The following is a 202,388-nucleotide window of genomic DNA, read 5'->3' on the forward strand; positions in this document are numbered from 1 at the left end:
CGATGTCGCTAGGGAAGGTCGATCGACTTCAGTTCTTTGTACGTTTTCAATTTAAGGTCTCGACGTAAAATGCGTCAAGTCGTTGCATACGTCATCATGTACATTCTCAGCTCCGGCTGCTTTATTTTCTTCACTTCGTGCGGGACGTGGTTTATTCTGTCGAATATTATACAATAATGAATGCTGGGTCTCAAGGTGGGTGATGGTGTCGCGAATAGTACGCTCAGTAGGCCGATTATGTTGACCATAAGTTGAGCGAAGCACATTCTTTACAAAACGTGAATTTTCGTAATAAAGTTAAGCAATTTGTAAAAGTTGTTTAGAAGTAAGTCTTTCCATGATCAAATGCCAACTAATACTGAACAAAAATAACATGACAGCGTGATCTGTCGAAGAAAAGCTACTGAAAAAAGTACCTCTAAAGGATCTCCTGTTATATGGAGTTATATATGTATGTGAATACCATATACAAATTATCAGAATGATGAGACAAAATGAAGTCCGAATTCAGTCGAAAAATTCTTATAAAAAGTCTATATTTTTATATATATGTATTAGTGATCTTACACACACACAGGTTGAGGTAGCTTAGAATTTTTTGAATGTAAATTGTTCAAAAGTAACTCCTTCACTGAGTCATTAAAAAAATAGTGGATATAAACTTGTTTAATGAATATACATTTTACATACTTAAAACCAATCGACAACCCGGAGAATGGTTCTTGCCATAGTTATTGATAAATCATAAGTTATTGGACTGATGGAACGTCAAGATCACGATTCGACTATTTTAAAAATTGGTGATTTATTTTACATTATATACAGACATTTGTTTACATTCATAACTAATAAAATTACTGAAAAATAAATTACAATTTATACATATTTAAAACTGTTTAGCTATTTTTTCGAATTTTATAAATCTTCTTGTTTTTTTTTCTAATAATACACATGCATTTATCATTAAATAGACTTAACTCATTTACAAAACTGTTTTTTTTGTTTTTGTGACAGGTAATTAAAAACCAAAATCTCAATTACCTAGGTATATACATACTGTATTTTTACAATATCACAAATTGTCGGAAGAACTATAAATTCTATCAAAATTGTTTAAAAACATTGTTAGTTAACAACAAAAAGGTAAACAAAAAGAAAGTAATGGTAGTACAATGCAAAGGGCGCATAAAAACAACGTAATTGCCTGTGGCAGGCGTTAATCAAAAGGGATATTTGAGCGTTACCAATTTAAAAAATTGGCTTACTTGTATACAATTTACTATGCAAATTTTAATTTTAAATTGTTAAAACACTTGCACAGTTTTTGTGGAAAAACTGCAGCTCAAATACTAGACAACAATGGCAAACGTTTAGTTTTCATGCGCAATCTATTCATCTCTCTCGCACTTATGTAAGTTCAATATTTAAAAAAATATTATGATTTTTTCTCAAGTAGTAATAATATTGTAAAATTTAGAAGAAAGGCAAGAAATCCCGAAAATGAATATACAAATAAAATAAAATAGAATAAATTACTTGTAAAATAGTTAACAAAATAGTAAAAAATTAAAAAAAAAAATATTTTTAGATTAAAAAGTTATTGTCATTCTACTACTCTAAGGAATATTTATATGTGGACAATTCTAATTTCTTAAACAACCTGAAACAATATAGACATTTTGCAGTATAGACATTTCCGAACAGCAGGAGGTATATACGCCACGCTTAAATCTACATTTAAGTTCGACAACGCTAGATATTTGTAATTTCGTGTAATAAAAAGGGTTGCCAAGACATCATAAATCCCTAAAAGACATGCTTAATGTTTATGGCAACATTTCAGTTTTCATTTACTTTAAATAAAGTGCTACTACTGCTTTTCCACAACCCCATTAACACCGTTCTCCACCTTCCAGTCCGGTTCAAATGCCTGATTCGTATGTTGCATTCTTATCGCTGCTTCGGCATGGTTACGATTCCGCGTCACCTGTGTAGAATTACGCAGACCATAGCTGAAGTAAATCACATAGCCAATGGCAACCCATACAAGGAAACGTATCCAAGTATTCAAGTCCAATTGGAACATCAAATAAACATTCACGAAAACACTTAAACAGGGTATGAACGGCACTAGTGGCACTTTGAAAGTTAACTCGATTGTCGAGACCGGTTGCATGCCGATTATAACCACAATAAATATTAACAGAACGCCAATAACGCCTAGCGCCACTGCACCGGCTGTCGAAGTCAAGCCACAAATCGCCTCAACTATATCCCAGACGATGCACACCAGCGCAAATACTACGACGGCTATTTTTGTAATACGTGATGTAAATAAATTTGGTTCACGATACGAATTGCCATTGAAGAATTGACGTATAACTTTGGGACAACTAACGGAGATTGTCTTCGTATCCATATCTTCATCCTGATAGCGCAGTACGAGCACACATATCGCTACAATTGTGTAGGCCAATAGTGTACCGATGGACATCATGTCGATCAGCTGATCCAAATCGAAAATAAGCGCCATAACACCTAGAAAAAGCGTCATAAAAGAACTGTTATTAGAAATTTCAATACATTTCTAATACATATATCAAGGTCAAAATAAATGTTTGAGCTTCGTCTACAAACTTAAGCCCTCTTTGAAGTTATTATAATCAATATTTTGAAGTTTGATCCTTAAAAGGCAAGCTTGGTCCAAGTTTTCCAATATGGACTCAAATGTAAATTTGATTAGAATAGTTTATGTGGAATAACCCTATTCAATAAACACATTAATAAAACTTTCACCTTGAGACATAAAATCAAGTTCCAATTCAATTTTAAATTTGCCTTTTAGTCTCAAATAAAGGAAATCATAACGATACTGGAACTAGGTCGTAACTTTTAGATAAATTAATATTATTCTTACTCTAATTTTATTCCAGTGTTTCTAAACTTTTTGTTGATGCTTACCCGCGAAAATTCCCGAGATAATTGTTGCCAACAAGGGCGTTTGGGTGTAGTTATGTACTTTTGAAAACGATTTGAAGAGAATTCCGTCGTTGCCCATAGCATAAAGTACACGCGGCAAGGGAAACATAGCACCCAACAAACTTGTGGTCAAGGCAAAGACTGCGCCAATTGTAACGATCCACTTAATAGCGGACCAACCAATGTCGTCAAAAGCCTTCGGGAATGGTGCATCTTTATCCTAAAAGAAAATGAAAAATGATAGTGACTTGTGAAGAGATTAACATCAGAAGAATATAATTGACAAAAACTATAATTTGTAAAAAGATTATTTTGTAAGCTTTGAAAATAAGTTTCAACGCCCTTCAGGCTTTCAGAGAACTGTCCAAAAATACTTTGAGACACGGTTATTAAAACATATTCGAATGGCAAGGTTATATACATACATTTGTGCTCTCTTGTTATCGGTGTTCTCAAAGAGCACACTGAAAGTTTCTATTTCAAACTCACCAGTTCGAAGTAAGGCACCATCATAGTAAGTACCGTCGAAATGCCGAAGTAAGACAAGAATATGATGATCAACGAAATGACGATGGCAAGTGGAATATTGCGCTTTGGATTTATTGCCTCTTCTCCAGTTGTGGCTATGCAATCAAAGCCTACAAAACCATAAAAACATTTCGCGGCACCAGTCATAACACCGGCGATACCGAATGGCATAAAACCGCCACTGCCGAATTTATTATCATCAGTCTCGGGTACATCATCTTTTGATATACTCCAGTTAGCGGGATTAGCTGTAAATAAGACGAAAAAGGTTGTAAAAGATGGTTTTCAACTATTTACAGTGTACATACCATTTATAGCACCAGCAACTAACACTATAGCAATGGTGATCAGATTTACAGCCGTGAAAATATTATTCAAGAAACTGGACTCTTTCACACCAAAGGCAAGTAATGCCGCCAGCAGCAAAATTACACCCATAGCCAAGAAGTCTGGATACTTTGCTAAGAAGTCCACATGCATAGGTATAGCCTCCGTCAACGCCTTCGACATACTATTATCGATAAGCGCGTCAAAGTAGCCGCTTAGACCGCGAGCTACACTGGCGGTACCTGTTCGAGAAGGAAATTATGCTATAAATGCACAAATATAAGCATGTACTCATACCGATCACATATTCCAATATCAGATTCCAACCAATAGTGAACGCTACGAACTCGCCAATTGTTACATAGCTGTAAACGTATGCAGAGCCCGCTTTTGGCACACGTGCTGCAAATTCAGCATAACAAATGCCGGCAAAAGCGGAAGCAAGCGCAGCGATGAGAAATGATATGGTCACAGCTGGACCGGCAATGTTGTAGGCGACTGAACCGGCGAGAACGTATACGCCCAGACCGAGCGTACTGCCTACACCGAGTGCAGTCAGATCGAGGAGATTGAGTACACGTGCCAATTGTGATTCGTTTTCTACGACATCATCCGTTTTTCGTCGGGTTAAGGCGGCCCAGAATTTCGACATTTTTGCAATCAAATGCGGTTTTCCTCTTTGATCTCAATGTTTTTGGTATTTTCTATTCGGTAGTGTTGCTGCTAAAAATGAAAAAAGCTTTCCATTAGATACACATACTATATATATCGCGTGTGGTTTACAGAATACTTTATAATGAAAACTTATATGTATGTCTAATCATTTAGCCTGGGAATTGGGTACTAGCTGATTAGCGTAACTAATTTAGGCCACTTCTGTCAATGGCAACGTGTTATCAACAAATCCAAGCCTTATCGGAAAGATAATTAAGTGTAATTATTTTAAGAACATCAGCGAACACAATCTCTATGCTATTGACGTATACCCAGTTGTGTTAAAATGTTATATTTAATTGTAGTATCTTTCGAATGAAGGCCATAAAGGATTAGTTTTATTCATTATATGAAACTGACTTTCCTGTTCGGTACAAATTAGTCTACTACAAAAGAATGATAGCCAGAGATTATCAAACATGGTAACAATTATTTTCAATTATATACAGTTATATAGCTATTACAGTTATCCGCTTTTATTTTTTATTTTTAAATGTCAATATTTTTTAACTAACATATATAACCTGCATGGTTTATAAGATATTTTCTAACTTCCGGTGCAGCAAATTCATTTCAAACATCAAATTAGACGCCATATAACGAATTTTTCCATTTTATGGTTTCAATTGACCAATATCGCGTTCGCCTAAAGAATATTTACTTAACAAAGAGCTTCAGGGCAGTTCAACAAGGAACTCTTTTCCGAAATCCACTTCGACATTTGTTTTCAGAAAAACTGATGAACCGCAAGAAAGAATCACTTTTTTGATTCCAAAAATATTTCTTGAGTTCTGAATTGATGAGGTAGACCATTTCATTGAAGTATGTTGGTGAATAACATTATTCAGTAGTGAAGTAGAAAGATCTGATTGGCAGGGTAACTAGATGTGCATACTAGAACACTTAGCTTCTGCGCAATGCATTTGAGATGAACAGCGAAGGAAAACAAAACGCAAGGTGAGAATGTACCATGCAAAAACGGAACATCTGTTCAGATTGGTATTAACCGCTACGTGAATGTACAAAGGAAATCGAGTCCACTTAAATCAGCGGTCAATACCAAAAAATTTCAAACAGCACCCAAAAAGCCAAAAATCCTAAATGGCAACAGATTTGCCTTGCTGAGCAACGAGCCTAACGATGATACAAAGGGTATCACCACATTCTATTTGCGTGAGCGTAGCTCAATTTTCATGTTGTGCCCATGAAAAAAGATAACATAGATGAAACAAAAATTCAAACATACACTGAAAAAAGTTTCATGGATATTGTAAAGTACTTGTAAAAAAATAACAAGAATTACTACTCTTACCAACTTAAGAGCTCAAAAGGCTTAGTTGTTTTCATAAAAAGTATAGAGTCTTCGGTAGACGCTAAAGATGTTAAATAAGCACTGGAAGAAGGTGGTTTTAGCATTAAATCTATAATAAATATTTTTAACAGGAACAAAGTGCCAGAACCAATGTACAAAATAGAAGTGATGCCAAATTCTAACCAACCAAAGAAAAATTAAGTACACCCGATTTACAATTTAAAATATCTGCTCCATCGCAGAATCACTGTTGAGGAACCACATAAGAGAAATGGTCCAGTACAAACTGCAAAGAGTATGGACACACGAAAGCATATTGCACTCTACGCAGTGTCTCTGTGGTGTGTGGTGATCTACATCCTACTTCAAAAAGTACTCTTTAAAAAAAGGATTTAAATAAAAAATGCAGAAATCACTCTGCTAACTACAGTGGTTGCCCTGTACATAAAGGTTTGAAATCGAAGTTGTCACAGCGCATTCAAGCACGTCGTAACCAAATGTTGAATATCATATGTATTGAACATTTGTTTCTGGAATGCTAACGGTGTTAACCAACATAAATTGGATATTATTAGATTTCTTGATGAAAATGATATAGATGTTATGCTTTTGTCAGAAACTCATCTTACGAACAAAAACAATTTCTTTATACCGGGATTTAGACTCTATGTTACAAACCACCCAGATGGAAAGGCACATGGAGGAACAGCAGTGTTGGTTAGAAAACGGTTAAATCACCACGCATTAAAATCTTATGGCACAGCTCAATTACAAGCTACAACAATAACTATAAAAAATCGCTGCGGCCTAGTGATCGCAACAAAATACCAGATAGATAGATAAATCGCACATAACAGTTGATACATGTACTGATTTATCTCCTCATCACTCTCCTGTACTAATAAAGATATGTGAACAACCTATATTCGTTGATCCAAAAGTGGGTCTAACATCTTATAAAAAGAATTGGCTAAAATATAAAAAATACGTGATTTAATTAATATTGAGCACAAAATAAATACAGGAAGAGATATTGAAGAAAGCTTAACCCTTCAGGACCGCACTTTTTCTTGATTTTCTGACTTAAAATGGCTCAACTAACTGGCATGAAAAGTTTTAGCTCTCTAGCGTGATCCGATCAAAAGACATTGAAAGTTGCTTATAAGCAACTTTGGGCGTTTAGGGCAGTAATTGAGTGATATATGTAAATACATGCAAAGGACAAAATATATATACAAGAGATTTCTCTTTATTTATCATATACATATATGTTTGTTTTTTATTTGAAGAGTGATAAGATAAAAAACAGTTCTTGTGCGAATTGCGAACACCACATTTTATGCATTTTGAGAGAGGTGTTCCGGTTTTACAAAGACGGGATCGTCTTTTCTCTCCCCAAACTATCCAATGACCATTTTCATCATATCGCTATGAGTTGGGGGGTTCTTAAACAACATGACGGCGTTTCGATCTAGACGCTTCTGAGAAAGAAAGTGAATCCAGAGTTGAGTCGGTTTCTACATTTTGCATTGAACTAAGGCGTCCCCTCTTCTTTTGAGTAGAACTGGAAAACACCGGCGTAGCGCTTAAGAGCTCAGTTGCGATATCCATCTGGAATTTTATAAGTGGCATATTCTTGATGTTTGGATTAACGATTTTGAGATGTTTCCGATACAAAAGCCAGGAATTGCTAACTACTGTGCTTAGGCTCCAGTGAAATATTTTCATGTACCACTTATTAGAGCGATGTTTCACTTTATAAGCTGTTTATTATATGTTGAAACAATAGCAGGTCCCGGAACTTCAACACATTTTGCGATTGGTTTATCTCCCACAAATGTGGACAATAACCAGCCAGCGCACTGCAGCAATGCCAAGATTAGCTTCAAATTTTATTTCATAGGATCCCCTGCCAAACTTTTTCAAGGGTTACTTAAGTGAACCAGTTATCAAAATACAGTTTGTAATTTTTAAATTTTGGTACAACGTATAGCGCAAAGTCATAAATAATTCCTGACGAGCCTGCCCGCGTGAACATTATCAGTCCCAATTGTTGGAACTTAGTAGGGTTGTACTGCTTGAAGGATGATCTTCGTAAAATATGCAATTAACCTGATAACCGAAAGCTTTTATTTATTGCATTTGCATACCTCTGAACTTACCTTTATATGCTATGACCTGCTCATCAATGCTTTGGTGTTCCTCTTAAGACAGATTGTTGAATTTTTCTTTGAGCAACGATAATAGTGGACGAATTTTGTATAATTTGCCATAATTATTATCGGTTTGAGATGGTTGTTTCGACTTATCAGAAAAATGAATAAATTTCTTTATTTTCTCAAATTTATTTCTCGGAATCGAATCTGTTATTCCTGTTAATTTGAATTATTGTGTAAAACAAAACTCCAAGGACCCTTGGAGGGAATACATATTGGTCTGTTCCACAATCAATTTGATTAAAGCAACATCAAAACAAGTGTAGAAATATTGAATCGGCTTATTTACTATGTTAATGTTTTCTTCTGACTCTTTCCAAGTAACATCTTGAAAGTCGATTGATCTTTTTCTCCATTTCAATTGGGAAACATCAACTTTTCAATAATAAAGTCATCCATATTTTCTGATTTTTTAGAAATTTCTTGGTTGGCAGTATTTTTTAATATATTGATTTCTAATTCTTCACCATTTTCTAAAAGCTCTTTCAAATCCTTCTCCAAAAACTCTTCATCGTCTTCATCACACTCTTCGACAGAAAATTTTTCCCAGTCTATCTTCCAAATCTGCTGTATGTCTTCATTACACTCTTCGTCAGAAGATTTGTCCCAGTCTATCTTCAAAATCTGCTGTATGTCTTCATTACACAGCCCTTTTCGTGCTTTACTCATTTTAATATTTGTATGACCTAAACGCCCAAAGTTGCTTATAAACAAAAAAATCTAGCGGTACAATAGAAAAATATTTTCTAATTTTTTCAGTTGTATTTTTTTCTTTCACTAATTTTTTCGTAAAACTGTGTAAATATTTTTTTAAATTTATTTTTTAAGTATGTATTTTAATTATTTTTTTATAATATGCTTCAAAACTTTCGCAAGACCGCCACGCTCAACTTCGCTTCCATTCAGCTTCAATTAAACTCAGCTGTACGTAAATTAAAAAAAAACGCTTGAAAGTGAGGAAGAATTCAACACTGAAATGTATATAAAGAAGCTGTGTCCAAATTCAAGCAAGCAAAATTCCCTTTAGAAAGCCCAAAAGTCCATGAAGACACCAACTGACTCCAACATGCCTATACGAGACATGATTGGAAATTGGTCTCAAAGTGAAGAGGAAAAGGCTCATTGTTTGTTTCACCTAGAAAAGGCATTTCAACTTAATTGCCCAAAGAACAACTTTGAGCTGTCCAGCTTACTGGGAAAGATAACACAGTCGTCTTCATACAGACCAATCAGTCTTCTACCCTGTCTTTCTAAAATATTTTAAAAAGTTTTACTATCAAAGATGACTCCTTTCCTCCAAGAAGAAAATAATATAATACCAACGCACCAATTCGGGTTTCGTGAAAAACATAGCACGATAGAGCAAATAAATAGAATTACTTATGAAATAAGAAAACAATTTGAGCACAGTGAGTACTGTTCAGCTATATTTCTACACGTGGCTCATACGTTTGATAAGGTGTGGCATGAAAGCCTTTTATATAAGATTAAAAACATTCTAACTTTAGAATTATATAAAACATTGGAGTCTTATTTAAAAAATAGACAATTTATGGTAAAAGTGGGAGATTTCATATCTGATGAACGACAGATAAGGGCTGGTGTACCACAGGGCAGTGTTTTAGGCCCAACTTTATACATCATATATACAGCAGATCTTCCAACAGCTTATAATATATTAACATCAACTTTTGCGGATGACATAGCTTTAGTGAGCCGTAACAAATGCCACATAATAACATCCAGAATATTAGCCGAGCACTTAAGGTCTGTCGAAGAATGGTTAGCCAACTGGCGTATAAATGTGAATGAACAAAACTGTAAGCATGTTACGTTTTCGCCAAGACCAAAAATGTGTCCAGCAGTAAAAATTAACAATATTTTAGTACCCCAAGCGAATGAAGTAACTTATCTTGGTATTCATCTAGATAGAAGGCTTACGTGGAGAAAACATATATCTAGTAAAACAACTCGCATGAAGATAAGAACTGCAAATTTAAATTGGCTTTTAAATAAAAACTTCAAACTCAGCCTAGACAACAAAGTGCTTTTCTATAATGCGGTCATAAGCCGATTTGGATGCATGGTATTCAACTGTGGGGTACGACCTGTGCAACTAATATTGATATAATACAAGGGTTCCAATCAAAAATGCTTAGAACAATCACGTGTTCACCATGGTACATGCGTAATGAAATATCAATAAAGTCCTTGGTATTTCTATGGTAAAGAAAGAAGTAGAAGACAGCAGAATTCAATATATATCTAAATTCCGAGATCACCCAAACACATGGCTAATGCTTTAGTACATTCCTGCGATCAAACACGCCTTAAAAGAAGAGATATGCCTAAGGAGCAACGTATCACCAAAACAGTTCAATCACTTGCTTAAGCTTGTCTAATTTTTAAATAGATTTAAGATTTTATAACTTATTGTTAGGCTTTTAAAACAAAAAGCAGATTCAGTAAATAAAAAGATATTGCAAAAAAAATCAGTCTTTTTGAGCAAGGGTGGCCTCTTGAGCCTAACTAAAGCTCCGGCATTGGTAGTACCATTATTGGACTTCCTCAGGATAAGGGTGTAAATAATGTGGAATCTTTTTGGTCGACATTTTTATGGAATATGTTATAGTTGGATCCTGGACTTACATTTCACTTATCAGCAAGTTTAATAGCTGCAATGATGTTTATTTCTAACGATTGACCCTGCATACCATATGCTTTGTTGATCCCTGAGATTTACTCAGGTTCCTTTCATTTAATTATCCATTAAAAATCGTTTCTAACTACTCTTGGAACCGAGTATTAAACCAACCTTGTTTCAGTCTACCTTTTTATACATTATGTAGCAAATAGAGTTCTATTGAATCGGGTCAGAAATGTAAAACTTCATCAGACTTAAATGGAATTATTTCTTCAGTGGCCTAAAGTTATATAACTATCATACTTTCATTCATTGGACCATTTATAACTGCCTGAGTTTATAACTGCTAAGCAACAAGTTATTCTATGAATTTATAGATTACTAAGTAATTGTTTAATTGTTTTACGGAGTCGACAAGGTAATCAATTGTTCGAGAATTTTTCCTAGACACACTCGGGTGCTTTCAAAGATAGAAGCACTTCTTGCGTCTTATATTATCGGAATGTGAACAACAAAGTAAATTCTATTAAGAAGCCTACTTAGGCATTACAAATCAACACATATGTACAGGTGTTGTACTCATGTCTCTGTAAATATTTTATAATTTATTTACATTTGTATGTATGTGTATGGTGTGTTTAAACAACTTTTACCGTTTCTGAAGATAAACTCGTTGCAAAAGGTCACAAACACACGTACTGACAGTTATCCATATTTACATAGATAAATATGTGCTCTTGGCATACATACTATTCGTATGTACATACATATATAGATTTATAGCATTATATATAACAAGGGCATAATAAATGTGCAAATACAAGTAAGATAATAACAAATAAAATGATTTTAATTGCAATCGTTTGTATATTGGCCAAGTATTTTTACGTTTGTATATTGGCCAGTACGTTTTTGTACAATAATCATGCAAAGTACTCAAGTATTCAAGCGCACGGAGTTTCCGAAGTGAAACCGGTTTTCTTTAAAAAGATATTTATTTATATGCATTTTTGACCTTTGAATTGGAAGAAAATTCACACAATAAATAACCCGTGCCTATAGCTTTTATGGAGGGAAAGCGCCGGAAATTATATATTACTATATTTGCGTACGTTCGCTTTGTTACTAAGTTTTTATAATTTAGTTACACGAATAAGTGTGTATAGAAATTGCAGGACATAAAAAATTAAATAAAGTAAATAATATGTGAGTAAAACTATATAAAATATTTGAAAAAAAGTACCAAAGAACAAGATTTTTTTTTTCAAACCAGCATTTTAGATCAGCTTAGAGAAGGCACTTTGCTTTAATCTTGGACTAAAAGTCGAAATATTGTATTGTTTGTGAGTTTTATATCACTTAAACACTGGTATTATTCTCTTTCAGAGAATAAAGCAAAAGATATATAACACTTGAAAAGTGAATCATATTATAATTCCCCTCCATAAATCATGGTACAAAAACGTAAACGATTACTTAATTAAATGTCGTGACTCTTATAGTATTTGAGAAAATAATCTGGAAAGAAAAACATATACATATGTAGTGGGCGAGAATTATGTCGATTTCATTATAATTCCCTCTTACTTTTGAAGTTTATATATCATTACAACATTGTTTACACTGACTCTAATATGTCCCTGAAATATTGTGCTTTCATTTAAAATGAAATCCAGAAAATGTTGGCTTGCAAAACTAACCAATCGTATCTAGTTTAAGAACGTTAATCTTGAAATGTCGTAGAACCAAAAGTAGACTAAAGGAATTAAATCACTTGACATAGTTGGCCAATTTAGAAAACAATTGTTGATATGAATGAATCACTAACATATGTCTGTAGTTATCACCTTTAAACCTAAATTTTAATAGAAAATATCCGTAATTCATACGAGATTGGACTTACTTGCTTCTTCTGAATGGTTTGGTCCGTAAAATTAAGTAAACATAACAGAAATGACAAATGAATTTGTCAACCTTGACAGTTAACTCTCTGGGAAGTTATATAACTCTTTAAAATATCCTATATGTACATACGTATGTAACAAGAATCAAAATCAAATGTAAATGAGCCAGACACAATAACCTTACGACATAATAAAAACGTGAGCTTATTAGTAATTAAGTGCACTTTTTGAGTTATAATGCTTGTATAAACTAAAAAAAATTTGTAGGTAAACAAAAAAAATTAAAACAAAAGCATCAAAAAAGCAACAAGTGCAATTAATCAGCCGAAAATACGTCAATGAAATTAAATTAATTCAGAAAGCCAACTACTCATGTGCATACCATGTACGTATGTAATGCCTTTCCCGAGTTGAAAAAATCCAACTGTGTTTTTTTTGTTTTGTTTTGGTTACTACATTTGTTATACATAAAACACGTACACTAAATTAACCGAGAAAGAATATGAATAAACTGAACAAAACCATAACAAAGCTGAAGAACACTTGAGCCGCTCAAGGTTGTTGACTGAAGTTGGAATGCCATTTAAAATAAAGAAACCTTAATAGCAACCAAACATACAATTTTATACTCATTTAAATGGAGAATATGCATATAAACGTTAGCCACAAGTAAAATATAACTGTTAGTGAAAATACGCGTGTCATTGTTAAACATTAACTTTCGTCCAATATAACATTTGAAATTAATATTACTAATTTCATTATTGGAAAGAAATAAAAAACATATTTAACATATATGTATATCTTTGTACATATGTGTGTATGTTATTGCAGATACAAGTAAAATATAATTATTGCGCCACGAAAAATATTGTTAGGAAACACGTGAATGTGTAGACACAAAGCGCTCTTAATAATTAACTTTTTGTTCAATAACACCGCCAGCAAAATATATTACGAGTACATTGGCTCACTGACTAATCGCACAGAGTATGCTCGACATTAGCCCTGTTCTCACCTAAACCTCAATCGAAATTGAACAACTGCGCCAATATTACTTAAAAAACACACAATCAGGAAAGTCAACAAAAGCAGATCTGTGACTTACTGACTTTCGTAATAAGCTGTCAGTGTCAGAACTAAATATATAGTATGTTATTAAAGTGTTGTTTTGATACATAATTCAAAGAATTCCGACTTGATATCGACTTGAAAAAGCATTTCATAAAAATCAAAAGATTGTTCAACGTTGCCTTAGAACTCATAGGGCCCTCTCTAATACTTAGTATATATCGTCGACCGCAAATGCTCTCTATCTAAACTTATGTACACACAACTAAACCAGTGACGTTTTCAAAAAGTCCCGAAGACGACATTACCAACTTTCTAATAATTAGAACAAATTATCAGCAATATAGCAACGTTCCGTTTTAGATAGTGGAAAAGCAATAAATAACAGTTATAAATTCATTTAGTATGAAATATTTTGACAGCTGATATGAAAAGGAAATTGTTTATACATTTTATGACGCTTGACGATTATGACTGAGTTGGACGTAGAAAATACCAAAAAATTTTAACTTTTTTATTAGCCGCGTGGCACTCAAGAGGCTGTAAAGTTTTCATTGATAATCACATTTTTACTGCTTTTTATTGAGTTATCAACAGAACTTATAACCGTTTATTCATAGTATAATAATTCAATGTTAAATCCTTGCTAAAAAATATTTTTATATTGGCGATGTTAAGAGTCAGTATATTTGTATAATTAAAACTTTTAAAACTATTACTTTCACAAATGTAAAACGTCTAATTTCAGAGATTAAATGTCAACAGAAAATTATCAATCTCAATATGTATTTAAAATGGTTACTTCTGTAGATATACAAGTACTTTAAGAAATATGCTCGCATATAGCTAAAAATAAGCAAGCTGTCTTTGATTTACCATTTCTCTTCTCTAAGCTCTCTTAAAAGAAATTGTTTGCGAAAGCATTACATTATTACGTTGCTAAATGACATGATAACTTTGAAAAATTAATAACAACGTCTTCATTTTTTTACTTTTTCTTTATGCCCCTTTTGGTTCGTCTATTGTAGTTGGAGTAAAACACCAAATCAAATGCAAACCTCCAAAGCATAACAATTAGGTATAGCGCCCACTTAAAACATATGTGGACATTAAGGTGAACCGTGAAACAGGAAGTGTTCGATTTTTCAAAAAATTTTAGTATTATTTCACTAATAACCCTTAACACCAGCGATTATGTCTACTTCGCAAATTTACTGAGATGACACCGAAGATACTACCTATAACGGGTATGAACGACCAGGGTGATATTATTTTACACTCCGTGTGAGACATCTTGTACGTCTGCAATGAGGGGACTAACTGAGGCCTATAAATATCGAATTAAGTTAAGGGGTTACATAGGTATCCTCGGGTTAAAAAAAATCTCAAGACTGTATTTCCGAAGCTATTACTTGGACTTCGGAGACTTGAAATTTAGGACAATATTCTAGATGTGTTGTTGAATTTAATAAGATTAAAAAAAATTATATTTTTTGAACCCCGTAAACCCTGGAAACTCCTTATAGTTTATAAGAAATCGAAAACACATTTTTAACACATTTAAGAACCATCCTAATGTACATATGTAGATAGCAAAATCCATTTCATAATTTGAAAACTGATTATGCAAATTTACAAGTGCATGTTCAACAGTATTAAAACGAAGTAGGAAATGTGTAAAAATGGCATATAAATTATATAGTAGTATATATATTACTACCTTGAAGTCCACCTTCAACAACATTAACATTCAAATAATAAATAAGCTTAGCTTGGTAAAAACAGCTGTTGAATATGGTCAGTTGCTTATGAAGGGGAACGTTTTCGCAAACTAGACCTTCTAAGCCTAAGTGTATAGGATAATCATGACCGAGGGTGTTAAAAAGTGCTAATCGCGTCGAATTGCTGTTCAGCATCATTTAAGTTAAAAACTAAAATTTAAGTTATATAATTTTTTTTGTAAATTTTTTATGAACAAAATTTGTGTATGTATTTCATTTCAAGATTTTAACTCAGCTTATATCTATGGGAGAAAGCTGCATTAAAAGAAATCATAAAATAATACTTCGATGCCTAGAAATCGTAAACCGAAGAGCCAGATCAAATGATTTTTATCTGAAATTAGTGACCTATGTGAAGTATATATGCTTTAAAAACTGTCCACGGCATATGATTTCTAGACATCGTTAATCGTTCAAAAATCGGTTACACAAGTGAAGAAAATTATTGCCTAAGAAAGTTATTTTTTTTTTTGTTTTATTAAAAAAAAATTCTTAAAAATTAAACAACAAATTTTTTACAGTCTCAAATAAATATGAAAATTATGCGCGTTATACTAAACATATTCAGATTTGCTTTGAATAGCAATTTATTTTTTAACAAAACTAGCGTTATCACGACTACCTTCATTTTTCGGCATTTTTAAGAATCATTGTAAAATATAAAATCATCAAATTGACCAGAAAGTCAAATACAGGCTCACACTTGTCTCGACACGAAAACACCACAAAAGCGAAACATCAATATTTCAACTGGACTTTCAAATTATTCTGAGTAGGACTAAAGCAAATCTGAAGAATCCATAATTTATTGACAGAGGTGTTCGAATCGACACACACTTTCTCAGCACGTTCAAAACATGTTTCGAAATATAAAATTGTATTTTTATAACTTACATTGCTCAGAAGGTTGTTTTGTTCAATTGTTTTAAATGCTTTAATTTAAGCGTTTGGATTGAATTTTACGCCGTAATTATAAAAAATACTCCAACAAAATCGAAACAATAATATTAACGCGATATTTTATTTCAAAACGTCCGTGCCATGAAAACTTTCTTCGTCTCCACGATCAATAACGGCAATAAAGGCTCGTTAAAATTCAATAAATAATTGCATTTGTAATATTTACGCGAAATTTCGAATTTAAATTTTGAAACTGCTGTAGGTTCCATACAATGTATACTGTTTCAATATTTTTTTTCACACAATTAATGTGCCGAAGTGTCTTACGAACAACGTGAAAATTATAATAATTACAACGATTTTATTGTCAATGCACTTGCATCCGCGTTTGAGCGATCGCACACGCGCAGTCCGTTTGGGTAAACTCTCTGGCTATTTGGCCGTAACGTATCCGCACCGTGGGCACAGGCAGGTAGACAGATCTTCGCTAACATTTACCACTAAATAAGAGTCGAACACGATCACTGCAATATGTAGCACTCTACACCTCCACGCGCGACACGCTCCAAACTCGTTCTGAATGCGCCGTGTTCGGAGTAAGCCAACAAAAGCTTTAGCCGCATAGCTGCGCTGCCAACAACAACACACACAAACACACGCGACAACTTAACTGGCGGCGTCGCAGCTGTAACGAGCGCTCTTTTTTTATTTCTCGACGAAGTTCAACAACTTGGTCAAGAAATCAAGTGTTGTTGCTTTTGTTGTACTTCTAAAGCTCATTAGTATTGCGGTAGTTATCGGTTGATATTGGTTAACGCTTCACATTTGGTCACCATAAATCCAGATTGCACCGAACGAACGCTCATTGATCGGCGAGACGTACAATTAGTTGAGCTACTGTGGATTTGTTGCTGTTGTTGTACTTTTATTTTTGTTTCATTTACCATTTTTTAGTTTTTTTATGATTTGGCCATTCTGTGATTACGCGGCACGTTAAAGAACCATTAGCAACAACAATCAGCAAAATAACGCTTAAGTGAGTTGAGGCAGCATTAAATGAGCTGCGTTATTCATCATCTTATTGCTGCCCAATATCGGCGCGTTGCGTCAGCATCAACATTATCGCATTTAAACGCAATTGCCGATCGTTATCACACGCAACGTTGATATGCTTAATGGTTCACAAACAAATATGTACATGCGCGTACATACATATGTACGTACAGTGTGTCGAAAGTGAGTAAAACCGCACGCTTTGAAAAATATAGTTGGTTACGTGGAAATTAGGTAAATGACACATCATCGCCAACAAAGGGTGGCGCAATTGTTACGAAATCGTAAATAAAATGTCAGCCATTGCGACGCCATTTCCGGTGACTCCTCGGAAAAAAGATGCGCCCGCGTTGGCAGGATAACTCCTTACAGGATCATTTAAAGTGAAAAAATACATGTTTTAGTTAAAACCCTAACTTATAACTGGCACGAAGGAAAAAAACTAAAAATTGGACTTTGGCAGACAATTTTACAAAAAAATTAAATTTCAATGAAAAATTTGCGACATTTTTTTCAAATAGTTGTTATCGAAAAAAATCCTTAGTCCAAGTCTTTAAGAATTGTATTTCAAAGACCTATGTAAAATTTCATGAAGATCGGTTGAGTGGTTCTCGAGAAATCTTGCCAGCTAGCCTCGAGCGCACAAGGCTAGCATCTCCGAAACCATTACTCGAATCAACCAGAAAATATGGGACAATATTTAATAGGTGTTGTAGAATTTAATAAGAAATTTTATGAATTTTTTGCAACCCATAATCCCATGTAACCCCATAATGGCAATGCGCGCTTATACACATTTACCATTGTTCTTATCGTTCAAAAATTATATAGTACCATCTCAATATGTTATCAGTTATGATATCTATTAACTAAGTACTGAGAAATGCAAAAACAACCAATTAGTAAAAAGTAACATTTCTTCGACTTTAGTGCAAGATTTTGTGTTCTCTATCACATGTGACATTGAAAGGAAGCACAGCAAAGACATTGCTTCGTGACGCCATGAATGAAAAAATGCCCGGGGTGTGTACACAGCTGCTATGAATGTTTGACAGCTAATTATTTTATCAGATCTATTAATTAGAAAGTTAGTACAAAATTTCCATTTGTTTAATTCACCGATAGATTAAATGACATTCATTCGATACTTCATTCCATAGTTTGGGTCCGGATCAAAACTCAGTCAAGAAGTTGAGCTATCGGTTATATTTTGCTTACCGTTAGCACTCTACTTTTATGCGTATTAAGAATAACACCCAGTTGCAATGGGTACAGAGCAGTATAATAGAGTGCTATAAAATGCGTCATAATGAGAATATATACATATGTACATACTTATATAGCAATATATGGCTGTTATATATACACAACAAAACCACAGCACACTTTTGAATATAATTGTACAGTTTGACATAATCGACATAAACAACTGTCAGCAACGGACCTGCATCTTATACTCTGGCGAATTCTTGAATGTATCTCCAAAAAGATATCATGACTGTCTCGTTGTCTAGACTTATTACTTTTTCCTTTGGTAATATCTTGTACATTCTTAGGAATAGGTGTCAACAACAAAAACTTTTGATATACTTAAGTGTATAAACCCTTTTTTTTATAAATAAATTATTTGCTATTAAAGTCGTTCATACGAACTACTATATACAAAAAACAATACGATAGCGGGCACATTAAATTGTAGGCCTCTTACTAAAGCTGTCACATGGCTTTAACAGCTTTGCTCATAAACTCATTGATTTGTAGATACATAATCATTCAAATATTCATGGTAACAATTTCCAGTGCTTAATTGACAGTTAGTAACTAAGTCAAACGCTTAACGTTGAAGTGTTTTTCAATTTCGTAAATCATATGTTGATCATAACCTTAATTTACAAGTGAGCATCGAAATATTTCACAAGCCTCTTCGACGAAATAAAGGTGCTCTTAAATTAGTCTGTAATACTAATATTCTCGTCTTAGAATAATCCCAACCAGTTTAAATACATAGCATGCGCGTTTTTTAGTAAAAAAAATATAAGTTCGCATATGAGCGTAATCGGACCACTGCCACGTCCACAAAACGCTATTAAATGAAAACCTTATAGGTTATGCTGTCATAACTAAGCACTAAATTAAGATATAATAATGTAATTGGGCACATGGGATAGCAGTAGCAAGAGGCACCTGTGGAATTTTTTTTTAGAAAAGTGGGCGTGACCTGCCCTCTAATAATTTATATATATGTATGTACATATATATCTCTTAAACCACTAAAGCTACAATAACCTAATTTGCCCAGCACAAATATTATGAGAACTCCCATCGTGGATAAAATCGGAAGATAACCTCGCTCACTCCCCATATAACGGTGCAGTTCAAAACTACTAAAAGAGCAATAAATTAAAAACTAAATACGCCAGAGCAATAAAATTTTACCACGAAGATTGTATGATAAGGTTTTATGAGAGCGGGTGTGAAAATCGAACGTTGAGTTTGCCACCGCCCACTTTTTGATGAAATCATATATCTCGGGCCCCCTGGACCGATTTCTACCAAATTTATCCAAATTTCCCAAATCCAACCAAAACTGTTCAAGCCTCTAGGTACAGAATATGTGGGCACCAGTATTTATAGTTGACTTTTGATCGAAAATATCGGTCAATGTGTGGGATATACAATTGAAATTCAGAGAGAACCCTTTCCTTATAATAGTAATTCCTTGTCACAAAAATGGGTTAAATCGGGTTAATACTTCCCTGAGCCCACATATATCTAATATAAAGATTTTTGAACTTCGGGTGACTCTATACTGCATATATCGGCCAATATTTGAGTTATAGCTGTTCTTGATATCAGGATTTACGAACACATCATTTGCATATTGTTCAAAGCTTGACACCTTATTCCGAATTCAATTCAACATGTTTGTATTTATGTTTTTTTTATGTCTATATATAATTAACAACCATAATAACAATCTTTAAAAGGGGAAAACTAAATTTAGAATAAGCGCAAATGAGGTTTCGAATTATAAATCAAGAACCAGCCTTAAAGAAGTAATAACATATCCGGACCAATACCGCTTTATGGTTTATAACTTAGTTCAACTAAACTCTTCTCTGGCATTACAAATAATAACTGAGTTCAAATAAATGTTTCATTGCCCTTTAAAAAATATTTTACTCAAAAATGATGGATTGCACTTACGAGAAAGACTTCTTGATATGCAAATCAATTGGAACTTTGAAGCACCAAGTAACCCTAAGTTGTAGTGAAAATTCAAGCCATTCAATGTTGCATAATATAGATATATACTATAAATGTAAAATTAGATTTTTTTTATTAAATAATAAGGAGGAGCTATTCATCAAACTTATATAGTACACTTTATAGTCCTACAAAGAGTTAAAACCGTTGACTTTCAAATGTATTGAGAAATAAAATATTTGATTTAAAAATATATTACAGCTTAAAAATATCTAAAACGGTTGGAGACTTATCTTATACCCTCGTTACAAACAGGTTCGGGTCATTAATCGGTTATTCATCTTAATTAGTAAAAACTCAAAAATAGGTCAAATATTTAAATTTATTCAACTTCATCCGAGTTTCAAGCAATTATTTACATTTTTTGTACAAAATTAAAATATCATTATATTTACCTATAAGGCAATAAAATTTTAAGCCCATTTCGATATTTGTAACTAACTGTATTTTGCTATATTTTTAATGGAAATATTTTCGCCTCCTCTGCCAATGTGTTATATACAGTATGTTACATAATTTTTGTACTACTTTATAAGTAGTTTTGATTACTTTTACTGTTTGTTTGGTTAAATTGAGTGATTTAAAAATGCTGTAGAATATTTAAATGTTAATATTTAATAGTTTAGTATAGTAATTACGTAATCTAGACTTACAATTACTTCGATATTTCTATATTAAGCCTGGATATTGTTATACTTGACTAACTACTGATCCTAGTATAGGTACTTTTTTAAATAACCTTTTTGTGACAGATCACGCATGAGTCGTGTCAAACTGTCATGCCTTTTTTCAATATTTTTTTTTCAAAGACTTACGCCTGAACAACGTTTACAAATCATTCATCTTTGTAACGTTCTGTAAAGAATGTGCTTCGCTCAACTTATGGTCAACATAAACGGCCTACTGAGCAAACTATTCGCAACACCATTACCCATCTTGAGAGTTAGCATTCATTATTGGATAATATTCGACCAAATAAACCATGTCCAACACGCAGTGAAGAAAATAAAGCAGCCGTAGCTAAAAATGTACTCGAAGACCGTAAAAAGTCGATTCGACGCCGTTCGCAGCAACTCGGATTGACGTTTGGAACGACCATTTGGGATGTAGAGCAAACTGAGGAAATTCAAGGGCTGCCATTTCATTCAGAAAAAATAACGGTGTGGTGTGGTCCATATTTCTTAAAAATTTATGCCGGTAAGAACGTAAGCGTCAATGGCAACCGTTATCGCGCGGATTATTTGATGCCTGAAATTGAAGCTAGTGATTTCGGCGACATTTGGTCAATGGGTTTATTAATGGAACACTTCGGTGAGTAGATAATTTCACGTTTTCACGTTTTGGGCCGATCGATTAGCCACCAAGTGTGATATCACACCGTTAGACTTTTTTATGTGGAGATATGTAATATGATAATTAAACTCAACGGATGGACCATCTGAGACGTAGCCGCGACCAACATTTGAAAGAGATAATCTTCAGAAAATAAATGCAAAAGAACTATTCTTCGAATGATAATAAGCATTTCTCATTAAACTTGCAGTTTTTTCTTTAAAAAAGCAGGGAACCTCGAAATGGATCGCCCTTACATAACATTTCTAGATATAAAGTTATTAAATTAGACGGTACTATGTGCATCTACATATTTCCGATACTTTTAAAATCATTCTTTCCTCATCCTTTATTCTAACGCATTTTGCAAAATTGCATAAATTTGACTGCAAATTACCATCGATGTGGCTTAAGGGACTTTTTATCGTTTTTATATACATAATTCCAAAATTATTCATATATTTAAGAGTCCAATACATTACATTATACCAAAATGGTGACGAAAAGGAGCAAAAAAATCGAATTATTAAAACAAAATCCCTGAGAGATCACGGGTAACATTTCAACTTTCAAAGATATGATCTACTCTCTTTGGTTGATCTTCTGAGTCTTTTTACATTCAAAGTCGCTTATGTATATACCAACACCATAGCTTTATTTTCATGAGTACTGTTTTGTTGTTTACTATATACTCGCAAGATTGCTCTCGCAAATTTAGTGTTCAATGAGCACAAATCTAATAACAAGTTAGTACTTTTTAGACTCAGTGTATATATATTAGTTTTAATTTGTGTAGTAAGTTAATTATAAGCCCAAGAAACACACATTTATATATACTCATAAAATATCATCATATGACCAAAAATAGTATACATATACATATACACATACATACACATGTAAATGCACCTATATTAATATGAAATATGACGTGTTGTTGAAAACTAACCACTATGGTTTAACCACATAAATTTCACGTCATTTGTATATTAATTGACTGTTAAAGTTACAACCATTCAAAATAGTAATCCATGCAACAAAATTGTTTAATAACCTCCAACAAGAACGTTGACTTGACTTTAGACTTTGAAAACAGCGGCCACAAAATTATATATGTATATAGACATACATACATAGTATATGAATTGCCGCATTTGCACACTTAATACGCGATAGCGACTACCGTTTGTGTTGTCATACTTCGTATGAGTGTAAGTGTGGATGTTAAAGAGTGTTGCCGCATAAGTTGGCCGGAGGCAAAGCGGCAGCTGTAAAATTAAAAAAATGTAGACCAAACTGTGTCATGCGTCTTTCATACTCGAACAAACGAGTAAATTTGGCAATAACATTAAGACGATAAGAAACTGTTGGATACGAAATACGATAAAACTGACGTTTCGGGTAGATTTTGTTTTGCCGGCGAAAATAGTACAAACCAACTAATGGAAAAATACAAAACTGTCAATACGCGTAAATAATTACATATCCATTAAAGCAATTTGCATTTTTGTGCACTAAACCCCTGGATATTATGTATTAGGACTGATGCTACCCGAAACGCTAATAATCAAAACAACAAACTCGTACATAGCATTTAATGTTATTGTAATCAAAACGTAAAGAATCATTTTCAGTAGTTGGGCTCTATTAGAAGCATTAAATGATAATAAACACCGGCCTGCCATATAAATGTCGACAAAATATTTTTGGATGACCGTACAATGAAGTTGTTCGAGATAGCAGGCACTCTAAAGGTATAAACTGAACCTACAGGTATATACATACATCATATCATTCACGAATATTTGGGTATCAGAAAGTTCTGTGCAAGTGGGTGCCGCCTAAGCTTGCTTGTGACCAAAAATAGTGCCGAGTTTATGATTCGGAGCAGTGTTTAGAGATGTTCAAATTTTTGCGTCGAGATATGACAATGGATGAAACGTGGCTCCATCATTTCACTCTGAAGTCCAATCGACAGTCATTCAAGTGAACTGCACAAGATGAACCCGCTCAGAATCGTGGAAAAACGGAATGGATCGGTTCTCAGATCTCAAAAAAATATTCTCTTGGAAGAAATGTTTATCGAATGAAGAGGTGATCGCCGAAACTGAAGCTTATTTTGACGCAACTGACAAATAGTACTGCAAAAGTGGTATCGAAAAGTTGGCGGGTCGCTATTAACAGTGTATTACCCTTAAAGGGAACTATGTTAAATAAAAAAACATTGCTAAAAAAGGTGTTTTACTATGGTAGGTCGGCGACTTTTCAATTAACCTGTTATTTTTCCTAACTTCTTGTTTTCATTTTATGGAAAAAACTTCTGTGTACATAAGCGTATTGTAGATTATCGATACGTTGAAATTCTGTGTCAATACTAAAAAGCATATTTGGAGTGAACGACCGCAATTAGAAAAAAAGCTTTTTTATAATACATTTAATTTTTCCTCGAAGGGGAAAAAAAGTGAACCAAAGTGATTTCACATTCTCCGGCAATATTTTGCACAGAGTATCAGGATCACAAAAAGAGTTGAGATCCAGATGTCTGCGTGTCAGTCTGTCAGTTTGTACAAACGATAACTCGAGCAAAAACTGTGATACTTTGAAAAGAAATTGTATGCACATTCCTCAATAAAATTCCTCAGATAATTATACTTATGTAAAGCGTAACAATAATGCAAGGATATAATTTGGTATGGAGGATCACATAAGAAGGAGGTATCAGTGGACTGACAATTCCTAAAAAATGGAGGTGGCATTGACCTATAATGCTATATCGACCAAATTTGCTAAAAACAAATCTATAATATAAATATTCTGACGATAACTACGTCCAACCCCTTACAAAGGTTTTATACCATCATCCCTGAAAATCTGTATTATGTATTATTTCTTACAAAAACAAAATATAACCCTCATCGAGACCCTCGGGTCTGGCCAGGCATATTTTGTTTTTAAATGTTATTCAAATATATTTAGAGTGCAGCAAAAGACTTGCGCTTCCAGGTAGATTCCTAGAATTTTATTGTCTATAGAATTCAGAAAAAAAATTCAAGGATATCGTATCGAAAAGGACGAAAAAAGGATATTATAATATTACACCTTAGTGCACCAATGGTGCTTGGCTAGACCCTCATATAAGAAAATATATAAACTTTGGTATGTTTCTATCACTTCGCACGGTTGATTTATCTGTTTTCATGTTCGTTACATGTCCAAATTGGTTTGTATGTTTATCTAGGTCAAATACTTTAGAGCGTTTTAAAGGTTAAGAAAAAATGTAATTTTTCTCAAAATGTTACATTTTTTGTGAACACTATTGCCACGCCAAGCGTGAACAAGGCAGTCATTTTGATTTCAACCAAATCGAGAGGTAAGAAATTTCAAAAATGTACATATCTATATTGTAGTATATATATGAGCGTAAATACAACACGTATGTGTTTCCATACAAATGTATGTTAACACTCGACTAAGTGTATCAGACCGTTGGTCTCGACCAGGGATAAATTAGATTTCTTCTTTATTGGCGTAGACACCGCTTACGCGATTATAGCCGAGTTAACAACAGCGCGACAGTCGTTTCTTCTTTTCGCTATGTGGCGCCAATGGAATATTCCAAGCGAAGCCAGGTACTTTTCCACTTGGTCCTTCCAACCGGGTGGAGGTCTTCCCCTTCCTCTGCTTCCCCCGGCGGGTACTGCGTCGAATACTTTCAGAGCTGGAGTGTTTTCGTCCATCCGGACAACATGACCTAGCCAGCGTAGCTGCTGTCTTTTAATTCGCTGAACTATGTCAATGTCGCCGTATATCTCGTACAACTCATCGTTCCATCGAATGCGATATTCGCGCAAAGGACCATAAATCTTTCGCAGAACTTTTCTCTCGAAGACTCGTTGTTATCATTGTCCAAACCACTGCACCATATAGCAGGACGGGAGTTATGAGTGACTTATAGAGTTTGGTTTTTGTTCGTCGAGAGAGGACTTTGCTTCTCAATTGGATTTCTAGGCTGACATTGTTGGTGGTGTTTACGCTGGTTCCAAGATAGACGAAATTATCTACGACTTCAAAGTTATGACTGTCAACAGTGACGTGAGAGCCAAGTCGCGAGTGCGACGACTGTTTGTTTGATGACAGGAGATATTTCGTCTTGCCCTCGTTTATGCCAGATCCATTTGCATTGCTTCCTTGTCCAGTCTAGAGATGGCGCGGGTGTTGAGGCCGATGATATCAATAGCCGTATTAGTTTTGCGGGGATACCAAATTCAGACATCGCGGCATAAAGACAGCTCCTTTTCGTGCTGTCGAAAGCAGCTTTGAAATCGACGAAGAGGTGGTGTGTGTCGATTCTCCTTTCACGGGTCTTTTCCAAGATCTGGCGCATGGTGAATATCTGGTCGGTTGTTGATTTGCCAGGAATAAAGCCACACTAATAAGGTCCAATCAGTTTGTTGACGGTGGGCTTTAATCTTTCACACAATATGCTCGATAGAACCTTATACGCGACGTTGTGGAGGCTTATCCCACGGTAGTTGGCGCAGATTGTGGGGTCTCCCTTTTTATGGATTGGGCATAGCACACTTAAATTCCAATCGTTGGGCATGCTTTCGTCCGACCATATTTTCTTCGCCGCCGTATTTGAATAGCTCGGCCGGCAATTCATCGGCCCCCGCCGCTTTGTTGTTCTTCAGGCGTGTAATTGCTATTCGAACTTCTTCATGGTCGGGCAATGGAACGTCTGCTCCATCGTCATCGATTGGGGAATCGGGTTCGCCTTCTCCTGGTGTTGTACGTTCACTGCCATTCAGCAGGCTGGAGAAGTGTTCCCTCCATAATTTAAGTATGCTCTGCGCATCAGTGACTCGATCACCTTTGGGGGTTCTACAAGAGTATGCTCCGGTCTTGAAACCTTCTGTAAGTCGCCGCACTTTTTCATAGAATTTTCGAGCATAACCCTTGTCGGCCAGCTTATCAAGCTCTTCATACTTACGCATTTCAGCCTCTTTCTTTTTCTGTCTGCAAATGCGTCTCGCTTCCCTCTTCAACTCTTGGTAACTATCCCATCCCGCACGTGTTGTGGTCGATCGTAACGTTGCGATGTAGGCAGTCTGTTTTCTCTCCGCTGCGACACAGCACTCCTCGTCGTACCAGCTGTTCTTTTGCATTTTCCGAAAAGCAATGGTTTAGGTTGCATCTGTACGTAACATGTTTGAAAGGGCATCCCACAGTTCCCTTATACCGAGTTGTTGACGAGTGCTCAAGGAGAGCAGGAGTGCAAGCCGAGTAGAAAATCGTTCTGCTGTCTGTTGTGATTGCAGTTTTTCGACGTCGAACCTTCCTTGCGTTTGTTGACGTGCGTTTTTTGCTGCACAGAGGCGGGTGCAGATCTTGGCTGCAACAAGATAGTGGTCCGAGTCGCCAAGCACGATTTTGACATCGTGGCAGGGGCAGCTCTCTTAGGTGCGCTCCAAGCGCTCATAGAAAGCATTCGTTTGCTATGGTCGTCATCAAAAGGGGAGTCTCTCATCCGAGGCTTGTTGCTCTTTTTAATTGGGTGCGTTTTTTACGTGTCGGGTCCCAAACCGGGCGCACAATTCTGCGGAGGGGATATTTTGTCTTCTCACTTTAGCTCGTCTTCAAACGGGTGTTCTTCGGCTACCCAGAGTATACTTGGTCAAAGACCGGAAGTCGTGAGCTGCTTGAGTCATATGTAAAAGAATCGTTTCTGGCCACTCCCAAGTGAATGGCGATCAGAGAACTCTCCTCACTTGCGTGAACTTCTACACATGACTCCACCTCCCTAAAATAGATTTACAAATCCTAAAAAGTCTCCTCTACAATAGACAAATTTTGCAAGATCTACACGACCTACTTTTCTGATATACCTTTATTTAGATTTTAACTTTTTTGCCTTTCTTATTCTTTTTTTGTTTTGCATTTCATACAAGATTTCCACAAATCGGAACACCTTGAAATTATTTGTAATGTCATTTTGTTTTATAAACCAATATTTATTTCCTCATGGAAAGCTTTTGATATTATATTGTACCGATTTGCATTCGGTCATTATTTAACGAATTTTTGGCAAAATGTCCGAGTTGGACCTGAACCAAATTAATTTAATTCGGAATAAATTTGGCAAATGCTTAGATTTAATATACGTTGATAACCCTTAAAAGAGTTCCGATATTCAGAGTAATCCAAACAAATTTACTTACATAAATTTTTAAACCATGTAGCATTGAGTTTTAAGGAACAGGAGCATAGGGATGTTTCATACACTGACTTTAGCAAAGCTTTCGATATAGTAAATCACTCTTTCAGATTCAAATGTCTCTTCTGGTAATCCGATTCTGTTCTGTAATATAATTCTCAAAAATTTTATTATATGCCGGCCTTCTATAGCTTTTTAAATCATATACTTCAATTGATGAAAGACGTCTGTTGTAAAGAGCCTTAAGCGATTTTGTTGCTCTCAAATCTCAAAAAATGTAAGACGTGGTGCTTTTCTTGTAAATCTGGTTTGCCCTCTCCTTATGTAATAAAAGACTAATTACTGCAACAAATTTCAAATTTTTAACTTTGTTGATTTGGGAGTTACTATGAGCACTAAGATTAATATAAGTCGTAATATTGATGTCATAGCCTTGAATGCAAAAGGTATTCTCACTTTTGTTAAACTAAAATCTAAAAATCTTAAACCCTTGTACCAGTCGTAGAGAAATGTTTGGCATTATATTCTGAATGGAACATTTAGCAGTTCTTTTCTCATGTCTGAAGTTAAATTTAATATCCCTCTTCACTCCTCGAAGCAGTTTAGACTCTTACTTTTAAAATCTTGTTGATCAAATTTTGAACTTAACGAACCACTCTGTCGCGTATGTCATGATTTTAATTATCATTCCTGCACATTCGATTTGTCTAACTTCACTTCTCGAAATTAAAAATCCTATATTGCTTTGTATCAATTAATGTATTTTATATATTGGATGTTGAAATTTGTGTTTCTAGAGCAGTGTGCTCAGTTAACTGAGCAGTTTAAGATCTCGACAATTAAAAAACTCTCTTGCCTTTCATGACTCGTCTAAATCCGAATGTATTTCAGTTCGTAAATATTTCAATGTAGTATTTGTGGTTGATTATGCCTAAAGTTTAATGAAAAATTGATTGTTGGGGTTTTCCCGATAGCTCAATTATATCCATACTTGTACATTATGCGGGAGTATAACAAAGCCCACACAATCATGAATTTTGTTCGGATTTCCCCGATGATTCAACTTTACGATCGTATCTACAAGTATATCTGTACATTATGCGGTACATAATCCACAGTTATGGCTCTGGTTGGCAACTAACAGTTACTGTGAAAAACACGAAGTATACGTTAGATTTATGATTTCATAGAACATGAGAATGAATTGGTTCACCCGATAATAACGTAGCTTTGTGGATTCGAATAACGAACGTCCTGTTCTTAGATTACACAAAAAATTTATTTACCTCACTCTCTCAAAAAGCTATCACCCTTGGTAAATGTATGGAATTATTCATACTTGGAATTGATATACGATACGATATTACATTTATAATCAAAATAATAACTACCTCTCAAGGCGTCTAAAGTCAAAAATCATTTTGTTGTAATGTTTTGCTTATATTTTTTATTTTTTCTTCAATTCTCAGTCATTTATTTTTTTGCTCTTTACTTAAAAAAAATCTCTCTGGAGACTGCCATAAGCACATAGTTACAATATTATCTTTAAAATATTAACTTCCCTACACACATATGTAGACATGTACTATATATTAGAGGATCTTATAAAAGCAGCCAGACGCAAACCCCATTTTATTGCCATCTTATAAAATGCGTAAAGTCACATTTATCAAATGACACTTGGTGATTTATCACAGGCCATATAAATTGTCACAAGTGGTGCTTTTTAGATTTTTTTTATAACACGAACAACTATTATACGTATGTTCACATGTGTTTAAACCAAATATTGCGTTGCAATAATTAATTAATTGGCACTAAAAATTTAGTAAAGAACAATTGATAATTAAAATAGAATAAATGAAATTACAAACTGAGGCAACAAATTGATTCATGGTAATTATTAAGTGTTCTATTGAAGCGGAAAAGAACAGAATGTAGACTAACTAGCCACTCACCGCCAAAGTTAGATTAGATAAGTGAAAATGTATAGTGCTATTCGTCAAAACAAAACATTATTTACGTAAATACTCGTAAGCTGTTGTGTCACACTTTAATAATGCTCACACTTATTATTATGGCAATTCTTAATTTGTGCAAAAAATTATTATTATGGGTTAACAACTTGCGGATAAATAAGACAAAATTAGCTCCTGTTTCCGAATTCTGAGCCAGTTAGTAATATATTTTTAGAACCATTCAACTCGGAAAAAAATTTAAACACCTAAAATGTTACATCACTACAGAATTTTCATAACATTATTTTTTTCACTTAAGGACTTCTTAAAGTCTTTAAAATTAAAGTGGAAAAGGATTAAGGTATTTGTATTCTAATACTGACTGAACGATGTTAGTGCAAGATATCTTACCTAATATTTCGATTATCATTATGACATTCGGTTTTGTTTACAATTATTATGAAAGTTTGACAGTTGTTCACGTTTATTACGTGTTAGGATTGTCCATATGATTCTAGATTCCATCTCATTTTATTAAATCAATAAATTGCCACGATTATCGATATCACTTTAAGCAGAAATACGAAATACTTTTTTTCTGCTGTAATTTCGAAAGAAATTATCGGGAGGAAATTAAAAGAGCAGAATTATGGTTCAGTTCGGTTTTGAAGCACATTGTTTAACTCAAAAATCAGCTAAGTAGAGAAAAGAATCTAAGATTATCTAAACGGAAACGTAGTTTAAAATATTTTTCTATCTTGAAATTAATGAACGAAAAATTTCCGACATCGAAAAAGGCAACAACAGTTATTGAGGCCACTCCAGTATTTAGCTCTTCAAATTGTTTTGTATTTTTAGATTAGTGTTGTAATTACGTATTTATAAAAGGTTCTCACATTATAACTTTAGAGGACATAAAGCTGACTATTTTTATATTTTTTACAGCATAAAGTAAGTGAAGTGCTTATATACATACATATATGTATCTCTTAAACAGACGTCTGATAATTTAAGCATTTCAGATAAGAGTACATAACCGGGACATATTTCATTATTATAATATGTATCATCAACTTTTTGATTCCATTTTTGCGGTACGATTTGTATTTTGCCTCAAAAAACTCATATCGATTAGATATTCATTATTGCTAACTTTTTTTTCAGTAAGCATTATCTTGAGTTTTGAGTACAGAAAAATGTTTCTACACTTCAGTTTCATAGGATTCGGTATTTGTGAAACTCGTCCAAGCTCAAATATGACCGCCCCGTTCCTCTAATAACTTTTGAATGATAGCCGTCTCGATCAACTTCATTTTAGAGTCATAACAAATGATTTTTGTGGGCCTTCTTAAAATATTCTATTCTAATGAATTTATGCCAAGGAAACTAACCGTTATCTTTAGATTCTAAGAGCCTGTTATACCATATTGTATGGAAATCTTCAAAAATAAATATGATATTGAAATTTGTTTTGTTTATTTTGCGATTTGTTTGGATAAGAAAAAAAATGTATACGCAGGTTGTTATCGGTATATTTTATTCAGTGAAAACAACTTAATGACTCTTTTTATTTATTAAAGCAATTTTTGAACGCATCTATATTTTACGCTGAATTATGTAAGAAGTCCTAAGGTAATTGATTTAGAAATCTATCCGTTAGCTTTACTGCCGACGACCTTTGAATGTGAGTTTATACAAGCCGACTGGACCGAATAACCGGAGTGGTTTTGGGAGTGATTTCACCGAATGAAAAGGTTTTGTGAACTATTCTTGGCGTTCATTTGACCCAAAGCTGTGTTATCTACGTGGTCTGATGATAAATTAAAAGGTTGTAGTGATCAATGATCATCAAGAATGTAAGATTGGAAGCAGGAAGTACCCAAAACTAAAAAGACACAATACGACAATTTTCAACCTGAAATCAATAATAAAATTCCATTCAAGTTAGTCAATAGGAAAACTTGTGATTTTAATAATTTTGCTAAATAACAAGGCCCCACCGATAAAACCGACAATATATCGGTTATTTTCTCCCTAAGCGTTAAATCTGAAAGTTATCGGATTCAATACAAGAGAACATACATATGTATATACAGAACATATTGTATTTAAAATATATCTATTTATGACAAACTTTTTGATTTATACCAACTGTTTGTTCGATTCGATTGGCACTGAAATGAAAAACGAATATTAAAAGCTTTTGAATTTCGCGTGTTTAAAAAATGTGATGTGAGTAAACATTGCTAATTTCAGACCTCACTAACTCCTTTTGTCGCCGACGGCTATTTCTGTACATGCATGTATACCGACAATGTTAGTGTGCGTGTAAATGGTAATTGACTTCCCTATCCATTTCGCATTCATTTGCTTTAGTAATTATTGTTGCATTAAAACGTTTCGCCAATATCTGTTCATTGTTGTTGTACGCGTATGTTTGTGCATTTATAATCACCGAGCGGTTAAATAATGCAAATTCTCACAATGCAATATTTGAGTGTTTGTATACATGTCCAATGGTGTGTGTCTGAATGAATAAATTGTTGTTAATTGCCAGCTAAGATATTGTGCAAATATTTGTAGATACGCTATATCTGATGAATTACATTACGAATTCACACATCTGGACTTAAACGCACACGTATTTGCAAGTACCGGGTTTAAAAATGTTTAAAGAACGCTAAGGTTCAAACGAACTTCAATCGGATCCCGATAATTTAGGATCATTTTACTGCATATACATATGTATGTACATTAGGGTGTGCCATTTTGAGGCAACCTTTTTTTTAACTGAAAAACAGGCTCAAAACTTTCGAAATGTGTAAAAAACAAGTCACTCAAAAGATGAGCTCTTAATATTAATATTAAGAGGTGCCTCTTTCAATTTTTCTGTTTTCCATATAAATTACATGGAAAAAAAATCATTTTTTTTTGTGGTGGTTATTGTGCGGAGGTTATTATATGTGCACGCGATGGTTGCCAGTAGGGATGGTAAACTCGATTCCGATTCTACTGGAAAATCTAGTTTTCTCGTAAAATAATCGATTTTTCGGAATTGATCTTCAGTAGTCGAAGTCGACTAAGAATCGATTCGAGAAAACTCGAGAAAACTCGATTCTCGAGTAGAATCCGAATCGAGTTTACCATCCCAACTGGCAACCATCGCGTGCACATATAATAAACTCCGCAGAATAACCACCACAAAAAAAAACGATTTTTTTTCATGTAATTTATATGGAAAACAGAAAATTTGAAAGAGGCACCTCTTAATATTAATATTAAGAGCTCATCTTTTGAGTGACTTGTTTTTTACACATTTCGAAAGTTTTGAGCCTGTTTTTCAGTTGAAAAAAAAGGTTGCCTCAAAATGGCACACCCTAATGTACATACATGTGTACTACACACGAGCAGTTTCTTTCTAATTAACGATTTTCGTATTGAGCAATATCTTCAACCTTTTTCAGCTACTACATCCTAGATACAGTACGAGTACATAAGGACTAATGCCTAAAGAATGATATCTAACACACATATCTATAAATACATATGTTTATATTAATTTATACACACATACTTACGTCTATTAGAGAGGGTTGAGTTACAGGAAGCCAAAAACACAGAAAAATCGCGCATGCGTGAAGTATTTTGCTGATCATTTTAAAAAAGTTTGCCTAAGAGAATGTGTGAGCCAGTGTTTTTTAATTTTTAATTAGTTAAGTTTTAACACATAGATGCATTTTGACATTCTATTGATGATTTGTCGGAATCGGCCGGATCGCAGATCTCCCATGCAACCGATTATGCAGTTATTTTATTTTCCGGCTGCCTGCCTTTAATTAAAAAGGCGAGAGTACGTAATTTTGCCAAATGTTTTCTAATACATACTTAACAATGACTATAAAAATAAAGAAAATCGGACCACTATGTATAGCATATATCACCCATTCAAAAAGAAAATAAAATAAATTTAAAGTGTATTTTCCTAAATATTTTTAAAGTTGATCTCGCATTCGGAAAATATTTTACAATTTGTAATTTACATTTATTTTAAAACTCGAAGAGACAAGAAAAAAGTCGTTGGATATTATTAAATATTTAAACACGGTTGTTTTAAGGTTCGTAGAATTTTGCATCACATTGCCATTTATTACTTCTATATGTGTTAATAGACCTCGTTATCAGTAACTTTCACGATTTTCAGGCGTGTGTTTTAAAATATTTAGAATTAGCACTTTACTCGTTTAATATTATAAGTATACATAGTGTCAAAAAACCCGGAAATTGTAAATAAAACGCAAAATATTTAATTATTCATAAATATTTATTTTGTGACCTTCAAATTAATCCACACCAGATGTAATACTCTTATGCCAACGACTTTTCCAGTCCTCTAAACACTTTTTTAAAAACATCTTTTGGGATGGCCTTCAGGTTCTTTATCGAAGTTTGTTTTATCTCATCGATTGACTGAAAACGGGTTTCACGGAGTGACATTTTCAGTTTGGGGAACAAGAAATAATCACACGGAGTCGAATATGGTGAATACGGTGGTTGATCGATAGTATTCATTGCGTTTTTGGCCTTAAAATCGGTTACAATCTTACTCTTGAAAAAAAAGTTCTGCTTTATCGGGACGAGTCGAGCAAGAACTCGTTTAATAACCAAAATATCCTTCTAAATCATTCTAACTGACTAGCGAGAGATGTCGAACTATCAAGCCCTCTCTCTAGCACTTGCCTGACGGTTTTCAAGCACTAATCCTTGACTTTTTTAATATTTTCATCAGTTGAAGTACATAATCCAGCGTTCTCTGGATCGTCTTTGAAAGCTTTGTACCACTCGCAATCTTGTGTTTTTGAAACTGAACTTCGGTTCGAATACAAAATTTGAGAAAAATTCTTTGTCCGATATTTTTATCCATTGTAAAAATCGCATCGCACTACTGAGGTGTACCGACTTAAGCATCTGCTGCAAACAAACTGGTTGACAGATCGCGCTCATATTTCGCACAGTAATTAAGTACAGTCCTACCAACTTAGCAAAATTAATATTTATGAAATATCATTTAGCTGGTGAATGCAATTATAATTTCCGGGTGCTTTTTTGTCCCAATGTATGCTACATGTGTGCATATCTTTATTTAACTTTGTTTGTTCGTAGCTTAAAGGTGAACACAACGCGTTGCAATATGAAAATGTCAATAAAGCAAAAATAATCGTAACGTTGAAGGAAAATGGCCTTGCAGGGGACGAGTAGGGTGCGGTGCGACTGTGTAAATCTTTTTCCATAAATGTGTTGGTTTTGACTTTTCAAGTTCTTTGAAGACATTTTTTTATTCCTTAGTAAATTTCAAATGGTGATAAGTCCTAATCATAAGATCAAATTTTTTTGACATTTATTTTCTTTCACTAACTATAAAGCGATTCTTTCTAGAGAATAGAATTTGTGTTGTATGTATGTGTATGTATGTATGTACACATTGAATGAATATTTATTTTTTGTTATTCGAGACAGTAAAGTTTTTTAAGTTTATTTCCAGAATTTGGCTTTCATTTGGTCTAAGCGCATATGCAATACAAAACTTATTTCAACATGATCGAGCCCAATGTAAGGCCCTTACGTAATTAAACACACTCTTTTCGGATCGAAGGAAGGGAATTTATATTGTCTACAATTACTATGATAAAGCTGTTAGCACGACTAGTCAAGGAGTGCTTAGCCTCATAATTATTTGCATCGACTTATTTCGTGATAAGACCTCACATAGCGGTTTCGCTAGAAATACCACCGATGAAGGACACTGTCATCGCTTATCATCAAACGGAGAACGTACGGCGATACATCTGGTCCAGAGTAAAATGCAAAAGGTTCACTTTATCTCAGCAAGGATAATCTTACTTTAATCGTACAAAATGAAAATTCCTTCACAGGCGATTATAAAATAAATAATGTTATATCAAAAACCAAAAAAGAGTAAACAATAAAGTGATAAATTAGGAGACAATAATTTAATTAACCCATCGTAAGTATATGCAATGAGAATGAACTCGAAAGGTGCTACTACTTTGCCTTTGAATAGAAATTCAAATAACTTTAATTATTATGAACAATTAAAAGCAGAGATTTGCCATGGCACACATACAAACATGCGTGCAAATATAATTATTCTATACTTATGTATCAAAAATTATATAATATTTACCTCATTGAGGTTTTGCGCATATTAATTATTTAACTCATAACTTGCGGCAAAAGTAGCAATGTCGAGAATAAAATTACTTATTTATACATACATACCATACCTACTCGTATGTATGTATGTATGTATATATGTGTGAAGAATAATTTTATCAACACCGTCGGAAAACAAAGAGCAACAGGTAAAGTGCTCATAAGTAACTGCAATTAAATGCAGACAGTGAAAAACAAAAAAAAATAAACAATTGCCATAAATAAAAGCAATTGCAAATACACAGCAAGTGTCTAATTTCAGCATGCTTATGACGCCTGAGACTAATTCACAATTTCGCCAAACATTCACACTCTGTGCTTGAAAGTGTGTATACATAAGTATGAACTAGTTACTACTCACAATATATAATATATGGTATCGCACGCGCGCCTATTCACTCAAAGATACGCAAAACTGTTTAAAAAATATTTCTTTTTTATAACTTTTATAGCTCAAATACTCTTCACTTGAGGACGTAGAGAACTATACGAGATGTAATGCACTGTACTATACGTACTTGTTTTACTATTCCAAAAAGTAGTAAATAATTGACTTGATTGACGATATTTGATTTTGATTTGATTGATATTTAACGCATGAGACGTAATACACGTGCACAGATAGTGAATCAGAACCCGATGTCTATTTTTTATACTGATACAACAACAGTAGTTTTTAGAACAATCTTTGTTTTTTAATACCATTACTAATAACCTTTATATGAACTTTGTTACTCTCCATACAAAAATGAAATCCTCACATTTCACAGATTTTCCGTTATAACTAACAAAGAGTACTTTGGTAGCATATTTAGTCCTTAAATTCTACTACGCTCCACCTAGAGAATATGTAGATATCCGTTTTTTAGTTGTCCCAATACAATATGGTATAATAGGCCAATATCTTAAATACCTTAATAAAAGATTATATGGGCTCAAAGGATGTCGGAAAGATTGCACCACGAAAAAGAACCTTAACCTTAACAAGAGTACTGCCAGAGTTCTCTCACATTTTATACTTTCGTACACAAGTTGTTGTTGTAAAGCAATAGCTTCATAAATATTACGATAAAATATATTTAACGATTAAATACTGACTTATTTTATTTCGTGTTAACTTTATTGCCTAACAATTTGCTATAACACTCCATCGGAACTTAAATGCTTGAAATCCTCACGGTATCAGTTTGATCTTAACATCTACCTATGATAAATACAAACAGGTATCTAACCCCCTAATGCAATTTAATTGAATGTTTGATTGGAGAAGTGAATAATATATCTAATAAAAGTCACAGAGAAAATACAATAAAATAAATCATTTCGATTCTAAGGATTAATTAATCAGATGCTATCAGATAATTTAGTAATTACAATTCAAAGCAGCTCACATTTAGGGGAAAACTTACATCTCAAGACCTACTAGACAGATTTCAACCAAATTCGGTAAGTAATATTATCCTGACATTCCTACACTACGGTGCGAAAAGCAGAAATCAGACAAAACTACTTCCTATATAACACCATCCACCATCGAAATCAGGAAGCAATCAATGTATGCGGATACAACTCTGCACGAATGGTGTCTTTGAGGCATATCATCTTATGACCAAAAATTGTCTAAATCGAACCACAACTGTTCAAACCCTCAAATACAGAATCTGTGGACCAAAGGGCGTATTGCGAATTTTTTATCAAAAATATCATGGAATCTGTGAAATATATTATGAAAATTCCGAGAGAATCCTTTCTGATTATGTCTGTGTGTAAAAAATGGATTGAATCGGATCAACAATCAATCCCTTATCCCCCATTTACCTAATAGAATGTTTTTCGAACTTCCAGCTGTCTTTATACCGCCTTTATCAGCAAATAACTAAGTTTTCTTAATTAAATTGAGTGTGTATGTTTTGCTCCTAACGGTGGATCTTTGTGCCTAAAATTGATAAAAAGAAGTGAAAAATTTTCTCCGGATCCTAATTAACTATATTCAGGATTTTCAAGCTTCTAGTTGACTTTAGCCTTTAAATGTTGGTGGTGGTATGGGAGGGAGCTTAAAGAAACTCAAAGAGCATATTTTTCTGTTAATAATATGTAGTAATGCCAAAAATAGGTAAAATCGGGTCAATTCTACCCCTATCTCTCATAAACTTAGTATAAGGTTTTGAAATTTCGGTTGGTAAATGGTTGGTTTATATATTGATCGATATCCACGAACTACCAAAGCTCCCATATATTCACATATAATGATTTTCATTATTATAACCCACCTTATGCTGGTAATATGTCAATCAGTGTTTGATATACATGTATATTTATAAAATTGCTTGGAAATGTGTTATCGATAAAACCTGAGTAATATCAAAAGTTTGTGCAATCAGCCCTGACTTTTCTTACCCCAATATACCCTATCAAACCTTTTTTAACCGTTTAGTTTGTTCAAAATGTGTGAAAATTTTTTGAAACTAAGTGGAAGAAAAAGCACGTTAATAACATTTTCTGACCATAACTACAAATATACACAATAATTTCACTGAACTGGTTACAATACCAAGTATACTCTCGAAATAGACTTCATTATATGGTATATAATATTTTAGAATAAAATTGTCCGAGGTTATGTAACTATATACATATTTATATCCTGAAGCTTGTAACGCCCAGTCGAAGACTTTATAATATATAGATATAAATGATAAGCGTGACTACCTGTGCTGACTCAGTTTTCGAAATATCGCTCTGAAATTTTGCGCACATTATTTTATCCCCAAAAGCTGCTGATTTGTGGAAAACGATATCGGATCACTAAGTATATAGCTACCATAAGAACTGAATGATCAGAATCAAATTCTTGTATGAAAAACACTTTTATCTAACAACATATCTTCACGAAATTTCGCATGTGTTATTGTCCAAAGCTACTATGTAAGAATACCCGAACAAATTGTTGAGATCGAAAGACTTTACGGCTGCTAAACAAACAAAACGTTTAAAATCAAGTTCTTGTATGGAAAACTTTTTTATTTGAGATATCTTTTCACGAAATTTGGCAATTCCAAAGAAATACTACAATGCCTGAATAATTTTTTTTTATAAAAGCGCGGTGCAACACAAGTTAACGTTTATTCTTGTTTTGACTCTCAAAAATACGAGACAAATATGTTCTATAAGAAAACAATTTTCCTTGACAATTCTCCATAACCTATAGTGGGTAATAAGCCACCCATTCGCATTCCTTATTTATCTCGTCATTTCCATATGTGTAATTAAAGAATTAACTAAAATAACATGTGGATCATTGGAAAAGAATATGGCTGTCACCTCCAGCACAGAAGTTAGGATGTTAAATTTTCAATATAAACTAGATTAATTCTCCAACTGATATTGACTGAGGTTCGGTACTACCCAGAAACCCAGTAACATAAATACTAAATCTACACCTAAATTAATTATTGTATAATGCCATAAAAAACAATAACCCATTTTAGCTTAGTCGTGAGTAGAATATTAATTCGTAATTGAATAATTACATAAATATGTACTTCAGACTTATGAATCCGAAAATTACAATTAGACTAAAACGTAATTCATACATACATATGTATTTAAATAATCATACAGAGTTTTATTTTATATGAATTAAGAATATTGGAAATTCTTGTCTCCCTTGGTGAATCTAATTAGGCTGTTAAATTCTTTTCCACATATTTGGACCTACCTTTCTTTCTTTGAAGATTTTACTTAAGGTATTAATCTAATACCAAGAAAAGTTTTTTAAGTAGTGTTTCAGTACCGGTCGCCTCCTGCAAACCTACAAATGTATTTTGGTATTGAAAACTAATTTCATAAAGCCCTCTTAGCCATTCGGAGTCGCATAATATCAAGAGGCAAATGGGAAAATAAGTTCGGCAAGTATCTAGGAAAGTCGTAAGCTTCATTAAATAAGAAGGATAGAGGCAAGACTGCGACACCCAGCGTCCTCAGCGATACGAAATGTCAAAATTGCATACATTGTAAACAAAGCATTCTCTTCTTTCGTTCATGATGTCACGAACCAATGTACATAGTATATTGTTTCGAAACGAAATTTGAAAAGGTAACTGCAGGAAATTGTCAAAATCTCTTTCTGTCGTATAAATCGCCTTATTGTTTAACGTATTCACTTTTCTCCACTTTTTACATTTGTCTTCGCCGTCTTTATCAGAGTTTTGTTTAAAATATAGAAATCAAAATATAATTTGTTATCATTAAATGGTCATGACGTAATATGTTCGCTAAAATATAACTAGCGCTATTGTTGCACCCATTACTGTACTTAACATTTTTCGGCTTACCTTTTACCGAAGGTTTTTTTTTTAGCTTATTGCACCCTTTCGCAAATTGAAATGCTTTTTATTAAAAATAATTATTTGCACATTAAAACGAAAATTTTTGTTTGTTTAAATTTAAAAACGATACGCCAAAATATTTAATTACATCACTTAAACATTGTATGAACAAATTTTATTACACACAACGGCAATTTCGGCACAAAGGCTTCACAAATAAACTAAAAAACGAACAACGCTAAAACAATTGGGATCACTGATATGCAAAAGCGGAGAGATCTGTTAGCTAGTCAATGTCTAAAAACTGACGCGCTCACAAGTTGACTGGACCGAGTTAACTGTAGAACGCATGAAAAAGGTTTTAAACTCAGCAAACACTAGATCATACCGTAGAGAGGAGGTGCTATGTGCGGGCTACAAATTGAAAATGTACGAATATAGTAAAAGAAAAGATAACTTTTGAGTCTTGTTGCTCAAACGGTGCTCTAATGATCAACAATAACTTAAAATAACAAAACCATAGAGTAACAACTCTGTTTATGCTTTATGATATTGTAACTCAATGTTTCTTGCAATTAGAGATTTCTAACAATATCGGTTTCATATCACAGTTACGTTAACTATTTGTCGGCAGCAGTTATACAGAATTTTATTAGCTTACACATTTGATCCATTTGACATATGATGAGCATATTATACTTTTTTAATATTTCTCAAAAGCAATAATCGTTAATAAAATTTGATAAAAATTCAAGGACATAATAATAATATGTGGGTGTAGTATATACCAGGCTCGTTAGATAATTTCTTTTAAAGACACAGCTCTTTGTTCCGGAAAGCCACAAGAGCAATAACGCCTTGAAAACTCGTGAAATACATAGTTTTGAATAACGTACGTACTTCTATTATATTTATAAAAGAAAACACTTTTCACACGATGGGTGGGATGTTCGATTTGTGATATGACCGATACTTAGTTTTTAAAGTTCCCCCACATTAAAAACCAAGTTTCCTTCACTGTTGGGCCAGAAGCTTTTGAGCTCTTTCAGCTTCAGTTTATGGTTATTCGGTATATTTTTCATATAAAATCTAAAACTAATCGAAATATTTATTGAGTTTTATATATAAGGCCAAGGCCACATCTACAAAACCCCATTAAACGAAAACTTAGAAAATGTCATAACTAAGCACTAAATTAAGATACGAAACTGTTATTTGGTACAGAAGATCACAGTAGCAAGGGTGGTGGGCAAAAAACGTTTAAACATGGGCGTGGCATATATATATCTTCCAAACTAGTGAAGGTAAATCAACCAAAGAAGGCTTTTTAGAATTTCTTCATACACGTAAAAATGTGTAAAATCCAAAAATAATCAGGCCTACTCCCTATATACCGATTATGTTTGAAACTACTAAAAGTGCGACAATTCACCGATTAAAGCATTCAATTCACTTCCAAGATGGTAGGAAAGAGCTTTTTAGGAGCAAATATAAGAAATAGGCACGGGACATGGCACCAGCTACCTTTAGGTGAAAACCTATACATATCTCAAAAACTACTTGGTTCTTGAAGATATCTTAACATTTTTCCAAGCGAAGCCAGGTCCTTCTCCACTTGGTCCTTCCAACGGAATGCGCAAAGGACCATAAATCTTTCGCAGAACTTTTCTCTCGAAGACTCGCGACGTCGACTTATCAGTTGTTGTCATTATCCAAACCTCTGCACCATATAGCAGGACGGGAAATGTGAGTAACTTATAGAGTTTGGTTTTTGTTCGTCGAGAGAGGACTTTACTTTTCGATTGCCTACTCAGTCCGAAGTAGCACCTGTTAGCAAGAGTTATCCTGCGTTGGATTTCCTGGCTGCCATTGTTACTGGTGTTTACACTGGTTCCAAAATAGAAGAAATTATCTACGACTTCAAAGTTATGATTGTCAACAGTGACGTGTGAGCCAAGTCGCGAGTGCGACGACTTGTTTGATTACAGGAGATATTTCGTCTTGCCCTCGTTCACTGCCAGACCCATTTGCTTTGCTTCCTTGTGCAGTCTAGAGAAAGCAGAACTAATGGCGCGGGTGTTGAGGCCGATGATATCAATATCATCGGCATACGCCAGCAACTGTACACTCTTATAAAAGATTGTACCTGCTCGATTAAGTTCTGCAGCTCGAATTATTTTCTCCAGCAGCAGATTGAAGAAGTCGCACGATAGGGAAGGGCCTTGGTATCGAACGGCTCGGAGAGGTCCTTCTTGATCCTGACGGAACTTTTAGTGTTGCTCAGTGTCAGTTTACACAGCCGCATTAGTTTTGCGGGGATACCAAATTCAGACATCGCGGCATAAAGGCAGCTCCTTTTCGTGCTGTAGACGAAATGTGTGGTGTGTGTCGATTCTCCTTTCACGGGTCTTTTCCAAAATTTGGCGTATGGTGAATATCTGGTCGGTTGTTGATTTTCCAGGTCTAAAGCGACACTAATAAGATCCAATCAGTTTGTTAACGGTGGGCTTTAATCTTTCACACAATATGCTCGATAGAACCTTATACGCGATGTTGAGGAGGCTTATCTCACGGTAGTTGGCACAAATTGTGGGGTCTCCCTTTTTGTGGATTGGGCAGAGCACACTTAAATTCCAATCGTTGGGCATGCTTTCGTCCGACCATATTTTACAAAGATGCTGATGCATGCTCCTTATCAGTTCTTCGCCGCCGTGTTTGCATAGCTCGGCCGGCAATCCATCGGCCCCCGCTGCTTTGTTCTTCTGCAGACGGGTAATTGCTATTCGAACTTCTTCAGCTGTACGTAAGGCAGCCAGTTTTCTCTCCGTTGCAACACGGCACTCCTCGTCGTACCAGCTGTTCTTTTGCAGTGCTCTCAGAGAGCAGGAGTATTAGTCGAGTAGAAAATCGTCCGGCTTTCTGTTGTGATTGCCACTTCTCGACGTCGAACCTTCCTTGTGTTTGTTGGTGTGCGTTTTTTGCTGCGCAGAGGGAGGTGCGAATCTTGGCTGCAAAAAGATAGTGGTCCGAGTCGATGTTAGGACCTCGGAGTGCACGCTCATCTAAAACACTGGAGACGTGTCTTCCGTCTTTCACAGTCTTTTCGATCCGGAGACAGCCAGGTAGCTTGATGAATTTCCTTAAGCTGGAATCTAGTACTACAAATAACCATATTTCGGGCCCCGGCCTCAACCCATTTGGGGATGTTTCATCGTGTAGGCTGAATTTACCGACCGTAGTACCAAAGGTATCTTTTTTGCCCACTCTAGTGTTAAAGTCGCCAAGCACGATTTTGATATCGTGGCGGAGGCAGCTCTCATAGGAGCGCTGCAAGCGCTCATAGAAAGTACTTTGGTCACATCCTCCTTCTTTTCCGTCGGGGCATGAGCGCAGATCAGCGATATGTTGAAGAACTTCGCTTTGATGCGGATTGTGGCTAGACGTTCATCCATCCATTTTTCAACGAACCAGGCACAAAATATGTGGACCCCAGTGGATATGGCAGATTTTTTACCGAATATATCGGTCAATCTCTAATGTTTAGTATTCAAATTCAGGAAGAAAATTTTTGTAATGACAGCATTCTTTGTTCCAAAAATGATTAAAATCAAGTCAATACATACCTTAGTCCCTATATATATAAATATTAGCGAACTTCCGGATGAGCTTATACCGCATATATCGGTCAATATGTAAGAAATCTTAATAAATTCTGAAATATTTTCTTTTTATTAACCAAATATTAATGAAATAAGGAAAATATTTTACCTAGTGTAATAAAAAGTTTTGCTAACTTCGATCCTTGCAAGCTGCAAGAGCATAAAATGTTCAGTTGCACCTGAAATTAGGGTTTTTCGTCCATAACAACCCCTTTGGAGGTCCAATGCGCTCGTCGTCTTCAATACCGATATAGTCCGTACGGAATTAAACAAATTACTTTTTAACCATGTACTTTCACATGAATAAAGAATCTCATTAATATCCCAAACCATTTTTGTTTTATTAAAAAAAAACTTTTGTAGCGCTTTTATTGAAAAACCCGCTCTTAAAATTGAGGCCACTAACTCCGAATTTCGGTAGTAAATTTTAACAATTTCGACTCGTTGTTGAATCGCATATCTTTCCATGATGAAATGGCAAACCTTACTTAAGAGAAATGTCAAAAGAGCAGAAAAAAGATGGCGTCGTTTGCTGTCCCTATCGGCCTACTTTTTAGTGCCCTATTGAAAAACCCTATATATTCAACATTATTTCTGGTTCTTTAATACCTGAGCTAAATGTATTTGAATGAATCTAGGTAAGCATGTTGGTTCTAAATTAACACAAACTATCTTCTATATAAATAAAAATGAATCGTCAAACTGTATGTACGCGCATAACTCAATAACGCTTGGACCAATTTGGCCAATTCTTTTTCTTAAATGTTTGTTGAAGTTCAAAGATGGTTTCTACGACGAGAAAACTTCGAATAATTTCCGGAAAACCCCTAAAAACAGCCCTTTTCTTTTCCCCATACAAACGTTATACATACATACATATGTATGTATGTACATATAAAAATGAATGTTTGTTTGTTAGTAACACTAAGAGAACGGTTGAACCAATCTTGATGAAATTTTTAAAGGTTGTTTGTTCTGGATCGGGAAAAGTTTTGAAACAAAATAAATACCTTATACTTTTCATGAGGAGAAGTCGGAAAATTGGAAAATTCCAAAAAGTAACATTTTCCATACACATTTTTTTCAATTTTTGTTTGTTTTGTTTTTTCAATATTTTGATTTGTAAATTATTTGAATCGTTCAATTGCGGTCGCTTGCTTTTTCATTCCGGCTATCCAAAGGAAAAATTATTGAAAATTATTCAGTGAAAACTTTATGTGTGTTTCAGACGAAGTGATCAATTACAGATTGAAATTTGTTACGAAGCCACGAAGAGGTCGCGCTAATATTGGTCGGCGTTCTTTTTGCCATCAACGTATGGCAGCCCAAGGAAAGGCAAGAAGTACTCCCAAAATGCGATTACATACGTCCGGAATTATGGATCGCGGTCAATCAGCTAGCGATCGTAAAGATATCACAGCACGACTTTTTAAACAAAAGCTGCGAGGTTTGATGGTCTTTATCTTGAAGCAACATATGGTACATATATATGGTGCTGTTAGATGCTGAATGTATTCTGTTGAGTAGCAAAAAAGAAGTTTGCCGCACCCACACATTCTTCTTTGGATGCGGATGGTGATTAAACCAGATCAAATTGATGAAATCATTTCAACGGAAATTTCTGATTCAGAGATAGATCCAGAATTATACGAAGTGGTGAAAACCAATATGGTTCATGAACCTTGCGAACCTTACCACCCCACTTTGGTTTGTATGTCTGACAATAAATTCACGAAACACTACTCATATGCTTTTCTTTCGGAAAGGGAAATGGGAAGTGATGGATATTCACAGTATCGGCGTCGCTCACCAGACGACAATGGCAGAACATTTAGCATTTAGAGGCGTGAATATCGACGTTAACAACACATCGAAGCCACTTTTGTCTAATTCACATTCAAACTTATGTCAATGTTGAATATTGCAGATTGGTGAAATCGATCAAATACGTTTGCAAGTACGTCACCAAAGAAAGCAACATGGAGGTTATTGGCCTTGAACGATATGAGATCAGCAGTATCAAATGGGTCGATATGTGAACTGCAATAACGCGCTTTTTAGGATATTTACTTTTGCAATTCATGAAAGTTTTCCGACTGTTGTGCGTCTCGCGGTTCAACTTCATTTAAGTCATTGCGTATTGTGAATGGTACAGTGTGTGCAACTTTTTGAGAAGCATGCCAGCAGTTGCATTTGCTGGAACATGATAATCACTGGAAACAGACGAAGGACAATGCGATATATCAGCCTTCAAATTCGCGTTAATTATGGGATACGAAAAAATGACATTGCCGATGACATTTTACATTGTATTCGCTAAGAATTGGAAATGGGAAAATTTCGGTTGATACTTCCAGTGGTTTGATATCAATTTCACCCCCCTTTTGTCAATTCACTTCAACGGAAGATGAACTCATCACGAATGTTTATCCAAACGTTGGCCAAATTATCGTAACTGCAATTGCTTGAGTGCACGCGCAATTTTAGCTGCCAAAAATACCGATGTTAATGACTTAAACTGGAATATTCAAAGTCAAATTCCGGGAGGTTTGCGCTCATATAAATCGATCGATCGTCTTGACAAGGAAGACGAAACCGTAAATTATCCAGTGGAATTTCCAAATTCTTTGGAGAGGCTTGGTATGCCCCAGCATTATTTGCGTCTCAAAGTAGGATCTGTCATTATTATGTTTCACAATCTTCATGCGCCGAAACTGTGTAATGGAACCCGACTGATTATGACGCAGTTATCGAATACAAGGGACAGCCATTTCAGTTCAAACGTATTCAATTTCCAGGGAAAATTGCCTTTGCGTTGACAATCAACAGGACACAAGGAAACCGGGAAATACTATGTTTTTACACGGCCAGGTATATAGTATGTTGCGTGTTGACGAGTTGGAAACCCATCTTCTCTGTATATTTACGCACCAGAACAGAAATCAAAAAATTATGTTTATTAAGCTGCGCTACATTAAAGAAAATGTAGAAAAATCGAAAATAAATCATTTTCGACACAATATAATTTCAACTTTTTTTCATTTCAAAACACATAATTTCACGCAGGACAACGGCTGCGGGGTCAGCTAGTTTGATATAAAAATGGAAGCTATTCTGTTTATGAGTTTTCCTATTTTTTGAAAATATTTCTACATGTTTTTCATTCATTTAATTCTTTCACCATAAGAAAGTTTAGCTGTTCCTGCATTTAGCCCTTTGAGCGAACATCTCTATCCAAAAAGATCTTCTGATACACATTTCTTAAAGAGAAAGTACCGAACTTCACACCAAAACTCTGAATTAGATAAAAAGCTTTATTTAATAATATGTTAATTTTTACTAAAGCAAATTTGAATATTTACATTCTATATTTCATATTGCAGTTATATAATTTTAAATATCCAAGTACTATATATTTAAATGAGTGAATATTAATTAGCATAATTATTAATACAAGTATTAAATTGCTTTATTTAGTTTATTAATGGGCTCACATTTGTAACCACAATTTTCGGACCTTATTAGCATTAATCTATATTTTGTTTGAAGATTTAACAAAAATTTTATTTTGTAATTAGTTTAATTAGCGACATTAATGTGACTTAATTTCACCATCTGCATCTGCAAGGAGAAATTAAATTAATTAAATTTCATCATTTCACTTCCGTCAACTTTTCAAATTGGAAATTTACATAATAATTAAGTGATTCATTTTGCAAGTATCAAGTTGCATGTTTGAGTCTACCACTTCTATAGTTATAACACAAACTTTGCGTCTGAGTTAATAGACGGAGGAGGTGTAGTATAGCGTCAGGAATAGGTTATGATTGATCTTGTATAATATTAACTAGGGACAATGGACAATGCAAAAAGCGGAAAAGTGAGATAATTCAAAGCGATAATTATACATCCGAGACGTTATAAGATTTCGCAAACATCAAGGGTAGGGAGATTTCCTTCATATTAATATAAAATCACACAATAAATCAAACTATACCATACAATCAACTAAAGATATTTCAAAATACCTCGCCGAAGCACTATCCAATTCAATCCAGATATATGTAGGTAGGAGTGCAGCCCAATTGTATTTTGGGCTCAATTAGCATTAGCTGTGCCATTTTAGGGCACTAGTCGTAGACATTGACAGAGAAATTGGAAAATTGTTTTCCCTACTTGTTCGCAGCCTCGGAAGAAGTTTTTGTAGGTAGGGCATTTTAGACGCATGTTCTCCAAATGGCCAATGCGCTGTTATAGTAACAGTTAGTCTGTAGATACTTTTTCTGGACCCATTTAATAAGTCATTAGTTTTTTCTTGTCATATATTGGCCATATCTGTTTAGTTATATTGTATTTTTTTATATTTTTCCATTTGTTATTTGCTAATTGTTTAAATTGTATATTGAGCTCTCTCCTGATCGATTCTAGCGGACTTGGTATCAACTCCTGCCTTTGCCAGCTCGCCTGCTTTTTAGTTGCCGAAAATTTTCCTGTGGCCGGGAACCCAGATCAAATCTAAGTGGAGCTTGTCTTCTAGTGGACTCAGTGCCTTCTTGCAGTTAAGGACTATGTTGGAATTAGTCATGGGCACAACACAAGGCCAGCAGAGCCTCCTGGCTTTCCGTGTTACTAGTTATCCAATAGAAATTCGCAGACCTTCCCTATGCCCAGTACTTCCGCTTGGAAGATGCTAGCCGAGTTCGGTAGATGGATAGAGAGAAATTGTTCAGATCGTCGGAATATACTCCCGTGCCTACACCGCAGTCCATTTTGGACCGGTATAGACTGAGATGGTATCTTCCTCTCCTACTATGCCCCTTCTCCATTCACGTCTAGAGGTTATCCTCACCTGGAAGCGTCTATTGAAATCCAGCATTGGGAGAATGTAGTCGGATTTATTGACATTTACACAGAGTTGGTTTAGGATATCATTATGTCCACCCAATTCTTTTATTCTTATTGCAGCACATGCTGCTATTTTGTTAATAAAGATGTCTATGGGAAGTTGATGCAGGACCACATTAAGCGCGTCGGTCGGGCATGACCTGATTGAACCAATAACACCTGCCAATGCTGCTCTATGTATTCCATTTAATTTTTTAATGTTGTATTGTTCCTTTAGCGCTGACCACCATACCAGTGCTCCACATGTAAGTATAGGTCTTATGACAGCGGTATACATCCACATGATTATACTGGATTTAAGGCCCCAATTATTGCCGACGATTCTCTTGCAAGTGTAGTAGGTCATATATGCTTTATTTATTATTTTTTCTATATTAATTTTCTAGGACAGTTTGGTGTCAATCTCCACCCCCAAGTATTTAGCTGAGTGGGATAAAGAGAGTGTTGTACCGTTTAGTGCGGTACGTTGAAACTGGTTCTGTTTGTCAATAGCATCAGTTTTGTTTTATTAGAACTAACACCTAGTCCATTGTTGTTAGCCCTTGGTGTAACCTGCGTAGTGCTCTTTCCATAATTTCACTGACTGTTGAAGGAAACATGACTGATACCAACAAAACTATATCATCTGCATATGCTACTGCTTTCACCCCTCTACCGTTTAGTTAGAGTAATATTTCATTCACTTATCACATCGTGAAGGGCGGTTTCGGTTGATCGGCCCTTTATGGATGCATCTTGGGACTTTGATAACGTCTCCACCATGATAATTCTTATATGTAAGTCCATTCCAGTACCTTTTCCATTCCAAGCCTTTCCAGTACCTTCAGCATAAAAGATGTGAGACGTATAGGTCTTAAATTCTTAGCATTATCGTGTTCTTCTGCCTGGTTTTGGTAGGAACACCACTTTAATTCTTTTCCAACTTCTTGGGATGTAAGACAGTTGAATGCTCGCTTTGTATATAGAGGAGGTCCAAGCATGTCCATCCGCCTTTATGTAAGCAAAATTGGTATGCTCTTTGGATAGCATTTTACTCAGAAAGATCGCCGTGTTTGTAGGGTTGTCAGATTTTGGTCCTGAAAATCTCATTGAAGGCCTTCTTTAGTTGTGTTCTCAGGTTCTTAAGATCACTACTCTACCAAAGAGGAGACTTTCTCTTTTTCAGAACTGTTAGCGGAGTGGATTTATTAAGATAAGATATTTCTATCTTCTCTACCTCAGTATGAAGTTCTTGAGGACTGGTGATACTATTATTGCCTCCTTTTTCAAGGCCCTTTGTTGTTATTCTAGTAAATTTTTCCCATGCTGTTCTTCTAGGATTTTGATATTTGTGAAGATTACTAAATTTTTCGCGAATGCTGAAAAGTATCCAAAAGTGATCCGACATGGATGCCTCATCGGACACCCTCCAATCATCCATTATGAGACTATCTGTGTCTGATGATATCGTGAGGTCCAGCACTTCCTCCCAACACGGAAAAATTTAAGAGCTTGGGAGAATAAAAGTTGGCCTATCGCCCTTGTTGCATATACTTAAATTGCTATTTAAAATATAGAGTGACTCACCTCTGGTATACTGGAGCTTCCCCATAAGGTGTGCCTTGCGTTGGCATCACACCCTATTAGGACATCATCCTTTTTTTTGTCCTCGATTAGCCTTATAAGAGATGTCGGTGCTATGTTCTCGTCATGAGCCATGTAGGCTGAGACCAAGAAGAAATGGTTTTAAATTTGCTCCACCTTTACCACCGTGATATCTGCTGTACGGTAATTTGGTCAAAGGATTGTATTTATACTTCTATGAATGCTTGCCATTGGTTTACCTTCGTTATGTGTGTAAAAATTATTGTAGTTCCTGCTGTTTAGCAGAGCTCCTATATAAGGCACACATCTATGGTTCATCTTGGGGTTCCTTGATGTCCACCTTCCTTAGCAGCTGACTGTCGTCGTCGACCTCTTCCGTGTCGTCTTCGTCAGCCGCATCGTCGCCTTGGAAGATCTTTATCCTTGCCTTGCGAATGCCGAAGCTAATTTTATTGTCAGCCTTCGTAAGAGCCTCTATGGACTCATTGCAAATAGCCACTAGTATTGGTCTGCTTGCTTCATTTGGCTTCTCCTCCTTTATTAGCTGCCACTCATCTACTTATACCTGGTATAGCTTTATTTTGCAACTTGATGCACTTGTGGAGTTTTTCGCCTGGCTCCTTTAGAGTGGCAACCAGAGGGGAAATCCAGAGAGGCCTGGTCCGCGCATTTGATGACCCTAGATAGATATATGTAGATAGATACTTGTTAGTGAGGTATTGCACCGCGACCTAGGGTATATTGTGCCCTCTCCTTTATCACATATGTTCATTAAGGTCCAGCAACCTGAATAATCCCAGGAATCTGCTGGGCGCTACTGAGGTGATGTGATCCCTGTATATGTAGATGGAACCCAGGGCCTTAAGCCTTCTTCTGCAAATTGCTATACAATCCAGAATTAGGCGTGCTGGTGTTTCCTGATCCAAGTCGCAGAACCGGCAGTTAGCGCAAGAGAATATGCCCATGTTCGACAAATGCTTCCTGAGCCTGCAGAGTCCTGTGTAGAGCGGGACGAGGAGGCGGAATTTGTCACGGGGGATGTTAATTAGTTCCTTGAACCTAGAGAGGTTGTACCCTCCTAGAAGCAACTTGACATAGCACATTTCTGCTGCCAGTGCTGATCCCTCCCCACTCTCTCCTCCGTTCGGAGCAGTTCCTTAAGAATGTGAACCCCAACGCGAAGCATGGTTCTGGTCCCATCATCTTAGACGCTGCCGCAGAGTGGGCTAGTACGTAGGCTATCTCATTTTCTGCTACCCCTTTATGTCCCGGCACCCAGATTAGGTGCACCTGGTTGCACAAAGATAGGCGGTTCAGCCTTTGCATTCCTCTACTAAAAGCGATTTGATCTCATATGCTGAGAACGCTTTTAATGCCAATTGATTGTCGCTAAGAATGGCGAGGCGCTGGTTGCGATAGTTGCGGTGGAGGTTAATTTCTACGAACTGACTTATAGTAAAAACTTCTGCCTGAAAGATACCTGGAAAGCGTCCCATTGGTATGGATAGCTTGGTATCACTCTGCCTTATTGCATAAAGTAACTCTAAATTTCTTTGTGAAATGAATCTTCTTTGTAACGCCATCCCTTAGGAGAATGGCAAGTGGTGTGCTTTCCACTGATGCCTTTATCTGTTCAGACGACATTAGTTTCCCTTTGTGAAACCCTCTGCTGACAATAGCAGCATGGTATGTTTCGCTACCTGTTTAATCATCAGATTCAGCTGTGTGAGCTCCAGTATGACTTCAAGCGCCGCAGTGTGGTATGTGCGCATTGCCCTGAAGCACAGACACAGGCAAGCCTTTACAGCTTTGATAGTTTAAGGCTTACCGAAGACTACGTTGCCTTGGCAGCCCAAGCAACCGCTCCATAGGTGACAATAGGGCTTACAATCGTGGTATACTGCCATCTAATGATACCTGGCTTGCATCCCCAGGATCTGCCGGCCAGGCGTCTACATATCATGAGTGCCTTAGTGGCTTTGGACAGCGTTAAGTCCAAATGCCTACTTCACCGTAAGGATGAGTCTAATGTGAGGCCAAAGAATTTTACCTATTTCGACATCTCCACCTACCTGCCTCCAATTATTTGGGGCCTCAAGCTCGGAAGAGATCTTCGCTTTATAAAAGGGGTCACGTTAATTTTTGCCGGGTTAATACTTAGCCCTACCGTGTTACAACATCCCTTTGCTAGGTTTAAGCCCCTTTGAACAATGTCGCAGAGAGTGTTCTCAAATTTACCTCGCGCCATTATGACAATGTCGTCCGCAAACGGATTCCATTGCAAGTGAGCAACTCAAGGAGCTCATCTACTATCAGGCTCCATTGCAAGGGGGATAGTACTCCACCCTGTGGGTAGCCTCTTGTAGTATCAAGACGAATCTGCATAGCCGAGATGGTGTCGTTGGGGGACTCGTTCCGCTCTCCTGCAACCACAGCAGCAGTCGCAACCTGCACAGCTGAGTTGGCGTCGGAATGAGTCGGCAACCCGCCCGCCCGCATCGCTGGTTCTGGCTTACCGTAGAGTTCAGCCAGAACCGCTTCTGCCGAATAAACTAATATGACTCATCATCGATCCTGATGTTGAGATTCCACCCTGTGTTCTCAACGCTGCTCGCTACCACCTTCCTCGCCGAGGTACTTAAGCCCTCGTTTTGGTTCTTAACTAAACCAAGCGCGGAGTCGTATGGTTTGTCTGCACTCCGTCATGTTGTACAGTGGTGGTATATCTTCACCTCTCTTCACTCACAGGACCGGAACTTTTCAACCCTCCAGCTTCGGAGTGATCTCCGCTAGCCAGGTGGCAGACTTCTCGTCTTGACAGACGACCAGTAGCAGACCTCCTTTGAAGTATATGCTGTTTAAGGAGCCGGTGTATCCGTCTCCCATAAAGAGTGCATTTACTAAGCAGTCCTGAAGAACCGTCTGCTTTTCAGACCTTAAGACCTCCGTCGGGTAGTTGCGGGGCAGCACCGCCATCCGAATGCTTCTCAAGGCCTCCGAGTACCTGAGCTGTACAATCCCGCCGGCGGCGGATTTTCATGGAGCGTCTTCCCCCGACCGCCTGTGGTTTGTTTTCCTTGACCCTCTTTGACCTTGGTGGCTACTGAGGGATTATCTGGCCGCTTTTCCTTTTTCCGGACCGACCTGTTTCATCCTGAGGTGTCGACCTTTCGCTGCTCCGTCTCTCCGACTAGGTTGCGTTGGCTAGGGGACGCCTCCGATTTCAACGTCTGGTAGCAAACGCGGAGTTAGCACCTGCGCGTCGGGCAGTGGTAGGAGAAGAGTTGCTGCCCCTGCTCCTACTCAGAGACCGCTTCTCTGCTACCTCTGGTGTCATACCGTCTTGTAGGTATCTCAAATTCCACTTGAGAGTAACACCACTCATGCCCGCTCTACGTGGCTCGTCACGATCCTCCTGATTCTGGGGTGTGTGGAATATTGCCTCCCCGTTTCTTCTTTCTCTTCCGTTCGCCCCTCGATTCCACTCTCTTTAATTCGCTCTCCTCGATCCTGCTCGAGGGATTTTTGGGGGGCGGGGTGCGCAAAAGCTGCAAAAGCCGCAGTGGACGCCCATGCTCCTCGAAGAGAGCGCGTTCCTCCGGCGAAAGAGCGTCCAGAAAGCTGCACTTGCGTTTAGCCCTGGGGCCGCTCTTACCTGCATTACTCATGTTGTATAAGTGGGCCTACTGGTCTATTCTTTTAAAGGGGGAACGCAAAGGTCCGCCGCGCCAGAGCCCTTTGACGCGGTAAAGTCACCGTTACTTCCCAAGGCGGCCCCTCTAAGGGTTTTAGAGAAGCAAACTCTGGGTGGGGACCCGCAGGACTGTCGAGTACATAGCTTAGCACCATTCTTGACAATCTGACGTCTATCTCCACCCATCGTTCCTGCATTATGCTTGGTGAGGAGGAATTGCCGTCTATTGCTACCTGTAGGCTGTCTCTGGCTACATCGCAGAAATGTCTTGCTGTTGTTGAGTTGCTTTTTTCTCCTTCACTCCGTCTACGTATTTGGGGAGAGTGCCTGGTTGGGTGATTGAGCCATTCCTCTTTTGGAAACTGCTCGGGTTTGTGTCTTCGACTTGAGGTTCGTATGGCTTCCTTTTCCGGAAGATTTCGTATTTCTCCACTGTCTGTTTGAGGCGCTTGATTTCCTCCTCATCAACTGGGGTACCGGCTGCCTGATATTCGGCAATCTTTCGGCTGCCCTCTGGTAACGGTTTTTCCCCAGTTGATTCTGGGATATTTTGCGTTTCTTTCTTTGGATGACTCCTTTAACTGCCAGTGCACTTTGGTTCCTGATTTGGCGGTTTCCGCTGCTGTCACTACCGGGGTACTTTGGTAGTACACTTGAACGTCTGCTGATTGAAGGCGAATACATCGTCCTCATCGGGGACCGTTAGCGATCGGCTATTCAATACCGACCGCTGGAGACCCCAGATATACTTATATTATCTCATTATTCTAAACACGTTGGTGTTTGGTGTTTCGGTGCAATTAACCTCAGCATTTAACTCTATTATCGCTCCTTTCGTCCAGTTGCCATTCAGATGCAACAATAAGCGACGGATGTCATGGTCATTCCATGAAACGAAGCCAGAGTTGTGCCAAGCTTCAAAATCTAAAGTACTGGTTAATAGGACTCTACTAATTTAGGGGCTTTAACTAATTTCACATCTGGGATCCCCTTGCCGTTCTTCCCTTCCTACGGAATAATGATAATTTGATGAACTGCGTAAGACACTCGACCTTCAGTATATGTATCTAGTGGTTCAATCTTAGCAGAGCTACGCAATACACGAGTTTAGAGGATTTGAGAAGTCTCATTTATTGATATGAGTTCTTAGTAAAAGCTCGACAAAGTACTCGCATTAATTCCTTAGGGCCTAATGTGTTAGGTATGGATCTTTCCGGGATGTTTAATAAAAGGTCTACAAAGGTCGTTAGGATCAGAAAAAAATGTGATTCCTAAGTTAAGTTTGGTCTTAAAGTTTTGCTCACAGAAAATTCAGCAATCAAAAGTACCACCCATTTTTTATTTTATTTTACTTATGAACATATATATATGTATATTAAGTATCTTATCAACTTAATTTCTAGTTTCTATTTGAATTTCCTGTGTTGCAACCGACGCATGTGTGCAAAGTCTCATGAATGAATATATCGCAATCAATACAATAAACTTGAGCGCATTTCTCACATCGATATACATTTTTATCCATTGCTTCCGTTAGAGGTTTCTGGCATGCATAACAATTCGCCGCCTGCCCGTTGAATTCCAACTCGGTGAAATGCTGCACGGGAAAGAGATGATGATAGGATCGAGCCAAATGTGGCGCTGAAACCAATGTTAAGCCACATGTCTGACATTCAACTGGCAATTCGCAATATTTACTAAAGCACTGCGGGCAATGGTAACCACCTGAAGTTAGCTTACTCGGTTCCTCTGTATTTTCTATGTGACACATACACATTGAAAGTGGTGGATCCTTGCCACCATCCGTCTTAGCATGAGGAAAACCCATCTTTATTAAAGAATTTTCTTGCGTTTGTGCTGCTGGTGGCGGATCTACATGTGCTAATAACTGGTCACGGAAATGAGCATCATCAAGAACGGCACCATAAGAGCCCTGAGTTTGTTGAGTTAAATGCCGGCAGACATGTATTTCAGCAGATAGTGAAATCACTGAGCATCGTATGTTATCTGCTTTAAGAGCATTTATAGTACTATTAATGTCAACAGGATCGCATGTGGTCAAGGAACCCATAATTATGAGTATTTCTCGGGAAGCATGACTGGGCACGACTTTTAACGCTTTCATAGCCAAGTCAAGACCATTTTGCAACGAAGGCTCACTTGTAAGTGGAATTTTGCTAGCGCTAAAACAAATGAAACATATTTGTTAACATACTAAGTTTGAGATCTAAAAATCAACAGTTATTTACCCTTCCAGGGCCTTCAAATGAAGTTTTGATGTGCCGGTTAGTTCCGTGAGTTTTTCGGCGCGTTTGCCCTTCAGAACGATTAGACCCAACTGGCTGATAGGATTCTGATCAAAGAACTCCTCGATAAAAATTTCCAGAAGCTAAAAAAAAACATTAATTTAAAATTTATTTAAAGATAATAAGCTAACCTTAATGGTGCATAACATTCGAGTGGGTTTCAAATCTGGAACGATCATGGATTCAGAGCAATCTAAAACAATATAAAGGTGCCGCATCATTCCCAAACGATTTTGCTGGGTCTTTTGTGCCTGTCGTTTGCGTTTAGCCTTTTGTATAATCTCTGCAATCGCGCCATCCAAAAGACCGTCATCATCTTCCTTTATAGCTTCCCTGAGAACCACAAATAAGATAACATTAAGGAATTTGCAATAATCTCGGTAAAATAGCTACTTATATACCATGTTTTTTCGTAGCCAGTTTCCCAGCGATATTCTTTAGGATCTTCTCCATCTATATCTGTCATTGTTGATACTTTGATATCCTAGTTGGAAATTGATATGCCAAAATTAAATATACGAAACTGTTCAGTAAATAAAACGAAACAGCTGTTTAATTAACATAAATTTTACTGATTGGTTCAGATGGGGATGTTGCCACAAGATTTGGAATTTTTTTTTATGTTCTTTCAATATGGTTGCAATATATTTTTTCTGTGAAAACGTTAAACAAAAAGTACTTTTTTTCGGCAATATTACGATTCTTTCGGCGGTATTTGTCATGACATATAAAGAAAAACAAAACAAATCAAAATAAGAGTGAATTGCATATAAAATTGTGGAACTTCAAAGTGAAATATCTCGAAAACTATGAGTCTGAGGACAATATATATGTATACATTTTTTAATCCTGAGGACTTCCTCTATCCATCCGTCCTATCAAATCGCGGCGCCGAAAGAATCGTAATCATGCCTTTTTTCATTAATATAAAATATAGTATATAAATAATTTTAACTTTTAGAAGAAATTATTTTTTGCGTTCAAGTTTAAGTTTCTAATCACTATTTATGATTGCATTAGCCTCCTTCAAAATTTTAACACAATTAGTAAAAATTTTATTAAAATTAAAGAAAATTTTAGAGTTGATACTCTTTTCAAATTTCCGTTCGAAACAAAACCCTATGCACTGCCGCTGTCGCCATTTTGATTGGTCAAACGCGTATGCCGCGAGTGCTACGTTTTACTAACGAACGGAAAATCTTGCGTTTGCTTGTTTTACATTTAGTTCGGACACAGCAGCGGCATCAATATAGCGAATTTCAGTAGGTTCAATTGTTTATAGCAAAAATTAGTATAAAGTGGAAGTGATCTTAAAATATCTAATTTGAAAAGAAAATTAATAGTTATGATGTACCGTAAATCTAATGTATAGTTTTATAACTTAATACAAAGTTTATAGTATAAGAATTCTGCATTTTCAAGTGAAAACTTTCAAAAAGTAGGAAGAAAAGCCTAACAAAATAGCTTTAGCATTTCTAAATTAATTTATATATATTAACAGAAAACTTAGTACATAAATTTGTTATTTTTATGTTTCAACAAGTGACAATTTATAACAATGTATTGATCGTTGTAATATATTTGGCGCAAAGACTAGGGATAAACACTTCTAGCAATATAAAATTGAAATATATACTTTGCAGACGTTGGTAAAGTATTATAACTTTTCACCATGGTCGGAAGAGATATCACACCTACGGAAATTGGAAAGCATGCCAAATTAATTAAAAGTAAGTATTTATTTTCCCTGATTATGATGAGGCATGTTTATTATTATATGTAATATATTTTTAGCGGCACAAGAGGAAATGGCTTCAATGGATGTTCTTGTTTGTGGCCGTTGTCTAAATGTATACCACTTTATTGAAGATTTTGATGATCATAAACAAAAACCTTGCCAAAAGGAGAACACCAACGTACGTGAATGTAATGACACTAAACCAAAAATATGGGCCTTTTTGCTGTGGAAAGCCACACAACTAAATAATAATAAGGACTCAAATACAGTGAGCCCCAATTCTTGGGCACTTTATCAAACATGGGTGAAAATGGATGAAAGTCTGCGAGAAACATGGATTGTAGCTGGTAAAACAATACAATCTTTTGCAAAAGTAGGTCAAGGTGGTCTACAAGAAATGCCAGTAAAAATAACTAAAACTGTCGTTAACAACACTAATGAAAGTGTTTCACCTGGCAGAAGTAAGTAAATATTTTCTGGTCTATTAATATAGTTAAATGACGTACCTTATTTAGAGCTTTTAACGCAAACCAAGCCGCAAGTAGCTAATTTGAAACCTCCAACGAAAATTATAGATGGTAATAAAGATATTGAAAATGATTCCACTCATAGAGCAGTAACATCTGCACAAAAGATTGTAAAAAAACCAGTTACTATACGTAGTGATGCAGTAGGAGGGGTTACCCAAAATAAGATTCCCATTGGTAATACAACAAAACCTCTAAGGTTAGTACAGATAATATTTATACATACATATAAATTATATTTTTAAACACTTACATTTAAATTCTCCTTAGTCGACGTGCAAAACGCACTGTTCCCAACTCTGATGAGGTGATTGAGGAAAATGTGGAGAAAATTGTTGCAAAACGTTTTAACCCGCGTCGAAAGATGCATGAATATTTAGTCAAATGGGAGGCTCGAACTCATGAACAAAATACTTGGGAGCCATCATCACACTTAGAAAATGTCCCTCACCTACTGGAGACATTTGAAACACAATTAGCGCGACAAAAAGAGACACGCGCAGCTTTACAAGCTAAGCAAGCTGCTTTGACAGCTGCAGGTAAAGCTGCTGCAACAGATAATAAAGCTGAATCCGGAGTCACTAATAAACACGGAAGTGGTATAGGCAAACTGCAAAGTGTTAGTAGCAGTAACAATGATAATGGCGAAAGTAATAGGGCAGCAAGTGCGGACGTGTCAACAAGACCGTCTCGAACGTCCAAAACTAAAGCCATGGATCAGGTGAAACAGTGGGTTTCTGGAAGTAACCAAATTCCTTCAGGTGCAGCTTCTCCTAATGGTAGTGATGTCGCCGGAAGTTGTAATAACTCTCAGGATGGTGAAAGAGAGTGGTCTATGAATACTAGCAATAGTTCGGCAGTCGGTGTAGGTGGTTTAAAGCGTAAATTAGAAGATTCAGACTTTAATGATTCTAATGCAAGTGATTTGCCTAGCACAACAGCAACAATAGAAGACTTAGAAGAGGATCTTATTCCATCACACACAGTAAAAAGAATGAAGAATGGCAATGCTATTTCAATTGAGGTAAATTTGTCACTTTTAAATTGAAGCAAAAAATGTTCATCATTTGTATGATTCTTAGTCTAAAATCGTGAAAGTAAATGGTACAAGCAGCACACGTACACCAACTTCAATTAGCGGTGAGTCGTTACCAGTTGGTCCGAATTCAGCAGAGGTTATTATAACCCAAGATGCAAATGCTTCCGGTGTGGTAAAGAAGCCTGGCTTCAATGGCACTAGCCGTAATGTAAGTTCATTAACTGGCAAGTGATATACTTATATAATAAATATACATATATTTAAGCTGGTATCTGGTTTAACAAATGATTTGAAATTTATTTTTAATTGTTCGGAGACGAAGAATGTACTAATTTACTTTTTGTTAACAGTTTGTTAATAAAAAGTATAAAATATAATTTTGTTGGTTGTACTCACTTTTTGTTTGAGTTTTTAGAACATATTTACTAAAGGCAAAACTTTATATTTCGTATTTGTTTATTTATTCTCCTTTCTTTATTACTGTAGAAAACACAAAAAAGTGAGGCCCAAATACGTATACTCTCGAAGGGAGAATCTGCTGTATCCAGCACAGGTATAGTACGGGTTGGCGGTGGTAGTGATAGCGGTAATGAATCCAAAACGGCATCTTCTGTAACAGTAAATCGAACACAAATCCGCGTTGGAACTGGTGGTACTACCACAGTGGGCAATACTCAAATCAATACAATTTCGCGGCAGCAACACATCCAACGAACATCGGGCGGAACCACGCTACAACGAAAAACTATTATGAATTCTAGTACAACACAACAGCAACGTGGTGGCACATCAATGCATGTGCGCACCGGCATAGCCAACACTACCAGCTCATCTGTTCAACAACATGCTTCTCCTACTTCCGGACGCATGATTATACCCCGCCAGGGGAGCTCCGGACTTGTAAATCGAACCACTGCTGCCAGTAGCACGAAAACTGTTACACCGGAACAAAAAATACTGCAACTGTCCAAGTCGGGCGATTTGAAAGTCACTAAAAAAGTAATGACAAGAGAAGACGCCATTGCACAACGTCAGAACCTTAGACAACAACAGTCGCAAATTCAGATCCAGAAAGTACAACAGATCACGCCGCCAACGGGTGGTGGACGCACGAGCCAAGTGAGCGCCGTTAGTGTACGTAAGCAACCGGACGGCACATATGCGCACGAGGAGCAACACCAAGCACAATTATGTCCCATAACAGGTAAGCAGAAGATTTCACACTGCACTTGAAAACTACTATGAACTAATCAAATACAAAAAAAATATAGGTAAAATATTGGGACAAGATGACCAGGTGATGTCGCAGCAGCAGCAAAATCAAAGTGGAGTGATGCATACCCAATTAATGACGGGTGGTGAGCAGCAATTGACTCTTCAACAAGATCATCATCAACAGGCATTGCAAGATATTGATCCAGGAATGCTTTTTTCAAGTGATCAAATGCTTACTAATGAAGATGGCACTCCACTATTAGTGACTGGAGAAGACGGCACAGTGTATCAGGTGGCCGGCAAGAATGCCGAAGGAAAAACTATTCTCGTAACGCAGGGTCCTGACGGAGAACAGCAATTTGCTTATGTTGCTGCTGCCGATGGTGATGAAAATCAAGTACTCACACTAGACAACGCTGTTGCAGAAGCAGTTGCACAGAACCCCAGCGAATTACAACAATCAGACTCTATGTCTGAGCCCCAATATATTGTCAAAACAACAAACGAAGATGGCACTACTCAGGTAGTTACAATGAGTGAGGCAGAATTGCAACAACACCAAGCATTAGCTGCAGCACAACAGCAACAGCAAGCGGATGTCGGCAGTGGAGGCGTTGCTGTTACCGCTAGCGGTAGTGGAGCTACCGGACAGCTTTGTATACAAACATCTGACGGGGCAGACGGACAGGAAGCTAATATACCCGCTGAAGTAATACAGGCTGGTATGCCGTCTCCAGGTAAATACTATTGAAAACTTTATACGTGAGCATTTCATTTCATACACTATTTTCTATGTAGGAGGAACACGGCGTGTAGTATTACTATTGCAAGATGGTACTTACATGATGACTGAAATGCATGATGATGAATTCAAAGCATTAAACATCGCCGCGTAAAACATGTAGCTGAATAGGATATTTGACAATTTTTGTAATGCTGGCCCACATATGTTGCACCATAACACGGAGTGTGCATGACATAACATTACATCGAGAAAAACATTCTTGGATACATACGCATCCATTTTTTACATTATTTGTAATTATAGAAGTTTAAACGATAAATATCATCGTTTCACGTCTGCACTCTGCTTTAGCAAACCTAAGGTAGACCAATAATGATAGTTTAATATTTACTTCTAAACATAAATATAACCTATGAAAAATATCGATAAGCATGCACATAACGAAGCTGGGTTTACTTTAAAGTTTGTTATGATTTTTTCTTTAAGAATTTAGTATATTTATATCTCTAATATGTTTTTTAAAAGACATCAATGTATTTTTATTTCTTTATGGATTTAATTCATTCAAAATGCCTCATCCGTATAATGTATTAATTTTTGTAAATTATTCAAATACATTGTCGGTTCCCTTGAGATGTGCATGTAAAAGATCCAATATTCATTGACATCAATAATTATCACAGCTATCGGCAAATAATTCGTTATATATGTACGTATTATAATTAAAAAAGACCCAAGTTGTCATTACACTCTAAAAATAAAGAACTTAATTTTGAGCAAGTACTGCATGATTTTAATATTTACTTAAAGTGAAAGAAATGCATAGGTTACATATGATACAGACATAGTCTTTAAAACAGAAATTACAGTCTCCAGGCACATGACATTTAATATTCCTTTATAAACTTTGCTATAAAAAATCCGACGGTGTCAATGGGAACTCCTTCGAATTCTTTTGGTTGTTGACCAAACCGTTGGACGTATTGCCTGAAATTGTTATTAAAATTAATTAACATAGGTTTATACATATATGTATGTACAGTTGTCCACAAAAAATAGGAGTGACACATGAGAAAAACGAATTGTTAATTTTCATTGACAAAAATGTTTTTTTTTTTCAAAATTTTTGCACAATGTAATTTGCTAAAGATCTATTAGTGTTTCCAGATTGCAGCTCAATTAAACATAAGCAAAATTTTATATCGCAGTTTATATAAAGTAAACTAAAAAACTAGTTCCACAAAAAATAGGAGTATTTTATGTAATAAGAGACCGTTCTATAATTTTAATATATAATGCCTCCAAAGGTTCACAGAACATTAAAATAATTAATATTTCGTTGAATAACCTCGATTTTTTAACACAGCATCACATATCCGAGGCATGGACTCTATGGGATCCTGGCAACGTTTTATTGGTATTCCTTTTCAAGCCTCTTTGACTACTTGCCATAAATCTCTCGAATTGATTGATTTCTCTTCAGCTACTTTCTTCTTGATATATGTCCACAGGTTTTCCATGGGGTTGAGGTCAGGAGACTGAGCAGGTCACCACATAACCTCAACTCCGTTGGCCCTAAACCCTTATTTTGTGTACTTGCTGGTATGTCTAGGGTCATTATCCTGTTGATATACCCTTATCAATGGCATATTCCATGAAGCATGTGATAACATTACCTAATCTATTATTTTGACATACCCCCTTTGGTCCATGATGCCTTCAATTAAGTAAATTGGACCAACACCACAATGTGAAAAACAACCCCATACCATGATTTGGCGTCGTCATGTTTAACGGTTTTTGTGGTAAACAAGGGATTATATTCTGAGTTAAGAGGACGTCGGACAAAGTTCCTAGAGCCTGTACTACCAAATAACTCAACTTTGGATTCGTCTGGCCACAATATGTTTCGCCATTTAGCCACTGGGCAGGAGCCATGCTCTTTTGCAAATTGTATACGGGCTTTCACGCGCTTCTTTTTGAGTAGCGGTACTTTTCGTGGACTTCTGGCAAATAATTTGTTCTGCTCCAAACGCCTACGAACAGTTTCAGTATTAACTGACAAATTTAGGTTATCATGGATGCTCCTGGCTGAAACAAAAGAGTCCACGAGTTTCATTTTTGTTTTTATAATTTAAGACATTTGCTACCATTTGAGGAAAGCATTTTACGATTTCTTGGATCTCTTTATAAGTTTTTCCTAGTTTTCTCAATTTTTTTTATCGTTTCCCGCTTTTCCTCTGTACAATGATTTGCTCTACCCACTCGAGAAAACCCCAATGATTAAATAAAATAATAACTAATTAAAATTGCTGCTAGATTATGGAATTACACTTACTTTTCTAATTTTGTAAATATTTTTTATGCTAAGGACTATTTTGAAAACGAAATATCTAACACTCCTATTATTTTGTGGAAAGCAATAACAAGTGTCTCCGAGAATTAGCAATGCAGAAGTAGAATAGCAATCATCGCAATAAAAATTTGTTTCGTTTTTTGATGCTAATATCCCGTTATGTGTACCGTTATTGTTTCGCGTCATTTACATGTGATTTGAAAAATTTATGCAGCCAAACACATATTTCATTTTACATATTGGCACTCCTATTATTTTGTGGACAACTGTACATCACTACATGTGGCTATGTATTTAAAAAATATGTAAATTTTAAGAATACCTCTCAACATTGCTAAGAGCTGTTTGTTCAAGACCAATGCCGCCAAGATGGGGAGTTGCAGGGACCAGCCTCATCTGTGGAAATTTCTCTAGTACCCAAGCAACCACGCTTTCATTTTCTTCTTCAGTCACTGTGCAAGTACTATAAACCAAAATACCGTTTGGCTTTAGCAATGGCACTGCTGCGGAAAATAATTTTCGCTGAACTTTTGGGTACGATTGGAGCATACGTTGGGACATATTCGGCGGACCCACGAGCAACGGTCTATTGCCCAAAGCGCTACAAGGTGCATCAAGTAAGATTTTATCAAACGTATTGGCGGCAAAAGGTGGCATGCCCAAGCATTCATTGTCTTTTGCTTCCTTAGCTGCGCTAAAAGCTTTCGTGGCGTCAAAATTATAGGCGCGTATGCTTTTCAAAGCTGAATTCGTTATTTTTGCCAACATGCCAGAGATTTTATTGGCTACCTTATCGAGCGCTATTACTTCACCTTTATCACCCATTAACTCTGCTATATGAGTAGTTTTATTTCCGGGCGCCGCACACATATCTAATACACGTTCGCCTGGTTGAGGATTCAGTACCCTTACGCATACAATAGACGGCAGGTTTTGCAGAAGCGCTTCTTTGCAGCTCAGATCACCAATGGTAGGTACGCCGGAAATAGTTTCAATCATTTCTACTGCAACTCCTTTCAAAGACTCAGAAGTACTACTTATTGTAGGTCCAAAAATCTGATGACGTTGCATTCGTACGACACCCACGCCCAAAAAAATTTTATCGAGCGAATCATATCGAATATTTGTACCTTGTTTACATTTACCCGCCAAATCGGCGTAAACTAAAACCTCCTCATTTAATTTTGTACCTGCCTCCATTGCAAGCACGCCGGGTGCATAGATATGAGCGCCGCGTAGTAAAGCCGCACCACAGCAGCTGTCGACTACAACCTCACGTTGTAAGTCTGACTGTTTCTGCTTCATATCAACGCCAAATGATGTTGGTAAAATGCAAAGTACCTCTGGAATACTGGGTATTTCATACACTTTGGGTGGCTGTGTATATCTTTCATGTAATATTTCTTGTAATTTCTGTTTGAATGCTGGCACAGTGGTTCGGAGCGAATTTACGCGATATGTTGTTATTGTGGGCACTTTACACAACCAACTCATTAATTCTTCTAGCTGACTAGGCTGGAAAGTTAATATTAATATCCTCTTTATGAACAATATTAGCACTGTTTTAGTTAATGGTTTAAAGTGGTGTAAGTCCACAGATCGGTTAATTAGGGTATTATGAGATCCTTAACATCTAAGTCTAAGTGAATTTAACCTAAAATAATCTATATAATATTAGTTATATAAATTGTGTTATGATATCATTAAATTTATTATATAGTATATGTATATAATTAGTAAGCCTTAACTGTGCATATATGTATGTATAGTGTCCACAAGATTTCGGCATTTTCAGCGTAAGTACGGGCCCAATTTTGGGTTGCGGACAACGTAGAATACGAGAAGGGTACAATTACAACGCGATTATGCGTTAAGGCGATTAATCGGTGGGGAATGGCCTCGTTTTCGGCAAGACATTTTTTTTAATTAAAAAAGTTTATTAAAATTAAGAATATTGCGATATTGTAAAAAGGAAAGTAACAAAAAAAAACCATGTGAATTCCATTATCTGTATCCACAATTGCTAATAAATGAAATTAAATTTCACGAGTATACAAGAATGTAGATAAAAACGTTTGACTGCATATTAGCAAATATTCACGATATTTGTTGCCGTAATGCAACGAACATCCGGAGACCTACATTCATTGAGTAGAGGGGTTTTCTTCTTCTTCTTTTTCTCTACTGGGATAGAAACCGCTTATGCGGTTATAGGCCAGTTAAAAACAGATCGCCAGTCGTTTCTTCTTTTCGGAAGTTGGCGCCAATTGGAGATTCCAAGCAAAGCCAGGTCTGCTTCCACCGGCGGGTACTGCATTGAATACTTTCACAGCTGATGTTGTTATCGTCCATGCCTCTGCACCATATAATAGAACGGGAATTATGAGTGACTTATAGAGTTTGGTTTTTGTTTGTCGAAAGAGGACTTTACTCCTCAATTGTCTACTTAGCGAAGTAGCACCTGTTGGCAAGAGATATTCTGCGTTATATTTCGAGGCTGACGTTGTTGTTGATGTTGATGCTGGTTTCAAGATAGACGAAATTATCTACGACTTCGAAGTTATGACAGTCAACAATGACGTGAGTGCATAATCGCGAGAGCGACGACTGTTTGTTTGATAGCAGGAGATATTTCGCCTTGCCCTCGTTTTCCACCAGACCCATTTGCTTCGCTGCCTTATCCATTCTACAAAAAGCAGAACTAACGGCGCGGTTGTTAAGACCAATGATATCAATATCATCGGCATACGCCAGCAACTGTACACTCTTATAAAAGATTGTACCTGCTCGATTAAGTTCTGCAGCTCGAATTATTTTCTCAAGCAGCAGATTGAAGAAGTCGCACGATAGGGAATCGCCTTGTCCGAAACCTCGTTTGGTATCGAACGGCTCGGAGAGGTTGACGTGACGGAGCTTTTGGCTCAGCTCCTTTTCGTGCTGTCGAGAGCAGCTTTGAATTCGACGAAGAGGTGGTGTATGTCGATACTCTTCTCTTCTTACTTTGAGGTGATTAAAAGTTGCTACAGATGGTGTTTTGTTCACCTAACGGTTGTACGTATCACCTAAAACTAATCGAGATAGATATAGAAAAGTTGAAATCCGGTTGACTGTCCACCTGTCGATCCGTCAGTGCAATAACTGATTACGCCAAATATATTAAATTTTAATTCCGAGATGGTATGAAGGGGATTTATAGGAGCCAATGTCAAAATTGGACAATGGACGTGACTCCGCCCATTTCTAGGTAAAATCACATATCTCGGGACCTGCTCCACTGCTTTTAACTTCGAATTTGACATTCCACTGACATTTTTATCTTACAGTGCAAATTCGGACTACAACCACGCCTACTTCCCATATAACACAATTTAAAATGTTATTTGATTATTTTACTTTCCAGTACACAAATGAAGAATCAATTAGTATAAAATTAGGGGTTATGAACTGGTTAACCATCAGCTTGTATTTTACCCTGAGCCAGTTTTAGTGTTAACACAGAAGTATACAGTCAGATTGCTTGTGACGGGTTATATATATGTATAACAAGTAAGGAAGTTTGGGTACAGCTGAACATTTCATATTCATACAACTTGCAAGGATTAAAGCCAGGGAAGTACCTTCAGATACATGAGGCTTGTTAATTATATGGGGCCTAGGCCGAGTTTTCACCCGATTTTATTCATTCTAAGCACAAAGACGCACCGTTTTAAGAAAAACACGCTATATCTTTTTTATTAAGATATCTCATGCGGTATAAAGTCACCCGGAAGTTCGAAAATCTTTGTATTAGATTAGGGATTAGTTATTAGGGGGTTAAGGGAAGTATTGGCCCGATTCAACCCATTTTTGATACACCTACATACTTTTATTAGGAAAAGTTTCTCTCTCAATTTCAATTATACATATATTGTATCTCTCGCCTTGACCGTTATTTGAGATAAAGAGTCAACTTTAGGTACTGATGTCCAAATATTCGGTACCAGGGTTGAACAGTTTTTGTGGACAATTTTTGGTCATAAGATGGCATACTCGAAAGGCATTATTCCTACAAAATTGTATACCGTTATATTAATTGCTTTTTGATTTGTGGACTGGAAAGGAAAGAAGAAGATGGAATTTATTGTGTCATATGGAAAGTAGACGAGGTAGCAGTCCGATTTCGTCCATTTTCTCACAGTTATGAAGTCGAGGGGAACAGAGCAGTGCAGCAAGGCACTTTAACGATGTGATCAGAGTCAGCCTCCAGGTGGTTGTCATAGATGCCAACTCCACCGCTCCAACAAGCATACTGAAAAGATGGGTAGAGATCGATGTCAGATTTTCGAGTCAAGTTTTAGGCTATGAACTTAACAATCCGGCGAGTTCGCATCCGCAGTTTAACTTTTCTGAAACCCTTAGGGGTTACAAGGTCATCAAATGCGCGGACTTCTTGACGAGTAGTGTCGCTAAAATTTTCGCTCATTTTCGCACTGTAGCATACTAAGATGAGAATGCCACGAACTAAATTTGGTCGAAATCGGTGCGGGTCCCGAAATATGATTTCACCAAAACGTGGGCGGTGCCACCGTCCAATTTTTACCTCGGCCCCCATAAAGCTCTCCATACCATATCAGGTGTAGATTAAATCTAAAATAATCTCTGTCCAAGTCGAACTTAAACTTTTCAAGCCCCTAGGTACTTAATATGTGGACCTCAGAACCAATAGTTAACTTTTTACCAAAAATATCGGTCAATGTACTACATATTGTATAATTGAGATTCAGATAGAATCAAAAATGGGCTGCCATATACCCAGTGGCGGATTTGCCCTAAGGCCCAGTAGGCCCGGACCTAGGGCGGCCAGATATTAAGGGCGGCAAATCGTTCCAAAAAATCACTGATAACAACAAAATTAACAAGAAATAACTCAAATGCAAAGTATCTTAACCGTATGCTTATATAATCTTCCTAAATCACTATTTTTGCATATCAAAGTATAAATAATTTCGTACATCGTACATATAAAGTATCTAGGAAGAATAGGTACTTAGGTAACCTATTGTTATTACACGCGTGTCAGTCAAGCTCGTGCGGACGAGCGTGCGGTGCGTCGCGCCGCTGTGACCCCGGGTAAGGTGAAGTGGGGCAGAGTATTGCAAGCGAGCTAAAGAAAAAGATGATAAACAAAAGGATACAATTAAAAAAACGCGGAAATTAGACGATTTCTTTGGAAAACCGTATACAGATATTCAAGATCCTATTATTGACCCAACACTCGACGTTCTAAGTAGTAGTGGCGTTCCGTCAACTGATGATTCTGCAGCGTCTAAAGTGTCTTCAAGTGAAAATACTTTGATGAATGTGGCAAGTATATCAAAAGAACAAGCCGAAGATATCCCACTCGTACCAGGAGTGGCAGGAGTAGGAGTGCAGCCCAATCCTCCGGACCAGGAGCTCTACGAAATCAACGACGATCCACCTAAATGGACAATCGACGAGTTCACGCGTGATCACATTTGTAAGAACGGAGCCAATCAAAACATCCAGAATGATTTTCCCAAGAGTGAGCGCTTTTACAAAGATAAAGCGCGACAGTTGTCGAGACATTTATTCGAACGTCAGCTTCTAAATGGTAAAAAAGTTCCGCGAAAATGGCTAATTTATTCCAAAAGTACTGGATGTGTTTTTTGTGATTCTTGTTTGCTTTTTAATGGCGGGGAGAGTCAGTTCGTCAAAAAAGAAGGTTTCAATGACTGGAAAAATTCATATCATCGAGTGTCAGAATTCGCCTACTCACAAATTATCTCTTCTGCATATGAAAGAACGAAGCAACGTTTTAGGTCGCATTGTCCGCGCATTAACAATGCAATTAGACGAAGAAATAAATTACTGGAAAAACATTCTGAAAAGAGTAGTTGCATGCGTAAAAGCACTTGCATCACGTGGTTTGCCTTTCAGAGGACACGACGAAAAATTTGGATCAATCCACAATGGAAATTATTTAATGTCCTTAGAGCTTATCGCCGAGTTCGATCCGGTCTTACCTGAACACATTACACGTTATGGAAATCCAGGCTCAGGATTTACGAGTTATCTTTCTTTAACAACATGCGAAGAGTTCATTCGACTTATGGGAAACAAAGTTTTGGAAACACTTGTAATGGAAATATTAACAGCAAAATATTTTTCTCTGATCATTGACTCGACACCGGATATATCTCACGTAGACCAGCTCACTTATGTAATCAGATATGTCCTGCCTAATGGATCACCTGTAGAACGGTTTATCAAGATTATTCCAAACACAGGTCACAAATCACAACAAATGACAGATGCTGTTACTTCAACTTTAACTGAATTGGGAGTTGACATTTCAAACTGCCGCGGGCAATCATATGACAACGCAGCTAACATGTCAGGCAATTATAACGGCTCCTGGGAGCTCCTTCAAACCCATTTCATGACACACAACAGAAGAGAACCGTTATATGTGAAGCAAGAGGTATTCGTTTGAAACTGGAACGTTTTGAAACGGCCTTCATGGCTGTAAAAAACTTCAGAGTGTGGAAATTGACATTACCATTGTCATAGAACTGTACGAGGCTTTAATACATTTTGTTGGCGAAACAAGAGAGAATTTCGATGATTTCGAAAAAACTCTCCTTCGTACAGGAATACGAAAAAGATTTTCGACGCAATCGAAAGCGTAAGCAGCTTCCTGGCAAGACAAATACAGGTGAAGAGATGCAACAAAAAAATGGGCGTGAAAATTTTAGAACAAATACTTTTTAAGTACTAATTGATACATTGTCAGAAGAACTGAAAAGACGTCGGGATGCTTATAAATTACTCTACAATAAATTTTACTTTATTACCAACCTGACGAATCTAAACATCTCAGAAGTCGAAGATAAGGCCAAGGCATTGCAAATGATTTATTCTACTGACTTAGAAGACGATTTTACAGAAGAATGTCTTCATTTTCGTTTTCACTGCAGCATAAAAAATGAGGAGCGAAAGAGTGCAGTCAGTTTGTTGAAATGATTACGAACCGAATGTCTTCAAACCATTTACCCAAACGTGAATATTGCTCTTCGTATGTGTGTGTCTACACCTGCCAGTAACTGTACTGGAGAAAGATCGTTTTCTTGTTTGCGGAGAGTGAAAAACTATTTACGCACAACAATGACGGAGCAGAGGTTAAATGATCTTGTTTTGCTTAACTAAGAAGCTGATTTTTTAAGCAAATTGGATTGCGAAGATTTGATTAATGGTTTTGCTGCGCTTAAGTGCAGATGAGTTTTGTAACACATTGTATGAGTAAAACATTTATTTTATTAAAAAACAAAAAAGAGCTAAAATAATTATGTGGTTGACCACTCCTCTGCGAAAGATTTATGGTCCTTTGCGCATTGGCCACGGCGAATATCGCATCCGATGGAACGATGAGCTGTACGAGATATACGACGACATTGACATAGTTCAGCGAATTAAAAGACAGCGGCTACGCTGGCTAGGTCATGTTGTCCGGATGGATGAAAACACTCCAGCTCAGAAAGTATTCGACGCAGTACCCGCCGGGGGAAGCAGAGGAAGAGGAAGACCTCCACTCCTTTGGAAGGACCAAGTGGAGAAGGACCTGGCTTCGCTTGGAATATCCAATTGGCGCCACGTAGCGAAAAGAAGAAACGACTGGCGCGCTGTTGTTAACTCGGCTATAATCGCGTAAGCGGTGTCTACGCCAATTAAGAAGAAGAAGAAGAAGAAGTTGACCACTCCTTGACTTTAATCGTTCAATTTCTTCGTTCTAAACGTTCTAGCAAGAATGATAGAATACAAGATTACGACACTAGTTTACAGTTAGTTTTTTTCGGTTTAGCTCTTGACAATTCTTACAAAAACAAATACATTGTGCAACAATTTCGTGACGTCACACTTATGCGTTGAGACGAACAAGCATAGAAATGCATACAAATTGCAAACAGAAAAGTAAACACTTTTTGAAATTCCCAAAATAATATTAATTCATTCGTATTTACAGGAAAAATTTCAGTGGAATGTTTAGAATATTGTTGCGAGAAAATATGTATATAATTAGTTTCAGGCACATCCACAATAAATAGAGTAGCATGTGTGGAAATTGTTCAAATGAAGAAAACCAGTGTAAGTGTACTGTTGTATTTATTTAAATTTCTAAGCATAAATATATTAATTTTTTAAAATGAAATGTGTAGTGGCTTGTTGTAATAATTATTATGCAATTAAAGGATCGAAAACGAGTTTTTTCAGTTTTCCGGCCGATTTAAAAGTTGCCAAAAAATTGGTGTTATTTTGCAAAAGAAATGATATATTTAATACTAACTTAATAATTTCACAATTCTTTTATCATAATTTCATACATCTGATACATCTGAACTATAATATATGTATATATTTATATACAACACAAGAAACGTCTTCTCCATTTGAATCACAACTTAATAGACAATTTTATTATCAATAGGCCGATATATTTCTTTAGAAATGATTCAAATCTTTTCACTCAACAATATTCAATCGCTTCACTAAAACTTTTTATTAAGATCGAAAGAATGAATAATATTTTGCGAATTTACAAAAGTGTTTACTTTTCTGTTTACAATTTGCAAGCCATTTGACAGTTTTTCACTCTTCTTCTTCTCAACACGTAACTATGATGTTTCATAATGGCGGTTGTCGTAATCTTGTATTCTATCATTCTTGCGTTCTAGGATGAAGCAAAAGTGAAGAACCGGTAAATTTTTTTCGAAGTTATAATTTTCGATATTGCCTCTAGTGAAAACTACAAATTAGAAGCTTTTAACATTTGCGGCTTCTGTATTCATTAACGTTCTCTAATATAAGAGAGTACCGGGTACTCTTATATGTTTACTAAATAAAACAGTATTGGCAACCCAACCATAATTATAATTATACATTTATTTGTCTCTGTCATCATTATTTGTGTACACGAGTAGACCATATGACTACATTTGGCGTGTTCGAACATTATTGTTTGCAAACGAGCGTTCTCTGAAAATTAATATATAATATTAATACAAGTTAACTTACATTCCGCTGAAGAATTTGTGACTCCACAAGAGGATTACGTAGAAAAGGTGATTTTGGATACATTTTTCTTTTATTAAACTTCCGTTTTATGGCAGAAAATATCACGAAAAATTCCTATGACAAAAGTGTGTGGAAGAATGTAAAATATAAGTGCTGCCCAACTTCTAAAAAATCTAGAATCGCATATTGGTCACCTATAAATTATAATGTACATTTACGGTTTCGTTTAGTGAGGTGATCAGTTCATTTATCAAAAAAGATTTCAACATTAAGTGGACTATCATATATCTAAATTTGTTTTTAAATGCAGCAGTTAGGATAATATGACAACGCTGTTTTGCGGCTTCAACAAAAATTCCAATTTTCGATCCTGATGGTAATAGTGTTGTCTCGTTCACACTTGTGCATTGACTACGACACTGGTGACGCACGACGTGGCAACTTTTCGTAATTTCCTACTTTGTTTGACACTAGTTACACCCTTCTTATATTCAGCATGAAAGGAAGACAATTTTAGACAATATTCATATATTCGTTTCACAACACTTTCTGTATGTGAGGTGACAAACTATTCGTGGTGAGCTAATAATTTTATACGTCAAATAGCGTACTTAAAATTGGTGTGTTCGTGTGTTTTATTGCTCTGTGATTTTCGCTGACATTTCCATACAGAAATTAATAAAATTTCTGTAATTAAGTGCGTGAACTCATCTCAATTAATTGGTGCGTATATGGTTTAATGAAAATATAAGTGTTTTGTTTGAGGAATAAACTGTGAGCTTTTATTTGATATAGGAATCGGTAATCATAGCTCCTTAGATCTTAATTTTTCCATTTTAAATTGAAAACATGCTATCCTTTTCATTTAATTATTGAGTATCTCATTAGATGAAGTGTGATGTTAGAGTTAATACTGTAGAAAGTTGTAAAATTTTAAAGGACGTATCAAATATTCAACGTAAGAAAAATGTTTTGAGCGGATTATATTTTGTCTTTTAGTAAACGTAATAAATTGCAATGGTAGGAACTAAAGTTCATTTTGACCTGGAGCCATATTATTTCTACTATCACATCGTGGTTACATTCGTAGAATGCAAAGCGTAATTTCTACCCAATCGGGTTCTTAAGAGTAACATTTGTTTAATATCTTGGGTTTACCGAGATAAAGATATCTTAATATTTTGGAATAGTTATTATATCAAAGGCCATTAATCTAAATTTATGTTCTAAAATAAAATCTACATGCGTGAAGTAGATTTTACTAATTGAAAGTTTTTAGAGTTGTTCTTAAATTAATGTTTTAAATTCTTTGCAATTGTGGTTTTCAGGAGTTTAGAAAGGGTCTAGACTCTAGAGATAGCTGCAGTTGAAAAAGTTACGTTTTTACTTAATACGAGTCGAGTCACAACTTTTGTATATTGTTCACCTCGTTTATCTGCGTTTGTATGGTGAATTGAAAGCCGTATGTCGGGGAAAAATACGTCTCCGTCATCATTAATGATGTGGTGTATTAGCGGCATCGCTATCGCTGTCTACTATTGCCGATGTTACTATCTTTATACTTTTACTCTTTATTGTAGTTCGTTTTAACTTTTCTACTCTTTCGGAAATTGTATGTTCAATAGTCGTCACATTGTTGGAGTTTCGCAGTTGCTTTTTCTTTTCGTTTTTGTCGCGTATTTGACGTAGGGTGGTGCTTTCGCCGTACTGGTAGAAAAAAGAAAAAATAGGGTAATAAAGAAATTATCTTCTCTGAATAATGATTTTTTTTTCCTTATTATGAAGCCAGTGAAGATTCAAAATTTAAATATTAGAAAAATGGACTGTAGACACTTGTGTGCAAAGTGAATACTTTACCAACAACAACATGGAGTGGAAGCCATGACATGGCAGTTCCATAAAATTATATTTGCATTTTTATAAATGTATTAAAGTTAATAAATTTAAATTCTACAGCTTTGTGTACCCTAAATTAATTTCTTGTCTCAGTTAATGTCAAAATTAAGTGTTAAAAGTTTCTATGTGACTTCGCTGACTCACTCGTAAAATTTGTTCCCTTTCCTTTCTACTCTCTTCGAAAAATTTAAAAAGGTGTAAGGCTAGTAGATATCTAATCCATACCTAATATAAACTTTCCATATGTGTTACATCGAATTTTTTTTAGTTTTATTTTTATTTATATATTGGGAAATAAATGTATATAGTTACAAAATATTTAAACGATATTATATCATAAAAACGGCTTTCAGAATGTATGAATGTGTATAAACATATTTCCAAAAACTAATATATTTTTTGACTTAGTAGTAATTTTTTAAAATTGACCTGTTATGTAGTGAAACGCAGCGAAAAAATGTCCAAAGTGTCAGATCAACGCATTCTGAATTATACAGGATGTCCATGTTTCCTGTCGGACAACTACATAGTGATGCAGGAAAGTCAAGGAACACAATAAAGTGCTATCCGAAAAATTCTGCTGGGATATTTTCACAATCACTCCTTGATAATGTCGACGACATTTAACAGTACGCCGACTAGACTACGGACACAACAATTTCAGACAGGAACTGACCGCCATTCACAATGGAGTCATTAACCACTCCACACACTCCCTCGTAAATGGCGTACTTCGAGATAAACCACTACCCATAGCATAGCGATGAGCTCGAGAATCTAGCGTTGTGATGTTGTTGCAGGTTAAACTCCTACTTATATGCAGAAAAGGAATCTCACTCTTCTAACACAACTCTTCCTATCCGGTCGAGACAGAACGTTTCCTGGTCTAACGTTATTTTAGTAAAAAATCTACAGAATGAGGGAAATTAAAATATAGCGATTATTTTGTGACGAAAAAAATATATTACGGTCCCTGATTTTAATATCAATATACCATAAAGAGGTAAAAATGTTATCAATACACCAACTAAGCTTCTGATACTAATCATATTCAGAATATACTGCAGATTGTGGATGTGAGATAGGAGGGAATTGCCAATGATTACCAGTACCAATTTTTTGAGTCAGTTACAAATTCTTAGAATAGCACTACGAGCTAAAATGCATACAAAAAAGTGCTTCAAAAAAATATTCATATTTTTTTTAATAGAACTCAAAACTATTTTGTGTAAATTATTTAATTTCTTTTGTCTTCGTTTTTTTACAGCCGACTTGTTTGAAATCTGCAGCTTTAAAGTGCAGACTCGGATCGACTCTATACGTACCGAACAATTCCAATTTAGTAGTATCATTAATCTCAAAGTTTGCAGTGTAAAACTTGCAACATAATATACAGTGTACAATAATACAAAGGAAAGAAGAACAACAATTGTATAACTTGTATCAAAATGGGGAACGTTTTTGGAAATCTTTTTAAAGGCCTTTTCGGTAAAAAGGAAATGAGAATATTGATGGTCGGATTAGATGCCGCTGGTAAAACCACAATTTTGTACAAACTCAAATTAGGCGAAATTGTTACAACGATACCTACCATTGGTAAGTTCTAATGTTAGCTGCTATTGAAAAATAATAATAATATTTAAATTTTTCCCCTTCCTTAGGTTTCAACGTCGAGACTGTAGAATACAAGAATATTAGCTTTACAGTATGGGATGTGGGCGGCCAAGATAAAATCCGTCCACTGTGGAGGCATTACTTCCAAAATACACAAGTAAGTAGAGCTTATATTGCTCTCTTATAAAGATGCAATTTTTATTAACCGAAATTAAAAGATTAAGTTATTGTATATGTATGCATATTGACAAAGTATTTTATTAAAAAAAATCTGTTTTAAACAGGGTCTTATATTCGTCGTTGATAGCAACGATAGAGAACGTATCGGTGAAGCGAGAGAGGAATTGATGCGCATGTTGGCTGAAGATGAGCTCAGAGATGCTGTTTTATTAATATTCGCTAACAAACAGGTATGTATTTAAGCTATATATATAAACATTCATAACATTAAACATATGCAAATTTGTATTATGTAATATTTAATATCTCTATGTGAACATTAAAAAGCGAAAAGTAGAAAATTGTGTTTAAAATACTACTACTTAAGTAATTTTTTATTTTAGTCATATGTATTTTTCGTCGATTATTAACTCAAATTCATATGTGTATGTATGTATGCACGTAATCTGTGTTAACATTTGTTATTTTATGAATTATCAAATATAATATGTGTCAAATATGATTTTTGCCTCAATACTTGATGAATTATTAACAAAATATCTATAAATTTTTATTTGAGTTCATTTGTGGCATAATCGGTCTATTTTTTAAATTTGTTTCAATACATACATATTTACAATTGCATAGTACAGACTACATATACCCACATACATATGTATAAACATTATATCACACCGAGTGTCATAGTACTACAAAATGCTTTCAATGCTTAGATAAGATTTTACTGATAAGAACATAGCAAGTGTATCGTTGGTAATCGGAGGTTTTAACTCTGCACATTACAAATAAAAAGAAAATTGGCCAATAAGTAATATATTCCATAATTTTTACCTTGCTCATATATAAGAACTGATTATTGCTATGAAGAGTTCTCTGTTGACGGCAAGGTCAAGTTTAAGATAAAAGAATCACTTAACAATATAAGTAATATATACAATATATATGCATTTCTAGGTTTATTATATGTTGATACGATATTCCTCCGGCTTATTAAAATATGCTTCTCTTTTAGGATCTGCCCAATGCAATGAATGCAGCCGAAATCACTGATAAGCTCGGTTTGCACTCACTCAGAAATCGTAATTGGTATATTCAGGCGACGTGTGCAACCAGCGGCGATGGTCTCTATGAGGGTCTGGATTGGTTATCTAACCAACTTAAGAATGCTAATCGCTAGATACACATAATAATATATTAATGAAAAAACACCTTTTTGATTTAAACATAAAGTTAATGAAAATTTGAATAAATACAAACAAAAAGCGAAAAAGAAAGCAAGAAAATCAACTAAAAACGACATCCTACTGATCCTTCTTCTCCTCTTATCCCAACTTCAACAAAATCAAGCGACATGCGACGAATTTCATTTAGCGGCTGTTGAAAGAAATAGAATAGTGAAACCGGAAGAAGAAGGTCATAGCGTACAGAGAAAAGAAAAGAATGGAATTTAATACCGCTATTTAATGAAACTATCAATTTCAAAACGATTCTCTTATATATGTATGTATATGAATGTTAAGACAACAATAACAAATATCAACAATGTGTATCCAAATGATAAGATGAGTTGTGAAAGAAGGGAAGAAATATCAAAAAGGACTACAAACATGGCATCCACTTCTAAGTATAATTTTAGTATTTCCTATCTTTATTTTATTAATTGTAATTTCTATGATTATTAATTAAATTTAATTGATACAATTACAACAAAATATAAACAAAGGCGAAACACATACACATACAACACACAAGCTCTTTATATACAAAAACAAAAACAACTAAAAATAAATAAAAATTGTAACAAAAATGGAAAGACCGAAAAATAGATAAGACATTCGACCATTTTGATAAGGATTGATAAAAGACGATTAGTTCGGTATTTGCTCTACTCCCATTCTTCTGGCTATAGACAAGTGGATATTATAAATTATTATTATCTAAATACTAATAATGATGCGTAAATAAAAAAGGAAACAATTAAAGAAGAGTGAAATATAAAAATTAATCAATACCCAATTTTGAGTTCCATGAATATGGATACACAGTTGAGGAATGTGTTCAATCTTATGAATTGCGTTCATGAAGTGTTTAAATTTTAAGTAATATGTGCAGTTTTGTGAAAATCTATACATGCAACATACGCAACTAAACTCTGTTGCTACTTTTTAAGATCACAGTATAAAAATAGTTAAAATCTGATGACGGTCACAAATTTCTTCCATGTGAAGATTACACGGGGTGAATTTTGTAATAAGGTGGTGTAAACAAATCATTGACATACTTTCTCAAATATTGCTAAGGACTTCGCAGTTAATATGTATTAGTGATAGGGAAAAATAAGAACCGAGTTTTTGTTGTAGCGGCAGAATATGTTTCTGAAGTAATTTTGAGGCATGGAGACGAGTTGACAGTCCTTGGCCAGATAAAAAACCGAGCCGTTCTGGTTACTTAGACCCTACTGTCGTTGGAACGGAAAATAGGAACCTTGACTTGTGGTGTCTTATGCCCGCCCCAAGAAATTTACAACTTACATATATTTCGGTTAATATTAAGATAATTGGTTGAGGGTCCTTTCTTATTTGAGCATATTAAGAGTTATTATAGTCGATTAAGTTCAGCAAGCAATTGGCGAATATTTAATAGTCTTTGTTCATTTGGAAATTATTTTAAATCTCCCTATTTCACTCCCGAATAATTTCATATCATACATTCTTATTCAGCTTGAATTTTTTGTTTCCTTGTTTAATACGTTATATTTTGTGTAATTTTCTCTTGCTCCAAAATCTAATAAAAGTATGTTAATAAGTAAATATGTATGTATATCACCTAAATGTGTCAACAATATGTAAAGAGTATTTTTCAATTAGCACAGTTCGTTGATATGTGACGGATATTATTGTTCGTTCGTAATATTTCTTTTGTCCAATTGAGCTTTATTACATTCGGGATTCACTGAACTGATAATCAACAATGGGGTCCGTTGCCACTCTCTGTGATATCATGCAAATGGGATTAGGCCTGGAATAACAACCCTTTGAAAACGGGTCCGTCCCCGTTTAAGGTTCATGCCTTAGATGTGTATCCCTTGGAAGCTGAGAGTTACTACTCATGTGGTCAAATCTCTTGGTGTCAGTTTGGTCTTTACTCTTCGATGGAAGCAGCATGTGGTTCTGACCACAGTCAATACTACAAAAGCTCTCATAGTGAGCAATAGGCTTCGTAGATATCGAAGGTGCTGTGACTACAAGGTTCACGGAAGCGATGCAAGAGCACTGGAGCAAACGAATGTGGTAGCACCGGTGAGCAGATAGATAGAGGCCGTGCGCAGGCACTAGAATTACTGAAACCACAGTAGGTGATACCAGTATGCGTCTTGGCGTTATAACAGGCTGCCCACACGATAGAGTTCTATCCTTCCCTGTTATGGAGCCTTATCATGGGCAACCAACTCGATCGTAAATTCGAAGACACTCTCTGCGATTTAATAGAAATGGGATTTAACCTGGCTGAAGGATTCATGTATAGAAGTTCACGCAAGTGAGGAAAGTTCTCGGATCGCCATTCACTTGGGAGTGGCCAGAAACGATTCTTTTACACATGGCTCAAGCAGCTCACTACTTCCGGTCTTTGACCAAGTATCCTCTGGGTTGCCTAAGAACATCCGTTCGAAGGCGAGCTAATGTGAGAAGGCGAAACATTCCCTAGATAGGGTTGTGCGCTGGGCTTGGGACCCGCCACGTAAAAAACAATACCAATGAAAAAGTACAGCTGCTGGCGTATGCCGACGATATTGATATCATCGGCCTCAACACCCGCGCCGTTAGTTCTGCTTTCTCCAGGCTGGACAAGGAAGCACAGAAAATGCGTCTGGTAGTGAACGAGGGCAAAACGAAATATCTCCTGTCATCAAACAAACAGTCGTCGCACTCGCGACTTGGCTCTCACGTCACTGTTGACAGTCATAACTTTGAAGTTGTAGATAATTTCGTCTATTTAGGAACTAGCATTAACACCACCAATAATGTCAGCCTGGAAATCCAACGCAGGATTGCTCTTGCCAACAGGTGCTACTTCGGACTGAGTAGGCAATTGAAAAGTAAAGTCCTCTCTCGACGAACAAAAGCTAAACTCTATAAGTCGCTCATAATTCCCGTCCTGCTATATGGTGCAGAAGCTTGGGCGATCGACGTTACGAGTTTTCGAGAGAAAAATTCTGCGAAAGATTTATGGTCCTTTGCGCATTGGCCACGGCGAATATCGCATTCGATGGAACGTTGAGCTGTACGAGATATATGACGACATTGACATAGTTCAGCGAATTAAAAGACAGCGGCTACGCTGGCTAGGTCATGTTGTCCGGATGGATGAAAACACTCCAGCTCTGAAAGTATTCGACGCAGTACCCGCCGGGGGAAGCAGAGGAAGAGGAAGACCTCCACTCCGTTGGAAGGACCAAGTGGAGAAGGACCTAGCTACGCTTGGAATATCCAATTGGCGCCACGTAGCGAAAAGAAGAAAAGACTGGCGCGCTGTTGTTAACTCGGCTATAATCTCGTAAGCGGTGTCTACGCCAATTAAGAAGAAGGATGGTTTACGAGACTTAGGTCCATGCCCGGCTTCAGGAACCTAACCCTTGGGGGCAGAGAGGTAGAGTTGACTTACAGTGGTGGTCAAAATATTTGCGACCAACATCAAATATTTGTTTCTACCATTTTTTGTTGCTAAAGTAATTTTTGTGTTCTTTCTTTTTCTTTTTTTTAGCTTTAGTTATTGTGGTTTCACATATGTACATACATAAGTATGTACTGTTAAAATTTTTATTTCAACCTATAACAAAAACAAAGCAATATTCCAGTATATAAGTATAATAGAATATGAAATGCAAGTATTGGAAACATTTGCAACTGATATTTGTTGTATTTTTGTTTTTATTTTGCTACTTAATAAAAGGCAAGTTATTTTTCTGTATTTTGTGACCTTTGTAATATTTTTGATTGAAAATGGGAGACAATACAGTTCGGAACTTAAAATAAAAATAAAAGAAGATTTTAGAAATGCACTTTCCGTATTATTCGGACTGAGAACATCCACACAGTTCACAGAGGAGGTAGGCCTCGTGCTACAACCGTAAGAGAAGACCGGCAAATAAAAAATTTCTTTGCAAAATACCACAAAGCAGTTCCAAGAGAAGCTAAAATCGAAATTCATATCGACGTAAGTCTCTCAACTATCAAAAGACGGGCCTTGGAGTTTGGTCTACGTAGTTACAGATGTAAAACCATTTGTGTCTGCAAAAAATAGAAAAGTGAGGCTGGGACTTACTCGATCACACTTAAATTGGACTAAGTAGAATTGGAACTCAATTTTTCGGGCAGATGAGTCGAAATTCAACCTTAGAGGCTCAGATAGCAAAGCTTGTTCGGCGTCCCCAAGGTGAAAAATATAACACAAGGTACACAACTGCCACAGTATAACACGGAAGGGTAATATTTTGGTGTGGGAGTGCTTCTCTGGTAATGGTATTGGTCCAATTCATCGTATAACTGACACGATGACCGCTGTAAATTACAGGGACATTTTAAATAATGTTATGCTGCCGTTTGCCGATTGGGAAATGCCATTTGTATGGACTTTTCAACACGATAACAACCCACTCCTAGGCTCTTGAAATCGTGGTTAGAAGAAAATCGTATGAAGACTGTGGTGTGGTCGGCACAGTCTCGTAATCTCAACCCGATTGAGAATATGTGGATGATGGTTAAACGCAAAATAGGCAGTGAAATATTCCGGAATGGTGATGAACTTTTCGGTGGTTTTAAATAAAGTAGTTAATATGGTTGCAAATGTTTTGGCCTCCACTGTATATGTACACCACAATGATCTTGCGACCGATTATCACATATGGAGCAGACTTCGGTAGGACTTCAACTATAGAAGCTGGAACGACTTGCTTGCATGCCCGACGGCAGTACTTGAACTCACCCCGCTTCACCTAAAAATCAGTCAGATAGCTAACCACACACTGCTTCGAATGACTGTAGCAGGTTTGTCAGAGGTAAGGTAATATCCTTTCAGTGGTGAAATACCATTGCCTATTCTCCCAGGGGGCAGCATTGCTGCCAAAAGATTAAACTTCATTAAGAAGTTCAAGGTTACCCTTAGCAGTAACGTTGAATAGAGTGACACCATGTTCGACCTACTGCTAAGATATAGCACTTTGAACTGCTACATCGAGGGCTCGAAAACATCGAAGGATTTGGTGCGGGCGTCGCTAGCTCGTGTACCAAACCTTACCAATGGGACATTTTCCGAGAATTTTTCAATCAGAACCCTTTGTTATAAGTCGGTATGTAGAGATAAATCTCCAGTCACACGATAGGGAGTCGCCTAATCTGAGACCTCCCTCCTCTTGGAGATATCCTTACGGAATTTTTGGTATTTCTCACCGTTAGTTTAACGGGGATACCAAATTCAAACACAGCGAAGTAAAGACAGCTCTTTTCGTGGTGTCAAAAGCAGTTTTAAAACCAACGAAGGGGGTGTGTGTCGATCCTCTTTTCACGGGTCTTTTCCGAGATTTGGTGCATGGTGAATATCTGGTCAGTTTTTTATTTAGCCAGGCCTGAAGCCACACTGATAAGGTCCAATCAGTTTGTTGATGGTGGGCTTTAATCTTTCACATAATGCGCTCGATACGAGTAAAACCTTATATGCAATGTTGATGAGGCAGAGCACACTTAAATTCCAATCATAGGGCATGCTTTTCTTCGACTATTTTCTGTAAAGAAGCTAATGCGTGCACCTTATCAGTTCTTAGCCGGCTTATTTGAATATTAAGTAATAGGCTTGCAATCCATCTTCGTTCTTCAGACGGGTAATTGCTATTCGAATTTCTTCATGGTCAGGCAATGGAACGTCTGCTCCATCGTCCCGATTGGGGAATCGTGTTTGCCATCTTCTGGTGTTATGCTTTCACTGCCATTCAGAAGGCTGGAGAAGTATTCCCTCTTTAATTACAGTAGGCATTTGTCACTAGTCTATTAGTGGCCGCATCTTTTCGTAAAATTTTCGAGCATTTCCCCTGTCGGTCAGCTCTTCGTACTCACGCTTTTCTCTTCAACTCTCGGTATCTATCCCATCCCGCACGGGTTGTGGTCAATTGTAACGGTGATCATCACACCAACTGTTTATTTGCCTTTTCCGAAAACCAATGGTTTCGTTTGCTGAGTTTGAAATGCTGTCCCACCGTTCCCTTATACCGAGTTGTTGAAGAGTAGCATTAGTGTCGAGTAGAAAATCGTTCGGCTGTACGTTGTGATTGCAGCTTCTTAACGTCGAACCTTCATTGTGTTTGTTGGCGTTCATTTTATGGTGCACAGAGGCGGATGTGTATCTTTCGCTGCAACCAGACAGTGGTCCGAGACAATGCTAAGACACCGGAGTGTACGCACGTCTAAAACACTGGAGACGTGTCTTCCTTCTATCACAACAGGATCGATCTGGTTGGTGGCTTTTCGATCCGGAGACAGCCAGGGCTTCATGAATTTTCCTATGCTGGAATCCAGTACTACAGCCCATTTGGGGATAGTTCATCATGAAGACTGAATTTACCAACCGTTGTGCCACAGATACTTTCTTTGCTCATTTTTAAAATCGCCAATCACGATTTTGACATCGTTGCGGGGACAGCTCTCATAGCTTCATACCCTCATAGAGGACATCTTTGATCATATTGTCCTTCTCCTCCATTGCGCCGTGGGCGCAAATTAACGATATGTTGAAGAGCTGCGCGCAGACTTAATATACTCTGTTCAGAGTATAACAACCCATCATAGAGTGTACTTTGTACAATAATTTAATACCAGCAATTTAACGTGACGTCAATACAACCGTAGCATCTTGCTAAATATTGTGAGCGGAAATATTGAATTATAATTAAAACATTCTCTCGTACATAGAAAACTCCTAATGTACTTTCTCCTTTGTAATACTTCCGCATTGTGGTATCCGACGTTTGGAAAAGAATGAATATCATGATCCTGTCTTAAGGGGCTATGCCAGTGTAACGCATGAAAAATTAGGCGATTTTCGAGAATTTTTTTAAGGGAAAGTATGCGATCTGCGAATGGTAGGCACCTTGCCGTCGTGCAGGGGCTTAGGCGTAAGACATACTCGGCACCCCCCAACCGGTGTGGGTGGTGCTGAGAGGCACTGCCCAGTCAGGATGTCCAAGAGCTACCACCTCCTAAACCAGGGTGTTATGCCACTCCCGTGCCCATTGGATGATTTGCAGCCAGGAGGTAAATTCGGCTGTATTCTAATGGAGCCCCCAACACCGGGCCGAATTGGGGAGTAACTGTGACCTTACCGCGTCAAGGGGCTCTGACGTGGCGGACCACTAGTTCCCTAATAGAAAAATAGACCCGACAGCAACAACATCAAACAACCCAACAGCTAGGCAACAATCCAGAACTACGGCCACGGACAACGGCAAGGGGGGTTAAGGAGCTAAGCGGAAGTTTAGCTTCCTTGACGCTCTCTCGCCAGAGGAGCGGGTGTTGTTTGAGGAACATGCCAGGGAGGATGACGACGACATGCCGTCATGCAGCGGCGCTCGCCAGGCGAAAGCGATTGTGCCCGCTGATGTAGCTACGAGTACCAGCAAGACCCCTTCAGTAGGCTTAGCGGTTCAGACTCGGGGGAATCACTTCGGGCAGAGAACGCTCGCAGAAGGAGGATGAAGCGCAAAAGGAGAGGGCAGAGACCTCTTCCAGCAGCTGGTAAGCCTGGCGGGTGCGATGTCCCTCGCAGAAAGGGAATGAGCGGTGCCAGCCTGAAATGGTACTTGTGGCACCTTGAGGTATTCAGAGTGAGTGAATACGCGGCGTCCTTCCTTGGTTTGTAGTTTAAAGGAGGCATGTTGCAGGTAGACTGCAAGGACGAGACGTCCGCCAACTGGCTACGGGAGTTCGTCCCAAAGCTGGAAGGGTCCCGTCCTCTGTGCCAGAAAGGCGGAGGACTTAACGATTATGCACAGCATGACGATGGTCCTCCCCCGGCCTCGGAGGTGGAAAGGATGCAGGTGGATGAGGTTGCAAATCACGCGGCGGCAGCTTCAGCTGTCATAACGAGCAGGTTCACATCGGCTAAACTGGGCATCCTGCTGATCCAGAGGAGAGGTTAAAGGACTTAAGACAGAGTTCAATAAGGTAATCTGGGATCTCTCTAGCGAGAGACCTAGAACTTGTATAGTGGTCAGGAATATTATTGAATTCTTCTGCATTTCAGAGTTCCTGACACAGGATCTGGTGGCGGTGCAAGCCTGGGACTTTGAAGGCAAAGAGTTCGTCCTGGCATCAGCCTATTTTCCAGGGGAGGCATCCACAGCACCCCCAGAGGTGGTGGAGAGACTGGTGGTGTACTGCAAAAGGTACAGGCTGCCTCTGATCATTGGCTGTGACGCGATCGCCCACCACTTGGAATGTGGCAGTACAAACTGCAACACAAGAGGTGAGTCTCTTTTAGAGTGCATATTAGGTAGTAACTTAGCTATAGAGAATGTGGGGTGTGAACCCACATTCATAACTATAAGTAGGAGAGAGGTGCTGGACATCACCTTGAGCAACGAGCCTGCGAACGGATTAGTCTCACAATGGAGGGTTTCGATGGAGCCCTCCTTGTCAAACCACAGAATTGTAAGGTTCGTGCTAAGGGTAGGGGTCAGACAACTCCCTCCTAGAGGCAACCCTCGGAGGGCAAACTGGTGGTCATAGAAACTTGCAGATCTCCGGAAAAAAGTACGGAGTCTATTTAATAAAGCGAAACGTACGAGGGTCTGGGAAGAATATAGGGGCAACCTCACCCTACATAATAAGGAGATTAGGTCTGCAAAGCAGGCAAGCTTCAAGAGATTCTGTGAAAATGTCACCTCCGCACCAGAAGCGGCTCGGCTGCATAAGGCTCTGGCTAGAGGCACGACTGACACAGTACTAGCAATCAAAAGAAGTGACGGGATATTTACGACCAGCGCAGAAGACAGGGCGCACTTCCCGGAGACAATTCGGGAAGACCAGTGTCTACCCGTGATCGAACACAGGTCATCCCGCGCGGATTGGAGAATCGCTAAGCAATTGTATACCGCGGTTTCGATCAAGTGGGAAATGGCCTCGTTTGAGAAATTCAAGTCTCCGGGAGTGGATGGCATCTTTCCAGCGCTACTACAACAGGGGGAGCAGATTCTGCTGCCATCCCTTGTTCGGCTGCTGAGGGAGAGCCTCGCCATGGCGTACATCCCTGAATTATGTAGGACGGCTAAGGTGATATTCATACCCAAAGTAGGAAGGAAGGACTATTCACTGGCGAAATCCTTCAGGACAATCAGTCTAACTTCTTTCCTACTGAAAACCATGGAAAAGATCGTAGATCACGAAATAAGGTCGAAGACGCTGAAGAGCGCACCCCTGCATGCTGCTCAGCATGTTTACAGAGCGGGCAGATCTACCAGAGATAGAGAGTTCACTGGAGAGTGGGGATGAAATGCTTTGCGCCTTCTTGGATATCGAAGGTGCCTTTCACAACACGTCGCACAAGAGTGTAGCCAGGGCACTGGAGAAATGGAATGTGGCGGCACCGGTGCGTAGATGGATAGAAGCCGTACTGCGCACCAGAATCGCTAACACCACAGTAGGAGATAAAGGAATTCGTCTTGACACAACAAGAGGCTGTCCACAGGGGGTGTGCTATTACCTCTGCTATGGAGTCTAGTCATGGACGACCTGTTAGCACTGCTAACGGACAAAGAGATCCGCTGCCAGGGGTATGCGGACGACGTTGTAATTATAGTCAAAGGTAAATTTGAGGACACTCTCTGTGACCTAATACAAAGAGGTCTAAACCTGGCAAAGGGGTGATGTAGTGGGGTTGAATTGAATATCAATCCCTCCAAGACGACCGTAGTTCGTCTAGCCCTACCCAGCCTCAGGAACCTCACACTTGGGTCAAATATCTCGGTCTCACGCTGATTTCTACTTTGGTCAAAGCAACGAAAGCATTAATGGTGTGCAATCGGCTGGCGGGAAAGTCCTGGGGCTGTAAGCCAAGGATCGTTAGGTGGTTGTACACCATGATTGTGCGACCGATAATCACGTACGAGGCGGTGGCCTGGGCCTCAATAGCGTCGCAGATTTCGGTAGGGATCCAACTATCGAAGCTGCAACGGCTAGCCCGTGTCTGCATTACGGGCGCAATGCGCACTTGTCCAACGGCAGCACTGGAGGTCCTGCTTGAACTCACACCGCTTCATTTAGTGATCGGTCAAGTAACCAAGCACACACTTCTGAAAATAACGGCAGAGGGGTGTGGCAAAGGCAAGGTAATCTAGTCCCAGAGGATGGAAAAGATAAGTGGCAATATACCATTAGCCCTCCTCCCGGAAGACAGCACTACCAAAACAGTTAACTTCACGAAGAAGTTTAAGGTCACCCGTGGAAGCAAGGATGAGTGGAACGACTCCAATCTCGAGCTAATGCTGAGGTATAGTACGTTGAGGTGGTACACCGACGGCTCGAAAATGTCGGAGGGCATCGGTGCAGGGATAGAGGCTGCACGCACCAAGCTCTCCATACCTATGGGAGCGTTTCCGAGCATTTTCCAGGCAGAAGTCTTTGCCATAAGTCGGTGCATAGAGATAAACCTCCATCACAACTATCGCAATGAGCGGATAACCATACTTAGCGACAGTCAAGCGGCACTAAAAGCGATATCCTCCTACGAGATCAAATCGGCGGAACGGAACCAGGTGCACCTAATCTGGGTGCCAGGTCACAGAGGTATAGCCGGTAAAGAACTGGCTGAAGAGTTCGCCCGCTCCGCAGCCTCCACCAATATGGTGGGACCCGAACCCTTTACCGGGGTGGGTCCCCATACCTTAAAGGAGCTACTCCGCAAGGAAGAAGGAGTGGGCAGAGAAAAGTATGGGCAACGAGTACATGAGACATGCCAAGTTGCTAATTGGGGGGTACAACCTGAGCAGGTTTAAAGTTGTAATTAACCTCCCCAGGGATAAACTCAGTCGCATTTTATAACGTCTACTGCAAGCTGAATAGGCATTTATATAACATGGGGAGCCTGAAACACCGGAACACCTGCTAATCGACTGCACAGCAGTCTGTAGACGCAGGATTAAGGCCCTTGGATCCATGTTTCCGGATGGGGATCGCATCGCCTCACTAGCACCCGGTAGAATATTGGACTTCATCAATGTGCTGGGGCTAAGTGAGTCGTTGTGATTTAGGAGAGGGCACAATAGACCTAAGCTCGCGGTGGAACTTCTTTGAACGTAATAAGGTAGGTATATTTTCAGCTACATATATTTTAGGTTTTTTTTTACAAAAATGTTGAAAAATAACTAAATATTATGGGCTGTTTTCGGAGGTGACAAAAATAAAAGTGCACCAACTGCTGACATGATTCCGGCCGAATGAGTAGCTGAAACAAAAAAATTCAAAAAGTTTATTGAACTTAAAGATATTTCCTATACAATGACCTTCGATCTTTGAAAAATATCAAAAAATAACCAAAAAAGGCGTAATTTTGAAAAAAAAAGTCGTTTTTTAGGTAAAAAATGATCGTTTTTTATGCCAAATTGACAACTTTCAACCAATCAAAAAGTTCAACAATACTCAGACTTAATTTAAAGTCAATCGGATAATTTCTTGTTGAGTTATGATGTCAGCAATTTTGAAAAATGTCGTTTCGAGAAAAACGCGTTTAAAGTTTCACATATCATCATCATATAGGATTATGTATGTATACCTGCGAGCGGTCGCTCTTTAGAACGCTGCCATCCAAAAACTATTCAAGTTACTACCTTGCCGATTTCACAGGATATTTTTGGAAATATAAACTATTGAAAAAGCGAATAAAAAAAAAAATATTTTTGAAAGTGTCATAGCCCCTTAACATGCCCCTTGTATATACCCATGGTATAGCCCCTTAACATGCAAATTTCATGAATTATCTTAATAAAACTAAGTTTAAAGTGGTCTAGGGGCTTTTTTCCGGGAAGTTTTCTTTCTACAAATGTGATCGATCAAATATGTGGATAGCATAAACAAAGTTACCTATATATTTAAGTTTATATTTTTGGAATAGCAAGAACGAAATGTTGTAAGATTTCAGTTCCGCTTTGAACGTTTACTTAAGCGTTTAACTGCTCGAATACTCTGACTGAACGCACCCTATATTTTGAGTTTTTTATTAAATGAAAAAATATGCATCTCATGATATGTATATATGAGTGTTTAAATATGATCATTTCCATGGTTTTCTTTCGAGACATAAGCAATAACTTTCGCATCTAGAGAAAGTGTTTACAAATATTTTAGTTAATTATCAGAGAACGTATGGGAAAGAGAAGAGGCAACTCTGCTCCAATTATTTCCAATGTTAATAAGAACTATAAGACATTCGCAAATACAACTCTGAAACTTCCATTTCACATCATTTCTCGTGTACACAACCAGAGAATGTACATTTACATACATTATACGTTCTCTGACACAACTACGAAGCAACAACAATAGCGTTAAATGACGGGACGGAACATAAAACGTAAAAATTTAGAGGATTAAATTTAATTAATTTAAATGAAGTGTGAATTGTGTATAACATGAAATTAATTAGAAAATGCACATATAGTTTTAAAGATCATTGTAGATAAAGTGGTTTTGCGGGGGCATGTGTTCGTGGTTAGACGGAGTGCAAACATAAAGGCTGTAGTGAAAAACGAAAAAAAATTCACACAGGAGTGGCAACATGGAATGCTGGAGAAGCGAAAATTAAATTTAGTGTTATAATTTTTCCAGTTTCGGAAGAGATTTAATTGATTTTTTTTTTTTTAAATCATATTGCAGAAATATTGTTACTTACTGTTGCATTTTTATAATTAGTCATACAATAATCAAAATATACATGTAAAGAGTGGTGAAAAGGCGTGAAGTTTTTCCTGTAAATTAAAAGTTGTACAAAGGAAAAGGCAACAAACCATTATCATAAAGTGAAAGCGAATGAAAAAGGGAAATCTACGATTATTAAAAAAAAAATATGTAAAAAAACGTGTGGTACGTGGAACGTGCAGCTGCTTAGAAGTGGAAGAAAGGAAAAGAAGAAAAGTGGAAGGCGTATTGTGGCGGGCAGGGCGGTATAACAGCTGCCACAAACTACTATAGTATAACCCCAGAAAATTAAAGTTTAGCAGTGCTCGCATTTTCGTGTAATTAAGTAAGATAGTATTTTTGCTCGAATTGCAGAAGTTCTGCGACAATCATTGCTAATTATTTACTAGTATAAATAATAAAAATGTCCAGCTGGGCGCGACGTGCGGCAGATATTAGTAGTGTTGTCACTTCTTGTGGGCATCCCGGCGCCTCTGCGCCAGAGTATACTTATAGATTGGAGAAAGTTAAGTTTGGTGTACCACTTGAGGAAGTTTGTAAAAACAATGAAAACATTCCAGGACCACTCTTGGTTCTTATACTTAAATTAAATAAAGAATCACCAAATAGAAGAGACGTTTTTCGTGCCCCTGGACACCAGGGAGCTATGAAAAAGTTAATACATTTTCTGCAGTCGGGTCGTTTAGTGAATGTCGACAACTATTCAGTTTATACGATTGCAAGTGTGCTAAAGAAATTTCTACGAAAAATACCAAATGGTATCTTTGGGCGAACGGGTGAAAAAGAATTATTTGACATTATAGAGTTGGAGAATGAGTCGGAGCAGACGGATCGCTTGCATAGGTGAGTTTTATAACAAATGGTCTTGCATATTTGCACCAGATTGTGAATTGCCCTAATATATTAAAAGCTAAATGTCGTTAGCCATATAATTAGGAGTCATTATACTTAATTCCTCTTATATATTATTTTTTATAAACTGGTTAAATTAAAGTATGTAGATGTTTATATATTATAGCAATAATTGAGGAGGGATCTAGAATAGCTTCCCCCGATTTTGTGGTTAAATTGGATATATACGGATAGAGGCTCTCCAGATCAAGAATATATATATATATATTATCATAAAACAGTTTTCAATTGTTATAGTACATCAGAATATAATTTCATCTGACCTGCATTTTGAGCACATACTACTGTGTGCAAAAAATAGTAAAATTGGCTATGATTTAGAATAGTATCCCCCGATTTCGGGGTTAAAATGGGTATGTGCGGATAGACGAGGTCCGCCAGATCAAGAATATATATATACATATATAGTTGCCGCTTACTTATGGTTTTTGAGATATTTGCATTTAAGGTTCAAAAAATCAACAATTTAAAATGTTTCTCCGATTTATACCGGAAATTAACTTAACAACAGTTTCGAGGATTGGAAAAAACATTGGCACAAGTGCATTGGGTCAAAAGAGACGACTTTCAGGGGGACGACATAGATTTGAAGAATAAATTAAGAATTTTAAAATTATGAATAAAGTCTTACTATTTTTTGCTGATAGTAGTATGTACTTCATTTAGATCTTCGATTTCTCTATCAGATAATTCCTCATTTATATTGTTGTCAGTGATTACATATGTCAATATTATTATATTCTGTCAATTTCGTCGATTATGAAAAAGTCGTCCGAATGTTCATCTTGCCGATTTTTTTTTAAAACTTTATCAAAACCGATAAGGTCGTTTATGGGAATGTCGTCCTCCTAGGTTAACCTGCAATCTTAATAAATATTATACTTAAATTTTATGCAGTATCGAGATGTCCGCGTCCGCTTATGAAAGGTAACAAAAATTAAAAGTAGTAAAAAAATGTCAACGTCCGGTCATTTTGTTAGAGAGAAATTTGTTCTGAAAACCTAACAAGAAACTTGGTTATTGAATTTTTGCCTTGTAAAAGGAGGGATCCGCTTATTGGATATATCCGCAGGAAGAATTTTCACTGTACAAATATAATATATTTACTACATTCACTTTTTTATATTGCAGAGCTTCAAAACAGTTGTTACATAATACAAGGTGGTTGGAGAAGATTTTAGTTTAGTTTAGCTTGTTTGGAGCAGTTGTGAAGCAATGGAAGTGATTGCTGTTTGTGCACAAAAATAAAGACACACTCGATGACGATGTTACTTCGTTTAAAAACATTTTTTTGTAACTAAATTTCATAATTGTAGTTGACTAATTACATCGGCTGTGAATATTGTGCAGTTATTTATGAATTCATTTGTGGTTGTTATAGCGGGTACCTAGTCTCCGTTAGGATGGTGAAGGTTAGCCAAGTTGTCGTCGACGTCATCTAACGGAAGGCCCAAGAAACGTGCTATTTCGAAGGGGTCGGACCAAAGGAAGAGGAGTGTCAGATGAGTGGGGTTGGTGGGGCATGCAAAGAGGTGGCCAGTGTCAAGCGGAGACTCGTTGCACGCAGGACATACAGTTACCGACAATAAAATAGAATCAACCATAGTACTAATTTTCCGTTCTAAAAAAAGTATGAATTTGATTTAAATTTAACTAAAATATGTTTTAATTATTTACTTCATGTCACGTGTTATTGGTAGCAGTAAAATATTGGAAAAAAGAAGTCATAATTCAAAACTCCGGAGGACAAAAAAATAGAATCAAAATATCTTACATAAAAAAATATATATTTTTTCAGAGAACTAATAGTGTTAGTACTTAGTTGTGTATCCTTTATCGTCTAATACAGATGCACATCTTCTAGACATAGACATAATTAGGCTACCGAAAGTGTCCTGGGGAACAGAATACCAGACCTTTAAACCTTCTCTCAGAGTTCTGCTTTATTTTTCGGTTTAACGGGTGCAATATTTTCCTTAACAATTTTCACAAGTTTTTGATTGTATTCAGGTCTGGTGATTGGTCTGGTCAAGTCATAACGCTCACACCATGATCTGAAAACCATTTTTTTTTTCAAGACCTTAAGTATGTCTCGGGTCGCTCTTTTGTTGGAATTGCCAAATGCAAAGCGAATTCCATTCAGCATATGAGAATATGACCTTATCTAAAATTTTAATTTAAAAATAGGCCCCGCACCCCAATATGAGAAACAGTCCGATATTATTATATTGTCGCCACGGTTTTGAAGGACTTAGTCGTATAGCGGACCCACATTTCTTTGTTTTTTGAAATTCCGACTCTCGTCCAAATATTATTTCCTATCATATTAATTTTGCATTCAGACCATAGAATGTTACACCATTTTTTTTTGTTTAATTTTCAGCTCCGCCCCAATTAATCAGTCCTTTTGCAAACTGAATACGACTGGCACAGATGCAGTTTTCTCAGCATTGGCACCTTTCAGGACAATGTGCCAAAGGGATTTTTCTCCACAAGAGCTAACAACTTATTACGTTTTTTAAATTGAAAATTTTTCATTTATGAGACCATTTCGCTATTGATTCTATTATTTGGTCACTAAGAATTACACTTAAGGGGTACTCTCATGTGAACGCTTACATTTTACCACTTTTTAGGACAATTTTTTTTATGCGACAACAAAATTCAATCATTTTAATTTTTTAATATATTTTTATTTGTATTTTGAAATGTACAAAAAATTTTTTTTTTTTTGTTTTTTACATTTTGAATACATATTTTTCTTTAATCAAAGTAGTCCCCAACAAAAAAAGTAGTTCACTGGTCATGGTGATAGCGGCTGTTCATGTTGTCTGAAATAAAAACTGGTCAACAAATTTGTAATTTTTTTTGTCACATGAAAATTTATATCAAATTTTTAATATACTAGGCCGCCAAATAATAATATATCAATGAAAAAATATGTACACATCATGTTTTCTTGTGACATCAAAACATATATTTTCGTAAAAAGTACAAAATTCAGCCACACTTACAGAATTATTTCCTAATATCTAATAGATACTTATGATTTTCTTGAATATTTGGCTTCCGGTAGGTCCCTTTTAAGTCTCCAACAATAGTCTGCTATTTTGCCGGAAAGAAATCCAGATGAGATGAGAGTCCAGCATATGTATTTTCAAGGACATATTTCACCCCAAAGCTTTAAATGATATCATAAGTTCATTTATTAAATCTTTGTAATTTTCCGCTTTATAGTTACCTAGAAAATTTTGAACAACTTTCACAAAACATTTCCAGGTGAGTTTTTCCTGATCATTCAGTTTTTCTTCAAAGCTCTTATCCTTCATCAATTGCCGTATTTGTGGGCCTACAAATATTCCCTCTTTGATTTTCGCCTCGCTGAGTTTAGGGAATTTCTCTTTTAGATATAAAAATCCATTTCCATCTTTAGGCATAGCTTTTACAAAATTTTTTATCAGGCCAAGCTTTATGTGCAACGGTGGTAAAAGTATGTCATCAGGGTTCACTAGAGGATCATTTTAAATATTTTTTTGGCCTGGAGTTAGTGATTCACGCTTGGGCCACACTTTCTTTGTATAGTGACTTTTTCTGTCTCTACTGTCTCATTCACAAATAAAACAGCAAAATTTCGTATGACCAAGCTGTAGTCCAAGTAAAAGTGCAATGACTTTAAAATCACCACAAATTTTCCAAGCGTGTTTACTGTATTAAATTTTTTCAAGTATAAATCTCATATTTTCGTAAGTCTCTTTCATATTAGAACCATGAGCAATCGGCACTGAAGGAAGTTTGTTTCCGTTATGCAGTAACACTGCTTTCAAACTAGTTTTTGAAGAGCCAATAAACAGTCGCCAGTGACTTGGATCATATTCGAAATTTAATAAAATCATCACAACAGGAACGTTATTACGAGTACAATAGACTAAATCACCTCCTCCAGAAAAGTAAGGTTTTATTTCATCGTCACGACGTCGAAAATAAGAAATCTTTGTACCACGAGAAAGTAAATTCCAGTCGTTTAATCTAGACCCCAAAAGCTCAGCCAGTTTTTTAAACAGATTTAAATCACGTACTAAATCGTTTAAATCACATTGTGTCAATATGTGCGGCTCTTTTGAAGTTGACGGTTCATAACTTGAGTAACTATCTTCAGATACCTTATTATGCTGACTGAGAACAAATTCCGGACTAGAATTCTCACTTTTTGATCGATTTGGAGGCATCGGCACAGGCAGTTCGGCACTATGTAGGATGGGTCTCTTGGCCGAAGACAAGTTTGGATACTGGATATTGTGTTTGGATTTGGTAGTAATACCTTTTGTTTGAGTCAAACAAAAATAACAATCACTTACATGATCCTTTGGCTCCGTCCAAATCATTGGTATAGCAAATGACAAATGTTTAGGTTCTTGTTTAGCCCAACCTAAAAGGAGCCTCACACACGTTACACAACATTTATGTGGAACCCAGGATTTGTCTTGATTCCTCACCTGAAAACCAAAATAGTCTAAATAGCACTGTTCAATTAGTGATGTGAAATTTCGACGCTGAGATGTAAAAGTTAATTCTCCACATACATAACAAAAATTGTCCGGGTTGTTCAAACACTTTCGTGGCATATTTGTTGTTAATAAAATGTAATTCAAACACAATAGTTACGTGGCATATTCAGAAATGAATATGATCTAATAGAACCAAAACTGTTAATGTTAATAAAATGTAATTTAGCATTTCACAACACATGTTTGATTGATTGTCGTTTCTTTTAAGTCGTTCATGAGTTATAGCGTCCCAAACATGGAAAAATAAGCAGAAAATACGGCATATATTACAGTACTCATTTTCCATTTCCACCGCACAACGATGGTTTCAACGCTTTCGTTCTGGTGTAGACGTGGTCGAAGATGCGCCACGCTCCGGAAGGCCTGTCGTCGAAAATTGGGATAAAATCGCTGAATTGGTCGAAAGAGACCGGCATAGTAGCAGCCGTAGCATCGGTCAAGAACTGGGCATGAGTCATCAAAAATTCATTTCAATTTCAGTAAAAAAAAAAAAATTTAATAAAATTACCGCAAGACTTTTTTGACAACCCATTATATTTTTAATGTAAATAAAAGTCATAAGAAAGTTTATGTGACCAAAACAGTGTTTACCAGTGTTATTATTCAGTAGTTCTGCGGCTATCGTCCCTACCAAATATAATCAATTTCATAAAAAAAACTGAGCTGGAACTTATTAAATACTATGAATTTCCGTCTGAATTTTTCACAGCATGTTTTCAATAGGTTTTACTGTCAAAATATACAAAAAATCGATTTTTCGAAGTGATTCCATGAGAATACCCCCTTAACTGAAAAACTCGACAATGCTTTCCTTTCCTCTTTTTTGAAGTATATATGATTGCCTTTGTTATTATGCAGAAAATTTACTACATATGTAAATGAAAAATTTCAAAAAAATGTTGCCATTGTTTCAAAGCAAAACCTTTGATTCTATTTTATTGTTCGTAACTGTATATTGGATATGTCGGGGTCTATTCTGGATAAGTGGGAGTTTAACCTGCTACAGTATTTAGAACGAAGCTGCGTATGGGCCACTCTCTTTCCCGCGGCAACTGGAGCTCATCGTCTGCAATGGGTGGTGGTTTGACTCTGAGTACGCCATTCACTGGAAGGGAGTCGATGAAGGTGTTGATGTCTCCACTGTGAATGGCAGTCAGTGCTTGTCGGAAGTTAGCTGCGTCCGAAGTCTGGTTGACGTATTGTCTGATGTCGTCGACGAAGTTGAGGAATGACCTCTTTTAACATTTGTGAATCATGCCACTGGCGAAAGGAGTAGCAAAAGACTCTTGATTTGCACTCAATTCAAAATTATAAGTAACCTTCCTTGAAAGTGCGTTTCGCATTGTTGTCAGCTACTTTTATCAGGTTTATTTCTGGCATACCGACTTTTTAGATATTCTTCTTCTTCTTAATTGGCGTAGACACCGCTTACGCGGTTATAGCCGAGTTAACAACAGCGCGCCAGTCGTTTCTTCTTTTCGCTGCGTGGCGCCAATTGGATATTCCAAGCGAAGCCAGGTCCTTCTCCACTTGGTCCTTCCAACGGAGTGGAGGTCTTCCTCTTCCTCTGCTTCCCCCGGCGGGTACTGCGTCGAATACTTTCAGAGCTGGAGTGTTTTCATCCATCCGGACAACATGACCTAGCCAGCGTAGCCGCTGTCTTTTAATTCGCTGAACTATGTCAATGTCGTCATATATCTCGTACAGCTCATCGTTCCATCGGATGCGATATTCGCCGTGGCCAATGCGCAAAGGACCATAAATCTTTCGCAGAATTTTTCTCTCGAAAACTCGTAACGTCGACTCATCGGTTGCTGTCATCGCCCAAGCCTCTGCACCATATAGCAGGACGGGAATTATGAGCGACTTATAGAGTTTGGTTTTTGTTCGTCGAGAGAGGACTTTACTTTTCAAGTGCCTACTCAGTCCGAAGTAGCACCTGTTGGCAAGAGCAATCCTGCGTTGGATTTCCAGGCTGACATTATTAGTGGTGTTAATACTGGTTCCTAAATAGACGAAATTATCTACAACTTCAAAGTTATGACTGTCAACAGTGACGTGAGAGCCAAGTCGCGAGTGCGACGACTGTTTGTTTGATGACAGGAGATATTTCGTTTTGCCTTCGTTCTTTTTATGATATTAGATTTTTAGATATTAGCTGTTCAAAATTCCCTAATACTCATAATTCAAATATATAAGGTTGCTTTACTTCGGAGAGTGCTTCCTCTTACGAAAAAAATGTAATCCATAATCTTAAAAAAGTAAAACCATGTTATCTTACGCGGAGTTTAATATGCCCCTTTGATGGGTGGCGAGCAGAGGAATGGTATAAGCAAAATGGCTTCGAAGTTTTAGCTGGCCCCGAAATCGACAGACCTTAATCCGATAGAAAATTTAAGGCGAAAGGTTAAAGTGGCTCTAAGAGGCCAAAATCCATCCAATTAAAATAATCTGATGGGATAAAATTCCAGTTGTTATTTTCTATAATTTAGAGTATTCTGCGCCCAGACGTTGCTCAGCAGTTATAAAAAAACAAAGTATATTGCAATAAATATTAAAGTAACATTTATTATTATGTCAACTTTCTATTGATTATTTCAATTCAATTAATTATTATCTTAAAATATTCTTCATGCATTGTTTCTTTGTTTAAACTAACTAAAATAAAACTGACTAGCGATTTATTGATATAAAAAATATCTATGGTGCTACCTCTATTACATTGTACATCACTGTTGAAGTAATAAGTATAATATATTTAATTACAAACTTATAAAGTTGGTATGAGTAGGTTAGAAAACTTTTTAATCCCAGTTTTCCTTAGGTCTTGAACACTCATTAACAGGGCTGCCTGCACTATACAGACAGCAGAAATGCACTATAAACACTTTCTCTCGCAGCTTTATCTCAAATTCGAATATATATCAGCTCCAATACAATCGTATACGAATATTCAAGTTACTATTGTGTTTTATTCACGCCAATAATATTTATTTGTGTATGTACATATGTTCAACGATTTTTCGACACAAAACGCCGTAATGTACAACATTGGTCTTTATATGCACATACTGCCATTTGTTGCCTGCAGCAGTTGAAAAATAAAATGCTTCGTTGTGCGTAACGTCCTCTTTTATCGAAAATTCGTTATTGCATTCACATCATGTATGTGTTCATACACATACAATATACTTCACTTTATTCTGTGGCGCTTACAACCCTTTGTAATCGCTGAGGAACCGAGTTAACGCTTTTAATGAAACCAGCTGCAAGCATGCATGATGTTATTGCATTAAATATTGTTGTTGCATATGCCATTGCGCCATAACTGATATTAATAAAATTTCCGCTTTTTGCTTTAGAATGATGGCCACATTAACCTCAATGTAATGAAATATCTACTGATAATATGTATGTACATTCTTAGGTTGCCTTTTATATTTTTGAATTAATTGTCGAATCACTTGGATCACTCACATTGATTGATGTGTCTCCAAAACATGCGTTTTGAACGCATCAACCGTCTCATCAGGTGTCGAAAAACATAATTTTTTCTTTCGGAAATCAAAAGACGTCATTCGGTACCAAGTCAGGAGTAAACAAGGGATGAGGCATCAATTCGATTTTTTGAGTGCTTAAAAATGAAGTTGCTTCAGTGTGAAAGCTCGCTTTCTCATGGTAAAGAGGGAGGTGTCATAGGCTTGTTTCGCAATATTGAATGTATGGTGGTAACATTAATGGCTATTGCAATATCAGTTTGCGCACAACATCAATAGTTTCCGGACAAAAACTGATTTTGAACGACCTTAACGAAATTCGTCTTTTTCGAATTCACCATACAATAAATACATATAGTTGATGGAGCTTCGTCGTCAAAAATTGTTCATCGATGCACATTGATCGCGCAAAAATATTCTCGACTTAATTTCTTTTTTTGAACGAGATGAATATTTTAAGTTACTGTAAATAACACAAATAGTGCTCGTATGTCAAAACGTTCTGAGTATGGTTAAGATCAAAAATGTTAAACTCTAGGATAAAGTTATGAATTTCCAGATTGTTACACTAGGGTGGTCAAATTTTGAAACACAAAAAGCAACCTGCGTACTTGCATAATCCCCCACATACCAAAAATGTATATTTAATTTCGTGTATTATAACAAACGTATACAATTTATTGAAGTTATAGTTTGGATAGTCTATAAATTTACTTGCATACTGTATCAACTGTCCTTACATTTATATGCACGAATTTTTTAACGAATATCAATAAAACTGCAACTAAATACGCAGTACATTTATGTATACTTTCTTACAATTTATGCACTCCTGTTCACGAAAAAAAAAAGTTTTTAAATCTTCTATTAAAGTTGAGGCGACAGTAAGAGGGTCTTCAAACATTTTTTACAAAATTGGCATGAAATTAATAATTGAAAATTTTAATTATGAATATTTTTTTAATGTTTGGATTACTTTACACATACTATTATAATAGTTTTGTACACAAAACTTCGTAACAGAAACGTCCAAATATCGATATCCACCAAGAATTAATATACATACATATGTACATTCATACAGATGTTCATACATACATATGTACATATATCACTGCAACTTGTTGAATGGATAGCTTTTTCGAATGCTAAAAAATCTGTTTGTATTTCAAAACGTCACTTCGAAAGTGACTTCAAGTTTTGAAATGGATTGCGCTCTCACTAATATGCTCGTATATGGATTTGCTTTCTGGTCTCTTGCCGCTGACACTTTCCAACTGTCTATTGCTCGCCACGAGCGCTGAAATATGCCACGTTTTTTGTTTATGACGTTTCCAAGTGTATGTCTACTACACTGTACCAATTAGATTGTGTTTTTCGCTCTTGTTCGGACTGCTCTCTACAAGTCGGGTAGGGAGGGCATATACCAGAAAAAATTTATCTTTTATGTGCTTTTAATGTATTAGAAAGAGTTTTAAAAATTAATTGTGCACAAACTTTTAAAATTAAATATGTATGTATGTATATATGACTTCCTGTCTCAGATTGGGTTAATGTTTCATGAACAAACTTTTCTAGGTACATACATATGTATCTACATAAATATACATACATATGAGAATCGTTTGCCGCGTTGAAAAATCATACCATAAATGACGTATTTGATGTGTTGAAATAATGATACATATGTACATAAGTACATTTAAGAATTTGTATATGTAAATACATACTTAGTAATCATTGCCACTTAAGACGTCAATAGAAAAGTTTTTCCTTGTAGGAAAAGCCCAACAATATGAATGCAATTTTTGTTTTAATTAAAATTTTTTAGGATCGGTAAACTCAAATCTTTAAAGAAAAGGTTTTCTCAATAGACAATCAAGCATATTCAAAAATATTACATACAGTGTTGGAAAAAATAATAGAAACAACCTCCACTCGTCTTTTTACAACCAAATAGTTAATTAAATATGTACGAAACTTACATATGTATGTAAGTACATATATCCATAAAACCGATTTTATATATGTAGATCACTGATGATGGTATTTATTCTTCTTTCTTTCCTTGAAAATGCAATATGCTATAGCATGCTTTTCCGCGTGAGGGAAATATTAACCATTAAAATATATTGTCCGATTTGATCTTAGAATAATTAAAAATATACTTACTATTTTGACCAGTTGATAAACGAACTCGTAACAATTGATTGGCACACTTACTTCAATGAGGGAATTCACCATTTTTCATTTCGAATTTAATAAAACTGAACCAGAATCGCATTTACTTCATCAAATAAAAACTTAACCACGTGTTTATAATTTTGGTCATGTGTGCATGTTACTGTGCTGTTCTGCTGCCTCTATTCCTGGGCTAGTGTTGATTGTCATTATGAGTTAAATCTGATCTTGTCACACATATGAGTTAGATCTGATCACTTTTGTGTTTGAAAAATAGAATCTACAAAGCTGCAGGAAATTTAAAAAAACAAAATTTTTTGATAAATACAAATAGTCTCAACTTTCCAGATCTGCAGTTTAAATTTTTGGAAAGAAATTTTCATGTAGGCTACTATCAAAATTGGTCATATTGTCACTAAAATGTGCTCAACTATAAATGAATGGCCGATGACTGTTTATATTTTTCGAAATTCGTAACTAATATCAAACTAATATCAAAGTTTGAATGTACTAAACAATAATATTTGAAATAAATGAAAAAAATAAAACATCAGACGGTCTCGTGACATCAAAACATATACTGTTAAACTTCTTATCTCGAATCACCATAATCCACAAAAGAACTTCAAAAAAACTTTTCAAAAAGCTGTAAAATATTGAAAAATACACAGTTTTATTTTATTTACTTCGCATAGAGTTTCTGGCTTACATATGTTCATAAAAAAATGTATTATGGAATTTTTTGCTTGTTTGTTTCGGTGAAAAGAGATTCTAATCTGTTTGGTGCTTTGTATTATTATTATTATTATTTTATTGAAAAGGATAATACAATTACACCTTAACATTCTAAAAATTTTACAGCATTAGCGACTAAGGCCATCAGCTTTTTAAATATCGGTAAACGAATATACAATGGTTTCGTTATTTAAGAGTATCAAACTTCAAAATAGATATCTAGTGTACATATAAATTTAATAAACTCTTTTATATTAGTATGTGTTACGTTTGTTAGTAATTCTGTTAAGTTTAAGTTGAGACGGTTGTGTTCCAATGATGTGCAGTTTTGTATTAGATGTTGAGTTGTGAGATTCTCGGTATTACAATATCGGCAAACTGGTGTTTGTGAGTTTTCCAATATATGTTTGTGTGTTAGTTTGGTGTGACCCAACCGAAAGCGAGTGTATACAATGCAATGTCTTCTGGATATGGTTGTAGGGAACAGAGGCGATCTTCGTTGAGGATTTATTATTTTGTAATAGTGGGAGTATTGGCTCCAGTGTTCATTTTCTGCCTCACGATAGGATTTTTTAGCAAAATTTTTAATGTCGTTTTTATTGTTGGTATTTATAAGTTTTAAGGGTGCTCTTGTCGCATGTTTGGCTTGGGCGTCGGCTAGAGTATTGCCTTGTATACCAATGTGGCTGGGTATCCATGATAACTTGATTTTACTAATATTGTCGATGAGGATATCTCTAATTTGAGAAACGGTTGGATCAGCATAATTGATGTTTAGTATGGCTTTGAGCGACGATAATGAATCACTGAAGATGAGGTGCTTACGTCTACTCTTTTTTGCTATTAGGCAAGCGTGCAGGATGGCTGTTGCTTCTGCCGTGAAAATTGAGGCAAAAGGAGGTAGTATAGCTGAAATGATTACTGAGTTATCCTTAACGACACTGAAGGCCACATTATTGTAATCCTTTGATCCGTCTGTGTAGAGTGTATCCCAATTTTTGTGAGAACTTATTATTTCTGCGAAGTATTTTAAATAAATGTCTGGTGGTGTAATTTCTTTTTTAAATTTAGCCAAATCCAGAATAACGCAGGTTTTTGTAAGACTCCAAGGAGGAGCGCGAAGGCTTGGGATCACTGGGTTATTTAAATGAATATTCATTTCCTTTGCAGAATGGATCAGCGTTTGTAAGGCTGAGGTTTTCCTGGTTTTTCTTTTCCGGTGTAGCCTGTTTGTTAGTGCGGCTTTAACAGGAGAGCCTTCGGCATTGATGATTTTCGTAATCATGCTTCTGGTGATGTAAAGCAATCTGTTTTCTAAGGTAGGTAACCCGGCTTCGGCTAGAATGTTTTCTATAGGGGTAGTACGGAAAGCCCCAATGGCAAGTCGGGCTGCAGTGTGGTATGCTGACGCCATCTTTGACCAGTTTCTTTTTGATGTTTTGCTGAATATAGGGAACCCATAATCAATTTTTGACAGAATTATTGATTTAACTATGTGAGTGAGTGTGTTGGAATTACTTTCTAATTTTAGTGCTTTGTAGTGATCGTTAGTTGTAGGAAGAGTCGCACGTTGCCATATCAGGTGAATATGAGGTGTGGTTAACGGTTAAAATGTGATTTTTGGTCAAATAATCGTCCTTCGAATGTTCAGTCAGTCAATTTGTGCGGAACAAACCGTGAAAACACCTTTTGTAAGCCCTAATGTTCAGTCAAAATGTGATAAATCGATGTTTTGAAGATGTTCAATTTAATTTTCATGAATTTAAATGATGATCGTCATTTATGTCCTCACGACCACTTTGAAAACGTTAAAACCACTCGTGCACTCTGCTACGGGATAGGCAATCACCGCCATGAACTTGTTTCAGCAATTGAAACGTTTCGGTAAAAGTTTTACCAATTCTAAAAAAAAATTTCATGTTGGCTCTTTGTTCGAAGTTCATTTTCGCACCGATAACACAAACATACTGACATTTAAAACGCAATAACTTCACTTCCAATCTATGAAATGTCATGAAATTCACTCTGGACAATCGATAAAGATAGCAGATTCTGACGCACCAGTTGACATATAGATGGCACCACCAGGGGGCACTAGATTCAAAAAGTCCTGTTTACTTTGGAACCCACTTTGTATATTATAAATCCGGCTAATATCTCATTGTCCACCTCAATTCGCCCTGCGGGTAGGGGGCTCCTGCGTGGAGGGGGAAGAATATACCTGTAGTAAGGCATGCCTGTCGTAAGAGGCGACTAAAATCCACTTGCGCTGTGTCTGACATAACAGGTCTTGTTTTAAATGTCAGCATGGTCTAAGTCAGAATAGTGCTATAATATTCAGCTTGAAGTCACATTCTAAGCCTCATATTATTCACATAATATAAAGCATTTGCGACAGCGACAAATGCAACTAGTCATTGAGTTTTTGGGGACTCAACTGGTAGTAACAAAAGCTACAAGGTCTCACCAGAGACTTTAACCTGTTACCACGGGGAGCAGTTAGCCCTTGGAGGTAACTCCAATCTTCTCATTGGGTTTGGCCCTTTAAGAAGATTTGTGGTGGCTGTGGTATAAATCTAAATGCAGGCAGGGCATTTTGTCCAATGTGGAGTCACATTGCGGCCGGGTGCCGGACCCAGAGTACGGCAGAGGTTTTAGGTCGGCCTCGTACCCGACCAAGGCGGCTATGGTGTCCCTATCCACCCGAACCTATTGGAACCAAGGTATAAGTGCAGAATGCATTCATACTTTGATTCTCCAAGGTATACGTGCTTCTAGAAATAGAAAGCACCGTGAGGTTAGGTCGTCGCCGGCAGGTACTCACGTAAATCACAACGGACTTTGAAGGGATAAATACGCGCGGCGAATTCTACTTGAGCAGCTGTTTACAAAGTGGTATTTCCCCGAAAAATGCGACTCAGGGCCTTTTTAGCAATTTCTGGTTAATATTATTTTTAACGACAGGGAGCTTAACTGCATGAAGGCTTTAACCGACAGAACCGTTTTCACCAAGTTGTGCTTAGCGTACCTACAGATAGTATTTGATTATAGTGAATATGTGCGTGTCCATGCTCAGATTCAGAATTCTTTTTGTCGCCCAATCTGGAAGAGTCTGTGCCTTTTGTACTCGGGTGGCACGTTTTGTGTTCTTTTCCGCAGCAGCTACCTACTACGCCATTTGACATTCTTTCTTATTTTGAAATTTCGTTCATGATTGCAACAGCAAATGAGTATTTACATTTTATACGGAAATCTAAATGTTATAATCCATTTATATTTTGTTTAAATGTCATGAATAAACAGTTGACAGCTGTCATTTCATGTTCTGGTTAGAAGTTCGACTCCTTTTTTCGGTAACTTGTAATAGAACTTTACTTTTAGACGGTTATTAATCAGATATTGGGAAAATCATTTTCAACATTTTGTAGATAAAGTTCTGTTTAAGCTTTTAACCAGACATTGTGAAAACGACGCTTAGAGAAGCATGTGCCAATTTAGAACTTCGCTACGCCAATTCAAGAATTTGAGTTACGGAAGTTGAACTGTATTTTTTTAAAAAATATAAACATCCTTTAAGTTTGGAGAATTCCTATGATCTTCGTAAATATTTGGCTTCTAAAAGGCCTTTTTAAATCGCAAATAATAATCTGCTAGTATTCCTCCTCTCCATTTCTGTTGATAGCGCTTCTTCATAGGAAATGTCCTGATGGAATCTCTCGTCTTGTTCATAACAATTTTTGCATGGAAAAAAGAATAAATATTACACTCCAAAGCTTTATTATATATGACATTATAAATTAATTTATTAAACATTTGTAATTTTCCGATTTATGGTTTCCTAGAAAATTTTGGACAACGTTCACAAAACTGTTGTTGTGAATTTTTTCCTAATCATTCAGTTTTTCTTCAAAGCTCTTATCCTTTATAAGTTGCCGTATTTGTGGACCGTTAAATATTCCTTCTTTAATTTTAGCCTCGCTGAGTTTGGGGAATTTCTCTTTCAGACATACAAACCCATTTAATCGATTTGGGGACTTTGGCACAGGCAGTTTGGCACTAACTATGTTGTAGTGTTTGCTGACCGAAGATAAGTTTGGATACTGGTTATTCTGTTTGGACTTGATTGAAATGTCTTTTATTTGAGTCAAAAACTACTAAAAGTTCAATAAACCATAACTAAATAAGTCAGAGGTATAGAATTTAACTCTCGAGATAGTATGGGAAGGTTTTATAGGAACATGGGTAAAAGTTGGATGATGGGCGGGGCACCGCCCACTTTTAGGTGAAATCACATATTTCGGGACCCGCATGATTGATTTCAATTAAATTCGGTTCGGTAGTGATATTATTCTGACAATCCTATGTTACAAAATTGATGAAATCGGACTACAACCATTTGAGTCTTTCACTTTCCAGTGTACAAATCAAGAAACAATTCCATAATGAGATAAAACTTTACACGAATAATGCTTTTGAAATATGCCACCTTATGAATAAAAATTGTCCCAATCCAACCAAAACTTTTCAATCCCCTACGTACCGAATATTTTGACCCCAGGACCTATCGTTGACTTGGATAAAATCGAGTGAAAGTATATACATACATATGCACATAACGAATAATAGAATTTTCGAACATCCGTCTGTCTTTACTCACTTGGTATGTGGTATTAGGAGAATAGATAAAATCAACCCAACCGCTATATTTTTATACTCTCACAACAAAGTTGCTAAGGAGAGTATTATAGTTTTGTTCACATAACGGTTGTTTGTAAGTCCTAAAACTAAAAGAGTCAGATATAGGGTTATAGCAGAGTTGAAATCCGGATGTCTGTCTGTCCGTCCGTGCAAGCTGTAACTTGAGTAAAAATTGAGATATCATGATGAAACTTGGTACACGTATTCCTTGGCTCCATGAGAAGGTTAAGTTCGAAGATGTGCAAAATCGGCCCACTGCCACGCCCACAAAATGGCGAAAACCGAAAACCTATAAAGTGTCATAACTAAGCCATAAATAAAGATATTAAAGTGAAACTTGGCACAAAGGATCGCATTAGGGAGGGGCATATTTGGACGTAATTTTTTTGGAAAAGTGGACGTGGCCCCGCCCCCTACTAAGTTTTTTGTACATATCTCGGAAACTACTATAGCTATGTTAACCAAACTCTATAGAGTCGTTTCCTTCAGGCATTTCCATATACAGTTCAAAAATGGAAGAAATCGGATAATAACCACGCCCACCTCCCATACAAAGGTTATGTTGAAAATCACTAAAAGTGCGTTGACTTGGATAAAACGCGTTGACTTGGAAGAAAGCTGCACCCAGGCTTTTTTTTAAATTGAAAATAGGCGTGGCGTCGCCCACTTATGGACCAAAAACTATATCTCAGGAACTGCTCAACCGATTTCAATGAAATTCGGTATATAATATTTTCTTAACACCCTGATGACATGTACGAAATATGGGTGAAATCGGTTCACAACCACGCCTTCTTCCAATATAACGCTATTTTGAATTCCATCTGATGCCTTCTCTGTATAATATGTACATTAGGAACCAATGATGATAGCGGAATAAAACTTTACAAAAATACGGTATTTGAAAAATATGTAAATGACAGATAATGAAATCTCAATTGTCACTTTATCATGCGAGAGTATAAAATGTTCGGTGACACCCGAACTTAGCCCTTCCTTACTTGTTTAATTTAAAATTTTGTCAGCAACTGAGGGAATATGAATATTGCAATTTGCGAGTTGTTCGGGTGCACCCGAACTTATCCCTTCCGTACTTATTTAATATAAAGTTTTGCCAGCACCTGAAGGTATTTCGCCGGCTTTAATTCCTGCAAATTGCAAAAATCTCCGGTTACTCCCGAACTTAGGTCTTTCTTACTTGTTGGGTATAAGATTTATTCACTTTTGCAACAGGAAGAGAATCTCCCTATTGTTTTGTTTTTATGAATATTTCAAATAAAAATTAATTATTTTATCAGATGTTATCATTTGTCAACTATATTAAACCAATTATTTTTAGTTCTACTATATCATAAATCCATTATGCATATTACAAGGTATTAGAGGTGTCAAACTATCGATAGTCGCACCATCGATAGTTTCAAAAGTTAAAAAAAAACTATCAATACTCATCGATAGTCAAAAAAAAAAAACTCGTACTTCAAAGGTTCATAAAAAATATCTTGAAAAAATCAATTGCAATACAAAAAACCTGTCTTTCCAAGAACAAAATAACTCATATTTATTTTCATATTAAAAAAAAAAAACATTAATAAATTTATTTACAACATAAGTTGAAAGCTTAAAACGGAGATCAAAGAGCCACTCGGTGGTTTTAAAGAGATCAATATTACCACATTTCGTGATTTTTGTTGATAAATAACAACATATCGACATTTTTTTCCTTCAGTCTTGTTCGTCTGTCTGAGACTAATTCTCCAGATTTGCTGAACATACGCTCAGACTCCGTTGAAGTTGCCGGAATGCATAAATATTTGCATGCCATGATTTGCATTGACTTCATTTCAGTCGATCTAGTCTGAAATTGAGATAAATGTTTGTTTATATAAGCGTTACAAAAAATGCCATTGCTACCTTCCAGTATTCCAATGGGTCTACATCTAGCGGCTCATTGGGTTTTTCAGTGTATTCGCGTAGTGTGATGATAGCATCCGCTCTGTTGGATTTGACTTTGCTGGATAGCTTCTCTGTCAAAAATTCATAAATCTGTGGAATTTTAACGCTTTTTGATGTTGACGGTTCCTCTCTGTTGTCATTCGATGACGATGCTGCAATTCTGTCGATTTCAACCAATTCGTTTTCCAGCAACATAGACGCTTAGGCCGCATTTTGACCTGACTGAAACCCTTCTTTTTTAAATCTCGGATCTAGCAAGGTGGCTAATCTAGTAGCACTTCTGGATTCATATGGAAACAGCCTCTGTTTAATTTTGTCGCATAAGTATAACTGTGCTTCCGATCCAACAAAAGTTTTCAATTTTGATTGAAGCTTCATTAACGTTGAGTGCAATCCCCATGCAATGGGAATTACATGCGAAATCGTCACATATTTATTACCCGATAAAATGCTTATATATGTGTTGAATGGTTCCAACAATAAACATACATACGTCTTGAAGTTGCTCTATTTCCCCTGCTGTTAGAACTGGTGGCGCTTTTGGTGTTCTTAAAAGCACTGCAAAGATGGCATCCTTAATAAGTAAAATTCGCTGAACCATAGCAAACGCGCTATTCCATCTTGTTGAAACTTCTTGAATCAGGCTATACTGTTTTTCACTACCCTGTTCTTTCTTTAATTTTGCATATGCAATAGTGCTGCTTTTGAAATATGCTACAATGCGTTTGCAATTCGACAATAATGCTTTTACTTTTTCAGTACACAAAAGATCTTGTACTACAAGATTGATGGAATGAGCAAAGCACGGTAGATGCCTCTTCTGAAGCAGCTCACAGGCTTTAATCATTGATGCAGCGTTGTCTGTAACCACGCAGTTGACTTTTTGGAATATGTTCCATTTTTGCAGGCACTCACGCAACGATACTGAAATGTTTGCAGCTGAATGGTTGAGTTCATTAGCGAGCTTTGATGTCGTTAAAACTGCCGATCGTATTTTGAAATCGCCATCAATGAAATGACACGTAACGGACAAATAGCTTTCATTTGCCTTCGACGACCAAAAATCAGTGGTTATAGCACAGCTTTCAATTTCATTAAGAATGGCCTGTAATTTAGTTTTACCATTTTCATAAAGCCTTTGTATATGAACATTCAGAATGGTATTTCGAGATGGTAGTTCATATCGAGAATCAAGACACCGAACGAGCTCTCTAAATCCTTGATCTTCGACAATGCGAAATGGTTGTACATCTATAGCAACCATTCTTGCCAACGCCAAATCAATGTCTGCTTTCCGCGTGGAATTATTGCCGTAGATGTCATCTTTTTTAAAAAAATTTGTCAATGTGCTGCCGGGCTTCGCCTGCTCGGCGTGCAGAGGATGAGCACGCTTAAGGTGGTCCATTAAGTTGGAAGTATTTCCACTAGTTTTATATAATTTTTGGCACTTAATGCATTTTGCATATTTTTTGTCAGCATTTAGTTGGAAATGCTTCCAAACATCCGAAATTTTTTGTTTTTTGTTCGCCGGCGCATCTGCGCACGAAAAGGCGCTTAGTATGAGAAATTATTTTTAAGAAATGTACCCACCTGATGATTTGCTGTCCCCGATTTCCATTTTGGAAGGAACCGTCACTTAAATCTGCAGCTTAGTATTTTATTGCAACTAATACTAATATTGTAGTCAAATATATTTGTATATACATATGTATAATAAACACGAAAAATAGCAAACTGACTCGATGTCGTTATTTCACAATGCAGAGTATTGATGAGCGAGATGTCAAACTATCGATAGTCGAACCATCGATAGTCCCATCGATAGTTTGACACATCTACAAGGTATGTTCCAAAGTAAAAGGGACTTAAAAAAAAACAGAACAAATGGTTTTTTTTTGGCAAAATTAATTTATTTTATTCAAAATAGTCTCTTTCTGCTTCAATTCAGCTTACAGCATGTCGAACGAGTGTTTTAGCTCGTTGGCCGGTATGGCCGTCAGTATGTTGGTGCAAGTCTTTTGAATGGCCTCTACGTCTGCATAACGTTTTCCTTTCATGGGCAAATGCATTTTTCCAAAAAGGAAGAAGTCGCACGGTGCCATATCAGGAGAATACGGGGAGTGGTTAATGGTTAAAATGTGATTTTTGGTCAAATAATCGGTCACAAGTGTCAATCGATGAGACGGCGCATTATCGTGCAACAAACGCGATATTCGGGCGGAACACGTCGAATACGGCGCACCAAACGCTTCATAACTCCAAGGTAGAATACCGCATTAATGTTTTGGCCGGGTGGAACATATTCTTTATGGACTATGTATACCCTTGGAACCTTAAAAACAAATCAGCATTGTCTTCACTTTTGACTTCTCCATGCGCGATTTCGGCTCGTCTAGTGCCTTCCATTCAGCACTCTGGCGTTTCGTTTCGGGATTATATTGGAAACACCACGTTTCGTCACCAGTCAAAATATTGTAAGAGACGTTTTTGTCCTTTTTGACCTCTTTAATGATGTCCTTCGAATGTTGGATTCTGGGCAATTTTTGGTCGTCAGTCAATTTGTGCGGAACTAACCGTGCACACACCTTTCGTAAGCCCAAATGTTCGGTCAAAATGCGATAAATCGATGTTTTGGAGATGTTCAATTTCATTTTCATGAATTTAAATGATTATTTCGGCTGACTTTTGATGAATTCACGCACAGTTTCGATGGAATTTCCGGTGATTGCATATTTTAATTGGCCCACATGTTGATCGTCATTTATGTCCGCACGACCACTTTGAAAACGTTAAAACCACTCCTGCACTCTGCTACGGGATAGGCAATCATCGCCATAAACTTGTTTCATCAATTGAAACGTTTCGGTAAAAGTTTTACCAATTTTAAAACAAAATTTAATGTTGGCTCTTTGTTCGACGTTCATTTTCGCACCGATAACACAAACATACTGTAACGAAGCTTTTTTTCTGCCCCTGCTTCTTACAAGTATAAATTGGTGAGGTATACTCGCCGAGTCCAGGGTTCGTTACAATAAATTTGTAGATACTGGGGCTCCTCTGCGAATCGTACTTTATTTCATTCAACTTATATTAATATGTAAAATGTAATATACATATAGTAATCTATGTTACAGAATAGTCTTCTGCGTTGTACCGTCGTCGCCCGAGGACGACGCTGTCAGGGTAACGGTTCTGTGTGGCCCGTTAGGGCAATACCGTTTCCCGGTCTGTTGTGCTCCTGGGTGCTAGACGACTTGCTGCTCTGTACCACGACGATCACACTCGGCTACTTCTGCCGGCGCTCGTGTAGCCTTCAATAAGGGTGTCCTGGCGTACACGTTGACACTCCTCTGTTACGACGACTGCGCCCGGCTATTTCTGCCAGCGCTCCTGTAAACTTCGATGATGATGTCCGGGCATATACGTTGACACTCGCGTGCTACGACGACTACGTTCGGCTACTTCTGCCGATGCTCGTGTAGGCTTCAATAACGTTGTACTGGTATACACGTTTACGCTCCTCTGCTACGCTGGAGAGGTCCTTTTAACCACTTTTGCCGCGTAGAGATCCCGGATCACGGAAGACTGCGACCGCGATGTTAAAGGTTGAGTTGGTCAGAGGATAAACTCACTACCAAGCTCGCCCTTAACAGACAGGGTTCACAAGTCAGGGTACCAAGACTAGCCAGAGGATAAACTCACTGCGTAGTCTGATGCCAAACGTGCGTACGCAGTCACAGTCCCGTGCTGACTCTCTGATCATCCATCACCTAACTCCCCAGCAAGCCTGTGCTGCGTGCTAAAACATTCGCAACATGTTGCGTTGGGATGGCGTGTGTTGCTGGGACGGCGTATGTTGCTGTCAGTGGCGTGGTTTTACCGCTGCGTATGCATGCTTGTTGTTGTTCTATCTGCTTGTCTGATTTCTCCGTCTTCGTGGTTATCCCGCTGCATTGTTTGCGTGGCGTGTTTTTACCGCTGCGTATGCGTTCTTGTTGTTATATCATCTGCATGTCTGGTTCTTCAATCTTCTTGTATTTCTAGAAGTGGCGTGGTTTTCCCGTTGTGTTGTAAACATTAGGGTGTGCCTTTATGGGTTGTGTGGGCTAAATTCTGTATAGATATTTAGTTCTCACAATACTGACACTTAAAACGCAATAACTTCACTTCCAAGCTATGAAATAACATGAAATTCTCTCTGGACAATCGATAAACATAGCAAATCGCACTAGGAGACATATACAGTGGACTAGTGTCCGACCGTTACCAAATTTTTAGCCGATGCCGATTAATCGGCCAGAAAGCAAAGAATCGGCCGATGCCGATTCTAATTCCATAAAAAAATACCTGAATATTAAATCATAAGGATATGTATTTAGTAAACAAATAACATCACAAAATCAAATTTATTTTTATTTATCCCAAAACATATTAACGTATTAATACATAGTAGTTTTCTTATTTTGTAAAACATAAAACAAATCATAGTAGTAACTTCTGCTGACTAGATTCACATATTTATTTGTTTTTTCAATTCTTTAATATCTAGTAACCATATATTTTGAAATAATGATGATTGATTAGAACAATACTTAAGTTAACATAAAAAAAAATTCAGTTCAAAGGTGAGAGTCACTATATGTATATGGACATTTAATAATCAAAATTAAATAATTTTATGTTATAATGTAGAAAAAGAAGTTTATTTGCGTTTTCTCCAAGCAAGTTGGTACGCCTATCGCTATAAAGCTATCCTGCAGCACTAAACAACTGTTCACTTGCAACGCTTGTTGCAGGTGCAGTTAAATATTTTTGGGCATTTCTTTAAGTAACACATGCGAACTTTGGTGCCAATATTCGAAAATATTGCTATCGCGAGGAATAATTGGTTCGGTGAGGTATGAATCGAACTGTTTTTTAAAAGGCGAGCAGAACTCTTCCATTTCTCCCTCTTGCGTTAGCATATCGTAGTCGTGGGAGTCCCAAAGGTTATTATTATGGGAACTTTTAGCGTGATAAGTCGATGGAAAAGTTCTGCTGTGATTACCATCATTTATTGAACCTGCTTGTTCTTTCAATATCGTCTCGCACCTATTAATTTCTTCAATTGAGAAATATTTGGTTTTAAAGCGAGGATCAAGAACTGTAGAAGCAAGCAACTCAGGATTTGTCTTAATAAACCCAAATCGTGGTAGTAAAGAGGCTGCTAACTTATCTTTTAGCATTGAAATTTCTGCCTCATAATCATCAGAATGATCTAGCTTTTTTTGCAACATTGCAATTAACGGAATTATTACAGACGCACTTGTAGAGTCATAGGACAAATCCTGAGTTGCCTGATAAAAAGGCTTTAGAATTGAAATTAGATTGCAAACGGTATCCCATTCGTTTGCTGTTAGAAAATCTACCAAACCTCCCTCGGCAATGTATAGGCAGCTTTCTGTTCATATAGACGATTTAACATCATATATGTGCTGTTCCACCTGCAAACAATGTCCTGGATTAAGGTATGGTTTGGCAAACCAATGGTGTCCTGAAACTGTTTTAAATATCGACAAGCCTGTTCACTTCTTTTGAAATGGCCCACAATTTTACGACATTTCTGATTTAATTCTTTAATGTTCGCCATTTTTAAAATACTATCTTGAATCACTAGTTGTAACGTATGTGCGCAGCATCCTAACCACTTGACTTTTCCTAATCTCATCGCAGGTGTCATGTTGGCTGCATTGTCAGGATTTTCGTTGTAATATTATATTCTTCAGCATCTATATGGCTGCTAAAATAACTTTTAGCCTACGATTTTATATCGTTGAAGCTTAGCCATTTGGCTGAATATTATATTCTTTGACTTTGTCATATGTTTGCGGCATTAATTATATATATCTGCTTACATATATATATTTAACCTTCTAAAAGCGCTGCCTTCTACTATATTTTAGGGCAGCATGTCGACAATGATCATGTCCATGATTGACTTATCGATTTGCGCCGCTATAGGATGGTCATCTGGGTAAAACGATTTTTTTTCCTCAACAGATTTGGTATGGTTTCCTGAATGTAGCTGCAACTTGGCTCATTTTCCTTTTGCTTCTTGTTGGAAGCGTTAAAACTTGTTTGTTCATTTTCATACAATACCCACTACTCTTGATGAACAATTTGCAAATGTTTTTTATATTTACCGCCGTCTGTTGTTTTTTTCTGGAATTTTCTAATGAAATTGTCTTTTGGCAGGTGTTGCACTTGGCTGTACTAACATTTCTTTCAAAAAATTTCCAAATAGGATTTGGTCGCACCATTTCTCCTATACAAAACTCTATTTTAAAATACTTTCAAACAAAACTAAAATCTGTTACTTACCAAAATCTGCAAAAAAGTTCAACAACGAATTAAAGCTCAAACTCAATTGAAAACTTATATATCTTATTACAGCGGAATAATGAGAACGATGCATGGAATAAGTTCATTACAGGGGACGTCACATGAACTAATATTTTAAACTTTAAAATAGTTAAAAAAGATAAAATTTAAACATGGAATGGCATTCGAAATCAGTGCAAAGAATCGGCCAAGAATCGGCCAAATACGGCCGATGCAGATCCTGAATTTTGTGGCCAATACTGGCCGATGCCGATACCAAGGCCGATTAATCGGTCGGTCTCTACAGTGGACCGATAAAGTTTACATACACCTAGTTCTATTAAATTACGACATGTTTATTTGTTTTAAAATGAATAAATTTTGTGTTTTTTCTATACATTTGGAAAGATGTATACTTAACATTAAATATAGCATATCAAAATATTTTTTTTTACACAAATAAAAGAAATTAATGCTAAAGCTTAAAATGGGCATAATTTACATCAAAAAAGTTTACCTACACTCATGATTATTTATATAAATCGAAAGTAATTACAGTAGTTTTAGCGGTTTTTGGTTTACATTTTGTTGCTATTATTTGTTGTTATGGAATGCTATATTTAATGTTAAATATACATCTTTTGAAATTGATAGAAAAAAAACACAAAATTTATTAATATTAAAACAAATGAACATGTCGTAATTTAGTAGAACTAGGTGTATGAAAACTTTATTGGCCCATTGTAGATGGCGCCACCAGGGGGATTCAAAAAGTCCTGTTTACTTTGGAACGCTCCTTGTATACTGGACAGTATAACAAGCTTTTTGGAACATTATTGCACTAGTCGTTTTAGTCAATATATGTACTTATGTATGTACGTACATATCCAATTAAAATATGTACATATGTATGTATATGTATGTGTGTGCCTACTTATGTTGACAAACATAAATTGCGCAGTACATACTAGCATTACATCATTATATCATTATACATACATACGTACATATAAGTATATGTAGTTGATTTGTAATACACCTTTGTTCACAATATCAGCACACTTAGTTTTATCAGCTGTAATCTCTTTAGTAATCATATATCGCTTCGTTATCTTTAAAAGAAACGGTTGTTTAAAATTTACCCTATGAAACATGTAGGGAAAACTACTCGTTGGTCTCAGTGGTCTTTTACTTTGATTCATAACATACAAATGTGTGTATGTATGTATTTGTGTTCACGATCCTCGTTATATTGCTTTCATTACACAAATTTATAAGGTGTACATTTTGCAATAATAATCAAGTAACGGTTGACTAGTTGTTCGCAATATACATAAGTATGTACATACATATGTAAGTATGTATTTTATTCTATAATCCTTAAGTAATTATACAAAGATTTATCAACAGCCAGAGTAAATTAAAATTACACTTATAGATATTTATCAGCATCTATGGTAAGCGTTTTGGCAATTATCAAAAATACTATCGCTTGGAAGAGTGACCCGAAATGATACCGATTAAAATAATTTTGATAGAACATTTCGAAACGTTAATTTTGGCTGTTGTTTGGCCTAGTTCTATTCAATTACGACACGTTTATTTATTTTAAAAGGAATAAATTTTGTGGTTTTTTTATATCCATTACAAGATATGTACATATATTTAACATTAAATATAGCATATCAAAATATTTTTTTTTTTACACAAATAAAATAAATTAATGCTAAAGCATAAAATGCGCCTAATTCATATCAAAAAAGTTTACGTACACCAATGATTGCTTATATAATTCAAAAGTAATTACAATAGTTTTAGCGGTTTTTGGCCTACATTTTGTTGCAATTATTGTCCCTAGACGTCGACGTATGCTCCCCACCCTATTTCTAGTAATATATCCAGATATTTTGACCCACTTAGTCGATAATCCCGTTTTTTGGCTTTATTTTGAGGAAATTCGATGTTTTCGAATACGGTTTTCCAAAAACTTCCAGATATTTTGAATAGGATTAATGTCTGGTGATTACGGGACCTATGGACTTATTTTAATTCCGTAACAACCATTCACGTACCAGAAAGGACGTGTGTTTTGGGTAGTTATCCTGTTGTAAAAAGAAGTGTCTGCTATTAACAGCCGATTTAAGCACGCTTAAATTTTAATTTTTTTATTAAAATGTTCAGATACATATGCTTAACCATTTTGGAAATGTATACAAAAAAATAAATTCCCAAACAGTAGGGAATGTGTTGAATAGTGCTGGTTTTCATAGACGAATCGCACGTCGTAAGCCATACATACATACATAAGTAAGGTTAATAAATAAGAGGTCGGCGGTTGCTACACAATATTTAAACAAACCGTATTGGTTTTGGGAAAACATTGTGTTCACCGACGAATCAAAATTTAATATATTTGGTTCGAATAGATCACGAAAAGTATGGCAAAAGATCAGTGAAGAGTCGCAAGGAAAAAATGTATTGCAAATGGTAAAGCACGGTAGGAGTAATGTCACGTCTTATCTTGTACGTGAATGGTTGCTACGGAATTAAAATAACTCCATAGGTCCCGTAATCACCAGACATTAATCCTATTCAAAATATCTGGAACTTTTTGGAAAAACGTATTCGAAAACATCAAATTTCCTCAAAATCAAGCCAAAAAACGGGATTATCGACTTAGTGGGTCAAAAAATTTGGAAACTTTTATAATCCTGTCAAAAACGGCTATATAAATTCCCGATATTCATTTATTGTGTAAATGCATTTTTTTATAATTTTAAATTCTAATAAACAGTTTTTTTATACGCGGTCTTTACTTACTTCCATATTTTTATGTAAGTGTGTATGTGTGTTTGTGTTAAGTAATTGTTTCTTATTTCTTTATCTTGCAATGTCTTTTGTTTATGTTGTTTATTGTAGAATGTGTTGACTTTGTATTTGCCTTTGTGCTATTATTCCGTTTACAGTAGCAAACTTAAAGATACATAACAGACACTGTCAGCTAAAAATACTGGATGCAAAAAGAAACAGAGTATTACTTTTGTTTTTACAGCGATAAAATTACCCATAAACCAGACTGGCATATAATTAACTACAAACAAACAAATGGATTATTTAAGTATGATGACAAATAATAAGATAAACAGGAAAAAACGTTAACATCGGCTGCAGCAAAGCTATAGTACCCTTCACAGTTACAATTCTTATAAGTATGTACTATAAAGGATAATAAAAATATTGATTTTGATCGGTCAGTTTTATAGTGGCTACATGCCCGATATGAAAAATTTCTTCGGAGATTGCGCCGTTATCCTTATTAATCCATTCCAAGTTTCGTGAAGATGGCTCGTCAAATAAAAAAGTTTTCTTTACAAATACTGGATCACTTTGTTCGACAGTTATATGCTATAGTGGTCAGATCTGAACAATTTCTTCGCTTTGGTTTAATTCATTCTTACAAATTTCGTGTATTATCTCGTCAAATAAAAAAAAAATCATTCAAAGATATGTATTAGATCATTTTGTATGACCTCTATATGGTATAGTAGTCTGATATCGACGGTTCCGACAAAAAAGCAGCTTGTAGGAGAGAAAAAAACGTGTGCAACATTTCAGATCGATATCTTAAAAACTGAGGTACTAGTTTTCGTATATACAAACAGATGGACATGGCTTAAACACCTGAGCTCATTATGCTGATCATTTATCATTTCGGAGTGGCAAACTTAATATACCCTGTTCAGGGTATGATAATAGAGCTAAACACTTAAGAAAATCGGATGGCAAACAGATAGCACACTACTTTTGCTGCTTATCACCTGATAAGTAATATCGGAAAACAGTGTTATTGCGAGTCAATTAGCAGCACGCATGTACATAAGTGAACCGCCAAGAAAATAGAAAAACCTGCCAAGTACACATATGCACACCTTACCGCTTCATGAATGAACCAATCAAGACAAACAACATCACATCGCATATAACCATATACATATGTATGTACATACGTAGGTATATGTATATTTACACATGTAAATTTATCTTAGCGTCAGTATGTAAACAAGTTTTGAAGCTCAGATCGATAAATTTAACACCATTAATGTGACCACGCCAAGTTTTTCTTTTCGCTCACAGTCCAATAAACGTGGGGTCGGATGTAAATTTAATTATTGGCAATTTAGATTGTTCTTTTGCATGTTTGGTTTGGTTAAATTTTCTTGAAAATTATTATGGTTTGCGTACGAAGTACGAATCGGTTACACACATATACATATTGTGGTTTACACAGCATTTGTATGCATTTGAACCTGTTTTTCAAATGTCATTGACGTCTGTACTGACACACTTTATGGCTGCAATCGATCGACCGTTTGGAAATTTCTAAGGTGTTTAGCGGCCAAAGCTGCAGCCGTATACAAATAATGTTAGTTTGTATTGCAATATTCTATCATGTTCTCAAAAACGAAAAGCATTGCAAATTTTGATTTTCACCCCATGTATTGCATTATATGATATGCTCTAGCTAAAAACGTCTGCAAACATAAATTGGGTCCGTGGCTAAATTACAGTAAAAATAAAAGTACTTGTACACCTAATATTTTCAATTGAACTAGTTTTTACTTTAACATGATTTTCAAAATTAAAACTGAATTACATACATATATTTAAAAATAAAAATTAAACTAAAGGTGAAATAATAACATACAAATAGGGTTGATATTTTAGTGTTAGGTAGCAACACTACTGTACATGTGCCAAATTTTACATTTAATTCGTAAAGTTTGCAATATTGAATGTTTTACTTACACAGAGCATTTTTCAGAAATGTGTAGTTTGTGCTGATTTGTAAATATGCTACACGCTACAATATTCTATGCTACTTTGGAGAGATAGGGGCAGTGAAAATTACGTCTGGGTGGGTAGATAGATATATAAGTAGATAAATTAATGAATCTATTGTGCCCTCTCCTGACTCACAGCGTCTCAGCTAGTCCCAGCAAATTGATGAATTCCTATATACTGCTAGGTGGTATTGAGGTGATGTGATCCCTATTTAGAAACATGGATCCAAGGGCCTTGGTCCTGCGTCTACAGATTGCTGTACAATCCATTAGCAGGTGTACTGGAGTTTCGGGTTCCAAATCGCAGAACCGGCAATTCGCACAAGAAGCTAGGCCCATGTTGAATAAGTGCTTCTTGAGTTTGCAATGGCCGGTGTAGAAGGCGATCAGTAGCCTGACTTTATCTCTTGGGAGATTGATTATGATTTTAAACCTTTTGAGGTTATAGCCATTCATCAGCAACTTTGCGTGCCGCAAGCCTGGAAGGTGTTGCCAATGTATCTCCCTACCCACTGCTTCATCATTGCGAAGCTGTTCCTTTAGGGTGTGGGGACCCACCGCTATGAAAGGTTCCGGTCCTACCATGCTGGTGGATGCTGCAGAGCGGGCAAGCTCATCGGCCAGTTCATTACCGGCGATGCCTCTGTGACCTGGCACCCAAATAAGGTGCACCTGGTTGCATTCTGCAAGACTATTGAGCCGGTCTATATACTCCTGCACCAATAGCGATTTTAACTCGTATGACGAGATCGCCTTGAGTGCCGCTTGGCTATCGCTTAGTATAGCTATACGTTCGTTGCGATAGCCGCGTTGGAGGTTTAACTCTACGCACCGACTTATAGCAAATACCTCCGCTTGGAATATGCTCGGAAACTTACCCATAGGTAAGGAGAGTTTCGTGCGTGGTCCTGCGACCCCTGCGCCAATTCCCTCCGACGTCTTCGAGCCGTCGGTGTACCACCTGATCGAGCTATCCCTGAGTAGCAGCTCGAGAGCGGAGTCGCTCCATTTGGCCTTGCTGCCGAGGGTAATCTTAAACTTCTTAGTGAAGTTCAGCTTTTTGTTAATGCCGTCCCTTGGAAGAGGAGCCAGTGGTATGATGCCACTTAGCACTTCCATGCGTTGGGACGAGATTATTTTACCTTTGCCAGTCCCCTCTGCTGTCATTTGAAGCAGAGTGTACTTGGCGACTTGACCAATTAGTAGGTGCAGCGGGGTGAGCTCCAGCAGGGCCTCAAGTGCAGCTGTCGGGCAGGTGCGCATAGCTCCTGTCATACAGACGCACGCGAGCCTTTGCAGTTTCGATAGTTTGAGTGCTACCGTCGTTTGCTCTGCTTTCGGTGCCCAAACCACCGCTCCGTAAGTGACAATTGGACGCACTATCATAGTGTACAACCATCTGATAATCCTTGGTTTGCACCCCCAGGATCTACCAGCCAGCCGGTTGCACACCATCAGTGCCTTAGTAGCTTTGATAGGTCAATGTGCTGCTTCCATCTTAACGTGGAATCCAGCGTGAGATGATGTCTAAGAAGGCGCATAACGTCACCTCCCCAGTATCCAGCGAGCTCTGTATTTCCGAGGTAAGCTGATACAGGGCGGTATTCGTCGATCTGCCCGCTCTGTACGCGTGCTGATTTGCATGCAGGGTGCAGTTACAAGAGCCTTCGATCTTATTTCCTGGTCTAGGATCTTTTCCATACTTTTCAGTAAGAAGGAAGTTAGACTGATCGGTCTAAAGGATTTAGCCAGCGAATAGTCTTTCCTTTCCACCTTCGGTATAAAGATCACCTTTGCTGTCCTCCAGGGTTCAGGGATATACGCCAGCGCCAGGCTATCCCTCATCAGCTGTACAAGGTGTGGCAGTAGGATCTGCTCACCTTGTTGCAGAAGCGCCGGAAAGATGCCGTCCGCGGCCGGAGACTTGAATTTGGCGAACGAGGCCGTGGCCCACCTGACTGAGTCCGCAGTAAACAGTTTTCTTGCGAGCACCCAGTCCAGGCGAGACGGCTTGTGCTCTACGACAGGTAGGCACTGGTCCACCTCAACCGTCTCCGGAAAATGCGCACGTAGGAGTACCTTAGCCCTCTCCTCCGCATTTGTCGTATAAGTGCCATCGCCTTTTTGAATCGCTACTTCTGTGTTCGTCTTTCCCTTGGCCAGAGCTTTGTGCAGTCTAGCTGCTTCTGGTACTGAGGAGACGTTCTCACAGAAATTCCTGAAATTTTCTTGTTTTGCAGACCTAATCTCTTTATTATAAGCAGTTAGGCTGCTTTTGTAGTCCTCCCAGTTCCCAGTACGCTTGGCTTTATTGAAAAGCTTGCGTACATTAGATCGGAGATCCGAGAGTTTACTAGACCACCAGGGGCATTTACGCCCCTTGGTGATCGTCTTAAGGGGGCAGCTGCAGTGATACGCGTTTGTGATGGCCTGGTTCAGCGCAGATATCCTGCTCTCCAATCCCAGGGCTGATGTACCTCTGACCGACTTCCCCTCCCCTAACAGATTTCGTTCTAACGCATCCCGATAAACAGTCCAATTGGTGTTTTTGGGAATGCGTTTAGGGGGAATTGTCATGACCTCCACCCCTAGCCCGAATCTCAAGATCCTGTGGTCTGACATTGAAGGTTCTGACGATACCCTCTACTGCGAGACCATCCCTGACTTGAGCTCGTTGCTTAGAGTGATGTCCAACACCTCCCTCCTATTGCTTGTGACGAAAGTGGGTTCACACCCAACATTTTCAATACTTAGATTATTGCTAATGATAAATTCTAGAAGAGACTCACCTCGTGCATTGCAGTCCGTACTTCCTCCTGCAGTAGTCTACCAGGCCCTGCACCGCCTCCGGGGGAGCAGTAGATGTGTCACCTGGTAGATAGGCCGTTGCCAAAATGAAGTCCGCTCCCTCCTCATCTCTGACCTGCACCGCAACTAGGTCCTGTGTTAGGAATTCTGAAATACATAATACATCAATATTTCTCCTAGTTACTATGCAGGCTCGGGGTCTCTCACTGGAAAGATCCCAGATTACCTTGTTGTTGTCCACATTGAGGCCTCTGACTTCTCCTCTCCTCCCTCTGTGAACCCATGGCTCCTGTATTAACAGGATGCCCAGGTTATCCGCCGAGAACCTGCTCGCGATTACAGCGGATGCTGACGCCGCGTAATGCAGGTTCACCTGGGCTACTTCTATGCTTGCGACCACTATAGGATCGGTTCAATGAGGAACTGGTCCTCATCTGCCCCGTCCCCCGCAGTCAAGGTCTTCAAGTCCCTCCAGGAGCTCCTGCGTAGAGGGTAGCACCCCCTCTTCCGTGATCGGCTTCTCTGCTAGGACTTCCGCTGTGATTCTCGCAGTTGCAACCTGCTCGCTTGTCATGGTGCTGGGACGAGTAGGCTCCTCGTCCACCTGCATCTTCTCGACTTCTTTCCTTGTTGTCTTCGGTTTGTAGGGTCTCATAACTACCGTACTATACCGATAGCTCAGGCGGAAGCCCTCCTTCCGGATGACCTTGTAGGACTCGTCGTCCACGCACAGGTTCAACCGCCATCCGGCGCCCTCCATTTTGCTGTCGACAACTCGCCAGGCCGAGGTATTGATCTCTCTGTTTTGATTCCTGAGGAGCCCCAGAGCAAACTCGAAATGTTTCCCCTCGCATCTTGGGAGGAGTACCGTCATACTGTGCATGATCGGGATGTCCTCCCCCCTCCTGACGCAAAGAATGGGGCCTTTCCGGCCAGTCAGCTTGGGAGCGATCTCCCTTAGCCAGTTGACGCTTTCTTCATCCTTGCAGTCGAGCTGCATAAATCCGCCCTTGAAGTACACCCCATGGCAGCCTACAGGGTCCTTGCAGCCCCTGTACACCTCTTCCATGAGGAGATTTTGTAGAGCGGTAAGCTCCGCTGCTTCCAGAATCTCCGCGGGGTAGTTCAGGGGCAGCACAGCCATCCGGATTCGGATTCGGTGCGGAGTTTGGTGGCTCCTGTGGCATAATTTGGCTGCACTTGCGTTTGGCCGCCGGGGCTGCCATCCCAACACTACCAGTCCTTGCGGTAGGATTTGTGTTGACACGACCGCTGCCCCGAATCCCGCTGCTCCCCTTACTGTTGGATGCGGTGTTTGCGCCCTTCCGCACCTTCGAGGTCGGGGAGGCACTGTTGCCTCTGACCCTGTTCCTCGCTATCCTTTTTAGGCCTCCTCAGGAGTTCTTCCCTCCTGGAGGTGCCTAAGGTACCAATTTAAGCTGGCACCACTCATACCCCGCCTACGGGGGTCATCGTTCCCACCCGGACGACCTAATGGTGGTAGAGGGGGCAGTCTTCCCCTGCGCCTCCTTTTCCTTTTGCGCGTGCCTCCTGCTGCGCAAGGTTATTGCGACTCTTCTGGGCTGATCCTGCTTTGAGGAGTTGCGGAGTGGTCCGCTGCGTTGTTGGCGGGTGCAGTAGATGCCGACTGTTGAGTACCGCTGCATGAGGGCATGTCATCATCGTCGTCTCTCGCATGCTCCTCAAACAGCGCTCGCTCATCAGGCGATAGGGCGTCCAGGAAGCCCCTGAGCCTCCCTTGTATGCAACAGTACCGCTGTTGTTGCCGTTGTCCATTGTCGTCTGCTTTGTTCGTTGCCTTGTCATGGTTGTCGTTGTGTTATTAGTGGTTGTTGTTGTTGTTTCCTTCATCCTGTTCGTACGACCCTTGGCTCAACGAGGTGAGCTGTCGGGTTTATGTGTTTTTAGTGGAGCTCAAAGGTCCGCCGCGCCAGAGCCCCATGCCGCGGTAAGGCCACCTTTACTTCCCAATTCGGCCCGGTGTTGGGAAGGCTCCGTTAAAATACAGCCGAATTTACCTCCAGGCTGCAAATCATCCAATGGGCACGGGAGTCGCTTAACGCCCTGGATTAGGAGGTGGTAGCTCTTGGTTGCCGCACGCATGCGGCACCCGACAACTAGCATGGGCAGTGCCCAGCTGACACCACCCACCCCAGTTGGGGGGTGCCGAGAATGCCTTGCGACTTAAGCCCCTGCACCACGACAAGGTGCCTACCATTCGCAGAGGTCTGGGTGGGTAAGTCGTTTGGAAAGTCAAAAATTGTTGATACAAAATTCCGATTTTACATTTTATAAAAATGATAGTCAATTTGAATTAAATTTTTATATTAATTGTAAACAAAGCCTTCCGTTTATTCATGTGAAACTCTAAAAAATATTAGTTGTTTAGGACTACTTAATATCTTTTGAAAGTGTTTTGATTGACATTTAAAGGCATTCAATACGAGTTTACATAAAGTTATTAAAAAGCTTTATATATTTTATAAGGTTCAATTATAATTGTCAGAACTATAACATGTACAACAGCTGATCGAACCAACTTTAGTGGTGCCCTACCATAAAGCCATGGTTATAACCAATACCATACATTTCAATTGAATTTTGGTTATGGGTATGACGTTATGGTATAGCACTTCTAAAATTGAACCTATATACAGAACATTAAAAGACATTTATGTTAACTTTTTGTTGATTTCTAAGTTAAAGTTCAAAAACTGAGGGACTAGTTCGCGTATATAGATATGAATATATACGAATATATCGAGATTATTTTTTTTCTGGTAATAATATGTCTTGATGCCGAAAATTGATAAAATCGGTTCCATATTACCCTATCCCTCATATATGCTATATAAGGCCGGTTGGCTTTATACAGTATATACCGGCCAATGACACTGGATATACCATTGGTTTAATGCCATGTGTAAAAATGGTCTACGAATTACCCCAGCTCCATATACCACATATAATGATTTTCGCTAGTCTAGCAGACTTTATGCCCATTATGTCGGTCTACCTTAGTAAAGAAATTATATGTGCACGACTTCAAAGCTGTTGAATTTGGAAATGAAGCGAGCTATCAAAGTTTTGGTTTTTGTTTATATATGTATTTATATAGTAACATCATATAACAAAAATTAATTAAAATTCCTGTTGTACATACAACAAAATTAAAAACTGAACATATGCTTCATAGAAAATATTTATATGTGCATGTTATAAAATAAGTTGTTTTCTTCAAATATTCTGATAAATTAGGTTTTTAGTAATTAATATGCTTTCCTTTATTCATTTTGACTTGGTTAAGTCGAGATGGCATCGATTAAACCAAAGATTTTAACGTTGACATGCCTATTGAAGCCCATTCTCTCTGTATTGCCATTTTTGGCTGTTTTGAGGTAGTAAACTGGCGTCCACTTTTAAAAACTCTAGCAGATAGTATTCCCCACAGATGCTCGATAGGATTTGAATCTGGACTTATTGCTGGCCACTCCAAAAGCGGAATGTTTCGTGACTCGAAAAACCTTTTAGTAAGGGCTGCATTGTTGATCGGGGCATTGTCTTGCTGGAAAATCAAATTGTCCTCTTAAAATTGGTTTGCAAATTCTATCAATTCACTATCAAGCAAGTCTAAATAGATTTGTGCATTCATTTTTGTTGATATGTAGCATATTGGAGTTTTTCCTTCATAACAAAAAGCTGCCCACACCTTTATAGAACCTCCGCCGTGTACTCAACGGAGACACGTGCACCGAGGGTTTTGTGTATGATTCCAATATTTATTAAAACCATCAGGTCCATCGAGAATAAACTTTTTTTCATCGCTGAACACAACGCTTCGCCATTCTTCATCCCAAAATTGGTATTTATCTGTAAATGCTAGGCAAAAGGTCAGGTTGTGGAGCCCGCTGCCGTTGTATTGCGTGAAATTGTTTTGAAATTGTGGTACCATAGAAAGGTGTTTTATGCTAGGATATTGATGAAAAATTTGACAAACTCGCATTCTTGTGACATCTAAATCCAAATGACGCTTTATTTGTGAACAACTCATTTGATTAACGAGTGCATGGCGTTTGCATCGAAAATCTATTTTGGATTTTCCACCACTGCGTTGATTAGTGCCATACTTTGAAGGGTTTTTTAAGAAAATACTAAATGTATTTCTATGGCGGTTTAGTACTGTGCAAATTTCTTTTATTTTTATACCACTTTCACGCAAACTTAGTGCTCGTCCCTGCTCAAACTCTGAAAGGATTCTTGACCGTGGCATATTTGAATACAAATCCGAAATTACTTACTAGAATCTTATTTTAATTATTTAAAATTTTAAATTATTTATTTACTTTTAGATTCTAAAAAATTTATTATATTAACTTAATTCCAAACGGGTCTATAAAAAAGAACTACTGACCAATGCTCCCGTGCACATATAAATATTTTCTACTATTTTCGAAAGACATAGTAAAAAACGTGTACTACGAATGAAATAAGAAGAAGCAATCGATTAACAGTAAATAATAACTGTATATTACAAGAACAATCTATTATAAAAACAAGTGTACAGTTACAGAAAAAAAAAGTTACAACACAAAATATGTATGCACATATAATTTCTTTACTAAGGTATGTCTAAATTATCTCCAAAAATTGTATGGAAACTTGTTCTCAAGTATACTTAAGTAACGCCAAACGTTAATACAATCGCTTACACCTTCCCCCAGCTCTATAGTACCTGATATAATGATTTCGGACTTTTCAACCTAACTTTAAACCTTTTACGCCATTCAATATGTGTGATATATTAATAAATATGAGTGGATAGGCTTTTTTTAATTAATGTGGTTAGCGAATACGAATGAAATTGGTCTAAACTTCGTATATATTAAATTTAACCTCTTTGCTTGAATTTGTATAACATTTGCTTCATTCCTTGTGATAGTAAAAAAGTTGATGATATTGCATAATATTACGATGTACATAAAATTACTCGCATGGCCGTATTTATTTATTTATTTTTTTTTTTTACTTTAATTTATTTATAGTTTGATTCGAATTATTAATTGAATTATTTTGTATTTAATTTGTTTTTTACTTTTTCCACTTGAGATTAAATATCAGTCAGAAAGCAGCGTAACGAATATTGATCGCAAATGTATTTTCAGCACAGATTGTCTGTATTTATTCACGTGAACCTATTTACGCTCTTTGGGTGACTCACTTGTTCATTCATAAATACTGTTATCTGTTTCGATTGTCTTGTTGCCTATATCATTTCTTTTTTATTATTTGAGGATCTCTTTTTTACCTTTTTCGGCAGTGTCGACAGCCACATGTTTACTTATTTTAGGTAGATATGTATGTACATATCTGTTTTTAGTACCTATTCACATGCTAATAGATTTTCGTAATAAACCTTTTAACATTCATCTATCGCTTTAATCATTCTCCATTTAAGATGTTTTGTTGAATCGATTTGGTTTCAGAAACTTAGTATTTACCGTTTCCCTTTCATTTCATTTCATTTATAATGATTTCTAAATATTATACCCACATACATGCATAATTTTGATTAAATATGGCGGTTTCACTTTTTGTGAATTTTTTTATTATTACGTAGTGAATTATTGTCTGTTATAAGCCTGTACTTATACGTATATGTATGTGGCATTTGTTGTTGGTTTTTTACTGTAAGTCATTTAATTTTTAAATAGTTCCTGTTGGTTGTATAAGAGCCAGTGATCTTTTGCTTTACTTTCATGTCATTTAACATGTTATCCAACCAGTACGCGTTGCGTCTGCTATCAAATTAACACCGAACAATAAAGCCATGAAACAAGTTGTCGTTTTTCATTTTCACATGCTGTCTCTTTTATGTGATATCTTGTTTTGTTGAATTATGAACAATCATAAAAATTGATGTCTTCATTTCATTTCTTTACATTTCTTAACTGAAATGATTTATGAATCACCCGGTCATATATGAATTTACATACATACCCAATGTATTAGTAATTTCACAGTAGTTTCTTTTGAAGGTTTATGTACATCTGTACATACCATACAAACCTTATGAATCATTTTTATACTCTCGCAACAATGTTGCTAACGAGAGTATTATAGTTTTGTTCACATAACGGTTGTTTGTAAGTCCTAAAACTAAAAGAGTCAGATATAGGGTTATATATACCAAAGTGATCAGGGCGACGAGTAGAGTCGAAATCCGGATGTCTGTCTGTCCGTCCGTCTGTCCGTCCGTCTGTCCGTGCAAGCTGTAACTTGAGTAAAAATTGAGATATCATGATGAAACTTGGTACACGTATTCCTTGGCTCCATAAGAAGGTTAAGTTCGAAGATGGGCCAAATCGACCCACGCCCAAAAATGGCGGAAACCGAAAACCTATAAAGTGTCATAACTAAGCCATAAATAAAGATATTAAAGTGAAATTTGGCACAAAGGATCGCATTAGGGAGGGGCATATTTGGACCCAATTGTTTTGGAAAAGTGGGCGTGGCCCCGCCCCCTACTAAGTTTTTTGTACATATCTCGGAAACTACTATAGCTATGTCAACCAAACTCTACAGAGCCGTTTTTTAAGGCATTTCCATATACAGTTCAAAAATGGAAGAAATCGGATAATAACCACGCCCACCTCCCATACAAAGGTTATGTTGAAAATCACTAAAAGTGCGTTAACCGACTCATAAAAAACGTCAGAAACACTAAATTTTACGGAAGAAGTGGCAGAAGGAAGCTGCATCCAGGCTTTTGTTAAAAATTGAAAATGGGCGTGGCGCCGCCCACTTATGGACCAAGAACCATATCTCAGGAACTAATAGACCGATTTCAATGAAATTCGGTATATAATTTTTTCTTAACACCCTGATGACATGTACGAAATATGGGTGAAATCGGTTCACAACCACGCCTTCTTCTAATATAAAGCTATTTTGAATTCCATCTGATGCCTTCTCTGTATAATACGAGTATAAACATTAGGAACCAATGATGATAGCGGAATAAAACTTTACAAAAATACGGTATTTGAAAAATATTTAAATGACGAATAATGAAATCTCGATTATCACTTTACCATGCGAGAGTATAAAATGTTCGGTGACACCCGAACTTAGCCCTTCCTTACTTGTTTTCATTTTACATTAGTGATAAGATGCCTAGATAAAGCAAGATGGAGATGACTTACTACAGAAGTTACTATGTATTTATTTATAATGTTAGTGCAATGAGACCGAATTTCGGACAAGTTAGCTTAGAGACCAATTAAGAATAATTAAAATGAGTAGAAATATTAACTGTTACACCAGCGATAATATACGAAGATTAAATAGAACCAAGATTAGGTACATATATTATTTATGTAGTTCAAGATTAAGCTTACAAGAAACTTTCAAATCGGATACTGACGGTGAGCAAAGCGAAGACCAAATTTAATAAAAATTTACAACCATAGTGATATGTACAACAAAGTCATTAATTTCAGTAACATATTTTAACTTTGCTTTTATATGTACATATATATTTTATTTAAGTGGCTTGTATATTTAACATTGTGAAGAGCTATTCTGAAAAGTAACCGTGTACTCGTAAAATATTTCTGGTAGTCAAATAAGGCAATGAATGGAACCTTAACCCTATGCATTCCGCACAACTTTGAACGTTGCCTATCAGCTACTCAGCGCCACTTTACAGCAGAAACAAACATTTACAAACCCTCCTATAACTTAACCTTCATTTTAGAACTAAGTAATGTATTATAACGATATTGGACTGATATGAATTGATTTAGGAATGTTCATTTGTTAAAAGGTCAATATGTTAGTGTTTAAAATTTTGCAGAGTATGAAAAATTTTAAAACTCTCCAATATGCATTGCTGGCTGGTTCGGCTTTGAAAACATTTTCCTCCAGACTTAGACTTGTTTATTTATAAATATAAATTACACTATACGGTGTAATGTTCGCTATGTTCGCAAACCGACATTTCTTCTACAAACTTCCCTTACCACTCTTTTCAAGTGATAACGAGAAGTGCTCGGTCTGACACAAAATCCGCCGACATTTCTTGTACTATACTATATATCTCTTATTTTGATGTGATTTCTTGTGATATTTTAAGAGCAAGCTTCATCGAAACATGAATATGTAAAAAGTTGCGCGGTATGAGAATTGCGATGCCCCTGAGAGGGGACAGTGGAGTGCAAAAGGTTAAATTTTGCTTATAAATTGCCATATTAAATGTTTAAAGTAAATTGTTCATGTACATATTGTTTAATATTATAAATATTTTATTCCATTTTTTTTTATAAATTTTAGATTATTTACATCACTGCCGAAATACACTCAACGTTTACTAGTTTTACTCTTTGGTACATTCCGTGTTATTGCCAGCAATGCAACACAGGCCAGTACAGGCATGACCAGCGAAGCCCTGGGAGTTTCAGTGGCACCAAGTTTCTTTCAATCCTGCGTTAGTGATGGGAAAACAGCACGTATGGAAGATGTGCTTAAATTCAAGGTATGCTTATATATACTTATGTACATGATATCCTTACTCTTCATTAATAGACGTTTTAATAAGATTTGCTTATATCTTTTGAAATGAAAGCTACATATTACAAGCTACAAGCTCGTGATGTGATCGTGAACGTGATCACAATTTTACCGTTAACAACTTTACTTAACTACTAAGTATAAGATCAAGTTACGGTTAAGTTAGTTTCAGCTTGACTATTTTGTAAAAGTAGACTTGTATATGAGTATATGTTATAATAAAATACAGAAAGAAATTCAAACTTGATTTTGCAAAGTAAATGACATTAGAAATGCTGAGTATGTATTGCTGTAAAATTTGTATAAAATTTAATGTGATCTTCTACTTTGAATCGTACTTCGTAACATTAATACAATTATAATTTGTTATAAATAAAGCATTGATAGTAATTACGCTGTTTTCTAAATGCACTTTGCTGCGAAAATTATAAATTATTTTGTAAAACTCTGAACTTATCATTAAGGTACATTATAAAAAATTCAAAACCAATATTTAGTATTAATGCATTACGTTCACGTACGTATTTTTTCTTTTATACGACGATTTATTTCCAAAAGGTCGTTTATACTGCCTTCATTTTACGATTAATGTACATACATAATAAATGTTCTCTTTCTAACAATTAAATATTATAGGTGGCTACAAAAATTATGAAGCAAATAATCGATAAATTTGCCACACATGACTTATTTGGACGTGAAAATTATGAATACTATGCGCGAGTTACTGGACGCATACTCAAAGTACAGGACGAATGGATTTGTAGTTTTCAGTATCCACCTCCACCACGTGGTAAATTGGCACAGCAAAAGTATGCACGTAAGTTAAAAAATACTGCTTAAAAGCAGTATATATATTTTAATTTTTTTATTAAATATATAATTTTTTCCATATAGTACAACACTCCCTTGAGGCAGAAAAGACATGGTTACAGTGCCAGTGCGAGCGGTGGGGTTTGCGTAAGTATACTTTTCACAAATATATAGACTATTCTAATTTAATGAATTTGAGATGTATCTTACTTGCTTTCCATCATCAGTGTAAATTATCAAAATAATAACGAACATCTTATAAATATATAGTTGATACTTTAAAAAGACGAAACTGTGACAAGTCTTTCTTCTTCAAGTACTTTGCCAACCTAAATTCTAACATTTGTCTCTTGTACTCGTACTGTATTCATTGTTTCACTTACTTTTCTCATTCAATTTATATTATTTAGTTTTACTGTACATACTAATCAAGCTTGCTTTATTAACATCATTAACGTCATCATTGTCATTGTATTTTGTTCAATTCCAAATTTTATCTTCATCACAACTTCTCTTCATTAATTTCACACCTGTACCTGATGCAGATCGCTTTCCCGTTTTATATAGCTAGTTTTTTTTAAGTTGAGCAATAGTGTCTCGAAAGTGTAATAAAATGTTAAGACTAATTTAATCAAACACCCAAACAATTGTAAATCTCTCTTTTCTTTCACTCTTACTCATACTCTGCCTGTGTGTCGTGTTTTATGTACATTGACACTGCCTGCTTTGTGATAATGAATAAAAACAAAAACGTCTAAAACTAAACAGTCGCTCAGGAAGAATCCCGCTCAACTCCTGCCTTGCTAACAAGCTCAAGCTCAGCTTTAGACAACAGTGTGCTTTCATTGGGCGTAACACCAGAACATTCGTTTATTGAATCATGTGCTCGCCTATCTGTCTCTTTAGAAGGACCAAGTCTGTTTGCGATGACATCATCGCCCATACCGAAGCGAAACATACCAGATTTGCAACGCGACACCGACAATGATGCTGACGTCGACGAGGAGAACTTCGGCGACGAAGATGCAGATGCCAACGACGGCGGCGAAGTAGGAGACTTTGCCGCTGAACTCGAAATAAATAACGACGAAGATTTCGAAAACAATCCGAAAGCCAACTTTCCATCACGCATGGCCGTGCAAAGTGGCTTACATAGAGCAGTAGCTGCCAGAGGCAATAACCGCCATGTAATGCCTAGCAACGCTGCCCTGAATACCACTTACACTGTCAGTATTGACAATGACGATGTTGTGGATTCTAATGATGACGATGGCGATGACGAAGTGACGGTTGTAAGACGTCGCTATCGTCAAAATAAAAAGAAAATACTAACTCAAACTAGAATGCAACATCAGCGACGTTTGCGAGCCGGCTCTAAGAGCCTTGATGGCGGCGATCGCTCCTCACAAACGCCTCTGAATAATGAGACAAACGAAAATAGAAACAAAATGAAGAACAACAAAATACAGAGCACCACGACAACACAAATTAGCAGCGGAACTAGTGGTGGCATTAAAGCAACTACACGTACTTGCAGTCGTTGTAATCGCGGTATACGTCACTCGTCCTCTTGTTCCTCAGCTTCTGGAGGAGGTGCTGGCAGCGTAGGAAATGGCGGTGGTATGACTATGGAAGAATTACGCGCTGTCAATCGCTATGCCGAGAGTACAAAGAGTCTTTCTTATTTGCCACAGGTGAGGGATGAATTCTTGCTTGGTTCAAGGATTTCGGTATAAATAAATTCGAACGAATAAGTTAATTCATACTTGATTGGCTTACATTTGTATTATCATTTTCGGTTTCGATTTTTTTTTTGTGTGTGTAAACTCATTTGCATTTGTATTATTAGAATACGAATTTACTTATACAATATAATTTTTAACTTCAAAGCACTACTCAGCTTTACACGCACACAAGAATTCTATAAACTAAATATTATTCAGTAATCTACATATTATTTAATACATGTTAAGTACCTCGAATAGCCATTTTCGATTCACAACTGATCCATAGTTGTTTAAAAAGTAAATTATCCAATATGCAACATCGAAATTATTTATCTTTTAACGCATTTAAAGTATGAATGCTTACATCACTTCATACATGTTCCCTTTTAATTACGATGGAACGAGAAATACATGTCCATAACAAATAATTACAATACTTTAAATAATAGATTGGTATGTATAGTGAAGCATGCATTAAACGTCCATCTACCGCCAATGAGAACAAATTTGTTTAGATGAAACACTATTTACTCTACATATTAATAAACACGAAAAAACGCATAATTGCTACAATACTACATATTTTAAGTATACCGAATTATTGAAGTATAAATAAACCCTTAATATATATATATTTATATATATATATATATATATCTGTTTTTCATAATATTATTAATATCAATTATAACTTTCAATTTAGATTTTTAATTATAGTATTAGTATATAATTTCATTATTTAAAAGACATTTCAATAAACTTCTTAAAGACATACGTCAATAAATCTTGTTTTTGTGAAAATTGTGAATTTCAATACTTGAATTGTGCACATATAATTAATTAAAATTATGTATGATTGAAAACTAGAATTTTTTAAATTAATTTTTGCTTGATATTGCACTATAGCGCTTATTAGCAAAATTATAGAAACAAGCATGACCTTACAGCCTCTATATTTTACATGCTATATTTATTTGCCAAGAAATGTAAACAAAATATAGCCGAAGTATCAATGATGTGAAAGGAAAAAGTTAATGTACAACAAAAAAGTACAAATAATTATAACAAATACCAATAAATTAAATGATTTTCACATACAATTTTAATACATACATAAAAACATATATTGGAAATCGCTGCTGCAAAAAAAAAAAAAAAAAAAAAAACACTTTCTACATAAATAGATAGGTTTCATACCATAACATAGTTTTAAACGCTTGGTATTGCTAGTTATAACTTCTAGTTATAAGTGCTCGATTTGTCAAAAATATTTACATACATACATATATAAATGCATATTTTAATTACTAAATTAATTTTGACTTGTTTTACCTTTTTCATTTAGTTTTAATTTTGTAAATATATTTTTATTTTTTAAATTATGAACTAAAAATATATTTTTTATTTGTTGGTAACATTGTAATTGGATTATTAAATAGCTCTTTGACATTTGTAAATTCCTTGTCAGAGTGTTTAGAAATATACATCAAAAAATTTCCGTCAAAAATTAAATATTTTTTAATTTACTTTATGTTGATTTGTATTATATAATCAACGTGTATTTCTTTTTTTAATGTTTGTACCTTTATAATTCTTTTAACTCTATTACTGTTAAAATACATCAACTAAGCTTTATAAAACTTACCTTGATTTTATACTGGCCGTGCGAATTTGTATTTTTTCTTTTTTTTTTTGTACAGCATGTTTGTTGCAAAATAGTTTTTTTTTTGATTTTGTGTTTTATTTATATTGGTATTGCGGGTGTAAAATTTTTAGTTCTAAGTGAAATAAGATGTGAACTTCTTTACTCGTATATACATACATATGTATGTACATTTGGATAACAAAACAAAAAATACTTCAAATTTTAAAACTTAAGCGTTCAAAAAAGATTTTTTATTTCAAAATATTACAAAGTCTATTCTTGCAGATATGATTTTGATATTTCAGCAAAATAGTGAAATTCATACAAATAAAATTGTATTTGATCTTTTTAGCAAAAATATTTATAACTGTGGGTCTTTGACAAGAAATTACAAAATCACGTTTGCGTTTTTCGTGTACGAAAACTTTTTGCAACACTGTACTTCTTTAGCCTGCTTCAATGCACTATGTAAAATGTTGTAAACGTTTTATGTAATCAATTGATCTTATTGAAATTTTTATGAGTAATTGTAATTATATAGTTTTAATGATCGTTAAGAGTTTTTCCGTTATTAATTAAATCATGCAGGCTTACTCTCACTCTTCCACACATGAATTTTTTATAAGACCAATGTTTTAAGAATTTAAAAGCATTTTTTTTTATTTTATTTTTTGCACTTTATTGTTTTGACAGCCCAAATCTGTGCCAGATACATGTTATAGTATATACATATATAATATAACACAAACATAGCACCATCTAACAATCATGTATGCACATCATTTTGTTAATGTAAAGCTCGAAATTGTTACCAAAAAATGGAGTCAGGAAAAATTTCACAGCTTTTTTGAATTCATATTTGTGTTACACCGCAACTCTTTGGTTTTTCACATAATTTTAGATATATGCACATTTTACGCTGTTTATAAGCCTGCTTTATTTCGTGAAAAGGTTCATTGCTGCAGCTGTATTTTTTGTTAAATAAAAAAAGATTTTTATTTTAAACATGAAATTAATATAAAAAACAATAGTACAAAAACATTATACGACTACAAAACTAAGCTCGTAATTTTTTCTGCCAATTCCCCTTTTTTCTCCCGACAAAAACCCTTTATATCCGTACTACAACAACAATAACTGGATCATAATGCAAATTGGATATATCACGACTTGGAAATGGAATACTTTGTTTCACATCATTGACAACGTCTTGTGCCCCACTTTTATAAAAAAAACGAAATATTGTTATTTGTATGTCATGCTACACACGTTTACCGTTCACCAACCAACAATCTTTACGAACACCAACAAATTTGCAACTTTAAAACAATATATATTATATGTCTATTATATATTTAATATCACCAAAACAACTTATTTCTTCGATACATGTACATAAATTTATTTGAAAATAAAAAAATCACAAATGAAGGTCCATGAGCGCCAAACAGCACGCATGCGCACTCGTTCAGAATGGTTTTTGGGTCCTAGAGATAGTGAATTGGCATTGAATTTGCCAACCACATGCAGCAACTGTTGTTTGGCTGCTGTTCAAAAGCAGCAGCTACAGTTACAGCAGCAGCAGCACCCACACTTTCAAACACATGGCTATCTTGGAGGCGGTAGCACACGCGACATGCGCGCACATTGTAGCGGATTTGATAACGACGAGGATGACAATGTACACAATTTAATAGTTAGCAATAGTGGTGGCCATAATGCCAATGCGCTCTATTTGTATTACAAGAAACGGCTGCAACAGCAACAAAGAATGAATACCAATTCTCAACAGGTAATGCAAACAGAGCATATGGATACGGATGACAGCTGTAATGCTTATGACTATGGTCCACCAACATATCAATGTAAGCAGCATTTACAAGTTGATACGTCCAACGTACACTCACAATCATCTGAGCTTCGCGTAATGGAGCCAACATCATCGGCGTATGCGATTGCGTCTAATAGCTCCGGCCGTCGCATGTATTTGGATCCGAATACGACAACAACAAATATCGGTAGCTATGTTACCTCACATAAATCTTCTAACAATTATTATTTGTATGATTCGAATGATACCACTAATGCATCTACTTTCACAACAAATTCTATTGCAACCACTTTTAATTCTACTTCTACAACAACAACTACTACTTTAAGTTTGCAAACAAATTCAATTTCTACTTCTGCCAAATTTTCTATTGATATCAGTCACAACTACAACTACAATACTAACAATAACAGTGAAACTATCTATATAGAGAATGCTAACTGTAACAACAATAATATAGAGATTAATAATACTAACCAAACATTGTTAGCAAGTAATCTCCAACATACCTACAAATTGTCTAACACTAAATATTCACATTCAGCTACAAAACCAGTGTCAACAAATTATGAACCTCATCAACGCAATCATCAACACTTTAGCTCACAAATCAGAAACATTGATTCGCCTTCATACTTGTATACACATTCACAATCACCGAATCATATACGCCAACATCAGGTATATAAACGTGGTTCAAAGCTGCCCAGTCACTACCATTCGACCGATTCCGTGCGATACTGCGATGTAGACTTAGATGTGGAAATAGTAACCGAACCGACTATGCACACATCTCGCCTATTTTATAGTCCGCGTAAGCAAGTAATCTCTGCCAGACGTTGTAATTCCACACACGATCTTTATAAAATTAAGAGCGACGATGTTGAGGTTAACAGCGATCTCGATCATAATTATCTAACATACTCGCTACCGAGCGACCAAAATCGAGCAGATTTCGATACAGTTACAGAGCCATCTATACTCACGAATCGTGTCGAGTCTTGCGAGGTATACTCTGATTCGTCAGAATTTTTCAATGCTAGTTTGCTGGATAACTCCCTAGCGCCTGTTTCAACAACAAGCGAGATGATTGGTACGAGCGGCTTGCCACTGGCCGCTGCTGAAGAAGTCGATTTTATACACACGTCTCGCTATAGACAGAGTACGCCTCGCGTTCAACGCCGTCAGCAACAGCTGAGACGACGGCAACGTTTGGCTTCCACATCGACGCAATATCACTCGATGAACTCGACAAATGCTAGTAGTTTGTTGATGACGACGGCGGACGGCGGAAACGGCAGTGACAGTGGCAATGGCAGAAACACGCGCACTGACAGCGGCAACAATTTCGTTACAGTCATTTTTAATGTATTGGACTTTTTATTTTAATGCTAAATTAAGTGATTAAACTGCTCTACTCTTACCTTTTAGCGCTTATTTTCCATATACAAGGCGATTTTATATATTTTACTCAAATGTAATGCATTATATGTTGGTATTAACGACATTTTCGGTTGTATTACTAGATTACAGTTTATATACATATGTAAATATGTATATTGTGTACATCTGTGTTAATTTATGTTTGTGTGTAAAATATTTATGTCGTTTTTTTGTATTTGGTTATTATTGTCCTTAAACATTTTATATGATTTTCATACGAAGTAAATATAATTTAAATGGTAAATAACTGCCCTTTAAAAAACACCCTTTTTGATAACATTATCGAAAAATAAGGAGCTCGTAGTATCGTTTCAAATCTTAAATATTTGCATTTTTAGATAAAAAAGAACAGAACTCACTATATTGCCTAAACAAGTCAAAATCAACATAACATAAAATATGTTAGTGAAACCTTTCAGCAAAGACCAAATTTTTGAATCTAGATATTTTCTAAATAATCTTATTCGACGGAAGAAACTTCCTTTTGATTAGATTCGTTTATTCTTCCACATATTATTGATTTTGGACAAAAGCATTTTCAACTTCACAATAATGCTTATATTAAATTTTCGATACCCCTGATCCATGTATTTAGACCTCATCTATTGTCGCGGTAAAACGAACGATTACTACAAGGATTTAATCCTTTTTAAAATAAAATCAAAGAAATAAATTACGGATTATAGGTAGACGTGAAAACCCCCTTCAGAATTTCGACTTTATAAATAGAAGCCAAATTTGTTATTATTATTAGAAATTACTTTTTTAGGAAAAAATTTTATACTAATTGGGAACCATATATTTGTAAGAATCTGCAAGTTAAATTTTCTTTGATCTCAACTTTGTGAAGGCACTGAAATTGGAAATAAAAAAAAAAATAAAAGTGTCCTTATATTAAATGATACAATTTCGAAATTCGAATATTCTGCGAGATATGTATATCCGTACAATTACATTATTTTTATAAAATCATTTAACTAACATCCAATCAAATAAGCATTTTTAGATGTGACAAATTCGCACACTGCATATCAGGGCTTATATGCAGTGTGCGAATTTGTACTTGTATAGACTCAAGTAGACAATTTTGTCACAAAATAAATTGCCAAGTAGAGATTTCAAAATCTTGCTATCTTTTGACCACAAAAATTAAGCATAAGTATTTAGAACTTTTTTTTCCATTTGGCGGTATAGGAGAAAATGCTCTCTGAAAATTTGGATTTCTATAACAAATAGCTGAAAGAGCGAATATATTACTTAACAAACTCCTGACACCCTTTAGAGTACATTTATTTTAATTATGTTTTTATTTTTTTTATATTAATTTTTTTCCTTTCAAATCCCAAGTCTTTTCTGTTTTTTTTTTATAATAACCTATTTGTTTGTAATAAATATAGCCATGTAAATAATATATCTCAAATATATAACATTAAAATGTAGTTCCATTAAGTAGGTTTTAATTTAAATTTAATAAATACTAAAAATAGTGTATAATTTTTATATGTGTATTATCATAATTTGTTTGTGTGCTGTTTCAAAATAAAAATTATAACTTTAACCTGATTTGGTTTTGTGTTTTTATTATTCTTTATTGGTTATGTAATTAGTGAATCTGCTGATAAGCTGTTAAGCCTGCGAAAAAGCTTAAAATTTCTTATATGGCGTCTTGACTAAGCTTTGTTTTGTTCCACTTTTGTTTAATTTTTTAATGATGTGAATTTATTAACTTGTTTTTGTGCTTCAAAAGTTTTAACCTCACACTTTCTTAAGTCAAAAACTAATACATTGACCAAAAATTTACTTCTACCCTATTTTAGTTTTTTTTTGTACTCATACACACCTCTTACATTGGCTAATGCACACTTGCATAGAAAAAAAAACAAAAATAAACGGAGAAATTAAACATGCACAATTGTTTTAAGAAATGTAATCATGCTTTTTAAATTAAATCCTAATACCTTCTATCTTACCATTTTTATCTATTTTGCGAATATCCCGTGCAATGACCGTTCCAACAAAAAATAAAAAAAAAAATGCCCAACTGTTGTGTATAATCCACCGACCTTTCCAACGCCAACCAATTGACTATTAATACAAAACGGGACGACTCCCATTTTTATCGCTTACAACGGACACACATAGTTGGCAACATCCGTTTGAGTAACAGCGCAGAGTCAATTCAATATCCCGCCACAACTGCACGACGTCCATCCACCCGACGATTAATCGGGGTAAACGTGCCACGGCAATATCCAATGCGTTCTTCATTGCGTCGCAACAGAGAGAAGCAGGTCGGCAGTAGTAATACAATCAACGGCAGTGGCAATAGCGTGTCGGATAGCAATAGCCTACTCACATCAAATGTCGGCACAGTCGGTGCTGCTGGCGGTATGTTGCCGGTTGGTACAGCACCGCCATCAGTGCGCAACTCCATTGCAGAGTGCTGCAGCAATATCGGCACCGTGCATGATAGTCAACATATTCTGGTACCAGCATTTCCATTTAATCGGTTAGAAGACTGCACAAGTTCGCTGGAACGCAAGCGAACGCAGTTGCGTTTGAACATGGATGGTGGTAGTGAACGAACTGCTCCAGAAAGTGTGTGCGACAGCAAAAGTGGTGATATCAATGACCTTAACTCTATGCTAATGGACACCACTGATACTATGAAAGACTGCGATAATGCGGAACCAACATACGTTGATGTAAGCGGCAACAACAATTTAGTATATGCGACAACAAGTCTCATTAATAATATGCCAACGCTAATCACAACGCGAAACTTGGAAAACGTCGTAGGTACATCAACGACGGGCCAACAAGAAAGAATATCCACACAAAATCCAAGCAGTGATGGTGTTCAAACGGAAGAGGCCGTTTCGACAATTACCTTCAAAGCACCGCGTGTATGAAAATAGTAAATAAGCATGGATCCCCAACTATATAAGGAGTAAGGAATAATCAGCATATCGCAAAATGCTGGTATAGTTAATAAGACGAAAATCAGATATCCTTCGATATTTTGGTAGAAGTGTTTATGTATGTACATATTTTACTGTATTTATAAATTTCAAAATGTACAAAACATTTATGTCGAAAAATAGCAATGTGAACTTTATAGATATGGGTTCGGCTTTTCGAGGCAACATAAAAACGTACATATGTATGTTAGCAATTTGAAAATTCTAGACGGCTATTGAAAAGAATTGACGTATGAAGAATACAGAAAAGCTTAACTTGCATGTTATACGTGCACTAGAATAGGTTCAATATTTCAAAAAAACGTTAGTGATAGCAATAATTATTAGCATAAACTCGTTGGAGAATTAAAAAAAATATATAAGCATAACATTGTGTCAAACAACAATTCGTTTACATGTACAAATGAACATATTAGTACATAATACATAGTTTTTTGTTGATTAGAAAATCATTGGGAATAAATTCGCTAGATAAAATAAAATATCAATACTTTATATGATTGTATGTATACGTTAGCTCACATAATAATATATATTACACTTGATGTGCACAAAAGTGTGCATCTACATATATGTGTAAAAGTATTAATTCGAATTTGTGTTTGGTGTCTTCTACTATTCACTTTATACATATATAGTATGTACATACTTGCATATTGATACACAGACATTTTACTTACATTATTATATATACATATATAACATATGTATATTATAACGGGTTTATAATTCGTTGGTTTAATTCAGTATTAATCGAATATATTAGTTTAAAATCCTAAGCCACTTACTGCCGAACTATATTAAACTATATTATCATACCAGTTTCTTGTTAAATGAATGAAAGGTTAAATGAAACTGTAAAAAATATGAAATTATTTACGCTTTGAATTTGATGAAATATATTTATTTATTCTTTTTGTATAAAATAGGGCGTTTAGAGTAAATAAACATAATTAATTTTTGAAAATAAACAAATAATAACAAAGTGGTCAATAATTTATGTACCTCCAACTCGAACATTTCAAAGAAAAATCAAATATTTTTCGAACCTACTTTCAATTTGTTTGTACCTAATATTAAATAGTGTTTGTTGAGCTTGAACCTCCAAACAATACAGCAGAGAAGCATAAAATGTTCATGTCCAATCCCATAATCCGATCCAGGTTCCCGTATTTAATATTCAAAGCATTATCGTAATTGTCCATGTTCTCGCATACAAACAAATTAGGTTACGATTTAGTTTAACTTGAAACTCTGCATTAAGAAAGAGCTTTTGAGCTATTAAAGACTTTAAGCCGATATCATTTTTCACGATTTATTAATTGCCTATTCCCTTCAATAAGTTTTTAAAATCCACCAAACCACACAATTGTCAAAAGATGTTAGTTCAATTCAAAATATGAAATTTGTATATAAATTTTCTTAGCTATGGAAATACATATTTATGCAAATAAATATTAATGGTTAAAAATTGCCAGATAAATAAGAGCTATTGCAGAGGTAATAGGTTGCAGTTATCGAAGTTAAAATTTGTGGCAGCTAAAAGAGTGAAGTGTTTATAGTTAAAATAAAAAAAACAATTAAGTAATATAATAACAAAATGATAGACATAAATTAATGTTACTTATTTTCAAATAAAATAATTCACGTACTTGAAAATGTTCATATTATGCTAAGATTTAGTATGAAATGTTTGTAAATATATACAATTACATACATATGTATGCGCATATGTACAATCCCAATCACCTTGCATTAATAATTTATTGAATTTGTTTTTTATGTATTTAAGCATTACCTTTTATTAGATTCAAAATGTGTATATGAACGTCGTTTTATACTCGCTTTTATATAGTATACTTACGTATTTGGTATATCGGAGGACTTCGTTACCAATTGTAATTTCCAGTTTATCTAAAATTCCGAATGAAAGCATTTATGTACGAGTATGTCGGTTGTATATCAAAAAATATACATATATGCTTTTAAGGTTATAAAGCCTAACAGTAAAAACTGAATTTCTGTGGGTATAAATCAATCACATAAGTTAATGTATGTTATGTAATAATAAATGCTGAAAATAGATAATAAAGATAATATATATGTTTAATAATATCTCATTTATAAAAAAACAACTTCGGTCTACTTTTAATCTCCAAGGTTTTTATTGTTTTTAATAATAATAAAAAATGCCTACAGTGTGGCGTGAATCTTAAGTACCAAATTGTGTGGGGTGAACTTTTACAAGTAAGTATTTATGTACATATGCAGCACTTGCATTCCCATATTTACCTAGAGATCGGTGCTTACAGTTTTGGAATGTTATTTGGAGAATTCTGTAATCTTTTTTAAATTGTTCAATCTACGTGAAATAATGTGCGATTCCATGTTCCTAGTTCACATAAAAACTTGGTTTCTGTATAAAAATATGTTCTTGTATGCATTTTAAAACTTCGAGAACTGACGGAGGCTTCGGAGGACCATCTTCTTTCGCTTTCTTCTCAACATCAGCACTAACCAAAAACTTCATCCATTGTTCCGTTGTTTGGGGGAAATTAAAGGTATATTTTTTCAATAACACATATTTTTAACCAATTATGCGGAGAAACCAATTACCCGTTTCAATTCTTCTTCTTCTTAATTGGCGTAGAGACCGCTTACGCGATTATAGCCGAGTTAACAACAGCGCGCCAGTCGTTTCTTCTTTTCGCTACGTGGCGCCAATTGGATATTCCAAGCGAATTCAGGTCCTTCTCCACTTGGTCCTTCCAACGGAGTGGAGATCTTCCTCTTCCTCTGCTTCCCCCGGCGGGTACTGCGTCGAATACTTTCAGAGCTGGAGTGTTTTCATCCATCCGGACAACATGACCTAGCCAGCGTAGCCGCTGTCTTTTAATTCGCTGAACTATGTCAATGTCGGCGTATATCTCGTACAGCTCATCGTTCCATCGAATGCGATATTCGCCGTGGCCAATGCGCAAAGGACCATAAATCTTTCGCAGAATTTTTCTCTCGAAAACTCGTAACGTCGACTCATCGGTTGTTGTCATCGCCCAAGCCTCTGCACTATACAGCAGGACGGGAACTTTACTTTTCAATTGCCTACTCAGTCCGAAGTAGCACCTGTTGGCAAGAGCAATCCTGCGTTGGATTTCCAGACTGACATTGTTGGTGGTGTTAATGCTGGTTCCTAACTGTACACTGTTATAGAAGATGGTACCTTCTCTATTTAGTTCTGCAGCTCGAACTATTTTCTCCAGAAGCAGGTTGAAGAAGTCGCACGATAGGGAGTCGCCTTGTCTGAAACCTCGTTTGATATCGAACGGCTCGGAGAGGTCCTTCCCGATCGTGACGAAGCTTTTGGTGTTACTCAACGTCAGTTTACACAGCCGTATTAGTTTTGCGGGGATACCAAATTCAGACATCGCGGCATAAAGGCAGCTCCTTTTCGTGCTGTCGAAAGCAGCTTTGCAATCGACGAAGAGGTGGTGTGTGTCGATTCTTCTTTCACGGGTCTTTTCCAAGATTTGGCGCATGGTGAATATCTGGTCGGTTGTTGATTTTCCAGGTCTGAAGCCACACTGATAAGGTCCAATCAGTTTGTTGACGGTGGGCTTTAATCTTTCATACGCTCGATAGAACCTTACATGCGATGTTGAGGAGGCTAATCCCACGGTAGTTGGCGCAGATTGTGGAGTCTCCTTTTTTATGGATTGGGCATAGCACACTTAAATTCCAATCGTTGGGCATACTTTCGTCCGACCATATTTTACAAAGAAGCTGAGGCATGCTCCTTATCAGTTCTTCGCCGCCGTGTTTGAATAGCTCGGCCGACAATCCGTCGGCCCCTGCCGCTTTGTTGTTCTTCAGGCGGGCAATTGCTATTCGAACTTCTTCATGGTCGGGCAATGCAACGTCTGCTCCATCGTCATCGATTGGAGAATCGGGTTCGCCTTCTCCTGGCGTTGTGCGTTCACTGCCATTCAGCAGGCTGGAGAAGTGTTCCCTCCATAATTTAAGTATGCTCTGGGCATCGGTCACTAGATCACCTTTGGGAGTTCTACAAGAGTATGCTCCGGTCTTGAAACCTTCTGTAAGCCGCCGCATTTTTTCGTAGAATTTTCGAGCATTACCCCTGTCGGCCAGCTTATCAAGCTCTTCGTACTCACGCATTTCGGCCTCTTTCTTCTTCTGTCTACAAATGTGTCTCGCTTCCCTCTTCAACTCTCGGTATCTATCCCATCCCGCACGTGTTGTGGTTGATCGTAACGTTGCGAGGTAGGCAGCTTGTTTTCTCTCCGCTGCGACACAGCACTCCTCGGCGTACCAGCTGTTCTTTTGCACTTTCCGAAAACCAATGGCTTCGGTTGCAGCTGTACGTAAGGAATTTGAAATGCCGTCCCACAGTTCCCTTATACTGAGTTGTTGCTCTCAGAGAGCAGGAGTGCAACCCGAGTAGAAAATCGTTCGGCTGTCTGTTGTGATTGCAGCTTCTCTTGTTGGCGTGCGTTTTTTGGTGCACAGAGGCGGGTGCGAATCTTGGCTGCAACAAGATAGTGGTCCGAGTCGATATTGGGACCTCGGAGCGCACGCACATCTAAAACACTGGAGACGTGTCTTCCGTCTATCACAACATGATCGATCTGGTTGGTAGTTTTTCGATTCGGAGACAGCCAGGTAGCTTGATGAATTTTTTTATGCTGGAATCTAGTACTACAGATAACCATATTTCGGGCCCCGGCGAAGTCAATCAGCCTCAATCCATTTGGGGAAGTTTCGTCGTGGAGACTGAGTTTACCGACCGTAGTGCCAAAGATACCTTCTTTGCCCACCTTGGCGTTAAAGTCGCCAAACACGATTTTGACATCGACATGTTGAAGAACCTCGCTTTGATGCGGATTGGGGCTAGACGTTCATTCACCGGAGTGAATGATAGTACTCGGCGACGGAGTCTCTCTCCCACCACGAATCCAACACCAAACTTGCGCTCCTTTATATGGCCACTGTAGTAAATGTCACAAGGACCTACTCGTCTCTGTCCTTGTCCCGTCCATCGCATTTCTTGGACGGCGAAGATGTCTGCCTTTATTTTCGCGAGGACATCAACCAGCTGGACAGCGGCACCTTCCCAATTAAGGGTCCCGACATTCCAGGTGCATGCCCTCAAATCGTAGTCCTTATTTCTTTTGCCATGGTCGTCATCAAAAGGGGGGTCTCTCATCCGAGGCTTGTTGCTTCCTTTCATTGGGGGTGTTTTTTTACGTGGCGGGTCCCAAACCCAGCGCACAACCCTATGTAGGGGATGTTTCGCCTTCTCACATTAGCTCGCCTTCGAACGGATGTTCTTAGGCTACCCAGAGGATACTTGGTCAAAGACCGGAAGTAGTGAGTTGCTTGAGCCATGTGTAAAATAATCGTTTCTGGCCACTGCCAAGTGAATGGCGATCAGAGAACTTTCCTCACTTGCGTGAACTTCTACACATGACTCCATCCTCCAACGACGCGAGCGTCAACGTGTATACCAGGACAGCGTATTGACGCCAAAGGATAGTGTCAGCGAAGCCAACGCGAGCGCCGGCAGAAGTAGCCGAGTGTGATCGTCGTGGTACAGAGCAGCAAGTCGTCTAGCACCCAGGCGCGCAACAGAGCGGGAAACGGTATTGCCCTAACGGGCCACACAGAACCGTTACCTTGACAGCATCGTCCTCGGGCGACGACAGTACAACGCAGGAGACAATTTTGTAACATAGATTAATATATATTATATATTAATATAAGTTGAATGAAATAAAGTACGATTCGCAGAAGAGCCCCAATATTTACAAATTTATTGTTACGAACCCTGGACACGGCGGGTATACCTCAGCAATTTATACTTGTAAGAAGCAGGGGAGAAAAAAGCTTCGTTACAATTGGTGTCCGAGCAGGGACTCCTTTTCGGTAGCTGAATAACTTTTCTCCGCCTCATTTAATTTTCGGCTGGCGTAGCCTATTACGCGTTCGCCTCCTTCTAGATTCTGTGGCAGCACAGCTCCAAGGCCGATGTTGCTAGCACGTTGCAGACGGACTGCAACATCGTGAATGTCTGACACAGAATCTGAAATCCGTAATAGCCTACGCCAGCCGAAAATTAAATGAGGCGGAGAAAAATTATCCAGCTACCGAAAAGGAGGGCCTCGCCATAGTCTGGGGAATTCGGAAAATGAGACCCTACCTAGAAGGATATCGGTTTAAGGTGATAACCGATCATATGTCATTGAAGTGGTTGAATTCCATAGAAAGCCCTTCAGGTCGTATAGCACGATGGGCTTTAGAATTACAGCAACATACCTTCGACATCGAGTATCGTAAAGGGAAACTCAACCAAGTAGCAGACGCACTGTCCCGACAGCCGCTAAGGCAAGCGACGACGATGGCTCCACAGTGTAAATGGTGGCGAAAGCGAGTAGAGGAAGTTCGCGCAAATCCAGAGAAGTACGCGGATTACATGGAAAGGGATGGCAAACTTTATCGCCACATTCCGTGTCGATCCCAGGATGAAGAGGCTGTACCCTGGAAGTTATGTGTGCCTAAGTGGGAAAATTTACACGTTTATTGTACGCATTATATTTTGGACCAATCAGGTGTTTCAAATAAGCGGGAAAATTAATTAATCGGATCCGCAGTACTTATTCTACAACAACAAAACCGAGTAATTGATTGCTCTATTTTTTATGCGCACATTTACAATGATTATCTGTATCTTTTACATAAATTCTCATTACAAATACTTAAAGTTGAATACTTAAATACACTTAAGTACCTAATTCGAGCAAATAATCGTATGCTCGCTTAGTGGTCGTTAATGCAAACACTGAAGTATACCTAAGCTAATGATTTGTATTTCAAACTTTGTTCCTCCTGTTTTTAAATTTTTAGTACAAATTTGAAAGGAACACATTGTAGGCTTAATTTATTTTAATTTAGATCTAGATCGCTCAAAATGTATTACATAGTAAAAAAAAGTATTACATTTTGCGAAGCCAAGATTTATATTGATTCCACATTGATTTAATTACAAATCATCTCTAATTATATAGACTCTAATTAGTTATTTAAAAAAAAGGTTTTTTAATTATACAATGTCTTGTCAACAACTATCCCATTTTCTATTAGAAAGCTTTCCACGTCTGATGGAAAGAAATCATCTGATAAGTCATCTGTAACGCGTACAAAATTACCAATTAATGCTTGAGCCTTATACACAAGAAGAGCGGGTAAACCCTTTGCACGAAAATCTCGACTCATGCCAGCAACAGAACTACATATTTTTCCAAATTTTATAGACGGATACTCTGTTGCTAGTGTCTCGAGGCAACTATTCAAAGTCGAGCAAGCGCTTATGCTCTTATCGTAAATATGGATTATAACGGTAGTATGTTTATTTTCTTTCTCCACAAAATCTAAAAATTCATCGTGCGTAGTTAAATTTATAACTTTACCAAATTGTTTTATATGACCGCACTGTCTTAGCATTTCGGCCATACGTTGCTTTTGATATTGTTGCAAGAAATTTTCACTCATGAGTTCATCCAATTCAGCATCAATCTCCTCTTGACGCTTACGCTCTTCCTCTTCCTTGGCAGTGACCGTTGTCATGGATAATTTTTTAGCCAATTCGATGCGCTGACGTTCCGACTCCTCTCTTTTCTCCGCTTGTAGTTGTTTAAAGCGTTGCCAATCTTGTACTACACCTTTAGGTCCAGTGTTAGTGGAAACTTGCGAACGATAACCTTCTCCTGGCGGAGGCGGACAGATATCAGGATCGATATAGGCTGCGGCCCCTTGTTTACTACCACTGGAACGCGCTTCTTTACTTTCACCATCATCACCATTGTCTTCACCTTCGCTACTGCTGCAATAGTACTCCAGCTTTTCTCCCATTAATTTATCTTCTAATGTTGCCATTTTTATTTTGTTATTTTATTATTTTTATTTATAACAATAATTTGATATCTCTAAATTTAATTACTGTATCTATTGGTATATATCTTTTTCTCTAATTCAATACTACTGCATTAAGTAAATCAGCTGTGAAACCTGAACCACAAAATAGTTCTGCACAGGGTGTTTCTTAGTTTTCGTTTACCATGCAAAATGTCAAAAAGAGCAATACTTGACTCTATTTTCGTTTCAATAATTTGCTATGTTATGTGTAACTGTATTTATGAATCACTTCTATTATGACTAATATAATGATTGTTAAGTCTTATACACAATGTAAACTTTAGAAAAAACGCAAAATAAAGCGCAATCAATGTCTAATAGCCTTGACAGACGGCAGCGTTAATCCCGATTAACTGCATACTTAATCCGGATTAACGCTGCCGTCTGTTAATGCTATAAATCAGCATTAAGACCCATTCACATTCAACTTTTCTCGCTTTGATAGATATTTCGTATACTGAAACAACGAACAAAAATGTCGACTGCTGCTTGGCACATCCATTTTTCACACTTGTACAGCACTCCATAGCAATATCAACAAAAGTGATCGCTATCCGGGCCTCTTTATAGATACGGGTTCTATGAACGTCGCATGGTTTCCAATCGGCACCGCCCCTTATGTCACTGTTACGTAGTTAACTTAATTTAGTGAAATAAAAATTTCAAAAATATGTGTGTTTAAAACCTAAACCAAAACACAAAAGGAAAATTAGGAAATTAAAAAGTCGAATGATATCAGTGGTTTAAAGTGGTGAGGCTTTAGTATTATTGCTTTTATTTATATAATACGAGAAACATACATACATATGTATGTACTTACATAGTTATTGCAATTTTGTAATATAAGTTGTGTGCTTCAATTGTGTACATGTAAGAATGTTGAGTTTATAAAAATATTTACACTATGGAGTTAATTCACTTTTAATTAAAATTCATGAGAAATGATTCCATATTGTTCTCTCGCGTACGTTATACATTATGTGTTGATCGAATTATTCTGAAGATTTCCAATAGCTTTTCTGGAATAGAAAAATTTGGTAACCTTTCTTCTAAGCTACCGAAGTCCGCCTTTTCCAACTGTAAAAGATATACGCATCAATATAACAAAATAGTTCAAATATTACATTTCCATAATTCAGTTAAATTGTAAAGTTTTAAATGGCATTGCTGTGCACGTTCCATAAATTTAGTTAAGTCAAAATAAATATAATACCTATCAAAAACAACTACACACTACTGAGAAGTAGTCATTCTTCAAGATGCTATCGCTTGACGCGAATTTCAATAAGGTCTGCGGTTTCACTATCGATACATCGTCCAGTGTCTCACGGGGCCCCCCAAAATGTTTTAAGAATTGCATTACGAAGGCGAAACAAGGACACAAGAGATGCTCCATTGTTTCCCTGGTGCGATGCTTTTGATATTTTCTCCAGTTGTTACCCCGTCAACCATCTCATTGCTATCGCTGCCTTTGTGACATGGCACCCATTAGAAGTGAAGTCGCTTGTTCCTTACAAAACTGTAGAGGTTTCTGCCTTGACTGCTGATTGGCTGCCATTGTAGATATTAACTGCGGAGTTGTCTATTGACTCATTATAGGCTAGCCCCGCGGCTTTCCCAATATCAAAGACATCTGCTTGAAATATAGTGCAGTGGTCCGACAGGTTAAAAGGCTGCCTTATGCCTAACTCTGGGCAGAATTTCCGTTACCAATTCCGTCCTCCATTTTTAAGCCAATTGGAAATTGGGAGCATGCTATCGCTGCTTGCCAAACCGCAATTGCCCCCCCGGTTTTAAAGATTCCGTAGGTAAATTCTCATACAGCCAGTAGGTGCCCGCCGATTTGTCGCGCAGCATTAGCATTAGTTTAAGAACCGCCATTGGAGTGGTTCGTAGAGCTTCCATTATGCAGAGTGCAGCGAGCACCTGAACCCGTTCCATTGGCTTTCGGTTCCTCACCTCGATAAGCTGTCACTAGACTCCTATGTAAAATAAAATTGAGTAGGGACTCATCTCTCTGAATAATGTCGGAGATGACCAAAATATATGATGGGCGTTAGCATTAACGCCCACTTCTTTCTACTGGATGTAACCGCCAGCCTCGAGTCGGTTGCATATCCTTGCTTGCCTTCTATCGGGGCCTTTCTTGTTATCAGAGTTCGGTCACCTACTCATGAAAGTGAGGAAGTTCTTTTTCCTGTTCCGCGTTTATACTCGCAGCATTTTCTTGGTTCGAGTGTTAATAGATTGTGGCACCCGTGCGCTGTAGAGCTGGCTTTGCAGTAGCACTACAACCTGCTTCCGTTGCAGTAGAGATGTGGCTGCTGGCAACACAGCTTGAAGAATCGTTGTGCCCGCTAGTGGTAGCAGGCTCGTCTCCCAGCGACGTTTGGTCCGCTTCTTTACGTTGTCGATATCAATGTTGAGTTTTTTGATTCGGGGATCTCTACCCCTAGCGTTTTATACCTATCGCCAGGTACCTCAGTAGCAAAAGCTAATTTGGGTACTTAAAAGCGAGTCTATACTTGACCGAGTCGGTTTTTTTCTATAAAATCGCATATGCGGGAATTATTCTACCGTTCGTTCTGACCAACATTGTCTAAGAGATCTTCGGGACTAAAACCGGTATGGACACAGCGATTTTTAATGCGCGATTTTGCTGTTTTTTTTATGCCCTGTAAATCGACCCGCTCTAGTCTATATGCTCTTCCACGTATATCTCAGTCCACTAAATCTCCAAACAACAACTAGATGTTCCTCCAGGTTCATTCTCAATAACAGAGCTTATCATCACCGTAACAAAATAATTTTTGAGAAATTTAAATCCATTGGCTCGAACTGTTTTTTGCGAATTTATTGCTCTAAGCTGCTGATTGAGAATAAACCCATTTTAAAACACCGAGAGTCTTCTGTTATTTTCACAAGTTTTTTATGCAATTATAGTAAGAAATAAATAATAAATAAATACCTCATCACATGAGTCCGACCCATTGGGATTTTCCATCGCCAACCGTTCTGCAAACGAGACAACGCCACACCAAGTACGAAAATCAATTTCCTTAGAAGATTCTTCATTTTCATATTCTATTAAATGTAATATTTTCGATATATTTTGCTCGGTGCCATAAAATTCTAGAACGTCTTCTAATGCTTTCGGAAAGCAACTAAGTGGTATTTTACGTTCTACGTACTCGTTTAGCACCTGATAAGAGTCGTCTTCGGCATTGCCATCATTCTTTACCATATTGTCTGTTGTTTCATCATGTTCAATTATTTCTGTCGGCAAATATTGCAGGAAAACTCTTTTGAAGAGCTGCTTTCGTTGGTCAGAGACCCACACATATTTGCCTAGATAGCCTAAAACTGTCATATCTGAAAATGAGTGCTCAGTTAACCATATGTTTTGTTGACATGTAATGTATAGATGCGAACCTCTTAGTAATTTTGGATCTAACGGTACATCAAATCTTATTGCTGACTTTGAAAGCTTCCGTGGCAATTTGGCTTTGAAAGTGAATGCAGGATTTTCATATTTCTCAACAGCTCTCTTGTTTGGTTTTGGTTTCTTCTCTGGTAAATATTTAAAAGCCTCACGTAAAGCGCGATTCAACTGAGTTTAGGGAAGAAATTATAAACATCTTCAATAATTAAATCTCTACTGGTAAATATTTAAAAGCCTCACGTAAAGCAATAATTAAATCTCTACTTCCCTAAGACTTACATATTTACCAAAAGTGTTTTCGATAACATCGATATCCAGTTCCGTTTTTAATGCTTGAAAAGCTTCGTCCGTTAGAAAACTGCCTTTCAAAAGTATTGGTTCACTCTCGCGTTTTTCTTTGCTTGGCAGCAAACTCGCCGCATTGGGTATAAGACTTGGACGTGTGCTCGGGTTCAGTGAGTCCGGACCGAGCGCAGCAACTTGTGTTTCAGGATCTTCGCTAAGGTGAAATGTAGCTGTAGTAGCTAAAAATAAGTACTTAATTAAGCGTTTTCTTTACAAAATCCTAAATATAACAAACTTGTAGTGGGTTTTAACTTTTTTCTCTTCTTGCCACGCCGTATGTCCTCGTCATCTATATGTTGCTCATTAATACAAGTTTTTACTTTCTTTATGTCCACGCTTTCCATATCTTTTACCCCATCACCAACTTGGACATTACCCAAAGAGGTATTAGGCCGCAGTTCTTCGCCACGTAAGTGCTTGCTTTTGCGCTCCTCATTTGCACCGGCACTTTTCGGCTTAAGCCCACCGGTGTCGGTGTTGCTTTGTGACATATCTGATGAGGGTTTCCAATAAAGCGTTTCTTGAGAGTGCGTTCTTCGCAAATCCAATATAATCTTTTTCCTCTTGATTATCTCATTTTTACCCAACTCAGGTGTTATACAGCGTCTATTGTTCAAGAATGAACTTGTGCTGTTTCTAGTATGCACACTGGTAACTGTCGGAGTTGGTGTCAGCGGACGTGAGTCTGTGTCCGTGTAACGTCGAAAGAGGTCTTCCGGTATGTTGTCGGTATCATGGAGTGATGTCGCAACGTTTTTATCTTTCTGGAGCTGCACACTTTTGCCATCCACTATCTGAAATATGAATAACAGTTATCCGACTTGAGATACATAAAAGCAAGACACAGCTTACCAGTGACGTTTTCATTTGACTTATTATATTTTTTAAATCTGGTGGCGCTGGATGGTTACATAGTACCGAACAGCCCTTGGCAAAAGGATTATACAGTCCACCCAGTGGTCGTAGTGATAGAACTACAGGGGAAGCTTCAAATTTGAGTGGTAAAGCTTCTGTAGATTTCTTCCGCTTTTTGATTAAACGATACATTTTATATGAATACAATGACGAGCAATTCGGCGGTTGAATAGAAATACCTGCCATATTACCGAAATTTTTCTCATTTACCTTTTCTTTTATTACGAAGTTTCTCTTTCTAGCTGGTACCAAGCCAGTCCTGCTTGTTGTATTCATTGCTGATTCAAATGACTAACTAACTGTTTCCCTCAATTTCAAAACTAATTTTGTTTGTAGTAAAAACTTTGCTCGTTGCCAAGCGAATGATAACAATTTATTAAGTATTTAGACATAATACTAGATACACATAGGCTGAAAAAATAAAATAAAGTTTTGTTGAATGAAAATAAAGTTATATTCCTACAACACTGGTCCTACAGTAACAGTTCGACAGTGTGAAGCTTCGAGCCCTTCCAAATACACGTTTGTTTCCCTTGATCCCTTGAGTATTATAGTTTTGTTCACCTAACGGTTGAATGTATCGCCTAAAACTATGCGATATAGATACATGGTTATATACATATATATAAATATATAATACAAGTATATATAAATGATCAGAATGACGAGCAAAGTTGAAATCTGGTTGACTGTCTGTCTGTCCGTCCGTCAGTCCGTGCAAGCTGTAACTTGAGCAAAATTTGAGATATCTTGATGACTTGATGATGACTTGGTATGTGGGTTCTTTAGTACAAAAAAAATTTCGAGTTCGCATTAACCGAACACATATAAAATGCCATAACTAAGCACTAATTTAAGATAAAAGCTGGAATTTACTACAGATATTTGCAGTAGCAAGGGGCACCTGTGGCAAAATAGTTTTGAAAAAGTGGGCGCAGCCCCGCCCTCTAACAAGTTTAATGTGTATATCTCCTAAACCATTTAAGCTACAAAAACCAAATTTGCTGAGTACAAATCTTATAAGGGCTTTTCTCGACAGTGTGAAAATGGATGAAATCGGAGGATAACCCCCCTCACTTCCCATACAAGTATAACGGTACTGTTAAAAACTACAAAAAGCGCGATAAATCAATAAGATATATTAGAGATATTAAATTTTACCAGCGAGATTGTATGAGAAAGATTTACTTGTTTAATCATACAACGTTAACTCAAAATATGAGAGCACTCCCTGAACAGTTGGAATTGGATCAATTTCTAAAAAGAATTGGCAATGGTGAATCTAATGTCAGTCAGTTTGGTAAAGATTTAGATGAAATTCCAGCAAATTTGCTAGGTGTTGAATCTAACGTAGTGCATGCTATTTTTGAGATATTAATGAACCCATTTTATAAAATAGAGTGTTGAAGTCAGTTGTGCTAGCTTCAACTAATGAAGATTATGGACGTGGACAGTTTTCTTACAATTATTTGCGAGAATAACAGCGAGGTGGATAACTAACCAGTTTAATTTTTGAATACTTTGACCATACATACATAAGTTGGTGCTCAAAATTAATGCATTTGTTTTGTTAATCCGAAACTTAAATAAGAAGCAAGTGAATTGGATGAGAATGCGAGGCAGAGCAAAGCAAAGGGCATATACTTGTTATAGTTGGAATACTGTTAAGGATACCTAATGATAAAAAGGTGCTTACGCAAAATATTGTTTACCCTGAAGTTTTGAGAACTTTGTAATATAAAATATAGAATTATTATTGCACATTATTATCATTTTAGATTTAGTTTAGCTTAAATGTTTTTCACTATTTTAATTGTTTTATTCGTTCATTTCCTAATTTCAGTTTTTTGTTTCTTGCTTTCACTGCAAAAACTTATTTGATTTCTTAATGGCAGAGGATGAAAATTTGTTTGACAATTTACGAGGGGAGCAAGATATTGTGCAAAATCGCATTGTCGAAATTGTGGCTTCATTAAGGAATGAACGCCATCAATTGAAAATTGAACGCGATGTATTGAATAATAACTGCGATCAATTGAATTTTTTCAGAATATGGTGCTGTTCTACGAAATTGCTGATTCCTATGCCGATAACTTTTCGATATCACCTGAAGAACAAATGTACCAGCAGAATAAAAGAAAATTTCTTTATTGAAAAGATTTCAAAATGTAGCGCGGCATTTCATTCAAACAATTTATCAGTATTTTATACAAATTATTTTGGCATCCTATCGCAGGGCATACGTGGCTACATATGACGACAAACTCAAATTTATTCGACTGTTCATTCAAGGAAGACTTAAGCCAAAACTAGAAACAGAACAAATGATTTTGCATGAGAATGAATTATAAATTAAAATTATTACTTTTTAATTATTCTTGTAAATTGTTTTCTACAACTTTCTTTATTAACATTGTTAATAGGGCACAATAGAAATAAGGTCGCGGTGTAATCCTCATGTAATAATCATGTAATTGTATTTTCTGTTTTTCGAATTTCGACCACGGGGGACCCTAGCCAATATGATTTGCCATTCGAAATTTTGAGAAGTTTCATGATGAATTCCCGATACTTCTGAGTCAAATATCCATATGTGATATTAACTTCTAAACAATATCTCATCGGTAATATCACAGCAAAGACAAAAAATATCGACAATATTGATGCCATATATCGATATAATAACAATAAACCCCATATACCTAATAGGCATATATCGGTCAATTTGTGAGTTATTTTAATGAAATTGAAAGTGTGTTTTTTTAATAATGATGTATCTTTGCTGCCACCACAGCAGACAGCCCTTTCTCCCCCCGACTTGCACTTCTGCTCTCTGAGAGCACTCATCAGCTGCTCTGTGTAAGGGGACTGTGGGACGGCATTTCAAACTCCTTACGTACAGCTGCAAATTAAACCATTGGTTTCGGAAAAGACGAAAGAACAGCTGGTACGATGAGGTGTGCCGTGTCGCAGTGCAGAGAAAACAGACTGCCTACCTCGCAACGTTACAATTGACCACAACACGTGCGGAATGGGGTAAATACCGAGAGTTGAAGAGGGAAGCAAGACGCAATTGCTGGCAAAAAAATAAATAGGCCCGAAATGCGTGAGCTTGACAAACTGCCCGAAAGGAGTAATGCTCGAAAATTTTACGAAAAGATGCGGCAACTAACAGAATGTTTCAAAATCAAACCATATTCTTGTAGAACCCCCAGACTAGTGATAAATGCCCAGACCATACAGTAATTAAAGAGGGAACACTTCTCCAGCCTGCAGTGAAAGCATAAAACCTATTACTATTAAAATACGGCCGCGAAGAAGTAATAAGGAGCATGCATCAGCTTCTTTGCAGAAGATGGTCAGACGAAAGCATGCCCGATGATTGGAAATAAGTGTGCTCTCCCCAATCCACGCCAACTACCGTGGGATAAGCTTCCTCCACATTGCATATAAAGTTATATAGAGCGCACTGTGTGAAAGATTAAAGCCCACCGTTAACAAACTGATTGGATCTTATTAGTGTGGCTTTAGACCTGGAAAATCAACAACCGACCAGATATTCACCATACGCCAAATTTTGGAAAAGACCCGTGAAAGGAGAATCGACACACACCACACATTTCGTCTACAGCACGAAAAGGAGCTGCCTTTATGCCGCGATGTCTGAATTTGGTATCCCCGCAAAACTAATGCGGCTGTGTAAACTGACGCTGAGCAACACCAAAAGCTCCGTCAGGATCAAGAAGGACCTCTCCGAGCCGTTCGATACCAAACGAGGTTTCGGACAAGGACATTCCCTATCGTGCGACTTCTTCAATCTGCTGCTGGAGAAAATAATTCGAGCTGCATAACTTAATCGAGCAGGTACAATCTTTTATTAGAGTGTTCAGCTGCATACTCCGATGACATCGATATCATTGGCTTTCTCCAGACTGGATAAGAAAGCGAAGAGTCTCTAATATAAAATCTGAAATTTTGAGACTTGTGAATGTATCAAAGTACTAAATTGCTATATTAATTTTGTTAAGATATCTCATTTATTGGCGGATGTATATGTAACACATTCAACCTCAATTTTGTAGATCAATACATTAAGCATATGGGGCTGCAAGAAGTATCAAACCGATTTTACAACAGGCGACATTAAAATGAGGAAAAATGTGGATATTATTTCATTAATAATTCTGGGAGCTCTATGAGAGTAGGCGTAGTTAAGATGACATTTCACTCATTTTCAAACTCAAAGAACTTCTTTGGTTTTTGGTAAGCAATAGAATAAAACAATCGTAATCTCTATTTCTACCACCATCTTTGGGCCGTAGTGAAACCAGGCTGCATGTAGGATTTAGAGAAGCGTATATAACGAGTTAACCAAGTAGACTTTTTTTGATAGATCACGCATGAGTTGTGTCAAGCTGTCATGCTATTTTTGTTCAGTACTGTTTTGGTGGAGAGTCGATTCGGCGCCGTTCGCAGCAAATTTTGTTCAACGTGATATCCATTTCTGGCTCAATGGGTATGTAAACAAGCAAAATTGCCGCATTTGGGACGAAGAGTTGCCATCGGGCCATATTTCTCCAAAAATGATGCCAGTGAGAACGTAACCGTCAATAGCGACCGTTATCGCGCCATGTAACCGACTATTTGATGTCTGAAATTGAAGGTCACGATCTCAGGAAAATTTGGTTTCAACAAGATGACGTCACTTCCCACACATCGCATCAATCAATGGATTTATTGAGAGAAGCTGATAATTTCACGTTTTGGGCAAGTCGATTGGCCACCAAGATCATGTAATATTATACCTGTGGAGATATATTATACGTATATAAAGTCTATGCGGACAATCACGCTTCGCTTCAGGTCTTGGAGCAAAACATCACGCGTGTCATATGCCAGTTACCAGTCGAAATGCTCGAACGAGTCATCAAAAATTTTACGCGGCTAATATTAGGAAGAGATAATTATAAAAAATTTTACGCGGCTAATATTAGGAAGAGATAATTATAAAAAAATAAATGCTAAAGAATGAACCTCGAAATGGATCACCCTTTAATATTTTGTAAGGGCTCATCTAAATGTTAAGTGTAAATTTAATATTTGACGTAATTCAATATGTTTTTTGGCAACAGGAAAGAAAGCTTCTTTTATGTTTCACGGGAAAACCAACAAAACCGAAGCATAAAGAGTATTCATAAGCCCACGAAGACGTATGCTTCTGAAATGAGAATAAAATAAATGGGCATACATACGAATACATTAACTTAAATATAGACGTAGCAAACAAGTAGCTGCGTCAATGCGAATATAAACAAAAGCGACAAAGGCAAAATACGTCCAACTATTGAACAACAAGAACAGCAGATATCTCAAAGGAATAGCCGCTGCATTTGTAGTTCTCTAAAAAAAATTGTACCTACTAACAATAGAAGTTTGCAGAGATTTTAAATTAGATGTGAGGGCAGGGCACCTAATGCGTTGGGTTTGGCAGCCACAATTTGCATTTGGTAGCGAAAATTCAAAGTGAACGGTTTACGTAGAAATTTGAGTGAGCATTCGTTTAACCGATTTAAAAAAGAAATTGCATAAGTTCTCATATTTTTCAATATTTTAACCGTTATGGATGGAAAACCGAAGAAAACGCGCCAGCGGAATCGGCCAAGAAATAAAGCAAATCGTTTAAAGGAGGACATCGGTCAGAGCTCGAATAGTGAATTAAATAACACTGAGAGCGTAGCGTTAAATATTGTGGGTCAACAAAAAACACTTGTTAACGAATGTGTCAATGAGAATTACGGAGCGCAAACAAGAACCACGCCGAGTGGTAGTGAATTGCCAACGCAAACACCGCAAGATTCGGACAATGGTTTGAGATTACTACAACAAATGATGCGCACAAAGCTTTTACAGCAAGGCAAAAAGAGCGAAAAAGGCAATGTTGATACAAAAGCCACTGAAAAGATCGATAAAAAGGGTCAAAAGAGTAGTGCTAGTTTGAGCAAAGGCAAAGAAAGTGGTAAAACTACAAATGGGAAAGCGGCAGCGGCAAACAAAAGCCCGCCAGATAACAATTTACAAAAGCAAAGTGCATTTGTTGCGAGTTTGCAGAGAAAATTAGAGAGTTCAGTGGCAAACGGTTAGTTATCAGAATTCACAGCTCCCTCCATTTATATAAAAAGTCGTGCATTTGTAACTTTTGTCTATAGGCAGCACCGATTTACCTAATACTTTATTGGAAAACCTACAAAAATTACTGCATGAGGGACCAATAAGTGATGTAGAGTCCTCAGACGACGAGGAGGATTACATCGAGTATATTTATAGACCGCGGCAATATTTTTTGGTCGCCCTTTGCAATGTACGTATTAATAATAGTTATAAATTTACTTCTTTTTCACTGCTTACTTTATACATTTTGCAGCTTTGTAAAGATGAGCTTACAGCGGAAACGAAAACTGTCTGCAAACGTTGCAAATTGGCATATTACTGTTCGGGCCAGCATATGAAGGGTGACCAGCAACATCGACAGATTTGTTATGCATTGCAACAGGTGGCAGACAACTGTGGTAAAAAAGAATTATTTCACAAGCATCCAACACAAATACACAGTGATACAACATGCATACAAACACACTTTCCAGAAATATACAATAAAACTCACAAATATCATTTAACTATTCCAACTTTATTTTATCGCCTTTAATATACAAGTATTTCAACCTGACACAATATTCCCTTATATTTAATATTTATTACTACCCAAACCATTTTCGCTCAATGTTTAAAATGCAATAGGCCATCTGGAGGGACAACTTATTTATTGCCACAACTATAAGCTGCTGATGATTTTGTCAAAAAAGTATATATTTTTTACCGGAAGGTCTGCAAAATACGCTTCAAAAGCCGTTATGACCTCTTCATTTGATGAAAAACACTTGTCACGCATAAATTTTTTCAGTTCTGGAAACAAATAGAAGTCGCGGGGGACCGAAACTGGTGAATACGGTGGATACTCCAAGAATTCGAACTTTAGTTCATGGATTTTAGCCATTGTCAAAATACTCTTGTGACACGGTGCATCGTCCAAATGAAAAAGGATTTTTTTCTTCTACACACCGGGTCTTTTTTCACGAATTTTTTCCTTCAACTGGTCCAAAAGGTTGCAATAATATTCAGAATTAATTGTTTACCAGTTTGCAAGTAATCCACAAACGAAATTCCTCTCGCATCCCAAAAAATTGTGCCATAACTTTCTTGGCCGATTTTCGGACACGAACTCTTTTCAAAGACGAATAACAAGGTTCATACCACTCTTTAGCATCTTGTTTTGATTCAGGATCTTTGTGATGAATCGCCGCACAAAATCCATTGTATCCTTTTTAAAACGCTTCAAATGTTGCTGAGAAAGACGCATTCGAATGTGTTTTTGTTCCGAATGCGGCACCCATTGTGCACACAGCTTTCTAAAACCCAAAATTTCACTTAAAATATGGCTCACACTGACTAATGAGATGTGTAGAGCCTCTACTAAATCTCTCAACAATTATACACTTTTAACATTCGTTCGTGTATTTCTTTTGGAGCTACACCTTCCAAAAATAAAAATTTTATCACTGCACGATATTCAATTTTTACCATTGTAAAAAAATACTGTGACACGGCGACACTAAATGGCTTCTAAACAAAGATGAATTGATAGATTGAAATTAAACTTCACGTACGTTCATATGAAGAGTTTATTGAAGCTTTTTTTGCTCTGAAATTTGACGCCGGTTTGAACAAAAAGTATCGATTTTGGCTTGGCCCCGTTTAAACATTGGAGTCGCTACGTTGCCCGCTCTGTTGTCTTTCTACAAGAAACGCTGTAGCGAGCGTAATAACTTGAATTTCGATTTCAAAATTTGAGAGAATGTTTATCATTGAAGAATAGTTTTTTCCTAAAAAAATATATCGTTTCACACTGTTTATGAACAACATACCTATAATATCTCCTGGGAAATCTTTATGTACAGATTTTTTTGTTGAACAACATACCTATAATACAAAAATCTGTAATATGTACAGATTTTTTTGTTTTAGTGATCCAATCTAGTTAACAAAATCCAATTTAGTCGCAAAATGCTAACTTGAAGTGGCTAATTATTGATCTTCCCAAATTGGATCAAAACATATTCTCCACATACATATACATACATATGTAAAAGTAAACAGTTGTTCGATTTCATTTATGCGCATGTATGTACATATGTAAAAGAAAAATTGCCTAAAGTCATTAATGCTGCCGATATTTTTAGTAGTCTTAGCACGCTCAATTTAAAAGCAGCCGTTTAATCACAATTCCTCCATGATAAATTATAATGTTCATACCCATGTATAGTCACAGCAAATGCATGATATACGAATATGTGAGCATGAACCTAAGGACTAATGCTGTGACTGTCTGCCGCCAGTTTCGCATGCAAATTTATTTCTTGGCATTCTTCCAAATGCTTTGCTCTGCAAAGGTTGAACCTGCCTGATGCCTGCAAATAGTTTTTGTTTTTATTTTGCAACTAATCATACACCATAGGCTCATGCACACATTTGGCCCAGGTATGCACCCACTAAGAACATTGGATAGGAAGAAAGATATGAACTCAATTTGTCAATCTTTCGCAAATTATCCATTGCAAAATCAAATATGGAATTGTTTAGATATGGTTTGGGTGGCCCACTTTTTTTATACATACTCGGGAAAATATTGTTACGAAAAGGATAAGCCTATACAATTTTTATAATCTTGTTAAATTTTATCCTTATTCAAGACGTTTCTTATTCGCCTTGAGCGATCGCCGCTTTTCTCTCTCTACAATCCTTCGTTCTAGCCATTCAGCAAGTAAATGTTGATAAATTGAAGGTATTACGCTGTCAACTAGGACTAGCTTCCCACCGTATTCGCCAGTTTTAGCTATTTTATATTCACAGTCTGAAAAAGTGACTCGTTATAAAAAAATTAAACTTAAATAAAGTCAAACTAGGAAATGCCTATTTTGAATCTTTGACGCTTCCCTAGTTGGCGATTATGCTGAAGAATAGAATAGTCCTATTTTCATTAAACAAAAAACGTTTTGAATATTATAAATGACTGTTATGTGAGTAAAACTATTATGCTATGCTCACTATAAAGTATTATAAGAGTATACAAAACCAACAGTTCTCCCAAGTTATCTTGAAAATCTTGATGGATTCTCAAGTTTTCACCTAATCAAGACAATCCACCAAAATCGGCAATAACCAATTAATATGTACATATCCTCATATGACGGCAACTAGTCACAACACCAATTCTAAAATCAACTTACTATTGGGATTATATTATGTATATGCGAACATGCATATACATATGTATGTATGTATATACGGCTTGCATATGCACATTACACGGTATTGCTAATTAATCAATATAAATAGATTAATTTATTGGCAATTATCGGTTCTTTAAACGTTTTCAAAGCTTGTTATAAGTAATAATTCATTATTAGCGAAAACATAAAATTACAAAAAAATGTTTAGTGCGCCAAATACTCGTATTATCAAATTGTTATTATTTAATATCTTGCGTAGCTTATTAAGAACTATATATATAGAAAGGCTAAAGAAATGTGATTGTTCTCGACTCACAAGATATTAGGTCAACGTTCAAAGAATACAAGGTTAAAACAACCGTTGACGCCATAAAACCCCGTCGTCATAGCCTCTGAAGGATGAATTAGTTATACATAAATATTACTGTTTTTCCTTTTTGCGGCTTTTGTTGGAATCATTATCAGCCATATATCTTCTTCGTTGCATTATTAATATAGACCTAAATACAACTATGTACCCAATTCCGATTTTTTACTCCTCTTTGTGTTGCAAAGGATAACCCAAGGCATTTTTAAACTTTCAGTTTTTGGAAATCTTAAGAAATGTTAGAGGAAAACATATGTATATATTTCTGTGATACACTGTAACAAAAACAGTGTTATGAAAAGTTGACATTACATTCTTTTTTTCCGCCGTAAGTTTGTCAAAGTTGTGCAAAAAGCAGTAAAACTTTTTAATTTAAATTTCGCGCGAAACCGGATTCGTCTAAATATTTTTTACTAAATTGGTATGACTCTCAGTTACATCTGTGCCAAATATCAAATAAAAATAATCATTAGCGTTTAGTACGAGTATAATATTGTCTCCCTGAAGTACATGAAGTACATTCGGGAATCTTTGCGATCAGTGAATTTATTGAACAAAGAAATTCCATTAAATTTTGTGCGCGGAATCAAATTTGCCGATACACGTCAATAAATAATATTCGAAGGATCAGTGAAAACCATTTTGAAAGATCATTTTGACCTAAGAAAAGTGAAAGCACGATTGGTTCCAAAACCACTAAATTTTTTCGAAAAACAGCGTTGCGTTAACGTTTGTGAAACGATGCTTTCCTACTACCAGGATGTATTATTACGTATTATTACTGGCGAGAGTCTTGGATCTATGCTTACGACCAAACAAAAAAAAATAGGCCGGAATTATGGGTCGACAACTCTTGATTTTAAGCATTACCATCGCATACTGCTTTGATTCTTTGTGAGTTTTTCGTAAAATTTTCAACCACTATCGTGCCGCAACCACCATATTTGCCTGATTTAGCTCCGTGCGACTTCTGGCTATTCAGTAAACTTAAATGACCGCTCCTGGGAAACAGTTTATAGGTTTCTATGATTCTTATTTTAAGCTGTTTCAAACATAAAAGGACACAAACATATTAAAAAGACTATAGCAACCAAATATTTTGAACCAACTTCGTCATCAAACATATGAATTCCAAGTTGTCATAACCTTGTATTATAAAAACCAGTGGCGTAGCTACAACTTCGGGCGCCCGGGGCCAAGGAAGATCTGCCGCCCCCCTTTATCTACCTACCTACAAGTTTCATGAGGTGGTTCGAACAAAAGTGAATTTTTACAAAATATCTTCGATATTAAGTATATAAAATTTAGGAACTAGAAGCCACTCAAATTCTAAAGTTCCAAAATTCTCACAATACGGTTTTTGAGGAAATTGATAGTAAATTTACAAGACATTTATTAAAAGCCATAGAAAAAACCCATTTCCACAATTTGCAACAATTTTTATCCGATTTAGAGATTTTTAAATACCATTTTTGAAAATTTGGAGAAATAAAAGTATTTGTTACATTCAAAGCATAGGGTAACTGTGAGAGTAACACGTCGCTAGATAAAGCTAGAAAAGTGCATCTTTAAGTTCTATCACTATTTTCAAGAAAGATATAAGACAAATTCAAAGACTGAAGAGTATTCGAGTAAAAATTAATATTTTTCATTGTTATTCAGATTATTACATTGTGAGTGTACAACTCTTTATTTTTTATAATAAATTTTGTAAAAAAAATGTGTGGAAGTATTTTTCTGAATATTAAAGAACAGCGAAGATCGTTTTGCCGCCCCCCAAGACGTTGCGCCCGTGGCGACAATAGCCTTCATTCATTGGGAACGCGAGTTATTTAAAATTTAAAAACTAGACGTGGCACTGACGTGTCCTACAAACTAATTCAAAGATTTCAACTAAATTTAGTTCAAGCAAGAAAAAACCTTAACTTCGCCGAAGCTAAAATATCCTTCACAAATAAAAAAGTTTTCAAAACAAGGACTTGATTTTCATCGGGAAGTTTGCATCAGAGCTATGTATATGCTATAGTAATCCGATACCGACGGTTCCGACAAATAAGAAGCTTCTTTGAAAGTAAAAGCGTATCTCAAAAACTGCTAGTCTATCAACTGCCACCTAAATAATATAATGTACCGAAACTTTTCAGAAAACTTTATTTTTTTGGTATATTATAGGTTATCATATACAAGCAAGAAGAGAGAGCTATGTTCTTGCGTAATCGAACATTTTATACTATGGGAAAAACCTTCAGATGTTAACAGTTTTATATACAGTTTTATATTAAAAACTGTTTGCGAAAGAATTCAACATTAATTGTTCGATGAAATCGAATATTAACTTACTATATGTACTATACTTATTTGAGAACTAGAAAAACTATTGCCCGGATTTAATATATTTTAGGCAGGAGGACGCACTGCTATTAAAACGAGATTATTTCTAAATCTCAATAGATTTCAATATTTAATGCTTCTTCGATATGCTCGCTAAAAAATCAGCCTATACGACCGTGGGTCGATCTGGGCCGAAACCATGAAACTGCCTATATCCTTTCCGAAGTCACGCTAGTTCAGACAGATTACTATGCACTTGGTCCTTCCGTTTGATGCGTGGGCGCCCTTGCTTCCGTTTTTCACCCAAAGGTTTAGAGTCGAAAGACATGGCCGAACCTGCGCATTCTTTAATTTTTATTCGCTTAATTATGTCCATTCGCTGCATTGCCAATACAGTTCGCGGTCTTATCTTCTTCGATACTTTTTGCCCACGCAGACGGCTCCAAAGATCTTGCAAAGGACAGTTCTCTCGAATGTTCCAAGTGCTTTCTCATCTTGGATCGTCATCGCCTATGTTTCTGTGCCCTATAATAGGACGAGAACATAGAACGTAATATATCTTCGTCGAGAGAGAGATTTGCTTCTCAACTGTCTATCGATTCTTAAGTAGCACCTGTTAGCAATAGTTATTCTGCGCTTTATCTCCTGGCTTGAATTATTGGTGGATCAGGGTTTTCATTTCTAGAATTATTGCTATGCTATCGCTACCGTTTTCACTTTGCCGGGAGCCACAGCAGAGCCATGGCATAACAATGTAAAAGTTTGTGCTCTGCTCTGCTCCGAGTTTTTTTAGGTAAAGAAGTATAGCTGTAGCGAGAGCAAAAACTGAAGTGCTGTGCTCTGCTCTGGCGTAGCGGTAGCAATAAATTGGGAGCGGTAGTAGAGCAAAGTTAATGAAAATTTTCATTTGCTACAGCTCCGCATGTGTTTGTTGATTTTTCTTTTATGCAATTTTCTGTCATAATATTTCAATTAATGGAATAATTCAACCAAAAAAATGTTATGCAAATCATTTTAGCACTTGTTGCGTCAATTGACTTTATAAATCTAAAATCAAATATTTTAAGAAATAAATTAATAAAATGAATTAGATAATAATTGAATAAATTATAAAATGTTTTTTATATTATGTAAAATATTTACCATTTTTATAATACCAAAAACATCATCTATTACAAATGTATTACAATACTCAATTGCTATGAATTTTCGAGATTAATTTGAACTGCATATACTTACCACTAGTTTAAGATGTTAGGTTAAGTTTTAGGCTAAACCATGAAATTCTGGTAATAAAGAATTCTATTGTACAAAAACCATTATCCCGAACGGACGTTTTCTTAACCGGCATCTTTTAAATTCGCTTAGGCACAGGCACGTTCTCAATGATTCGCGTAACCCAATTAATTTGTTCGTCCTAAAAAAAACTGCCTGGTTCAGGAGCAAAATCAGTATAACTCATATACTAAGCATGTATGGATATGAAATTTTTTACTTATTTCTTTCTATTTTTTAATTACTAAAATTTTCAAATGACATTAATATTGAACAAATGCTTATGATTTGAAATATAATTTTTGTATTTATGAGTTGTATTGAATTTTAACATAAAGAGATAAAAAGTATCCTATGTCCTTACCCTGCTTCTAAGCTACCTCCTCACCAATATTCAGCCAAATCGGTTCTTGAGTTATAAATGTTTTAACTAATACGACTTTCTTTTATATACTACTAGAAAACCCGGCGAACTCCATTTCGCCACCAAATTGCATCATTTTATGTAACATTTCGTTTTGGTTTCGATTAAATGATAAAGAACATTTTTTTTTGTTTTATATTTGAAAAAGAAAAATTACATTTCAGCACATCCATCATAACCTTTAGCTTTTGCTGAAATACTCTTGCGTTTATGTCATGGAGATCTTGCGGTTTTTGGCCCGGTTCAACTCAAATAATAAATAAATCCGGAGTTCCATAATTTCGCACGTACGTCATAGCGACTTGAGCGTATTCGTGCATGTGGCGTGGGCTTCCGATATAAGATGGTGGGAGAATCGTCGTAAGTTTAATATTCTGAACATCACCATCTGAATGAGTAGCATCACGCAAGTGTATATAGTCCTCAGATCGTAGCTTTGCCTGATTGAATCGGATGAACGCTAAACGTTCGGTCTCGACTTTGACATACATGTCGACAGCGAATTGCTGGAATAGCCGACGGCACTCCAGAATGACATTCTCCTCATTTGTACGAATCATCATACGATATGCATAGTTATTCATTGCGCTTAGATTTTTATTCGTTGATACGCCTGAAAATGCAAAATTAAATGAATTGCTAATGGAAACCAATAACACTGTGGAACATTTTTGGGATTATTGTCTGGGGGGTGAGAAATTCCAAGTCAGGGTGATGGTACTAGGTCAGTATAGTAAAACCCTCAAAGGGTTTGGCGTTCGTATGTGTCAGTTTTTTTATGACCTTTTAAATTTTTTCCTTATCTTGATGTTTTTTCGCTTAGTTGTAACATTTTGGCAAAAACGTAGTTTAACATAACTCGCGAACCACTATTATCTATTTTTCCAATCCATTAGACGGTTGTAGCAGCTTTTACACACTATATTTGGTACACATACGAACGCCAAACCCTTTGAGGGTTTTACTATACTGACCTAGTACCATCACCCTGACTTGGAATTTCTCACCCCCCAGATACGCTGTTGTACTGTGTAATAACAATAATAAGTGTGTGAATATTGTACCTGTAATTGGATCGACCATCTTCAACGTGATGTCGTATCCGTCTTGCCCTTGCCAATTAATGATTGGATATTGTAACGCATCGTACAAACGATGTGTCTCGTTTCCACGATGCATGATATTGCTTCTTCGCTGAACGACAATGTCTCGCGATTTAGTTGAATCGCTAACAATAGCTGCAGCAACATCATTAACGGTTGGTGCATTGAATCTTCGCACATGTTCACCTGTTGGGGTACAATCCGCTCTTATGACAAATTTGTGCGTATCCGATGGCATTCGTTCCAATGCTGTTTTGAACATATTAATCACAGCATTATTAGTGTGAAAAAATGCTTGTAACTGTTCAATAATTCGCCTCTTTAACTGTTGTGTTCCCTGTATATTGCACCGCACATTCAGCTGATCCACCATCGACGAAATGAAATATACATATTTGCAGAAATTGATGCGGTTCATCTGGTCTTGGCACCATTGAACCATGCAAATGATATATTTGTCCTTGTATCTGTAATTGCAAACCATCATTTGTTGAAGAATACGGTGTAACTTCTGATCGTATGATGGTGTAGTGTGTGGTGTATATGTAGTTGTTATGGGTTGCAATTCATTTTGTTGGTGTGAGTGATCGCTAACCTTGCAAGTCGGCATGAATCCGTCTTTTCGAATGATATTAGCTCCAAAGGAAGTCATGCGAAAGCAGTTATTGTATTCAAGGATGTGTTGAAGAAAATGGCTAGAATCGGGATCACTTCCATCAAAGGTGGTGGTGTAAGTAATGGATCCGGATGGTTTGACTTTTACACTTGCGCAGCACAATCCAGCCGTTTCTCTTTTGAACTTCAACGCATTGCAATATCGGCATACAGTCGTCATTTGTCCAATATCTAAATTTTCATCATCACTGTAGTTCGCAGTGGGATCATATTGGAATGCCAAGCGATTGTATGATGCCAATGATCTTCGTGTCCTCATGCGTTGTCTCAATCGGGCATTTTCTCTTGTTGAATTTTGTCTTTCTTCGCTTAAGTTCTGTGAATAAACTTGTTGCTGGCTTGCATGTCTTGTGCGGCGGCCGATGTTCGCACGTCGTCCTTTAGGCATTTTGGACTATGGACAGATTGGTGAATTCAACCTCAAATGCACGATCCACATAATTTACACAGTTCAACTTACCTCCTTAATGAGAAATGCCTGCTGTAGAAATTAAATGAAAATTTTCACAATTTGATTTTTTCCAATTGAAGTGATGGAAACGAATAACTTATTTTTTTATTTTTTTTTCACAATTTCACAGTGAACACAATACCGGTTTGTCACATGAAATTAACTGAGCAGAGAACAATGAGTAGCTGATAAACAATGTATCACGCACCTGCGCCATCTTCTTAAAATACATACATATTTGCTTGTAGTACATGCTATGTATCAGAGATGGCGCTGTATGTAAAAAAAGATTTTCCCGCTTTTATGTTGAAATTTTTCCTGAATTTTCTTTGCTATAAACCTCACGGAGCTCGAGACCTTTCCAACGAATGCAAAACCGAGGAAATCGGTTCATTAGATATACATACGTAGAAGACAGAAAATAGCAAAAAAGAAAAAAAAACAACAAACACAAGTGAAAATTTTCATTAGCTCTGCTCTACTACCGCTCCCAATTTTTTGCTACCGCTACGCCAGAGCAGAGCACAGCACTTCAGTTTTTGCTCTCGCTACAGCTATACTTTTTTACCTAAAAAAACTCGGAGCAGAGCAGAGCACAAACTTTTACATTGTTATGCTGTGGCTCCCGATAAAGTGAGAGCGGTAGCAATAGCAAAATGCAATTCCACGGGAGTAGCGTAGTTTTTCAAACGCTGGGTGGAATTTATAATGGTTCCAAGTTATACAAAGTCTATTCCAGTATCATTATACCAGGAATAATGGAATGCCCAACTCTCCTGTCACTGGAAATGTGAGAGCCGCTCACCTACCGAACTTTGACAGTTGACTGGATTGGGTAGGTTTTGACGTTTTGCAATTGGAATGACTGGAACGGCCAGATTGAAATTATACCAAAAATATATGTGAAACGGAGAAATTTGTTGCCGCCGTTCAAGATCGTTAATAAAAATTTAAAACAATAAAAATCAAAGAAAATGCGAAATTTAAACATATTTCATGAAACGTTTTGTAATTTGATGCATAATAGAAATCATTCATTAATTGACAACTAACAGGCTTTATTCACCTTATTAAGTATTGAAAGATCGAAAGTCAGTTGTTTTAATATATCATAAAATCATAAAAAAGGATTTAAGTGGTTTCGCCATATATTAAAAGTCCAATATATGTATAATAATTTGCAATCGTAATAAACGTTTGGCGTTTTAATTTAAATGCCCAAAAATTCTTATTTTGTTCGATGTGGCCACAATGGAAAATGTTATAAAAAACGCTTATTTTGAGGCGCTCTCACACTGCAATAAGTTGGGCATCCCATTATTCCCGATTATACTTTTAGAGAAGACAGTGTCACTGAGGTTCAAAGTAACGGCAGGTATCACTTTTTCTAGCATTTTATTGAAAAAGTTGCATGGGAGAGAATCACCCTGTCTAAAACCTCGTTTGGTATCGAATGGATCGGAGAGATGTTTCCCGATTTTAACGGAGTTTGGTTGTGCTCCACGTCATGCGTAGACGTATGAGTTTGCCATGGACACCAAATTTAGATATGACCTCGAATAATAGGCAGTTTCTATCAGTGGTCTTGAAAGCGATAAAAAGATGATGGAAGTCGATCTATTTTTCACGATTTGACTTATTGTGAAAATCTGGTCTATACGAGTTTTGCCTGGTTCAAAGGCACACTGATAAGATCCAATCAGTTTATTTACAAGGGGCTTAAGTCGTTCACACAATTCTGTCGAAAGAATTTTATATGCGATATTAAGAAGGCTGATTCCGCGGTAGTTAGTGCAGACTGCGGGATCTCCCTTCTTGTGGATAGGGCAGAGTATACTTATATTCCAAGCATTGAGCATATATTCATCCGACCAAATCATGCTTAGCAGCTGGAACATGCGCCTTTCCATCTTCTCGCCACCGGCTTTAAACAGCTCCAGCGGTAATCCATCGGCCACTGGGGCTTTGTTGCTAGACGCTTTAGAGTTGTATTCACTCCGTTTTGGTCGACTGGCGGAACGACAATGTTGTTGCGGTAGATCGTTGATACGTGTTCTTCTTAATCCGTCGCAGCATTGCTTCCGCCATTTAGCAGGCTCGAGTGTTCTCTCCACATTTCCAGTGTACTCTGTGTATTTGCAATCAGGTTTTCCCACCAGCCACGGACTTGAAGCCATTTGTTTCCTTGCCTTGCAGCCGGGTTTCTCCGTATCCTCCTGATTAGTGTTGCCATTGAGTTGGGCTCCGAGGAATGTTTCTGCTGCGTTTGCGCTAAAAGGCTCCATCCAAACTCCACCTCGGTCAGGTGTAAAACATGCAATGGATGAAGCCATCTCAAGACCTGCCAAGGCCTTAAGACACATAGGGATTAGACCACAAGTTATGTGTCCCCATGTTAGCCTCTACGGCTGTGCAACCTGACATAGTTCGTGTTCTGCGACGCCACTCCACCCGAGTGACCTCTAAGGTCCATGGGAGCTCCGACAGGCAACATGACTCCCATTCCTTCATCCCGGTCCAATCCTCGTGCGTGAACCACTCCGAACATTAAGAGGTCATTCCTCAATTACGTCGACGACGTTGGACAGTATGCCGACCAGACCTCAGACGCAACAAAGTTTTGAATGGCGTACTCACTACCCATCCCAAACGAAGACCTCGAGTTGTCGCGAGAAACGCGAGTGACCTTTGCGCAGTTCTGGATACTGTAGCAGGTTAAACTCCCACTTATCCAGAATAGACCTCGACATATCCAATACATGTCCTGCATACAATGAGTCGCCGCATGACATTGGCCACCTCTTTGCATGCCCCACCAACTCCACTCATCTAACACCCCTCTCCCTTTGGTCCGACCCCGCTTCTTGGGGCTTCCGTTAGATGACGGCGACGACTCGATGAGGCTAACCCTCACCATCCAACAACAACAACATGGAATTTAGCTTTGATGTGGACTGAGACGTTCTTTTCACTCATTGGGTTGAATCTGGAGACAAGGTGGTGAAGCCTCCTACCAACTTTAAATCCTTTAAAGCATGTGATACAATTATCGCACATTTAGTGGTTTTCAACATTTCCCTATATAGGGAGTGGGCATGGTTTTTATCTGATTTTATCCATTTTCGCAGTGTTTGAAGAAGTAGTAAAAAGTATTCTTCTCAGAAAGTTGATACAGACAGACCGACGGATCGACAGTCACCCGCATTTCAACCCTTCTTGTCATCCTGAGCATGTACATATACATATACATATAATGTATATACAACTCTATATTTATCTCGATTACGTTTAGGTGAATTCATTTATATTCAGACATTTATTTTAATAAAATGGTATGTAACTTCGAGATAATTTTAAAAAATATAACTGTTTCAGTTTCTTACCGGTTATAAAAAATAAATTTTCTCTTTTTCTGTTCAAGGTGGTCAAATTTTTCGTAAGTGCGGTGAATTCACCGCTGAACAATTTCGGTCCTATCGCATTGTTATTATACGGCAAATAGAGTCCATAATAAATCGCCCTTTGACAGCCACCGAACAGGAGGTAGTATTGTTCCCACGGATTTGCTGCAATACAAGCTGCCGTGAGTACGATTTCAAAAAGCTAGTGGACTGCGAAAACTGTGGACAAGTATTTGAAATGTAAAATTTTTTGAACTATTATTACTACTAATATTTTTCAAGATCGCGTACTGTCGCGATAAGCCGGAACATTTTAACAAATCTCATCAGGATTGGTGCAAGTCATACCAACTGTTCAAGAAGCTAGAGTTAATGCAGGCCAAAGGTGGAAAAATCGATCCGGCAATGCCTATGAAAATACTGCATGATATACCGGGAGCTTGTTCTAATACTAAGCAGATTCTGAGCAAATTAGACTGTGGTAACTGTACTGAAGTTTTACAATCATGTATTTTGTTGAGTATTAACTTTTTATTGCCGTTATTAGCCGTTCAGGATGATTGTGAGTTTTCTGCGCTTAGTCAAATATCTACATGTCCCTTGACAGCTTGGTATGCTTTGAAGTTATGTGGGCATTTGAAGAAGTCGGAAGAAATTACTATACATCTCATCGGTAAGTATAAATTATTTTGGAATGCATATCTCTATTTTACTTGGACTATCTTAGCCAAAGTGGTTGATGGCTTTAGCTTTATTTATCTTTACCTTTTATGTCGATATACTGTCTTATAACAACTATAACCACGCTTAACTTACACTTAAAGTTAGATACCACAACTTAATCTACACAGCAAGTCGCGACTACCCAAACTCCAATGCATTGAGCATAGAAACTAACACATACACACGATGCACCTTATAAGCCACAAAGAAAATGGATTGAGTAATTTTGTCAGTTCGGGATTAATAACTGTAACTGAAATCTCTGGAAGTGGTTTTGTAGTCAACGTAAGATTTAACCGAGAGTTGACTTGCAAGACATGTAAACCAGAGAGCTGCAACGAGTATGATAAAATCAGAACAAACAGTCGTGCCAAAAACACAATCAAATCAATTCAGTTCAGCATAGACAACATTGTTAATCAATTCGACTTAGCCGCCAGCGTCAACTTGATAACACGTACAATCTGTAATCACGATCGTGTAAGCGGTATGGCTGGCTTCGGTTGCAATCGTATCATGTCAGTTCATAGCGTTGCGACGATTGTTTGAATTGAAGTGAAACTTTGGGTAAACTATAAGTAAATCTACGAGTAAATTTATGGGTAACAATTTTCTGCTGGACTGATTTGAATCATGTGTGGCTTTGAAAATGTGCGCATGTTACAAATTTTCGATGCGTAAACAATGGAAATTCCATCGAGTACTTACATACATACATATATACATACTATACATTTCTTGTATGTATGTATGGAATTTCCATTACACATTAGATTAGATAAATTAATGAGGATTGCACCGCGATCTAGGGTCTATTGTACCCTCTCCTGACTCACAGCGTCTCAGCTAGCCCCAGCAAATTGATGAATTCCAATATACTGCTAGGTGGTATTGAGGTGATGTGATCCCTATTTAGAAACATGGATCCAAGGGCCTTGGTCCTGCGTCTACAGATTGCTGTACAATCCATTAGCAGGTGTACTGGAGTTTCGGGTTCCAAATCGCAGAACCGGCAATTCGCACAAGAAGCTAGGCCCATGTTGAATAAGTGCTTCTTGAGTTTGCAATGGCCGGTGTAGAAGGCGATCAGTAGCCTGACTTTATCTCTTGGGCGATTGATTATGATTTTAAACCTTTTGAGGTTATAGCCATTCATCAGCAACTTTGCGTGCCGCAAGCCTGGAAGGTGTTGCCAATGTATCTCCCTACCCACTGCTTCATCATTGCGGAGCTGTTCCTTTAGGGTGTGGGGACCCACCGCTATGAAAGGTTCGGGTCCTACCATGCTGGTGGATGCTGCAGAGCGGGCAAGCTCATCGGCCAGTTCATTACCGGCGATGCCTCTGTGACCTGGCACCCAAATAAGGTGCACCTGGTTGCATTCTGCAAGACTATTGAGCCGGTCTATATACTGCTGCACCAATAGCGATTTTAACTCGTATGACGAGATCGCCTTGAGTGCCGCTTGGCTATCGCTTAGTATAGCTATACGTTCGTTGCGATAGCCGCGTTGGAGGTTTAATTCTACGCACCGACTTATAGCAAATACCTCCGCTCGGAAACTTACCCATAGGTATGGAGAGTTTCGTGCGTGGTCCTGCGACCCCTGCGCCAATTCCCTCCGACGTCTTCGAGCCGTCGGTGTACCACCTGATCGAGCTATCCCTGAGTAGCAGCTCGAGAGCGGAGTCGCTCCATTCGGCCTTGCTGCCGAGGGTGATCTTAAACTTCTTAGTGAAGTTCAGCTTTTTGTTAATGCCGTCCCTTGGAAGAGGAGCCAGTGGTATGATGCCACTTAGCTCTTCCATGCGTTGGGACGAGATTATTTCCATTACACATATAACATATGTATATACAAACATATGTATTTGAAATAGAACAAAAGTGCACTAGTAAATCAGTGTTTAGGGGATGATATACAAACCAAACTCTATCGATCATTTCAATCATTGAAGCATGAGTTTGCGTCACTTCGGGTATTTTCTACAAATACCAACGTTCATAAACAAATCAGGTACTCGTATAAGCTGATCGCTAGTGATTCAAAGTTGTTCTCTATCGCTGATTTGAAGACAAACATTGTGCTTCGTGTACATGAACTGAACTGACAGAATCAGACAGAGTAACGGATCAGAACTTAAGTATAAACAATAATTTATTACTCGTTGCAGTTCTCTGATGGAAACCTATTAGCGAATTGGCATTAAAAATATCAGAACTGGTTAATTACCACGACTTCTTCTAAGTGTCATCCTACCTATAATTTTTTTCAATAATTTCTTTCTAACAAGCGAATGCGACGTTCTATTCATAATTGACTATAATTTTCTTTCAACAGGTGCTGAAATCGAGTTTGAAGTGGATGCTTTACACAAATGGGAACTATTCTTCTTACATATTAATCCGAATACCAAAAAATTAAATGTGGTTTTTGTCGGTCCGGAGCTAAATCAGAGTAATGTGCCCTTTGAACAATTGGCGAAAACAAAGTAAATATAGAAATAATTTCTTCCGTTACTTAAAAGTAAATACTTAAAAAATGTTCGAAAATATTTAGATGTTGCAGGTCATGTCGTAAAATACAGCGCGTGGTAAGTTACCGTTTTCAAAACCAACTGTACCATGATTACTTCAACTTGCCAACATTCATGACACCCGATTTAAGTAAGTCGACTATAAATTACACGTATACATATGTATGTAAGTATTTCCAAACTGATTTGAAACTTGTCTTTGAAGTTTGCTTCTTCAACGCTGGCTTATATCGTTACAATGGTTTTCAAATGGAGGATACTTGGCCTGAAACTATACGTATTGCCACGAATATAAAATGCCCCATTGTCGTTACATCCTATACGGCGTATGAGGCGCCACTCGACATTTCACGATTGATTCAAGAATCCAGTCGAAGAATTAATGTTATTATGCCACCAACTCTAAATCCATTTGCTTCTAAGAAGCCAGAGCGGAACTTTATATCGGATGAGGAAGCACCATTGATGTTTAAGAACTATTACTGTTTCCTAGTAGAGTAAATAAACAATTTCTCATGAAAAATCGTGCTTCAGGCAACGATGAAAAAAACGTTACTTACTTTAGCACGAAAAGCTTCCAAATGTCAATGTAAAAGTCTTCAAATCTGTAGGGTATATAAAATATCACCGCCAAACAAATCCCAATATTAATCTAACCTGTGAGAATAACTAATTATAAATAAGGAAGGGCTAAGTTCGTGTGTAATCGAACACTTTCTACTCTTTCAACTTGGTGGATTAAAGCCATTCTAAGTACAAATATGGATCGTTGTTACACATATTGCCCGATATACATACATATGTAGTATAAAGTGACCCGGAAGTTAGAAAATCTTTTTATTAGGTTTATGAGGTCTAAAGGAAGTATTGACATGATTCAACCCATTTGCAACTCTCAGGCATATGTAGGGTTACCATATCGGTCTCAGTTGTTGAGTCATGTGTGTGACATATGATGCAGTCGCATTTCCATGTGACGGTATACATTTTCACGCACTCGCTCAAAAAAAAATAATAATTAAAAAAAATTTCCGATATTTTTGGTAAAATGTCAACTATTGCCACTGTGGCATTCGGGACCTAGAAGCTTTAACCGTTTTGGTTCGATTTGAACAATTTTTGGTCATAAGATGACATACTTCAAAGGCATTACTCTTGCAAAGTTTTATTTCGTTCTATTAATGGCTTCTTAACTTGTATACTAGAAAGTGAAAGAATCCAGTGAAATTAAAATTGTGTTACATGGGAAATAGGCGTGGTTGTAGTTCAATTTCACTTATTCGCTGTAGCATAGATATTTTTGAAAAGATTTATATGTATATCAAATTTAGTTGAAATCGGTCAAGAAAGTCCCGAGATATATGATTTCACCTAAGGTAGGAGGCCAAGCCCATTGTTCAATTTTGACTCGCCTTTTTAAAGCCCTCATATACCATATGGAGGTAAAATCATTGTCGCTGGCGTATTTAGTTAGTGATTTACATATAGCGCTTTTTGTACTTTTTAACAGTACCGTTAGATGAGGAGTGACAGGGCCGGCCCGATACAATTTACCGCTATAGGCAAATACCAAATTTTGCGCCCCTTCTAAGCCTATTCTTCCACAACAATAAATTTTATTACTTTTGAAAATTATTGAGGTAATTTTTTTGAAAAAAAAAACACTCATAATTCAAAGTTTAAATGATTAACATACACCTTTATTACAATTTTCAACTATACAGGTAGTCGAAAAAGGCTTTTGCTATTTTGTCAGTAGAATTAAATTCGGGGAAGTTGAAAAAATGTACAGCGGTTCAAAAATGAGTGAAAATAATGAAGAAATTCGTTATACTTTGAAAGTTTTATTAAAAAAAGGGAAGAATGCCACGCCCACCACCAATGAAATTTGTGAAGTCTACGGAGACAACGCTATATCAGTTCGTGTATCACAACAATGGTTCACTCGATTCCGATCTGAACACTTCGAAATTTCGATTTACTCTGATGAAAGTTTTACACTGATGAAATAATGTCTCTAGCGGAAAAATGGCAAAAAGTGGTCGACCAAAATGGTACATATTTGTTTATTTATTTATTGGTATGAAAAAAATGAGTTAAAGTTTGATTAGCTATACGACTACCCAATTATTATTTTATGAACATCATTTTAATGCGTAGTACATAAAAAATAAATGACTGAAGAGGAGCAAAACATTTCCCACAGTTCCTTAATATTATATTTGCTGTTTGCAAATTCTAGCTTGCCTCGCCCAGATTCGGAATTTTTCTCCAGAGGCTCAGCAAATGTTTCACATTTCTAAGTATTTATACAAAAAAACTGATTAAAATATTTTTCATAATTAAATGCAGAATATTCAACTACAACTACTTTCATTGAGAGTTTTAGACCCAAAATCGGACAACCATACAAAGATATCAGCAGTCAAGAAAGCTAAAACTGAAAAAGTTGCAGAGAAACCGCCAGGCTGAGTAAAATGCTATCCAAAGAACATACCAATACTGTTTACATAAGGGCGGAAGGCAATGCTTGGACCTCCTCTACAAAAGAATCTCTGGAGGTATTTATTAAAACGCATTTCCCTGGAGTCAGCAAACGCCTTTAACGGGGTTCAACCAGAACCACCGGCTAACGCAGCTGATTACCGAGGTCATATAGTAAACAAAAGTAAAATTAAATACGTCATAAATAGTTTCTCACCATTTAAAGCGGCAGGTCCAGACGGGATTATGCCCATAATGCTGCAAAAGCTAGAAGAACCAATGGTTCTAAGGCTTGAAAATATATACAAAGCAAGCATTCAACTGTCTTACATCCCAAGAAGTTGGAATGGAATTAAAGTGGTGTTCCTTCCAAAACCAGGCAGAAGAACACAGGATTTTAGACCTATAAGCCTCACATCATTTATGCTGAAGGTACTGGAAAAGCTAATGGACTTATATATGTACCATGGCGGATACGTTATCGAAGTCCCAACATGCATACATAAAGGACCGATCAACCGAAACTGCCCTTCAATACACCATGGCTGCATTTCTAGATATAGAGGGAGCCTTCAATAATATAGAAGTAAGCACTACAATTAATTCTCTGACACATGGCGGCATAGACGACATTGTGTGCAGATGGATACAATCGATGCTTAAGAATAGGAATATTATAGCATCAAACGGCGCTGCAAAACAAACAAGTTATGTGAGTAAAGGGACTCCTCACGGAGGGGTCCTTTCCCCGCTTCTATGGGCAGTAGCGCTGAACGAAATACTACTCCAACTAAACGGTGGAGGATGAAGGCAGTAGCATATGCAGACGATATAGTGTTGTGGTATCAAGCATGTTCCCTTCAAAAGTCAGTGAGATTATGGAAAGAGCACTACAACAATGGACCAGGTGTTAGTCCTAATAAAACAGAACTGATGCTATTCACAAACAAAACCTGTTTCAACTTACCGTACTAAATGGTACAACACTCTTTCTATCCCCCTCAGCTAAATACTTGGGGGTGGAGATTGACTCCAAACTGTCCTAGAAAATAAATATAGAAAAAAGAATAAAAAAAGCATATATAGCCTACTACACTTGCAAGAGAATCGTCGGCAATAATTGGGGCCTTAAATCTAGTATAATCATGTGGATGTATACCGCTGTCATAAGACCTATACTCACATATGGAGATCTGGTATGGTGGCCAGCGCTAAAGAAACAATACAACATTAGAAAATTAAATGGAATACAAAGAGCAACATGTGCAGATGTTACTGGTGCAATCAAGTCATGATTTAATGTTGAGCTTTCAATCTCAAAAATTTCTTAAAAAAAATAAAACAAAATAAACAAATAGCTAAAAAGTGCATTAAGTGCAAGCGTTAGGCAATAACGCCGAAAGTGATAATCAAAACATAAAAAATCACTAAAAAATTAAACTAATAAAAATAACAAATAAATGCGAAATAAAGCAAAAAAACAAAAGCATGTGCGCAGCGCAGCCCCACCAACAAGGCTCCTTTCCTAGGATCCTTTTTTTCACAAATGTATTTCTGGGAAAAATAAGAAGTCATATTTTTGGACTACTGTATAATAATTGCGGCATAAATTTTATATACAGTGGAACTTCCTTATAGTGAATTCGCAGGGGACCTGAAAATCGCTTCTCTATATGGAGACTTCATTATATAGAAATTAATTTTTTTCTTTCGTAATTTTATTTAAAATAATCAATATCTAAGTTTGGTTTGAATTACATTCTTCCATTTTTCATTTTCAACAAAAGCTTCCAAATCATTTAGACAGTTAAAAACATTAATCGGTACGTCACTTTTCATCTCCACAAAGGTTCTAATACAGTTAATGGAAGAAGAAACTTGTCCTAATGTAGGTAATGCCTCATCAGTATCTGCCATTTCTTCTTCAGTGTCCAAATCGACTTCATCGATATCTAAAAAGGAAAAAAAAAAGAAATTATGTTTATTACATAAATATTTGTTTGGTTACAACAAAAATAAATATTCACCAGGTACAGCTGGAACTCCGCGACTTTCTAGAACGCTGCTAAGGATATCTTCCTCGGAGGGGTTTTCCGAGATCGGCACATCAATATCAACATTGACATAGTCCTCAAATGATGCCTCGATATTTGTCACTTTTTTAAATGAAGACTGCAAAGCAACCAAATCCGCTATTGAAAGGTCTTCTTCATCCCACTGCTCAGATGGATTCTGCATGGCATCTTTTGAAAATTCTGCCTTTCTAAAACAGTTGGGAATTGTTTCTGGTTTAACATAGACATCCCATACAGAGCTTAAATTTCGAATAGCGTGGAGTAAGTCTATGGTAAAAACAGAAGTTCCCCCATCCAGCTGAGCCAATATATTCGTTAAATTACGTTTTCTGTAATGTTGTTTCATGTTGTAGATAATGCCTTGGTCCATTGGTTGCAGTAACGAAGTCATGTTGGGAGAAAAATAAGCAAGCTGAATGTTTTTTAGCTTGTCTTTTACATCTCTAGGGTGCGCAGTGCAGTTATCAACAAAAAGTAAAACCTTCCTGTCTTGTTTACCAATTTTTTTGTCCAGCTTTAGAATCCATTTGGTAAAAATCTCACTGGTCTTCCATGCTTTTTTGTTAAACTCATAATCGACATCTAACGATTTTACTCCCTTAAAGCACCTCGGATTCTTCGCCTTTCCGATTACAAGCAATTTAAGTTTTTCCGATCCAGTCATATTGCTTCCCACCATGACAGTTATTTTCTCCTTGCTTTGTTTTCCTTCAAAGCATTGCTCATTTTTGAATGTCAGTGTTTTATTTGGCAGGCATTTGAAAAACAATCCAGTCTCATCGGGCTTTAAGATGTCGTTTGCGTTGTAATTTTCAATCAATCTTGGTAAAACGTTCATTACCCATTCTTAGCGATTTTGTAGGTTGGCGTCAGCACTTTCTCCACATAACGTTTTTTGAACAATACCATGGCGTTTTTTGAACTTATCTAACCAACCTGTACTTGCCTCAAATTCATGGTGTCCTAGTGCTTCAGCAAAATCCTTGGCCTTTTGCTTCAATATTGTTCCAGATAAAGGAAGAAAGGAATATCTTCAAACTGGCAAGTTCGAAGCCTTTTACGTTTTACGCTAATTGTCGCATCTTCAATCATTTCCTTATTTTTTAGAATATTTGATAAAGTGCTGGGAAGTATTTCAAACTGATTAGCAATATCTTTTTTCGTACCTTCCCTTCTTTAACTTTGTTAATAATTAATAACTTTTTTTCAAGGGAAATGCTGCTTCGATGCGTCATTTTTACTTCAATTTCTTAACCTCAGTATATACAGTAATAAACCTTTTCTTTGTTTACATACATATACTCACCTCCAGAAAATCTTAGGGTGTTGTATTGCACTTTTTTTTGCTACTTTCATGGTAATCAGGGTGTTGTGTTAGCATTTAAACTACATATAAATCTTAAATTTTGATGACCGCGACTTTAAAAGATATTAAATAATGCAAGTGTTTACGTTATTTAAGTGATTATATTGAATTACTTTGCATATATGTTCAATTTTATTGCGATATTAGTTGTTGTTTAATGTTAAATCAGTTGTTTTTTTTGAGCAATTTCTAAACACGCTTCAAGTATTTCCAAATTTTTGCATGCAGTTGACAACTCGTTAGCCGTTATAGGAAAACATCAATTAGAAATTGAGTTTGAAATGAAACATATGTCGAAGTTTTTAATAAGAATACATATTAGTGTTAATAATAAAGTTTATATTCAAAATTTTAGAGCCTTTTTATTGCTGCGAAAATTCACAACCCGACGTTTTAAAATACTTTTTATAATATGTTTATTTTAAGTTGTAAAGGTGAAAATAGGCCTACTGGGGAACCGAACACCTAAAAAACGTCGGTAACGCGCTTTATTGCAAACCTCTGGGTAGGTGTGGAAAATGCAAAACTTAAATATTCAAAAATAAATGATCAAAAATAGTATACGGATGAGAATTAGAACGATGTATTAAAAATTCAGCTTCAAATGCCTAAATATCTTCTTTCTAAATTAAAATTATTGGTAATAATATTTCAAAAGCTTACGAATTCAAACCGTTTTATGTTTTTTGTCTGTCAATTGTAAACAAATACATTCAGAAGAAAACTCACCACCGAGAAATCTAAAAACAGGGCTGCTTTTTATTAATAAGAACTCACTAAATAAAGAATATATTACTATCAGTAAATAATATTTTTATGGGCGAAACATGACACACTATAGCGTTTAAATCAAATATTAGTAAATATATGTCATTAATAAATTATTTCCTTTTATATTAAGCAACAATATTTATAGTTTTCATTATTTAATAGAATAAATTTGCTAAGTATTTACTACCTCTGAAAATCCAAGATGGCCGCTATTCACCCCTCAGAAAGCTACCACGAAAAGGTTATCTACTGTATATACTGTGTTCTTAACACAACTGATCTCCTACTACAATGTACATATGTATGTATTTTCATTTTGGGATTCCCCGTATTACATTTCGTTTATTTCTGAGAATACGCAGTTACAAATAATTGAGTGTAACCGAAAACATATTTGAAAAAATTCACTATACGGAGACAAAAACGTATGAAGCTTGATTTTCAAGCAGTAAAATTTGTTCATTATATAGAAAACTTCATTATATAGAAATTCATTATAAGGAGACAAAAATGCACCGAAAGTAGAACCAAAAAGCTGTGTCTTCAAAATGACTTCATTATAAGGAGAGCTTCATTGTAGGGAAGTTCACTATAAAGAAGTTCCACTGTACCAATTAAAATGATAAATTTAAAATGAGCAATAATATTTTATTTATGCTTGTATAAGTTTATTAAATTTAAGACTTCTAAATTAATATTTCAAATAAATTATATTTATTTCGACTATTACAAAGTGAAGATGTGCCAGATGAACTTCATTTCTTCAAAGAAAATTGATGACCTTCATGAAATATGCATATTCGTTATCATTTCCATATATGTATGTATACCAATAGAATTTGTATGGCATATATGTATGTATGTAAGTACATACATATATTATTTCTTTTGCACATTTGTCTGTATGTTTGCGAAAGCAAATGCGAGCCATATGCATACATACATACATACATATACATATATGTATACATTCATAATAACAAGTGTCGCACGCATCTTTCGCATGGCCGAAACTCACACTTTGTCAAAGAGTCAATGTGTCGAAGCACTGACACGACGACAAAGCGTCACAACATTGTGTTGCTGGTAGAAAATCCGAGCTGTGCCGAAAGAAACTAACAAACGATCGCCGATTGTCACCGCTTCCCTTGCTGCTCGAAATATGTAAGCGTTAAACGTTTAACGCAACCTTTTCCAAACTCGCATAAGAAGTATAACTTCAAAAAATGAATAAAATACCTATAAAATAAATTATCCAAAGGTCAAATAGCTCGTGAAATGGGCATAAGGGATTGGAACGTGCGTATTATTATACGTATTTTAATTGATTAGCTCGAAAAAAGGGCAGTGGACGTCCGAAAACTCTAAAACCTCGTCAAGAACGACAAATTAAACGGATGTGCATTAGTGATCGCTTTCAATATGCTGGAACAATCAATGCAACATTTTATGAAACCACTGGGGTAAAATTAACTACAAGTTCTATGCAAAATGTGCTGAATAATCTTGGATTCCGACCGCGACGTCCAGCAAAAAAGTTTATTTTCAGGATATTTCAGCCCCTTGCCATAGAGTCAAAGCGGTAACCAAAGCATAAAAACATTTAAATAGATTTTTCAATAATTTATTACAAACACTTACAGGTTTCAAAACAAAAAGATTTTTATGGAATAGGGTCTCTCACGTGGCCAGGAAACAGTCCAGATCTCATTCCTATTGAGAACTGCTGGCATTAATTGGGCAAAATGATGGGCAAAATGATAAGAGAAAAGCGTCCAAAAAGTCTAAAAGAAATAGAAAACATTATTGAAGCTGTGCCGAATGAAGAAATCAATAAAAATTATCTTCAACGCTTTTTTGAATCGATGCCTAAATTAGGAGGAGGGGGTGTTCTACAAAATACTTAGAATTTTTTTATACAAAATATGTTATTTTGATTTGTTATGTATTCTAATGCTAAATAAAAATCATATAAAACATAAAATATGTAAATAACTTATTCTAAAAGTACATTATTGTTCATAACAAAATTTACTTCTGTGGTTTGTTATAGTGTGTTTTTACATTTTTCACTATAACAAGTGTTAAACTATAAGTTTTTTATATAAAAATGCTTGACTTAGAATAATATGAATCCAAATTTGCGCTATATAAAAGCACTCGGTAGAGTGCGTGGGTTCTTTTTTTTCGCCGAGTGTATATTATACATATACATACATATGTATGCAGAAGGAAAAAGTGTTCACACCCCAATTATAGATTGAAAAATGTTGGAAAGTATTTTTTATTATAGGTTATATAGAAAAAAGAATCACGCGAAAATACAAACAAAGAAAATCCTACATATTTGGTGTTTAAGATGTGGCACGCTCGTTTTCCTCATAATTGCGGGGCATCTCGACAGGCTGTGCAAGCGATAACTTGAGAAAAAATGAAGACATTAACAATCAAATTCCCTAGAGCAAACATTATAAGAGATCCTACCAACATATAGGCAAGTTACACAATTGCCTAGGGCGCCAAAATCTTAGGGCGGGATTTTGGCAAATTTTTTTTTTTTACATAGGTATAAATCTACGATTTCTTATTTCTTTTTTGTTGACCCCACCATGTTCAACTTTATTTATTTTCACAACTTATTCAAAAGAAAATACCGCAAATTCTGTAATAAACACGTGCGGACACTAACGGTTTTAACAATAAAGGTAAAATAATGTAGTGACATGACAAAACAGCCAAATAAGACAAATAGTGAATTTTGAGCAAGTAGTGCCAGTTCAAAATAGGAATATTAGAAAATTTTCGACTGCGTGGGTTTTTTTCGCCGAGTGTATGATTTATACTCGTATTTAATATACACAAGTAAGTAAAACTCTTTGATAATATTATAAAATTTATATCATATCGAAGTGACTTTCGCGGAGTATTTCTTTCTGCATTGGCGGCCTTCGGCCGCGCTTTAAAAAAATATGCACGAGCAATACATTCAGGGTGACTGAAGTACTTTTGCGTAGTACTCCTTTATTATCTAAGTATTTTATTAGGTAATATTATTATTTAATATTACTAAGTTGTTTATTAAATTTAAATAAGAACATATCTATATGCATGGAAAGATTTTTTACACTTATTTTAATTTGAAATATAATTTATAAAAGCTTGTTTTTATTAGAACTAATAGCGGGATCCTGTAACCAGTCTCTAGTCTCTATTTGAGACATTTTGAGGTAAAGTCTCAATTTGTGACTAGTTACTATTCACTAAACAGTCTCTAGCATTAGTCTCAAACTATTGCTTCAAATTTGAGACCTGATAGTTAGCAAGTCACAAAACTAACAGCCCTATTCTGAAAAAACCTCTCAACTGAGTTGAGAGGAAAAATTTGAGAGATTTCTTGTGAGGCATATTTTGTGAGGCTATTCTCGCTCATAACCTCATAAGAAAAAAGCTTAAAAAAGTCACCACGTGAGGTAAAAAGCTTTTTGCTGTCAAACAGCTGTTTTAATAAAAATAAACAAACAAAAACACAAATGGATAATAAAGATATGTATGCGTCTGTGCTTGAGGGTGAAACAATCCCAATATGGGTACAATCGATTGCGCCGATTGTGCCCTTGATCCCAAATTTCGTGCTAAATCTTTAAGAGAACATTTATTTATTTATTTATATTTATTTTTATTTATTTATCTTACCCCTTCTTTGTATCTGAAACATCCTGAGCGCTTGAAGGGAAATAAATTTCACTGCCCTTAACATCCATAATTAATTTCGAAATAAAGTGCAGAGCTCTAGACACAGAGGACTGGCTCATAGAGAGCATATAACTATTACCAACGCATTTTGGGTAAGAGCCATGCCCGTAAAAATACAAACACGCCAGGAAACGCAGATCAAAAGATATACTCGATCTCTGCACATCATGCGGCACCAATTCACCTATAAGTACTTCACATAGCGATTTTGGGAATCGAAATGTTTTTATAATTGTTGTGTCTTGCATAGTAAAAGGATCGCTTTTGTCTCGTAAACCCTTCAAAATTTTCCTCCTACCCCCCGATTCCCCCTCCTCAACAATTGCCGCATACACAAAGAACAGTTCCTCCATGCTAGTTATAACCAGAGATAAAGAGATGTTTAACTCCTCTCTCACTGGAAGTGAGAGAGCAATTGCTAAACGTCAAAACCACCTAAACTTTGACAGTTGATCGAGTTCAGGAGGTTTTGACGTTTAGCAATTGGAAACGAGCGATGGCCAGATTGAAATCTTACCAAAAAAATATGTAAACAGAGGGATTTGTTGCATCGATCAAGACTACTTGTAAAAAATGTAAAACAATGAAAATTAAATAAATTTGTGAAATTTAAAGGTTTTTGATGAAAAGTTTTGTAATTTGAAGCATCTTGGTAATATTTTCAATGGAAAATTATTAAAAACATTTAATGATTGAGAGCTAACAAGCTTAAATCCTATTATTGGGCATTGAAAGGACAAAAGTCAGTTGTTATAATATTCTTTAAAAAGATTTAAATAGTTTCTCCATATAATAAATAACCACTATATAGTAATTTTTATTCATACTAAATGTTGGGTGTTTTAATTTAAATGCCCAAAAATTGTAATTTTGTTCAATCTGGCCATAATGGAAAATGTTATAAAAAACGCTAATTTTGAGGCGCTCTCACACTGGAATAAGTTTAACAACCCTTTATTCCTGGTTATAACACTCAAATATTTTTTAAAAAATGTCAAATATTGATGTAAAACAAACAAACACAGATGTTTTGTATTATGATGGCTGCTTTCACACGTCACAGATATTTGTGATAATAGTGAGCATTTGAGTTTTTGAATTTTTGCCAGAATAAGGTAACCCTCACTATAGTGAGAAACATCACTGTAGTGAGGTTGGTGACTTTTGTGAGGGCATGAGAATAGGGCTGTAAAAACAACTCTTGTCTGCTATCTTGAATATACTGAATAGATATTAATCGATTGTCGTTTTTTTATATTTTGTAAGCAACTCAAGCACGAAAGGGTTAGCGTCGTTGTTTTTTTTAAGCAACTCAAACACGTTAACCCTTTCGTGCTTGAGTTGCTTACAAAATATAAAAAAACGACAATCGATTAATATCTATAAATCAATTTTACATAAACTTCGTAAATATTATGAAACAAAGTGAACATATATTTTTATTTTTATTGATAATTATGTTTTTTGACTATGTTATAGAAAATTTAATATTTGTTATATTCTATATATATATTCATTGAAGTGTAAAAACATCTCTGATTAATGAAATGTAATAGATTTTGTGACTGTTACTTACAGAGTAGCAAAATCGTCTCAAGTCTCAAAAATTGTCTCTAACTTAAAATCTCAAATTTTGAGACTTGAGACTGTATCACAGTACAGAATCGCACGGTAAGATTGCTAAATAAAGAAAGAGGAACTATAACGAAAAAGCGAATTGCTCATATTTGCTTATTATCATATGGCAGAGCTCCATTTCCTCATAATTGTTAGTCGGCTATTACACGAAGCAACTTTTGTTGCGGCAACTCTTGGTTTATAGGCGAGGGGGCGACGAGGAGAGGAGAATCGCGCCGAGTTTCCAGTGTTCAGCAACACACTTTGTCTTCTTACTCGTAACAGTTCGCTGCGACGTTTTTCGGCATTCGTGTTCTTTCTTTCGTAGTACATAGTTGCATTTGCGTATCTTTTTTTGAAATTAATATTTTGAATATATTTAAAAAATTTAATTTCATCTTTTGGTAAGTAATTTGCAAATATGTATACAAATATACATAATATAACATAAATATTTTAGAAAATGGAGTATGATGAAAAAATCGAATTGATTAAAGATACTGATTCAGACGATAGTGAAAAGGGTGATATATGTCAAGGTCTGTTATATACTCTTTGTTTTAATTTTGAATCATAAATAAAATGTATTTCTTAATTGATAGAACTGATTAATATACATATGTGATAGAGTGGCCCAAATATAAGGAAAAAGAAACGATAATGGGTTAAAGTAAAGAGTAGACAATGGGTTAATGGGTCAAAGTAAAGTGAAAGAGAATGAGAAAAAAACTCGAACAAAGTTGCGCAACACAAGTTGCTCGTGTGAAGGTAATGGGCGACAGCAAAAGAGAATCGCCCGAGAATTAGCAACAGAAGTTGCTTCGTGTAATAGCCGACACATTAGCACATAAATTATGCTCATTACGAGTGTAAAAAGTAATTTTTAAAATAAAGATTTCTTAGGTAAACACCTGCAAAAAGAGTAAAATGTGGATGTATTTAAATGTTTATAGTTTAATTTAATTAATTTGAAGTAAAAAATGTGCGTAAAGTGTGTTTAATGTGGTGAAATAGCGTGTGGAAATTTTGGGAATTTTTGAACTTTGAAGTCAAATATCTCGTAAACTAAGCGTTTGCGGTACCTATAACCCTATACATATATATAGATCGCGGCGTCAAAAAAATCGGAATTGTGTCAAATTGTGTAAAACAAAACCGTATAAAAACAGAATTAGGTGTAATATATGTGCCGTTAAAAAATATTTGTCCTACAATCTGACAGTTTTATATTTTTTTCCAAACTTCAAAAATATCTATGCTGCAAACTTACTGTTTTTAGTTTTTTAGGACCACCCAAGCATTTAAAGGTTTTTATCTCAGTTACCTTCAAATACAACACTGTAATACGAAAAAATTTTGAGGGTCGCCCTGACTAACAAATGAAAACAAACATCTGTCAAAAATTAAGACTGTGAACGCATGTGTTTCTATTTTATATTTAACTTATCGTATAATTCAAAGATTTTTTAAAATAACACTATGAGTGACGAGGAGGAGCAATTTAATCCCAAAGCACATAAGAAACTATTGCAAGGCATCAGCAGCCTGGGCAAAGCTCAACATATTAGGAAAACAACACGTAATGAACCTATACGTCAGCAGGATGAGTTTCAATTGGTAAAACCTGGAGACGAATTAGCTGCACGTTATCCAGTTGGCTTGCATGATATTGTAAAAGTATTGCAAACAACTAAGAAACATGTAGAAGCCGGAAAACAACTGAAAGTTGTACAGTCTTCAAAAAAAGTACTTGATAAGCCACTAGAAACTCCACAAGCAAATCGTCTTAAACGAGGACTCGGCTATGATAAAACGAAGAAAAATTTGGGACGTTGGGACGCCGTTGTGTCTCAAAATCGTAATGCGGAAACTCAAGTATGTATATAAATATTTGAATTGTTTTATTGACATACATTATTTTTATAACTCAAGGTTTTTCCTCTACGGTCCGAAACTATTTATGTTGATACGTCTTTATACCGTAAACCATTGGAACGATCGCTTAAGTCTGAATTAGCTATCGCGTTGGAAGCAGAACAAGCACGCCTAAAGGCCGCAAAGCGAGAATCAGCAGGTGACACAGAAAATGTAGAGGAACTAGCCAAAAGAGAAGCAGAGTTATTGAAGAAAAAGCTAACAAGAGACGAACTTTTTGCGCGCCGTAAAGAGTTAGCATACTTAAAAATTAGAGAGTCCCAAAAGTCATTAAAAGCACGCAAGCAAAACAAAATAAAATCGAAAAATATCACAAATTGCTTAAAAAACAAAAAATGCAAGAGCAAATCAAACAATTTGAGATTCTGCAAAAAACAAATCCTGAGGCAGCTTTAGAGAAATTGAATGAGTTAGAAAAGAACAGGGTTTTGGAAAGAGCTAGTTTGCGCCATAAGAACACTGGGACATGGGCAAAGAATTTGCAAATACGTGCAAAGTATGATAAGGACGTAAGGAAGGACTTGTCTGAACAATTGCAAATTAGTCGTCAATTAACGCAAAAGAAAATCGATAGCGATGATGACACTGATGATGACAATCCCACAAAGGCTTCCCACATCAGCACTCAAAAAGAGTTGAATGAATCTGATCCCTTCAATCCATGGACGCGTTTAGAAAGCATTCAAAAAGACGGAGGTACTAATGAAGTTGAAGGTGAAAACTGGAGAAAATATTGGCTGGATCGAAATGAAAATGAAAAAATGTTGGATGAATATAAAAAGCTTTTAGTTGAAGAAGATATGTCTGATGAAGAACAACAAGAAATCAAAGAAACAACAAAAAACGATGAAAAGTTCGTTGATGAGGTTGATTCAAGAAAAAAAGCTACTGAACAGAAAGTGAAAAAAGCTAAGAAAATAAGCAAAAAGGTCGTAAAAGCAAAGAATAAAACTACAGTGGTCGAAAAAGAAATTAAATCTAGTGGAGCTGGTGAATGGTTAGTTGAAGAGACTAACATTTCCAATTCGGAAAATATTTCCAATGATACCAATATTGATGATATTTTTGATAAGCAAGAGGACAAAATTAAACAAAAGGTGACTAAAAAAATGAAAGAATTGTCCAAAAAGGCTAAGCTTTTAAAAAAGACTCAGTTGAAGGATACAAAACAAAAAAAACGCCTGAAAAAGGATGAACTGAAGAACTTAAAAGATTTATCCTTTAAAAAAGAATTGAAACGGCCAATAATAGACGAAGAGCTCGGTATTGAAGGAAAGAGTAAAAGCAATGTTGAAATCAATATGGAAAAATTTAAAAAGGATAGTCAGTCTCTACAGACTGAACCACCAACAATTGAAATAAAACCTTCCTCAATTATTGATCCAAACAAATTGGCTGATGTGAAACTTAAACAACATGTAAATAACTTCATTGGTTTGAATGAATCTATTGGTGCTGTAGACGATGACGTGGACGTAAGTGGCGATGAAGACAATTATAAGGTTTACTTAGATCAACAAATGACAATCAGCCAAGCATTTGAAGACGATGATATTATTGCCGACTTCACCCGCGATAAAGCTAAAGACTCGGAAGTAAAAGACGCAGAAATCGATTTGTTTATGCCTGGTTGGGGTTCATGGGCTGGCGCTGGTATTTCCGCTGAGCGACAAGCTGCTATTAAAAACAAACGTCTAGTTCTTAAGTTAGCTAAAAAGGAAAAGCGTCGTGATGATAATAAAGGTGGCCTTTATATCAACGAAACTGCGAGTAAACAATTACGATCTCATCTTGTTTCTGAAGTGCCATTCCCATTTACCTCTGTAGCTGATTATGAAGGAAGTATTCGCGCAACTATTGGACGAAATTGTGTTCCGGAAACCGCTTTTCGTATGCTAACACGACCGGCGATCATAACACATAAGGGTCAAGTAATTGAACCCATGGATCAAAGTGAAATAACAAAACCGCAGCGCAGGTTAAGACATGTAGTTGATAGAAGGATAGCAAGAATGAATGAAAATCGTCCAGCAAAAATGGTTAAAACAAAATAAAAATACTACAAAAACATTTTAAAAAATGCGTATGTATTAATATAAATTTTAGTCTTTAACTGCCGTTTTGTCATATCGACTATACAGCTTAACTGATGCTGAGTGAAAAAACTCGTTTGTTAAAATAATTGGTATACAAATAAATTTTTTTTTTTTTATTTTTATTTTTATTTTATTTTATAAAAGCTTACATAATAATACAATTATTATACAAACTTAAGAAAATACGCTGCACTAGCATCATGGGCTATCGGCCGACTGGTTATGTTATATGCGTCGAAGAAGGTCGCTGTCTTTCAAAAAGTTGTAGATTTTCGAAATGTTGTTGCTTGAGGGATCCATCAATAAAATTATTGGATCAGTATTATTGAAGTTTGACAGTCTATGAGTTTGAAGTGCTGGACAATGTTGCAGAAGATGCAATAGATTTAAATCTGAATCACAAAATGGGCATTGGTTGATCTGAGTGCCATTTAGTATGTGAGCGTGTGTGATAATGGAGTGGCCAATGCGAAGTCTGATATATGGAATGATATAATTAGATGAAAGCGATGACGGAAAGGATGGTTTGATACGATTTGAATTTATTCTAGAGTAGTGGTGTCTGTAATTCATCCAATCAAGCGCCAATTTAGTGGATCTTTGTTGAATAATAAGCCGTTTTATATCACTCTTAACAAACAAGGCAGATGTAGTTGTTGGAGTGATGCACACCTCCTTAGCCACCGAGTCCGCAAAAGTATTTCCAATGATTCCAGAGTGACCGGGTATCCACATTATTTTTAGTCTATGTGCTAACGAAAACAACAGCGATCTAATGCCAATAATGACGTCATTGTAGTTACTGCGGTTTTTTAAAGCTTGAAAACACGATAGACTATCTGTACAGATGATGAATTTACCAAGGTTTTGTTGGGCATACTGGACAGCTTTGAGAATACCCGTAGCTTCAGCGGTAAAAATTGAACAAAATGGAAATAATAAACCATACGATATTCTTTGTTGGTTATCATCAACTACAGCAAAAGATGTATGCGACGATTTGGAGCCATCAGTATATATAAACTGCCAACCAAAAGATTTGAAGTGCGCAGATAATTCCAAAAATCGAGATTTATACACAGTGCTTGGAGTGATGGATTTGCGAAGAAAAGTAAGATCACTAATGAAAGAAGATTCATTTACTTTCCACGGTGGAATATATTTACTGCAAGGCAGCAATATTTTAAGCGGCAACTCATTGGTTTTAGCAAACAAAGCACTTTTAAAAATAGAAGACGGTATTTTAGGAGACCTCTTTCTGCAAAGTGATGATTGAAAGTCCTTTTTTATAGTAAAGTTCGTGCTGAGTATGAGTTTTGAATAAAGCTTATTTAAGCTATCTTCCACTGCATCTTTTAGAGAAGGTAGGCCAGCTTCCGTCAGTATGTTTTTAATTGGCGATGTTGGAAACACTCGAAGAGAACAACGAACTGAAGAATGATAGGGCGCAGCAAGCATCTTTAGATGATTCTTAGAATGATGTCCATAAATTTCCAAGCCATAATTAATTACAGATGAGATGAGGGCTTTAGTGACGTTGACCAGTAAAGCCGAGCCGATGAGTGAGCGCTTACATGAGAGGTATTTAATAATATTTAAATTAACAAAGTCTTTTTCTTATATACTGACAATGTTTCTTAAATGTATACTTAGAGTCTAATACAATACCAAGGAACTTAATACTATCTGTACACAAAATGTTTGTATTATCAAATGTGAGCGTTGGGATAGTACATTGATGTTTTTTACAAATATGAAAAAGTTTCGATTTAGGAAAAGATATTGATGTGCCTGAAGTAGAGGACCAACGAGAAAGACGCAATAAAATTTCAGAGAAAGTAATTGTTACTGAAGTCAAATTTGAAGTTTTTGAGAATAAAATTAAATCATCAGCATAAATCTGATGCCGGATAGTAACAAAATCTGATAGAATGGTACTGATTTCATCAAATGCAATAGTAAATAGGATCACCGAGAGCGGTGACCCTTGTGGGGTACCATTATCTAATGGTAGAACAGAGGATGAAACATTGGATATGATAACACTTAATTTACGGTTGGATAGGAAAGATTTGACAAAGTTAAAAATACGAGAACCCACTCTCCACCTACTAAGCTGTCTTAACACTACATGAATCCCAATCCTGTCAAATGCTTTTAGGAAATCTAAAGAAAGAATAGAAACATGATTTTTGTGGGACAGAGTATCAGAGATAAAGTGATCAAGGTGCAGGAGAGCATCCAACGTACCCTGCCCCCTCTTGAACGCATCTTGGTTGTGCGAAATGAGATTATTAGATTGAGCATACCAGGCGAGTCTAGTAGCAATAATCTTTTCAATCAATTTACCAAGGCAAGGAAGAAGGGAAATGGGACGATAACTGCTGACCACACCAGGAGGTTTACCAGGTTTTAAAATAGGAATAATCGCGCTAGTCTTCCAGAGGACAGGGTAGTTGCCACTGAGAAAAATACTATTGTAAAGTTTGACTAGACGGGATATAAGGAATGGAGGAAGGTGCTTGATGATAAGGTAAGAGATTTTATCAATGCCAGGAGTTTTGCCCTTGACTGACGAGAGGGCTAAATTAAAATCAAGTTCAGATATATCGGCATCTAAATATTCAGCTGATTGAGATAAGGTGGAAGGAGGAAGGTAAGGAGAGCAAAGAGAAGAAAGTTTACTAGAGGAAAAATCAGAAGAGAAATTGGAGTCCAAAGAAATATTGGAAAAGTGGGTGGCAAACTCTAAGGCTATATCTTTGGGATATAGTAGAGTGCCCCGAGGAGTATTTAAATAAGTGATAGGAGAAGAAGGTGATAAACCAGCCAGTCTTTTCATATCAGTCCAGATTTTTCTAGAATCCGAAGAAGAAGTGATATTATTCGTAAATTCTTGGAAACAATGAACCTTAGCAGCCTTAGCTTTATGGCGAAAAAGTGCATTGGATTTTTTGTAAGCTATTAAGTTTGCACTAGAACGTAAACGTTTAAATTGATGCCATGCGATCTGTTTCAGATTTCTTAGTGCAGAAAGCTCATTATTCCACCAAAGAGGAGCAAGCTTGACTGGTTTAGAAGAAGAAAGGGGAAAAGAATAGTTAGAAGCAGAACGTATAATTTTTTGGATTCTAGAAGCCTCTTGATTTATATTGGAAGAAAAGGGGAAATAACGTGAATGCGAAAAACAGGCTTCTTCAAACCTATCCCAATCAGCCGAATCAGTTTTAAACCGAATCCTGGGCTTAAAAAATGAATGAGGGCGAGAAGTAGATATTTTGGAAAGGATGGGAAAATGATCACTGCCATGGAGATCATCAATACAACACCAGGATATTTTTGAGGAGAGGGAGGCAGAACATATGGAAAGATCAATATTAGTGAAGGTAGAGTGAGTGGAAAAATGGGTGGGGGAACCATCATTTAAAACAATGCAGTTGGATCTTAGTAAGGCATCCTCAATGCTACGTCCCTTGGAGTTAGCCGAAGCAGAGCCCCAAAGGGGACTCCAAGCATTGAAGTCACCACACAAGATAAAAGGATTTGAACCGGAAGGAATAAGATTTAAAAATTCAGTAGTAGAAAATGATTGATCAGGAGGGGAATAAGCACAGATGATTGAAATTTTATAGGGGGCGAGGATCTCAATAGCTACACAAGCAAAAAATTGAAAGGGGTATGGGAAGTAATACGTGAGGTAGATTTCTTTTAACTAGGATGGCAACTCCCTGCTTGTTGGTGGTGTTATGTGGGAGATTAATAAAATATCCCACATAAGCCCTAGGGGTAAAAGCTGAGGCATTATAAGATAGGTGAGTTTCATTCAACAGGATAATAGATGGATTGTACGATCCCATAAGTAACTCTAAGTTAATATAATTATTAACATAACCGTTAATGTTCCATTGAAGAAGTGTAATCATATCATATGTAAACTTATAAAAGAAAAAAGTTAAGCTACGAATATTTTATTTAAACTAAATGTCTTCATTGTAAGAAGGAAAATTGGGTAATGCAAGAGGATCTTGCGAGCAGGAGAGGGTGGGGGAGGGTGTGATAGGACAGGAGGAAAGGATATTGAGAGGAGAGTCAGAGATGGATAAAGGGGAAAAGAGAGGGAAGGAGAAGTGACAGAAGAGGAGGTAGGATGGGTTGGAAGGGATTGTTTAGATGAATTGATGTCTGTAGTTGTTGTTAGATTAGTTTTGGTAGGATTGTTGGATTTGTTATTAGGTGTTGTTTCATTATTGATTTGATTAGTATTGTTAGAAATTTTAGCTATAGAGGCAAAAGAGTTTGCATTAGAAGTTGTATGAGAAAATTGAATTTTATACTTGGTAACAGCTTCACGCATACTACATTTATAAATAGTTTTAATTTTTAATATTTCTTTGGATTGTTGATATTTAGGGCAAGTATTAGATGATGCCGGGTGGTCGCCCGAGCAATTTGCACACATTATTCTCTTACATTCAGTAGGTGGGGTATGATCGGAAGGGAGGTTGCATGAGACACAAGAAGGTGAATTACGGCAGTATTTTGCTGTGTGGCCAATTAATTGACATTGCTTACAACGCATAGGATTAGGGTAATACGGACGGACAGTGAGGTTCCTCCAGGCAACATCAATTCTTTCAGGAAGTTTGTATTTATCAAAAGTTAATAAAACTACACCCGTAGGATTACGGGAGCCGTCAGCAATTCGTGAAAACTTATGTACAGCAGAAACACCCTGCTCCTTAAGACCATCAACAATATCTTCTTCTGATAAGTTATTCAGGAATGGGGCGTATATGGTGCCTTTAACCGTATTCAAAGTATTATGAAGCTTGACATTGATATGACCTCCGCCAGGTAAAATTTTTGCAGAAAGAAATTTGCTAGCTGTTTTGTTGTTATTTACAAAGAGCAGTAGGCTACCATCACGTAGCTCAGTAACTTTACTTACTTCCTTACTGATTGCTTGAATACCTTTATACGTAGCGAAGCATGATAACGAATTAAGTGGCTTGTTGTCGTCCAGCGATGACATGACCAAAAATTTTGGATCATCCGTGTTTGAGACTGGTAATTCTGGAAATTGGTCTAACGGGATCGGATTTGGTTTTTTCTTTTCTTTTTCATTATTGGAGATAATAGGGAAAACCTATTATCCCCTAATTTGGTGGCCCCAGGGGCCATAGTAAACGCGAATTTTAGTTTAACAAATTAAGAAATTAAGTGATTGAAAAGATATAAAACGATAAAAAATTAATTCACAAACAAAGCACGAGCGTAATATAAACGCAGAACAAACCGTTATACCGTTTTAACAAACTCAATAAGCACAGAGCGAAAAGCAACCGGTTACGATGACAGTTCGACGGTGTATGTACAAATAAATTACAATACAGGAATATAAGCAATCGTGTAAACATTTACATTCATATCTATGTATATAAATAAAAACAAGTAAGGAAGGGCTAAGTTCGGGTGTCACCGAACATTTTATACTCTCGCATGATAAAGTGATAATCGAGATTTCATTATACGTCATTTACATATTTTTCAAATACCGTATTTTTGTAAACTTTTATTCCGCTATCATCATTGGTTCCTAATGTACTATATATTATACAGAGAAGGCATCAGATGGAATTCAAAATAGCGTTATATTGAAAAAAGGCGTGGTTCTTAACCGATTTCACCTATATTTCGTACATGTCATCAGGGTGTTAAGAAAATATTATATACCGAATTTCATTGAAATCGGTTGAGCAGTTCCTGAGATATGGTTTTTGGTACATAAGTGGGCGAGGCCACGCCCATTTTCAATTTTTAAAAAAAGCCTGGGTGCAGCTTCCTTCTGCAATTTCTTCCGTAAAATTTAGTGTTTCTGACGTTTTTTGTTAGTCCGTTAACGCACTTTTAGTGATTTTCAACATAACTATTGTATGGGAGGTGGGCGTGGTTATTATCCGATTTCTTCCATTTTTGAACTGTATATGGAAATGCTTGAAGAAAACGACTCTGTAGAGTTTGGTTGACATAGCTATAGTAGTTTCTGAGATATGTACAAAAAACTTAGTAGGGGGCGGGGCCACGCCCACTTTTCCAAAAAAACTACGTCCAAATATGCCCCTCCCTAATGCGATCCTTTGTGCCAAATTTCACTTTAATATGTTTATTTATGGCTTAGTTATGACACTTTATAGGTTTTTCGGTTTCCGCCATTTTGTGGGCGTGGCAGTGGGCCGATTTTGCCCATCTTCGAACTTAACCTTCTTATGGAGCCAAGGAATACGTGTACCAAGTTTCATCATGATATCTCAATTTTTACTCAAGTTACAGCTTGCACGGACGGACAGACAGACGGACGGACGGACAGACAGACATCCGGATTTCGACTCTACTCGTCACCCTGATCACTTTGGTATACATATATAACCCTATATCTAACTCTTTTAGTTTTAGGACTTACAAACAACCGTTATGTGAACAAAACTATAATACTCTCTTTGGCAACATTGTTGCGAGAGTATAATGAATCGTCAAACTGTATGTACGCTCATAATTCAATAACACCTGGACCAATTTGGCCAATTCTTTTTCTTAAATGTTCGTTGAAGTTCAAAGATGGTTTTTACGGCCAGAAAAATTCGAATAATTTCCGGAAAACCCCTAAAAACAGGACTTTTCTTTTCCCCATACAAACGTTTTATAAAAATGAATGTTTGTTTGTTAGTAACACTAAGAGAACGGTTGAACCAATCTTGATGAAGTTTTAAAAGGTTGTTTGTTGTGGATCGGGAAAGATTTAGAAACAAAATACCTTATACTTTTCATGAGGAGAAATCGGAAAATTGGACAATTCCAAAAAGTAACATTTCCATACACATTTTTTCAATTTTTCTTTGTTTTGTTTTTCAATATTTTGATTCGTGAATTATTTGAATCGTTCAATTGCGGTCGCTTGCTTTTTTATTCCGGCTATCCAAAGGAAAAATGATTGAAAACTATTCAGAGAAAGCTTGTGTGTTTAGCACAATGTGATCAATTGCATATTGAAATTTGTTACGAAGCCACGAAGAGGTCGCGCTAATATTGGTCGGCGTTCTTTTTGCCATCAACGTATGGCAGCCCAAAGAAAGGCAAGAAGTACTCCCAAATGCGATGACATACGTGCGGAATTATAGATCGCGGTCAATCAGCTAGCGATCGTAACGATATCACAGCACGACTTTTTAAACAATAGCTGCGATGTTTGATGGTCTTTATCTTGAAGCAACCTATGGTATATATGGTGCTGTTAAATGCTGAATGTATTCTGTTGAGTAGCAAAAAAGAGGTTTGCCGCACGCACACATTTTTATTTGGATGCGGATGGTGATTACACCAGATCATATTGTGAATGGTACAGTGTGTGCAACTTTTTGAGAAGCATGCCAGCAATTGGATTTGCTGGAACTGTCGAAGATCATTTCGACATATCAGCCTTCAAATGTGCGTTAATTATGGGATACGAAAAAATGACACTGCCGATGACATTTTACATTGTATTCGCTAAGAATTGGCAAATTCCGGTTGATACTTCCAGTGGTTTGATATCAATTTCACCTCCCTTTTGTCAATGCACTTCAACGGAAGATGAACTCATCACGAATATTTATCAGAACATTGGCCAAATTATCGTATCTACGATTCCTTAAGTGCACGCACAATTTTAGCTGCCAAAATACTGGTGTTAATAACTTAAACTGGAAGATTCAAAGTCAAATTCCGGGAGGTTTGTGCTCATATAAATCGATCGATCGTCTTGACAAGGAAGACGAAACCGTAAATTATCCAGTGGAATTTCCAAATTCTTTGGAGAGGCTTGGTATGCCCCAGCAACATTTGCGTCTCAAAGTTGGATTTGTCATTATAATGTTTAACAATCTTCATGCGCCGAAACTATGTAATGGAACCCGACTAATTATGACGCAGTTAGCGAATACAGGGGACAGCCATTTCAGTTCAAACGTCTTCAATTTCCAGGCAAAATTGCCTTTGCGCTAACAATCAACAGGACACAAGGAAATCGGGAAATGCTATGTTCTTCACACGCCCAGATATATGTGGCGTGTTGACGAGTTGGAAACCCATCTTCTCTCCCATCTCCAGAGAACTTTAA

The 202,388-nt window shown here is 36.6% G+C and overlaps 12 protein-coding genes and 1 long non-coding RNA gene across 31 annotated transcripts; 5 read left to right on the forward strand and 8 right to left on the reverse strand.

Moving 5' to 3' along the window:
* Positions 1 to 786: 786 nt before the first annotated feature.
* LOC126762305 (cationic amino acid transporter 3) lies at positions 787 to 41,074 on the reverse strand. Of its 5 annotated transcripts, none has more exons than XM_050478992.1 (6): positions 40,766 to 41,074; positions 4,132 to 4,554; positions 3,816 to 4,076; positions 3,469 to 3,755; positions 2,962 to 3,199; positions 787 to 2,538 (listed from the first exon to the last, which is right to left on the reverse strand). In XM_050478992.1, the coding sequence occupies exons 2-6, from the start codon at positions 4,484 to 4,486 to the stop codon at positions 1,871 to 1,873; spliced, it is 1,809 nt and encodes a 602-aa protein (XP_050334949.1). In that variant the 5' UTR covers positions 4,487 to 4,554; positions 40,766 to 41,074; the 3' UTR covers positions 787 to 1,870. The 5 variants fall into 5 exon arrangements, with proteins under 5 accessions (XP_050334949.1, XP_050334947.1, XP_050334948.1 ...); XM_050478990.1 differs by having other exon boundaries at positions 4,132 to 4,557; XM_050478991.1 differs by lacking the exon at positions 40,766 to 41,074 and adding an exon at positions 16,371 to 16,948.
* Positions 41,075 to 55,919: 14,845 nt separating this feature from the next.
* Positions 55,920 to 57,475, reverse strand: LOC126762335 (general transcription factor IIH subunit 2). The gene is made up of 4 exons (XM_050479039.1): positions 57,309 to 57,475; positions 57,039 to 57,240; positions 56,851 to 56,990; positions 55,920 to 56,784 (listed from the first exon to the last, which is right to left on the reverse strand). The coding sequence occupies exons 1-4, from the start codon at positions 57,371 to 57,373 to the stop codon at positions 56,001 to 56,003; spliced, it is 1,191 nt and encodes a 396-aa protein (XP_050334996.1). The 5' UTR covers positions 57,374 to 57,475; the 3' UTR covers positions 55,920 to 56,000.
* A 609-nt stretch (positions 57,476 to 58,084) lies between these two features.
* LOC126762278 (uncharacterized) lies at positions 58,085 to 62,954 on the forward strand. 2 transcript variants are annotated; one of them, XM_050478931.1, is made up of 9 exons: positions 58,085 to 58,169; positions 58,551 to 58,637; positions 58,702 to 59,106; positions 59,161 to 59,371; positions 59,443 to 60,196; positions 60,255 to 60,419; positions 60,698 to 61,415; positions 61,483 to 62,163; positions 62,225 to 62,954. In XM_050478931.1, the coding sequence occupies exons 2-9, from the start codon at positions 58,580 to 58,582 to the stop codon at positions 62,320 to 62,322; spliced, it is 3,090 nt and encodes a 1,029-aa protein (XP_050334888.1). In that variant the 5' UTR covers positions 58,085 to 58,169; positions 58,551 to 58,579; the 3' UTR covers positions 62,323 to 62,954. The 2 variants fall into 2 exon arrangements, with proteins under 2 accessions (XP_050334888.1, XP_050334889.1); XM_050478932.1 differs by lacking the exon at positions 58,085 to 58,169 and adding an exon at positions 58,187 to 58,345.
* LOC126762329 (tRNA (cytosine(72)-C(5))-methyltransferase NSUN6) lies at positions 62,942 to 73,982 on the reverse strand. 4 transcript variants are annotated; one of them, XM_050479027.1, is made up of 3 exons: positions 73,597 to 73,982; positions 64,850 to 66,042; positions 62,942 to 63,158 (listed from the first exon to the last, which is right to left on the reverse strand). In XM_050479027.1, the coding sequence occupies exons 1-3, from the start codon at positions 73,657 to 73,659 to the stop codon at positions 63,059 to 63,061; spliced, it is 1,356 nt and encodes a 451-aa protein (XP_050334984.1). In that variant the 5' UTR covers positions 73,660 to 73,982; the 3' UTR covers positions 62,942 to 63,058. The 4 variants fall into 4 exon arrangements, with proteins under 4 accessions (XP_050334984.1, XP_050334983.1, XP_050334986.1 ...); XM_050479026.1 differs by lacking the exon at positions 73,597 to 73,982 and adding an exon at positions 72,906 to 73,352; XM_050479029.1 differs by lacking the exon at positions 73,597 to 73,982 and adding an exon at positions 72,869 to 72,929.
* Positions 73,544 to 79,291, forward strand: LOC126762373 (ADP-ribosylation factor 1). Of its 4 annotated transcripts, none has more exons than XM_050479096.1 (5): positions 73,544 to 73,643; positions 76,760 to 77,088; positions 77,154 to 77,263; positions 77,391 to 77,516; positions 78,299 to 79,291. In XM_050479096.1, exons 2-5 carry the CDS (start codon positions 76,941 to 76,943, stop codon positions 78,461 to 78,463), a joined length of 549 nt encoding a protein of 182 aa, XP_050335053.1. In that variant the 5' UTR covers positions 73,544 to 73,643; positions 76,760 to 76,940; the 3' UTR covers positions 78,464 to 79,291. The 4 variants fall into 4 exon arrangements, with proteins under 4 accessions (XP_050335053.1, XP_050335051.1, XP_050335054.1 ...); XM_050479094.1 differs by lacking the exon at positions 73,544 to 73,643 and adding an exon at positions 74,201 to 74,319; XM_050479097.1 differs by lacking the exon at positions 73,544 to 73,643 and adding an exon at positions 74,534 to 74,554.
* Positions 79,292 to 90,784: 11,493 nt separating this feature from the next.
* Positions 90,785 to 144,958, forward strand: LOC126762273 (rho GTPase-activating protein 20). Of its 7 annotated transcripts, none has more exons than XM_050478911.1 (7): positions 90,785 to 90,897; positions 91,200 to 92,084; positions 132,147 to 132,348; positions 133,020 to 133,203; positions 133,281 to 133,343; positions 133,965 to 134,890; positions 138,001 to 141,732. In XM_050478911.1, exons 2-7 carry the CDS (start codon positions 91,645 to 91,647, stop codon positions 139,786 to 139,788), a joined length of 3,603 nt encoding a protein of 1,200 aa, XP_050334868.1. In that variant the 5' UTR covers positions 90,785 to 90,897; positions 91,200 to 91,644; the 3' UTR covers positions 139,789 to 141,732. The 7 variants fall into 7 exon arrangements, with proteins under 7 accessions (XP_050334868.1, XP_050334870.1, XP_050334867.1 ...); XM_050478913.1 differs by having other exon boundaries at positions 91,236 to 92,084; XM_050478914.1 differs by adding an exon at positions 141,985 to 144,958 and having other exon boundaries at positions 90,790 to 92,084; positions 138,001 to 138,586.
* A 6-nt stretch (positions 144,959 to 144,964) lies between these two features.
* Positions 144,965 to 148,822, reverse strand: LOC126762393 (uncharacterized). The gene is made up of 2 exons (XR_007667449.1): positions 147,707 to 148,822; positions 144,965 to 145,946 (listed from the first exon to the last, which is right to left on the reverse strand). It is a non-coding gene; the product is annotated as an uncharacterized LOC126762393 (long non-coding RNA).
* A 696-nt stretch (positions 148,823 to 149,518) lies between these two features.
* Positions 149,519 to 150,895, reverse strand: LOC126762358 (phosducin-like protein). Its single transcript, XM_050479070.1, has one exon. It carries the CDS (start codon positions 150,768 to 150,770, stop codon positions 149,934 to 149,936), a length of 837 nt encoding a protein of 278 aa, XP_050335027.1. The 5' UTR covers positions 150,771 to 150,895; the 3' UTR covers positions 149,519 to 149,933.
* Positions 150,896 to 151,542: 647 nt separating this feature from the next.
* Positions 151,543 to 155,859, reverse strand: LOC126762307 (uncharacterized). 2 transcript variants are annotated; one of them, XM_050478997.1, is made up of 7 exons: positions 155,722 to 155,859; positions 155,449 to 155,622; positions 154,832 to 155,390; positions 154,531 to 154,775; positions 154,242 to 154,419; positions 153,778 to 154,181; positions 151,543 to 151,886 (listed from the first exon to the last, which is right to left on the reverse strand). In XM_050478997.1, the coding sequence occupies exons 1-7, from the start codon at positions 155,785 to 155,787 to the stop codon at positions 151,779 to 151,781; spliced, it is 1,734 nt and encodes a 577-aa protein (XP_050334954.1). In that variant the 5' UTR covers positions 155,788 to 155,859; the 3' UTR covers positions 151,543 to 151,778. The 2 variants fall into 2 exon arrangements, with proteins under 2 accessions (XP_050334954.1, XP_050334953.1); XM_050478996.1 differs by lacking the exon at positions 155,722 to 155,859 and having other exon boundaries at positions 155,449 to 155,698.
* A 4,984-nt stretch (positions 155,860 to 160,843) lies between these two features.
* LOC126762300 (uncharacterized) lies at positions 160,844 to 178,662 on the forward strand. Its single transcript, XM_050478981.1, has 9 exons — positions 160,844 to 161,647; positions 161,718 to 161,869; positions 161,933 to 162,077; positions 174,903 to 175,111; positions 175,165 to 175,363; positions 175,430 to 175,555; positions 177,944 to 178,094; positions 178,163 to 178,269; positions 178,345 to 178,662. Exons 1-9 carry the CDS (start codon positions 161,131 to 161,133, stop codon positions 178,638 to 178,640), a joined length of 1,902 nt encoding a protein of 633 aa, XP_050334938.1. The 5' UTR covers positions 160,844 to 161,130; the 3' UTR covers positions 178,641 to 178,662.
* On the reverse strand, positions 169,271 to 171,900 carry LOC126762324 (uncharacterized). The gene is made up of 3 exons (XM_050479018.1): positions 171,491 to 171,900; positions 170,317 to 171,424; positions 169,271 to 169,865 (listed from the first exon to the last, which is right to left on the reverse strand). The coding sequence occupies exons 2-3, from the start codon at positions 171,416 to 171,418 to the stop codon at positions 169,501 to 169,503; spliced, it is 1,467 nt and encodes a 488-aa protein (XP_050334975.1). The 5' UTR covers positions 171,419 to 171,424; positions 171,491 to 171,900; the 3' UTR covers positions 169,271 to 169,500.
* Positions 178,663 to 182,090: 3,428 nt separating the features above from the next.
* Positions 182,091 to 183,913, reverse strand: LOC126762338 (tigger transposable element-derived protein 6-like). The gene is made up of 2 exons (XM_050479042.1): positions 182,651 to 183,913; positions 182,091 to 182,575 (listed from the first exon to the last, which is right to left on the reverse strand). The coding sequence occupies exons 1-2, from the start codon at positions 183,534 to 183,536 to the stop codon at positions 182,355 to 182,357; spliced, it is 1,107 nt and encodes a 368-aa protein (XP_050334999.1). The 5' UTR covers positions 183,537 to 183,913; the 3' UTR covers positions 182,091 to 182,354.
* Positions 183,914 to 191,608: 7,695 nt separating this feature from the next.
* On the forward strand, positions 191,609 to 194,220 carry LOC126762284 (U3 small nucleolar RNA-associated protein 14 homolog A-like). The gene is given in 3 exon segments (XM_050478945.1): positions 191,609 to 192,080; positions 192,138 to 192,441; positions 192,444 to 194,220. Coding segments are annotated over 3 exon segments (2,451 nt in total). The 5' UTR covers positions 191,609 to 191,684; the 3' UTR covers positions 194,195 to 194,220.
* The last annotated feature ends 8,168 nt before the right edge of the window (positions 194,221 to 202,388 follow it).

This window comes from Bactrocera neohumeralis, chromosome 6 (assembly GCF_024586455.1).
Source record: "Bactrocera neohumeralis isolate Rockhampton chromosome 6, APGP_CSIRO_Bneo_wtdbg2-racon-allhic-juicebox.fasta_v2, whole genome shotgun sequence".
Classification (NCBI taxonomy): Eukaryota; Metazoa; Arthropoda; class Insecta; order Diptera; family Tephritidae; genus Bactrocera; species Bactrocera neohumeralis.

Excerpts from the sequence above, each read along its gene's own strand:
- LOC126762358 (XM_050479070.1), bottom strand. The coding sequence starts at position 150,770 with ATGGCAACATTAGAAGATAAATTAATGGGAGAAAAGCTGGAGTACTAT.
- LOC126762273 (XM_050478910.1), top strand. The coding sequence starts at position 91,645 with ATGTCCAGCTGGGCGCGACGTGCGGCAGATATTAGTAGTGTTGTCACT. Across the intron at positions 92,085-132,146 it reads CAGACGGATCGCTTGCATAG|ATTATTTACATCACTGCCGA; the intron begins GTGAGTTTTATA and ends TATAAATTTTAG. Across the intron at positions 133,344-133,964 it reads GTGCGAGCGGTGGGGTTTGC|TCGCTCAGGAAGAATCCCGC; the intron begins GTAAGTATACTT and ends AAAACTAAACAG.
- LOC126762335 (XM_050479039.1), bottom strand. The coding sequence starts at position 57,373 with ATGACAGATATAGATGGAGAAGATCCTAAAGAATATCGCTGGGAAACT. Across the intron at positions 56,991-57,038 it reads GAATGTTATGCACCATTAAG|CTTCTGGAAATTTTTATCGA; the intron begins GTTAGCTTATTA and ends GTTTTTTTTTAG. Across the intron at positions 56,785-56,850 it reads CATTTGAAGGCCCTGGAAGG|CGCTAGCAAAATTCCACTTA; the intron begins GTAAATAACTGT and ends CATTTGTTTTAG.
- LOC126762300 (XM_050478981.1), top strand. The coding sequence starts at position 161,131 with ATGGATGGAAAACCGAAGAAAACGCGCCAGCGGAATCGGCCAAGAAAT. Across the intron at positions 175,364-175,429 it reads TCTGAGCAAATTAGACTGTG|CCGTTCAGGATGATTGTGAG; the intron begins GTAACTGTACTG and ends TGCCGTTATTAG. Across the intron at positions 178,270-178,344 it reads ATTCATGACACCCGATTTAA|TTTGCTTCTTCAACGCTGGC; the intron begins GTAAGTCGACTA and ends TTGTCTTTGAAG.
- LOC126762373 (XM_050479096.1), top strand. The coding sequence starts at position 76,941 with ATGGGGAACGTTTTTGGAAATCTTTTTAAAGGCCTTTTCGGTAAAAAG. Across the intron at positions 77,089-77,153 it reads TACAACGATACCTACCATTG|GTTTCAACGTCGAGACTGTA; the intron begins GTAAGTTCTAAT and ends CCCCTTCCTTAG. Across the intron at positions 77,517-78,298 it reads TAATATTCGCTAACAAACAG|GATCTGCCCAATGCAATGAA; the intron begins GTATGTATTTAA and ends CTTCTCTTTTAG.
- LOC126762329 (XM_050479026.1), bottom strand. The coding sequence starts at position 72,971 with ATGGAGAAGACGTTTCTTGTGTTGTATATAAATATATACATATATTAT. Across the intron at positions 66,043-72,905 it reads ATAGTTCAGATGTATCAGAT|CCTAGTCAGCTAGAAGAATT; the intron begins GTATGAAATTAT and ends TTAACTTTCCAG. Across the intron at positions 63,159-64,849 it reads GCTCTTAGCAATGTTGAGAG|GCAATACGTCCAACGGTTTG; the intron begins GTATTCTTAAAA and ends TAACAATTTCAG.
- LOC126762307 (XM_050478996.1), bottom strand. The coding sequence starts at position 155,697 with ATGGCAGGTATTTCTATTCAACCGCCGAATTGCTCGTCATTGTATTCA. Across the intron at positions 154,776-154,831 it reads AAAGTTAAAACCCACTACAA|CTACTACAGCTACATTTCAC; the intron begins GTTTGTTATATT and ends ACTTATTTTTAG. Across the intron at positions 154,182-154,241 it reads AGATCCAAAATTACTAAGAG|ATATGACAGTTTTAGGCTAT; the intron begins GTTCGCATCTAT and ends ACTCATTTTCAG.
- LOC126762278 (XM_050478931.1), top strand. The coding sequence starts at position 58,580 with ATGGTCGGAAGAGATATCACACCTACGGAAATTGGAAAGCATGCCAAA. Across the intron at positions 59,107-59,160 it reads AAGTGTTTCACCTGGCAGAA|AGCTTTTAACGCAAACCAAG; the intron begins GTAAGTAAATAT and ends TACCTTATTTAG. Across the intron at positions 60,420-60,697 it reads TCAATGGCACTAGCCGTAAT|AAAACACAAAAAAGTGAGGC; the intron begins GTAAGTTCATTA and ends TTATTACTGTAG.
- LOC126762324 (XM_050479018.1), bottom strand. The coding sequence starts at position 171,418 with ATGCCTAAAGGACGACGTGCGAACATCGGCCGCCGCACAAGACATGCA. Across the intron at positions 169,866-170,316 it reads GATGGTCGATCCAATTACAG|GCGTATCAACGAATAAAAAT; the intron begins GTACAATATTCA and ends TTGCATTTTCAG.
- LOC126762338 (XM_050479042.1), bottom strand. The coding sequence starts at position 183,536 with ATGAACGTTTTACCAAGATTGATTGAAAATTACAACGCAAACGACATC. Across the intron at positions 182,576-182,650 it reads CGGAGTTCCAGCTGTACCTG|ATATCGATGAAGTCGATTTG; the intron begins GTGAATATTTAT and ends TTTCCTTTTTAG.
- LOC126762305 (XM_050478992.1), bottom strand. The coding sequence starts at position 4,486 with ATGTCGAAATTCTGGGCCGCCTTAACCCGACGAAAAACGGATGATGTC. Across the intron at positions 3,756-3,815 it reads AGTTGCTGGTGCTATAAATG|CTAATCCCGCTAACTGGAGT; the intron begins GTATGTACACTG and ends TCTTATTTACAG. Across the intron at positions 3,200-3,468 it reads TGGTGCCTTACTTCGAACTG|GATAAAGATGCACCATTCCC; the intron begins GTGAGTTTGAAA and ends ATTTTCTTTTAG.